This window comes from Meles meles, chromosome 14 (assembly GCF_922984935.1).
Source record: "Meles meles chromosome 14, mMelMel3.1 paternal haplotype, whole genome shotgun sequence".
Lineage (NCBI taxonomy): Eukaryota > Metazoa > Chordata > Mammalia > Carnivora > Mustelidae > Meles > Meles meles.
In genome coordinates this window covers 19,234,965-19,523,322 of record NC_060079.1, presented here as the reverse complement: position 1 = coordinate 19,523,322, position 288,358 = coordinate 19,234,965, and the positions used below count along the sequence as shown (strand labels likewise).

Sequence of the window (288,358 nt, the reverse complement as noted above, 5' to 3'; positions counted from 1 at the left end):
TCCCAGTGTCCTGGGATGGAGGCCAACATCAGGCTCCCTCCTCAGCAGGGACCCTGCTTCTCCCTCTCCCTCTCCTTGCCGCCCCCCCCCACACTTGTGCATGCAGTCTCTCTCTCTCCTTCTCTCTCTGTCAAGTAAATAAAGTCTTAAAAAAAAATCAAGTCCCTAATACTTCCAATTTTCATGTTCCATGATGTGATTTATTTATCAAAAAAAAAAAAAGCATCAGAGACCTTCAAAATTGCTCTTTACAATCACTACACAAGGAAAACATGGATAGCAATGTGATGAAAATGTCCAGCACAGTGTTGGTGTGTGGTAAATACTAAATTCATATTTATATTTTAATGATTATTGAGGGAAAAACAAGACCACAATGGTTGATTCAAAAGCCTTGTAAATATAAGCTGATCCCACCTCTATAAGAATACTGAACCAGACACCCTCAAAACAAAGGGACTTCTATGAAAACAGACAACCCTTATCCAAGACAAAACAATGCATATTTTTTTTCAAATTAAGAAAAATTAAAGTCCCTTTAGAAGTTTATTCATGTTGTGGGCCGACAAACCTACTATAAACATACGAAATCTGTAAACCTCCACACCTGAAGTTTTTATTTTGTCTTCTTTCAACAGAGTCCAGATTTCTCAAGGGAATAGAATTATGAAAATAACCCCCAAATTTGGTTTGTTTTGCTGCTCAAAGTTTTCCATTCTCAGCTTTATTATTAGGTTTCCAAATGCCTCATGATTTCTTTCTGACATACTAACACTTTTGTAATCAAACCCACCAGCAGATTTCTCACTTGATGGCACCACCGAAAACTGGCAGTGAAGTGAAGCCCTACAGGAAGATGAGTACGCAGAGTTTTCTTTGAGGGGCAAGGAGAAGGAAATGATGACCAGATACCTTCACTGACATAACGATAATGTCCCAAATACACAGCATCACCTCCCACCACCTCAGGCACACTTACAGATTTCAGAGAATCCAGAGAAACGTAGAAGGTCCCTAGGCTCATTACATTGTATTTAGTGATTTTATTTTATGCATGGAAATTTAGATACATCCCCAAATGCTGACAATCCTGGCAAGGTGGAAAGAAATCCAAGAGGAGTCAGTTTTGTTGGTTTCAATGTGTAAGGTCTGTAGATTTAGCCTTTCGGTGGTTCTAGGGAAGAATGTGTGTTATAGAGGCATAAATACCTACGTCAGTTTAGATCACTTATATTTGCTGTTTGATATGGCATGAGGTCTTTGGCCTTGAAGTTCTATTTACATTTTTCAATGTCTGTGAGCTGAGACATGTTTGGGAAACCCTCAAGATATCTTTTTAATCAATTTTCTGAACATCATTATATATGACCATGTAAATCAAAAAGAACTGGCTTCACAGAAGCCAATGTCTCTCAGACTATGATCTGATATATGCAAGGCTATAAATTTTAATATTTGAGGAAACTTGGCTGGATTCCTTTCTGGTTGTAAAGCAGAATATCCATTCAACAATTAACTAATATACTCAAGAGTTCACAAGCAGAAAAAAGTTAAGTGAACTATACCATTGGTAGAAAAGCAAATGGTGAGCAACTTTTTTTTTTCTTTTTGCATAAACTGGAAAATATTACTGCTATTCAGGAAAGAAGGGAAAGCTGTGTATTTTATTTTTTACTTATAGGTCGAATATATAAATTGAGTAAAATTGCCAAAGTCCTACGTTTTTGAAGTCCATGAAAATCCTCCCTTTGTATTTACAATGAATTGACTAAAAAAAATCGGTAACAACATTTCTGTTTTAAAAAGTATGCCATCAGGGGCGCCTGGGTGGCTCACTGGGTTAAAGCCTCTGCCTTCGGCTCAGGTCATGATCCCAGGGTCCTGGGATCGAGCCCCGCATCGGGCTCTCTGCTCGGCAGGGAGCCTGCTTCCTCCTCTCTCTCTCTGCCTGCTTCTCTGCCTAATTGTGATCTCTGTCTGTCAAATAAATAAATAAATAATCTTTAAAAAAAAAGTATGACATCATGGAAAGAGCTGGTGTCAAACATTTAATGTCTTCTTCAGGAAGTGGACTCTGTCATCTAGGGACTGATGGTTTGCAATCTTCCTCCATTCACCTGTTCGTTCATTCCTTCCTTCTTCCTTCCTTTCTTTTTCTGACTAAGAGCCACCAGAATAAAGGAGGGTTGTGTTTAGGCAAGCTTCAGTTAAGGCGTTACATATAATGTAAATCAGCAGCAGGGAGTCTGGGTGTGGAGAGAATTACATTTGCCAAGATCTAGCAAAACTCCAAAAAGAATTCTTATAGGAGGGGTCCCTGGATGGCCCAGTCAGTTAAGTGTCCAATTCTTGGTTTTGGTTCAGGTTGAGATCACAGGACTGAGATCTCAGGGTTCTGAGATCAAGCCCTGTGTGGGGCTCTGAGCTCAGCAAGGAGCCTGTTCTAAGCTCTCTCTTCCTCTCCCTTTGTCCCTGCTCCCCAAAATAAATAAATAAAACCTTAAAAAAATCCTCTAAGCCTCTTTTTCCCTCCTGAGGTGTTATTCATCAGAGCATGATCTCATCCTCCATTTTCCTCCTCTGTTTCCTAAAACCTGGCTCCTGCCACATTCTTCCCAACTTCCAGGACTAGAATTTTCTTTCTCATATGGATTAGCTCAGCCTTCTTTTTGACTTTTTAAATTCAAAAAAGTGAGGTTAAATTGACCATTCAGAAGCCCAGAAGGAGCAGTAAACAGCATTCTTTTTAGAAGGCAGGGGCAGGCGAAGGCTATGTTTAGACCCCTACCCAACTCCCACACATGGCTCTGCTATGTAGCTTCTCTCCATACAAGCAAAGTCTTTGAAATTAGTCAAACTAGGATCTAATCTTCATCTGCTGCAATTGCCTAACTTGTTGAATTTCGTTTTTAGCTGACTCTGTTTTAATTTATAAAATAGGTGGCAACAGAATATAAAATTAGACAAGTCCCAGCATTTTTAAGTCATTTGAAGTACTCTTTGTCCTCTTTGGTAACAAAAAGGCAGACATTCTTCTCATCAATTTGCACTCTGTTAAAAAAAAAAAAAGTTAGTTACAAGGAGTCTTGAAATAATTCATTTATGATTAATTACTCTCCGTTTTATGACATAAGACAAGCCTGCCTTAGCCATCAAAGCAGACTTTGAAATACTACCACATTCTGAAACGTTCATGAACTTTGTTAGGAAGTACCTAGGGCACTAACTCACTAAACCTCTATCTTTCCATCTCTCACGGGGTATATTAGGGGGTGGCATTGGCTGGAGAAAGTAAAATTGCTTCCATAGAAGCTGGCATGCCCTGAAGTTAAACAATAGGGGAATTGGGAAAGCCAGTATTTTCTCATAAGAATTATTGTAAAGCTCTTTCAACTAGAATTCATCAACTATCTACTGCATAGTGGTCTTTGTCAGGCCATGTGTTAAGAGAAAATGGTATAAAGACTCTGCTCTAGCCAATCATGTGCAGGAACTAAAAGCTAAAGATTCAGAAATGCTGTGAGGTTTGTTAAACCTGTGGTAATTTAAAATCAGTGATGGAGGCGTATTTATGTCAATAAAGTTGGAATATGGTACGAATTAGAGTTTCCACACTCCAGCAGAGGTATATCAGAACACCACTGACTCATAACCTCAAAAATCTTAGTCTTGTGGATTGATTGTCCAACAGGCCCAGTTCAATTCAGTATAACAAAACAGTAAAATTCAGTAAAACAAAAGACCCACTAGAGAAGCACAGAGATAGTGTAAGTTTTAATCCTGTTTTCCACTCTGATATCAATACACATTTGTGCCTTCATTGACATTCTTTGAAAACCAAATACTTTGGGAATTTTCTGTTATTCCTTTTTAAGGGATGGTGAGAAGATCTGATATCAAACTAATACTGCAACCCTTAGGCAAAGTAAAATAAATATCTTTTTAAAAATAAATTAAAATTTTTAAATAAATGGAAAATCTTTCATCATTCTCTATGTTACTATGAGGTGTTACAATAATGAAGCTTATTGTTAGTATGCACACCTAAACTTAACACACCCCAATGCACTTTGCAAATATGTGTAGCTCTTGAATTTTCTTCCTTGTTTCTCATCAGTAACACTGGCTATTAAAGCGGATTTTTGACACTTCCTTCCATGATCATTCCCTTCTTTTATCAGCAGAGAGCAACTTCAGTCAATCTCTTCAGTCCTATTTCCCTCTTTTTGCCCTGCTTGTGAGCTGATTACATTGGGGCAGATGGGGAATATCTACAAAAGAATGGTGGTGAAGGGGACAAAAGAGACGGTGTCTTCCCTCTGCTACACTCTTTGGGCCTCTGAGCCTCCACCTAGCTGGCAACTCTCCTACAACTTAGTAAGCTGTGTTGAGAAGTGCGATAATTTAAGAACTGTTCTGCAGGGCAGTTGCAGGAAGGGGAGAATTCTCTTCTGAACCAGAGTTGCAAGTAAAAGTAACAGGTTCCTGCCATCTCGCTTCAGTGTATTGAATGTATTGTAATGGGAAATTCGGTTAGACTTAGTGGTAGGTTCCGGGGTCTTACCTGTTTCAAGCAGCTAATGAACTAGTTAGGTGTAGTTGGCCAAAGATTGTAACCACTGTATATGTCTCTAGTAAATGCAGAGTCTGTTTGCATTGGGAATCAGTGCTTATGTAGGAGACTGGCTCAGGGCACTTAGGGATTTTTTTTCTACAGTTGTTCCAAAAACTATGCTCTTTCTCACAGTAAATCTACTGTGTCTCTTTTGTCTTCTGCGTCTGTCATAAATTTCAGAAGATTAGTTTCATTACTTCATTCACACCTCATTTTTTTTTAAACGCACTCATCCATACGCATGCTGTATTAACCGACTTCTTCGCTTATTATTTGCTCATCTTTTTCTCTTTATGGTAAGCATATACACTCTCAAAGGGTAAAAGCCTTTCACTGTTTAGCAGAAAGTATTTTAAGGGCAGGAATGATTAGTTATTTCATTTTGTTATCCACAATATTTAGTATTTAGTGTGCTTAATAATACGTGTTGGGTGAAGGAAGGACTGGAGAGAGAGAAGGAAAGGGGGAGGGAGGAAGGAAAGAGACACAGTTATGCAATTTTTTAATTAAAAAAAAAAAAGAAAAGAGATACTGCTTTTGTTTGAGTGCCATTCCATTCCAACTTATGCAAAACACCTAGGATATTATTTTAAAATCCTAAATTCTACTTCAAACCCATCAAAATAGTGTCTCTAAGAAGTGAAGATTAGAAAGGTTAATATTTAAAAGTTCCTCCAGGTGATTCTGAAATCAGATATTTTGGGAACCACCATTGTTTTAATCAATGCTAACATCATTGTCTTAAGCACATACATACACCTCCTAAAAACAGTTACTGATTCAACATGGAGAACCCTCTGTCTGGGCCCCATGGATGAACAAGGCAAAGCCCCAGATGTCAAGGAGTTTACATTTTGCTGAGAGGATATTTAAAATAAGGTGGATGGAAAAGGTCACTTGAGATCACATTTAAGTAAATACTCAAATAAAATTACTAAAACATCCATCAGTCACTGTAATTAACGATGTCCTAATTCTTGTAGGGTAAAATGGCTTGCATGAGTTGTATAAAACCAGTTTTTTGGAGGATATAGTTTTGTTGTCATGATATGTTTGTGAAAACAGCATGAACCCTTTTATTCTACCAGAAAAAATTTATTTCAAGTAAACGTGGATCCAGTGACAAGGCCACTTTTAAAGCAAAGATTATCTTTAAAAGCCATTGAAACATGAAAGCTACAAGTCCTAGACTTCCGACTACATTTCTATGACTGAAATGATAACACAAAAATAACTCAAGCTCTAAAATTATATTGTATGAAATTATGGATGCACAAGAATCAGTTTCCTCTGAGCTTTGATAATTACATTTTAAATAGACTACTGACATGCTGTAATTATAATATTAAAATGCTAAGATAATCAAATGCTCAAAAGGGGTATTCTGGGCTTCTAAGAGATTTTGTAAATGTCATTAAAATTTTTACTGTATTTCAATTACATCATAGGAAGACTATTATTATGTGTATGTTTCTGTTCACATCTAACTGGCAATCTTTTTGACACAGATAAAATTATGCCACAGTATCTACTTAATAACATTGATTTTTAAAACTCTTATTTTGTGCAATGCCCTTAATTTTTCCTTCCAGCAGAAACAAACAAAACAAAATCCTTTACTTTCACTATTTCTTCTCTCCTCCCATTTCAGAGTTTTCTCCCCTTTTTCTAAAGTCAGTGAAATCCTCTTTCTTTGTTCATATTCCTCCCCTCTCCTGTAGAAGTATGTATACTCTTGAGAAACTACTCCATCAAGTGCCCCTTTCTCTCGTAATTTTGGCTTCTTTTACATTGGATAGCTTTTTTTAAAGTACATAGTATCTCAATTCTTCTCTATATTAAATTATAAGGGCAGTATGAATATGACACTGTTAAGGATCCTACAGTAATTTGAATTATCATTACCTCTCTTTTCATCACGCCATCAGACTTTTTGGAAAAACTGGACTACATCCTCTCCTCAGCATTGTGTTTCTCCCATTCTCTCTTCAGTCTTGTTTCTATTCCTTTTACTCCACAAATTGTTGTCTCATAGGTCACCAGTGCCCAGAGTCACTAGCAACCCATGGGTCTTATCTATGTTTTGACCTTAATAGCACCTTCTTCTTGAAATCTCCTTCCTCAAGAAGTAGAAAATACATGTCTTGCTTCATTTCCTACCCCTCTGCCCCATCTCCATCTTCTTTACTGTTCTCATAGATCATAAATCCATAAATCATAAATTCCATTTCTTCATGCATTTTAATATAGCTTTCCCCAACCTTCCAGTATCATCTTCTCTTCACTGTCTTGCTGATTGATTCCATTTACTGCTTTCATTAATTCAGACTTAAAGTGATCATTACTATTATTAAAGTTTTATTACTATCATTTAATGATAAATATGTTCCTTGCCCTTAGGATTAGCTAAGTATGTATGGACATGGGAATTAGAACAGACAGGGAAATAGCTTATTGTCTGTAATGCTGTGCCATAAGGGTATTTCTGTATTTAAGTAATAATATAATGATGGTACCAAGGGAGAAATGGTAAAAGATCATTCTGTCAGTTAGACTTGCCAAATGAGGTCACCATTGATCTCAACCATGAAGAACATATACAATACTTGTCAATATATGTGAAGAAAAAGTGAGCACTCCTGGCAGAAAGAATAATATGTTTGAACATTTAAACTATGAGATCCATGATAATATTATTTAATATTACTTTTCTAGTTATATTTCTTCCCTAGGCTTTGAAGCTGCCTTTTTATCTCTCTGATAGACTTCTCTAGCAGGACAGTTGGGCAGCCCTCAAAATGAACCCTTTCTCTGCCCCTTTTGCCACCTTCTTCTCTACATCTGCTTTCAGTTAATGACAAGGTCAGTCTTTCCATTATCTAGTGATCTTTGGACATAGCTTGAACTTCCTCTCACCCTCTCTCTACAATAAGTTATCCATTATTATGAAATTTTCATCTTAATATTTCTTCCATCTACTCCCGCTTTTCCTTTCCTTTCAAACTGCATCTATCAATTCACTTATTCTTTTACTTAGAAAGTCTTTGCGGAATGCCTTCTTTAGCACCCCCAAGTTACCTTTCTAGAGCTAGATTAATGAATCAACGAAGGAACTTGCCTACCTTCATGACTTTTCTTTTCATAATAATCAAGTGAACAAATAAGGCTGTGGATACATTCTGGGAAGAAATATCACTTCTTCAGCATGGTTTTCTTAGATAGTTTGGCTAGAGAAAGCCCGATGGTGAGAACAGAAGGAGCAGTATCAATTAAGAGAATATGGAAGTTGATTCATGGCCACGTAGGCTAGTAAGCATATTTAAGTTTGGGCCTATATGAGCATAACAGCACCGTAGTAGGCCTTGAGTATGCCATGAGTAGGATACATAGAGCAATTATGATGTTATCACAAATAAATGGTGGGTATATTGCTTCTCACCATTCTTCTTTTTGAAATTTTCCCACCAGCGTTAACTTCAAGAATTCTAAAGAAGTCTTGACATTGAGCAGATGTTGAAGATGTACAAGGAATTTATACACTCTAAAAAGATTTGATATTCCAGTTGAGCATGCTTTTCTTAAAGTTTCCCCAGCAAGGAGTGTCACTCCCTCATCTGGCCAGTAGCCTGAGGAGAGCCATCAGGATCTGAGGGGAGGCTTGCTCCTCAGAGCCCACTCTGCTACCCTTGTGCTCCACGACTGTTACCTCCTGGGTCCACATCTGAAGAAGGAGGGACGCTGGTGAAACTTTGCAATTCCTATCATCTGATTCCCTTATACATGAGGTTAAGGAGCCCATAATTCCTTTGAATATCAATGGATAAAATGAAAGATGAAAATATTGTTATTAGATGAGAACATTAATGTCATAGAGGTTTATTATTATTTTTTTAACCAAAGATTCAAGGTCCCAGAAGACCAGTCTAGCTTGGAAAGTGCTGAGAAAATATTTCATTAAATGAATTCTGACAAGTGACCCCACAAAAATAGCACTGACCATAAAGTTCACAAAAAGCTTTTTGGAAAACAAGTACATTTTAAGAAAATTTATATAGAGAAAATAAATCTCTTCTCCATATGTGAAATCTTGGATAGTTCCTTCCCATGTCAGTTTCTTCCTCTCTCCATACTCATCTACCCACTCCACAATGCAGAGTAGAACCTTTTGTAGAAAAGATGGAGAGAGTGGACCCTCATATGTGTCTTCCATCTCAAGTTTGGACTTTTTTTTTTCTTTAAAAGTTTATCTCGGGGGCGCCTGGGTGGCTCAGTGGATTAAAAGTTTATCTCGTGTTTTGTTTTGTTTTTTTCTTATTTTAGAGTCAGTATTTAGGACATAGACAACTAATCTGAATAAATTCTACATAGACAAAGGAATTTCTGACATCTTGACAACAAATATGAAGGTTTGAGCCATTAGTTTTCCTGAATATTATTTGTCCATGTGTAAGACAAATGTCAAACTTACATATATTTAATGCAAAGATCATGATAAAAAAAGGTGAACTCTGGTTATGCAATCATATTCTAATCATAAAAAAAGACTTTAAAACATTCATAAGGAAATGCAAGTTATTTTTGAAAGGTACTGTATATGGGTAAAATAAATAAAATGTTAGAGGCTTTTAAGAGGACTTAAGGAGTGAAATGACAGAGGAGGTCAAATTCAGTCAGGTGTGCAATATCCAAGAGTTTTAAAACTTCTGCTTTAAGAAAAGAACAAATATAACTCATTCCAATTCCAGCTGAGCACGCTTTTCTTAAAGTTTCCCCAGCAAGGAGCGTCACTTCCTCATCTGGGCAGTAGCCTGAAGACAACCATCAGGATCTGAGAGGAGGCTTGCTCCTCAGAGCCCACTCTGCTACCCTTGTGCTCCAAGACTGTTACCTCCTGGGTCCACACCTGAAGAAGGAGGGACGCTGGTGAAACTTTGTAATTCCTATCATCTCTAGCTGATTCCCTTATATATGAGGTTAAGGAGCCCAGCCCAAGTGTGTTTTTAAGAACTACTCTTACCTGAGGATCCCAGATTCCAAATCCATCTATTTGGAACTGGTAACAAATTATCTTATCTGGACATCTGGAAGGCAGACACCATAGTGGCCAAATGTACAACCATAAATTGGAATCCAGAAATAGTCACTAGAAATCACTGAAGCCAATCCTTATTTTATGAATGAAACCACTGAGACCTAAAGCAGTAAAATGATTCATTCTATACCATGTTCTAAGTTAATCACATTTTAAAATTCAACTCTTTAAAGCTTGTTGCTCTGCATCACACTGTCTGCCACATTTTTCCTGTAAACAAACTATCAGAGAAGATTCATTTCTGAAATAAAATCCTTCTACTGGCAATATTTTAAGGAACAGGAAAACATTTAAATAACAAAATACCATGAATGCCCTTAGTAATATGGCCTTATTTACACAAGAGCGATGGCCAATGCAAGATAACTCCTCGCTGCTGTCCTTTATTTCTAACTCTACTAGAACATTTATGATGCCGTATATAATACTTTTCCCACTTTCACATACTTTATCAAGGTATGTTCTAGTTCATCGAAGGCACGTCCATTAATTCATAAATCTCTAATGCCTAACACAACAGGTGCATATATGGCTTTCGATACATGTATGGTGCATAAATGAATGGATAGGTACCTTCATGAATGCATGAAAAATCTGAGAAGCCAAACTGCATATGGAGAGAGATCCATGCTATAAGGAGCAGTAAAAGTCAGACTTAAGTTCTTGCATTTGATGTATCAAGACATAGAACATCATTGAGGTTTTGAAATAATGAAGAGGCTTGATGAAACTAATGCTTAAGAACAAATCTGGCAGTCATACGGGAAATAGTTTGAGAGGACATAGTATCAGGAGGAGTGCATGAGTCAAACTCTACTAGAATACATCCAGTCTGAAGAGGGGGATTACCGAGATACAAAAACAATCAAGTCTAAGAAGGTACTATTGCATAATACATGAAAGATGTCAAAGTACTAAAAACCATTTTTTTGATTCACGTCTTTAAAAACACAACTCAGAAATAACTTCCTTACAGGAACAATCCATGGTCTCAGGCAGAGCTTTTCCACTGGTATACCAGAGATCAGTTCCAAGTATGTCTAGCACGTAAGCCTTCAGGTCCCCTGAGGAGTCAAGCTTGGAGAGAGAGACCTATGGCCAGCTTCTTCTGACTGTAAGAAGTCTTGATCACTTATACCTATAGGCTATACAAATATTCCCACGTCTATGACTGCATGACATGAAAATTTTCAAAAGCACAATTGAGACCAACCATTTTTCACTGTATTGTCTTTTAACTCCTGATATAATTAATTATCCAAACAGTACCACTTTAGCAAGGGATCAAATAGATTTGAAAACATTACCTCTTCTTGCAGCGTATTCCATTCCAATAAACTTGCGTGCAGTGATGCAAGGTACCACCGTCAGAATTGGATACAACTTGAAGATCAACAATGCAGAACCAACCTGCCTGGCTCTTTGAACATTTCATCAGAATTTTTCTGTCCTGAGAATATGGTTTTTTTTCCTTTTCCATTATGGAAGTACATTATAAAATAATGCTTTAGAATATAGGAGTTGTATTATAATGTTTACTTATTGCTTCATTATGTTGTGGCTTTTTAAGTTGTACATAGTTTTAGAAGAGTATTTAGTATTACATATTTTTAAAAATCATAAGTAAAATACATATCCCAAAATAGAGAAGTCCTGAAAAGTTTTTACTGCTGAAATATGCAGTCAAAATTTTGAGGACACTTGATTACTTTCTCCTATAGATACTGTGTGAGTTTCCCTAAGGAGCTCCCAGGAGATGAAATGTAAACTGACCAGAAATGGCTCAGATTGAAGCAAATACAAATTTCATTTAGTCTTTTAGTCCATTTAGTCTTTTACCTACAAATGACTGATCTCACTTAACAAGGTAATACTTTCACCCAATGATACACATTTGCTGTCCATATCTATAATATGTCCCCTCATTTATTGAGTACTCTATTTTTACCACATACAGATACTACATCATTAATTTGGGAGTGCCTATTTCACTTGGGCCCTTGACGTTTCCAGCTTGCTTTTAAATCTCCAATTTTTTTTTCTCTTTGGTGCTAGAGATATTATGATTATAATTTCCTCTTTTTGTGCTGTCTTCATATTTCCTATGTAATTTTCTAACCTTTTCCAGCACTAACTATATAGAAGAAACTGCTGAGTGCTCTGCATTCAACGTCTCATTAGGTTCTCCCCACCACATATGTGGTACTATGAGGTGTCGTTGGTGAACCGCATTTTATAGAAAAGGCTTTGTAATTGTCCAGATTCATACAATTAGCAAGTGGCAGAGTAGAGAAATAAATAAAATCTTTGTTTGAATTATATAACTATTACTGTGAACCACCTCAATTCTCCTAGAAACACTGAGAATTTAATAAAATAGGTGATGGAAATCACAAAAAGGAAAATGTTGGGGACACTTTGTCAAATTAGGGGATAAATAAGTTGTATTTGGTTAAAGACAAAGGGAGATTATTTAGTGAAGGTCTACGGAGAAATGTGGATAAAGAATCAGAAGGCCAAAGGAGAACCAGGAACAACAGCAATTGCTAGTTACAAGGCAAACTGACAAATTATTAAAAAAAAAAATCATGATAGTATTTCACAGCGTATGTCAGGAAAGAAGAGGTAAATGGAGATAGAAGGATATCATCTCTTCTCCCTCCCATCACACCCACCCCACTGAGGTCTAGAAGCTCCCCTAGCACAAACCTCCTGAAGCTTTGCTCATGTCTGTGGGTGAGGCTTCTAGAATGATCTGGTCCCCAAGGGAAACCTGGCAGACCACAGGCTGAATGGCAAGGATTGGGATGGACCATATTTCTTCTCATGCAGGAGGAAATTAAGATACTACCTAAAGTTCTTGAGTCAATAAACAAATATTCCCGTTATCTTAAAATTTATAGGTAATAATTAGCAGACTATACTTAGAAAGACATTGGAGGAAGGATGACTGAAAGTGATAGTATGAATATTTTTACAATAAATAATAAATATAGCTAAAGAATTATAAATCAATAAGAAATGGCTTAAATACATAACTTGGAGTTATTGAGTTCACAATGAAGAGTACTAAAATAGAAATAGTCAGGAAGTATCCTCTAAGGAAGAAAAGTTGTGACTTTTCATTATAGCCCTCCCTATATGTTTGTGTTCATATATAACATATATAGATGTGTTTATATATTATATATATACACACACACATTACTTTGATTATAATTTAAAATATCTCTTAAACAATGGATTTGACTTACCTTTGAATTTGTCTCTGTATCTACCTTACTTAAATGCCTTTTGGGGTCATTGGTTTACAAAACAAAGGGAGTTCTAATTGAAATAAAAAAGGAAATTTTTAGTCAATCTATAATAATTTTTGCTTTCCAAATTTATCTAGCATTGGATGCTGAATGAATACTTATTCAACATTGCAATTCAATTCCTTGCCTGTTAATATGAGACCCCTTTTTCACTCACTTAGCCTGGCTTGACTTCCTGCCACCCGTTTTTCCAGATGTGAGTGAGATAACCAAAGCTCAGGTACTTAAGAAGTCTTAGCAAACCACTAACACTCAGTTAGCCCTCAAAGGAGGGGTCAGAAATTCAGCTCAGCGCGGACAGCATCTGAGAGCTCACCGAAGGGGATGTAGCCATAATCCTTAGGCAGCTATACCCTCATCTTTGCTGGCAGAGGCTTTAAAGACATCTCAGAGAGTTCATCATGCAAATGGAATTGCCTGACAGCGAGACTGAACTGGACAGACCGTGGGCATAAATATATGCTGGGTATACTCTTTCACATGCAAGAACACACGTGACAGACCTTCTTAGATCTGGATATATTATTCTGCAATTAATAAAGGGCAAGAAAGTTCATCTTGAGGATGAGTCACAGATAATTTAGAAAATTGGACAGAATCAAAAAGCAATAAAACTTCTTTATCTTATCTAGTCTTTGATGAATACTGAAATTTTCTGAAGCTCTGAAGTACTATTTTTTATAAAATGTACACACACACACACACACATAGTACACAAACACACACATACACATCTAAACTCATTGAACACTCAGTTCAAATATATACATATATTTGAATTAGTATATATGCATCTGTATATGTGTTGTATATGTATTATGTGGGATGTTTGCGCACACGTGCAGCGAGAGAGAAAGAAAACACAGTGCCAAGTAACTGTGTGGTATGGGACAAGTTGCTTACACATGTAAATTTTCCTCCTTATGCAATGAAACTAATAAAAATACCATCCTGAAAGTGTTTGGTCATAATGTTTTTGTAGAGCTCACATTAGATGATTTATGTGTAACATTAAGGTTACTTCTCTAGATTTCCTTAAAAAAATGTTTTAACGGATTAATTTGTAAGTTCCTTTCCTTTGGACACTACTTGGAGATACTTGAAATGTATCTTGATTAAGAAATCTGCAATCTCTAGGGGCACTTGGGTGGCTCAGTTGGTTAAGTGGCTGTCTTTGGCTCAGGTCATGATCTCAGAGTCCTGGGATTGAGCCCCATGTTGGGCTCCCTGCTCAGTGGGGAGCCTGCTTCTCCCTCTTCCTCTCTCTCTCTTTCAAATAAATAAATTTTTAAAAATCATAGGTAAAAAAAAAGAGATCTGCAATATCTCTATAAGTTCTCAGAATGCATTTTTTCTGTGAACAGAGGCATATTCAGATGGGGTCTACCACGCTTAAGCATTCATCATCACCACGGTATGCCCAATCCCTCTGGTTCAGCAGCCTTCTGTCATGGTCTGTAGTGGTTACTAAAGATCTTACTTGTGCCAAGAAAGTCTCCATGGGGATCTCTGCAAGTCAGCCTGGGATCATTCCATTCTTCATGTTACCTTAACCTGAGAGATAAAGATTAGGATATAAATTATGTGCCAATTAAAACAAGATAATGGTGGTTATTTGTTAATTCAAATTGGCAAATAAATATTCACTATGTGAAATACATATTTATTTTTAATAATAATTGGCTGACATGGTTTAAAACTTGTGGCTTACAGTGTTGGTGCTAGTATAAACTGATCAACATATCTGAAATGGGGTGTCGAGTTCCTGAAAGACGCATACAAGCTCATCTTCTATGACAGAGCATTGACGCTTTTAGGAGTTTATCTTAGAGAAATAAATTATGTACAAGAAATGTGTGCATCAGTAGTCACTATCTTGTTTTAAAATTTCAATGTAAATGCCTATGATTATAAAATAAGAACTGAAAGCGAAAAAAATAAATCATAATATGTCCATAAATAAAATAAGTAATGAAATATATACATATGTGTGTATTTCACATATATATGTATATATATATATATGATGTAGGAAAGTTTAATTGTATTATTTAAGTAAAATAAAAGGATATAGAAATATTAACTCTCATATCCTCTCAACAAACACACAGACACATACAAATATAGGAAGAAAAGGATCTACTTTAAAATATTAGCAGTAGGGGCGCCTGGGTGGCTCAGTTGTTAAGCGTCTGCCTTCAGCTCAGGTCATGATCCCAGGGTCCTGGGATGGAGCCCCACGTCGGGCTCCCTACTCAGCGGGGAGCCTGCTTCCTCCTCTCTCTCTCTGCCTGCTTCTCTGCCTGCTTGTGATCTCTGTCTGGCAAATGAATAAATAAAATCTTTAAAAAAAAATATTAGCAATAGATTAATGGCCATTTTTATTTTCTTATTAATACTCTTCGTTTTTCCACATATTATACGGTGAGCATATATCACTTTTGTAATCAGAAAAACAGCCATTATTTTATAAAATAACCATTTAAAACTTAATGTCTTTCTGCAGCATTTTGTTTTTCTGTGTGTTTGCTTATTTCCTACATGAAATATCCTTTTAAGCAGAACGAAATGGGAAATGGTTGCTTTGAGCCAAGAAGGCACAAATTAAAGGAAGTGAAAGCATGTAGCTTTCAAAAGCTATTGACATTATTTCAGAAATTCATCCATCTTATTCTTTTAGCTAGTTTTTGTGGGCTTTTTGTGGGGTTTTTTTTTTGAGAAGATTCAGAAATTAAATGACCTTTTCTAACTAAACACACGCAGATGAAGTCACAGGTAATGATGGTATTATGTAAGCTCAGTATGTGCAGTAAACCTTAAAACGTGTATTCTACCAACTAGCAATTTTCCCAATCAGCTTTTATTTTGCTGTGCCCCCATCCTTTAAAGCCCTAATCAGGGAGGTGGCTCTGGAGAAAGAGCTGTGTTCCGTTTGAACTCAGTGGGTAATGAGGGTACAAGGACTAAATGTGCTTTTTGCTCTCTGTAGCACAGTGTGCGTTCCCTGTTTTGCAGTCATTTTCTCCAATTCAATGCAAATTCTTGTAATTTCCCCCAGAAATAAATGCTATTAAATGCCCTATTTCTCTTTCATATGTCAGAAACTTTCTCCCCTGCCATCGGCTGTATTTTTGTCGAAAGTAAAAATCTACATCATAAGCCGGAGACAGACAGACCCCAAGTAGCCAAAGTTGTCAGCTAGGAGCACGTGCAACTTCCAGCATGAAGCACGTAATTATTAATGTCAAGCAGACATCGCTGTGGAATGGGCATCGCTGTCCTTCATCTCCCCCACACTACCTGGCTGGTTTCATGTGAGGTCTAAATAAACGGTTCACAAAGGATCACACACACCACACACGAAGACAAAACAAAAACCTAATTAAAACCAGTAGCATGATCACTTCCTAAATTTTAATCCTGTTTGATTTATGATGGTTTAATTCAGACTCTATTTACTGAAGTAGAAAACAGGCTTCATTGACAAGGCCTATTGTTTGGCTGATCTCTATTTCAGACTGAGTAAAAATGGCATGATTGCTGGAGGCCATTCAAAATGCCTTGGAATTTTCTTTTCTCTTATTTTTTTTTAAGATAGTATGACTCTATATTAGCCTAGGTGTTAATTGAATTAATATGTAAAGAAAGTCAAGGAAGAGCTAATTGAGAAACCGATCTTAAATTAGAAGTAATTATTTTTATAGTCATTTTTAAATAGTTGTTGACAGAATGCCTGGGTGGCTCAGTGGGTTAAAGCCCCTGCCTTTGGCTCAGGTCATGGTCCCAGGGTCCTGAGATCGAGCCCTGTATCGGGCTGTCTGCTTGGCAGGGAGCCTGCTTCCTCCTCTCTCTCTGCCTGCCTCTCTGCCTACTTGTGATCTTTGTCTGTCAAATAAATAAATAAAATCTTTAAAAAATAAAAATAAAATGGTTGTTGATCTTTAAAAACAAATATAGCATGGCATGTCTCACTTGGGAAAAGATCACACAAGAATACATATAAAACATGCAAGGCCTGGAATGACCGTGGTGACTGATCTCTCTAGGATAAGGTCAACCAATGTATAATAGACTTAAGAGCAATAAAATCTGGTTAGAAAGTACACAATCCTACTCAATAAAGTCTAATCCTAGGATACTACATTGTTCATGCTGCTCATTTCAGAGGACATTAAAATGAATGAAGGAAGGAAGGCTTTTTTTAAACACTTGCATAAACTCATTTAATTCTTCTAAGTCTGTATCACACAGAAGAAAGCCAAGACTGAGAGAAGTCAAGTGAACTTACGCGGCCTCACACAGATAGAAAATGGCAGCACTCAGCCTCAAATCCAGGCCATCCAGCCCCAGAGGCTGTTCTCCCAATCGCTACACCCCATCACCTCCTTTGCACTGTCCAACGGCTTTCCCATTGCTGTAGGGAGCCTGATAGTTCCTCTGAGGTGTTCCCAGGTGACTTCTGTGATTCTCCCATGGACTCTCTGCTTCGGTCTGTTTAATAGAATGGTGTTCTGTGTGAAACTGCACTTAAAAAGAGAAGGGTGTGCAGCGTATGTTACAAAGTAGTACTACATTTGATAGATCCCAAACCCCTTCAGGAGCTTACACTACCTCAGAGTCAACGCTGTGGGCATTAATCTGCACCACAGATAGCTGTTTAGATGTGCTGTTACAGGAAGACTTTTTGGCTGAGGTTAGAAGAGCAGTGGCGATGGAGAGGAATGGAAGAGTCCAAGATGCCTTTTTATGATGTGTTCTTTGTCCTTACGATTGTTTTTGTAACTTTTTATAGTGGGAGGGTTGAGATATTTAAGGTCAGGCGAACCGAGGGAAGTTGGAAGACAGTTGTATTTACTGGCTCTGAAGCCAAATGTCAAGCACAAGGTATTGGGCCTGGGCTATGTCTCCCAGTTGAGGCCGACATGAATGTCTATGAAAAGAGAACAAGACGAGACACTGTATACAACATCCTTTTAGGTCTACTCTTGGATTTTCGCTTTCGCCCCTGAGGTCTTCTAGGTTTTGGAATGTTTCCCAGGCTTTACTTTTTGACTGTATGGAGAACTTTCTTAATCTATAGCTTATGGGCATTCAGAGAGGATGTATTTAATATTTGTGACCTACACTTAACTGTTTAGATAAATTCTAGCTCTGGACAGGTTTCCCAGTAAGATTTTACTTAACGCATGACATTCTTTATCTAACAACTACACCTGGAGGAAGGGCGTTTACTTTGTTTCATAAATGCTGAGTTGGGCAATCTACAGATCTGTTCAATTGATTGTACAGAGAATGATTCTTTTTTTTTTTTTTAAGATTTTATTTATTTATTTGAGAGAGTGAGAGAGACTCAGAGAGAGAGCATGAGAAGGGAGAACGTGAGCGGGAGAAGCAGACTGCTCGTGGAGCTGGAAGCCTGATGTGGGACTCGATCCGGGGACTCTGGGATCATGACCTGAGCCGAAGGCAGTGGCTTAACCAACTGAGTCACCCAAGTGCCCAAGAATGAGTCTTAATTTTGCTCAGAAATATTTTTAAAAAGCCGATTTTAAAATAGCCCATTTCGTAAATGCATATAAATAGAACTATAAACTCACATTTTCACAGATATGTATTTTTCCCATCCCAGAATTTCTTAAATAAAGCACTGTTTTAATATATAACAAAAGACTAAATTATTTCTTTCATTTCATCAGTGTTTCTCTTCATATGCCTAATTTACTTCTAAAGGTTGGATTACAGTTCATTCTTATTCCTATTATGCCTACAACACACAAGAATGTTTATAATTTTGAATCGGTGCAATTTTGTCCAGACTTGTGTCTCTGAAGGCATCTTAATAAAGCAGATCTGGCCAATTCTTGAGAATACTCCACCATGTCAGATAACTAAAAATGAAGTGTCCTGTAACTACAGATAATGACTGCTTGATGAATCACAAGTAGGATGAGTCAAAATAATACATAGTCAAAATGTGTTTTATAGCCAAGATTGAAAGGTTAATGCAGAAAAGTATGAATTCAATATGGTGTTTTCCAAATTTGTGTAATAAGAAGTCAGGAAATAACATGAACAAAGAAAAAAACAGGCAGTTGCTCTCAGGGCAGGCTTATGAAATGTGGAAAAGGAAAGTAGGGCATCTTATTTAGTTCAAAGTACCAATACATTCATCAGGTCCCGAGGAGAAGGACACGTGAAACAGCTGCATTAACTGTATAAGCTTTAGACAAAGCACAGCTGTAGCGAAAGTTAAAGCGCAAAGATTTGTGTAGCTCTTCCTTTCATACTCTTTACTGACTTCAGTGAATACAACTTGCCACTGGCAAGGAGAGATCATGGCAGCCACATGTTTGTTAAGCTGAACAGCTTCTAAAAATCTTAAAATACAGTGGTTACACTAATCCTCTGATTAGCAGTTTTGTTGACAATATTCTTAGCCTGCATAGCTTATTATGGCAAAGGCTACAATTAGAATTGCATTAAAATAATAGCTATCTATTTGTAGGAACTCTATAATGATGCTCCAACGACTGGAAGATGATAACAGCCCTATTGGCTCTTGACCAAGATGGATCACAATACCTGCTGAAAACCCGACTCGGCACTCTTGATTTTTTTTTTTCTTGCATTAAACATTCAAATGCTCAGACAGAGTAGGGAGTCAGCTCCCTGAATGACAAATGAAGTCTTAATCCCAAGCAAATTTTCCAGACAACCAATGAATAATTTGTAAAGCCCCGATATTTGTCTGTTTTGAAATGAGTTATTTTTATTAAAATTTTTCCAAAGTAAATTCCATTTTTCTAGGACTTTTACTTATTAATAGACTCTCTCACAATACAGAAACTTTAGAACGTACTTATTTGGGGTAAAATCAAACACTTTCAGTCAGATTTTGAGGGCTTCAGTGTCTTATAAGTAAAATAGTTGATAATCATGATAATTTTAAATCATCAAGAAACTAGGAAATTATCTTACATGCAGCCTTGTTAAGAGCCAAAACATATGCAATGCTCATTAAAAAATCAAAAGTGCTTTTATTAGTCTTTCAGATTTTTTTCTTTCTTCTCTCTTTCTCTGCTGGTAGATATTCAGTAATCATGGCACTGTGGACAGAGTACTTGTACCCAAGAACACCGCCATCATTTCTTATCTTTACCTTCTATCCTTCTATGGAATAGAATATCAGATCATTGAAGTGACAAAATCATCAGTCATTTCCTAGGGGCTAAATTATACAAACCACAGAACATTAACTTTTCTTCCACTTCTAGTGACCTTTTTGTTACTTCTAGGATTTTAGGAATCAGGATGCCTGGTAGAGTGTGAACGTAGGTGTGCTAAGTCCAGACTCTGGGCTCTTAAGTTCATTGATTTTTTTGTGTGTGTGGTGCAGGTGATGAGAACTTGGCATAGCAGGAAAGGAAAGGAAAGTCAAAGGGACAAGGCAAGTGTATGGTGCTCCAAGAGCATCATTCAGGACACTCTTTGTGACCCAGTTGCTTATAAAAAATAAAAATAACAATAGGTCTTGCCTCCTTATGTTGCTACGGAACATAATGCATTGATAGAACTCGAGTTCAAAATAAATCTGAGATATTGCTGTTGCCGATCTCGTGTATTAGGAGGTATGTGTGCATTGTTGTTATTGTAATTATTGTTACTGAGTATATGGATATTACAGTTCTTTGGAATTTAGTTTAGGGAAAAGAGAAAAAGTAGAAAGGAAGTTACTAGATGCCTTGCTTCCAGATCATCTGCATGTGAAGGAAAGAACCTAAAGAACCTAAATCTAATAATAATCATAAATCTAATAATTGTTCTCAATGTTATTGAAACATACAAATAAATCAGATGTTAATAATTGGGTTAGTCATGTTGAAGAACAAGTCCTTAAATTATTTACTAGTATAGGTATTTTTAAATGGGCTTTTAAATAGGTTTAAATAGGTTTTTCATTGGCAATTACATTTACATTTATCTATGTCTTTCAGCTTTGCAGAATTGCCTAGGGATAAAAATGAATATTAAATGCTTTGGTTTACCTTATTGTACAAGGATATCTTATCTTGTCTTGCGATCTTGGAACCTGTCCGGGAGGACATATATTTAATAGTCACCATCAGGAATCAAATATTATAGAAGATGAGAGCCCAGCCTGTTGCCTGTCACGGCTCCTCTCATTATATTTGTTCCAGTCGTATTCTAATTTCCGTTGACTCCTAAGCAGCCGTGAGAGGGAATGCTGTTTTCAAGTTTTTATGTTAAATCTATAGTTCAGAAGACTGAATGAAAACCTGAGGGTTTCTCCATAGGCAAATTAAAATATTCATTTTTTTTTCTTACTTTCTGCTATTTGGCCAATTTTAGAGTAGGCACTATTCTCAGTACCACTCTTCCAGATAAGAGGAATGTTACTATTTTGGTTGCAATCATTTCTATTTATTTAGGCTTTGTCTAGGGAGAATAAAATCAGATGTGAGGCTTATCTACTTTTTTGATGTAAATGTGCAATGGGACAGAAATATGTGTTTTTATCTGCATTTTCCCACTTGATTTTCTTTACTAAACAAATATAATAACCAAGAAATCTCTTTAATTTGTGCATGATGTCCTTGCTACCAGTAATTCATTTAATTCACTGCAAAGAACATATTTCCAAAAAAGAGATAAAGCAAGCACTCTGAAGAGATTTTTCAGTCATTGCCTGGCAGATTTGCCTACTCAGTTAATGTGCTATTTATAGTCAGATGAAATTATTCAGTGTTGGTGGTCTGCATTTCCAAACCAGCTTTATCTACTGAGTTAGAAATGACTTAGTCCTTTTTGATACAGTGTGCCTTCTCCCCATGCCATCCACATGTGGCCTGTGGGGTAATGTTCTGAGCCTGCTGATATTTTATTTTAAAAGGTAATTTGGTCTGGCCAAAAGAAAAAAGGGAAAAAAAAAAAACAGTAGAAGACAAGAGGTTTAAAAATGTTATTTTTTTATTTTTATGTTTTTTCTTATTTTTACATTCTGATTAGGGAACAGCGAGTCCCAGACTTATCTGTTAGGACCAAGGCTGGGCTCTTCCTCCTTGCTCCAGGGGCTTGTCAGTCTGCACTCACAGGGTCTGATCTGCCACTTTGCACTTTTCTTCACCTTCTTAGCCTTTCAACTCTGTGACCAAAGTCAAGAGAAAGAGAAAGAGAGAAAGAAAGAGAAAGAAAGAAAGAGAGAGAGAAAAAGAGAGAGGGAGGGAGGAAAGAAAGGGGAAAGAAAGGAAAAAGGGGGAAGGAAGAAAGAAAAGAAGGAAGAAAGGGAGAGAGAAAGGAAAGGAAAGGAAAGGGAAAAAATGAAAGGAAAGGAAAAAAGAAAGGAGAAAGGAGAGAAGAGGGAAGGGAAGGAAAAAAGAAATGAGAATATTTGAAAAACAGATTGGCACTCAGAGGCTTTGGATAAAAATCGACATGCTAGCGCTCTACCATTGCCTAAAGGAAAAAGAAACAGGGTGTGCTCCTTACTTAGCCATTGCTGGCAGGGTTGGTGGTGAAGCCAGTTTTCTTCTGTGATATTTGACTTGAGTAGAGGAATTGTTTTCTAAAGGTTTTCTGTCTTGTTGGGCTAGCTCTTTCCTGGCCCTTCTTCTAGAGGAAGGAGGCTTTTTGTTTGGGTTAATTTTGTCTATGCTTGTTGGCCTTCTCAGGTTGTTAGCTTCTTCAGCTCCATGTCCAGAATACATAAGGTGGAAGTAAACTCAGGGAATTTACAATTTGTTCTTTGGGCCCTGAAGTTCCTAGCTGGTCTGCAGGCTTCTTTCACAATCTTAAGTTTGTTTTCTATAATACCTAGCCTTTTTAGTTGTGCTTAGTGGAAACAGAAGTCTATTTTATGATTTTTTTTTTTAACCTTGCTTAAAATCCCTCAATATCTTCAGATTGTTCTCAGAATAAAGTCCAGACCTTAACATGAAGTAGAATGTTTTCGGGATCTGGCCATTCCTTAACTACCCAGTCTCATTTCCTAACCATATCCTTTAAAATTCTGTGTTCCAGACACACCCTGTTTCTTTTTCCTTTAGGCTGATTTCTTAATCTGAAATGCTTCTCTCACCCACTCCTGATCTCACCCTTCTGGTGTCTGCTTAATCACACATCTTTCTCGATACCTTATCCCAACTCTTCTAGTATGATTTCATACATGGAAGAATTATTTTCTTTTTTTTTTAAACATTTTTATTTTTTATTTATTTGAGAGAGAGACAGTGAGAGAGAGTATGAACGAGGAGAAGGTCAGAAGGAGAAGCAGACTCCCTGTGGAGCTGGGAGCCCGATGTGGGACTCGATCCCAGGACTCCAGGATCATGACCTGAGCCGAAGGCAGTCGCCCAACCAACTGAGCCACCCAGATGCCCAGAAGAACTATTTTCTAAGACATTTAATTGGAACTTATTATGCCCTATTAGATTAATTTTTGAAGTTTGGGGTTTTTTATTCAATTTTCATTTGAGTGAGAGAATCTAAAAACATGGATCAGGAATAATTACTCAAGAAACCTGATTTCATGTTTTTTCTAATTATAAGAATGAAAAATAAAAACATACACACAAAATTATCTCTTAGGCGATTGCTCTACTGGGTATTTACTGCAAAGATACAGATGGAGTGAAAAGAAGGGGCACATGCACCCCAATGTTCATAGCAGCAATGTCCACAAGAGCCAAACTGTGGAAAGAGCTGAGATGCCCTTCAACAGGGGAGTGGATAAAGAAGATGTGGTTCATAAATACAGTGGAATATTACTCAGCCTTCAGAAAGGATGAATACTCATGATTTTCTTTGATATGGATGGAACTGAAGAGGATTATGTTAAGTGAAGTAAGTCAAGCAGAGAGAGACAATTATCATATGGTTTCACTCATATGTGGAACATAAGGAATAGCACGGAGGACATTAGAGAAAGGAAGGGAAAACTGAAGGGGGAGAAATCAGTGGGGGAGAAATATCATGAGAGACTATGGACTCCTGGAAACAATCTGAGGGTTTCAGAGGGGAGGTGGGTCAGGAGATGTGTTAGTCAGGTGCTGGATATTAAGGAGAGCACATTCTGTAATGAGTACTGGGTGTTATATGCAAATAATGAATCACTGAACACTGTATCAAAAAGTAATGATGTACTGTATGTTGACTATCATAACATTAAAAAAAAACCATGTTATGATGAAGGGGAGGGATTGATAATTGCAAACAAAAACAAAAAGCAAAAAATTAAAAAAAATTGCATGAATTAACAGTAGCAGTATATTTAAACATATGAATAGCTGCTAAAATTATTAGTACAGAGAAAATTTTAAAAGTAATAAGCAAACCAATAAATGGAAGTAATAACATTTTTACTAGTGGAAACCTAGAAGGAAAGATTGCCCTTGCAACTACCTTTGATTCTAAACTTTACATGGAAATAAAAAAACACGAATTCAACCTATATATGCCTACTGTTTAACTTTATTGTATTTATTCTAATTCCTGAGGCAATACAAGTTCATTGATGAACTTTTGAAAAAATACAAAAAGGCTTAAAGAATTTTTACATAGCCCAGAAATAACGACTGTTCAGGTTTTCACCATCCTATGTATCGATTCACAACACTGGACTATACTGTATTAATTTTCTACTGCCACTGTAACTATTGCCACAAACTTAGTGACAACACAAATTCATAAAAACCTCTTCCATAGGGGCGCCTGGGTGGCTCAGTGGGTTAAGCCTCTGCCTTCCGCTCAGGTCATGATCTCAGGGTCCTGGGAAGGAGCCTCCATCGGGCTCTCTGCTCGGTGGGGAGCCTGCTTCCTCCTCTCTGTCTGCCTATTTGTAATCTCTCTCTGTCAAATAAATAAATAAAATCTTTAGAAACAAAACAAAACAAAATACCACCTCTTCTATACCACTGGTAGTCAGAAGTCTGAAATCAGTCTCACTGGTCCAGCGTCAGGGTGTCAGCAGGGCTGGATCCTTCTGAAGGCTCCCAGGAGAGAATCCATTTCCTGGCTCTTGTGGTTGCCTGTATTCCTTGATTGTGGCCTCTTCTATCTTCAAAGTGTATCACTCCAATCTGATCCTTCCCTCACATCACCATCTCCTCTTACTTTGACTCCATGCATCCCTCTTACTAAGATCCTTGTGATTACACTGGACTTATCTGGATAAACCAGGATCATCTCCCTATCTCAAAACCCTTCATTTAATCCCAACTATAACATCTCTTTTGCCATATAAGGTAGTATTCACAGGGTCCAGGGATTAGGACAGGGTCATATTTGGAGGCTATTATTCAGCCCACCACAGTAATCATAATATTCTCTAATATTTCCCCTGTGATTATATGTCAGGAATGAAGAATTCCAGAGAGCATTCTCTAAATCAACAGAATAACACTAAAAATTGGGGCGTCCGGGTCACTCAGTTGTTAAGGGTCTGCCTTCAGCTCAGGTCATGATCTCAGGGTCCTGGGATCAAGCACAGTGGAAGCTTGCTTCTCCCTCTCCCACTCCCACTGCCCTTGCTGTCTCTCTCTTGCTGTCAAATAAATAAATAAAATCTTTAAAAAAAATAAAAACTAAGAATTTTTTATGTCCAGAAGAGAAGACATACCTATATGGTTAATACAGACCTGACATTTTTGGAATACGTGAGCATTTTAGAATAGATAATGGGTAACAGCTAAGGTTGTTTTGTAAAGATTATTTTGGTCTGGGAAGTTTGCTTCATTTCTGTCAATTTTCAGTCTTATACCACACCTCCCCTCCTCTTTTTCTTTTCTTTTTTCTCTTCCTCCTTCCTTTTCCTTTTCTTTTTTCTTTCTTTCTTTCTTTCTTTCTTTCTGTCTTTCTTCCTTTCTTTCTTGTGAAAACTTTTTCAAGATTCTTTTAATGATTTCACTGTTATTGATGCTAGAGTACATCTTTCTATCTTCATGAGTGCTTTAGAGATAAAGAGGAAATCTTTGCATCAGGGATCATTTGCGAAATGATCATTTATCCAAAAATCTCCCAATTCCCAAATAATGGAGTTGTTCTGATATTTACAGTTTGCAAGTCATTTTCTTTAAGAACAATGTTGAAAAAAACAGAAACTATGTACTTCCCTCTTCTTTGTTCTTATAAGTTTATACCAGTTAGTATGAGCAATAAATTTTCACAACTTGGTTTGTATGTTTGTTTTGTTTTTCTTTAAATACAAATGAAAACAATTTTTATGGTTTTACAAATCCTGCCAAGGCTAACTGCTGAGTACTGTGCCTAAAATATAGAACACAACCTAATACATGTTCTCTGATCTGTTCTGCTGTCTGAGCAGCTCACCAAAATGGGTTCTTGGCTTTAGCCTTCTTTATAGTCTTTTGTGATATATTTTAATATTTCTCCCTTTTAGTATAATTAAAATTAGCCACTAAGTAAGTAACTTTGAGCACTGTCAGGTTTTGTGGAGTTAATAAAATTTCCCCTCTATATTTCATACAATTTTTTTAAAAAATTTGTGCTCGTCAGACCTCTCCTTGTGTGGCCATATTGGATTTACTTATCTACTTCTCTCTCTCTCTGTCCTCTATCGATATTTAGATCTATCTATTCATCTAACACAAAATGCTTCTCTTGAGCTGTATGGTTGGGAATTTTCATGTCTGTTTTCCTTCTTGTTAGGTGATATTATCTAAAGCCTGGCCATTAGCTCATATTTTATAGTACCAATTTTTTAAAGCTGTGTTTTTTATGAGGTTTAGCCCATCTATATAACATTTTCCTCCTTTTCTACCTCCAAAAACAAGAGAGCACAGTCACATCACTTGCCAATCACCAATCCAAATAATATTCTCTGTATTTATTTCTCTTCACTTGTATGAGAAAAATGATCAAGACAGGTTCACAATTAGTCAAATGTTGTCTTTTTAAAAGAATGACCTTTCCAAATGATGTGAAAAATTTTGAGAGCCCTAAAAAGGCCCAACACATTTGTTCTCTAAGTCGATTATAGTTTGTACTATAATAAAAGTTCCCATTTGGATCAACAGTCATGCACACTTCTGTTACAGCATTGCCCCCAAATCCCTTGTCCCACTAGTCCTGCCTCTTTGAGTTCTTCTAGATGTTGGAATTCTGACCTGAAAGTTGAGAGTCCATTAATAGGTATGTTCTCCTTAAACACAATGTCTCTGGAAGTTAATACCTCTCAAGACCTTCCTTCTGCTTGTCATGCATTATCTTGTTGTTCTGTTCTACCAAGTTGTTAAGAAATTTTCTTATTTGCAAAATCTGGAGTCTTAACTGATTCTGGATATATCCCAGGTTGTAACCGTTTCTTGCCTAAATCCTGTTACTGCCAGATTCAGGTTTCAAAGGATTATAGAATATGACAGTTAATAGGAACCAGGAATCACATGAAGCAACTGTAGTAGCCCATGAGAATTATTTTTACAATGTTTACAAAGAAACATTGTTTACAAATAAACATTCTTGTTACCCACAAAATCTTAGCATAGATGCTGAGATGCTAAATGCTTCCATTAAGCAGAGAAATGTCCTTGCTCCTCAGTCCAAACACATTGTAGAGATATCTCAGGAAAAAATAAAGAAAAGTAGATTATTCCACCAAAAACGTCCTGTTGTTCATCCTAACTGACAGCTTCTGACTTTGATGCTAATCACTGCTGCAGAAAATCACTGTCAATTCCAGAAATTTTCTGTAATCTGAAGTCCAGCCAAGAGCTGACCTAGTCATCTTGCTCTTTTTTAATTAACTGTGGCATAAACTATTATCTTACATTTCCATGTTGAATTATAGGTAATAAAAAAATGAGAAGCCAGAATGGGATTCCCACTACATATGCCTTCCACTTTATCTCCTCCTTTTCTCGTTCTCATGTTTATGCTCCAGAGGCACTGCCCTTCTTTTCATTTTTCAGGTATTCCAAGATTTTTCCTGGTTCAGGACATTTATTCCCATTCTTCTTCCTGGAGTGAAATGCTTATTCCCTACTCGTTATAAAAGTTCAAATTCACCTCAGAAAGGCCTTCTGCAGTATGTTATCTAAAGTAGTCTTCTGGGGTGCCTGGGTGACTCAACTGGTGAAGAGTCTCTTGGTTTCAGCTCAGATCATGATCTCAGGGTCATGATCTCAGGGTCATGAGATGGGATGACCTGCCTAAGATTCTCCCCTCTCCCTCACACCCTTCCCTCACTTGCACACCGTGCTCTCTCCCTCTCTCTCAAACAAATAAATAAGAACACTTTTTTACAAAAACATATAAATGAAGTAGTCTTCTGCCCACCTCAGAAGAGGTCATGGGTCATTCTGATTTTCTTCAAAACACTTTCAATTTTTAAAAGAATTTTAAGGCTATGTTTACTTACATATTTCTGTCCATCTCCATAAGAAAGTAAGTTCAGGGGCGCCTGGGTGGCTCAGTGGGTTAAAAACCTCTGCCTTTGGCTCAGGTCATGATCCCAGGGTCCTGGGATCGAGCCCCACATCAGGCTCTCTGCTCAGCGGGGAGCCTGCTTCCTCCTCTCTCTCTGCCTGCCTCTCTGCCTAGTTGTGATTTCTGTCTGTCAAATTAATAAAAATATTAAAAAAAAAAAGAAAGTAAGTTCAGTGAAAACCAGGACGTTATGGATATGTGACTCTAGTGCTAGAATAGTGTCTGGTATAAAGTTGAGTTCTCAATAAAAATTTGTGGAAGAAATTTGTAGCCATTTTCATACACAGGACCATGAATAGACATGGGGAGCTTGCATTAAACTTTTAAAAATGCCATCAGTTTTCTTCCTTGTAGAAGTATAAATCAGACAAATATTCTTCATAATTTCTCCCTCAGTGAAGCACTAGATATTCATATATGTTGCCTGTGTGTTTCTTCCATTTTCATTTACTTTCTTTTTGTCACTTTTTCTTTCCAGAAATGAGAAAATTTCTTTCTACCCCGTTGTCCATGTTTAACTTGAGTCCAATATTTCAAGGCCTCACTGTTTAATTTATTTTTTTTCCTAAACCAATAGAGTATTTGCTTGATCCAATACCAGTAACATCAGCTGTGATTTCTTTCTGTTTGAGCTCGCTGGTCAGACACCAGATGTACAGCAGTAACTTAAATGTTACAACTGGAGCTCAAAATGCTGATTTAATTGAATTTCAGGTTGTGTGCTTGGAGGCTTGTGTCTGCAGATTTAACTATTAGTGTCTCCTGCACTAAGAGATCGGATTCCATCCAAGGTCATGTAAAATAGATGTCCAGCAATGAATGCTTCTTGATGATTTGGTTTTAGCTACATTATTAATTTGTTCCTTAGGAGTCTGGGAAAGAGCAAAGTGCAGACACATGAAGATTTGCTGGGCTCATCAGCAGAGACCAGATCTGGTGGTTTGGAAAACGATGGACTGTTGAGAGAAAAGGAACAGACTATTCATTATTGCATCTCTTCAAAGAGTTTATTTTTCAGGCTTCGTAAATTAAACTCAGTGCTAATTTATTTCCTTGCACTGATCTATTTAACCCACATTTAAGCAAATCCATATAAACCTATATATTTTGCCTTATGTGTCTTTTTCTCCCAGAACTTCCTCATCAACATCAATTTCTACATAGATGTCCCTACATTACCCCAATACCCTGATTTTCGTACAACAGAGCTTGTTTTTGTGATGCTATCATAGGATGTTTACACATTACAGATGATAAGAAAGAAGATAAAAATAGCACCCTAATATTAACGACAGATGGTGAATTCTTATTTTACCATTTGCGTGAAAAACTTAAGGAGGCTTTGGCAAGGGCGTTTAATGCCTCAGTCGAAAGCTTTGATTACTGTGACCATATCAGATTAGTCAGAAAGATGCTTTGTAGAACATTAGTCCTTTTCTGCTCTTCCAATAACACAATAGCAGGTTACTAGCACCTTACCAAATTCCCCAAAGGGAACAGGGAACTTTCAGTACTTAATTTTAAATCTGCCAAATGTTAACGGTGTCTCACACACTATCACTCTTAAGTCTTATCTTCCCCAACTACCTCACAAGTTGCAGTGTAGTATTATCAAAATATAGTCACACTGTGTTTTTCCAAGTCTTCTTGTCCTTGGTCATGCTTTTCCTTGGGCCAGTGTGTTCCTCTTATGCCCCTTAACCAAGATCCTTTCTTGGATGCATGTGTACTTGGAGGCTCAGCTTGAGTGCTTGCATGCTAGGTTTCTCCCTCTAGGTTTCTGTCCTCGGCAAAGTGCACCAACATTCACCATTACAACTGGTGAGTAAGGGACAGGTGAGATTAGGTGGGGATAGGTAGAGGGCTACATGGCCAGGCTCACAGAAATCTCAGACATGAAGAAATGCTATAGATGAGATATTAAACAGAGAGAAGGAACTATCAATCCGCTTTGTTCTAAATATAGATGCTATGTTCCCCAGAAAGTTACAAATTCACCCTCTTTGTCTTAAATGTTATTGACAAGATATTTACCAAGTTCCCTATGAAATACTGACCATAAAAGCCCTCCAGGGGGCGCCTGGGTGGCTCAGTGGGTTAAAGCCTCTGCCTTCGGCTCAGGTCATGGTCCCAGGGTCCTGGAATCGAGCCCCGAATCGGGCTCTCTGCTCAGCGGGGAGCCTGCTTCCTCCTCTCTCTCTCTCTGCCTGCCTCTCTGACTACTTGTGATCTCTCTCTGTCAAATAAATAGATAAAATCTAAAAAAAAAAAAAAGAAAAAAGAAAAAGCCCTCCAGGGCAACACATTTGGAACCCCCTCACTCTAGAGAGCTTTTTTTTTTTTTTCTGTCCTTTTTTTTCTCATCTTCAGTTAATAAACTTTCACTTCATTTCACCATTTGTGTCCCTGAGATTCATTCTTTGACTTCGTGAGATAAGAATGCTGCAACACTATCACACTGATTAAAACTATGTTTCCATGTCTATACATCTAACACTAGAAATTACCATTGCAGTGCAGTGGCCTTACTTTATCCATCCTAACACCTTAGAAGTTTTGGCATATATACTCCATAGATATTTACAGAATTGGCGGGGGGGGGTATCCCATTTGGGATTTGCTCAGATTCTTGAATTTGTAGTTTTTATTTTATTTTGTTTTGTGTTGTTTGGGGAGTGTATTGCCAAACTTGGAGAGTTTCTAGATATTATTTCTTCAAGTGAACTTGAAACAGTACCTTCTTCCTTTTTTTGTTTTCTGGATTCTGTTGATAACAAATGTTAAACCTTCAGGTATAGTCTTATAGGTCCCTGAGGCTCTGTTCATTTTCACTCTCTTCTCCCTGTTGTTCATTTTCACTCTCTTCTCTCTGTTATTCTACCATCAAGTTTACTGATTCTTTTCTCTGCCCTTCCATTCTGCTGTTGAGATCATCCACCGACCTTTTAAATTTCAGCTATTTTATGTTTTCCGTTCTAAAACTTCCATTTGGTTCTTCTTTATATCTTCTATTTCCTTAACGAATCTTTCTGTTTTCCCATTTATTTCAAGCACACTCATAATTACTCTCTGAAGCATTTTTATGAAGGCTTGTTTATAATCTTTTTAAATAATTCTAACATCTTTATCATTTCAATGTTGATGTCTGTTGATTGTCTTTTTTTCATTCAAGTTGAGATTTTCCTGGTTCTAAGTATAAGAAATGATTTTTAGTTCAAACCCAAACATTTTGAATATTACATTACAAGACTCAGAATTTTATTTAAATCTTCTGATTTTGTTGGATTTTTTGACACTGCTCTGGCAAGGGAAGGTGGGAATCTCCATTCTAACGCCCTTGACTCCTCAGTGCCATTGAGCAAAAAGGGTAGTTCTGGTTCCCCAGTAGGCCCCCTCTGATACTTTTCTGGCTGAGGGATGTGGAAGTGCCTCATTATTGCGCTCGATGTGGGCTCCACTGATGATGGGGAGTTGGACAGGCCTCATTATTACAGGGTGTTGGTGAAAGTCTTAACCTGACATGAGGCCACTTCTAACACCATCCCAGTGGTACCTCATTACTGACAGAACATTGTAGAAGTCCAGGATCCCCACATGGTGTGTCTACTGACACCATAGTGGTTGGTGGAAGCATTCATTACCACCTGGCAGGGATGAAAGTCCCTGGCTCCACACTCAGATTTCTTGATACTACCCTGGATGAGGAGAGGGTGATTGGGGTACTTCCTTATAGCCCACTGAGTGGAAGTCTAGGTCCCCACTCAGCCTCTACTGATGCTGTGGAGAGGGTCTACAGTTTCTCCTATAGTATGTATTTGAGGTAGTAGGATTATTGCTGAAATATTTTTTGTGCTGCTATGCTGCCCTTTCCTGCTCCATTATTTAGAGACAGCAGGCTTGTGTTGGAGCCTTCTGGGTCTGTGTCTGTTGGCCATGCTTGGTTGGTGGCTTCTTTGTCTCTAAGTCTGGGATATTTGAGGCAAAGAGAAAATGCAACCTACCACCATGTTGTTCCTCAGGCCCTGGGGCCCCTGGGCACTTGACCTTCTTTCCAATTTTCAGTCTTATGTTTGTTTAAATAAAATATCCAAGTTTTTTGTTGTTCATAATGGGAGAGGTAGAGAGAAGTATGTCTTCTCCATATCCCAGAAGAGGTCTCTCTAAAAAGTTCTGATGAATAAAGAAAACACTAATTCTCAATATTATTAAAGCATTGAATTAGAATGTACTAAAAATATTAGCATTCTTTCATTTCCTGATACATTTATGACTGATTGTAAGACAGTTTTTAATGTGTTAACAAAAAATCTTAAAGGTCATGCGACATTTGTAAAATTTTCCATTGATTAGTAAAACTGCTCTGCAGGGTGTCAGCATCCAAAGTCATTTTAGGGTCCCACACCACCCTGCAAAGTGAGGACTGAAGGAATAAAGGAAAGGAGGGACATAGTTCAACCTCTTTATTTTATTAATGAATAATAATTTATTGTATTATTAACATAATATAAAATTAATAATATAAAATTAACTATTATAAATAATAGTTAAGAAAATGAACCCAGTGACGATTGTTCTAGCTTTAACCTGCATTAGGACCACCTGAAAGGTTTAAATAGAATGTTGAACTTCACTTCATCAGAATTTTTGATTCCGTACATCTGGGGTGGGCTCCAGAATCTGTGTTTCTAAGAATCATCCTGGGGATGTTAATGCTTTTAATCCAGAACTACTTGTTAGTACTACTGGCCTAGAATTACAGAATAAGAATTGACAGAAGGACACTGGAGGCCCAGGGTGCTGGCTCTTGAGTCCCTTCTAAGGAATTGCTTATTCTTTTTTAGCTTTTTTTCTTTTATGTCAGTTATTTCTAAACTTCCAGAAAGTTCGCACCAATCTATAAAACCTTCTTGAGACCCCGCCCTCATTTGTATCTACTATATTCAAGGCATGCATTAAATATTATTGAAATATTATTTTCTTATTTTTGAAGTCTTATTTAATTATTCAATAGAATTCCTATTTGTTTGCATTTTTTTTTAAGATTTTTATTTACTTATTTGAAAGAGAGATAACGCCAAGGGAGTGTGAGATGGAGAAGCAGACTCCCCGCTGAGTGGAGAGCCCGATGTGGGGCTCCATCCAGGACCCTGAGATCATGACCTGAGGCAAAAGCAGATGTGGAACTGACTGAGCCACCCAGAATTCCAATTTGAATGGTTTCTTTCTGCGTCCCAGGGGACCACCTCACGTACCTCCCTGCCACATGCATCACATTTGGGAAAAGAGCTCCATATTATAGTATACATTTTTCTTTCATTCATCTTGATCACTACCAAGCAGTAATGTACAATGATTTTTAAGATAGGAAAAATGCCTAACTGGATGATCAATTGTATCAGTTTAAGATATGAAATATAGTAAGTGATGTGGGGAATAAAGGCAAAAGAAAAAATTAAATTTCCTTACTACTTACAGCTCATTGGTAACTCCTTGAAACAGGCAGAGTGACCTTCCTCTGGGAGCTCAGCTGCTTTGATGTTGACACTTTGTTAAGGGCAAAAGGCAATCTTAGCCCAACCCCCAGTAACCTGTGAATCTACTCCAAACATGTGTTAGCATTCATCCTCCACGTGTATGGCCCGTTAAAATACATCTGAAGGATCTCATGACCGAATTTTTCTAATCAGTAATAAATGATCTTTTCTTAACAATAGCTAGCCCTTTCAGGGTCCTGGAAACTTTGTTTCCAAAATGCCTTGGAGGTTTGTGCTGTCCCTAATCCCCTCCCAACTTAAAACTACAAAATCAGTCACCCATCACAACCCCAGGGCAGCTCTTCCTACCCATGGGTCTTCTCTGCGTGCTTTCAGCACCAAAGATGTCTCAAGAATTTTTTCTTGAGCATCAGCTTCATACAGCAGTATTTCCACATCAATAAGAATAATTATTGGGTTTTGGAGGGGAGGTGGTATGGGTTGAGTCAGCCTGGTGGTGGGTACTAAGGAAGGCACCTATTGCATGGAGCACTGGGTGTGGTGCATAAACAATGAACGTGGGAACACTGGAAAGAAATAAAATAAAATAAAATTTAAAAAAGATTATTTAAACTATTCCTTGTACCAGAGACTGTTTGAGACTCTAAATAAGACAATTTAAGCATTCATTCATTCATTAATACATCTTATTTTCTCAAGGACATGAAGAGGTCACCACTGAAGATGCGTTTTGTGAGTGAGGAAACCCAGTCACGCAAAGGTTAAGGAAATTTCCAAAAATCACTCATCTAGTGAGCAAAGCAACTCAGACTCAAATGCAAGCACATCTAGAACCCTTGTGCTTGACTGCGTCTGGAACTTTCTATGGTACATTACATCTCTCTAATATCTCTGCTATGGGATTATAGCTCAGATTTGCCAGGTACTGATATGATTATATGAGAAAAAATAATTTCTTAATAAGAAAAAGACTCATTTAATGCTCACAAAAACCCTATGGGAAAGACACAATTATAATCCCCATTCTAGGGGATGTAGATGAGGAAAGAGAAGCACAGAGAAATTCAACAGCTGGTTCCCGGTCACACCCTGGTAAGGGACAGAGCAGGGATTTAAATCCACCTGACTCCAGGGTCCATGCTCCCAGCTGCTACATTAAACTTACTTGCTGCTGAAGTACAAGTTGTTCTGCAGCTGATTAGATATTACACAATTTTCTAACAGATAAATATAAGGAATAATTTAAGTATAGTAATTTTAAAAAATGTCCCAAATTCTGAGTTTTCAAAATTACACACTATGTAGCACCTAGAACATTATATTCTTCCACTTTGACAATCAGAATATATCCACATTCCATAGTTTTCATTTCAGTTTTGTACAACATTGATGAAGGCCTTTAGTTAATTGGAGAAAAAATACATAACAGTTCCATTGCTACCTTAATTCTGTCCTAACATTAGTTTTTACATTTGGTGCTGATTTCATCTAGAAGGCAAATTTTTTTTATTGATTTATTGATTTTCTTTTTTTTTTAATTTAAATTCAATTAGCCAACATACAGTACATCACTGGTTTCAGATGTAGTGTTCAATAATTCATCAGTTGCGTATAACACCCAGTGCTCATCACATCACATGCTATCCTTCGTGCCCATCACCCAGTTATCCCCACCCATCTCCCCTCCAGCAACCCTCAGTTTGTTTCCTATGATTAAGAGTCTCTTATGGTTTTTCTTACAAGGTGAATTTTTAAAAGAATAATAGTGTTTCCTAGGCTTAATAATTCATTATTCATTATAGTTCATTATTAAGCCTCATCTAATAAGTCACCTAATTTCATAAAACATGCATTCACACGCAAACAAAGTGATCTGCCTTCTTAAAACTGGTTGAGAAAAGATCACTCTCTAGGCTTTAAAAAACCTGCAGCTACTTACTCAAGTCTACTGCCAGATTGTAAGTCATGTATCAAGTGCCCTGAAGATCCCCTAACCCCCACTTCCTTCCCTGGGGTGCCAGGAAAATTACATTGGAAGCCTCAGCTAGATTCTGGTAGATTGTTTCCTACTTGGGTCCTTTCATTATTTCTGTGCAAACTCTAGTCAAAAACCTGGTGCTTAGCATTTAGTGCATTTGTGTGCTGTCTGATCATGAAGTTGCCATAACTAAAGAAGTTAGTATACTCAATATCTTCCAACTGATGACAGAAAAGTTATGGAGATGTAGTCACAGGTTACTGCTGAAATCCCCTGAAAGCTTTTTTTAAAAATCATTTTTTCTAAAGCAAGACCTTCAGAGCTGATCTTCAGATGATTTCATTGCTCTGTTAAATTTCTCATTTTGTTCGTATTATGATGAGGGTGAATTTGAATTTGATTCACTGCACTGCAACTGATGGACAACCCTACATGCCTGCAAAATTTGCCGAGTGATTTATCTATTGTCTACTCATTATAGAAGCTTATTGCCCACAATAATTCACCTACAATATTCATTACAACTTATGCATTTAAAAGTGTGAGGTTGGCAGAATATTTGGGGCACTTTTTAGATGATATGTATAAGAATTCTGTTCTATTAAGATAAAATAGATGCTTAAGATTTGGATAAACTTAATTCTTAAGTTTAGAATGGCTGATCTGTTCATGGATTTAAAGACCAAAAAGTATTTAAATCAGAGTCTCTGAGGATGAGATCTGAATTTTTTTTCTTTTTTTTTTTAAAGATTTTATTTATTTATTTATTTGACAGAGAGAGATCACAAGTAGGCAGAGAGGCAGGCAGAGAGAGAGAGGAGGAAGCAGGCTCCCCGCTGAGCAGAGAGCCCCACCCAGGGCCCGATCCCAGGACCCTGGGATCATGACCCGAGCCGAAGGCAGAGGCCTCAACCCACTATGCCACCCAGGTGCCCCCAAAAAGTATTGAAAGAGAAAATAATGAGTCTGCTTTCCATCCTTGACCTGATGAGTCCAGGTTCCCACACTACCCCCAATTCATACACATATAACAACCACTTTTGGTTCTCAAGTGTTCTTGGACAGCTTTCAGAGATGTTTTATACATATTTCACAAAATACTTGCATGGCTCCTCAGTTTTCCCTCTTCCATATCTCACAATTTTCTTCCCATAGGTTTTGCTAATTTCTGTATAATTTTTCCTGTATGTTTTATCTTTTCTGTTAATATTCCAAATGGGGTCTTAACCTTCATTATAAGTCCTATATAGGTGTTATTTTATATCTGAATGTTATTGATTACTATATATCAATTATGTGCCTTACTAATTCACTGAATTCTCTTTTTAAGTAGTTCTTAATAACTTAATTTTCTTAATTGTTTCTTGTACAAAAATCATATCCTGTGCAAGATGAAACAGTTATCTATTCATTTTAATTTTCTATACCTTTGATTTTCCCTGCTATAACAGTTCCTACCACAGAAGCTTATTGAGAGAACTGAATACATCGATACACAAACTTGGCTAGTACCTAGTGAGCATTATATAACAGTTTGCTGTTGTTTTTTTCTTTGTCACTTGCTTCTCTATTATCTGCTAGTCATTTTCTGTGTCACCCAGGCCAGGAGTTGCCCTTTCTTCTTATCAGGGCTTTTATTTTACTTACGGAAAATTCTCACCCTTCTTAGAATTAGTTATCTAGTGCCTAATATGTACCCAACACTATTGTAACTTCTTGTGATGCATGTGTGGTGAACAGGAATAGTTTTAATGGAATGGGCAACCTGGCAAATGATACAGAGGTATGCATGTAATATCATGCATTGATTTTATTGATATCTCCATCAACCATGTATACAGACTTAGCTCTCCATGTTCTTAATTAAATTCTGGACAAATCAATGTATTTCTAGAAACTCAGAGATTTCTGTCTCTTTTGTCTGTAATTCCCTGCTGCCACAACTAATTGCTCAGGAATACCTTCTTCATTTCTGCACAGCAGGGACGAGTTTGCATAGATTGCCCTTCATGTTGCAGAAGGATGAATTCCAGGGTAAGTCATATGTGGAAGTCTTTCTACCCCTGCAGACATGTTCAGTTTGCTTGCTGCCCCTTCAGGTGTGGCAGAATGGGGTTTTATTATTTAGCTGACTAAAGCCCATGTGGTGTCAGAACATGTACCTGAAGAATTCAGTGGTGCAACTTACATTTTTGTCTTGACGGATTCATTTATGTTACTTGATAACAGCACATGAGGCTATCTATAAAACTTTAAGATGGAATAATTTTAAAACCTTCTCCCTCTGGCCCACAGTGGGTGGTTGCATTATTCTACTTTCCATTTTATTTTTTATCCCTACTAGGACACGGCTAAATCTAGATTTCTTTCTTTGCATTAAGTCACTCAAAATAATAAAGTAAAAACTAGTTTAAAATAACACTTAGATGCATTAGAGTAATGTAGCCCTTCTTTCTTCAGGGGAGAAGAATCTGACAGTTTTTTACACAGTAAATAGAAGTAGGGCAAAGAAAGCATGTTTATCACGATTTCCCCAGTCCAAATGCAAATTTCTAAACCTAAACAATGCCTTAACTTCTCTTTTGGTGCTTCATGGGAAACTAAATTTTGGAATTGGGGCAGAGAAAGTCATGTTTTTGTTGCTGTGGTTACAGAAAAGAGCAATTTTTCTAGCAGAGAAACAGAGGCCACAACAACAATGGAAGCCTGATTACCATAATCAGTGAGGCCAAGGCCACCATTACGGAGGAGTGACTAGAATGCCCCCGTGCATGCTCTAGGGACAGGTGTCTAGGGAGTGTTTGTAGAAAAGAAAACATGGCTTGGGGAGCTAAAAAATTGAGGCTGTGGGGTTAAGGAGTCCATGCTAAATAGTGAAGATAAATAGTGAGGATGTTGAATGACTAAGTTTGTTAATTCCACAAAAGGGAATTGAGCATTGTGTCAAATATATTGAACAAGATCACCAAAAGCTGTGTTTATCCCTAACCGCCATGACGGATTCATCTGTAGAGTCATTATTTGACATTAGTGAGGAACAACCCTGTGAGAGTTTCATTTGGGAATGTGAAATTATAGATCAAAGGAGAGACTGTGGCAAGAAAGAGGAGTTGAAGCAGGGATTTGGGAACCATCTGCTTGGTGGTAAGAGCTGAAGCCTGTTCTCCCCCCAAGAGTGAGGAGACTTGAGGGTGAAACCCTCAGAAACTGCAGGGGCATCAAGAAGGAAAAGAAAAGTAAAGAAATAAAAGCAGAAGTCAGTGGAGGACCAGGATCATATTTTTTTTTAATTATTATATCCCATTTTCTGCTCTTGATTTAGAATATACTCAGATACCTTCTATCTCTCTTTTAAAATAAGTCTTTTTATACTTATCATGTTTTTCTGTAATATATACCCATCAGTTAGTGTTTTGAATAATCAAGTACAATATAGTTGTATAAAATATTTTCCTAGAAAAAAGTTGGTACAATTTCACTGTTTGATAAACCTTGGAACAATACAATTTACTAGGGTTACTTTGTATAGTGTTGTTTTCAATTAAGAATTAATCAACTTTTAGGGGTGGCTCAGTCGATTGAGCAGCTGCCTTCGGCTCAGGTCATGATCCCAAGGTTCTGGGATGGAGCCCCCCAGTGGGCTCCCTGGTCTGCTTCTCCCTCTCCCAGTGCCCCTCCCCCTGCTCTTGCTTGCTCTCAAATAAATAAATCAAATCTTAAAGAAGAGAATAAATTAACTTTTATGATTGGAAAGAGAACTTAAATGTATCTTTTAGAGCTTTCCATAGGAAAGGCTTCCATGAAGTAGTACTCTTTGTGGAATATAGGAACAGCTCATGGGCTTCTAGGTTAATTTAGCAGTATAAATTATAAACAGGAGGATTAAAAAGGGATCCAATGTTTGCATACTCTGGGGCTTCCTTTAAGTGTACATTAGTGCATGGCAAGTCCTCGCCATTTAAAAGTTCTGTCGTTCCTTATTCAAAATAAATAGTTTGCTCTGTATCTTAAGTTATGAAGCTTATGTATAGTGATTTAAATAATCTCAAGACAATTATATTGGTCACATTAGTGCTGCACGTGTTCATCTAAATTGCCATCCAGAGACAGAGAGATTAGACATGGCCCGTTGCTTTGGGTAACAAGGTTTAGTCCATTATCCAACAAAAATTTGTCTCCTTATTTCCTATGTACTTTGCCTAGGGTTGTCATTTGTACAAAACCACCCCTACCTTTTTTCAGTGTAAATGTAATTATGTTGCTATTCCAATATATAAAGTATCCATAGGTCTATTTATCTCGGCTAAAAATTCAGATCTATAATCTAAGGGAGAAGATAATTCTGTTAATTCCCAGAGTAAATGACATAGTCTAGTAAATAGAGCAAAGTTAGGTGGGGCATTCAAACAGCATCTGTCCAGAAAGCTTTTCCATAATGGAAATATTCTTTAAGCTCTTTGTTTTTGTCTTCGGAAAATATTGACTGTTTTAAAAATCTACCTTATATAATTTCAGCAATTATTTTAATTGAGAAAATGATATTCTATAAAATAGAAAGGGGAAAACAACTTTGAATGTATTCATCTGCAAATGCTGTGTGCCTTTCCACACCATTCCATCAGAGACAGAGTTAAAGAAAGCAATCCTTGCTGTTAGACTTACAATATCCTGGGACTCCGTCTGGGGTCACAACGACAGTAAAAATCTGTTAGCTCAAGACAGCCGGGTTTATATTAGTTGTCCCTGCTTTTTATTAATACCAGTCTCTTTGCCCTCTCTCATGTGCCCTAATTTGGATGATAAATCATACGTCCCCCCCCAAGTCAGCTATAGCAATGAGGAATTGCTCTCACAGCTCATTACCCTTCACGAACCAGTGATCCCACTGATTATCGTCCACAGCAAAGGCTTACACCCCTGGGTGCTCGCTAGCGCCCTCTGTCTCCACCAAGAGATTTCAGTTTAATCGGTTGTAGGTGGGGTCTTGTCGGGAAAGCTTTAAAAAAAAAAATTAATGTTTTTAAGCTCCCCATGTGATTCTAATATTTGGACAGGGTTAGATCCACTCTTCTGTATGGAGGGAGCTCAGAGGATTGGACAAGCAGAAGCTGGGGAATCAGGTAATCCGCCTTGGGCCCCGAGGGGTTGTGTGGTGCTGCTCTGTGACTTCAAGCTGTTTCTTAAACTCTCTGAGCCTCAATTGTATGAACGGCCTGTAAACTGGGAACGGGAATATCTCTCCTGCAGGGCTATTCGGAGTTTAAAGCAGATAATACGTGTACGATATGTGCAAAATAGTAAGCACTGATGAATCCTACTGGGCCATTCCAGATGAATTGGCCTTCTAAGAAGAGATGAAGCTACTTAGTTGAGAACGTACTTCCAGAAGTGTGACTCACATGTCCCAATCTGAAATAAATATCTTTTCCTGTAAAAATGACTTGCCTTAACATTCTAGTCTGGAATATGAGTTTGCATAAATTTGACAGGATTATTCTGCAAGTCACACAAGAGGGAAATTTCTTTTTTTTATTCTTTTTTTCTTTTTCCTCTCCAGCTATAAAGACCACTGAGATTAGCATTACTTACCGACAATTAGGGATAAGAAGCACATAATTAGATATTAAGAGCCCCAGATTTCATTACTAACAAGTAGTGTGATTTTGAGACATTGAACTATTTTCTATGTCATAGTTTCCTCATCAAAGTTAGTAAGAGCCATATTTTTTCCCCTCCTACACCTATATTTAAGTTTTTCTTTGTATTCAGTGCTTGGTTCTAAAGGAGAAAAATAGGACATAATACTGTTTTGTAGACAAGCAACTGCAAACTAAGATAATTTAAATAGTTATACCATTAGAATCATCATCGTCTTCTTCATAGAATATACTCTTGAAGGATTAAAGCACAGAGATGTTATTTAAAGGTTAGGACAAACAAGTCCACAGTGACTTGCTATTGGTGGATTTCCAGTTTCAGAAATGGATTATAAGCTATTATGACTTATTTCAACATTTTATTGGGACGTTTGAGGTACACTGTATTTGCCTATGGTGACCTTGCCTTAGTCAGCATTCTATTCAACAAGTAACTCCCTTTAGAGTATAGAAAATTCATTTGCTGCTCCAGTGTAGATATTTTCTGATTCATCAGAATTCTGCCTAGGTAGCTTTTCAAGTTTTCTTGCTTTTCTAAGTTTTCCTTACAGAAAGTTTTCACAAACAAGTAGCATTTGAGAAAGTGATGCGATGTGAAATAATTCATTCAAGAACTCACCCGGGATGATTCATTTTAGAAATGTGATCTTAGGATCATCTTAGCATGTTTCCTTATTAACCTCATCTTGTTTTACATTGTATCTATTGGTATTGTACTTGGGACTGGTAGGGGTGCTGGAAGGCAAGTGCTGAAAAGAGGGAGAACAATTCAATCCAGAAGAGATTAGCTGATGAGGGGTCCATCCCTTAGCCACCTTGTCCCACATGCTATTCTTGCCATTATCACACCATCTGATTGAACAACAAAGCAAACACCTCTTCTCAAAAGCCGTGGGGCGGATAAACAGGCATAGGCTGCTTAGAGGACAGTGTGATGCCTCTGCTCTGCTTTATTGCAGCCACTAAACCATTAATAACAATGAAATCATAGGAGAGGTAAAATGGCATTCCTACGTGTCTCAGGTGTCATTTTCTCTAGGTTCATAAAGCAGACTCATGTTTTGGTTTCTGGCGTAGATCCAGAAACACCCAGCAACCGCTAGTAACAGTAACAACAACAACAACAAAACCTTATTGAAATAAAACAGAAGACAGTTTTTAATGTTCTACACTAAATGTCACTGAATGGTGTGCGTCAGAATACAAAAGAAATAAAGGAGAAGCCAAACTTTCTTAAAAGTCATGAAAGTGGGTCTCAAGTGCTTGTTTTCCTAAGGAAGAGAGAGAGCTACAAAGGCTGCCAGCAACAATAAAATGATTGAGAAGATGATCTTGTAGACTTGGTCTAAAAAGCTGGGCATAAGCAAGAAGCGAAAGAAAAAGGAGTATGGGGATTGGTTACTGGAGACACGGGTCCACTTCTGGGGGTGAACTGTGGACGTAGTGACTCCAGACAGAAGGGTCTCCTAGTACAAAGAGCAGCCATTCTGAAAAGACCCATTAAATCACAGCATGAAACGTTGTCAACAAGGTGGCCAATAGCATCTTGGAAATCAATCCACTCTTTATTTGTCCTCCACTGTGCTCAATTTCTAACTCATTTTTTAAAAATATTTTATTTATTTATTTGAAAGAGAGAGAGCAGGAACAGGGTGAGGGGTAGGGGGAGAAGCAGGCTCCCTGCTGAGCAGGGAGCCCTATGTGCGACTCTCGATCCCTGGACTCCAGGATCGTGACCTGAGCTGAAGGCAGAGGCTTAACCCACTGAGCCACCCAGGTGCCCTCTGGCTCAGTTTCTAATATAATACATCTGGGCAGACCTGCTGGTTCAGTACAGAACAGTTAGATATTCCCTCTCCTTTTCAACTCACATTTGATTTTCCCAGCAATTCTATGAGACAATGCTTAACATCCATGTTTTACTAATACATGAACTGCCATTAAGACAGAATAAATGACTTCTCTAAAGTCTCAGAGTCAAAAAAGTTGTAGACTGATATTCTAATGGGCTTTAAAGTCCTCACATTCTATTATTACACCTTCGCCTTTCTGTTAAGCAGGAGTTTATTTTTTTTTAAGCGACAGGACCCCAAACAATATTTGGGGTTTAATAGAAGGCACAAGTCAAGTAAACCAACCAACAAAAGGGGAATGTATCTTATCACCTCAAGAGGATGGGCAGCTGTAGGCTCCTGTCAGGTTCAACTTGTTCCAAAAACTCGGTTGCTGCCTTCAGATCTCTCTTTCCCTGTATTCATGTTCATCTCTGTCGTTATACATAATGTCTCTGTCTCTCTCTACCTCTCTGTATGCTGTCCTGCAATCTCTTCTACTGAGATTATGGAGACCATTTATTCTACTGAAGAACCATTGCTTTCTCCACAAAGTAGGAGATACAGCTATCTGTAGCTCTAAACTTTATCTTACCCCAGAAGCTTCAGAGGACAGGGAGCACTTCACTTTTCATTACTTACCAATTCCACGGAATAATTTGCCCAACCTCTGTCAGGGGCCCATCTTCCAGCCCAATTATTAAGAGCAGGGGATATGCGGCCTTTTCTATGTTGCTAATGGTGAGTTTCGGTGAGTTTCGAGAGGCTGGAAGAGGGCAAAGTGGCTTCCACTGTAAGAGAGAGCTAAGTTGGGAGGGCAGAAAAGGATAGCTGTTCCTCAGCCCTTAATTTTAATTCAATCATCAGAGCTAAAGACAGAATTCATGTTTTTAAAACGGTATTAGTAGAGGGGCACCTGGGTAGCTCTGCAGTTACGTGTCCAACTCTTGGTTTCAGGTCAGGTCATGATCTCAGGTTTCTGGGATGGAGCCCCGTGACAGGCTCTGTGCCCAGCGGGGAGTCTGCTTGAGATTCTCTCCTTCTTCTTAGGCCCCTCGCCCTGCTTGCTAGCTCTCACTCTTTCTCTGAAATAAACAAATAAATCTTAAAAAAAAAAAAATTAGTAGATATGGCTTTTTAGCCCAACAGACTATGTTTTATTTTAATTTTATTTTATTTATAAATTTTATTTACAAAATTGATATTTATCAAATTGATAGCAATTATCTAGAAAATACAGCAAAGAAGTGTATTGAATAGCACCCTACTTGGAAAAAACTCTTTTGCTGAGACTCTAAGTAGAAAATCTTTGCACCTTGGGGTCTAGCTTTTCCTTTGTATTCCATAACCCGTGTCTACAATGTAAATGTATTTACCACAAGTAGAAATTCCTCCTATAAAGAGGGAACATTTGAGAGACAAAGTGGAAGTAGGTGAATGGAGAAAAGTATACCTTTCCACTTAACAGAGGCTTAAGTAATGATTATATTTGCCATTTTTCTTTCTCATCATTCCATTCACCCCATTGTTCCCACTGTACCTTCCGTCCTTTTTCCTCTATGAATGCTTTTTCCCTGCTCATCAAATGTTCATCTCTCATTTTCTTTCTTCTGTGATATCTGAAGTGCTTTAATATCTCATGTGCTTTCTCCCGACTAATAACCAATTCAGAATATCTATGTTATTATGGATGACACAAGTAGACATTTGTTGGAATGAACATTTTAGATTCCAAGAGAATACGTAGAGTTATCTGACTCCTTAGGGGGAACAAACATGTATATTGAAGAACCTATTTTCAGAATATTAATTTATTTTGTTTTTATTATTTAATGCCTTCCATACTGAAAGTGGCTCATTCAAAAGAAGGGAAAAACACAGAGCAAAATAACTTTGGAAGCCAACAAAAGTTTGTAAACTATATGAGACAAGTAAAGTTAGTGATTTATTAAAGACTAGGACAAAAGTTAGTATTCATGTCTCTTTTAGAATAATCTCATGTGCTTATGAATGACCATCTTGATACAAAAATCAGATATATCATATTTAACCCAAGTGGGAACCAGAAAATTATATAATAAGAGAAATATAATTTTATAACAAGGAAATTGGTATCATTTAATTGTTTGCTAGGTTGCATGTATTATTCTGTGTAGCCAATATGTCGCTCTTAAAACATTTATAAAAGTCATTTGATGGTGGTGGGAGAAACAGGGATGGAGAAAGCAACTTACAATTGTCACAATGAGCATAAATTGTTTCTTTCATTTTCCTTGTTTTTTATTTAAAATAAATCCTGGTTGGGGCACCTGGGTGACTCAGTGGGTTAAAGCCTCTGCCTTCGGCTCAGGTCATGATCTCAGGGTCCTAGGATCAAGCCTCACATCCGGCTCTCTGCTTGGCAGGGAGTCTGCTTCCCCCTTTCTCTCTGCCTGCTTGTGATCTCTGTCTGTCCAAAAAAAAAAAAAAAAGTAGTTAAAAAAATTAAAATAAATCCTGGTTGATATGGTCAGAGGAATCCACCTAGACTGTGGAATGGTTCTCTGTATCCCAGCAATTCCGTTTCTTTTGTATTAATTAGATTCGTGATCTAGTATTTCACAGCAGTAGCTAACCAACATAACCTATTCGTTGTTAGTGTGCCACAGGGCCCTTCCTCTGACCATTTGCCAGCCGCTTTTTCTCCATTTTAGAGCATGGGTTTCTCAGCTACCTAGTTTTATTAAATGATCTTAAGAAACTCATTTTTTTCTGTTCCTCCCCTGTAAAACTGAGAGAGTTAAGTGTCTTAGGGCTTTTCCTAACTGATTGTAACTCAGCAATCAATATCACCCTTTGTGCGGGTATGGAAATGTGGTGTCTGGACGAAGAGGTTTGTAACTTTTAAATTTTCTCCACAGCACCATCTATAGGCCTATCGTGTCGGTTCTCATGCCAGGCCATCCCCCTGTTTTCTTTCAGTGCTAGTTAACCAGAAGAAACATGAGTTGTTTGCCATTCACATTTTTAAAAATATTTCAGCCTTGAAAATTAGGGACTAATTGGCCTCAGTAACAATGACATGAACTGAACTTAACGGACAAAACCAAGACCCATCACTCGTATCTTGTATCTTGTGAGAGTGAGATACACAAAAATATATATACCCCCAAAGAGTGTCCTTTTAGAAACAATGCCAAAGAACTTGAAAATAAAATTATTTAGTTGTTCAATCCAGATCAATTTAACCCTTAGAGCTGAATTCATTTACTCTTGACCAGTTTGTTTGGTTTTTATGGTTTTTTTTTTTTTTTTTTTTTTTGCCTTTTGGGATATAATTTGTGCTAAAAGATTAAGCAGTCATCTCTCTTTAGCTGGTGTGACTTTCAATCCATAGCACTGTTCTTCACCAGTTCCTACTTGCAAGAACGTTTTAACATTTAGTGTGAAAAATAAAAAAATACATATTTTCATATCTATATCCCATAATCTGTATCAGTAATCATGGACGTACACACACAGGCACACACACACACATATGCATTTCCAAAGAATTCCTCAAAAATTGCGATTGTAGTGCAGGAAAAGACAATTGAAAGCGTGATATACACCATTTTAACAACTCTTAAATACCAAATGTGTGTTCGGAGGGTTTAATTTTGAATTTTAATTTATTTGTGAAAAGGCAGCTCAGAGCTAAGAAAGTGCTTTCAAAAGTCATCATAACTGATGAAGGAAATTCTGGCATTTGGCACATGGGTCGCATGCCCTGTGCAAAGTCACAGACAACAGAGTGATTGTGCTGCCCAGCTGTTCCCCTAGATACTGATTTCACATTGACATCTGACTGCTCTGGCTGGAGCTGGCGAGCTGAGCTGCTTCAGACCCACCCTTCCTAACGGCAGTCCGCGACCTTACGAACCACACCTTCTCCGCATGAGGAACGGGAGGCTCTGTGAATGTGTACTATCTTCTCCTCGTGTCATGGCTTGTAAGCTCCATCTCTACAGAAGCTATTATTCTTTTAATCACCCACTCTCCTCCATCACATGGCTCATTAAATAGATGTTTCTGAATCTTTATCTACAGTGGGTCCTTGAGTACAAATCTGATGCCTCCTTTTTCTTTCATGAATAGGAATGAAGTAGTAACACTATAAAAGGTACTCTGTCTAAAAAAGAAGCTTTGTCTTATATATAGACATTTTATTATAAAAGCCTTTGGAATCGTTCTACTACACATGGTTAACCTTGAAATAAAGACTGGCACAGTAAAAAATTCAGGCACTGAAATAAGATAACAAATTACGTCAGCATAAGATAGACATATTAGTTCCTTATATTTTGTAAGAATGTTTCACCTACATAATCAAAATGTTGTGACATTATCATGCAAAATACTGTTACTTGCAGGTTGTAGATGAGAAGCTTAAGGTTTATCAAAGTTAGCCAAGACCACTCAGGGTTACTGTAAACAAACCTTGTTTATGCCACTTAACTTTATAGAAATATCAAGACCTTATTATCTTTACGAATATGTTGTGCAGCTATATAATACAAAATCAGCTATTTTCCTAAAGCTTAAAACATTTCAACAATAAAAATAATCATACCATGCTGATGTATGATTTGTAGATAGCATTAAATTCGTCTTGGGTAGGACACATCTTTTCCTTTCGGTGAAGACTAGTTTTTTTTTTTTTTTTTTTTGGCTATTCACACATATGTTCCTACCCTTGCAAACAAAACCAGGAAAACCCTGTCCTTTGATACATGAAGACCGAGTTTATATTTTCGCATAAAAGGAAAAGATGCTCTGAGAGAAACAAGCCAAAAAAAATCAACACAACATTTCTTTTTCTAGAGAAGCTGAGGTGCTTCATTATATCCTGCTGTATCAAAAGTGTACCAGTGGCAAAGCGTTTGCTGTGACATGATATGACAGATGCCACATTTCCAATGGCCAACTGGAATTCAACTCAACAGACCTCTGGCAGAAAAGTGACAACACTGATATGAAGTCACCATTACATGGTCTAATAATAATAAAATGCAGCAATTTGATGAGAAATGAGAATGTTTTTATCTATTACATTTTTTAAAGAATTTCAGGGAGCTTGACTCACTAGGCAGGCGTAAAGTGCTTCTAAGATATTTAGAGGCCATGTCTTTCCTTCCTTCTCCCCTTTCTCCCCATCCCCTCTTTTCTTTAAGTTTATCCCTCCCATTCCCTCCCCATATCTCTCTCTTTCTCCCTCTCCCTTAGCAGGAACGAATAACTCCTGTATTTTCTCCCAAATGCAATATAAAGACTGGTGCAATCAGAAAAACTGAAACCACAAGAAAACAGTTACGTCAGCACTGAATATCATTTTTAGCATAACGACATGTATGTAATTCAACTGAACCTGTTTCAGTTGCAGGTATATTCTTTAATATAAAAAAAGAAATAATAACCCTTTTCAGAGTCTTTAAGTAGCTTTCATACTGCCTAGTTGGTGGGATTGGGAATTTTCTTACTGACCTCATTTTGATTAATGAAATAAAAAATAAAATCTAGGAAGTGCAAATTAATCTTAGACAACCCCAATCAGTGTAGATTACGGATGCCATAGGACTCACCATTAGATTTATCAGCAAAAAAAAATGAACACAGAGAAATACGAGACAAATAGTAATAATTATGTCTAGAATATGTGTTCAGAAACATTGTAAATTAGGCTTATATTATTTTTTAAAAATTACATGTTTTTGTTTTGTAGGAATCAGCAGTATTCATGATGATTTGTAAAAAATGAAAAGAAGTGTTCTAATGTTACGTGAATGGATTCTTGAGATAAACCTTTCAAGGATAGCTTCACACTAGGGTGCAAAGGGGCATTATCCATCTCTCAGTAGGTAAATGGAAATGAAAATAAGGGGGTGCCTGAGTGGCTCAGTGGGTTAAGCCTCTGCCTTCGGCTCAGGTCATGATCCCAAGGTCCTGGGATCCAGCCCCGCATCAGGCTCTCTGCTCAGCAGGAAGCCTGCTTCCCCCTCTCTCTGCCTGCCTCTTTGCCTACTTGTGATCTCCGTCAAATAAATAAATAAAATATAAAAAAAAAAGAAAAGAAGGTTTTCTATAAAATTGTTAGATTTTTCAAATAATGTTTCTAGTGATGAATAGGAAATTTATTTTGAATTACAGATGAATTTAATTGTTTCATGAAATATGAGAACAGAAATAAGCAATGTTTCTAAATATTTTTATTTTATATATTACAATTTTAAATGTATTGACATATAAATTCGTAAACTAAATATAAATAGATATTTTTCAATTTTATCTACATGTTTTATATTTTAATTGATCAAAGCAAGTTTTTCATATTTATTAAGAAGAAAAATAGGGTTTTACCTTGTATTTAGGATTGCCCTATTTTGGATCTCTGTATATATTATATATACATATTACAAATACATATTATACATATATATGTATTACATATACATATATACGAATTATAAGTACATATTATATATACATATGTATGTATCACAAATACATATTATAAATATTATAAATGCATATTATAACATGTATTTTAAAACTTTTTTTCTCAATTCAGTTTGTGGACTGGGAATCATACCTGTTACAGTTGATATCATTATTCTTTCATAAATAAAAATTCATATTTAAAACCCACTAGTTAAAATTCCCAAGCTGATACAATTAGTGGTATTTGAATTCAGGTCTACTGACTTCAAGGCATATGTAAAATTTATATACATCATGTTGCCTCTTCGAACAATTTAAATCTACTGAGATGGCAATACTTTTTACACATGACAAGGTATGAACTCTGTAAGCACCAAATGAATGAGACGTGCTAAGCATATTGCATGGACATTCAGAAGAAAAAGAAATTGTTTTAGATCGGGGTTGTCAACAACGAAGTCAGATCCCAACCATCCTGATTTGCCTAAGACTCAGGGGTTTCTTAAGGATGCACGACTTTCAGGGCCAAAACCAAGAATGTCTATGGATGAGGGATGAGCTGATGATTCCGCGACAAGGTCGCAAGTAATTCAACACAAGAAATGTGCGCTCCTTCAAGGTGAAAGACTAAAGACGTCTGTGGAGTGACTGACAATGAAGTAACTCTTTGATGGCATACATACTTGTCAAAGAGGAATTCTATTGCTTTTGGATCTGAAAGAACCAAACAAATAGGGTAACCCAGATTCCATCATGGGAAGCAGGTTTGATAGACACACTTGTTACCAAGCCAGGTGTTCCACAAATCTTTGGCATTTTTTGAGCACTGTGAACAATTAATCTCCATATATTGATCACATGTTACAGAGAAATATCTGTGTCCTTTCATATGTAAAATTGATTATACTTTCACTGGTTTTCTTCCCTTAATGATAATTTACACTCCCATGAAAACTATAGTTTTAGGGCTTATGTATTATGATATACACTATTATTTTCAAAGCTTTTTTTTTTTTGAAAGATTTTATTTATTTATTTGACAGAGAGAGAGAGATCATAAGTAGGCATAGCAGCAGGCAGAGGGAGAGGGAGAAGCAGATTCCCTACTGAACAGAGAGCCCAGTGCGGGGTCCAATCCCAGGACCCTGAGATCATGACCTGAGTCAAAGGCAGACACTTAACTGACTGAGCCACCCAGGCGCTCCCCTTTTTGAAGCTCTTAAAGAAAGTTTCCTGCATTGAAAAGAAGGGATAAAATTTAGTGTATTTATGGAACTCTTACTTTGTGCTTTACAAATACCACCACATGTAATGTTCATAAAAACTGAGGAAAGAAAATACCATTATTATGTCCACTTACCAAATGAAGAATCGAAGTTACAGAATGGTTATGTTATTCTGGTCCAAGATCACGTTGTAAGAAAAAAGTTCAGGCAGGATTTGGATCCAGGTATTCTGACTCTAGAGTCTACACATTTAGGCACCATATAATAATGAGGACTTGAAAAGAAAATGAAATAACTTTAAAATGCACATCATAAAGAACTCATAAAAGGTAAGGTACCCAAGTTTTTTACTTCTAACTACAGATGTATATCTGTGTGTTGAAACCTCAAAGTTATTATTTTTTTTTAAGTTAAAAATTTGACGCTCTTTCTATGATGTAATTTCCTTTGTCCCTTGTCCTGTTTCTCTCACAGTGGAGCTAGCTTTTCCAGCATATTTGGAAGTATAGACAATCCAGGCAATCCAGGATTGAATTGCTCTTGTAGCTCTGAGTCCCTTGAATTTGGTCTTTTCTCTGCTTAAATTCACTGATAAATTGCAAACCTCTGCTCTTTGTTCTGTTCTGATACATTGTGAGAATTTCAGCCAAATAAGCCTTAACTTTCTTAAATAGACTACATTTTTTTTTAATATTTTATTTATTTATTTGACAGAGAGAGGTCACAAGTAGGCAGAGAGGCAGGCAGAGAGAGAGGGAGAAACAGGCTCCCCACCGAGCAGAGAGCCCCATGTGGGGCTCGATCCCAGAACCCCGAGATCATGACCCGAGCCGAAGGCAGAGGCCCAAACCACTGAGCCACTCAGGCGCCCCAATAGACTACATTTTTATTAACATTTTAGGAAACAGCTTCATGCTCTGTAAAAAATCAGAGTATTGAACTTATTTCTATGTAAAGTAAAAAATCAAGAAACATGTCACCCTTATGATGGTAGTACTGTAAGCAACTTATATTTATTCATTTACATTTATTTTTTTTTAACATTTTTTTTTCCATTTTATTTATTTTTTCAGCGTAACAGTATTCATTCTTTTTGCACAACACCCAGTGCTCCATGCAAAACGTGCCCTCCCCATTACCCACCACCTGTTCCCCCAACCTCCCACCCTTGACCCTTCAAAACCCTCAGGTTGCCCCAACCTCCCACCCCTGACCCTTCAAAACCCTCATTTATTTACAGAGATGGAGAAGGTACTCTCTCCATTTTAGAAATAAACTGAGGGAGAGAAGTTAGGCGGTATGCCCAAAGTCATATAACCAGCAAATGGCAGAGCTTGACTTCTAACCTTGGCAGCTGGGCTATAGGATCTGTGTCCTTGCCTACTGTACAGTATTGCCCAGGTCTCCCACTTCTAAAAGTCATTTGATCTGTTGATGTGTTCTAATTTTAAAAAATATTTTATTTATTTATTTGAGGTGAGGGGGAGCAGGAACAGCAGAGGGAGAGGGAGAAGGAAAGGCAGACTCTCCACTGAGCTCCCACGTGCGGCTCTTGGAGCGGGGTGCCCCACGCAAGGCTTGGTCCCGGGACCCTGAGATCATGACCTGAGCTGGAGTCAGATGTTTAACTGACTGAGCTACCCAGGCCAGTCCACTGATGTATTCTTAATGACTGACTAGAAACTAAAGGCTGATCACTCAGTAGTAGTTGGGTTCCTCCTGTGAGTTAGGCATTAGCCATAGCCTAAATATTATTTCCTGACAGATCATTTTCTTGGATACTGTAAGGTAGATAAGAGCCATTCCATTTAACAGACACTTTATTTTCTCAGAAATTTATAATCCTTATTTAAAAACAAACAACAAACTGAGGGGTGCTTGGGTGGCTCAGTCATTAAACGTCTGCCTTTGGCTCAGGTCATGATCCCAGAGTCCTGGGATGGAGCCTTGCATCCAGCTCTCTGCTCGGCAGGAAGCCTGCTTCTCCCTCTCCCACTTCTTCTGCTTGTGTTCCATCTCTCACTGTGTCTCTCTATGTCAAATAAATAAATAAAGTCTTTAAAGAAAAACCAGCAAAACCCAGATAATTCAAGACACACAATTGTTAAGGAGAACTCTCTCTACCCAATAACTTTATGCTCTTTCCCCTCTTTTTTCAAGAATAGTTTGATTTTAAAGATAGGTAAAATAATCCAGCTTGAAATAGCATCTGGCTAGAAGCCCTTTTACAACTTCTCTTAACATACAGCAAATTCATGTTTCAGAACAGAGATTTTATAATAATGTTGATATTATGTAGGAGTAACTGTGGCTCTATCACTAGAATGTGGAAGGGTTTCTACTAAATTGAAAAATAAGGGGTGCCTGGGTGGCTTAGTCAGTGAAACATCTGACTCTTGATCTCATGATCTCTGGGTCATGAGATGAAGCCCTGTGTCACACTCCATGCTCAGTGGGAGTCTGCTTGAGTTCCTCTCTCTCCCTCTCCCTCACTCCCTCTCTCTGTCCCTCCCCTGCTCTTGCAGATGTTCTCTCTCTCTCTCAAAAATAAATACATCTTAAAAATAGTAGCACAATGGATTATGCAACAAAATTGATGTTCCCCTAGTGCTCTACTTAAGGGAATGTGCAAACCTGATCTCCTGGAGATAGGGAGGCCCTTTAATCGCTTCTCGTGATCTGTTTCCTTTTTCAAGATTAGTACACATTCATACATTAGTGTACATTTAGTATCCATTAGGGAAGTGGTCTTTTCCACCACTTGTCTCCTGAGGCAGTCGAATGTCACTCTCGTTTCCTTCTGTGGTATTTAATTTCCATGATAGATCTAGGAAGACTGCAACGTCCAGAACATAATTAAGAAGGCATCTGTAGAAGAGTAGTTAATAGAGGTGAGCTGTATGCCATGAAATATCCAGGTCAGAGTGCAGAACAGAAGTGCTGGGACAGCAGTGTGTACATGGGCTCGGAGTCCGCCATGCACCACATGCGATGGGGCATCAGGCTGGGGGTGGAAGGGTAAATGATTATTCTAGAGCCTCATTCAGTGATGGGTACTGATAATGCTGGTGCACAGTTAACATTTATTGGGCATGTGTATGTGCTTATCCCTATCACAAGCCCTTTCTAGTACTATCATGTAGTACTGTAATGTCTACAGTACTACCCTATCAGCCTCATCATAATGGTTCTCACTAACTGTACTCAGTAGACATTAGGAGCAGATGAAGGTGCTGTCCAACAAAAGTCAGCCAGCTGTGGGACTTCGTAATTCACCAGCACACAAGACAGGGAATGAGACAAATGGCAATTTGGAGCTGATTCATAAAATGGAGGTATCAATAGAACAGAATAGATAGGGGGCCCCTGAGTGGCTCATTTGGTTAAGCATCTGTCTTCAGCTCAGGTAATGATCCCAGGGTCCTGGGACTGAGCCCTGAATCAGGCTACCTGCTCAGTGGGGAGTCTGCTTCTCCCTTTGCCCACTCCACCTTGTGCTCTCTCCCTCTTGCTCTCTGTCTCTCTCAAATAAATAAATAAGATCTTTAAAAATTAATTAATTAATTAATTAAAAATAAAACCTTAATGAGAACAGAATAGATAGCTCAGAAAAAGGCATTGGCCAAAGAATTTGGTTTATAATAAAGGTGACATTAATCAGTGTAGAAAGAAAGCATTAATTCATGACTTGCCAGCTATAATAAATAATCTGGCTCCCTATTTTGTAAAAGAGAAACAGATCTTTACTAAAAAATGCATGCAAAAATAATACCCAAGTATGTTAGAATTAAGTATGATGCTATTGATAGACAAAACCCACATATTGCAACCCTCTGTTGACCACTGCTTTGGTCCTCAAACAAGCCTATGAGGTAGGAATGATTATTTCACTCCCACAAAAAGAAAAGATGGAGGCCGAGTAACATTGTCCAAGGTCACATAGCTTCTCAGTGCTCCAACAGCCAACTCAGACTCAAAGTATCCACAAGCAAATTCTGAATCTTCCCCTTAAAAACACATCCCATCCTCAGTCATCTCCTTCCCAGAACATTATTTACTCAGAGTCATCTAGTCACTCAAGCCAAAAATCTCATGGCCATCCTAATTCTTCTTATGTCCTATATTGTGGAAAATTCTGATGAATCTAAGTTTGTCCACACCATATTCCTGGTTTGTTTCAAGAGGCCCCTAAGTGGTCTCCCTGCCTTCACCCTTGCTTTGCTACAGTCTGTTCTCAATGAAACAACCAAAATAATCATTTAAAACATGAATCAGATCAGGTTATTGCTGTGTCTGGAACTACTCGTCCAATTAATCTTCATAGCCAGGTCCCTAACCTGACAGGTCTTTGCCCAAATGTCTCCATATTACTGAAAAGTATCCTGATAGCTTGTCTAAAATTACAACCCACATAACCTCACCGTCTGCTCCCACCAGCACTTATAATCCCATACCCTGTTCTTTGAATCACACTTGAATATTCCGTGTAACTTACTTATTTAATATACTTAGGAAGTTTTGTCTTTCCTAAGCTGTAAGTTATACAAGGACAGGATCTCATCTATTTTGTTCATAATGTGTACTAAACACCTAGCACAGTGCCTCACACTTAATATAGACTCCATAAATGTTTATCGAATGAATGTTAAGACTGGGATTTCAAACATCAGCAGCATGACCCTGTAGAGTTCATTAATAATAACTAAGCAGTTCTATAAGAAATGAAATTGGGGCACCTGGGTGGCTCAATGGGTTAAAGCCTCTGCCTTTGGCTCAGGTTATGATCCCAGAGTCATGGGATCGAGCCCCGCATCGGGCTCTCTGCTCATCGGGGAGCCTGCTTCCCCTCTCTCTCTGCCTGCCTCTCTGCCTACTTGTGATCTCTGTCTGTCAAATAAATAAATAAAATCTTTAAAAAAAAAAAGAAATGAAATTATTAAAACAAATGCTCAAGAAATTGATGAATATAAAAGGGGCAAAGGCTTATGTAATATTAAAGTACTAACATGAACTATTCAGGAAAATGTGATAGTTTAAAGCATTTAAGAATTAAACTTTTTTTTAAAAAAAACAACTAACATTACCCAACATTTTAACAATAAATAATAAACAAGCAAGATCTACTATAAATATAAGTAATTAATGCTCTTACTGTCTTAAGACCTATTACAAATCACATGGGGAACATAGCACTAAAACTCCTATGAGTATTGAAAAAGTATATAAACTCACAAGAAAAGAAACAAATAGCAAAGCAAAAAAATATATAAAAGCCATATTTTTTAATAATACAACTCATTACATTGAGATGCTGCTCTTCAAAAATGGTAAGTTAACAAAAACATAGAAGGAAATGAGGGAAAAGATTATGTATTCCCTGCTTAATGAGGGCTCCACAAAACACATGTAATACGTATCACGGGCTGTAAAATATTCCTGCATTTTGGTGTAGTGGTTCTATTTCTAAGAACCTGTTCTGAGGACAAAATCTGATTATACAGACATGTCTTTCAACAAAGGCTTACAATAGGGAATAAAACTATAAAAACAAACCACTTTTACAAGACTTGGGAATACTTAAATATTTCATAGAAGTACATAATGAATTATTAAAATAATTTTTAAAAGAAAGCTTAGTAACTTAGAAAATACTAAAAACTTTTAAAAAGCAGGTAAAATGCTGTGTTGATAGCATGATCCATGTGGTTTAGATCAAAGCCTAGTTACAATTGATGGTAAAAGGAGGGGTGCAAAAACTTGGGGCAGGAGCCACTATCTACAAGGAAAGCTGAGCGATCTCAAGCCCTTTAGTGAGGGATTTTGGGTAACCCCCTGTGCAGAATAAGGGAAAGTCCTGGTCCCACAGATAAAAGACAGGTCACATGGGCTTCAAAGACAATGCTCACCTGTTTCCCAAATTTGCCTAAGAAAAAGCCATAGTCCTATATCTGATGATAGCATGCATTGCCACCACATAAAATAATGACTATGATACACATGCAGAACTACCATTTTCCAAATACCTGTTTCTGTGATTGCCTCTGAGTCTGAGATAGAACTGCTCTGGAAGAAAGTGCTTCATATGCTCCATATCAGCTCCTAACTGGAAGGATCATTTCAGAAATTAAGTTGAAAGTCGAGTTCCTAATACAACTGGAATTCCAGCTCTGTGATATATTTAAGCTATGAATTGGCATTGCAGAGAATTGTTTTATTGCAATCATTTCTTGGGTCACTTGTCTAGCTAGTTTCGAAACAAGAGTGCTTTCTTGTTTTTCTAACTCAGGTACTAAAAAGAAATTTCCAGTAAGGATATAACATTTTCTTATAAATTTCTTTGGCATCAATGAATTGCATTTTAAGTGAACTGCATTTGCAGGTTTGTGGAATGATGCCAAATTTGTATTTTAAAAATGTAAACAAAAACCACAAACAAACCTTCCTCCTATTGCTGATGACTGTAATATACACAGTTCCCTGTGTTGCTTAAACAGATTCCAAATAATTTTCCTGTAATTGTTAATCATTTTAGTGGCATGAGGTTAGCAATCAATAATCACCTGAAACTGTTGAAAACAGGATCAATAGAACGCTCTTCTTCCCATGGAAACAAAGCTCACTCAGATGGCTGTCCTCACTGTTCCTTTCTGTTTTGTATTTGTTGTAGAGTTACAGGCACATTTCTTATGGAAAAAACAACTTAAGGAAATAGACAAAATGTCTCTTCCCAACATCATGACAGAGATGGCATTTGTTATAGAACACCTATCCTCAAAGAGGCAGGAGGAGGTATACAATTTGGTACAGATGTTATATTTGCAAAATAAAGTTATTAATTTCTGATCAATAGCTATATGTTGTCACTGGTCCACCTTCTTTTAAAAGTATTTTAAAATATATTACAAAGACATATACTTATCTTGGTAAGTGTAATTCTACTAGGGGTTTATTTTTAAAGACACCGAAATAGACTATGCAGAATTTTGTTTATCTGGCTGAGACAAAAGATTCCATCAATAATTGTTAGCTTCATTTTTATGTCTTTAAGTACTTAAACATTTCAGTTACTGAAGATGAAGAGGAAGAGGAGTTATTTCCTGAAAAAATATAAAAATATTTACAGTTGCATTGCATAAAACAGGTTTTCATATATATCTCCCCCTTGTTAAATAGAAAGCACACTTGTGTTTATTATAAAGTCCATTACCATGTCTACAGATAAATATGTTCTTGCATATTTTAGAAAAGCCATCTTTAACATTAAGAAAACTAAACAAAACATTTAAAGATGTTAATGTATTTTTGTGGTTAAGAGTCAAAGATTCAGGAAAGAAGGGAATCCTTTTGTTGTTCTTGCCTTTGTTTTCTGGAGAGCTATTACAGGAACCAGGTTTGTCTCCTGTACTTCAGTATTTTGGAGGAGATGATCTAGAGGTAGTACTCCTAAAAATTTAGAACCGGTGTCAAGGCTGAGCTTGAGATAAACACAGGAGAGGAATAGTAAATGAGAGAGAAAGAGACATTTGGAAATTAGGAAAGTGATTTAATCAAAGAAGAAAGCAGCATGCACATCACACAAGTGGGTGATCTCTAGAGAAATCCTCTTTATTCATGTAAATATCCCCACCCCCAAACCCTCAACTCACGTGAACTAAAGAGGAAAGGGGAAAAAAATGGGGGTGGGGGGAGATAACGGAGAAGGAAATTTAATTTTGCGCTTCGGAGTCTGCGTGTGAGTGCCGGCTTGCCGCCTACCCTCGACGCCCTTGGGGAATATTCCCTGGGAAGAAACTGGCGCTCCTCTCAGTCCGCTCAGCACCGATTCCGGGAAGGTGTAAGATCGCGTGGCTGGGACGGGAAGGAAGGGTTGCCACTCATCTGCTGCACAGCCCGAAGCTGGAGCAGGCAGCTGCTGAGACGCGGTCGGCGACCCACCGCTCACCCCGGGGCTTTCGGAAAATAAAGGAAATCGAGTAGAAACCGACGGTCTCCGGCGGATACTCCTTAGCTAGGATTCCGCACGGACGCCACTCTTCATTTTACAAATGGACTCTCAAGTCAGCGGGCCGTGACCAACCAAGTCTCGGTGAGTCACAAGCTGGGAACCACCACGTCTCATTTACAGCAAGTAAGTTACTGCCAACTTTACCAATATATGGCATTTCCTCTCCGCGCTTTGGTCTTATTTTAGTACGTGAACTCCACAGAGATTGGCCAAGAGATAACTTTTCTCCCGGAATCTCAGAACGCTGATGCAAGCATCACACACACGCACACGCACGCAGGCACCCCCCCCCCCCCCCCACACACACACTCCCCACCTGAAGCCACCGGACCTCGCGCTCTGGGGCTGGTGCGTGTGTGGGGTTTTTATTTAATATTTGGAAACTTACTGAGTTCCTATGCTTGTTGGAAGGACCGGGCTGGGTGGGGGTGGATGGAGCGCTGTGCCTCACCATTTATTCATTGCGACTGTGTCAATTGTTGACACTAGTGCAAGCCGCAGACTCCGGCTCTAGCAGGGGAAGTCTGACACCTTGAGGACGGGAGAGGGGGTGCCGGGAGCCCAGAGGAGCCGGAGTGGGAGAAGCTTTGAGAGTTCCCGGGTGGAGGTGGGAGTGGGGGTTACTTTTTTCAAGTCGGGCGACCTGCCGCCTGGGTGCTGGTTCACTGGTTTGGGAACAGAACCTTCAGAAGCCGGGTCCCCGCGCGAATTGAACTCCGACGTCTCTGCAGAGCCCGCCCGAAGACTGAAGGTGTGTCCCGCCGGCACCCAGGACCACACCACCTCCTGGCCACTGACTTGGCTGGACGACGGCCGGCTTGTGGTGAGCCCGCTTGCCCAACTGGCTGACCTCAAGGAGTTGGTCCAGGGAGGCTGCGGCTGTCTGGGGGCAGCGGAGCCGGGGCCCCAGCGTCAGCGCCCGCCCGCGCGCGGGTCCCGTCCACGGCCACGCAGAGCAGTGCGTGGGACGCGCATCTTCACCCGCCGTCCCTACTCAGCAGGGTCTGTGCGGACCCTGAGTCAGGCAGCCGCCCGGGACGGAGGGCGGGGTATCTTCCTCTGGGCTCATCCGCTGTCAGCCGTGGGAACGCTAACTTTATCCCGAGGGATCGGTGGGGGCGGGGGTGGGCGAAGTTCTCCTCCCCCGGAGCTCACCTCCCCCTCCGGAGCTGCCCCTCCCCCGCCTCCCATGGCACCGCTCTCAGAGCATCCTCACTCCGCCCAGTTCGGTGCCAGCTGCGTGGGCTCTAGCTTCGTGCGTTTTCCTTGGAATGCTCCAAAACTCCGCAGCGACTAAGGAAATCCCATTGGAATTTGCCGGGCGTGCTCTCACCCGGCATAGCACCCGCGCCGCATGTCCTTGGATCGATCGCTCTTCAGCCAGAAAATTGCCAACTTTGCAGGTAAAGAGGGTGTCGCCTCAGAGCTCCATTTGACCGGAGCTGCACCTCGCCTCCTTTCTGGGATCTCGGTTAAGTTTCTCAAGCAGCCTGGGAAGCCGGCTCCCTCTTGGGAGGCGGACATCCCTGGGGGGTTACGAGTTCAAAAGGCTCCGGCTGCTTGGTTTCTCTTTAACGCTCCAGACCGGATTTGGGAAGCTTTTCTGTGGTTGACCTGGGCTGAGCGGGAGTTTGGGGATGCTTCTCAGCCTTTCAGTGCATCCAGCTTTAAAGCAGGGGAGAAGGCGAGGAGTGAACCCCTGGTGTGACTTATATGGTAAACAAAGCAGCTGCAGCCACGCCATGGTGCTGGGGAAGAAGGCTGTTTTTAGCCTTTTATGCGTTTGGGGAAAATGGAGATCTTGGTGGCCCCTGGGCATATACGAGTGAGCCCTAGACTCGCTGGCACCTAAACTGGGGAAATGAAGAAAGCAAAGTGACCAATTTTCTGTCGATCAATTACACTCTGCGTCATTTTCATTCTCTATCAAGAAGCAGAAACACTTTTACCCGTGTTGCTGGACCAACGCTAGGGATTCCTAGTCCGCTTGGCAACTGAAATTCCAATTAAGCCAATGACCCTGTTTGCTACTTGGGTAAATCACTGAGATTCACAGCACAACTTGTTGTTCCAGCTGTGAACTCAGCTGCCTTTTGTGACTAGAGACTAGAGAATACTGGCAAGGGATGGAAGATTTAGGAGAGATTGAAAAAAGGGAGCTCTTATCTTGTCTGTGTTCACTCTGCTGTATCCACTGTGATGCACCCTTGTTCACATGGTTTCTTAGGGAGACCCTTCCCATTAAATTCCACAGCTATAAAATGCAGCAGGTTGCTGCTGTTCACTGAGTAAGCACCAAGGCAGGGGAGTGGGAGGAGGCAGAGCAAGGCTTACTTGTTTTATTAAAAAATAAATTTTGAATAGACTTGTAAAACCGAAAAAAAAAATCTTTCAGGTTTCATACAATTTCTGGCTTTTGGATCATTGTAACCACAACAGAACATACTACAAATTCTTTAAGAAAAATGGTTAACTAGGTTTTTTTTTTTTTTAAATAAAACTATGAATTAGACAATGAGAGTAAGAAAGTGTGGGTGGATATGCTAAAACATTGAAATCATCATCTCTGTTATGGTTTGCTATTTAAACTGACATTTGTAATACCTACTTCTAGTCACCCAGAGAAGCATCCCAGGAAACATTTCCCCTTAAGTATTGATGGCAAAGAATAGAGATACACGGATAACTAGTACTTCAAATATTAGAATCAAAATTCAGATGAGACATTGTTAAAGAAACACTTAAAAAACTGTACTTATGAATTAATGCATTTAAGCCAAATCAGCACATCAGTAGAAGTTAAATGGGCTTTATCAAAGTATTTTATGTAAATGGCTTATGTTAATAAAGGTTAGTGCAGGTAGAAAGAAAGCAAGCACTTACACTGCTTATGAATAAGAAACCATAGAGCAGGAGAGCCTTTCAATAGAGCTCTCATCAGAGCTCAGCCATTCTGCACACTCGCTGTCGTGGAGTGAAGAGCTGAAAGATTTATGCCAAGAAAGTTACCCTCAAAGAGAAACACTAACTGGTTAATGAAACTGGTTAATATTTGAGTGAGTAAATATAATGAATATGCCATTAGATCATTAGACAGTTCAAACAAGGCAAAGCGAGAAGATGTATAATTGCAAATTTAGAAAAGTTCTTCTTCCTCTTAACTTAAAGAAACACGAACATTCATCAAAGCAGAAAGTATCTAAGCTCAACAGACAGAAGAAATGCCTCTTTAGTAAAACCTTTCAAACACTGACAATGTTTCTAAAAACCTCTGGTTTTGGAAAATAAGATGTTCTCCATTTACTCACTTAATGGTTCTCAAAGATTTATAAAAGGTAAAATAGATTTCCATATATATAAGTTGTAAAATTTTGTAATTTTTATAATGTTTATTTTTCTGTTGTAGTTATTCCCAGAAGGTCAAGTTCAAATTCACAGAAAAAACTGTGAGAAAATGAAAGTTCTCTATGAATTTTATGGTCACTTTGTTGAAATAGTAAGAGATCAATTAACTTTCCATGTAAGATAACCTTCATTAATTCATACTTTACATAAATAAGAAATATCTAAAACATTGCTATTATTCTTTCTGATTAAGAGAAATTCAAATCTTACAGATCTTGTTCAGCACACACAGTTTAAACTTTGAAAGCTAAAGTCTGTTATAAGCATGACAAATTTTGGTTGAAGTATAATAATAACCTTTAGGATATGCTGATTAACCCCTTGAATTAAAAATATTTTTATAAATATATTGTTGAGAATATTGGCATATTTTTATAACTGTATGTTTAATTGGCAGGATAATTTATGGCAATTCAGATTACCAACATTACATTTAACAGCTAAAAGCTGATGTAATCTATCTTTTCTAATTACTTCATAGATTGTAACACAAAGATATACACACATCTGTTCAATAGTTAAAACTTTGAATATCAATGCTCAAAAATATGAAAGATTCTATAAATATAGATATACAAAAATTGCTGGACAGTATAGCTAGGACAGTAAAACAATGGACTGAATATTTTCTTATGAAAAGATGATTGTTTTATTTTTTAAAGCAAGCTAGGTGACAGGAAATGTAATAAATAATTAAATCTTTCTTTTACAAATTCACTATTGCTAAACATTTTATGAGATCAGATTCTAATATGCATCTTTACTATCTACATTGTATTGTCTGGGCTAAGTTGAAGCCAATGCTCTTCACCTTCTTAATATCTATGGAAAACCTCCCATAAGCATTTTGATTGTCATTGAAAATGAGTTTGAGGAGACAGCTCCCTATAAAAAACTTGTCTTTTCACTTGATATGCCTATCACCTCCCCACCACAAATACCCATTACAACTGGTTAATTCAACCCCACTTCCATTGGACAGTTGCTTCTATCTAGTGGTGACGAAAAATTGCTTCAGAACTCTTTCCAGTCCTTATGTTTTCTACTTCTCATCCCAGATGCAATGATATCTCAATATTTCAAGAGATTTGAGAATATTTTGATCAGGGATAGAGTGTCATAGCTCTATCTTCTTAATCAGCACAAATATAGACCTGATATCTGAGAGCGTTAGTACTGCCAAAACCACTCTATGATGAGAAAATACATTTAGAAAAAGGAACCATTCATTCGCTAAACTGAAAATTAGAGACACATGCTTTGAAAATATACCAATTTAAAACTACGTTGTTCTCTGAAGTAGCCGGTAAATGAAGTGATCTATCTAAATTCTTTACAAATATCAGTGATCCTTTCGTAAGTTCAGTTTCACTTAAATAGGACACAAAAAAGAGAGAACGGTTTCGGTACTGGATCTGCTCTTGTAACTAAAATGTAGATGACGTCCCACTAATATTAGTGTATGTTTTGTCTCCATTTAAAAAACTTTTCCTTTTAAATACAGCAGTATTGAGTATAGGTTATAGTAATATAGAGTAGTGGCTTCTCGAGGAGCAAAAGATGTTGTATAGGCACAGTTTCACACATATAATTAGAAATGTTAAAGCATTAATTTAAAAATATGCCTTTATCGCTTCATCTAGCACACTGCATTCTTTTCAAGAAATGGTGAGTGTAATGAAGTAATCAGATATGCATTCATTATATTCTGCTTGTCATTTGCTATTGTATTTTTTAAATATGTTGAGAAAGTCAACATCAGTAATTTCCTTGAACAAATTTAATCAGTAGTTAAAACTTGCTTAAGACAGAAAAAAGGAACTATTATGAAAAAAGAAAGGAGAAAAAGAGAGGGGCCAATATTTATGGGTACTTACCGTGTGCTGGGCACTATGCTAGGAACTTCTAAAAAAAACTTTTTCTCTGGTTTATTTTCACATCTACCCTAAGACCCTACCCTAAACATCTACCCTAAAGGTATCATTGCCACTTTTTGAAGAATCTGAAAAGACTAAATTTCTAAAAAATCACAAAGCTGCTTTGTGGCAGAGTCAGGATTTGAACGCTTGTCTACTTGATTTTAAACCTGACACTCTTCTTACTGAATTCTTATGGTTCCTAAAATGAAATTAGTACTCTCTTAACAAGATTCATAAATTCATGATATTCCTATAGATATTTCTTTAATTTTTTGAATGTTTTAACATTGGGACGTAACCCCAGTACGAGTTACAAAACAATACTCTGTTAACAAAGCTCCAACAGGTTGAAAGCAGAGTGGGAGCTAAGCCATCACCTCCAGCAGGTTCTCAAATTATTTCCTTTCTTCCTCTTGAATACCAGTGTAATATGTATGGAAAGAAAAAAAGGGTTATTTTCATGGATAAAATTTAAGGTTATACTTCTTTTCTCTAAAGAAACATCAGATTACAATTTGTAAATACACAGGTCTCATTCCAAACTTTGAAGCATCTCTAGGCTGTTAATAAAGTATCTTTGTTTATAGAAAATGCAATCTTGCTAAGACATGTCAGGTTTATGCTGAATCTTTTTTTTTTTTCCATTTTATTTATTTTTTCAGCGTAACAGTATTCATTCTTTTTGTATGCTGAATCTTATTGATGGCATATAAAACTTCTAGACAAGTGTTTTGGACTTAATTTTTTCTGAAACTTTAATCGCCTAATTGTTTTTAATGTCCCTTGGTATTTAATCAGGGGAGCTCTCATTCGTACATCCCAGAAGGCATCTATCAGCTGGTAACCCATTTTAAGAAATTGGCCACTTTTTTTTTTTCAAAGATAGTCCTGCAGTTAAAACAAATGTGATTATGTCCAAAGTCCTGTTGACATTGAAGTTTTAATGAAATTTTAAGAATTTTGTTGAATATGGGTAATACCATTACAAAAATTAACACTGAAATGGTACCCATTCAGTAGATATTTATTGAATATTAGTAAGTGAGTAATTGAATAATTAGATGAATGATACATGAACAAACCCTTCATCTTTGCATTTTCTGCCAAAGCTCCCTCTCTATATAATAAATTTTCCCTTATTGTCCACTATCAAAATGTTCTCCAAGCACTAAAGTCTAGTGCACTATTGCTGTTTCCTTCCTGTCTCTAGGTGTTGCAAGTATAAATACAAGCACAACTCTTGTTATATTCTGACTTGCAGGTGTGTAGAGGTCTGTCTCTTGAACTAGACAGTAAACTCCTTTAAGAAACATAGAATATGCTCAAAAAATGTGTGAGTTTTTAACTGAATTAGACTGTCATAAATATTATGCTTTTGTCATTGAGCATAGTTAACTTATTTCACAGTTTTATACTACTGTAGTTGGCTAAATTTTGAGCATACTAAACATATAGATATACATAGAAAATATATATACTGTATACATAGTATATATAAATAGAATGAAGCCAGCTATAATAATGACATTTCATTTGTGTGATATATTGCATACTGTATTACTTCCTACGTTACAAAAATAATGAACCACAGTTACTCAGTGAACATATCTTGCAGTTGACTAGTTTGTTACTCCATAGCGCTCGCTTTCACAGGGTTTATGTAACTAGTTATTAGTGTGTTTTAGTTCACGCGGTGCTGTGCCACAGTTCTTCAGGGAGAGTTTTTGTCCCATGACACTGTGGGAAGTGTGGTCAAAGTTGGAAGGGGACAGATAGAAGTATTTCTCAGGAATACCTACAGAACTAAAGAAAGCCTGGGACTTCTTCTGAGTGATTATATTCGGCAAATTAAGTTGAGAATTCACGTCAAAGACTTGACAAGTACACAATGTCCAATTGTGGGTGGCATGAATTTTTTTGCTTTTTTTTTTTCTTTTGATCTTTTCATTCTACTTCATTGAGAATAAGATTGTTACAAATCAAGGTTTATGAAAAGTGTTCAGATACTCTGCTGCATTTTTCATGTATTTTATCTCTAAATGATAGTGGGGAAACTACACAAACTAGATCCTGGATTATAGTTCATAGCACATTGTACTATAATTTTCATTTTCACTGTATTTGAGCAATTAGTATTCAGCATATGCTTTTTGAAGAGATGAATGGAGTAAAGGAATGCATGGATGATTGGTCTGTTGTCAGCTGCCATGTTCAACCCCTGTATTTCAAATGCTGTGCTTTCTAGTACGTGATCACACACCGATATGAAACTCAAATGAGAGGAGATGAGAAGACAGGCATGATGCATAGTGTACATTGAGTGAAGAATGGAGAATCCACTGTACTCCATAAATAGTAGCCATTTCCACGATTTGTGACGGCACAGGTATCATTTTATGTAAAGATCTCCTTCATGCTAGGTGGAATGAAGCTGCCTATCCCGAAGATCACACTGAAGACTACATTTAAATGAACTCTCTTCTGTGATAGTTGTAGTGTGACAAGCACAGTGTTATTGGGTCTTGTTTAATTTAATCTGGAGTCATACATATCTATATCTGCCAGCATTAAAAATTGACATTTAAATTCATTAATTATATATAAATTGTAAAATCTAAACTATACATGAGATATATAATAAATATATAATAAATTAATATAAATGTGACATTTTAATACATTTGTTTTTATATGTAATCTATTTTACATATTAGAAACAGAGCGCACACATATCTACATGTGTACAAAATGTACATAACAAAAAATTGGGGGACTGCTCCTGGGTGATAAGGTCTTAAAGTAATGACCAGAATAATTATCAGAAACCATGAGATACAAATAGTTAGTAGAGTGCAAAGTAGCCCATCAGAGAAAAGTGAAGTTATTTGCCAGTATCAGTGTCCCTGTAGCATGGTTAGATATGTAATGAATGGCTTGGAAGGTCATCTAATTCAAGTCTTTTTTTAAGCAAGACTCTCAAATCTTACTACACAATTTCTTATAATATACTACATACATATATAATATTGCATATACACAAATATAGGGTGTTTTATTGAGGGCTTATTTAACACATGACAATCACTCTTCTAGATGCTGGAAATACAGAGGCAGATGTTTTCCTGTTTCTTTAAGATTTCAAACAAAGTATCCTCATTAACTTCATTATCATGCTCCAGTACCCCATATTATCTTAGAGACATTATACTATTTTATTGCTGGCTGCTCTTTTCTTAGGAAAATAAGGAACTCGCTGAGTAACTAAAAATCGTATTAAAATTTAATATTTTTAGCCTATACTTGTAACTTAAACAAAATAACATTCGGTCACATTATAAGAAATCCAAATACAGTTGCTCCAAATACAACCTCCTAGCCTCAAACTACTATTTTTTTTAAGAATAGGATTTGGGTCTTCCAACTATAAATCTATGTTACGTTTGAATAGCACAATAGTGCTTTCCTTTTATATGTAGAGATTGTTAAATTACCATTCAAAGACTATGTATTTTAGAAGGTCAGTAGATTCCAAAGTGTTGATGGATTTATGGTAATACATTCACACGTTATCCAATCTTCCTTAGAACCAATGCAGCAAACAGAAGAGAAGAAACCTGTTTTAGATCTAGGGATATAGTACCTTGGATGCTCAGCTCTACCTTTTGCCTTGGGATGTAAAAAATCTTGGCTCAACATATTCTTAAAAGGGTGGTTGCATTCTAGAATCATCTAGAAGTTCTCAGTATCCACTGCTAATGTTTCCTAGCTGACTCCTCTGTCTATAGCTGAGAATGAACTGAAGACCTAGAAACAGACCGAGTTTCTTATGGTCTGAAATATTTGGAACAAAGAAAGGGACTGGACTAGCTACCTTAATCTTTGATTTAAAAAAAAAAAAAAGAAAGAAAGAAAGAAAAAGAAACCATTTTTTGCAACCTCCTTTTTGCCAGAATTTTTGCTTTCTGAGAGTCTTCATGTGAAATAATCAGAGTGCCTACCTCTAAGCCTCTGAGAACCTCCAGAGTTAAGGAGAAAGAAATATTTCTAAAGAACAGTCAAATTTCAGGGTTATTATTGCTCTGTAGGGTATTAAATAGCTTTGTAACTTAAAAAAAACAAGGTATGTCTCTATCTATGTGCTGAATAAAAAGAAAATGTTGGCAAAGGAAAAAGACTTATTTGCTTATCTAGTTCATTTTAACCTCACAGTTTAACATTCTGATTTGTAATGTGCAAGGTACTTAGCTGAACAGCATACTTTCATTTAGCACTCCAGCACGTTCTTGGAACAAAGTGAACCAGCAAATGATTTTGCCCTTTCATGAATAAAAGAAGGTTTAATGAAAATACATTTCATTATAATAGTATGCTTATAATAAGGAATTTTTCCCAACATACAAAATATCAACAACTTTAACTTGAAGAATAAAAGCTTATTTCTATTTTCTTGTACTTAGCAATGAACCACTAAAAGCAGAATTTAAAACACAACTTTCTAATATACTTAAATACTTTCTTGCTAGTTATTGCGCTCCTGAATTGAAATATTGGGTACAGTTAAAAGTTGGAAATTGCCCCCTTTTAGGTTAATAGTTAATTGTAATAATTTTTGGCATCTGTTTTATGTTATAATATTTTAGCCTCTGATTTTATTTTTTTAGCCTCTGGTTTTTTATAATATAAATATTTGTGAAGTAAAAATAGATACAGAGGACAATCTGAGAGGTAAACAAGTTGAATATTTGAAATAATCCTTTGTTGAATAATCTAGTGTCTTTGAAACATATAATTTTTATTCATTTCAGTTTATTTAAAGAAAGCTGTTTGAAAGCTGAGCTACATTCTTACTATGCTCCTGGTCTTGAGATTCAAAATAAAACCCCATCTGTAAAAATATACCAGGATTATGTGTCAAATATTTAATGTAATTAAAGAGAATCTCTAACTATTCATAAAAGCATTAGCTTTGGAAGTGTTTTAGGGTCTTCCGGAATTTATTTTGATCACTTATTTTAATCAAAATAAAATGCATATACAAGTACAGCAAAGACAGTAGCTGCACAAAGGGTTTCATATACTCTTTGGTTCATTTCCAATGCAACATTCAGTCATCGTCATTGTTTGTATTTCATCAGTTCTCTACCAACAGATGGGCTTCCTGTTTGAGGCTGCACCCTCATGGACAGGAGGTTTATGACAGAGGAGTTGCCATATACAAATTCACAATCCCTGCTGGCTCACTCAGACCGGGGGCTTCCATATATAGATGGCGAGTATGATGAACATTTTTTTTTTCTGAACATGTACAAAATTGTGGTAATATCCTTATTCATGGTTGAATTATGACTTATGATAAAACACCATTAGTAGTTTTTTTTCTTTTTCTTTAGTTTAGAGATAGAAGTTTCTTTCTAATATATTTAAGAAAATTTGATAATAGGAAGGATTTAAGCAAAAGTTTTTTAAGGAAGGAGATTTCATATTGTCATATTCTCCCTTGATATATAGGGAAAGGCACAAGGAATTTAATCTATTGGGTTTAAGAAAAAGGAGAAATTGCCTTCTCTGTTCTTTTATGAAGAGAAAATCATTACATAATTGGTGCTGGGATTTTTTTAGCCTTTTTTTTTTTTTTTGGTTTACACTAAAATGAATGTTCACTATAATTTTAAGGATAAATAGTATTTAAGGATAGATACTAACAATAGTTACTATATGTCTTTTATAGTTACAAATGTCTTTTGTGAAACATCAAAATATTTAACATATGTGGTTGATTTATTAATCATAAAAAATCATTTATTTTAAAAAAGAATTTAACATTTTAATTTTACGTCATGTAACAATACTTTTATTTCTTAAATTTTTTTTTTAAGATTTTATTTATTTATTTGACAGAGAGAGATCACAAGTAGACAGAAAGGTAGGCGGAGAGAGAGAGAGGGAAGCAGGCTCCCTGCTGAGCAGAGAGCCCGATGCGGGACCCGATCCCAGGACCCTGAGATCATGACCTGAGCTGGAGGCAGCGGCCTAACCCACTGAGCCACCCAGGCGTCCCTATTTCTTAAAATTTTTAGCAGTACTTTGAAAGTGTTTACCAATTATTTGAAATATAAATGTAAGACCAAACGCTATAAAATATTTATCTGACTTTTGATGAATTGTTGTCTTCATTTCCTGCCCTAGCGTGTGTTGAAGTACATGGGAGGGATAGTATATTTATCTTTAATTAAAATAAAATGTGCAGGGGCACCTGGGTGGCTCAGTGGGTTAAGCCTCTGCCTTCAGCTCAGGTCATGATCTCAGAGTCCTGGGATCGAGCCCCACATCGGGCTCTCTGCTCAGTGGGGAGCCTGCTTCCTCCTCTCTCTCTGCCTGCCTCTCTGCTTCCTTGTGTTCTCTCTGTCAAATAAATAAATAAATAAATAAATCTTTAAAAAAAAAAAAAATAAAATAAAATAAAATGTGCATATGCTTTTGGGAGTTAGGGAGGCTCATCTGGATAAATTTAATTTTCTCTTCTTTCCAAGAATACTTATAAATCTGTTTTATTTTCTGTTTTAGTTTTCTCTTTTATTTTTATAATTGCATATATTGCACCTGCTACTTTTGGATGCCCTCTCTTCCTTCTGTGGAGAACCAAGAGTTCTCACTGGCATGTTTAGTGTCAGTATGTTGGCAATGAATTTGTTCAGTCTTTGATTGAAAATGTTTTTGTTTTCACCTCACTTATAATGCTGTTTTCAATTTTTAGAGTATTCTAGATTGGGAATTATTTTCTTTACATATATCACCCAATTGACTTTTGACTTCCATCATTTCTGATGAGAAGTCAGCCATCAGTGTGATGGTTGTTCCTCTGAGAACAGCGTGTTTTTTATTTTTTTAATTGCTTTTATGTTTTCTCTTACTCTTGTTTTTGTAGTCTTACAATAAGTCTTTTGTTTTTGTAGTCTTACAATTTTGTTTTGTAGTCTTAAATGATCTCTTTGGATTTCCACTTCTTGACATTTGGAGGATTTCTTTAAAATTATTTCGTAAATTTCACCGGTTTTAAGAAATTCTTAGTCATTATCTCTTCAAATACAATTGTGCACTTTCCTTTCTTCTCCCTATGGCCTCCAATTACACATTTTTACCTTTTTACTCTGTCATATATCTAGCAGTCTTTTAATTCTTTTTATAATGTATCTTCCATCCATTTTTGCTCTCTCTGCTGTCTTCTGGATATTTTTTGTAGCCTTATTTTCCCATCTACAAGTCCTTTCTATTGTTTTTACTATGTCCTATCTACTGTTAAGCTCATTTGTTATTAACTTTAATTATTACATTTTTCACTTTCATTATTTTAATTTGATTTTTTATAGATTTTAGATTCCTCATAAAAGTTTCAACTTTTCCATCTCATTTCTGAATATTGTTGAATAACACATTAAGTTTAAAGTTGGAGGTTAATAACAACAATAACAAGGCTATGTGTTAATCTCTTTCTCTTAATTTTTACTAGAATGCCTCACAATTTTTTATTAAAGGTGGAAAATGTGTATCACAAATTGTAGAAAAAAAAATATAGAAGCTTTACCATCTCCTCTCAAAGAGGATAAACCCTACCCTCTGACCGGCAGCCAGGATGGGAATAGACCTCTTAATCTGGTCACAAACTCAGCTGTTTAGAGGCTAATTTTCAGACTTTGGAAGATTCTATGAATCCCTGGTTGTCCCATCTAATATGTTGTAGTGTTCCAGGGTCCAAGAAACTTTGGCAGTTTAGTAAGACTACTTCTCATTGCAGGTTCCAAAAGAATGAATTTTGTGCTCGCTTCGGCAGCACATATACAAAAGAATGAATTTTGTCTTTGAATTTTTGTGAGATTGATGAATACTTTGCTCTACTTTTCAGCAGCTTTCTGAAAAATATCTTACTTATTTTCTTGCAAAGCTTAAGATTTTAAAAAATGCTTTGAGAAGAGTTATTGAGTGTGACACTCACTTCCATCTGTCTCCCTTTTTACCAGGATATAAGAACCTTGTATAAATGCCTTGAGGGGAAACTTGGTTTGTAGAAGGTCAGTTCACCTCCCTATGGCTTCTGTCTATCTGGAATCTTGGCTCCCCAAGTCCTAGTTAGGTTTGCAACAGTTCTTTAGACAGAGGTTGGTTGGTTGTTTGGTTTATATTTGCCTAGCTTTTCTAAAAGCTATCGGAAGGAACCTTGATCCACTATATGTCATTCCATCATAGTTAGAGACACAAGTCTTCTTTTTTATTTTTATTTTTTTGTTTTTTAACTTTAATCCTGAAAAATTCAGTCAAAATATTTAAAAAGAAGAGACTATACTCATACAGTGTAGGATAGATATGTAATTGTACCCATAGTGAGATGAATGTAGCAACTGCAAAAGAGCTCTGGAATTTTTAACTTAATTTATTTTTTTGGATAACAGCATTATCCTTGAAGAATTAGCAAGTGTTTGACATTGGAAACTAAACAACTATTTTAAAGTAATATGTTAAAAATAATAAATTCTAAACAAAGCCATATTAATCTGGCACAAATCAATTGTAACTTAGTTCTAATTAATAGATCTTTCTTACTGAACAACAAATACACTATTAACTGCAGAAGAAGTAGAGACAATATAGTGCAGTGAGGGGAGATTTTTTTCAGGCCCGTGGTTTTCTAAGTAATCTTCATTTCTTCCACTTGAAGTCCATTATAAAAATGCTATTGCTTATTGCTGTTTGTTATAGTTACAACTGTTACTGTTAAAATTACCTAAGGCCTGATATATTTCCTTAAAGTTGTTCTGCAGACAGACTACATTACTATATTATGCCAGATAATATAACTTGACATCATCAAACCTGCTTATGAGACATTTTTCTGATTTTATCATCAGTATCATTTCAGCATATGATTAATATATCTGCTACTTGTTTTCATTTGCTCCTGATCAGACTTTGTTTACCCTGAGATGTGCATTTGTCTATTTTAAAAAAAATATTGTAATTTTAATCTTTGCTAATGGGATGCAGGCGTAGATGGGGCAATGCTGAATTCCCATTACGGACTTGACCATGGTTGGATCCCAACACAACATGATGTCAGCTCTGGCCTGACAGAAGTTGTCAGTGCTGAATCTTTTGAGTCTAGAGAATCGAATTTTTTTTCACAACCGCTTCTTCTTTAATATTGGCTTTATGTACAGTGGAACCCTGTTAGATGGCCTGAGTAAAAGTTTGCTAAGAAGATAGTGAGGAGTTAGATTTAATTCTAGACCCAGTACTGAGCAATTGTGTCCCAAACGGGAAATCCACATTTGTCCTTTGGCTGAAATTCCTAACCTGTCCCTCAACACAAAATCTGATGCCATGGTTATGACCATGGTCCTCAACACTACGTCTCCCACTATAGAAAGGAGTTCGTCTCATGATCAACAGCAGGTACACCATTCTGAGCTTCAGGAGAACCCATCTTAAAGCCAGGCTTCCCTTCCAATGGAGCATCTTGGCCACTAACCCCGAGATTCATCCAAGTTTTTGTGTACATCAATAGCTTATTCTTTTTCATTCCTTAATATTCCATGGTTGGAGTGAAATAAAATTTTTGTATCACTGGGATAACAGCAAGGGGAGGCTAGAAGGTATAATGATCTAGGATCTCCTTTTCCCCGTGAGCTACCTTCTTATCAAGGGCTGAGCCTCGGCAGCTGCACACCCAGTCTCCTTCCCAGGAAGCCCAGAGAATTCATGTAACTGTGGGAATCCAGGTCTTTGTGATGGACTGTAATGGGACTTAGACAATACCTTGGTATATTTGGAGGGAGGTAATCAAGCTTCCCTAAAAGTTTTGGTGTGCCATTTTGAAGACTTTGGGGCTATAACCCAAGACAGTCCTTGAGGAAAGAGCAGATATTGGAGGTCTCTCAAACCTGATTCAGAGGATCATCTCATTTCTGTGTCACAGACCTATAAGCAAATACTTTAATTCTTAATTCTTATTGACCTGAGTACTTTCTTTTTTCTTCACACATTGCATGGATTTGTCGGAAAATTGTCATGCCACTTTTTTTTTTTAAATTTTTTATTTATTTCTTATTTTTTTAATGAACATATAATGTATTTTTATCCCCAGGTTTACACACTTCACAGCACTCACCATAGCACATACCCTCCCCAATGTCCATAACCCCACTCCCCCTCTCCCAACCCCCCCTCCCCCCAGCAACCCTCAGTTTGTTTTGTGAAATTAAGAGTCACTTATGGTTTGTCTCCCTCCCAATCCCATCTTGTTTCATTTATTCTTCTCCTATCCCCCTAAACCCCCATGTTGCTTCTCCACGTCCTCATATCAGGGAGATCATATGATAGTTGTCTTTCTCCGATTGACTTATTTCACTAAGCATGATACCCTCTAGTTCCATCCACGTCATCGCAAATGGCAAGATTTCATTTCTTTTGATGGCTGCATAGTATTCCATTGTGTATATATACCACATCTTCTTTATCTATTCATCTGTTGATGGACATCTATGTTCTTTCCATAGTTTGGCTATTGTAGACATTGCTGCTATAAACATTCGGGTGCACGTGCCCCTTCGGATCACTACGTTTGTATCTTTAGGGTAAATACCCAGTAGTGTATTTACCCTATACAATGGGTATAGGTCATAGGGTAGTTCTATTTTCAACATTTTGGGAACCTCCATGCTGTTTTCCAGAGTGGTTGCACCAGCTTGCATTCCCACCAACAGTGGACGAGGGTTCCCCTTTCTCCGCATCCTCGCCAGCATCTGTCATTTCCTGACTTGTTAATTTTAGCCATTCTGACTGGTGTGAGGTGATATCTCATTGTGGTTTTGATTTGTATTTCCCTGATGCCGAGTGACGTGGAGCACTTTTTCATGTGTCTGTTGGCCATCTGGATGTCATCTTTGCAGAAATGTCTGTTCATGTCCTCTGCCCATTTCTTGATTGGATTGTTTGTTCTTTGGGTGTTGAGTTTGCTAAGTTCCTTATAGATTTTGGACACTAGCCCTTTATCTGATATGTCATTTGCAAATATCTTCTCCCATTCTGTCAGTCATCATGCCACTTTTATTTGTGCTCATGACTAAGAGCACCTCCTCATAGACCTCCCTAATCTGCTTGAAGGCTTTCCTGGAAAATGAGTTCAGTAACCTTTCAGTCATCTTCTAACTGGATCTATTTTTTCCCAGATGATAGGATGGGGGTTGAGGTGTGCCACTGGAGGGGCGTACTATGCTTTCCTTCTCATCTTCGTAGTGATGCTCTCAAGGCTCCTCTATCTCTTGACATGCCCCCTGTGAAGACCATGTGCTCTACAGGCAACAAGAATGGTGTGGACAAGGAAGAAGTCGGGAACCTGAACACCTTCTCTTCTCCATGCATTCCCATTTCCCCCTACCCTCCCTGTCCACTATTTTTATGTACTGTGATGATCCATAGATGCTGCTGTGTATGTAGATTTGCAGTTTGTATATTAAAGATTTTTCTATTTAAATTTCTTAAGGCCAAAAAAATTTATACTGTACCTATTTTTCTTTACAAACGTCAATTTCAAGACATACTTTCATAACTACATTATGTCAAACCCTCAAAACTGAAAACCTCTGAACCATTAAAGTAGATGAGATTTTTAACCCCACTGAGTTTAGTTTTCTTGAATTATTTTCTTGAAGAGCAACACACCTAATATAATTTTCCTTCACATTTTTTTCTCATCTCTTATTCTGTGATACTGCACTGGAGCTTAATGTCACAATGCAATCCCCCAAACACACAATTACCGTGCTAAGTCGCTGGCTGGCTTTTAATGATTCTGGGAAGCTAAGCTAAGAACATGGGAAGTTTAAGCTGCTCTTCTACTGGCTAGAATATAAAGTTTTCCAACTTTTTTCTGAAAACAGTAGCAAAGTAGTATGGGTTAACATTTAATGACTGCTTAGTCTGTGGTAGACCCTGGGCTGGTTGGTTTACTTATATTGTCTTATTTTGTTAGCCTCGTGATAACTGCCATCATCTCCATTTTAAAGATCAGGAAACTAAGTCACATAAGTAGTATATGGTATCACCCTGAATTTAACCCAAATCCTACAAATTCCAAAACCAAGTCCCTTAACAATTATACTATAAGGCAAGTTTGAAATCTGGGGCATTTTTCTCACTCTACCCCTGTAAATTACAAGCAGCCTCTACAATCCTTTTCTTCTTTATTGGTCTTCGTATGTATGATACCATGTTTCTAAGACTTTTAAGATTTTATAGCACTTGCTAAGGTACTGACTTTTTAAGGACTGGTTTTAAATTCAATTGTACAATGCTTAAAGAAACACAGTGTCCTTATTTCTTTTTTCATGTCTCATTCTTATTTATCAATGTCAATTTCAGGAAGAATCACCAAATTTTTATCTTTCTTCCTCCTTTTCAAGTATATTTTAAATATGATTGTTACAAGGTCTGCCTCTTGATCTATATTTTTACGTTTTTTTTTTATAGACACCATCTCTAATACCCAGAAACCATTCATTTGTTTTCCATCACTGTAATTTGTCATTTTGAGAATATAATTTAAATCATAATATTTGACTTTTGGAGATCGGCTTCTTTCACTCAAGATAATGCCCTTGAGATCCATACAAGTTGTTGTGTGCAAAAATAGTTTGTTTCTTTTTTTATTGATGGGTAGTATTCCAGGTGTGGATGAATCACCCATCATTTAACCTTTCACACATTGAAGGACATCTGGGTTGTTTCCAGGTTTTTGCCATTACCAATAACACTGCTATAAACATTTGTGTACAGATTTCTGTGGGAATATAAGTCTTCATTTATCTGGGAAATGTGCCCAGAGTGTAATTGTGAGTCATATGTTAGTTGCATGTTTAGGATTTTTTAAAAAACTGCCGAACTGTTTTTTAGAGTGACTGTACCACTTTAACATTCCTACTAGCAATGTATGAATGATCTAGTTTTTCCATATCCTTAAAGATCAGGGTGTGGTAACATAGGATAAAGTAGCATCCTTACCTTAGCATCATTACCAATTATTACTTAAGTCATTCCTCTATTAGTGACATCTTATTGTATTAATTTGCATTTATCCAATGGCTAATGATGTTAAACATCTTCTTATGTGCTTGCATCTGTATGTTTTTAGTGGAATATCCCTCCACGTCTTTTGCAAGTTATCTAATGTTTTGTTTTTGTTTTAGTTTTCAGTGTTGAGCTTTGCAAGTTCTTTATATATTTAAATAATGATCATTTATCCGATATGGTTTGCCATTATTTTCTTCAAGTCTGTAGCTTGTTGTGTCACGCTCTTGACAAGATCATTTGTAGAGCAAATGTTTTAATTTTGTTGAAATCCAACATATTACCTTTCTTTCATACCACATTTATTTTTTAAAAAGGAAAAAAAGAAGGCATGGGGCACCTGGGTGACTCATTTTGTTAAGAGCCTGCCTTTGGCTTAGGTCACCATCTCAAGATCCTGTGATAGAGCCCCACATAGGTCTTCATACTCAGTGGGGAGTCTGCTTCTCCCCCTCTCTCTCTCCCTCCCCACTGCTCATGCTTACTAACTCTCTGTCTCTCAAATAAATAAATAAAATCTTAAAAAAAAAATAAAGCATAGAGAAAACAAGGGATTCCCCAAATTCTCATAGCAAACCAATTTATTGCCTCCAACACTTGCTTCTAATTACAGTGTTCTATTGATGAGTATCTCAGTGATTCTATCCCTATCTGCTCACCACTAGACTATTGGTATTTCTGTTGACATATAGGTTTAGAAGAAGGTAAAAATTTATCTTGCATATTCCTATACACTTGCTTATTATGACCCTCTGTAAATCATCTGTTATTATATACCATTAAGCACAATTTCAGCTGGTTTTTTTTATTTTATTATGTATCATTTTTAAAGTATTTACAATGCCTTAGCCCAGACCAGTGATTCAAAGTTTTTTGCTTGCATGGTGATTAGTATTAGGTGAGTCTGTCTTGAATTTCAGATTCAAGATGAATTATTTACTTGAGTAAAAAAAATTTCCATTAGGAATGAATCTGGATTTGTAGAGAAGGAGATTCTTAGCAGCCCAATACTTTATGATGATTAGTATTCATACGACTATTGTAATGCAAATGAACCTTACTGGTTTCCAACTGTAGGCTCAAACTTTAGACAAAAGATGGAAAGGCACCTTTGGTGTAGGACCTACTAGAAATGTTATAAAGTTGAAAACATATAAGTAAATTTGTAGCTCACTGAAGTCAGAAGGTAGAAATTAAAATGAGAAGAGAACATTAAATACTAATTTATGAATATTTAACTAATAGTACCCTAAGACATACAGTCGTTTGGGCCATATGAAACTGCCTATATTTAATCATTGTTTCACACAGCAATTCATGATTCAACCAGATACTAAAATAATTATCATCATTAGATTGCTAGAAGGAAGAGGTTGGGAAGGATGAGAAGAGATGGTGTTAAGTGAACTAGGGTTTTATCGTTCATAGCAGAACATCGATATGTGTCTAAAGAATCACATTAAAATATTTTTCTTACAAAGTTTCTCCTTATACGTATTCACTTTCAAATACCAGTCAAATCTATACTTTCAGCTGTCTAAAGTGTTTTCAGTTTTATTGAGATATAATTCACAAAATTGTAAGATATTTAAAATGTATACTGTGGTGTTTTGTTGTATATATACATTATGAAAAGATTCTTTCCATGTAGTTAATTAACACATCCACCACCACACATATTTATCTTTTTCTGTTTTGTTTTATTTTGTGCTGATGAGAGCATTTATGTTCTAGTCTCTCAGCAAACCCAATTACACAGTACAGCTTTATCAACTGTAGTCACCATGTGATACATTAGATCCTCAGACCTAATTCATCTCACAAACTGAGATCCTCAGACCTAATTCATCTCACCAACTTTTCTTTATGTACCCCACCTCCACTCCGCAGGCCCTGGCAACCACATTTCTACTCCTTATTTTTATAAATTTGACACTTTTTTTCCCGAAGTTTCACACATATGTGGGACCATGCAGTATTTGTCTTTCTCTGCCCGGCTTATTTCACTTGGCTTAAGACCATCAAGGTCCATCCATGTTTTCTCAAATGTCAGGATTTCCTTCTTCTTTATGGCTAAATAATAGCCCATTGTGTGTGTGCATGTGCACGTGTGTGTATGTGTATCACATCTTCTTTATCCATTCATCCCTTGATGAACACTTAGATGATTTCTGTAAGTTAGCTACTGTGACAGATGCAGCCATGAATATGGGAGTAAAAGGCATTTGGTATTCTCTTTTCATTTCCTTTAGATATATGCCCAGAAGTAGGACTGCTGATCATATGGCAGGTCTATTTTTAAATTTTTTTAGGAAAAAAAATAAATATTTTAAGTAAATACTTCTGATATCTTCTTTTATAATATTTGCACTAAAGATTCCTAATTGTTAATAATCCTTTTCATTTGAAGCACTGACTTTCTGAGGTCTATTCTCTAAAACAACTAGAAATATTTTTTTCCTGTGCTACCATGTACCTGACAACGGTAGCGGTGAAAAAGCAGAATTAAATAATTGATATGGTTTCTTCTGAAGTCAACCTCTATTTGATTTGATTTGATTTCCCTTCCCAGCATTTTCACTGACATAACCTGTCAACAAAGTTGTAGAATAAAACAAAAACATCAAGACACAAAAAAATGCATATTATTTTCTGCTTGCAAAAATTCTGCTTAAGGTAAAATTTGTCTGAAAATTAATTATTGATGGTCTGACTAATAAAAAGATCATATTTCGGACTCAAATGTGATTGATTTTACAGTAAATTACCCCAGGAGAATGGAATGTTCTGGTTGATGGAATATTATGGTTAACAGCATTTGAGAAAAACGATAGCATTATGACACACTTTCACACATTTCAGTGAATGTCTGTCATTTGAATTGTGCTAAACCATCCTAGCTGTGTGGAAGGAAGTGATTAAAAGCCACAGATTTGATGTTACAAAGACCCCAGTTTGAATTCTGGCCCTCACATTCACTAGTTGGATAACCTTGTATAAATTACTTAATATCTCTGCTCCCCAGGTTTCTCATCTACAAACTGAGGATAAAAATATCCAACTTACAGTGCACTTAGCAAGATGGATGTGTATATATATATATATATATATATATATATATATATAACTTTTCATTGAAATCATGCTCTCTCAAACAGTTAGAGATGTGGGTTAACACTTGATACGGCTGCATTATGAAACAATTGAAGCCCTTGACCATAACCATGTCATGCAAGCTTTAGAGAGAGAGAATGAGATGTGATCAGAGTACAGTTTTAAAGACCAGGAACTCATGGCTTCTGCTAAGCCCTTCCCACTGTTTTGCAGTGGAGTAAGGATGCCTCTGAATGGAGAGAGTCAAGGAAAAAAATGCACTTGATGGCTCTATAAAGCTATAAAGTATCAAGATATCCTGTTGGTGGCAATCCCAGCAAATTCTTCTGGGTACCGGCCTAGTAGTGATAGCAATAATATTAGTGGTTAGTATTTATTGAGCACATATTATGTGCTCAAAACACTGAGACTTTCATGCATATTACCTAATTTAATTCTCACTTTTGCTTTATGAGATAAGTTCTGTGAACATCTCAGCAGACAGTGGCTAGAAGCATACGTCAGACGTATCTCAGCTCTGTCACTAACTAGCTATGTCACTTTGGGATAAGTTATTCATGAAATTTAAGCCCCTATTTCTTCTTCTAGAAATGGAGAGTATTTTTGACCATTCTATCATGGATGAGGGCACTAGGACTTCAAGTCTCAAGGCCTTGCATTCAGAAAGCATGCGCAGTCTAGAATATTAACCTAGGTGTATATATTCCTAACTTACCCTTGGTACTTCTCCTTGTATAAGAATAAAGACCTATACTTAAAATGTGGTACATAGAAAAGTGGATGTTGTTTATTGTCTATATACTAATTTGTGTCAGGGCAAAGAAAAAGCTTGTTGTATATTCAGGTGTATACAACTGAATCACTTTGATATTTTTTCTTTTCAAATTGCAAAAAAAATCTAAATTTTTCATTATATAAAAAAATAGATAACAAACCATTTGAGTTATTTCATTCAACTGACATGTATCTGAGTAATTACTGTAATCCAAGAGCCTTAACTCTGCCACTGTGATATTGCAATTCAATGTTTTCTTTAAAAAATTGGTCTAGCATCTAGATCAGGGCACATCAGATTGCTGGGTTATGCCCCAGAGTTTCTGGTTCAGTAGGTCTAGGGTAGAGCCTGGGAATTTGCATTTCCAGCAAGTTCCCAGGTGATGTCCATGCTTCTGATCACACACACTAAGGACCACTGCTCTGGATCAGTGGTTTTCCATCTCAACATTGTAGCATTCTTATGTGATCAGATGTAAAGTTTAGTGCAAATAATTCATTATTAGATATAAAATAGCAGTGTTTGGAAGAGATATAACTAAACATTAGAGCTTATCTATATTTACCTTAATAATGTCTCTTCTAATATATAAATCACTGTCCTGGGACTTGGGCGTAGGAATATACCACGCATATGAATGTCACCCATCATGTGTGTTGATTTGAAAAATAAGTTTGAGAGTAGCTAGAGTACAAACATTTAAGTTATCTTCCACTTTCTTTTGGCTTTCCTTGTTACTGTCATATCAGATTGTCCAGTGAATTGTGCTGCAATCACTTGCTGCCTACCATCTTCCTTTCTGTACAACTCCTGCCAGTAACTTGAGTGTTGTCCACAGCTGGCAAGACCTAGAGGAAAGAGGTGTGACAGAGTAAGAAAGCTAAGAAACCCATGGTGTTTGCACGCCATCACAAAGGTGTGAGAGCAAGAAAGGACAAGTGTGCAACAAGAGTTTGGATAAGACCATGGGTGAAGCCTTTTGCCTTTAAAGAAACACCTCGAAGCTTCTAATACTAAGGAGAAGGAAGCTATGAATGGAGGACGTGGACAGTCATAGACCATGTTTTACAGTGAAACTGAAGGTTGCCATTGCTTCCTGAGTAGCAAGGAATGGTGATTTTTAGGAGGCATAAGTGAAAATTAAAAGCGTACAAGAACCACCAAAGAGAACAGAAAGTCATAGTGCCAAACATTTGCAAGCATTTTTTTTTTGTTTTGCATCGTATTTTCCTTCTAACAACAATCAATATATAAGATATACAAGAATAAAAAATCAGGAAATAGGATTTATCCAGACGTGGTAAAGAGATGAAAGGATATCTTCAGTCATTTTGTATTTATCTTAAGATGTTATAATAGAAACTATGTCAAAGAGAGGCCTCAGAGGCAAGAAACTTAACACAAGAATATGACAAGAACACATTCTTGCATGTCTTAGAATTTAATTAAGAGTGATAAGGAATATAACCCTTCTCAGTGTGACATTTTTTGTGGTTTAGAGTTTGTAGAAAATAATTTCCTTGAAATGCCTTGATTGTTTTTGACTTTCTACCAGTAGCCTAATTCTTATTTAAAAAAACAAAACAAAACTCAATGGGCAAAGTTTTTATTTTATCAATATATTAAGTAATACAATACCCTTCCTTAAATAAAAACATAAAACAGGTAAAACTAAGTTAGAGTAAATCCAACTTAAAGTGTTCAAAAACAACACATAATTTAGGATTGGAAACAAAAAGAATTTGGAAGGATGGATAGGAGTAACAAAATTAAATATCTTGTCAATATCGAATGCAGCATCTTTGAAAATCAGGTAACAATGTAGAACACATATGAAATTATTTTTATCTTTTAGGTGAAAATGTGCTAATATTTATTTAATACAGACTAATATTACAGTATTAGTGATAATACTGTTCAAGTTTATAAATCTAAGCGTAACTGGATTTGTGAGAAGTAATACCTTGGACACAAGCATGAAATATACTGACTTTTTCATTAACTATCCCTCAACTCTGTCATACTGAACTCCTTTTACCTGCTGGGAAATGGCAATATAAATATTTAAGTCACCTTCAATTATTCTAGCAGTGTAGCTCTGATTTCCAACACTCAGTCATGCTTGTTTTCTAATGTCAAATTTATATCCGATTCACTTAAAAACTTTTCTTCAAATTTTCATTTCTGTAAGTTATGGCTATTAGGCAATTGTGCCTTTAAAAAAAAGTTTGTTCAGTAATTGATTTTATGCTAAGTGCGAACTCATGCAAATATTATTTAAGTTCAAATACAAAGTTAAATATTGAAGCTTCCTCTTTCCCTGAGTATTTTGAATTGTAAACATTCAAGCCGATACTACGGTTGTTAGTTGAAATTAATTGCATTTATTTTATTTAAGTGCACCAAATTTATAAGGGAAATGTAGACATAACATGAAGATAAATAGTATTCCAGTAAATGAAAAATATTAAGATATTATGATTTATAGGTTTGATTATAGAAAACTGTATTTAAGTATAATCAACAGTAAATATTTCGCTCTTTGTAGGGGTTTCTTACTTGAAGATAGCCTACTCTTCCTTGATAAAATACAAAGAAAATAAGAAAAATTTTAAAATTTCAACCTCAATTTTTGTTAAAATTAGAAAACAGTTAAGATCACAGACAGCTAAAGGAATGGAGGATTATGGGAAGCAGGAGGCCTGAGCAGGAGCCCCAGAGAGAAGATGGCAGCAAATCTCTTAAAGATGTAGCCAAAACACTCTACCTGTAGTTGAGGCACTAAACCTTGAGATGCTAAAAATATCTCTTTCTAACAATGAAAAGAGGCTGGCAGTTGCAACTGGAGGTGCCAGGTGATCTCCTAGACTCCAGGCAAGAATAAATAACCACTCAGGAGAACCATTGTCTGTCTCTTTGGCAGAGGAGGACGAGAGAACCTTTTCACTTTGAAAATCTCTCAGCTGCTCCTCTTCTCTGGCTATAAAGACATTAACAGCTAAATCAACTGAAATGTCCAGATGATAGCTTGTCCTAGCAAAATTGCCAGTGGTTGATGATGAGTTAAAAAATGAACAAGTACGGAAGCTATACAAGTATATTGCAGGAAAATAATGAGGAAGAGGCAAGAAGATAAAATTAGGAGATGAGGAATGCATACTAGAAATGTATGATGGGAAGCAGAAGGAACTGACATTTTACTATGAGTTTAAAAATAACGCCTATGAAGCAAGACCACAAACCAGTAACGAAAGCACGTGGGGAAAAGATGATGAGTCAAGGAAAAAAAATGAAAAGGACTGTGAGCAGACAGAACTAGAAATGGAAAAAAAAAAAAAAAAGAAAAGGAAACCAAGAAAAGAGAGAAACTGTAAGGAGCAGGAATAAACACTGCTGCAAAAAGAGTAAGGGACATCGTAGGATAAATGAGGGAAAATGTCTAAAATCAACTGTAAATAAAGGGTTTTTAAAGGCTTTGATGGAAAACAATAGACACAGATAATATCCCAGCTTTCTGTGACTAGAGTTAGCATAGTATACTTTTTATCCTCCTTTTATTTTAAACTGATCATTGTCTTTGTATTTAAATTGGGTGTTCTTGAAAGCAGCCTATAGTTTGGTACCATTTTGTATCCAATCTTACAGTCTCTGCATTTTAATTGTTACCGATTGAGGCAATAAAACCTTCACTGAGGAGAGATCTGGGTGGTTCATCATAGTGATCCCCCATAGGTAACTACAATGATAATGAGCTCCCTGGGGTTATTTAATTGTTAATGTGGGGCATGCCTCTTTTCTCTGTAATAGCCATTTGCACCAGATACCCTTTCCTCTACTCCCCAAAATTCACAAAGCAAATACTAATGTAATTTTCTCAGACAGGCCTGCCCATGTTTTCATTTTCATTTCAGTTTCATTAAAGATCTTTTAAAGGGCTGTGGACTTTTGGTGTTTCAGGGAACCTTTTCAACATAAGACTGAGATAATTTAATAATCTGGACGCAGAGCTTTGAATTCATAGAACATCAATTCTTTCATAGTTATGATCATTTCTTTCTTTGAATTCTGAAGAAAGAGAACGGATTCTTCTAAATGTTCTTTTAAATAAGTAGAAGAAAGGAGATAAATGTGAAAGGAACAAGGCCTTTAGCACCTGTCAGACTGAAAGGGGTCAGTAATCAGGATTTATGGCATATGACATCTTCTGTGACCAAAAGGGTGTGAGTCTTCTTTTGAAAATAAGTAAGAATTATATTTGCAAATTAACAATTTGAAACCCAAATTTCTGTCATTTAATTGAAGGTCTCCTACATGATTTTTAAAGACCTTTTTAAGCCTTTCATTAATTATCTTATGCTAGGTGTTTTTTTCTACTTTAAAACAGTAGATGTCTGGGCACATCTGCCTTCAGCTCAGGTCATGATCCCAGGGTCCTGGGATTGAGCCCTGCATTCCATTGGGCTCCCTACTCAGTGGGGAGTCTGCTTCTCCCTCTGCATCTCCCCTTGCCTGTGCTCTCTCCCTCTGTCAAATAAATAAATAAAATCTAAAAAAAAAAAAAAAAAGTTTTGTTATTTCAGAAGCAAAATAGGCATAAATGAGAGCATTGGCACTTGAATGATTCATCTTGGAAGGATGGAGGGACTTTTAAGTCTCTGTTCATTTCTCTTGGGTTATGGCAATGCAGTGGACATCTTTTGGGCAGGCTTAAATTGGTTTCTTCCCTTTATGCTTATATTGGGTCCAGACAGAGACTTTCTCATAGCAAATGGGCGTGACAAAGAAAGAGGAACTCAGGTGTCCTGTCTTCAAGTAGTTTGCAGTGTTTTACATGGTTTTATATTGCTGATTCATTTTTCTTTAAAAAGAGACTAAATTGGGGCACCTGGTTGGCTCAGTGGGTTAAGCCTCTGCCTTCGGCGCAGGTCCTCATCTCAGCATCCTAGGATTGAGCCCTGCATCAGGCTCTCTGTTCAGCAGGGAGCTTGCTTCCCTCTCTGTCTCTGCCTGCCTCTCTGCCTGCTTGTGATGTCTCTGTCAAATAAATAAATAAAATCTTTGAAAAAAAAAAGAGAGAGACTAAATTGTATTATAATTAAGACTCTGGAGTGATTAGGTGGAATTCTTAATATTCAACTAGTTAAAGCAATAATGCTGCCAGTTGTTATTATTATTATTATTATTATTATTATTATTTTGCTGACAAAGGCTGAAAAGCAAGTGTGATGATTTTAAACACCCATACTTTAGGGGACTGTTTGCTTTGAGCACTGTCCAGTCTAAATGCTCAAATGGAATGTTTGCATAAGAACCAGCAGCGTTGCTGTGCTGATATAGATGTAGTTATGAGCATTGATGGCAATCAGGAAGGAAGGGTTTCAAAGCCAGAGAGGAATTGTTATAGCGTATTAACTAGCATATTAGCAAACTCTGTATAGAGAGAGAGAGAGAAGGAGAGGGAAAGGGAAGTGTGTTTGGCTTTGTTTGAAGTCTTAATCAAGTATGGACAAAGGGCAGGGAAGGAAGTCAGCCCGTGTAATCAGTGCAATTTTCTTATAGAGCATCTGAATTTATAAGGTGCCCCAGAAATTATTTTTCTCTAAAGCAATTTTCTGCATTTTGCTTCACGGACATTATTAAGGTTGGAGTTTTGATGAAACACTCCTTTGGGAAGAAAAAGTTAAAATTCCAGGACTCGTGAAGAATAAGAATAGTATGTTGGCTCTGCCTGCCGCTCGAGACCCAGAGGAGCTGTGGGGTGCAATAGGGTGGGGGGTGATGGGGCCAGAGCCTGCTGTAGCAGCATGAAAGGAAGACACAGACATTTATGTTTAGACTCCCATGCTACCCCTGCCCTTCTCCCCAATTAATCAGGTAAAATCAGGAAGAGAGCAATGAGTATAATGAATCTTCCTGACCTCACACTTCGGTTCTGAAGGCCGCTCAGAAATTAATTAATAAATTAATTCTCTTTTTACTCACAAACATAAAAGTTTTCCTAGGTTAGGTACACTGATGTGAGAGATTAATAGAGACAAGGGGAGGAATTTTTCATATATACCAATATCATTGCAGTAGCTAAAGGAATTGTTCATTACATGTGTTTCAAATGTCCAGTCTATAGGTTTGCAGCTGGGTATCGGAGCTGCTGTAGCATCAGTGAAGGTTTGGTAAGGCGACAATAGATGCTTAGGAATAGTAACCAACAAATCCCTCAGATTTTACCTTATTTTTTCTTTAGCCTTTAACTAAACTCAATAAGTTGTTGTGTACAAAAATTTCAAGAGGCCACCTTTTGGTTTGTATTAAAGTTGAAGTTAGTGTATGGAGATCACCCTGTGTAAAATTTCCTATTGGCAACAGTACAAAGAGGAAGGTGGAAGGAAAGTAAACTCGTTAACTCTGAGTTTCGATATTCTTAATTGTTTTGATAGTCAACAGTGTGTGGTTGACTTCTCTGGTACCTTCTCCAGAATCTTAACATATTTTCTATTTGGAAGGCCTTTTGTCCACATATATTTCCATTAGGCTTAGAACTGAACTCATCAAACTCAATAAAGGCATCATTCTTTCTCTAAAACCTCCCTTCTATTTTCCCAGCGTTAAACTACACATGTGTTCTTTCTCTGGTTTTGCCTTATCCTTACTTACCCGTGTTTCAGTGACATTTCTGATTCTTCCCAATTTTACTTAGAAAACATTCGACTGGATCTCAAGAAGAAAATGTTTTAATTTCTTAATAAGACAATGTTTAAAACAGTGAAATTGGTCACAATTAAGGGCATCAAGAAGAACCTCACACGTGCAGACTAACTGAAAGATTCATTCTCTGAGTATATGAGTTGATGACAGGTTGGCTCTTCTGACTTGTTATCATGATGTTCATTATAAATGAATATAACATGCAAATCCCTGGACAGTAAATTGTAAGCTGTTGGCTTCAGAATTTTAGATGTATTTAGTAGTAACCAGACACCCAGCTAAAGAAGCGTAATCTTCCAAACTGATGCACAACATACTCTTCAAAAGAACAAAACCTTGGTGTCAGATACTATTGAGAGAAAAGTCCCTCTCCAGCCAGGCACTCGAACCTTGTGTCAGCTGGCGGTGTTCTCTATGTAGGCATCCTTACCATAAATGAAAAAAAAAATTAGGGACTTATATTTAAAGGAATAGAGTTTACTAACTCAAGAATCCTCCAGTGGAGGCTTTACCGAAAGGCGATAAAGTGTATATAAAACGTGGTAACAGCAATGAAGCAATGTTTACTTCATTGTGTAAGTGGATGTACAGTTTGCCATCGATGTGTATAATAGGTGGCTTATAGCATGTTTCCATGGTCAGAGTTCATACTAGGAAGTTATACAAAACCCAAGACAATACCTTCTGCCTACAGAACAAGTACTAATCAGTCGTATCCATTAGCTCATATAATAAAAATAGTATAAAATGTTTCCAGTAGCAGGTACATTAGAAATCTGAAATCTTTGAGCAAAGAATGTTCTAAGGGAGTTGGATAAGAAGATCAGTGTATGACTTTCCAGATATGAAATTCTCTGATCTATTTGATATATTTAAAGTAATCTATGCCATATAAAAATAAAATACCAACAGTTTGAGACTATCAAGGCATTTTTGACAATTAAGAATCATATATAATTAATTTTTCACTTACAGTTTGTTGACACAGTTCTTAGTTGTTAAGGCATGTCCTCACAGAAATAGTTTAATTATCTTTTATGTGTCTTTATGGGTGAAGTCATTCGGACACATTAACTCCTAAGCCTGTTTCCTCACCTCTAAAATGGATATCCTTTCTCCTGGGATTGTTAGGAGAATTCATATAGTGAAAGCACTTTGAAAGAGCAAAACATTATGTATCAGAATTATACCTACGATTGTTATTCACTTTACCCATTACAGTTCTTTTCAAATCACCAAATATCATCTCATGCGTTTTTTTAAAATACTCCAGTCCTTCACTGTTATTATAGATGCACAAAGTGAAATTTGAAGAGATCTACAAATGACTTAGAACCTATACACCACAACATCAATCTTTTTTAGTTAATAATAAATCTTAAGAAAGGTGATGACTCTTTATTAATCAGTCATAATCTCTCTTTTTTATATATAAAAGAACTGATATCCTTTTTTCACAGTTCTTTTCCATTCATACTGAAAAGCAGAACAATGCCAGAGTACAATGGGTGGAGTCCGTCACCAGAGTTCCTGGCTGCATACCTTAGTTTTACCCAGAGTTACCTGACCTGAGGGAAATAGCTTTATCTCTCTGTGCTTCTATAAAGTACAGTAGTCACACTTCTTCCTCTTGGAGTTTCTGTGAGAACTGAATGACTTAGTAGGTGTTGAGCACAGGGCAGAGGGTTAGAACATACCAAGTACCCAATGAATGTCAGCTTTTTTTTTTTTTTTTTTTTTTACTGTGGTTTTCTCTGGAAGTTTTTAATCAGTTCCCTGCTCCAGTACAGCCCCTACTCCCTAGGACATAAGGAGTTTCTTAGCATCCAGATCCTCGTGGATCTTACTCTCTGGGTTCTAGCTTCCAGACAAGTCTGGGTCTGCTCTGATTTTGTGACTGTACGTTGCAGTTCTCAATTTGAAGATCATGAAGTCCAGGATTAATGAGATGTCTATCTTGGTGGCTTTTTAAATGTCTCCCTGCACATATTTCAGATCCTTCTTCCAATGCCCCAGCAACGCTGACCTTCACTCTGAAGCCTGGTGGAACAAGCCAAGCTCCTTCCAGCCTTGGAAACTGGGCTCTGCCTCTTTCATCCAGAGCGGCTGCCGTCCCCTTTGATCTTTCCAAGGCACACTCCTCAAGTCATTCAGAGCCCAGTAAACATCCCCCCAACACAGTAACGGGACTAAAGTAGTCACACAGGTGCTAGGTATGTCACTGATTTTGTCTGTGCTTCCTGATGAGTTTCTTGGTTATCTTGTATTTGTCATATCTCCCCATCATGAGATGTAGTCAGGTCCTTAAAGGCAGTGGCCAGATCCGACCGACTCACCTCAGTATTCTTAGCTTTACGGTCTCCCCTGCTATGTGGCACCTATGTATTGAATGCATACACACAAAAACCAAATTGTCAATAAAGCAGCAGAACATTTTCTTATATACAGAATATCTTCCCCACATTTATCTATTTGTCAAAATAGCACTTAAGCCTTTTCTGTGAAACTTTTTAAGCCTCAGAGGGGAAAATATGAATCTCTCCCTCCTATGTACTTCTATATATGTACAGCTCCCTTAGATCCAAAGACCTTGGTTATATATGACTTTGTAAGAGGAACTACTTAATACTTGGTCCATACTGGGCTCTAAGATGAACCATAATTAACTGTGAGGTTCAGGTTATACAGCATGAGGGAGATTCTTTTGTTCAGATGTTTTTAAAAGATGAGTTGAGAATTACTATATGGAAAAAGAATTGCATGAATTTGTTATATACTTAATAAGCTTATTTATATATATATATATATAAAACTATAAAAATGTACAATAGGTACCGATTTTTAGCATTCAGTTACTTTTAACTAAAAAATCAGAGACGTCTTTATATATATATTTTTTTATTTTTTAAAGATTTTATTTATTTATTTGACAGACAGAGATCACAAGTAGGCAGAGAGAGAGGAGGAAGCAGGCTTCCCGCTGAGCAGAGAGCCCGATGCGGGGCTCCATCCCAGGATCCTGGGATCATGACCTGAGCCGAAGGCAGAGGCTTTAACCAGCTGAGCCACCCAGGCGCCCCAAGAGACGTCTTTATCCAGTGTTTTATGCAGTATTTCTGGTGAAATTTCGATTTGTTTTTGACAAATTTATCATCATGTGTTTCTCCACCTTAGTGTTCCTCCCAATTCTACTCAATAGTCTTTTCTTTGTCTCGAGGTTTTTCTAACACACCTTGTAAGCATGCGTCATCTCCATCTGCTCTTGGATGTCGTTCAAATGCAGTCTTCCTTCATGTATCCAGTGAAACAAAGCTGATCGTTATGAGGTAGGTAGTGGGAATACAGGGATCAGCACAGCAGTCCCTGCAGTTAAGGGAATATATTAAGACATGTTGGAAGAGAAAGATAGAAAATTAATAAAAACAGTTGGAGGTTTTAAATGCTCAGAGAACCTATTTGCTCAGAGAAGTGTGAGACTCTTAGCAGCAGGGAATGGGACTGAAAAACCTTTGTGAACCTGTCATTAGTGAAAGTGAGGAGCGTCAGGAAATTCTTCCAAGAGTAAGGAATGCTTGAAATTCGAGTGGTGATAACCACGTGGATGGAGTTGAGCTGGAGATAACCAAGTTGAGCAGTTTTATTCGTAACAGCCATGGTTATTGAACAGACGTGCACAGTGCGGGAGGTCCCAGTACCTGATCTACAAATTACTGTTTCTCTTTTTCCCAGATCCTTCATCTCTTTATCTGTTTAATGTGTGAATGTCATGGGCCACTCTTTCCTCTGAAATTTGTTGAGAAGAGTTTAGTGGTTCCTGATCGTTGGCAGGAAGAGAACAATTTCCAAAGGGTCCACCCTGAAAACAGAACCCCGTACGTTGTTGTTGACACCGTTTCTTTCTCTAGTACACACTTACAGGTCTCTTTAGGCTGTACGAGATTACAGATTTATTAAGAAAGTATGCCACGACCATTCCCTGACACCTCACAGACAGTTCCTTTTGTTTATGCCCTTAGAACAGCACTGACTCATACACAGATATTTCTTTTAAGGAAGGACTATGTCCTATCCATCTTAAACTTGACTAGCATGTTTTCAAATATATATTAATTAACTCCTCAATAATATTCTTTGAACGCATAAATATTTTATTATTTTCCCAATGCCGATTTAATGATATTTAATTTGTGACAAATATTAATTAGTTTTCAAGCACCAGGATATTCAATAATATTGACATGTTATGATTTGAGTTACCGCATGTTTCTTCACCATTTTTTTTTTCTGTGTTCCAACAGATTTTTATTTTCAATACTTAAATTTCATGTAATTTTCATCTGTCACAGAATACTATTCTTTTGATCTTGTGATTAACATAAGCTGGAGTTCTTCACTTTGCTTTATGGGTTCTAGCATAAACTTTACATCTTTGGTTCCACACAGTAATTTGTTAATAGTCAATCTCCTTTGAACTGTAAAAATGAAGAGGCAGTGGAAGGGATGGAGAAGAAAGGATAGAATCTAAGTAACATTGGAAAATCAACTTTTGTCTAGATATTACAAGGCTGAGACACAGAGAATTGTCCAAAAACACTGTGTTCTGGTTGGTAAATTTTCTTCTCACAGGGCTATGGTCTAGTTACTCTGAAACTATGTGTATACTAAAGTTCAGTGAAGATGCAGTAAAATGTGGTAGAAAAATGAGAGCCAGGTTTCTTATTGTCAGAAAAAGAAGTTACAGTAAGCAAAGGGAAACAGTAGAATGAACATCAGCCACCCCACCCCCCAAGTAGCAACAAGCACACTTAACATTCAGATAGTAAATTTTAAATACCATGTTCTAATAAAAGGAACTGGAACACCTTTGAAAAATGCTATATCTAAGATTAGGACAGGGAAATTACAAGATGAGCCTGGAGCATCTTGTAGTGTCAGAAAGTAAGGAAGTGCTCAACAAATGAATCAGTTACAAGAGTAAAATCATGTCAAAAGAATGCAGGTGCCAACACGAGAGAACTTCCAACAGCTAAAGATGAAAGTGTTGGAACAAGAGAAATGACAGTAATATTATAACTCACAAAGAAAATAAATATCTGCAAAGCCATAATGATAAAAATAAATAACTGGATGAATAAGTACATAGGGATAGGAAGGACAAGATTTCTTTAAGTAGAATTCCAAGTAATGTAGAAGGAATGAGAGAAAAAAGAAACCACCGTGAGAGTGCTCTACTCATAACTGCCACAGGCAGGATCTGCAGATGGACGTGGAAATAAGTCAGCTGGCAAGACTTCAAGCAGGAAAAGATATTTCCATGAACTCAAAGTATCACCCCAAGATATTTATTAACTGTCATCATGGTTTTAACATATGTCCAAAAACTCTTTAATAATCCTCCTGGCAGGTGAAGCTTAAATTCCCCACACCTTGAACATGAGTTGGACTTGTTGAATTGCTTCTATCAAATAGAAAAGTGGACAAAGATGGCAATCATGACCTCATGGAGTGATCAAGGTTTATGTTGTCAGTAATAAGTCGTGTTGACATTGTGCAATGACACAATGAGATGGCCACGTTGCCTCTGTGGCATTCTTCCTCCAAATCCGTCATATCAGTTTCATCTTGAGGAAAAGCAGACAAACCTAAACTGAAGGACACTCTACCAAGCACATGACCAGTAATCTTCAAAAAGTCAGGGGCATGAGAGACAAGGAAAAATTGAGAAATGGTTATAGATTGGATTGAGGAGACATGATGACTGAGTGCAGTGTGTTAATATAAGATGGACCCTGGAAAAGAAAAGAGAAGGAAAAAAAGGCAAACTCCTCATCAAGTCTCTAGGTGAGTTAGTAGTATTTTGCTAACGTTAATTTCTTAATTTTGGTAAAAGATCATGCCCATGTAAGTTATTGACTTAGGGGGAACTCTCTGTACTGTCTTTGCAACTCCTGTAAAACTAAAATTATTTTCAAAATTTAAAGTTAAAGAAAATAGGGACTCCTGGGTTGCTCAGTTGGTTAAGTGGCTGCCTTCGGCTTAGATCATGATCCCAAGGTCCTGGGATTGAGTCCCACATTGGGCTCCTTGCTCATCAGGGAGCCTGCTTCTCCCTTGGCCTGTGGCTCCCCCTGCTTGCTCTCTCTCTCTCTCTCTGCAAAATAAATAAAATCATAAAAAAAAGAAAAAGTTAAAGAAAATTGTGGGAATGTTTTAAATCTAGTTCCTAGCATAGATTAGGCATTCAATAGGTTTTTAAATGAATTACTTAATGTATTTATAGTAAAAAAATTATATTGCTATAGAATTATCTTCTTTGATATATATGTAATTCCACAACTCCCTCAAGCCAAATCATTACCTCTAAGTATACTTGGGGTTTTTATGATTCCATCCTTTTACTGTTTCCATCTTCCAAAAATGAACTTCTCTATTTTCTCTACCTGATACCATTTTTATCCTTCAAATCACAGTCCAAATATTACCTTTCTGTGAGGCTTTCCAAGTACCTATAAGTCTTTTCAAATATATTTTTGTGCTCAAGATATTATACCTGGTACTTTATGTGGTTTTCTCACCATCTAAGAATATGAGTTTCCTAAAAGAAAGAAATATCTATATATGTATTAATTTTGGTATAGTGAACACAAAATGTTATATTAATTTCAGGTGTACAATCTGTGATTCAACAAATCTATACATTACTCAGTGTTCATCACGATAAGTGTACTCTTAATCCCCTTCATCTATTTCACTCATACCCCCACCTACTTCCCCTCTGGTAACCATCAGTTTGTGCTCTCTAGTTAAGTGTCTGTGTTTTGGCTTGTTTCTCTTTTTCTTTGTTCTTTTCTTTCTAAATTCCACATAGGAGTGAAATCATATGGTATTTGTCTTTCATTAACTGACTTATTTTACTTAGCATCGTACTCACTAGCTCCATCAATGTTGTTACAAATGACCACATTTCATTCTTTTTTATGGCTAATATTCCAGTGTGTGTGTGTGTGTGTGTGTGTATCACCTCTTCTTTATCCATTCATCTATCAGTGGACACTTGGGTTGCTTTTATAAATTGGCTATTGTAAATAATGCTGCAATAAACACAGATGCATGTATCTTTTCAAATTAGCATTCTTTGGGTAAATACCCAGTATTTAGATCATATGGTAATTCTAATTTTTTTTTTTTTTTTTTTTTTTTTTTTTGGCCTGTGATCTTTTTTTATTATGCTCAGTTAGCCATCATTAGTTTTTGATGTAGTGGTCAATGATTCATTAGTTACATATAACACTCAGTGCTCATCACAACATGTGCCTTCTTTAATATCCATCACACTTTACCCCTTCCCCCACCCTTCTCCCCTCTGAGACCCTCAGTTTATTTCCCAGGGTCCATAGTCTCTCATGGTTCCTCTCCCTCTCTGATTTCTCCCTGTTCAGATTTCTCTCCTTTTCCCTATTGTCTTCCATGCTGATGCTTATTTTCCACATATGAGTGAAACCATCTGATAATTGTCTTTCTCTGTTTGACTTATTCGTTTAGCATAATCCCTTCCAGTTCCATCCATGCAGATGCAAATGGTGGGTGTTCATTATTTTTAATTTTTTCAGGGACCTCCATATTGTTTTCAACAGTGTCTGTAACAGTTTACTTTTCCACCAACAGTGCACAAGAGTTCCTTTTTCATCATATCCTCACCAAAACTTGTTTCTTGTGTTTTTGATTTTGGCCATTCTGGCAGGTGTAAGGTGATATCTCATTGTGGTTTTGATTTGCATTTCCTTGATGATCAGTGATGCTGAGCATCTCTTCATGTGTCTTTTGGATGTCTGGATGTCTTCTTTGCAAAAATGTCTATTCATGTCTTCTGTCCATTGTTTAGTTGGGTTATTTGTGGTTTTTTGGTGTTGAGTAAGTTTTTTATATAGTTTGGATATTAACCCTTTATTGGACAGGTCATTCGCAAATATCTTCTATCATTCCATTATATCTTCATATTATTTAATTCTCAGTTTAGTGCCCAAAGACAGTAGAGGGTCAATAAAGTTTCCACGGAGGAGAACGCCTGGGTGACTCAGTTGGTTAAGCGTCTGCCTCTTGATTTTGGCTCAGGTCATGATCATAGGGTTGTGAGACTGAGCTCCACAATGGGCTCTGTGCTAGGCATGCAGCCTACTTAAAACTCTCTCTCTCCCTTGCCCTCCACCCCTCCTGCTACTTGCTTTCTCCCTCTCTTAAAAATAAAATAAAAAAATAAAATTTCCATGGATGAATACATGAGAGAATAAATAACTTGAAAATAATATTTCTAAGCATCTGAGTTTGTTATTATATTCAATAACAGGATATTGGAATAAAAGATTCATGTCTTTTTTTCCCTTCACTTACCAAAGCTGTAAATAAGTCATAATTTCATTTTATGTGTATAAGTGAATGTCTTACAAATCCAATGTAAAGTGATCATTATTACTGCACAGTTATGGTTCCCACTTGTAGTTCTAGTAGAGTGGAATGGAGGTTGATGTAGTAGATCACCTCTTTGCTGTGATATTTTCATTCATTTTGCCTATTCTGTGAGAAATTTTATACTTTTTAGGGTAGCTTACATAGGATCTTCTGCTAAAAGAGAGAAATACCCACTTTTTAAAATATTTGCTTTGATGGAGTTACTTTCCTATTGAGGAAAAACAGTTTTAGAATGTTATGTTACATTCCATAGAACAATAAGTATGTTTACATTTAGAACATGTTGCCTCTTTATGGCATGAATAAGATTAGGACTGACTTCAGGCTTAGACAGATGTTCTTCCAAATATTTTCTATCAAAAGAAAGATGGCAAAATGGTTGATCAGTTGAAGTGTGGTGAAATCAGTTGCTTGCCATTGTATATATGATTTATTAGTATTGATTACTCTTCATAAAGTTGAAATTTTGAAAATTTTTATTTTCTTTAAAAATTTTGATTGATTTTCAGTTAATTAAATTAAGTTATGGGCGCCTGGCTGGCTCAGTCAGCTGAGTGTTTGACTCTTGGTTTCAGCTCAGGTCATGATCTCATGGGTCCTGGGATCCAGCCCTGTGTCAGGCTCTGTGCTCAATGGGGAGTCTGCTTGATATTCTCTACCTTTGTCCTTCCCTCCACTCGTGCTCTCTCTCTCTCTCTCAAATAAATAAACAAATCTATTTAAAAATATCAAGCCATTAAATAGAATGGAAATACCTTGTGGGACTCGAAGTAATAGATTTATGAAATTCACATTAATTCATGTCACAAAGTTTAAAGTATCAATCAAGTGTTGTATCATAATTTTCTCTTTTACTGGTTCATATCATGACAATTACCCTTATTTAGTGTCCTGTTATGTTTTTATTAATATATTAAGTAATTGGTAAAAATGCATTTCTTTACTAATATATATATTTTATCTTAATAGTTCTAAAACCTTTCTATCTACTTACCTATATATGTTGCATCTTGGAGAATACCTCAAGTAAAAGTAATTCATTCATATTCCCATTAATTTTAAAACACGTAGTTATGCTTCCCCAATCTTATAAAACTGAAGCTGACAGATAAATACTAAATGCATGGGATGATAATAGATTATTAGAAATTGGTTTTCTAGGGCGCCTGGGTGGCTCAGTGGGTTAAGCCTCTGCCTTCGGCTCGGGTCATGATCTCAGGGTCCTGGGATCGAGGCCCAAATTGGGCTCTATGCTTGGCAGGGAGCCTGCTTCCCCCTTCTCTGTCTGCCTGTCTCTATGCCTACTTGCTATCTCTCTCTGTCAAATAAATGAATAGAACCATTAAAAAAAAAAAAAGAAACTGGTTTTCTCATAAACTCTAAACCTAGCTGATCAACATCTTTCTAATCACTTGAAAACTAATTTTATAAAATTAACAAGTATTTCTTGCATTAAAAAGTAAAGCTATATACCGGTCATTACACTTTTATTATGTCTATCATGGAATATATGTGCCAATTTACCTATGTCTTAGTTTAAGGAAATCTAAGTTCTATTTAAACAAAATATTGACAATTTTTTTTCATGAGCTTACACCTCATGATTTTGCCAGATAGAAATTCAATAAAACTAAATATAATCACCATCAAATGAACACCTGTGTATCAGCCACTTGTATACCATATAACATTTCCATACTAACAACCCTGAATGTGGACAACATCCTCTTCCTTCACTGACAGAGAGATTAAGCTTCTGGGAGATGGAGTGGCTAATCTGAGTTTAAGAGAAAGATGTTTTCAGTGGCAGAGAGCTGTAATTATAATGTGTCAAACATCTGGCTCCAAGTAAGAAAAGCAGTATTTATAGATATTCCCATTTCTGATACTATGTAGAGAAAATATCTGATTGATGGAAATATTTTTTCACTTTCATCTAAATGTTCCATCAGTGCATACAGAGAGCCTACAAGGTTTTTAATATCATGGCACTTTTGAATTCTTAATTTTGAATGGAAAATGGAAAATTCACAACTAAAATATCAACCCCTGGCTTCACTTTAATGATAATTTCAATTAATCAGCAGCTGCTTACAAAACTAATAACTGTTTTACCTGAAGGGATGTGGGATCTTATCCATTAAGATCAGAGTAGATCTTGGTAGTTTAAATCTTCAGTTTTCCTTAATGCAACCAGGTCCCCAAGAAGCAGAAAACTTTAGCAGGGATCTAAGAGCTGTTTGTAATGGAGCCAAAGTCAAATGGAGGATTTGATGAAATAGTCAATAGTGCATTCTCATTTCTTAAATCAATACTTTCAATTAGTTTAGGTGAACTCTTGGAATAACAGGCGACCTGCCTTAAAGAGAACTTGTTTTATTTAATTAAAGTTTAAATGAAGACTTGATGGAAAATAAGCTGTGCCACTTATGTAAATAACCCTAATCATATCTGTTAAGCATCCAAAGCATACGGCTAATTGAATTTAAAAGAAAATGTTACCACGCCTGCTGATAAAAGTGGCTTTAAGTTAATCTTAAATATTTCAATTCCAATATACGGAAAAGATGAACTTCTAGGATGAATATTTAAAAATCACAATATAGCTTTATATCATTAAAAATTATCACAATGTCATAGGACTTATAACTGTACAGAGTAACAAAATTCTGTGAACAGCAAATCTATCATAAATTTGGACAATAACCAAATAACCTGGAAAAACTGCTTTGCCAAATAAATTTAATTTAAGTTGCTATGGTAATTACTATACTTGTTGGAGGTATTTAGAAGATGCTAAATTCCTTGTGCATAATGAACCTTTATGAAGAGTATTCTAAGCATTCTAGTTTAAAAAAAAACTAATTTGCCTTTGATTTGCATAACTGATGTTTGAGTTCAGTGTAGAAATAAACTTGGTTAATTCTAAGGACATGAAAAGATTGAGTAAAAGATTTAAAAGTTCAGGACAAAAGGAAGAGACTGCATTTTACAATATTTATGTCCTCTACTTTTCTGTTAAGTATAGAGTGCTGGAGAATGTTAAATACTCAATCTGAATTACTATCCGGAAACAGTGAAGGAAGTAAGAATTGTCATGCCACACAGTCCTACTGAGCTTTAACCTTCTGCACTCAATTTAACATCGAAAGTGAAACCCACACTTAATTATTTACCATTACTACACCTTACGTGAGTGTAGGAGTGCTACATCTTTGGCCTTCTATCTTTTTCTCCATACTGGTGTACAGAGGGCCCCATTTGAGATCACAACTTTATGACCTCATGGTCATGCCCCTCACTCCATGCAAGTTTGGGATTAACATCTGGACTGGGCAGAGAATAGAGGCAGAGAAGAGCTGTGTAGGGCCCTGCATCTTCCTCCCACCCATGGCCCCTGTCAGGAAACTACCCTGAATAAAACTCCGTGTAAAGGGCATGGCTTTGTTTTTCTATATTAAAGTACCTTGTCAGTAAAAAGGATGCATTATTGACCCTCCTGCACCTTCTAACAATGAGCAAAGGACTAGATTATGCTATCTTTTCTTGGTTGCACTACAGTGAATTGAACCAGATTACCTGATAAGGTGGACACAGAATGGGAAGGGAGAGGTTAGGTGCCTAGAACTTGCCATGGGTCTTCTTCTTAGATACAACTGAGCAGGCATCTGTAAACCTGGAAATATTCCTTAGCAGGTGAAGCTCCAATGAAGGTGTGATGAGAAGGACTCCACTACCTTAAGTACCAGTTGGTACCATAGTCAAGACTCAATTTGCAAAGAAGCCCAAGACCTGAGGGACAGACTCATGTTTAGGGAAGGTCCAGCAGTGCTGGTAAGGACTCAAAAGAACTCTTTGACAGCTAGTAATGAGGGAATGAAGGTTCAGAATTAGGAGATCCACTCATTACACAGGTAATACAATCACAAGAATTTGGGAGCTTGATAAAAACCAGTTGCTGAGACCCTAAATGGCCATTCAAAAGCACAGTAAAGGTAAATGTGTAATGTAGCATAAGAAAAAAATGAACATAAGATAAGGAACACATTTATCAAGCCCTTGTAATTTTTTTCAGGTTATTTTATCTCAATATCCATCCCAAAGGGCACTAATAATAGTGTTTACCCCAAGGGGTTTTCCTAAGAATTAATCGACTTCATACATGTAAAACTTGGGATAGTGCTTGGTATGTACTGAGTTCAGTAAGTGCTGTTGTTTTGTTGCTATGTTGTTTTGTTGTTTCAAGGAACTGGGGTTTCAGATAGAATCTTAATCTCTGGAGATCTAATAAGGCAAGAACAAAATTCCTGGGGACATGAAGGGACCAGCTTCATTCAGAAGCAGCCCTAATAGAACTATGGTTCCTACCTGCCTAGACTAAAAGTTGATTGGCAATGTGGGATAGAATCTAGCCCGAGGGTGTTTACCACATCTGATTTGCCAATGAAACTGTTAGTATTTTCATTGCTTGTCCTTTTGCTGCAGCTTCTGGATGTAATATTTAATGGCCGTGTGACCTTGCAGAAATTTTTACACTTATCTGAGCCACAGAAACTTGACTTTTCCTGTGACTTTGTGTAGTTCTTTCATCTTCCCAAATTTATACAATCACTTAAAAGAATAGTATTTGATAGGAAATAATAAGGGTCACTGACTGATTTAGAACAAAATTGAGATAAGAAAAATTCTGAAAGATATAACAGGCAAGTCATTATGTAAAAATGTGACCAGTTATTCCAAGAGCGGAAACTAGAATAGAATAGTGAGTTTTTTCCTCCTCTCCATGCCTTTAACAACTTTGTTTCCTCTTCCTTGTTTCTGTATAGTCACTGGGAAAATAGCACTCAAATATTTAGGTAAAAGCCCACCTCTTCTAGCAACCATCTTGATGCCCTCCCATGGCATGCCTACAATAATGGCTTTCTCTTCTGAATCCCAAGGAAATATTATATAAATCTATAATCTATCCTGGAGAATTTATCACATGGTATTTACTATTGGATATAGACAAAACTCTTTTTCCACGTGATAGCATTCTCCCTGAGGTCAGGGATTTCTTGCTGTTTTAGCAACTCACTTAGATATAATTTACATGCATAAAAAATTCACCCATTGGGACTGTGTTTTATTTGACTTTATATCCTCAGCCTACAAAATAGTCTTAATCTGATACAGAATAAGCTGTAATAAATCTTTTTTTGAATCCTCCAAACAACATAAGGAGAAATAAAAATTTCCAGCTTCATGAAGCAGATGTGAATCTGATGCGCCCTAGTGAACTAATTTGTCTTTGGGATTGAGACAATTGATCAGATTGTCCTCTGTTACTCCCACACTTCATGTACTTTTCCTTTAAAGAATATGCCTTCAGAGGGGAGGACGTTTCTTCACCAAAAGTGACCCCTTGCTGAAACTGCAATGGACTAATAAAAATAAATTAGCTTCAGGATTTAAAACTTGGAACCTTGATAATAGCCTCACCATGGTATCTTTAGTAACCGGAAATAGGGAGAAAAACAGTCTATCTTTTTCTTTTTACATCAGGACAGGTCGTTTTAGGAATATAGAGAACAACAGATTTGAAAACATTCATGGATTCAGCCTGTAAAAATACACAAAATTATATTTATCAGAGATTACAGGGGAGTCTAGTTTTATCCACCAAAATGTTAAGACCTCTCATGGTAATGTCAAAATGATTAGTCTGTGGCAGTTTGTAAATAAATAAGTAAGAATACTGTTTTCTGCTTTTATGTTTCCTCTAAATGCTTCAGATAGAGGTTATATGAGAAATTAATGCCATATAATAACCACCCCATTTAGGGGAAAAAAACAATATAGACTGTCTTATTTATAGGTATAACAAATAAAAATACATGTGGGGATTTGTAAAATTGTATGCCTAATAAGAAAATTACAGCTCCAGCATAAGGATAAACCTATGTATTTTCATTACCCAAACAACAAAAAAAGGATTTTTGCTTAATAAAAAATAATACTTTGTAGAAATAAAAATAATCAAGTTAACTTCATAATGTAATTAGTATTTAGGGTACAAACTACAATGGAAAATTCTAAAAACTGTAGGATACTTAAAAACCAAATTGTGCTTTGTGGTTACCATAAAATAAATGGATTTGAAACTATTTCTTGTAGTTGTGTTTATCTGAACAAGTTATATATTTTGGAAATAGTTTCCATGGAAACCTCAGTGGTATGTAATGAGACAACCTATCTATGACCAACAGCAGGAAAATCATGTATCAAAGCAAAATGCAAATACTATTTATAAAAATTAAATAAAAAATTAAACAGCTTCATGGAAACATGAAGATCATCTTATATAACTTTAATGGAAGAATAAAAAGTGACAAAATTAGAAATGTGCTCAAGGTCACATGGTTTATTGGCAGAGATAATGACTAAAACAGAGACTGATAGAATCATAGAGTCTAACCATCATTGTCATTAAAGAATATCCAATATATCCATCTATTTAGTTCATAAATCTTCTCTAAACATTCCCATAAGTTGTCTCCTCAGTGTTTGAATACTGTCAGCAACGGAGAGTTTACTAGCCTTTGAGTGACACATTCAATGCTTGAACAAATCTTACTCTTAAGTGACCACCCTTTTGTTGAGAAAAAAAGCTTTTTTTTTTTTTTTTTTTTTTTTTTTTTTCATAATTTCTATGTCTTAGTCTTAGTTCTGGCTTTTGGAATTGTGAAAAACATGTCAAATACCTTTTAAACATGAGAGTCCTGCTAATTACGAAGGCCAGCAGAGTGCTTTTTATAAAATAAAATAAACTTTTACTTTGTGATTAAACTTTACTTTTTTATTAAAATCATTGTTTTCTCTTTGTCAAAAACCTAGAGAATGTAGGCCAGAACAAAAAAAAAAAATTACCGGGGTGCCTGGGTGGCTCAGTGGGTTGAAGCCTCTGCCTTCGGCTCAGGTCATAATCCCAGGGTCCTGGGATCGAGCCCTGCATCAGGCTCTCTGCTCAGCAGGGAGCCTGCTTCCTCCTCTCTCTGTCTCTCTGCCTGCCTCTCTGCCTACTTGTGATGTCTGTCAAATAAATAAATAAAATCTTTAAAAAAAAAATCACCAATTACCCATGGGTAACCTTTCTTCATTGTGAGCGTTGTTACCTCCTTCTTACAGGTTTTATCATTGTTGAGGATGCTAATCTTTATTGTTTGAAAATTTTATCCATGATTAGCACTTACCATAATGATTTTTTGGCATGACATTAACCTTTAATACATATTACTTTGATAGTTACACATTTTTATTAAATAAATATTCAGCTCTTAATTAAACTAGCTGATAATTATTGGCTTTTGAATCTCTCCAGTTTTTTTTTTTTTCCAACAACAGATAAGCTGTTTTATCTTTTGTGCATGTATCATTGTCTGTCTAATAAATTAAAAGTCCAGGGTAGATTTCTAGAAGAGATATTCCTAGGGTGAAGAGCTTGAGCCTTTCCAAAGACTAATACACAGATTTCCAATTCCTTTCCAGTTTAAACTATCACCAGCAATTTATGGGAAAAGTATTTTCGCTGAGTTCTTCCTGATAGTGGCTCTTCTTTTATATTTAATCTGAACACATTTGGCATGTAATATGTTTTATCATGCTGGTAAAATTCTCAATTGTAGAGTTCAGAAACAGAATACTTTTTTTTTTTTAAGATTTTATTTATTTGACAGAGAGAGATTGCAAGTAGGCAGAGAGGCAGGCAGGGCTGGGAGGGAAGCAGACTCCCCACTGAGCAGAGAGCCCGATGGCGGGCTCGATCCCAGGACCCTGAGATCATGACCTGAGCTGAAGACAGAGGCTTAACCCACTGAGCCACCCAGGTGCCCCTACAATGCATTTTTTAAAAGATTTTATTTTTTATTTATTTGGGAAAGAGAGAGAGAGCACGAGTTGGGGGAGGAGCGGAGGAAGAGAAGCAGACTCCCCACTAAGCAGGGAGGCTGACAAGGGGCTCAATCCCAGGACTCTGAGATCACAACGTGAGCTGAAGGTAGACATCTAACCAACTGAGCCACCCAGGTGCCCCTAGAATGAATTTTCAGATGATATTTTCCATTTATATTTCTTTGTTCTCTGAGAGAGCTGTTCTTTTTACTCTTTCAATCTCAGTGGTTTTCTTTTCTATTTAATAAACTCTTTCAAGTCATATGTATTTTGAATAATTTCCCTTATTTTGCCTTTTAACTTTGTGTATTATGTGTGAATATTAAAGTATTTTGAACTCTATGTACCCATAAGTCTTTCTCATAGTCATTCCTCCATTGTTTTTTGCTTAGAAAAGTCTTCCCTATTGAAATTCCATTTATTTCAATATTTCACTTTTAAATTCATTTAGAATCCATATTCATGGTGTTCCAAAATAATTATTTCCAAAATTTTTAACCGTTTGTGTCAATATTATTTACTATTTTTCCATTCCCTGTGCTGATTTGTCATGCTTCCCTGTTGACACACTACTATGCAGGACAGGTTCATTTATCTTTCTCACACACACACACACACAGCCCACCACCACCTCCGCCTCCACCACCACCACCAACAGGAGTAATAGCCGAGCCACAAGGTATCCTTTCTTACCTATTGCAATGATCTAATTGATTTTTTTTTTTAAATAAAGCGGTCATATATTTTGCAAAAATTCTGTATGTGTATCCAAATTTGAGCATTTTTGTATTATTTTTGCTGTCACGAAAAGGTTTATTTCTTTTTGTTTTGGGCTAGAGACTTACCATTACCATTGTGACAGTACATAGACACACTCATGTACACACAATTTCAGAGACTGCAGTTTGGCTATAGATTTCAGGATCTGAGTGTGGTGGGGTATTTTGATTACATTTTGCGGTTGAATAAGTTTCTTTTTTCTAATTTTAATTAAAAAATTTTTTATTATGTTGTTAGTCACCATACAGTCCATAATTCGCTTTTGATGTAGTGTTCCATGATTCATTGTTGCTCCATGTAATACGTGCCCTCCGTAATACCCATCACCAGGCTCACCCATCCCTCCACTTCTCCTCCCTTCTAAAACCCCCAGTTTGTTTCCTGGAGTCCATAGTCTCTCATGGTTTGTCTCCCACTCCGATTTCTCCCTCTTCATTTTTCCCTTCCTTCTCCTAATGTTCTCCATGCTATTCCTTATGTTCCACAAATAAGTGAATAAGTTTCTTTTGAAACTGGGTTAGTTTGTCTTTTTTTTTTTGTCTAACTTTGCAAACTACTTATTTGGAACATGCATTGTTTCCCCCCATTTCTTAACGTTGCTTTCTTTACCATGGTATGTTTTCATTGTCAACAAGCCAACATCTTTGACACAATGAACGAAGTACAGATATTTCTAGGATAGTAACAGCAATATGTATGCACACATCCTTGTTACAAAATGACATACGTATTCCTCGACAACTTCAAATTCTGGAAATTATGGAAAAATAGAGATTTGGGAAAGACAGGGTAAGATTGCTTGAAACATTTTCAATAATGTAATAATATACACATATTAATAAACTCAGTAAAATATGAGCAGACATTTAAAATCCCCATCACATCATACTACCATCAAAGTCCAAGAGTTTTGCATTCTTTTTTTTTTTTTTTAAGATTTTATTTATTTAGGCAGAGAGAGGAGGAAGCAGGCTCCCCGCTGAGCAGAGAGCCCGATGTGGGGCTCGATCCCCAAACCCTGAGATCAGGACCGGAGCCAAAGGCAGAGGCTCAACCCACTGAGCCACCCAGGCGCCCCCAAGAGTTTTGCATTCTTAATCACAGGGGTTAATGTTTCCTCTTTCCCGATAGAGACTCTTAATGGTATTCACTTGATTTAGTGGATAATGATCTCTTAGTTTCACTCTTGCACAATCCCAAATCAATTAACAGCCCAGGTGAACTTTACTTATTTTTTAAAAGATTTTATTTATTTGAGAGAGGGAGAGCAAGAGCTAGTGAGGAGGAGCAGAGGAAGGGAAAGAAGAAGACTCCCCACTGAGCAGGGGTTTGATCCCAGAACCCTGAGGTCATGACCTGAGCTGAAGGCAGAGGCGTAAGGGACTGAGCCACCCAGATGCTCCCATCCCCCAAGTGACCTTTAAAAATAGAAATTGGATCAATTGGATCAAGTCATTCCCCAGCTTAAAGCCCTTCAGTAACTTCTTATTCTTATAATATATTTCAGAATCCATGCCCCACATTCTGGGCTACAGAGTCACCTCCTCTATTCTTCCCCTTATTCTCTATACTCCAGCCAGGCTGGCCCCTTCCACATTCTAGAACGTTCTACCTGCCTTACCATCTTCTCACTTTCAGATCCCTTTAACGGTTTTCTCTGCATTTTTTACATTTTACATAGCTAGCATTTTATCTCTCATGTCACAGAAAGGCCACCCTTGAACACCCTACCTCATGCAGCTCTCCATCTCTTCCCCTCCTGCCATGCTTCTCCATAATATCTCACCATTTGTTTCCATTTTAACCTTAAGAAAATTTTAATTTTTCTGTTTGCCCATTTGTTTATTTATTCATTTATTTTTTTAATTTTTGTGGGTCCTCTTCAATGGCTCATAAGCTCTATGAGCACAAAGATCTTGGCTCTCACCACAGTACTGCCAATGTTTGGTACACACATGTTGATGCATAGATATTCAATCAATATTTTATTCATTCAACAAATATTTATTGTGTACTTGTTCTACAGCAGACCTTTTTCTGCACTGCATGTATATCAAATGAGTAAAAGAGATAAAAATCCTCTACTCTTTAAACAATAAAAAGTATTCTTTTTATATCTTTCAACTTTCCATACATTGATCTTATGATCAAATATGGTCTTTGTGTGAAAAATCTTCTGAGGCTGTATATATGAGTCTGATTTTATTTCTTCCTACATTTAAAATATTTTAGTAAGATATGAAATTCTAGCTTCAAACTTCTGTTTTATTGGGGGAGGAAGTTGCTTCCATATTTTCCAAAAATACCTCATTATCTTCTAGCCTCCAAATTTGCTGTTAAGAGGTCTGATATTAGGGGCACCTGGGTGGCTCAGTCAGTTAAGTGGCCAACCTTTGGTTTTAGCAGGTCCTGATCTCATGGGTTGTGGGATCAAGCCCCACATCAGACACGTCACTCAACGAAGAGTCTGCTTAGAGTTTCTCTTACTCTTTCCCTCCCCCACATGCTCTTTCCTTGTGTTCTCTCTCTCTGTCCCTCTAAAATAGATGAATAAATGTTAAAAGAAGTCTGATGTTAATCTGATTCTTTATCCAAATGCCCTTCTGATGATTTTAGATAATAGTGGTAAGAAGCATATTACAGAGCTGTGAGCTATGTATGCGTTGAACTATACATTACAGTTTTAATTCTTCATACAGCTGACAAAAGCTTGGGGGTAAAGATATTCAGAGAAGAAAAACAGGAAAATAATTAAAGCACTTCACACAAGCTCTTGGTAGCTTAATGACTGTTAACTGGAAGACCAGTTACTCACTATTTCATTTAATGGGCCACCAAGAGCTAAACCAATTTTAGAGAAATGATTAAAACAGTTTGATCCTGTTGATTTTATTCCTTTACCTAAAATGGCAGTGAAATAACTCTAGAAGTGTGGTCATTAATTCATTTGATTCATCAGCAAATTTTTGGCACATATCGTTTGCTTAGCACCGTGGATGTGAAACTGTATAAGTTGCATCTTATACAGTAAATAAGAAAAGTTCTAAATCTAAGAGGTCCACAGAGTATATGAAGACCCATAAAAAGGTTATATAACTCTTCCTTAGGAGGAGGGAAGAAAAAGCCTCAAGGCTGTGATACTTCACGAAAGGTTTTAAAACTTGGCAGGAGTTGACAGAGGCTCAAGGGGAGGAAAGGCATTCCTGTTGTAAAGAACAAGACGAGAAAATGTTTAGAGCTATAGTAGCCAAGTAGTTTGTTAGTGTAAAATATAGTTTTCCAGGAGCGATCTTGGGAAATATGTCTACGAAGGCATTTAGAAATCAGATCATGGAGAAGTCCAGTATTCTGTTAAAAATTCAGTATGTTTTCCAGTGAGTGGTTATCAGTCACTTAAGAATTATAAGACAGTGGTTTGAGCAGATTTACATTTTGGCATGATTAGGCATGTGGCATTGTGGGAGCTGAATGAAGAGGATGTAAGAGTAATGTCAGTGAAGTGATTGAGAAGGATACTGGTGTGTCCACGTAGAAGACAATGAGGAGATGAAGTCGGTCAGCAGTACACACAGGAAATGCTAGGGAGCAGTCGAAATATGGTGAGTAAGAAATATGGTGAGTAATGGTCCTGTTTTTAATGTTAGTTGACTTATATTTAAAAAGCCACATATGAATACCGAGAACCGCATTGGATAACACAGGTCTAGAACTTTAGAGATGTACGGCCCCTGAGCATGGATTTTAGAGCATATCTTTTAAAATGTGGCATATTTTAAAGACATCTGTGGGTTTTATGGAACACTTCAAATAATGAGTAATGGATAAGCAGAGCTAATGAGAGTGACAGATGAATGAAAGAGCCATGAGCAGAACCTGGTAATAACACTTAGGCTTTAGATGGAAGGAAAGGAAGCTGGAGGAACTGGGGAGAGGTCATGTTGAGGTAGAAGGTAGAGCATTAGAGAAGAGTGTCCTAGAACTCAAGGCCGGGATGTTTTATTTAGAAAGGCTCAGTCATAGTAGGCTGCTATAAGCCAAGTGTTATGTGGCCCGAAGAGCCCCAAAATGTATATGGCAACTAGCAGGACATGACTGACTTTAAGAAAAATATTTACTCCATGATGGCGATAAATACCATCTTAGAGTAAATCAGTAAATGGCAGATAAGCTCAAACTTTATTTTAAAAAAAACCAAACAGATAAGAGAGAGAAAGAATTGCCAAAGATAATTAGAATTTTAAAAATAACTAGGTGAAAAAAAACCAATAAAATAAAAATAAAAATAACTGGGATAACTGGGGCACCTGGGTGGCTCAGTGGGTTAAAGCCGCTGCCTTCAGCTCAGGTCATGATCCCAGGGTCCTGGGATCGAGCCCTGCATCGGGCTCTCTGCTCAGCAGGGAGCCTGCTTCCTCCTCTCTCTGCCTGCCTCTCTGCCTACTTGTGATCTCTGTCTGTCAAATAAATAAATAAAAATCTAAATAAATAAATAAATAAAATCTTCCCAAAAAATTAATTGAAAAAAATAAAAATAAAAATAACTAGGTGAAAATTAAGTACATTTGTAATTTGAGAAGAGTTCAGTTTGCAGAGAGAAGTTTAAGGTCTGAAAGACGGAGAGGACTGATGTAAAGTTTTGGAGAGATGGCAATGGCCGAACGCTCAGGCAGCCAGAGAGAGAACATCCTTTCCTTTGAAATTTGAGGGGAAAACAGAAATAGATCAATGTGCAGCTTCGAACTCCCAGGGTGGAAATTCAAACGTTGACAACAGTATGTATTTCCTCAGACATGTTTTCTAAATTCCATGAGATAAAAATCAAGACAAATAAAAATGTTTCCCCTGCAAATGCATTCTTCTATGTATGTGTTTTGTGTTTTGTTTTGCTTTTTAATAGGGATATTTAGGGTTTAGTTCCAGGAGTGGTATTTGTTAAAGATAAGCAGAATCCCGAATTCCTCCTTTAAAAGCTTAGGATGCCATAATATTTCGTTAGTAGTGTTTTTCCTTTCAGTAAGTAATATAACATGGACTTCTTGAAATTCACAGAAATATCCTTAAAACCCTTCAAAGGAATTTAGTAGTTCATTTTGCCTTTACAATATCTAAAAAAGAGAAAACAGGTTTTGGCCAGGCTAAATCACAAAACATTCCAGTGAATTATGTGGCACTTTTGGTACAAGACTTACAACAATGAAATGTGCATATGGTATCCTACCTGAGGAAAGTAGGAAAGGGTCTGTAATTCAGAATAGCCAAAATCACAGCATTTGGTATTTTTATGGAGTAGTATTATGTCAAAGACTAGAGATAATGTACTGCACCAGTAGCCAAAAAGAAATCTGAATAGGACTGAGTGTGAATAAATTATCTTGGGAAATGTCATTTCATATAAGTGTCCAGAAAAAGAAAAAAAGCAACTGAAATATGTGTGATAGTATCCTAAAAAGAAAAAAAATGGGAATCAATTTCTCACTGAGCCATGAAATCACACCTGTAAATATAGATCTTTTGACCATAAACTAGGAAATAAAAAGCAATACACACACACACACACACACACACACACACACATATACTGTTCTTTCCACCTGTAAACATGGATCTTTTGACCGTAAACTAGGGAATATAAAGCAACACACACACACACACACACACACACACACACACACACACACACGTATATAAATATATATATCTCCACTGTTCTTTCCACTACACAACTAAGTCTCATTCTCTAAGAAATATGCCTTCTGATCCATAAAAACATGTAGGACCTTTGTTTTTCTGTTTATGTTGCTTAGATAATTGTGGTTCTTACATCTAGTGACAATTTCTTAACATTTCTCTTGATGGCGAAGTGTAGCTCTCTCCAGCTTTGTGCTTGTTTTAATCCCCAACGCATTTACAGAAATTAAAATTTAGGTTATTTAAAATTTCACATACAGAATTTGAGGTTTTTCCTATCACTTCCCATCTCTCTTCTGAGTGTTTGAAATGTAACTTGATGAAACAGTCGTTTCACTTCTGGATGGTATGTTATAAAGGGGGCATTGAAATCAAGACTGTGATTTCATGGGGGAAAAGATCTTTTCCTCCCCAGAAAGCTCATTCTGAAAGTGCAGGATCAGGAACAGGCTTTTATTTACACGCTTTAGGTTAGGATCTTTGCTGTTCTGAGCCTCCTGTTCTTTCACGGGCTTTCCATCCAGCAGCAATTCCGGAGTCGCTGACAAGTGTGTCAGCTCAGGAACTGCTTCAGCCTTATCAGCGCCTTGCACTCACTCTTCCATTCATCCATCACAGTTTCGAAAAGCGAAACTTTAGTTTTGTCCTTCTATTAGTATCCCTGTATCTCAAGTAATCCAGTACAGAGACTCGTCTATAAATTGTATAATCTTCCTTGCTCTTTTAAAGTTTCAGTTAGAATTGTTTTATGGGCGTGTTTTATATTCCATTGTAGATAATTAAATTTCATTTATTTAATGTATTTAAATTCTTAATATATTTAGTATATTTCAAATCGACCTATTCTTCCCAATTCACATGGGGTTTCATATTCGTTTAAAATCTGAGCAATTGGGGCTCCTGGGTGGCTCAGTCCTTAAGTGTCTGCCTATGGCTCAGGTCATGATCCCAGGAAGTCATGATCCCAGGGTCCTGGGATCCAGCCCAGCAATGGGCTCCCTGCTCAGAAGGAAGCCTACTTCTCCCTCTCCCACTCCCCCTGCTTCTGTTCCCTCTCTCACTGTCCCTTTCTCTGTCAAGTAAATAAACACGATCTTAAAAAAAAAAAAAATCAAATCTGAGAAATTGAAAGAGGACAATACCTTTAATAGAAGAGCTTATTCAGCACTAACTCTGATTCTTCTCACTCATTCTTTTGATAGTGTTGTTTACCTCACTTTATGGATGGAGAAATAGGTTCCTGAATGTAATGTCTCATGCCCAGTTCACATTTTAAATACAGTGTTGGTTAGAATATGTCTTCCTTTAAGGCGAGTCTCATATTCTAACCCATCCTTACGGAGTTTACATTTATGACAGTTATCTGGATTAAATGAAATAGATTTTAATAAATCTAATTTCTCATTATCTATCCTCCTCTCCCCAACTTCTCCAGTACCTTCTGTGTTGTCCACCAATCCCTTCATTGTCACCGACGTCCTGCAGTTTGGAAGTCATGTTCACCACCATACCACCGACACACACTATCCTGCGCTTTACGCACGAGAAATCAAATGCTGTTTACTGTTGGGGTGTCTGGGTGGCTTAGTCAGTTAAGTGTCTGCCTTCTACTCAGGTCAAGATTCTAGGGTCCCCGGATGGAGCCCTACCCCCCACGTCAGTCTCCCTGCTCAGTGGGAGGAGTCTGCTTCTCCCTTGTGTGCTCTCTCTCTGACCCTCCCCTGTCTAATTCTGTATTTGATGCCATCACTAATAAATGAGTAAATGAAAAAAACAAAATAAAAATTTTCTATCCTTTAAGCTGTTTCCTAATCTTGATGGAGTCACACAATTCAAAGTTCTGCTTCTGTGTGTGTGTGTGTGTGTGTGTGTGTGTGTGTGTGTTCATACCTTCATTTTAAACTTTTATTTTTGGTAAGCTACCTTCAAACATTAGTCTTAAGCTAAGCAATTATTGGTGGCAAACCTTGAACTCAACTCTAAAAAGGAATACTTATATATTTTTCCAAGAGTCTTAGGTAAGGACAAAGTGAGGAAATAAAGAATGTATATTGTTGAAATAGAATATAAATGCCACTTATTATCATTATGAAGCATTTACATTTTAGTCCTGGTAAAATTACAACGTGAAGCCCATTGACATTGGTTCTGCACACTCTTAGGAAAGCTGACATGGATTGGGAAGGACATGCTGTCATTCCAGATCAGAAAATTATAATGAGATATGTAGCATCATAATGATATTGGCTTATTGTAGTTTTATTTATACCAGAAGAATATTAAATTGTCCTTGTTATCTCATAATATAAGTCTATAAATTCTCTCCTACAATTCTAGTGAGTTAAAGGATCTCCAAATACCGAGATTAAATTCAAGCTTCAAGCAAGTAACTTGCACACCTAAAATTATTAGATTTGAACACCAAGGTCACTCCTCATTTTTCTCTAAAAAAATTGCCATTTAAAGCAATCACAACACCCCCTGTCTGCAACTGTAGAAATGGATGCATATCGTGCCCGTGTAGTTGGTCATTACCACTTAAAACACCAAGACTAATAAAATAGGAAGTATTTGAGAAAAATATTCTGGACTATGATATTCTTACATTTGCTTCATCTGTAAAGGGGCCTCAATAAAATACTAAACCTAATAAACCAGAAAGGAGCAAATTATGAAATAAAAGCTTTGTGTATTATATCCTGAACCTAGATACTTGAGAAATTGTGATTAATAATCTGAACATCAAAAAGTGAGACAACTACTTGATAACTGAAATGCCTATTAAACTGAGGTAGCATGCAAGCAATGTCTAATTTCCCAAATTGAAAACATTACCTAAATGTAATCACACTTGTTCATTCAATGGTTGTTTAATTTATGTTTAACGTATCATGGAAATCAGGTTAATTTACTCATAAAATGATTGGGTCTAAAAAGATCAATGAAGATGAATATGCATGTTCTAGTACCTAGAATCTTCCATTAATTTTAGTTTAATAGTAAATTTATGTAAATAAACAAGTGAGTTGAATATGAATGACATAGAATAATAAAATAGTTCAGCACATAAGTATGAAACCAGGAACTAACAGCAGTAAAAAATTTATATTCCAAACAATAGATTTTTCTGTAAATTTGTATCAGTAGGATGATACTAAATCAATATAGTTTCCAGTGACTTTGTTCTTACCAATCTATCTTAAGATGATCTTTTATTTTTTAAAGTAATTCCCTCATCTTCAACTGTGTATTTACGGCAGTGTATCTTTACATTTTGCAATGAATATATTCCTCTCTTGTGGTTTACTGCTTCGTGGTATTAAAGGTAATAGAATTAAGAAAAGAGCATTTTCATAATAAACTCTATATTTAATCCATTTCTAAATTCTTCCTTTGGAACTTGAATTGCTTAGACTCAGCTTGATCATTAATATCTCGGTTCTTTCCCCCTCACTGAATTCACTTACAAACGGGAAAAAAATTATACTCATCGGGGTTCAATATGATAGTTTATTGACATTAATATTATTAATTCACATTAACTTTGATATCAGTACTTACTAACTTTAAGAATAGAATACATGACAAATGAAAAGCATTTTTCTAAGAGAGTGATATTTCATAGTTTTGACAGCATCTCCATGATGAGCAAAATTGACAGTGAATGATACATTTGAATATCCTCTGTCCAGTTTTAAGACCTCAAATATATAGCTTTTGATTTTCAAGGTTCTCTGCTAAAAACTGCATATATATTATGACATATATAATTAAAAACTGCATATATATATTTGTAAATAATTTCCAAAAATTGCAGGTATATCCTCTGACAGATGTCACCTTTTATGATATTTTTTTTTAAAGGTTTTATTTATTTGACAGAGAGAAATCACAGAGAGGCAGGCAGAGAGAGAGGAAGGGAAGCAGGCTCTCCGCTGAGCAGAGAGCCCGATGCGGGGCTCGATCCCAGGACCCTGAGATCATGACCTGAGCCGAAGGCAGCGGCTTAACCCACTGAGCCACCCAGGTGCCCCCAGATGTCACCTTTTAAGTAACATTTCCAGTTTTTATTCCTCTTAGATTAGGAATTTGCAATTGTGTTTCTATGTAACTGAATAATGATTAAGTCTGTTTCCACTGTTGAAGGAGAAAAGAACTCTTATTATTTAATAAAATGGTATCATTGTTATTATTGGCATTATTGTTAGTTGTTAAGTGTGATGCACCATGATCAAAAAGTGTACCAGTACTAATCCTTGTGTATTTTGGGTTCTCTTTGCACTTTCAGAGACAAGGAAATAGCATGGCATGAAACATGGCTCAGTTCTACTACAAAAGGAATGTGAATGCTCCCTACAGAGATCGGATCCCTCTAAGGATAGTCCGAGCAGAATCAGAACTCTCACCGTCAGAAAAAGCCTACTTAAATGCTGTGGAAAAGGGAGATTATGCAAGTGTCAAGAAATCCCTGGAGGAAGCTGAAATTTATTTTAAAATCAATATTAATTGCATCGATCCTCTTGGAAGAACTGCTCTCCTCATTGCTATCGAAAATGAGAACTTGGAGCTTATTGAACTACTTTTAAGCTTTAATGTCTATGTTGGAGATGCCCTATTACACGCTATCAGGAAGGAAGTTGTTGGAGCTGTTGAGCTGTTACTGAACCACAAAAAGCCCAGTGGCGAAAAACAGGTACGTGCCAAAGCACCGTTTTTGATAGATTTTCCTTGCAGAAGGTTTCTGTGGATTTTCAGATTCTCTCTAAAATTTAAGAATTAGAAGCATGGAAATCAGAATTTTTATGATAGAGAACTAATGATAAGTACACGCTTCACACCTGCCGACAGTCACTGACACCTGCCCATCATGCCCTGGCAAACCAGCCCTTCAGTGAGAATTAAGCAGAACAAGGGAGCCCATGGCGGCTTCCCATTCATTAGAAACATTCCTATATAATGCCCAGCCTAGAATGTTGTCTGAGGCTCATTCTGTATGTGTGGGTATTTTTCCTCTTGCCTTCTCATTTCTGACTCTCTGCTGCAGCAGGCTGAATCCGTTTGCTATTTTCCTGTTTCATCTGCTTGTCTGTTCTGGAACTCTGCATCTTACTGCAAGTAGATGTGAATTGTATCATCTAATTTTGTTATTGTTCATTAGCAAACTCCAGTGGATTCTTTTAAATTGAGGCAAATTTAAAAAAAGGATTATTGGAAAATACCTAACCCCTGACTATAGGCTTAACTACATGCCAAAATGTTGCTATATCTTAGTGTCATCACTAAATGAAAATATGCTAAAATGGCACACAATTCTACAATGTGTGGGGGTTTTTTTCCCGTCTTCCTATTTTTGTTGTTGTTGTCTGACTTTTTTTTAATCACTAAGAAAGTGGAGAAATCATGCCTTACTGCGTTGCGTGTAACCCTCCACACCTTGGCCACTCTCTCTCGGGTCCCTGAGGCAGAGGTCTGTGCTCTGGAGGCTTTCTGGGGAGCACTCCCAGAGAACAACCCCCAGAAGGGAGTGAGGGAGGCAGGATGGGGAAAAGAAGGGGGCCGTGATGTACCCTTGGTAAGGCCTCAGCCAAGCCCAGTGATGAAGGCCAGAGAGTCCTTCAGAGTCATCTCAAGCACAGGGAATGGGGATCGTCCCTCTATACCCCCAGTTGCTGGTGGCTGCTGGAGAAGGTGCCTAAACTTGGGGAGAGCAGCTCCCTTCTGCCCAGGACATTCTGGGGGAGAGGCTCAGCACAGCCATCAGCCAGCAGTGCCCAGGTGGCAGGGTTCCCAAAGGCCTGCTTTGGGCAGGGGGGGGTCTGGGTGGCATCATTGTTCTGCAGTGCCCACTTAAGCAAACAGAGTCTCTGAGATGGCCTTGTCTAAGGGCACAGCCTTGTGTGGGCTCCTCGGTCAACTTCAAGTCACGTATTCCTTTCACAAGGCTCAAAGCTACAGAGTTCTATTTAAAATATTAGCATATGGGGTGCCTGGCTGGCTCAGTGGGTTAAAGCCTCTGCCTTCGACTCAGGTCATGATCCCAGGGTCCCGAGGTTGAGCCCCGCATCGAGCTCTCTGCTTGGCAGGGAACCTGCTTCCCTCTCTCTCTGCCTGCCTCTCTGCCTACTTGTGATCTTTGTCTGTGAAATAAATAAATAAAATCTTTAAAATAAATAAAATAAATAAAATAAAATACTAGCATAGAATTTGGAACCCCAGCTGGACACCCCACCCCCCCATCCAAACCCACCCATGTGCACACATAGCACATTGCAGGGAAGGTAGCGGGGCTCGGCCTAATGTCCTCGGAACAGAGTCCGCAGAGATGAAATGAAATGGTCGCAGCAGCGGTGCTAAGACAAGCCAAGTCTGTGAAACTCAAAAGATTTGCTCCAACATTAAATGTATCTTAATCAAAAAAAAAAAAAAAAAAAAAAAAGAACGAAAAAAGGAATCTGTTCTTGTCTGTCTAGACCCTTCTGTTTGTGACTGCCCTGTATCTGAATTGTCTATTGGATCCTTTTTCCTCTCGCACTGAACCCTTCACTTCCCTGCTTCAGGTCCTATTGACTAATTGCAAAGACAATGCACATACTGCGAAAATGTGCCTTTTGAAATAAAATCTTCAAATGTGTGTGATTCCACTGCAGCCATTTCTGCTGTATTGGGTAATGCACAGTCTCTGCAGAGGGCAGACTGTTAGGAGATGCTACATTCTTTTAAAGCCAGCTCTGCTGTAACTCCTGTTATCTCTGCTTTACTGGAGGACTTTTATCAGAATCCTTGCCATTATTAGCAGAGCAACTTCATGGCTGGGTGTCTCCTGGGGGGGGAGGGGGGCACTCTTGCTGCATTCTCAGAAGCCTGTGTTCTATGGTCCTTTTTTATGCCTGCCCACCATTCACCCCTTCCCCTTACCTGACCCCAGGCTTTCAGAAAGCAAGAGCCCACAAGGACAACATCTTTGCTTGTTGCTTTACTAGCTTTTTGTGGTTGGTTCATATCCCGTTGTTTGTGTGTTACTTTCCCATCATATCGCTAAAATTTTACTGGCAGAAAATTCACCTGTTGCATCTGTCCTTTGAAACTTGTACAAACCTTGACAGGAGTGGCCAGGTCATGGTAACAGATAAAGACAAATGTTATAGCCCAGGCTTTTACCGCAAAGGGAACTGCAGACAGACAGGAATGAGTAGAAGTGTTTCCTTCTGTGTAAGTTTAATTGCTGTTTCTTTCGTCACCTTGTGACTTTGAAATTTCTTCTAGTTGTACCCCATGGTTTCTAACAACAATGACCTTGTATTGTACACCCTCTTGTCTTATGTCCATATAGGGGACCAAGAGGCCGATGTTGTGACTGCGGTCTAGATCATTTTAGATTGCACTGACTCTAAAGGACAAAACAGTCATTAAGTGGACTTTTTACATTATTACTAAATAACTTTAGCTCTGTTTTGTAGAGAGCACTGGCCATACATTTCAATGTCTCTTTAGCAAATGACATTTGTGCTGGCCAGAGTAATTTGGTGTCTGGAGAAGATATCTGCTATTATAAGAGTGTTTGTTGGAAGATATTCAACTTCTGAGCTAAACTCTAGTCTCCCAAGTAGGTCCTGGCTCCATTACAGGCACTTGATCTGAACCCTGATTATTAACAAAAGGCAGTAAAGGTTTGCAGTCTGCCAGGAGTCAGAAATATCCCAGGCCATGTGTTTCTGGAAGATTTCTCTTGTATCTATTTGCTGGCCAAGAATTTTCCTTTTGTATTTGTACATTCTAGAATTCCTCTTCGGTGAAGGCACTAAGAATAAACAACAACAAAAAAAATGCATCTTTTTGTTTGAAGTTGGTAATTTTGAAAGAACAAAACCAATGGTACATTATTGTTAGAACATAATATGTATACAATGTAGCACACAAAAGATGCTCTCTGGGCTGGGTGTGGGAGATACAGTAAATCCCATTAGAGCTTGGCTGTTTATCTGTGATTTACTTAGATAATACATCTCTTAGGTACAGCCAACATGTTTTGGAGTAAGTTTCCATAAATCTGTGTTGTATGTAGCAAATATGTTCTTGACAGGAATTTTTTTCTTTTATAAATTATAATTTCTTAGAAGATTCCTGTGATTGTTGTAAGCCCATTTTGTGTATTATTATAATCTGCAGAATTTCTAGTCTCATGGGCATCCCCCAAAGACTGTGGGACACATTGCCATTAATTCTATTGAGATCACTAAAGCCAAGTGTTGATACCTAGAAACAATAATATCCAAGTGGACCAAATAAACCTAACTTGTCCTGACATGAGTCAAGAATAAGGATATAATATAAAAATTATACAAATATGATTATTAGAACACTTATTTAAGAACCTAAAATGTGGGCACCTGGGTGGCTCAGTCGGTTAAGCATCTGTCTTTGGCTTAAGTTATAATACCAGGGTCCTGGGATTGAACCCTGCATTGAGCCAGGCATTGGGCACCCTGCTCAGCGGGAAATCTGCTTCTCTCTCTGCCCTTCCCCCTACCCATGCCAACTCTCTCTCTCCTCCTCTCTCACATACAAAAGTAAATTAAATAAAAAAATTTTAAAAGGAACTTAAAAAGTGAGAAATGTGGATCAGGAAATCTACTCTTCTATAAGTTCGTCACACATTCCTTTCTTTGTCTGGAAGAAGACACAGCGTGCATGGCATCCTGAAGTCATAGGAGCTGTGAGTTTCAGATTGGTTTGTGTACATTCTCCAGAGAACAAGTTACTATTTGCATATGCTTATTGTGCCTGGCCTCATGCTGGATGCTAGGGAGTAGACATTGTTCCTATTCTTTGGAGTCTGAAGGTCTAGTTGTGAAGAGAGGAAAAATATCATGGGGATATGAATAAGAGTGATTACAATGGAAAAGATGAAGGAGAAATAAATTCTTAGGTATTGACTGGATTTGGTATATACAAACTGTTAGTAGGTAGAGGACATGAAGAGGTAGGAGAAGGGCCTAAAGAAGAAGGAGAAAGGCTGTTCACGGGTGTGTACCTCAAAAAAGTTAACTCCATTCACTAGCATAGAGACTATAGGACATGGTCTATAGGACCTGATTGGATATACTCAGTTTTTTATTTTGTTGAAATTGACAGCTAGGAGGCAATTTGAAATTTTGGACTTAAGAAAGGAGTCTGGGATTGATACATAGATGATAGTGAGGACTTTGAAGCCTTCTGTCTTTTTATTGCTCTGACATGGATTTTCTTTTCTTGCTCTTATAAATTGTTTAAATGTTTGTGATTATTAGCCTATTAAAAGATTTTCTCAGTGCGGCGGCTAACAAAGGTATTTCAGTGTTGCCCGATAAATAGATGGGCATAGATCATTAATTATTTCTTTCCATATTTAATGCAGACCAACATAAATCAGAGTATTGAGTTCTAGTGATTTATTTTGAATTTACTGTCAACAAATGGAAAGAGTAATACTTACGTTCTTTCATGGAGTAGACAGCATAAAGAACGTGTGATTCTCTGCATTATGCAGGAAGACGGAACATCACATATCTTTTTTTTTTTTTAAGATTTTATTTATTCATTTGACAGACAGAGATCACAAGTAGGCAGAGAGAGAGGAAGGGAAGCAGGCTCCCCGCTGAGCAGAGAGCCGAATGCGGGGCTCGATCCCAGGACCCTGGGACCATGACCTGAGCTGAAGGCAGAGGCTTTAACCCACTGAGCCACCCAGGCGCCCCACATCACATCTCTTACTGGGACTGCTCCGTTGCTACAATCATTACTCTGATATTCTCTGACAATTTTATTGTACTTTTCTTTCACCTTCTGAATGCCTTATATCTCTATAGGGGATAACTGAGAGTGGCTTCTTAGCCCCAGTTTTGAGCCAGTTGATTGGTTACTTGACTTTTAATTATTTCTAGCAGACCTTTCTCCTTGACGTCATCTCAGGCCAGATTCAAGGCCACATTCAATTTCAGTTTCAGCTGCTTCAGTGCATGTTTATCAGAAACAGAGCTTTCTTTTCCATTTTTCCACTTAGAAAGTGGTTCTCAGCCTTCCTCACTATTAGAATCACTGTAAGGATTTAATAAAACACAGATAGCTGGATCCCTCCCCATGTGTCTCTGATCCAGCAGGTCTGGAATGAGACCCCGGAACTTACGGTTCCATAGGAAGGCTGCTGGTCTGGAGACAGTACTTTAAGAACCACTGATTTAAGAGGAAGTTGGAAGTTATAGAATGCCTGTGATTGTATATTTTATGTTAGGTGTATTGAACTATACTGTGCTAACCTGGCCTTTAGGGGATTTCAATTAATGTCCTTATACACTAATGATTAAGTGATATTTAATATATGAGAGTCTCCCAATTTTACTAATATGTTTAATATATTTTTCCATTCTTTGGGAAGAAGATTTTGCTAAACATTACTGATTAGTTCAACAGTTAAGCCTAGAGTATTTCATTTGAAGACATTTATTTCAAACTTCTATTGAAAAGAATATCAGACTTTTGGGGTCACCTGGGTGGTGCAGTCAGTTAAGTGTCTGGCTCTTGATTTTGGCTCAGGGCATGAGGTCAGGGCCAGGGATTGAGCCCCTTATCGGGCTCTGTGCTCAGCAGGGAGTCTGCTTAAAGATTTCTCTCCTTCTCTCTCTGCCCCTTCCTTCACCCATTCTCTCATTCTCTCTTTCTCTCAAATAAATAAGTCTTTTTAAAAAAGAATATCATATTTTATAACTTTGAGAGATCTTGGAGATTACCTATCCCAATCACTTCATTTTACAAAAAAGGGAAAGAGGGACCCAGTGGACTTGGTATTTGACCTTACTAAAAGGATCTATATATAAATCAATAGCTAGAAAATGAACCTTGAGATAGTCTGAATGATGATGGTGGTGGTAATTTTCTTTATAAAAGCAATAATACTGGATAATATTCATTAAGCCTGTCACTATGCCAGGGACTGTGATAAGCATTTTGTACAAAGGTAGGTGCTATTGTTTTTCTCATTTATAAATGAAGTCATAAAAAGGTAAAATCAACATGTTCCAGGTCACAAAGTGATGGAACTTAAGAGTTGTGAGAGATGACTGTATGCTCTCAAGTTGAAGCCACTATACGGGTGTGAACGGGAGTCATTGAAATCCTGAGTTAATCATCCTCATTTGGGATAAGAGATAAGTTTAAAAGAGTCTCTAGATCTCCATATTCAAGGGATCTTGAGGATCTCTATCTTGAATATTATAGTATTTATAATTTGGTTGCTCCATAAATACTAAAGAATAACAAAGTCATTAGAAACCGGGAAGTGCTGGGAAGGAGCAGAGCTGAGGGATAGAGAAGCTGACGTCTAACTCCATTCACCACTTTCTAACAGGACAAATCTCTCAGTCATTCTGAACTTTTGATGTTCTTAGCTGTTAATAAGAGTCATAGTATGAATTTATTTGCTTCTTAAAGTCTAGTGTTCAAATTCTATTAAAGTATTTTATAAGGTAGCCCATTATAATAGCATACTATCCTGTTACCGCTGTATTATGCCATAATCTATCTTCCTGTTGACAGATATCTTAATGACACAATGTATGTGGAGAAGATGAAGTTCGGCATCGGCAATTTACCCTCTAGAGTGCATGACTTCTTTTTTCATTTGAAAAATGAAGGCATTGGAAACCCGATTCAGAGAGAGCAAAGGAGAATTTAATTCAGTTTACTCTTTTCCTTTTCACTTCAGTGCATGTAGGGGAACTTTTTTTTTAAGTAGTTTCAGTAGATTTGCTAATACAATTTATGACTTTAGAAACAGTGCCCATCGTTTTGCATGGAGTACTGGGTGTTGTGCAAAAACAATGACTACTGTTATGCTGAAAAAATAAATAAATTTAAAAAAATGTATAAAAAAATTACAAACAGAAACAGTGCCCATCATGTGATCAGAAAAACAAGAGTCTGAAATAAGAGACTGGCATTGGGATGTTTCAGGACTTTTTAAAGATTTTCTTTCTTTATTAGAGAGAGAGACAGAGAGAGTGGGGGTGAGGAAGCAGGGAGGGGGCAGAGGCAGAGGAAGAGAGACTCCCAAGAAGACTCCATGCTAAGTGTGGAGCCTGACAGGGGGCCTGATTCCAGGACCCTCAGATCATGACCTGAGCCAAAATCGAGAGTCAGACACCTGACTGACTGCTCCCCGCCAGGTGCCCCCATCATTAGCATGTTAATGCAAATATATATCCAACCCAAAATATACCTTGCTGACTAAAACTAAAGAACATTTTTTTTTCAATTGATATGAGTACTAATAAATATATCTCTGGTTACTGGGCAGAGAACTCTGCTCTTAAATCTAAAATTTTCAGATTGAAACCATTTGCTTTCTGCCTCAAGACTTCAGATACTCTGAAAATTTTACTTTTAACTCTTGCACTCATTTCATTTCCCTCATTGGGCTTTGGAACAAGTAATTTTCCCTCCACAGTCCCATGAACTTTCTATGATGTCTCATAAATGATACTGTGTGCTAAGACAATCTGTAGGCCCTAGTCTTTAGAGCCTCCCTTGCACAATGAAAAAATTTACTTTCCTCAGTAGTTAACCAATTGAGGTTACCTCTTTGGGTTATTTTTATTACAGCCTCGGTATTGACAGTAAGTGAAGTGAAATATATATGTGACCATAATCTTAGGAACTATCAAAATTCAGAGAGAGCAAGACTGAGAGGAAGAGTGGGCAAGAGAGAGAAATATAGTATAGTATTAAAGATGTTCTCCCTCAAAAATACTTATCCTATCGTGTGACACAGTAGAGAAATCATTAATTATACTTTCTGTCTATTCTGATTTAAACCATCAACAGAAAAATTGTTTACAATATTGTCTAAATATAGCATTAATACGAAAAAGCTGAAACCTATCCTTAATGATATAAAGTAGTAACCGGTATAAAGTATTTTTTATTAACAAGTACTTTGAAAGTCTAAAAATCAAATTGAGTCTTCTTATTCCACAGCAGAAAGTTTAAAAGCTATTATAACATTGAGCATAGATTGTGTTTAGTCAGCTGGCAAATGGCAATCATGAGCGATATGAATAATTCTGTCCTAAATGGAAGAAGTTTTAAAAGGTAGCCTATGTTGTACTGTTAAAATGATGACGAGGCATAAGCTAACTGGTCATCCTGACTCATCACATGACACACCATTTAACTTCCACAGTTCCATTGACATTTTATTCTTCCTGAAGACCAGCCAATTATAAATTATCCCTTTGAAACCCATGCCCTTGCTTTTTCCTTTCAGCATACCACACTTATTATGAAAGTAAAATAATAATAATCATTAAGTATGTTTGCAACCCACAAGAGAAAAGGGCTTTTAGCTTTTTCTAAAACTCAAGTGAAAAAACAAAAACAAAAACAAAAACAGGTTCAAGCAATTAAACAAAACTCCAAGCATTGAGGTATTTCCATTCCACAGTAAGAATATATAAGGGGCGCCAGGGTGGCTCAGTCCATTAAGCATCTGCCTTTTGGCTCTGGTCTGCTCTCAGGGACGTGGGATGAAGCCCCGAATCAAGCTCCCCATGACCACACACTCATGTGTGTGCTCTTTCTCTCAAACAAACAAACAAATAAATAAAATCTTTTAAAAAATAAGAATATACAAATTAGAGCCCTTAGTCCCCATTTTTGAACTGAGAAGGAGTGAAATACGGTGAAAAGAGTTGAGAGAGACAAAAATTTGGATATAAATCCTGTTTTATCATCTCAGGCAAATCATTTAATCTTTAGGTCTTGACTTGCTTGTAAAGAAGAGGGGGATTATAGTTTTTACTCAGCAGGTTGTTGTAAACATTAACTAACACCTCAAGATGCCTAACATTAGAGAGTTAGCCCAGTAAGTCCCTGCACCTTGATACGATTTATCATTTTATACTTAGTAAATTAAATTTAATTCAAGTGCATATATGAGGCTAAATTTGCTCCAAGCAAATGCATTGTGAAGCAGTGCTAGTATGAAGAGTGAGTTTATGTTAGAATAAGAGAGATTGAAACTGATGTTTCAAATACGAGCTTTGGTGAAAAGCTTTTTTGGAGTCATTTTTATTAGATTCCCCCAACCCATTATAAATGTTGTGATTAAATCTAAAAAATATTAACATGATGTCTCAGTAAGCAGTGTATTCATTGAACTTAATTAATTATTGTAGTTGAAAAATTAATCACTAAGGAATCACAGTGAGTCATTTAACAACTATAATTAATCAAATAGATAAGGTGTTAGTATAACTGGGAATTATAAAAAAAATACCTATTATGATTAGAACGTCGCATAACTGTTTTCAAAATGCCCTCTTTCTTCAACTTACTATATTGACTTATTCTCTGATTAGATGCAAAATAAGTAAAATTTTATTACTATAAAATCTGAAACATAAGAAAATGAGGATTTAAGCAGTGTGGAATTTTAAATGTTCAAGAACAAATTTTTCAAGCAGTTAGAAAGAAAGAGTACTCTCATTTTCATTACCACAATTTTTTCTTTATGCAGTAATTTTCTGGATCAGTTAACTTCTAGATATATCAATGTTCCAAGTCACTGTTGTTTGAATCATGTATTAGAAATGCTTGACAATAATTCTAACCTATGAGCTTGGAACATTGGAGGACGAATTTCTAGACTACCCAGAGGAATGGGTGGTTTATGCAAGATAAGAGAAACTCATAATTGCAGATTTACCAACTGAATCCATAGCTTTTTTCCACTTAAATGAGATCATGAGTAGGTGGAATTAGGTTTAACTTTGCAGGATCCTCACCCCTCATGTGTGTAACCTAATTGCAGTATTCCTCCTTGATTTCTGGATTTTCCTGGGGGAAATAGATTTGTTTGATTTGGAGATACAGGTTTAATTGTTAAGCCATTCTACTACCATCAGATATAAATGTGAAATTTTAATACAAAAACACCATGATGAATAAAGTGTAAATTAGAAATAATTATGCCTTTATTTAGATTTTGTTATGTGTATTATCCCTGCTCAAAATGTCAGTGAATTCTCAATTAGCAGTATATTGACTAGTTTTCCTCAAAAACAATACATAATGTGAAAAAGCAAATAGTTTAAATGCATTGTACATTTCTATTACATTATACTATAGTGGTTGCAGATCAAAGGTTACTAATAAAAATTGTTAGCAGTAATTGGGCATTTCAATATGCCAGGCGTTCTCTTAAGACCGTTTTACATCGCTGTCTCATGCATCAGGAAATTGAAGCTCAGAGGAATTGAGTAATTTTCCCAAGGGAGTTCTGAGTGTAGGTTCCCTGTGCCCATGGTCTTTACTCTTCCTTTGCCAAACCGCCTGGTTACTTCGGCCATAGATTCATCCAGCAAGCTCAGCCCTTGAGAACATGCCACAACTTGGTCTTTGAGCAGCATAGAAAGCTCTTTCCACATCCCGACTTCACAGAAGCATCCTGAAATTCCTTCTGGCCAGGCTCCTGATCCAATTTTAAGTGCTTTTCTGTTAATGATTTTACGAAACTGGTTATCTGATGTCCTCAATCCCCCCAGATTGTTGTAGGAAAAGACTGGCCGTAATGAGGAAGCAGTGCTCGCGCACAGAGACATTGCTAGCCAGAGCTGAGAGTGTATTAACAGGAGTATAGATGACACGTTGAGTAGTGCTCATCACAGCATCACCCTGTGCTTGGCCAGACACAGAGGCTGGGGGCTCAGAGAGGAGCTTGTCTTGGAACCAGACGGTGGAGTCTGCAGACAAGGGACCTTGTCTCCTAGACTGGAGGAGGCTATTTTTCAGACAACACAAGTCTTTCTCCTCGTTCATGTGTGGGATAAATTGTGAAACCTTGATGGAATGAAATATCCCTCTTGTTTGTTTCCGTCATAGCCTGTACACACCTTTATATTTCTTAGAATGTTATGTTGAAAATATATATCACTTTCCCTTACCTAGTGAACTTCACAATACCAAGTAGAATGTGCATATGTGTATATACACGCACATATATGTACACACACATATGTTTGTGCGTGCACGCACACACCCCTTCATAATAAAAATAAAGGAAAATGGAACTGTTTTTACCTTAAAATCCTAGTTGTTTAGGTTTGGAAGAGATTCTAAAGGTTATCTGGTACAGTCACCCCTACAGTGTTTTTTATTTGTACTAAGCGCAGGCGATATAGAATCACTATATTATTCTTGTTCTAGAATCACTGGCTTCTGCTCCTTTGGCTCTGCAGTAGCAGAGGGGAGGAGGACAACTCAAGATGAAAAGACACAGGAAATTTAGTAGAATGGTTTTGGTGAGCAGAGTTTTGATAAAGGGATCATGTATTTCCTCACTTATTCTTTTATTCTGTTATTTTTATGATTTCTTTGGCTGCACCTGTGACTAAAATATGATTAAGATGTGATCATAGAGTCAACGATTTAATAAAAAAAAATGAGCACAAAGAAACCCTTGAACGCAAGGAATCTAATCCAGTAATCAATTGCCCACTTCAAGATAAATAAAAGTAGGGGCACCTGGGTGGCTCAGTGGTTTAAGCCTCTGCCTTCGGCTCAGGTCATGATCTCAGGGTCCTGGGATCGAGTCCCGCATTGGGCTCTCTGCTCAGCAGGGAGCCTGCTTCCCCCTCTCTCTCTGCCTGCCTCTCTGCCTACTTGTGATCTCTCTCTGTCAAAAAAATAAATAAAATCTTTAAAAAAAAAAAGATAAATAAAAGTAATGATATATAATACACAGCCGAATCTATTTTGTATAGCACATATTTCTAATTGCATTTACATCTACATTTTTGTGAGAGTAGAGGAATAGTGCCCCTGATGTCTAAGAAGTATCTGTATTTGATTATGTTAAGACACAAAAATTGAAAAAACTTAACATCAGTAAAAGAAGGAACTAGGGCCATTGCATTTCCATAAAATGATAAAAGTGTTTAAGTATTTAGTGGATGTGGGAAAGTATAATACATTGGCATATTAGATGAATTTTTTGTATATAATAATGTGATATACTCTTCAGTCTTAATGGAATCAATATAAAATATGTTTGCTTTGTATATATAACAATTCTATCAATGAAGTGCTTAAGTTTTTAAAATTTTTATTTAATAAATTAAGTAATATTAAATGTTGGTAATGCATACCTCTCTGGCATACTTTATTCTAGAGTATAAGAGCCCATTAGTCTTTTATCATCTGAGGAGTTTTACTTCTTCTGGCCTGACCTCAAATGACCAGTCTTAGTAAAGTACACTTTTTTTTTTAAAGATTTTTATTTATTTATTTGACAGAGAGAGAGACACCACAAGTAGGCAGAGAGGCAGGCAGAGAGTGAGGGGGAAGCAGGCTCCCTGCTAAGCAGCGAGCCCGATGCGGGCCTCCATCCCAGAACCCTGAGATCGTGACCTGAGCGGAAGGCAGAGGCTTAACCCACTGAGCCACCCAGGCGCCCAGTAAAGTACATTTTAAGTACATTCCATTTAATGCTTTTCAGGCTAAACTTAATGTCTGACCTGCCAGTAGTAATCATTAAATCACATGTTCTAGAAGCACCCTTTCGGGATGAATTTTACTTTACTATACCATGTTCTTCTTAACCTTGACCTAGGCTACCTGATTTTCTCAATCAAAAAAGGAAAGATTAAGTATCTAACTTTGAAATCAGAGAGAATTAAGAAGCATTTTGACATCATCCTCACACCCCCTCCCCAACAAACACACACACATATACACACTGACTCTTGGAAGCATCACCTTATACAGGTATGAAAAAAGTGAAGCTTAGAGTCCAGGAGACTTGCCAGTGATGACTGAGATTATTGATTCTTAAGCCAGGTATAAAATTCAGGTTTTTGTCCAGAATAAAATAGAAACTTTTTTCATAAACATCACTTTAATTCCACTTTAAATATCTTTGTGGAATAAGGAAAAAACATGTAACTATAAATACATTTTTTAAGGCTTTTTTTGCAGAAGAGGAATATTTTAGGGTGGAAAGAGCTCAGGTTTGAGATCAGACAGGAATTCAAGTCCTACCTCCACCCCTTTTCACTTGTGGGACCCAATGGTGATTTTAACCCAAAACAGAAAGTGGTAATGGCTACCTCTCACAATTATGAGAATCAGAAATTTGAAGTCCTTCATGTAAAGGGCTCAATGTATGTACATTTGAAGCAGTACCATCATCATCATCATCATCATCATCATCATCATCACACCCAAGAAGCATCACCATACAAGAACAGAGCGTGCCAATTCAGTGTATGTCTACAGATTCACATTTGTATTGCTTCCTAAGTTAATATGCTAATGTAGACCGCAGGAGTCAAGCTTGTTGAATAGTAATGAGGAAATCTCTTGGGAAAAACTTCCTGGATATCCACATGATAGTTAGGAGGGCTGCGAATCCAAGAGGTTAGACGGAGCCAAGAAGCTTGACCCTTACTTCAAGGAGGTCTAAAAGTCAGGAGAGAGGAAAAGAGCCAGGCTTATAAAACCATAGTGAAGTTTAAATAAGTACAAACATGCTATTAATTATCACATAAAATGTAGCTTCACTCTCAATAAAGACAAAGAAAAGGAAAAATTTTGATAAAGGAAAATGATTGGAGATGATTCCTTAGAAGAATAAGCAGATTCCCCTCAGGGATATTTTCGGGAGTATGCTTTCAGACGGCACTGAAATTCAGTATTGTCAGATAAATGCAAGATATCTGCTCACCTAGGTCACATTATCTCTTTTAATGGATGAAATAAAGCAGATCAAATTTATTTTGATCACCTTTAAGGAAAAGACTGCCACCTGGTGAATATTTGAGGTTGTTAAAAATACATGTAATAGTTTTAAACATCTTCATGAACTTAAAAATTAGTCATATACTTTATTCTTCTTTATTTTTTCAGTAGATTGAAGTTTTTGCAGTCCGAAGTGCTAGCAGAGATCTCATTAAAGTACTGAAAATTAAAAGTTTCCATGATATTTGTCTATTTTTACATGATTTGATTAACAAGTACAGTTTCATCTTTTATAGATCATCTAATTCAGATTGAAAGTGACCATTAAAAAGCAAACAAAAATTTATAAAGCAGCATGATGTATACTTTTTTGGATTCCTTTTTTATTTAGTGGTATAGGAAAATGAAAAAATAGATGTTTTAAGATTACTGTCATGCACATACATCCCATTTGTTACAGAAAATCTGATCCAAAAGCAAAAAGCAGGAGATCATTTTTCACTGTATAACTAGCTCTGTAGTGGGAGTCTGGTTTGATTTTCCCTGGGACTTTAGCCCTTTCTGTATATTTCACCTGGGACATGAGAAGTAAGGAATTAATCCCCAATGTTTTCATCTTCTAGTAAAATGTTGCCCCTCCATCTATCCTAATATATATTTTATAGAGATAGATAAATAGAGATAGAGATAGATAGATATAGATATATAGATAGAGAGAGACACATTTAAAATAGGGGTTAAGGAGTCTTTTAGCAGGTTGCTACAGAGCTCATAAATTGTTGATGGTCTTTCTTGCATCTCAAGATTCAAGTTCACTGCTAAAGGAACTCAGTGAAGGAAAGGGAAAAAAATGATTCTTTCCCTTCACCTGAATGCCTTTCTCAACATTCAGTCAAAAATCTACGTGATATTTTCTTTAGTTGTGAGCAGAATAAACGCATCATTCCATTAAGAGGAATAAAGGTGCCCGTCACTTTTCTCTTACCTAGAAAGCTTTGCTACACTCTTCTCACTGTCAATTCCTAGAATTTTTCCAAGTGTTATTTCAGCTATTTTTATGCAATCTTGGAGAAGTTTTAAAAAACAACTTATTTCGGGACGCCTGGGTGGCTCAGGTCATGATCCCAGCGTCCTGGGATCGAGTCCCTTATCGGACTCCTTGCTCGGCAGGGAGCCTGCTTCTCCCTCTGCCTCTGCCTGCCTCTCTGACTAATTGTGATCTTTCTCTCTCTGTCTCTCTCTCTCTGATAAATAAATAAATAAAATCTTTAAAAAAAGAAAAAAAACAACTTATTTCAGTAGCACTGCTTAGATTTATGGCCATAGTTTTAATCTTGAAAGACTAGTGTTTTGTGGCCTTATCTTGCCTAGATGCTTACAGATACAAACACATTGTGTAGTATTGATAGATCTTGTTGTATTCCAATTTAATTTGCTAATTCTTTCTAATGAAGCTTTTTTCTCTTTAATTTGTTGCATCACATGATCACTACTACATAAATACAAAAGCTCATCTGAGCTGTTGATGTTGCATTTGGGTCTTTTAAAGCAAAGTCATTTTTCATCCTGTTCTTGTACAGTGATGCTCTTTGTCGCTTCAGTTTCTTCTTGAATTTATGAATTCCAGTCTGTTTCTTGGGCATAAATCACTATCCAAACCAAATCAAATCCGGTCTTATTTTCTTCTGCTGGCTACATAACACTATGTCCATCATCAATATTAAGTAACGGTTTGTCAAATAGATGGTAGATGGATGAATATGGAACATTAAAAATTCCCATTATCGCTCATGAAAACAAACTAATCAAAGAACAATCTGACAAATAAAATCAATCAAAGAGCTGTGAACTTTAATTAAGGTAAAATATTCATTTGAATCATTTTCAGAGTGAAAACAAGATTATTAATGTCTTCGTTATGAAATTTTCTAGGAGATTTTTTTTTTTTTTTAATTTTAGCCTCTCTTTCGCACAAGGGTCTATAGGACTGTGAGTAGGTATAACATTGAGGAGCCTCGCCGCATTTTGAAAAGTCAAAAAGTCAAAGTTCCATGTAAAGTCTGCAGATTTCCTTGCAGCGATGGCAATATTTTCATAAAAACCTGTAATTGTTGAAAAAATATGAAGCACACTTCCAATTTTCTATAATATATATATTCTACAAGATATCTATCTATCTATCTGTCTAGTTAAGGTATATCTCCAGGCAATGTGATTTAGGTTGAATTTTTGTTTTCTGCTTTTGTACTTTTGACATTTTGTAAAAATCTTCAGGCAATAAGGACACATAGCTTTGGTAATAGGAAAATGTCAATGCTTGTCTCAAAGATCATAATACTGTGCATACCACCACAACAAAGGCAATCGATGAGCACGGAATTATTAAATATATGGGCAGGTTAGGCATCAATATAGTTACCATTGTTTCTTGGAAGAATTATTTAATTATACTATTATAATAATCAACTAAAGGGACATAAAATTTCGGAATCTTACTGCCACTCAATAGGCCAGTTCTTTGAGTATGCATAAACGAAATTCAAAACTTTATTTAGTATTCTTAAATTTAATTTCCTTATTATTAACTTGAAAAATAAAACTACAATTACAGTAATCATCTTGTATATATGATATATATAATAATCATTTTTAATATTATAAAAGTAAAGTTTATTTTCTCCTCCTTACATTTACGTCAGTCCACCTCCGTCAAAGCACTCTCGTGTTAAGGTCACTCCATCCTGTGTGTTGACAGACAATGCTGTTCCCTCCAAAGGTGAAGCTGTTGAATGATGCGCTGGAGGCCACAGCAATGGCAGATGAACCAAGGTCTCCTGACTCCTTAACCTCTGTTTTTTGTTTTTATTTTAAAGATCTGTTATTTTGAGAGAGAGCTGCAGGTGAGTTGGGGGGAGAGGCAGACGGAGAGAAATTTAGAAAAGACTCTGGGCTGAGCACAGAGCCCAGGCAGGGTTTGATTTCAGGACCCGTGAGATCTTGTTCTGAGCCAAAATTAAGAGTCAGTTCTTCACCGCCTGAGCCATCCAGGCACCCCTCCTCTGCCCCTTTTAAGGTAACTGATCCAACCACACAGCCCCCTGTACCTGGTCATAACCGCCAGGCGTTCAGATGTCTGACCCTGCAATGCTCCGCTAACTTACAGCCACACTCATATCTTCTTAGCTTCAGCGGCTTGTTCCAGATTTTCACTTTGCTTCTCCTCACTCATGAGGATCATTTTGGTTCCCATCCTGGCATTTTGGAGCAGCATGTTTTTTCATTAAGACACACAATCGATGTAATTTTTGCGACATCTCCTGCTGCCAAAAAAAAGGACCTATCTGACATTTTAAATTATCTTGTCTGTTTAATAGGTGCTGTGACTGAGAAAAACCCATAGAGTGAATTTTCTGCTTGTAGCATAAATACTTTAACAGCCTGCAATAGTATATTGCCATACGAGATTGGTGAGACCTTGTTCCTGTATTTCCACATTACCCACATTCGATATTCATCTAAGTGGATTAATATGTAAAATTCAAGTGATTTGGTCCTACATTCCTGCCACCCTGGTGCCCTGTCCAACCTGGAGGACATAATCCAGTGCTATGTTGTCCATAGTCCTAAAAGCCTCAGGCCACTTGACAATTACAGGCAAACTTGCTTAAATTTAACACAAACTAAGACTATATTTTACTCCACAGAGCCTTTACTGGAACCTAAAATCACAGGACTTGACATTTACAGTAATTCATGTGCAACACACTTTAAACAAAACTAATGAAGAAAAATATAGAACTAAAAATAAATAAATAAATAAATAAAGATTAACCTTGCCGTCATTTGGAACCTCTGGAAGATTCATTTTATTTCAAAATTATCTCTGAAATATTTTAAGAGTACATATTCCTTAAAATAAAAATATATAGAAGAGAAGAATTTATAAAACATGGCAATCATTGATAAAAAATAATTTTATTTGGGGTGCCTGGGTGACTCAGTTAAGTAGCTGACTCCTGATTTTAGCTCAGGTGCTGGGATGGAACCCCCACATGCGGCTTTGTGCTCAGCAGGGAGTCGGCTCCAGGATTCTCTTTCTCCCTCTGCCCCTCCTCTCTCTCTCTTTCTCTTTCAAATAAATAAATAAATAAATAAATATTTCTTTCTTTTTTTTTTTTTTTAAGATTGTATTTATTTGACAAAGACAAATCACAAGTAGGCAGAAAGGCAGGCAGAGAGAGGGAGAAACAGGCTTCCCACTGAGCAAAGAGCCCGATGGAGGACTCGATCCCAGGACCCTGAGAACATGACTTGAGCTGAAGGCAGAGGCTTAACCCACTGAGCCACCCAGGCGCCCTAATAAATAAATATTTCAAAAATAATTCTATTTAATGCTAAGTGATAAATCAGCAAAGGACAATAACACAATTATGCAATCTTCTGTATTTTATACTCCATCAATAATAATGCAACAAGCACTTTTTATTTTTGTTGAAGCTGAATCCTTTTGGAAAGCAGTTTAACAATGCTTAACAAAAGCGAACCAAAGGATACAGATATTCATATTTAATCACTCATTCTTTCATGCATTCAAAAGTGACATGATAAAGTAAATTACAGTGTATTTTTAATTCAAATATTGTACAGTCATCACAGCATTTAATAGACTTAAAATTGATCCAGAGATAAACAAATTAAAATAACAATTGAATTCCACATGGATTAAATCAATAATATTGCAATTGATTTAAAACATAATGTGAGGGGCCCCTTTATGGCTAAGTCAGTTAAGCATCTGCCTTCGGCTCTGGTCATGATCTTAGGGTCCTGGGATAGAGCCCCACATTGGGCTGCCTGCTCAGCAGGGAGTCTGCTTCTCCCTCTCTCTCCTGCTCATGCTCTCTTTCTCTCACTCTCTCTCTCTCAACTAAATAAATAAAATCTTTTAAAAATTAAGTATAATGTGAATACTAAATCTCTTATAAGGGCTAGAAGTTTGCATGTGGACAAAATTTTCTCTGTTTGAATGAATTAGTGCCTGGGCTACGCTGAACAATGTTGGGGCTGAAGGGAAGGACCAATAGATTTGATTAGTGAGATGAAACTGACATTAACAATCTTTATGGGGTGCCTGGGTAGCTCAGTGGGTTAAGCCTCTGCCTTCAGCTCAGGTCGTGATCTCAGGGTCCCGGGATCGAGCCCCGAATCAGGCTCTCTACTCTGCAGGGAGCCTGCTTCCCCCCTCTCTCTATCTGACTTTCTGTCTCCTTGTGATCTCTCTCTCTCTGTCAAATAAATAAAATATTTAAAAATAATCTTTATGATAAAAATTCACACAAAAACTAACACTTGGAAAAATATTTGAAATTAATATGATAGACCAATAAAAAGATTAATATATTTAAGAAAAAATGATGGATAGAAACGGGTAAGCTCTACCGTTCAAAGAATGTTATCATTCCAATCTTTCAAAAACAAATTTTAATATTATGAGACTAGTATAACTTTGGCATCAAAATCAAAAGAGGACAGTATGAGAAAGGAAAACACATGGCCCATCAAAAACATAAAGGCAAAATCTTGAGTAATCCATTAGAAAAATTTATTATGCCTTAGTAGGTAAAGAAGGAAATAAACGATTATCTCACTACATGCAAAATAAAAAAAAAGAATAAATAAAGCATTTGGTAAATTTATATCCATGATAAGAAAAACAAAAAGAAAAACAAAAACTGAGCAAACCAGAATAGAGCAAACAATCCTTAACTTGATTGAGAGAATCTACCGAAAACCTGTATTTTATGTCATTCTAAATAGTGAAATATTATGAACATTTATATTAATATCAGTAACAAAATAAGAATTCTCATTATTGCTCCTTTCATGTAGCACTTTACCAGAGGCTCTATTTTGAACAATCAAAAAAGTAGAAGTAAAAGATATAAAGACTAGAAGAGGGGGCACCTAGGTGGCTCAGTGAGTTAAACATCTGACTTCAGCTCAGGTCCTGATCTTGGGCTCCCTGCTCAGTGGGGAGTCTGCTTCTCCTTCTCCCTCTGCCGCTCCCCCCATTCTTGTGCTCTTTCTCTTTCTCATGATCTAGCTCTCTTTCTCTCAAATAAATAAAATCTTAAAAAAACAGACTAGAAGACATAAAAAGTATATTCAGTTATTTTGCCTACAGAAAAGCAAAATATAATCCACAAATTATTATAATTATTAATTAGAGAGTTTATGAAAGCCATGGTATGAAACATTAATATAGAAAACCCAAATGCATTCAAGACACTAATCCAAGCTGGTGTATACACCATTAATACTAGCTTCAACAAGCTATAATTTAAAATTGTATGTAAAGATACACAAATATAGTATATACTTAACAAAAGAGAATATGTTCAGCAGTAACAAAAAATTTGTCTAGGATATATCTGACATAATATGTGCAGGAGCTTCAAGGGAAACTTATAAAATGTTGTTGAAAGCCCCTTCATTTCTAACTGAAAACTGAGCCTTTTTTGCAATATCCATTACCCTCGGTACCTTGCTCCTCATTGACTCTTTCCACCATTGTTCACTCCTTTTTTTCTAACCCCTTGAGCCCCCATTATAGTGTTCTATACTGTATTCCCATTGCTGAAATATTTTGGCCCAAGATTTATGGTCACACTCCTCAGCAATGGCCTTACCTGAATTCTCTGGTGATACACGCAGGTAATCCTAGAATTACACTGGCTTCTTTAACCTACTTTTCTTCTTCCCAAACAATTGTCTGGAGCTCCATCTTACTCAGCCCCTAACTCCCATGGCTGTACCAAGAATTGTTATGGTCCTTATTATACCAGCTCCACGGCCACAGTTTCTTTCCTGCTCACTCTATCTAGTGTCACCCAGTAACCCCTCCTTGAGCCTTCACCCTCATGACGTCACTTCCTTGACTAGTATTCACTCGTCCATCATTGATGCCTGTCATCCAAAGACAAGTTTTCCTTCAGTCCCTTGATAATTATTATCTGGCAAAATTCCATAGCTGCACCGGGATAACCAGAGAGACTTAAGAAAAACAACAGTTTCAACTACTTTCACTCTAAATGTTTGATCACCAACTTCAGCTGGGTACTTTGCTGTGCTCAGCAATCCTTCTACATTTCCTGGTTACATATAATCTTCCACTTTCCTAGATGATGAGTTCATTTTTTTCCCTCTCTTTCCTCAAACATCCAACATGTCCTCTTTCTCAGATGTCCTATGTTTCTTATTTTATTAAGAAAATAGAACCAATCATGAGAGAACTTCCATATGCTTCCACCCCCATACCTACCCTAAATATATGCCTTATTATTCCAGGATTTCACACTATCCCTGGGTTTTCCAGTATCCTCTACTGCTTCTTCTTTATCTTCTCCAACTTCAAAATTTAAAATATCAGAGAGTTCAAAATTCTAACTTCTCTTTTTTCAACCCTCTCTTCTCACTTGCTAAGTGACATCCACGCTTATGGCCTTAAATACTGTTTGTATGCTGATAACTCTCAAATATCCATCTCCGCATTTCTAGTATCTTATACTTAACATGCAAAAACACAATCTTCATTGTATCCCAAACCTTATTTTCCAGAGTGTTCTCCGTAGGTTGTAGCTCCATCTCTCTAAGCCAGGAAGTTTTCTCATCACTGATCTCTCTTTGTGATCTTAGAGCTCACATCCAATATTGAACTCATTAGCAAATTCTACTCATTTTACCTTTATAAGACAGAACCACTTCTCCAAACTTTTACTGCAATTTGTTTTAGCCATCTGAGACTCTTCCCATTTTTATTGCAAGTCTTGCTTGATCATTGTTAATTTTCCTGCTTCCATCTCTCCTACCCTTATTCCATTTTCAACACAGCAGCCTGTCATGGGGGTAAGAAAGTGTTACTCCTCTGTTCAAAATACCCCAGTGGTTTCTCATTGCACTAGAAGTGAAAGCCAGAGTCCTTAAAATGGATTCAAGGATGTCTGCTGCCCCTCCCCTGCTACTTTTTTTTAACCTTGTCTTTAACTAATTTTTCTACTTGCAAACTGTACTCCCATCAGTTTGGCCAAATACCCTAATCATGCTCATGCCTCTGTTTTTTGCCTCTGCTGTTCCCTCTTCCAACAATGCTCTGCTCTTAGATATAAGCTTGGTGCTCTCTTTCTTCAACTTTCTACTCAAATGTCACCATACCAGTAGACTTCCCTGCCATGTCTTGATAAGCAGCAATCTCATCTTACCTCTGGAGCTCTTCATTTCCTCTTCCTCCACTGTGTTTCTCTCTGTGGCTCTACCATTTGACATTCATCCATTCACTGATTTACTCATCCACTTATTCATTTATGTTGGATGTCTTTCTCCCTCCTCTGTTTTAGAATGTAAGTTGAATGAGAACAGGGATTTTGTCTGTTCCCTCCATTGCTGTATTTCCCACACTTTGAAAAGAAGATTGGCATAAAATGGATGCTCAAAAGTATCACTAAATGGCTAGATGAATAAAAATTAACGTGTGTAGATTATAATGAACACGAGAAAAACAGCTAATGTACAAGGGAGTACACACACATATATAAAATAAGAACACAGGGCTTAAGTTTGGTCCCTGGGAAGGAACAATGCTGAAAGGATGAATAGGGGAAATAGAACCCCATCAGTGAGATTGAGAAAGAATAACCAGAGAAAATAATGATGTTAATGATAATGATGATTTTAATAATCATAATAGATTATGTTTTATCAAATATTATATGCAAAACACTTTTACATTCATCACCATTCTTAATCCTTAAATGAACGCTATGAGGTAAAGACTATAATTATCTCCATTTTACAGGTGAGAAAATTAAATTAAAGTTTGGGAGTGTCATATAATGTTATATTATATATAATATATATATATATAAAACACTATATATATAGTTATATAATGTTATATAATGTTTCCAAAACTACAAACGAATATTGGAACTATGTTTGAGCTTATACACTGTTATCCAGAGGAAATAGAGTTGTGGAAGGCAAAAGATGGTGACTTTCAAAAATGACACTGTGTTCAAACACTGTCAAGTGAAATTAAAACCAGAATCATTGATCAGAATTAATGTGCAGTTCTTACAAAATTAAGTATAAACTTGGCCCATTAGCTACATTTTCAACAAATAAAAGGTTTCATGTAGATATCATTTAATAGATCCCCTTTCAATGTAACAGATAGAAAGAGAGACAGTCTTTAAATTAAAAGATTGTTTGTGAGTTAAATGATCTAGAAGTTAGAAATAACAATCCTCTAATTTCTCCAGTGATTACACCTTGCCTCGTGATTTAAAGTCGCTATTTATTTGATATCTCCTTAGGAGTTGGAGAAGATTTTCCAGCTCTTTACCCAAGATGTAAATAGTATTTAGTGGTTATTTACAATCTATCTTTAGCAGTACATAATAGAGAGCACAGGCCATTTTAGGAGCTAGAGAGCTTACATTTTCAGTAATGAAAAGGACACGTACCAAGCTATGATATCTACACTTACAAAACTCGCCTGCCAGGAAATTACTGCTCTACCTTTCGGATGAATCAAGCACTATAATTGGGACTGTGTTTATGTGAGGGGAAACAAATGAAAGTGACAAAACTGAACAAGAGTGTTTTCTGCTCTTTCTCCAGCCTTAGGCTTGTCACAGAACACTGGTGCCTCCCTGTTATTTCTTGATTTATAGATTACAAGGTGCTTTCACATTTCATCTTGGCCACAACCCTCTGAGAGTTAACTTTGAAAGTGCTTTGATATATATGTCTCCAGGTCTTATTTTACAATGAGAAATACCTTGAAAAAATGTCCACATTTCAAAATGGGAAAATGGAAATGCAGGGAAGTTAGCTGGCTTTGTCATTTGTACACAGCGAAAAGTGGTAGAGGCTAGATTTAATGCCTGTCTTCTTCCTCTTGATGCCTGGGCAGTTTCCGAGATCTCACAACTGCTTTACACATAAGATGGGTAGTTAGTGATTAAGAATTTGGACCCTGGAGTCAAGCTGCATGGGTCTCCTTGTGACCATGGGCAATCTATTTAATTTCTTGAAATCCTATTGTCCTTTTTCATAAAAGCGGATGATAATAATAGCAGCTCCTTTCAAAAATGATTTTGAGTACTAGCTAAGCTGAGGAGTGAAATCTCCTAGCATGGGGCATTGGCACATGTTAGACGCTCCATACTTATTATTATTGCCTGTGTCACTGTAATCAGACTCGAAGCTTATTTTTTTATTAATGGTGTCAATCAGTTAAATGATTTTTGCCTTATCTTTGTTCATTTGGCTCAAGTATGTATCATATCCAAGTTATATTATATTTACTGTGTGCCTTGTACACCCTATTCAAGTCAATACAAACTATATCTACTTGCTGGTTTTGTTTGTTTTTTTTTTTTAGATTTTATTTATTTATTTGACAGAAAGATAGCACAAGTAGGCAGAGAGGCAGGCAGAGGGTGAGGGGGATAAAGGCTCCCTGCTGAGCAGAGAGCCCGATGTGGGGCTCCATCCCAGCACCCTGAGACCATGACCGGAGCCGAAGGCAGAGGCTTAACCCACTGAGGCACCCGGGTGCCTCTACTTGCTGATATTTTTAATTAAAAGTAAACTTTAAGTAGGCTGACAGTAAAAATATATAGCCAATTAAGTGTAAAATACTAACTCTAAAAAAGTAAAAAGAGTTATTGATATCACAGGATTTATACTGAAGGTGTCACAGACCAAAGCTTGGGGAAAGTTACAGGCAGTTTGTAGGGGAGCCCTTTAAAGAGGTAAGAGAATCAGAAAGGGTGTCATATGGATGCCTTACTCACTGTTCTGACAAACTCCGTTCTTGAAAATGACTATTTCCCTCTTCTTTTAAAAAACAAGTTATAATAGCTTCCCTTTCCCCCACCTCCAAGGACAGAGAAAATGGCAGGTTAATGACAGTTCGGTTTTACTAAATGGCACCATAGGAATGAGGACATTTAAGTTGGGTTTTGAATGTTTGGTAGAATTTGATAAGTGGGAGGAAACAAGAAAGCGGTGACAGGGTCGTTTGGAGCTGCAATGATTTGGCCATAGGCCACATACGAGGGCGGAGTCCAAAGTAGATCTTCATACACAGAGTTGGGTCTAATTATAGGCATCTTGGTTTATCAAAAAGTAGCTAAGATATAATTAGGTGATACCAAGGACAGTGTGTGATATAGATTCTCAACTAATGTTTGAAGAACCTAAAAGAAGAAGCCTTTATATGAAAAACTATGCTATAGCTCTCCCACAGGACAAAAACAAAACGTCAGGGCAGTCGCTCCAGGCTGATAAATACAGTGTTAATTCTAGTTCAGATGTCTAAAGCATTCTAACATTTCATAGAGGGATAACCACGACCGGTGCAAACTCCTCCCTTCTGGAAAACATTCAGGCATACCAAAATCTCTACTGTGACAAACAGTGATGAAATAAATATAAAGAAATATTCTCATGGTAATTGTTTCTCTGTAGAAAAGATTCCTCCACATGAGACTGTGGTTTCCCAAATTTATATAAGCACCAGATACTTTCCAGCAAGAATGTTGTCACTCATATTGCTCTAGGTTTTGATGAGAGAGGGAACTTTTATTCACAATTCCTTAAATTTGGCCATGTGATGCCCAAACTATTGCAGTTCACTGTTGTTTTAATTTGCCTCTCCCTAACTATAGTGAGAAAGATCAGCTAATGTTTCTTTCTGAGCTTTTGATTTTCTTCTGTGAAACTTTAGTTTATAATTGTCCATTTGTTCATGGAGGTGTTTTTTAAAACTTTATTTTCAGTTTATAGGTTCTCTTTGTATGACATGAATATTAAGTACGTTTCATATATAGCAGATTTGTTTTTCCGTAGTTTACTTTGTGACTTTATTTATGGTACCTTTGGTCATTCTTCTTAAGAACTGTGTAATAAAATATGTGGTCTTCTGTTCTGTGTTTCCAATCTTGCTTCAGGAGTTCTCCCCAACCCTGGGGCTATCCAATTACTTTTTCAAACTGTTTTCTAAAATTGTGTTACTTTTTCTTTTTTACATTTAAATATGTACGTCATCTCAAATTTATTATTATAAAATGAGATAGGGATCAATTTTGTTTGTTTGGGTAGAGAATTGTTTCAGTGCCATGTATTATGTGAACCACATTTTCCAACTGAATAGAAATTCCAATTTTTCACACATGAAGTTCCTATATATAATAAGCTTAATTTTGGTCAAAATTCTATTCAACTAATTTATATTTCTTGCTGTATTCCCTTGTCATTCTCATATTATAGTCTCCATTTTAAAATTTTTATAATTCGTGGCTATATATTCCTCCATGTTAACTAATAAAAGAATTTTATCAAGTTATAAATAAAATAACATAAATAGAAAAGATCCCAAGTGAAATGTTATTAAATGTATATATTTCTTTTGAGGCAATTGGCATAATTAACATATTTTCTCATATTTTGGATCTTATTTTATGCCCCATGTTTTACTGTTTCTTCTTATAAGTTTTATTAATTATTCATTAATTTTTGTTCATAAGTATTGCATATTTTGCCACTATTAATAATGACCAATTTTTCATTCTACATGTAATCAGGTCTGATTATAACTTATGTTGTTAATAGAATATGGATTTTTGTATATGAATCTTGTATTAAGCTATATTAATGTTTCTTAGAGTCCCTCAGCTTTTCAAAATATATTACTATTTATCTGCCAAATGGAGATAAATTTGTGTTTTGTTTTAGTGTTTTTGCTGGCATTTTATTTCCTAATCTTGTTGCATTAGGCAGAAACTCCAAAATGTTGAATAATAATGTTGAACATAAACATTTACTTTATTTTTCATTTTAAGAGGTAAACCTTTCACTCTTTATCATGAAGTTTTCTATCAGTTTTTGGTAAATACTTTTTCTCGTAGTTAGGAACAGGGGTGGATTTTACCAAATACCCTTTCATATACCATGTCATCACACTTAAAAAATACTGGAAGGTTTTGGAAACACTTTACATTGGCACTCATAGATTCATTCGTTCATTCAGTAAGTGTTTATTGGCTCATGTGCCCTTGTTTATTAGTCATGTACCAGCACAGGAGCCAAGTTGGGAAACCTGTAGAGTCCCTGCCCCCAGGGAGCTTCCATTACAATGCAGGGACGAACAATCCTGGTGGATGTATATTAAGCTCCCACCAAGGGCCATGCATTGTTCTAAGTGCTTTACTGCACAAACCAGCTAGTTCTCCTAACAGTGCTACAGTTCGTACTTTATTGGCCCATTTTACAGATAAAGAAAGTGAAGCACAAAGAGATGAAGTAACTTGGCCACTGCCACCCAGCTAGTGCAAGGTAAAACCTCTTTGTAAACCCAGGCACACTGACTCCATAGTCCATGCAAATATACAGATGGGAACGAATGACAGTGAAAAATATAATGATAATCAAAAGCAATTACATTTCTGAAATAAAACCCTATTTTTACACTGTGTTTTATTCTTTTCATACACTGTTGAATTGAACTTGGTAATAATTATTGTGACGGTCTTCTTTCTAGAGAATTTTAACTTCATTTTCATTTTCCTTTTGATCTTTGGTGTTTTTTTTAGAAGAGGATTTCTTCCTTTGTTAACACCAAAATTTTTGGTTATTTATTACTTCTTTAAAATACCAAAGTAGGAGGGGTGTCTGGGTGGCTCAGTAGGTTAAGCATCTGACTTTTTTTTTTTTTAAGATTTTATTAATTTATTTGAGAGAGAGAGAGAATAAGTGGTGGGGAGGGACAGAGGGAGAGAGAGAGAGAGAGAAAGAAGCAGACTCCCCACTGAGCAGGAAGTCTGATGTGGGTCTCAATCCCAGGACCCAATCCCAGGACCCAAAGATCATGACCTGAGCTGAAGGCAAAAACTTAACCAATTGAGCCACCCAGGCCCCCCTAAGCATCAGACTCTTGATCTTGACTCAGATCATGATCTTAGGGTTGTGAGATGGAGCCCCATGTCAGGCTCTGCACTTGGGGGGGTGTCTGCTTCTCTCCCTCTCTCTCTGCCCTTCCCCTTGCTCTTTCTCGCTCTCTCAAACAAATAAATCAATCTTAAAAAAGTAAAAATAAATAAAATACAAAAGTAGGGGTGCTTTGCTAGCTCAGTTAGGGAGCATATGATTCTTGATGTCTGGGTTGCGGTTTAAGCCCCATGTTGAGCATAGAGGCTACTTAAAATAAATAAAATAACTAAATAAAATAAAATTATAATTACTTAAAAAAATACAAAAGTAGGGGTGCCTGGGCGGCTTAGTTGGTTAAACATCCAACTCTTGGTATTAGTTCAGGTCTTGATTTCAGGGTGGTGAGTTCAAGTCCTGCTCTGGCTTGGAAACCACTTAAATTAAAAATATATATATATAAAAATAAAGGTAAGAACTGACACCAAGAAAATAAACAATAAGTATAAAATAATATGGAAGCCCAAACTAATAGTATTATTATTCATGATAATAATATCATTAATGTGATATTATTATTAATAAACCAGTTGCCCCTCATTAAAAGAGGCCCACATGCATATAACCTAAATGAAGGAAAATCTATGTTTTTTATATGAAACTCAGTAAAAACAAAAGTGCATTTTTTTCTCTTTATTCTCCAACCTCAAATCCTACCCACTAATTCCTAGGTTACAGTGAAATAGTTTGAAACTGAATTCCAAACTATTTTCAGATATTCTCTTTCTGTCTTTTCTGCTCCAAGTATCTTTGCTGATTAACTGTATTACCAAACCCCAGGCACCATGCAAATAAACATTTGAGTTTACTCCAGTATTGCAAGATTGATTGCTCAAACTATTTCTTCCTACCCACCTGGAGGTGAATCACTTAATATTTGGTTATTTCTGAAAAATTTGCTCCTATAAGACATATGGGTGACGTAACTTCTGAATTCTATTATAACTCATATGCCTTTTATTCCAACAGGAGAGAGGCTGCTAGAGGCAGTATTCTTGACTCATATTCACTTTACTAAAAATTGTGTATAGATACAATGACATGTCTTGCAGATTTTAATGAGAGAAGATAGGTTTGATATTAGTTGCATCTTCACTGTTACCCACTCATTCTATAGATCTGATTTCACACTTCTCTTTCCTTTCTTTCTTTCTTTCTTTCCTTTTTTTTTTTTTTTTAGGTCTTAGAAGTCTGGAATATATTTTTTTAACCCTTTGAAGTCTGGGATATCAGCAGGATGTGTCTAATCATATGTCATTATTTTCATTGTTTCAACCAAAGACCTGATAAGCCAACAGACCCCACATTTCCTTAGAATAGGAAAATTTCCCTTGCTATTTGTGCCTCATTTTTTGGTTATCTTCTCTCCATCTGTTCCTTATTTTCCTCTTAAACATCATTTATTTACATGTTAAGTCTTCAGGATGTCCTCCCCAAATTTCCAGAATTTTCCCTCATAAAGTAAACATCTGTGTGTGTGTGTTTGTGTTGCGATCTGTTTGTTCTACTTGACATTCTAGGACATTTGTATCTATAGAATATTCTATCTTTGAATAAAGATGGAAAATGTATTTTTTATTTCAAAAATAATTCTTTCTTTCTTTTCTTTCCAGACACCTTTCAAATTCTTTAATTACCTCTCCTAAGAAGCAACTCTCTGGTTAATGCTTTCTAGTTAAAATTCTCATTTGAGTTTTCCAATTCCAATTAAGCCAGACTTGAAGATCTTCCTAACTTGGGGATGCAATAGATAAAATTCAAGGGTATCTGTGAACTAAGATGAAATGGAAAAAAGACACATCTTTATTTTTACTTACTTCTAAATGGAATATATATTTCCCTTCAATTATGAACATAAGCCAAAAAAATTAGTTTTGCTAGAAATTCTCAAGTCTTTGTCAATAGCAGAAATCATAGGTCTTTTCCCATCGTATTACCATTTACTTGATATATTTACATGTTGGTCATTACTTCAAAATTAGTCTAATTACCTACCAATAGATCTTTGTATTTAATACATTAATAGAAAAGAATGTATGTTACTACATCACGTATATGTCTTTAAATAGATTTTAAATAGATTTAAGTACTTTCTGCTGTATAATACTAAGCATTTAAGTTTAGAAACATTCTTCCTTCTGAATAAGGGTCCCCAGGCTGCTCCATATTTTGTGAAGTACACGAAAACTGGAGAACCCCTGATTTTGAGTCATATGCAAATAATAGTGTCTGATTCCTGTTAAGCTGATTTTTGCAATTATTTTCTGGATTAAGGTTTCATTAGATGTCAGATCAAACTATTAGTGTCTTCAAGACTTCAACCACTCAGAAGTAGGGGAAAGCACAAAAGTCTTTGCTCTTATAGATCAGCTGTGAACATATCGATAAATCATTCGTCCTGTGTTGAGACCAAAAACAAAGGGAATTTCTTTTTCTGCACAGTAGAATTTTGAATTCTGTTTAGTCTTTCCAGGCAAGAGTATGGGCTTAAAGTAATAAAGTTGACTTTGTTTAGATAAGATTGTAATCTAACCATTCATTTGTTCATCCATCTGTCCCTTTATTCATTCATGTATTTATTCATATGACAACTATTTGGTTTTTGTGCATGTGGGTGTAGTGTGTGAAAATTTCAAATTCTAAATAAATGGTATTTAATGAATTTTAAACATAACTCTGAATTGAAACTCTCTTATGCTGATTTGAGTTAAACTGAGTACATGAAAGAGATAAATTTAATATTTATAATCCTGAGTTTTAAAAAATAAAGGTTTTGATACATTAGATAAAAATATTGATGCTAGGGACGCCTGGGTGGCTCAGTTGGTTAAGCGGCTGCCTTCAGCTCAGGTCATGATCCCAACCCTGGGATCGAGTCCCACATCGGGCTCTTTGCTTGGCAGGGAGCCTGCTTCTCCCTCTGCCTCTGCCTGCCACTCTGTCTGCCTGTGCTCACTCACTCGCGCTCTGTCTCTGATAAATAAATAAATAAAATCTTAAAATTAAAAAAAAAATATTGATGCTAAAAGGAAGATCATACTAAAGAATTCAACAAGTTTTTATTGAAGCACTTTAAAAAAAGCCTCATAAATTTTCTATTATCATGCCATCAACTGGAATTTTTAAAAAGTGATTGAACCATAGAAATTTCATGTTAGAGTTGGGATATTGTTTTTCATACAGCAGATATATTAGGAGGAATTCACAAGCTAATTAACTAATTAAAAGCAGAGCCAGAATAGAATGTGGATCTATTTAGTCAGTAATTTAGGACACTCTAAGTATTATAATACAAGTAAATTTCTTTTACTCATTTTATACAAACCACTATAATAAATGCTAATTTAAGGAATAGGTACTCTTATATTGGATGAATGTTACTCTAGGATGAATTTCTCTCCTAGAAATTTATATTTCAGCATTGACAGTTCAAAACGTCTATCTTAGTGGCAAAGAGACATTTCTATATTTGGGTAGAATATCATACTTTAGACTAAACTATATGCCTCAGATTGGTGCTGAATCACTTCAAGGTGAAGATTTTTAATAAATTTGAGAAAAGCAATCTACTTACAAGTTAATGGATTCTTTGTGTATTCATCACTTTTAATGTTATGTGGCATGAAAATGATTCCATTAATAATGTAACTAATGTTATGGTAAGCTTGACAAAAAGCATTGAACAAATATTCATTAATAGAGCTTAGACCAGAAGTCCTTCCAGTTCTGCAATATAAGAAGCAACTTTTCCTTGGTTTTAGGATACTCTTTTAATTGCATGTTCTACTTTGTTGTGGATTACTAAGTGAAATATGCCATTCAACCACTTGAATTTATATTTAAAAAATGGCGTGTATGTGTGTTTTTTGTTTATTAGTGATGTGAGTATATATTTTTATGCTTGTATGTTTGTCTGGGTATAATGCTTTTATGTCTATAGATTTTATTTCAGCTAAAAGTCATGCATGGTGTGATTTTCATCTACAGGTTTCATCTACGGGCTCATGATATTCACATTTGTCCTTAAATATGCCAGATGGCAAATTTAAAAAAAAAAATTGAGAAAAACATCTATGTTTCTATCAAAATCATGTTTAGGTAATAGCTACTGAGTACCTACATGACCTATTTATTTATTTTAATGTTGGGAGCTTTGCTCTTCACCTATAACATTGGAACCACAAAAGGAAAGAGAGAGAGAGTTACATGTTGAAGATACTCATTAAAGCAAAGAAGAGAGCTTGGGACAGAAAGTAGACTGGTTTGAAATGAAGTATGAAAAAGGGGAAGCAAGCTCATTTTCTGAATTTTCTAAAAGTTTCTGAGATCCAATGTCTTACATTGCTGACTTTTAAAAAGTTCTGAATATTTAATAGATCACAAAGTTGTATCAACTTACAAATGCCTGGGCTGCCGGAACAAAAAACTGAGGGGCGTATTTTACCTTTCATTTTCTCTCACCTTCTGTGATTGACTGTGATTGGTCCTTTGCATAGAAGCTGGTTTCAGTTACTCATTGGAAAGCTCAGAAATCTGATTCCATGACATCACGCAGGAAATGACAGTCACAATGAGTATCATAGCCTGCACCACATACCATTAGGCACTTCGTTAAGTGGAAAAAGGAATAGAAGCCCAAATGTTCTAACGTTTCTATAAGAGCCATTTAAATCTGCACTTTTCTGCTCCCAGTATATTTGCTACTTCTTAAGGAAAGTAAAATGTTGCAGAGTACTAAATTCTTGTTAATACTGCATGAAAGTCACCAAATAATTCTTACATCTACAACATATTTTTTACAGTTAATAGTTTATGCTAACTCTACTGCCCCATTATAAAGATTACAAAGCAGAAACACTACCCTGAGATTTTGGCGAGTACTTGGAAAATTTTCAGAACAATTAAAACTTGGTGAGACTCTTGGGGCGCCTGGGTGACTCAGTGGGTTAAAACCTCTGCCTTTGGCTCAGGTCATGATCCCAGGGTCCTGGGATAGAGCCCCACATCGGACTCTATGCTCCGTGGGGAGCCTGCTTCCCTTCCTCTCTCTCTGGCTGCCTCTCTGCCTACCTGTGATCTCTGTCTATCAAATAAATTTAAAAAATCTTAAAAAAAAAACAAACTTGGTGAGAATCTGATATGATGTTGCAAACACTTGTTTCTTGTTTTTCTGAGTATTTCACATGGTACCTATTATGGTGCTGGATTTATAGTAAGTTAGTGAACATTGAATTCAGTTTGCTGAGAGATCTGGGAATGTGTCAAGTATGGCAATCTTCTGTTTGAGGGAGTGGACTGTTTCACCTTCATTTTTCTTAATTTCTCAGAGTTTAATGTTGCACCAGACAATGGAGTCAATAAATAATCGTTGATTGATGTACGAGTGAATATTATATCAAAGTAGTTATAAGCCATGGAAGTATTTTAAGAAAGGGAATTGTCTGAGAGATTAATATTTTGGAAAATTTATTTTTGCAAAGTGGAGGGAAAGAATTAAAGGTCCTCAAGACCTGTATTTTCTTATTATTTAGAATAGTTTGTGTTTTATATTAATATCTTTTATAAAACCTCCATGTCCCCCTTTTACTTTACCAAGGCTTCTGTTCTATTAGCTGGTTAAGTAGAGAGCCTTTTGCTCCACACCTTCCTTTCTCTCAATCTCTCCTCTTGTTCCTTTTTTCTTCTTAGGACATTTAAAAATTTGTATTTTCCTAACTTTGCATTGGTCTTTGGTTAACTGTTACATACATTTAGCGCCCCTCATTTGTCCTTTCCTCAGTTCCCCATCGTCTTGTCCCACAGTAGATTCCTCAGGAGGGACATTGTAAGCCTAGCATTTCCTAAATCCCTGCACATTTAAAACTGTCTTTTCTAAATGAAACTAGATGAACTGAATAACTTCCCCCCAAAATGCAGTTTTTATAACAGACCCTATTATTGATAGAAAAGCCAAGATATTTATTATGCAATAAATAGGAAAAGTTACTGAATATCCCATAAAAGAATAGCAGGCACTCAGGGTTTTCACAGAATAATTTTGAACTTTCAAAGATCAGATAATTTCAGTGTTACTTATTTTTTTCCCCCACAATATGGAAAATGGATCGATCACATTTTGGATTCTTCAAGAAGCAGATAAAGTTTTTTTTTAATTCATTTATTTGAGAGAGATAGAGAAAGAGAGAGAGAGAGAAACACAAGCAGGGGGGAGCAGCAGAGGGAGAGGGAGAAGCAGGCTCCCCGCTGAGCAGGGAGCCTGACATGGGGGCTTGATCCCAGGACCCCGGGATCATGACCTGAGTCAAAGACCGATGCTTGACTGAGTCACCCAGGCGCCCCAAGAGGCAGATAAAATGAGATGACTGCAAAAGTTTTATTGGAAAATAACATTCTGAAAGTAAAAGGGAAGAAAGCAATATTGAGAAGGGGAAACCATTAGACCATGACCCAGAAGTGATAAAAATCCTTGCCAGTGTACAGGGGAACTCAGAGAAAAATTATCTACTAGAGATGTCTCACACTGGGTGGAAATAGCTAGGTCCTTGTCAACCTACTTATCCAGTCTACTCTCCAGGGCTCCAAAATTGAGGAAGAACCTGAAGAGGTAGACAGCTGGAGTCTATTAATGCACTGCCAAGTAGGCAGTGAATCCTCTCTTGAAGAAAGATCTGAGGGGTGCCTGGGTGGCTCCTCCGTCAGTTAAGCATCAGCCTTCGGCTCAGGTCATGATCCCACTGTCCTGGGATCGAGCCCCACATCAGGCTCCCTGCTCAGCGGGGAGTGTGCTTCTCCCTTTCCCTCTGCTTGCACTCTCTGTCTCTCTCTCTGTCTCAAAGGAATAAGTAAAATCGTTAAAAAAAAAAAAAAGAAAAGAAAGAAAGAAAAATAAGAAAGCTCTGAATGGCACATCTCCCTGTATTCCAAAGGAAGAGAGAATCCGTATGTTTTTTATGAAGCAAACATAGTATTCATACCAAAACTTGATGAAGACAGCATAGTAAAGATTATAAATCAATCTCACTTATGAACATTGGTATAACAATTCTAAATAAAAATATTACACATTTGAGCAAATGGAATTCATTTCAGGAAAGCCAAAATGTTTCAATAGTAAAAAATTGATCTATTTAATTAGCCACATTTTTAGAAGAGGAACAGTTATATAATCATCTCCATGGAAAAGGCCTTAGCAAATTCAACACCCATCCTTGATAATAAATAAAAAATTCAAAATGATTTCCTGACATAATGAATGGCATAAACAAATAGGTAGATATATAGACTGGTAGGTAGATAATTGACAATACCAAGTATAATTTGTGATAGTCATGAAAATTGTTGTAACTGCTTAAGAAAAATATTTGACCCAAAATCGCATTCTTAGATATGTATTAGCAGACACAGACAAAAATATGCATAGAAACACTATTCTTAGCTACAAGTGGAAACTGGAAGTCACACAAATGTTATCAACAAGAGAATATTAAATAAACTGTGCTATCTTCATAAATCAAAATATTATGCAGAATGGCATTCACAAAAAAAGATTGCTTCTAACAATAATAAAGTATTTCAAAGAACTAATGTTGTCCAAAGAAAGACAAATGTAGAAAGTATATACTTTAGGATTCATTTATATAAAGTGAACAGGTGTGTGTGAAAGTGATCTCTGGCCATAGGGTTTAGGTTTGTGGTTACAAAACGTGACAACTGGGAGGTGTCCTGGATTATAATCTGTGTTGTGTCACACAGGTGCACATGTATTTTAAAAATACATCAAGCTTCACATTAACAGTTGTGCATTTTAATGAAGGTATGTTATACCTCAATAAGTTAAAAGTGAATAATTATTGCAATTAAACACTAAAATAAAGGGAGAATCTGTGGGTCCATCGGAATAAGTAGTAAAAAGGAGAAGAGGGCATAGTTTTACATATAGAGGAATACAAGCTAATAAATGTAGACCTGAAAATAGAGTAAGATAACCTCCAGTTTTCAAACACTATGTTATCATTGATGCATGTAATTAGTACAGAATAACAGGCAATTTTTTAACTGTTTTTGTTTGATCACTATTTATTTCCATTAAGAAAAATGGAAAGGGAGAAACCCCAGAACCTGGGTCTAAGACATACATAAACACTGACGTGTGCCTGCCTAACTGACTGGTCAGAGGCGCCACAGACTCCTACATGAAGGATGCCTAAGGCCAAACAGTTCTCAGGGTCTAGTGGTCCCTGTCCAGCTGGGCATCAACTGATGGTAAAGACTACATATAATACGTTATTGAATTTAGAACACATTTTAGAGTAAGAGGTAACTCTGGATAATTAAAATTACATAACTTAAAAAAGTTATTTATTGACCATTGAATTATTATATTATATATAAAACAGTTTCATTCAAGGGCACCTGGGTGGCTCAGTTGGTTAAGTGTCTGCCTTTGGCTCAGATCATGACCCCAGGGTCCTGGGATCAAGACCCACATCAGGCTCCCTGCTCAGCCCGGAACCTTCTTCTCCCTCTTCCTCTGCCTGCTGCTCCCCCCTCTCTCTCTCTGTCAAATAAATAATGAAATCTTAAAAAAAAAGTTTCATTAAAAATTATTTTCTAAAATAAATTCTTTATAAAAGATATAATTAGTGACATCCATATACATAAAGAATTAAAAATTCACAATGATTTTTTGACTATTACGTCCAATGAACAGAGTATTTATTTTTGTTATATTCTCACATATTTTATCAGTTATTTTGCCATCTCTTTTTCTAATACTATGACACTGACATTCTCCTGAAATATAAATGCTTTTCAATATGGCCATATTATACTTATTTTTTCATAAAAGTTTGCTGAAATATTCTCCAAAGTTGCATTTTATGGTTAATAAATTTAAAATTATTTTAATTAAAATAACTTTTAAAATAGCTTTAAGAACTACAGAAATCTAGAATGAAATTCTATTGAATCCACAAAACCCCTCCAAATTGCAGCTATCTCTTAAATATACATTTAATGCAGAAACTTATTTATGCTGTTTTTGTTTTTCCTCATGTCTTCCAAAGAAAACCTTGAAGTGTAGTTACTTAAAAGATTACTTCTTGTTTAATTTTAATTAGGGACATTTTTCTCTTTGTAATAAATACATAGTTAAATTTTCAATTATGTAATATTGAAAATGTAAGATAGTTACTTAAAAAGTAATGAAGCATGTATTGATCCTGCTTGAACATACAGTACTACCTCAACAGTGCTATTCCAAATTTTATAAGTAGGTACTATCTTTTATCAACTGATTGCACATATTTTAAATAACCTTTAAATAAATAACTAAATCTCATTATTCTTTATAGAGTGTTTCTTATAAAACAAACAGATATTCTATTCTTTAAAGATTTTATTTATTTGACAGAGAGAGACAGGGCAAGAGAGGGAACACAAGCAGGGGAGTGGGTGAGGGAGAAGCAGGCTTCCTGCGGAGCAGGGAGCCTGATGCGGGGCTCCATCCCAGGACTCTGGGATCATGACCTGAGCCTAAGGCAGCAGCTTAAGGACTGAGCCACCCAGGCGCCCCCAAATAGAGATTCTAAATGGTCAAATAAGTTAAGAAGTACACAGGCTTAATTATTCTCATATAAAGATATACCTCTACTTAAAAATAGTCTAAAGTTTCATATGAGTTTTGTTTTTCTCTATGTAGTTGTTTTGCTTTTGATCCTTTTATGGTTTCCTTTATAGTTTACAGTGTACTCTGTACAGTACATGGGTCATCATTTTTTCTGCCATGTTTTATTAACTTATCCTTACACAGCATTTATTTTCATAGATGCCTCTTTATGCCCGCAGGAAGAACTATTAAAGCAAAAATTGTGCAGCAGTGTGGTGTGGTGGAATACACACAGGCTCGGGTGTCAGGTGGACCCCGGTGCAAACGGTGGGTCTTGCACTTAGGCACTGAAGGCTCCCAGCTAGAAAGTGTGAATAATTGTGAGGGTTAAGGCACCTAGCGGATGTTGACTGAATAGTGCCTATTACAGCATTTTCATCATTACCATTCCGAGAGGAAAACCCAAAGGAAATGGTGCATGAACACACCGGTGACCTGATTCATTGGGAACCATTTGTTTATTTCTGATACAATGATGACGGAGCACTTGTGGTCCTCTGGAAAACAGACCAAAAGTGATAGATGAAAGCAGAAAGTAGGAGGCTAGCCTTCTTACTTTCTGGGGCCACCGTTAATCATTGACTTGGCTTTAGAAATGCAGAAGATAAAACAACCTGCAAACATACAAACAAACAAAAACAACTGAAGAACTCAAAGACTTCTCTTGCAGAGGAAAAGCTTGGGTTAAGACAAATGATTAACTATTATTCACTGTATTTCTGGATTATTTAGGGAGTCCACACCTTGGGGAAAGAAAAGCAAAGACTGGGTGTCAGAAAATAAGTTGGGAGCAAGAAAGTCTTTTTACCAAGTAAAGACTTCCCATAGTCACTTATTTTAAGATTTCATAAAACGTCAAAATTCAGATTAAACAAATATAATAAGAATAATGTGTCATTATATTGGAAAGTTGTGTTTTTTTTTTCCCCAAGAATTTTCTTTTGTCTTTCAGCAGGAAAAAAAAAAAAAAAATGCCATCTCTCTCCTGCAGAAAAGCTTGGCAAAGATTTATGAACTTTGTTCAGCCTCGCTCTAGCAGGCTGTTTGAAATTCACTGGCTTGAACAAATGAATAAATATTCATCACCTCGGCTTTCTTCTTTTTTCTAGGTGCCTCCCATACTCCTTGATAAGCAGTTCTCTGAATTCACTCCAGACATTACACCAATCATTTTGGCAGCCCATACAAATAATTACGAAATAATCAAGCTTCTAGTTCAGAAAGGAGTCTCCGTGCCCAGACCCCACGAGGTCCGCTGCAACTGCGTGGAATGCGTCTCCAGCTCGGACGTGGATAGCCTCCGCCACTCGCGCTCCAGACTCAACATCTACAAGGCCTTGGCCAGCCCCTCCCTCATCGCACTGTCAAGTGAAGACCCTTTTCTCACAGCCTTTCAGCTAAGTTGGGAGCTTCAGGAGCTGAGTAAAGTGGAAAACGAATTCAAGTCGGAGTATGAGGAGCTGTCCCGACAGTGTAAACAGTTTGCGAAGGACCTACTGGATCAGACAAGGAGTTCCAGAGAACTGGAAATCATTCTTAATTACAGAGATGACAGTAGCCTTATAGAAGAACAAAGTGGAAATGATCTCGCCAGACTCAAATTGGCCATAAAGTACCGTCAAAAAGAGGTGAGTGTTGCCAGACCTTTTTATCAAAATATCATATGATTTCATCACAGTGACGTCAACCGGTACTCTGAAATTATGTTTGGGCTTTAGAGCCTTTTCTGCTTCTCTGGAAGTGGATGATATTTATGGTTTGCCAGATTAATAATTACAAAACAAACGGAAGAAGGGCAAGAAAGGGCGTAATTACTGGTGATGGCATTCGGCGAATGTGTTAAGATGTACACATTTACTGTGGTAGAATGGAAAAACCGATGAATTTTAGAATCTCCACATTGAAAGTTCTGGTTCTACCATTTATAACTCTTGTTCCTTTTCAGATTCTTTGAGATTGGTTTCCTCGTCTGCTTAATGGATTTGATAGTTATGATATTTTGTTACATGTATTTATTTATACATATAAAATATATTCCCCAGAGATTTGTAGAAGTATAAAATGTGTGGATGTGTGTGAAGACTTTAGTAAATTATAAGTCCTTATGTTAATAAAATACATTATTAGAAGTTATTAATAAAGAAAAAATATTAGTCCAACAGCAGATGAAAGTGTTGAAACCTCTCACGCCTGGCTTAGTCTCTTGATTGGTCAGGAATAAGAGATTAAAGATGCCTAGTTGCAGAAGAGTTATAATGTCTCATGAAATTCCTATGATTTGAATATTAAGTAAAGACAACTCAGAGCTGCCGTGCTCATCACCTAGCATAACTGTTTTTGTTTTCATTGCTGAGTTCAGTGAGTTCTCCAAAATCCGTTTTACTTCCATCTTCAGAAAATACTGGTTCTATGTTTATTCTTGAATTATAGTAATTATCTATTCTAGAGAATCAATTGGAGAAAACTTTATAGGGTAAGATGAAAAATAAAAGATACTTCTGAATAAAAATGTATTCAGTTTTTTTTGCAGTCAGTCCTAATTATTCTACATTAGCTTTGGCTGCTTTGTCTACTGCTACTTACTAAATATATAAGGATCAAGATACCTGAGTTTACTTCCTCGAGTTTTTCCTGTAGTTCTTGGCCAGTTGTCACTGGAGACTGAAACTAGTTGAAATGATCTTTTTCCCTAACAAGGAAGGAAACAGCTTCTTTTGTGTGCATTCCCTCTGATTCCAAAATCACACGTGCTGGTTGGAGCCCTGTCAACAGTATCAACTAATTTTTTTCAGCCTCTTGTGTTTAGGGCTCAGGGAACTAATATTTTAACAGAACTAGAATAATTTTAATACACAACTATAAAAAATGATGAAAAACTTTACTTGATTAGAGATATTTATGTACTCAATATGACGTTTAAAAGTAATAGCATGTACTAGAACTGATAAAATGAGGGGCACCTGGCTGGCTCGGTCTGCGGAGCACATGACTCCACCTCTGGTTGTGAGTTTGAGCCAAACGTTGGGGGTAGAGATTACTTACAAATAAAAAAATCTAAGAAAAAAAGGATAAAGTGAGGTAAGATACTGATGTGGCTTAGAATTTGAGCTAGTTCTTCTCAAGTATCTGTTATTAACCCAGTATTATGCTTTTCTTTCTTTAGTTTTCTGTGGGGAGAGAGATTTAAGGGACCAACATAGTCATTACAAAGGTCTTTTCCTATGATAAATCTGTCCAGGGTTAATGTTATCCTGTGAATGGTGAGTGAAATGAAATTCCCAGGATGCAGAAATCCACAAAATGAAAGAAAGAACACAGTAGCTGCAACTGGCTTTGCTCACCTGTTGCATTTTTGTTCGCTCTGCAGTTAGTGAACCAACCTAGCTCCATTTTATGCCCACCCTGATATGGGTCCTGATTTAAATCATAACTGATTTAACTTTGTCTTTGGCCACAGTGACTTTCGTGAAAGCACTGGAACAAAATGCTCATTGAGACTTTTACCATACTCTCTGAATGGAATACTACGGTGACATTTAATCAAATGAAGCTCCCAAATTCTTGTCAAAAGTTTGTCCAAGGGGCACCTGGGTGGCTCAGTGGGTTAAAGCCTCTGCCTTCGGCTCAGGTCATGATCCCAGTGTCCTGGGATCGAGCCCCGCATCGGGTTCTCTGCTCAGTGGAGAGCCTGCTTCCCTTCCTCTCTCTCTCTGCCTGCCTCTCTGCCTACTTGTGATCTCCGTCTGTCAAATAAATAAAATCTTAAAAAAAAAAAAAAGTTTGTCCAAGACCAAAAAAAAAAAAAAATGTAGTACGAATTTCTTACATATTAACATATGATTATATTTTTACCCACAAATCATTTTTATACATTCTATTCATTCATTCATTTCTTCATTCATTAACTCTTTGAACATGTATTTTACCAAACACATGCCAGGGATTGCTCAGGGCACTTAGGACTCCATGGGGGTGTGGCTCTGTCCTAGAGCTGATAGTCTATTACAGGGAGATCATAAAATGTTAAATTTATATTGTTCTCAGTCTTGTTTCTGAACCCCTAAAAAGGTTCATTCCTACTAAACTTTTTTTTCTTTGCTTAGATTCTTTTGTATATTCCAGGAATATACAAAGCATGCTTAACTTCAAAGCCTATTCAACAAAAAGCCACAAATTGAGTCCTTAGATGTGTAAGAAGGAAAGCTATAGAAAGCGTTTGATCATTTCTAAGACTTCTTTCAAGATGCTTGTACCTTTTGCGAATATGAAGTTGTGGGAATTGGAAGCTGATCATCCTTAATGATACAACAGGATGAAGGGTGGCTAAAAATACATAGCATGTAACAAGAAAAAAAGAATCAGTAATACCTTTTAAAAGATATGTTTCTTAAAAGACACTGCATTTGCATTTTCTCTTTTCATCTTTTGAAATGATAATAGAGGGGAAAATTAAAACAAAATTCTTACAGAGTTGCTCTGGAGTATCTTTCATTCAATACTGAAGAACACATTTCCTTTGGGTTGAACAATTTTTCCAGAGCAAAGTAATATTGGATGACTAATAGCATTATTAAATCAAGAATAAGGTTTTACTTTCACATAAATTCTTTGAAATCGTAGGTCATGTTTTATGAAACATATTCCTAAATTATTCAGAAATTATTGACTTCAGAATATTTGATGTAAGATTTTCTAGTAAGAACGCATGTCTTAAATGAAATTCTGCGTTAGCATAAATGTCTTGCCTTATGTCTTTTTACCACAAGTTTTCCCAGTTTTAGTTTTAAAAAGTTTGTCATTTGTCTTTGGTCCATCTGTTATGCTTTTGGAATGGCTTCTTATTGATCTTTCCATGGCTGAGTACCACTCACTCTTCCAAACTCATCTCGGGTCTCCCCTCCGATAGGGACGTTCCATGAAGCAGTCCCCCTCTGTACAATCTCTGGGATAAATGCCCTCCTTCCACACATTCTGTTTTGCATTGTATTGTTACATTTCACCCTTCTCCTCCGGGTATGAGTGTCAGGAACATAGCCGTCATATTTACCAGTCATAACTCTGTACTGAAAGGTAGAAGGTGTTCAACATGAACATACCCGAAGTTGCAGAATCTCTTAATTCTGGACGGTTCCCTGCATGTTTCTTTGTCTGATTAAATTGCAGTGCTTAGGTTAATTACCTACTAACAGCCTTCTTATGAATTCCAATATTAAAACAATTCATGTTGCGGGAACTTGATTACAGACTTATTCTGGTAATTCTGTAATATCATCCAAAAAGAAAGGCCTGCATTAATTGAATATCATGGATATTTTTATAGGCATAGGCAGAAGGATTTTATTGTTTCTATTAATACTTAACGACTAAACCTGCTGTACCCGCCACTGCCTCCACCTAAGTGTTATCATGGTGAATATGAGGTAAATCTGACCCAACCGGAACTTCTAGCCAGGGTCAGCTGAGCATGTGAGTTTATTTCGGGACTAGCTTCTTCATAATTAAGCCATGCATTTCGACATTGAGGGTTTTTTTGTTCTATTTTTTAGTTTTTGCATTGTGATAAAGCATTTGCCTTCTTCAAAGAGTGCAAAGTCTCCTCCTTTCTGTCTTAACCCACTTTTATTTATTTATTTTTCTTCAAAGAGTAATCTCTTTAGTCTCACTCTGGAAAGAGAGCAGGGAAAGTCCACTTCACAGGGGCTAGAAGTCAGCACCCCATTCTAGTGTTACTGTTCAAAATGAAGAGTTTCAAAGGAAAATGGGGGGGGGGCCAGAACCAAGCACCCCCTTGGAACTGAGTCTCCTCCTGTGGATTAGATAAAAGTGAGGTGTGATTGAGGACATATCTTCAACAGGTAACTTGTCCCTTGGTTCCTGTTGTAATTTTGGCCGGTATAGAGTTTATGGCCATTAAATATCACTTCCATGCTGTTACTGTTCTTGCCTAATATTTGCAGAATCATTGTCTGTATTTGGAGACCTTGATGAGTTCCTTAAATATGTTCACAGCAAAGACCTTACCTAGGTTGTTACCCACGGTTGTCCACATTGTGAAGGTACTAGTCCACAGTAAAGAACCCTAGATCTTGAATAATAATAGAAAGTAGTGAAATACATTATTGTGTGAAAGTATTACAATTCAATCTCTTTATAGCTCTTGAAATTAAAGTTAGAAAAAAAATCTCTACATAGTCAACAGCCTATCTTTTTCAATTTACTTTTCTCTTTTGTGAAAGTATGTCAGAAGCTTTGCAACATTAATTTTAAACTCTGGTACTAGTCTGGGTTTCTCTCTTAAAAATTAATTAATGGAGTTAATTATAAATTAATTAACTTAATTTATAATTAACTTATAAATTAATTAATGGAGTTGTTAAAGAGGCAGGAGAAAAAACCAACGTCTAAACAGCCCACTATTCATACCCTTCTTATCTTTTGTTTATCTTGTCAATGGAGTAATGAGAAAAATGTAAAGAGATTCCTGACAATCAGATGCCATCCATCATCCTGCAGGGTGAACTCAGTTGATTCCAAATATTCCAGAATCAAAGCTCTTCAGATCTCTCAAAATTTATGGTTTTTGTTTCTTGGTTTATTCAAAACTCCTTGATACGGAATCAAGAACCAAATCTACTGTCAGAAAGAGAAGACATAGGGAGTAGATTAGGGGACAGGAGAACCACAGAGGACAGAGCCCTAACACAACCAGGGGATGCCCCAGTGAGAGAGAAGGAGAGGTGAAGGTCAAGGCATCGAAAGAGTGTTGGGCAATGGGAGGAGCAGTTAAATAATAAATGAAGCAGAAACAAAGGAAATTCATCTTCATAAAACTGCCTAGGGCTAGACTTACCTCTATTTCCTAAGTTTTGTTTTCTATAAATTATTTGTTGATAAGTTTATCGAAACAGATTTTTTTACATTCAAATTTTATTTGAAAAGAAGCAATAAATGTTTAAATTTGAACTTGCTACTGAATGAAGTTCACATTAAAAATGAATAAAACATACTACTCCTGTTCTCAAGCTACCTGAAATCGACGTGGGAAGCTCCTTCTGGAGATCCATAGTCAGATGTCATTTTGTGCTTGTGGTAGCAATTGAGGAAAAGCAGCATTCTGTGCATGAATTTATTTGGAAACTACCAACCCTCGCAGGTGTATCCCTACCTATCTCCTCCAAAAAATAAAAATAAAAATGTTTTTCAAAGATTAAAAATGAGTAAATCACAGAGAAACCAATGATAATGTTGCTTCCTGGCTCTTGTATCAGAACCTTGGGATGGCACTGGCAAACAAGGGCTTTCCCTCTTAGATCCAGTAGATTTTGATGGCTGGTCTGTAACCCCGCAAAGCTTTGCTTTTGTGACAAACTAGGCAGAGAAGCTGACCAACTACTATCATTTTATGATTATTCTTATTGACCCATTGGTTGTCTTTTAGTCTAATGTTTTCCACCTTTTTCACTCTTGTTCAAATCTGGGGTGTCTGAAATATACCTTTCATAATTTTCTTGTGCCTGGTAAATTCCATACCAAAATATGGATAATTTGGAGGGGAAAATATCTCATACTATAGAGACATTGTCTCATGGACAGCACATAACTGTTCTAGAAGAATGGCAAAGAGAATACTTTTAGGAAGAAAAATAAGAGAAAGTACTGCAGACACTCTTCCCCTCCATAACTGACATCTTTCTGCTGAAGAGACTGGGAGACTTATTTATCTAAGTAAAGCTGATAATGCCTTTGCCTTAGTTTGGTTTACTAATTTAACATGTACTTATTTATTTGAATTCAGTTTGATATTATTTACCATGTTCCTCTCCTTTTCTTCTCTTCTCGGGTTTGAACTGTTTTGAGAACATTTATGTCCTTCAGATCTCTTCTCAAATACCACTGTCTCTGGGATGCCTTCCCTCAGCATATTCCCAAGTCAAAATTAATTGTTGCTTCTCTTGTTCTGGCAGCTTTATTGCACATTTGACTTTGCTCTTTATTTCTTTTCATGTGTTGTTTCTCCATCGGAACTCCTTGCCTTTAGTCTTACCTCCTCCTGCCCAATGCCTACAGCACTGCTAAAGATTTTTTGTGTCATTTTTTGTTCAGTTTTTGTTTTGTTTTTCAAGACAATGCAAGTTCAGAGCTTAGCATACCTCCTGCCATATTTATCCATGAAAGAGTAGCAAACTACTATTATTTATTATTACTATTATTGTCACTGTTTTGTTTATCCCCTCATAGACTCCCAATATGAAAGACTAAACATATACAGGAAAATGCTATACATTTCGTATACGATGCAGCAGCAAGGGTTGACTTTGTCATTTAGTGTTTTAATATTTGTAATGAATGTTCATCTAAGCCTCATGGGTCACATTACACTTTTGAATATCAAAGATAAGTTTATCCTTCTTACAGTCTATTGGTTCTCTGAGCTCTGAGCTCAGTTCTCTGAGCCATGTATATTAAAACATATACGCTCATCAAAAATGTTTATTGTATAAGTTTTATCTCAACCCTTAAGGTCGCCCATATTCTAATGCTTCCATTATAGGCTGGCAAAAGTAACTCATATTGTGTACTATATACTTGATCTGAATTTGTTCTTCTGAGTTATATGTTTAATACAGTTTAGGCATTGAAGCCTCTATCCCACTACCCCTCAGAATTGGAAACTGATATCACAGCAGCTCTCCAAGTATACAGTAGGATTTGAATACATGAGGCCACACTGAGTGATACAGATAATTACGAGACTTGTAAAAGTGGTAAAAAGAAGCATTCCTCTAGCATAGTTTTTTCTCCCACTCTTCTCCAGAGACTGGTTCTGGGGCCTCTGCCTCGCCGTGCTCCAGGCATGTTGGCACACGCCCACTGTTGCTTGGCAAAGGCAACGTGGATCACAGACTCCCTAATGCCTCTGCCCAGCCCCCCACTAGGGACCAAACATTCCCGGACCTGCTTCTGTGTCATGGATGAAGCATAGACCTGCTCAGGACTTGTCAGCCCGACTGACAGAATTATGACAGGTCATTAGGCATATAATTTAACACTTGGTTTTTAGAGCTTGGAATTCAAATCCCCATGAGGTTTTGTTTTGTTTTGTTTACAACTAATTAGATGACATGAAACCACTTTCTCCTGATTCATATCTGAAAGTGATTGGGTTTTTTGCCACAATTAAACATGAAATTGTATATGTCCAAAATGCTTATAAATGTATCCTTTGAAACTGCATTCATTAGAAAGTGATCAGTTAATATCTTACAAAACTTAAAATAACTACTCTTAATTTTAAATTAGATACAAAACATATTCGTTCCTGTATTTTATACTGCTTTTAAAAAGTACAAAAAGGGGGAGTGCCTGGGTGGCTCAGTGGGTTAACGCCTCTGCCTTTGGCTCAGGTCATGATCTCAGGGTCCTGAGATCAAGCCCCGTAATCAGGCTCTCTGCTCAGCAGGGCAGGGAGCCTGCTTCCCTCTCTCTCTGCCTGCCTCTCTGCCTACTTGTGATCTCTATCTGTCAAATAAATAAATAAAATCTTTAAAAAAAAAAGTACAAAAAGGAAAGGGTTAAGCAATTTATTTTCAGAAGTGTACTCTTCCATTCACTTGAGAAAAATGCATATACCCACAGGATTAGCAACACTTTCTGATGTAGCTTTCCTTTGCCACAGATATAAACTAAAAACATTAAGTTAATGATAATATCTTTGAAAAATCCACCGTGTATTGAAAAGCTTTTCTCAGTCTGCAAATGAATTAGTTTTCTGTATGACTGACAAGCAAGAGTAGCAAGAAGGTCACCTGTTTTCCATCATTCAGATGCAATCATTTAGTTTGTCAGTGATGAAAAACCATTTCTTTTGTTCTTTGCACAAAATTTACATTTACATATGAGGGCTATTTTTCCTGGGTTGTTATTTAATGGTCATATTTTCTCCATCTCTGATCACTAAGCAAAATTAAGGTTTACCAGTTTTTGAAATTGCCCGTTTAAGAGTTTATTCCAATTCATATTTTTTCCTAAAAAAAAATTACAAAAGCCCATTAGATTGTCTTGGAAATTTATAAAACAGAAACACTGTTTGCAAGAAATGTTTGATGGTTTTAAGACACAAACTCCTACTCAAGATCTCTGATAAATTATGCATCAGAGAGGAAACTTTTCAGTTTATCCTTCCCCTCATTTTCCTTTGACCATATGAGGCATAGTCAGTTTTTCTAAATAGAGGGGGTTTTTTGTTTGACTTCTTAGAAACAAACACAGAGTCAAACTCTCTGAGATTTTTAATGCCTGTGCTATAACTTCATGACCGTGATTCTGCAGCTATGTTAAATGTACAGATTGCTTCTAGATAATACACAACGGGTAAGACAATCATGCAGGATTAGGTACCTGTGCTTCGTGTCTCATTCTGTTTCCTTTTTCCCTTCAGCTTTAGGAGCACACAGTGGCTTGCCCTCCGCAGCTACAGAAAAAAAACTAAGGCTTTCTTCCTCCGTGGTTTTCTTTTTACCTTCCTCTGGATTCCAGCTACCCCTTTGTCAGCTCCCTGCATGTTTGTAAAAAGCCCTGCTTTTCCTTTGACCACTGCTTTATTTTTAAATGATAGACACTATTATTTTTCTCCATGGCATTCTCCAAGCTCAGTGATTTTTGCCAGGCGGCTGTGGGACATACTTCCTGGAAACTTTTTTGTCATATTCTCCTCTTTACCTACTGGGGGAAGGGGGAGAGGTAGTTGAAAATGTTATTGGCAGTAAACCCAGAAGGAGGCTAGTGGAAGGAGCTAGGCAGCTCTGGCCAAGAGATGCTCTTTCTCTCTCCAGGTATAATTAATTCCACAAATGTCTCTCCTGTGCCAAAAACCGAGGGCAGCACAATAAGATGACAGCAAGCCTTAGGCCAAGTCTAGATTTCTTCTAGAAGCTTCCTAGAACCTGGAATTTTACTCTTGCTTAGATAATGGAGTCCATGTGTGTGTGTGCACTGACATACTTACCCACGCAGAAAGTGCTGACTATGAACTAAAAATATCACTGTAGCCAGATCTCACTAACACTTTATATGCTACCTCCTTTCGTAAGGACACTCCTGATGTTTCCCTCATTTTCGCCCCTCCTTCCCTCCTTTTCTTCCTTCCTTATTTAGTCCTCACTCACTCATTGAAGAGAGAGCCCTTACTATTTGCTGCTCGCCGGTGATACCCAAATCAAAGACAAAAGTCTTACCTTCAACTAACTATCAGATTATTAGGAATGGCAAATAAGTGAACAGCTCTCACGGTGCGGGTTATGGAAGCTATGGCGGAGCTGCCTTCTGGGAGGCCTGGAAAAGGTTCCTAACTTCACCTAAGCCTTCCTGGAGAAGAAAGTGCCTTAACTGAACATCAGTGGAAAGCTAGGAGCCATCCAAGCAAAGAGGTTAGAAAAAGGCATTCCAGGAAGAAAAGCCATGTGCAAATCATGGGTGCAAAAAAAGTGGCGGGAGCAAGGAAAGTGTCTTCATTGTCCTCTGTGCTCATTGCCACCCCACAGCCTCCCTCCAGCCTGCTATGTGTGGATGGCTTCTTTATCATGTCTCAGCTCATATTATCACCTTCTCAGTGAAGACTTCCAGAACACCTAATCGAATGACTATCCTCTTCCCCTATCCTTAGTTGTTTCCTTGCCTATCACAATGCTATTATCCTCTTGACCCATAACAAAATCTGAGATCATTTTATTTATTTGTGTATTTAATTATTTTTTATCTGTCTCCCGCCCCTGTCTACATAGTATCATCTTGTCTGACTTGATGATCACTGTAAGTCCAGTGTAAGTCCAGAGTAGGTCCTCTGCTTGGAATAGAGGCGTGCTGAGTAAAGGATCACATGTTAGGACATGTGGCAGAAGTGGAGATGAGAGAAAAAAGGCAAAGAATGGATACCAAAGGAACATGGATTTTATAAAATCTTGTGTTATTTAATCATGATTTAAATATTTAAATCAATTTTTTCTATACTATTGTCTCAAACTTTTATTATCCAAAGATGAATTCATTATCTTTCTCTTTAAGCCTGGTCCTTCTGTCATCTCTGTCAAGTAGGAGGCCCTCCCAGTTAGTCATGTTAAAAATCTGAGTCATCCTTGATAATTTTATATCCATCATTTCTAAAAGCTTGATGTGATAGATGAGAGACAGCTGCAAATCGAGGTGCCATGTAATTACCCTTCTCTCTAGTCAGAGCCTGCCTTGGCTATCTGCCTAACCAATAGAATGCAACAGAAACGACTTTTTGTGACTTCCAAGGCTTAGCCATCTGACGCCTTGCAGCTTCCACCGAGACTTTGTGGGAAAACTGAGATTCCATGTAAAAAGTCTGACTGCCCCAAGGCCACCACACTGGACAATGAGTAGTCTTGCTCGCTGGTAATCACAGTTGAGCCCAGCCTTAGCACCATTCACTCCAGTGACAAGCATTGTAAGAGTAAACTTTGACCTTTGCCCTACACCCACACCCCAGGCCGTCCTCTAGTGGAGTCCTACTTAGCAACTTCTGTTGTTGCCATGTGGAACCAAAGAATCAACCACCTCATCTCTGTCCAAATTCCTGGTCCACTGTTACGGACTGAATGTTTGTGTCCCCACCAGACAATTCCTGTATTGAAACCAAACCTCAAAGTGATGGTTTCAGCAGGTGAGGCCTTTGGCAGGAAATAAGGCGTGACAGTGGCTCCATCAGGAGTGGGGTTACTTCGCCCTTATAAAAGAGGACGAAGAAACTCCCTAGTCCTCTTTCCACTGTGTGAGAATACAGCAAGACGACAAGACATCACCAGACAGTGAATCTGTGGTGTCTTAGACTTCCCAACCTTCAGAACTATGAGAAATAAATCTTTCTTGTTGAAGCTACCCAGTCTATAGTCCTTTGTTATAAAAGCCTGAACTGACTGAGACATCCACAAAGCTGTGAAATGTCATACATTTTTGTTTTAAGCCACTACGTTTTGGAGCATAGATAGTTGGGGCTCCTATTAATCACCAAAGCCTGCCAATCTTTTTGCCAATTAGATTCCCTAATATTTCCCAAATCATATCCCTCCCTTGCCGCCTTACTCTTCCTGCTCTGTTTGAGGGAGTGTTAGGCTAGTGTGTTTCACTTAGTTTCCCAGGATCCATGGCTATCTCATCTCATCCAAGTTCATATAACATTCCAGAACACTTAATCTGTAAACATTTCCCACATTAAAATCCTTCTGTTAAAATATAATAGTGCCCCCCCACCCCCTGCTGAAACTTTGGGCCTGATCTTCTCCTGTAGCCAAGCTCTGCAGGCTTCTGCACTGTGAAGGCCTGGGGTGGAGAGAGGAGAACCTGAGGACTGCCCAGGAGGAGCTTGTCAAGGGAGCCCAGGCCAACAGCCTCATTGCCAAGGAAAGTAGACCTCACGTGGTCAGGCTGGAGCTGCAGCCAGCAAGTCTGTCTTCATCTCTAACCGTGACTACTGAATAGAAGTGTTCCAAGGCTGTCCCCTCAACACTCCAGGCCCTGCCCCATCCCACATTCATTCTTGAAGAGAGGGCCTCACTTGGGGCTCCAGGCCTTCCCATCACTTTTGCCTTCCCAGTGACATTGGTAGGTGGTGTTGTCTGTATATGCTCTCTATTGCTCCTTCCAGCTCACTGCTAATAAACAACTATTTGGGGGGTGGAATTTTATATATATATATATATATGTCTCTCTCTCTGTCTATATATATATATATATATATATATATATATATATATAACCTATATAATACTACTATATTATTTTATATATAAAATATTACTATATTATTTTTATTGTGGCGAAATATACATAACATTTACCATCTTTACTACTTTTAAGTATACAGTTCAGTGGCTTTGAGTTCATGCATGCTGCTGTGCAACCATCACCACCATGAGCATCGTGGGAACATTGGCATCTTCCCAGTCTGAAACTCTATACCCATTAAATACTAAGTTCACATTCCCCCTGTCCCAGCCACTGGCAACTGTGTTCTACTTTGTCTCTATGAGTTTGACGATTTTAGGTCCCTCATACAAGTGGAGTTTTATAATGTCTGTCCTTCTGTGTCAGCCTTATTTTACTTAGCATAATGTTTTCAAGGTTCACCCCTGTTTTAGCATGTGTCAGAATTCCCTTCCATTTTAAGAATGAATAATATCCCATTGTATGTATGTACCACATTTTTTTATCCATCTGTTGGTGGACCGGGGTTGTTTCTATCTCTTGGTTCTTGTAAATAATGCTGCTGTATTATATTATTTTAAAACTCTGACCTGATTCCCTACCCTTTAGTTTGTAGATCCTCTAAAATAAAACCCAAGCTCCTTAACAAGATATATCCTGTATGGACCACAACCTTCTACCTAGCCTCACGTCTCATCCTTTCCTGACTTTTGTTTTATGCTCAGCAATTCCAGATTTGCTAGAATTTTATCTCCTATGCTGTGCTCTGTGAATATTACCTCTGTATATTTTCTTATTATTTTATTACCTTGAAATACAACCATTACCTCTGGCTAGATACTACTCACTCTTTAAGATCTTAAGACTCGGGATTCAGAAAGGTCCCCCCATTTCCTTTCTCAGGATGGGTTTTCCTCCCCCTTCCATGTCTGGAGCATGTACATTTACCACGTGATATTATAATTAGTCATTTACATGTTGCTCCTCTTCATAAGACTGTGAGCTCCTTGAAGCCAAGTACTGTGATTTTTCTTTTGCTCTATTCAGCATCTGTGATGGCTCTGGCAAGTGGGCTGAGCTCAGCAAATGTTTATTGAACCAATACTGTTTTTCTTCATGTCAAACGGTTCCTTTTCCTAATATCTTCTTGGTAGTTCTTGGAAAAGATTTTATGCTACAGAATAACTTGATCATTGGTGAGGAGAAAGTAACAAGGCTTTGTGTATAATTTTTGCTGACTGGCCCTCGTGTTTATGGCACTGGTAAATGCCATAGGGAAGGACAAGAGAAAATAGTAAATACCTCCCTTGAAGGGAAAGGAAATAACTAAGTAACATTTAGATATGGGATGCCTGGGTGGCTCAGTCAGTTAAGCGTCTGCCATTGACTCAGGTTGTGAACCCAGGGTCCTGGGATCGAGTCCCATATCTGGCCCTTTGCTCAGTGAGGAGCCAGCTTCTCGCTCTGTCTGCCGCTCCCCCTTCTTGTACTCCCTCTCTGTCTGACAAATAAATAACTAAAATATTTTAAAAAATAAACAATATTTAGGTAAACATGGAAAATAATCATTTTGTATGATTTTGCTTTTAATTATTTTAACTAAATATTTACCATAAAATAAAATGAAAGTCCTTCTAATAATACTTATTAATTTCCATCTCTATCCCATATACACTTTGACTTGTATCTGTTCAAACAAATGGCTATAAATATTATTTACATAGCATTGATCGTGTGATTACAGCTTAGGTGCCAGGAAGCTGTAATGGCTATTAAAAATATAATTGAGATATTGTTGTATCGAACCATTTTATTTTCTGTCCTTCCTATGTACTTTCTTGTCTTTTTCCTTTCCGGTTTTACTTCTATTTTATCGTTCTTCGTGGGCTAATGGTTGCTGACACAACTCTGGCTCGGACTTTGGCTCTACAGGCAGAGACTGGAGTTTTGCAGCTTTTTCTGTTAAGGAAAAATAATCAATATCCCAGGACTTACAAACAGCATCGGCCTTTGTGATAAGTCCAGTAATCTAGCTTCTATATGGTGACTGTGGGACTGAATGTCTTAGAATCGTGGCAAACCATTTTGAAAAGGGCAGTGAGTGAATATGCAAGAAAATCTGTTATCCAAGTGTATTAGAGAATGAAGAGATCCCAAAGGCATGCAAATAATGTTCCAAATAGTTGAGTTTTAAAAGACAACACTTTTTTTCTTACAATGTATGAAAAATCTTTGGCTGAAAATCTAACATATTATATAATATCTCTTTTTTAAACAAAATACGGAGAACGTAATTAACCTTTTCTTTATAATTCAGAGCTTCGGAATTAACCTCAGTTGAATTAACCTCTATGGTCTAGTTGGAAGTTTAGGATTATTTAAACACCGATTTTAATAGCTCTTTCTTTTGGCCCACATGAAATTGCAGAAGAAATCTGTGCTTTTCATAGTTTTGAAGTGTTTCTCCACATTCTTAGGCTTTTAATTATCAGTTCTTGCTGGTGTCAATGAGTCTGCCCTTTTATATTTATCTATTTTACTCAATTTTGGTTTAATCAATTCAGGTAGAAGCGTGGGAAAATAAAGGCAAAATTATCTGAGAGAAGGCCTAAGGACTCCTTTATAATTACAGTGCAAAAGATTTAATGCCTGAATACTGTGACATTTATCAACTTTTGTGAGAGCTTTTTTTACTTTCTTGGGTTTCAGATGGATCAAGGTTGTCTAACAAATTACTTGTATTCGAAATGAGTGTGTGTGTGTGTGTGTGTGTGTGTGTACAAACAGATAAGATACCATGTTATGAAAATATTTAGGCCTTTTGCAAATTAAAGTATAATTAATCTAAATACTGTGGAATAATTTCTATAGACTTCATAGGAAGTATTGACTTTTTAATTAATTAATCAAGCATTTAATATATTAAAAATCATCAACATGGGAACAAATGGGAGAAATGCTGCTAGCATTTATAGAATGCCTTAATTATAAGAAAAATATGACAAGAAGTTTTTTAAACTAATCATATTAAATAAATGTAATTACTTGCTCTAAACCACATTACCTAGTTAAGCAGTGAAAGAACATTGATGATGCTTATTTTTGCTCTAGTACTTCATGAAATGCTCCCACCAAATTTTCATGCAAAATATGTTGAAATTGCTGTGGTTTGAACTACTTTCACAACAGGCAATCAAAAGTTGTTAGGAAGATCTTCATAAGCAAATAAGTTTGAGATATTTGTAGAGAAGTAGTGAAGGGCACAGTTATAGACAACAGTATTCAGCATTTAATAATATTCTTCGTGGTACTGACAGTTTCAGGCTTTCCTAAGGAATTTGAATATTTTGCTTTCCTTCAAGAGGTGAGAAATTTTCAGTCAGGGAAGTAAGAATAATAAACACATAAAACACATAAACACATAAAAATACTAACTCTAGTGGTATCGGTAAGTTATTTTACTTTTAACATGTTGCATTTACTGTGTTATGTAGGTTCTACTTTTAGCCTCTATAGAAGGCATGGGAGATCCAATCCATCTCCAATTCCTATTACTTTAATACTATTTGGAAGGCAATTTCAATAATGTCTACAGCAATCAGGTGGAATGTTTTTATGGGATGATTTATGTCCCCCTTCTGCCAAAATTCATATGTTGGAGCCCTAACTTCCAAAAAGAGGAAAAGCCAGGTGAGACGGATCAAGGAGGTAGCTACCTCTAAGCCAAGGAGAATGATCAGAAAAGAAAACAAATCTGTCCACACCTTCATCTTGGACTTCTGGCCTCTAGAACTGTGGGAAAATAATTTTCTGTTGTTTAAGGAATCCGGTCTGTGGCACGTTTTTTTTTTCTTTCTTTTTTTTTTTTTTTTAATGGCAGCACTAGCAAACTACTATGAATGTATTAATAGTTATTCTGTAAGTTCCAGAGTATATATGTAAGTACATTATGGTTTAAGCATTGTTCACAACTCTTTCTTACATAATTTTGATTGAGACCTTATGAGACTAATATTGTTCTTATTTTAACTGTGATAACACTGAAAGGAAACATATAGTAAACCTAAGGGAAAAGATTTGAGAGAATGAAGGTCTTGAAAAATATCAACTAACTACAGAAACAAAATAGTCTCATATCAAGGGTGGAAGATCTGGAAAACCAACAAACTCAAATATTAGTCTTTAAGACAAAAGTCATATAAGTAAATCAAAGAATCAAGGCAAGCTCTTGAGACTTGTGATGAAAATTGAATTTTAATTATATTTTTCCTCAATAAAATATTACCAAATCAAATCCCATAATATGTAAAAAGAACTGAATATACTGCCAAGCAGAATTTATCCAAGATACGCAAGCCTGGTTCAACATTCAAAACCTATTAATACAAACTATCACATAAATAAACTAAGAGATAAAATTGCATCATCATTTCAATAGATACAGAAAAAGCATTTGACAAAATCCAACACCAATTTATGATAAAAATTCTCTCAGTAAACTAGGAATAGAGGGGACTTCATAAACTTCATAAACAATATCTACAAATCACGTGCGGCTAACATGATAGGTAATGCTCAGAAACTTGAAGCTCCTCCAGTAAGATCAGGCAAGGATGCCCCTTCTCACCACTCCTTGCTAACATTATTCTGGAAGTTATAGCTAATTCAGTAGACAAGGAAAGGAAATAAAAGGTATACAGAGAGGGAAGGAAGAAATAAAACTGTATTTGTTTGCAGATGACATAGTTATCTGTGCAGAAAATCTGAGAAAAAGTAACCCCCAAATTCTCCTGAAACTAATAAGCCATCTGGATGTCCTCAGTAGATGAATGGATGAATAAACTGTGATACATACAGGCAGTTGAATATTATTCAGTGATAAAAAGAAATGAACTAACAAGCCATGAAGAGACACGGAGGGATGGATCTTAAATGCAGATTTACTAAGTGAAACAAGCCAATCTGAAAAGGCTTCATACCATATAATTCCAACTGTGTGATATTCCGGAAAAGGCAAAACTAGGGAGATAGTAAAAAGATCAATGGTTGCCAAGGCTTAGTGTGGAGGAGGGATGTAAAAACAGCCAGCTGAGTCTGGCGAAGGTGAGCGCCCAGAGCCAGAATTCCACACAGCCGGCTTCCGCAGTCCACACCGCAACCACTCCACACGCTGCCCTGCGGGGCTGTAGAGCGACCAGCAACATCTCGGCATCTTTGACTCTCCCAGCAGTGTGCAGCTTAGGAATTTTCAGTTCCTTTTCATTTTGTTTTTAGCATTCGATGTATTATTATGAAGTTGTTGAGATACATAGTCACAACACTCCCCTCCCCTGAAATAGGTTAATTAGGAAGCACACCACTCACAAATAACACCAAGACTATTTTTCCCAATTGTAAGATTAATAATCATTATAATACAGCCTGAAAGAATTTAAATATACATGAGTTGCCATTGCATGTTCAAAGTTAAATAAAGTTTGCTTGCCTTTAGTTTGATTAACTATTGCAATACTGATGTAATTTTTTTCATAATCTACATGGAAAAACCCAGTAAAAACCCCAGGTGAGCATAGCCAGTACTCTCTACTATTCTCGTTTGGCTATAGACATGTAGTTTCATATTGAATAAATATATTTCACTAGCTAAAATAAATTTATAGCTGTTGTCAGTTGTGGAGATCCATAACTAGACTTAACAAAGATGCACGGCTTCATGTTCATATCACTATAAAATAGAAGTCTTATTCCATTTCAGTTTGATGGATAACAACTGATCTATGATACTGAAATGGAATTTCTATAGGCATGTCCTTTGGCAGAATATACTGGGTGGTGGGGTACCTGGGTGGCTCAGTGGGTTAAGCCTCTGCCTTCGGCTTGGGTCATGATCCGGGGTCCTGGGATCGAGCCCAGCATCAGGCTCTCTGCTCAGCGGGGAGCCTGCTTTCCTTCCTCTCTCTCTGCCTGCCTCTCTGCCTACTTGTGGTCTCTGTCTGTCAAATAAATAAATAAAATCTTAAAAAAAAAAAAAAGAATATACTGGGTGGTTAATAAAACCAATGATTAATTTTAATGGAATAGATGATTGTCTTACATATATCGTCTTACATGTGGTATATAAAATTCTATAAAACCCATTTGGCATATGGCCATAAAATTGCCTCTTTTCCCAAGACATTATTTTGCTTAATTGAAAATTTCCACATGAATCTCCTCTGTTGGGAAAATCTTTCTCCATTCCTTTATTAACTTACTCATGCTTATTAAAGTGATACCTAGTCACACTAATTCAAAAGAAAAAAGAAATGAAGAAACAGTGTAGAAGACCTTTTAATTATACTTCATTTTATATGTTTGCTTTCTTTCTCTTTCTCCTTGTATCTTTGTCTTTACAAAATTGAAATCTTTACTTTTGTAACCAGAAAGTATCTTGATCTCCTATTTTTTTCATTATTTAATTTCATTTCTTTTTAAGAGTTTATTTAGTTTTTCCCAGTTTCAGGAAATGTTTGCTGTTCCCTCTCTCCCAGAGTTTAATGTGGTAAAAGAAAATTGTGTAATTTAAAAATTTTTTTTAAAAATTTTAAAAAATGTGTCAATTAGAATTACAGAAGAAATACCTAAGTATATGCTCGATGTACAAATTTCATATTGTTTAAAAGCAGAGTGACAATAGTTACAAACTATTCCAAATTGTTTTTTCAAAGTTAGGAATTACTGCTGAATATGTTAGGGCCACCACTCCTGGATATTTGTCTGTGCACACCCTCACACCCCACACCCCCATCCGCTTGCACACAGAACACACACTCCCTAGACACATACAGGCACACATTCAGTTTTAAATGGTTAGGTTTTTATTTTTTTAATTAATTAATTTAGTTTTTATTTATTTGACAGAGAGAAATCACAGCTAGGCAGACAGGCAGGCAGAGAGAGAGGAGGAAGCAGGCTCCCCGCAGAGCAAAACCCTGATGCGGGGCTTGATCCCAGGACCCTGGGATCATGACCTGAGCCGAAGGCAGAGGCTTTAACTTACACTGAGCCACCCAGGTGCCACTAGGTTTTTATTTTTAAATGCATGTAAGTGGAAGTATTCTGAATGTATTTGTAATTTATTTTTCCTTTTTGTTCATATGTCATGAAGATATTTAAAATATTATAATTACAGATTTCCTTCATTATTTTTAAGTTCTGTATGAAATTCATAAATAAGACATAAATCATTATCTGTTTCACAAATAATTATTTATTTAATTGATCTTTGATTAGCAGACATTTATGTTTTCAAATCTTTCTTTACTACAATAGGCTTCAGTGAACTTTTTTGTAAAAATATCTTTGTACTATGAGAGAGTGTGTCAGTAAGATAGATTTTTAGAAGAGGAATAGTTCCATCATATTAGGTGTTTTATGAAATTTTGTAGATCAATTTTTTTCCTATTAAAAAGACAGTAGTTTTTACTCTCACCAATAGTGGGAGTTGTAAATTAAATTGCAAAGAAAAAAAAAAGTATCTTTCAGTCCTTCGCCTCACCATTTCACTCTCTTCTCCTTCAGTGACCTCTGGTTTTCACACCTGGTCAACCCCTAGACAGTCTTATTCTTTTTGAATTTTACAAATCTAATAAGAGAAAATATTCATTGCTTTAATTTACCTCCGTCAAAGTATTGGCATAATTGATAATAGTCATATATTCATTAGCCATTTGTAGTTAGGCTTGTCTTGAATGATTATATTCTTTATCCATTTTTCTATTGGATTGGATGTTTCTTCTTATTGACTTGTAAACATACTTTGTATGTTATGAATATCAATCATTTGCTTATATATTGCAAATATTCTTGTGTTTACTGTTTTGGGTACAACATTTTATAGTTTGCTGCACTCAAACTTATCAGTCATATGCTTTATGTATTTTCAAATATCTGTCTCGTTTAGAAAGGCTTCCCCTGATACAAGATTATAAAGATGTTCTCCTATGCTTTCTTTGTACATGTGTAGAGAGAGAGTGAGAGATGTTGCCACTGTTCTTTTATGGAACTCATATAGTACAAACTAAGGTGTCACAGATCCCATTAAGTATTATTTTGTTAGGGTTATATTTCCAGCTCTATTGAGATATAACTGAGAAATTAAAATTGCATATATTTGAGGCATATGACATGATGACTTGATACACCTATACGTTGTGAAATGATTACCACAATCAAGCTACTAATATATTTGTCACCTAACATAATTACTTTTTGTGAATGTGTGGTAGGAACACTTAAGATCTACTCTCAGCACATTTCAAGCATGCAATAACAATACTATTATTGTACCCTTTAATAACAATATTATTATTGTACCCTTTGACCTAAATCTCATTTCTCCACCCCCACAGCCTTTGGCAGTCACCATGCTAGTCTCTGCTTCTGTGAGTTCAACTCTCTTAGATTCCACATACAAGTTAGATCATACAATATTTATTTTGCTGTGTCTGGCTTTATAACCATTATGAAAATCCCTCAAAAAATTAAAAATAGACTTATCATATGATCCAGAAATTCCATTTGGGGGCATGTATTGAAAGGAAATGAACTCAGTATCTAGAAGAGATATCTGCATTTCCATGTTCATTGCAGCATTAGTCACAAAATTCAAGGTATGGAAATAACCATCTGTCAACATATGAATGGATAGAGAAAATGTGATATTTATAATGGGATATCATTCAGCCATAAAAAGGAGGGAAATTCTGCCATTTACAAGGAGAAATCTGGAAGACATTACGTTAAGTGAAATGGTTCCAACAAGTATCAGTCAACCCTTTCTCCCTACTTCCTTTATTAACTATCCCTCCTTTGTACTCTTACAGGTCTCTATGATTTCACACCCAGATGTCTCATATTTACTTATCTGCATTTCTGTTCCCTCAGTACACTCTTAAATTCAGAGATTCTGTCTTATTCATGTTTACTTATGTAACGATAATGTCACACAAGTTCTCATTTACTACTAACATGAGAATGAATAAAAATAAAATCAAAGCAATTGTTATTTGGTCTTAAATTCAAAAATTTATTGCTATGTGTAAATAAAGACTACGTATTTTGAAACCCAAATACTACCATACTTTCTTGTGTACTGATTGGAAAGAATGGGACATCTTGTCTATGACATTGTTGAAAACAACATACTGGGTAGCTCTAAAAACTTCGACCTTTAAAAATATCTAAGCATTTTATATATAAAAGTTTATTCTTCTTATATGGTATTAAAGACATTGATATACACAACAACTTTTGGGTTAAGTAGACCTACCAAATCCCTAATGAGTACCTTAAGTACTAGCTGTTACCAGTACATAAGTCAGTGTACAAGCAAATTTGAGTCTTCTGGTTACATCCAATTTGACCTATCAAAGAAGATAATCAATAATCTTCTGCCATAATATTCAAATAAATGTTACCATAATAATATTGATTCTTGAATCGGACTTTCTGCCTGAAGAGTCATAAATTAAAATAGCCCACAAATTGCATTGCTCTTACAATGAGAGATTAAAGTATGAAATGAGAAAATTAAAATTTATTCAAATAAAATTAATTGGAAAATATTTCTTATAAGTTATTTATAAACAAATCAGTTCAAAGTTAAACAATTTTTGAACATTTAATAACATTTTTGAAGGTAAAATAACGGGTTTGTAATGTTCTAAAACCTACCTATCTGATTGGCTGGTCATTCTGGGATGTTTTATAATGCTCAGGGACACAGCGTAGGGTCAAGCATACTGGGCAAAAACTCCTTTGCAATACTTTAATAAGAATGTCATAGGATAAGCCCTAAGGTTCCCTTTTTCAAAGCCCTAGACTTTAACAATCATATTAAATTATATGTTTTGAATATCACTTAACAAAATCCCTAGGGACATTTTTATTAACAGTCTTTTGCATTTCAAGAAATGACCTACTGTATAAGTTTAAAAACTTAAAAAATAGGTAGATTGAAAGGTAGATAGGTAGGTAGATAGAGAGATAGATAGATAATAACAGCAACCCTAAATTTATTACTGCATTTGCTAATCTTTTTAAGACATTGTTGGAGGAAAAACCATAAAAATCTAGGGTTTTTTGTCTAGTCTTATTTAGCAGTGGACTATTTCCTATATAAGATGTTATGAAAAATGGAGAGGTACAGGCCATAATGGAGAAGTCTTCTTCCTTCCTTAATAGAATAGAGCTATTCATAGTCTGTCTCTTGGAAACCTTTGTGTCTCATCTGTGAGGTTAGGAAGAAGCAATTCTTTTGGGGGGATGTGTCTCCTAATGGTCCTTTTCTTCAGATTCTTCCAAGTATTCATAATAAATATTTTGCCAGGCAGTGGCAAATATTTTTACATGAGCCCATGTGTTTGCTGTGTAAATCATTGACGAATCTGTGTATTTAAAGATTGGACTCCACCAACTGTTGAGTTTTGCATAAATTTCCTGAGCTGTGTCTCTGTATATTAAATATATATCCCTAAAGAATTGAAAATGAAGTATAATATGCCCAAGTAAAGCTCTCATTAGCAATATGGAAAATATATGTTCAAGTGAAAAATGGAAAAATATATCTACTCTTGATTAAAAGTTGCATAACATTGTAAAAGCAAAGAATTAGTTTTACCGATACTTACAAGTATCTGTCATTTTAACTTCATTACCTTTTTAAAGACCGTATCTCCAAACACAATCACATTTTAAGATACTAGGGGTTAGGACCTTAGCATTTCAATCTTGAGACAACAAAATTCAGCGCCTAACAGTCTATAAGAAAAAATTTCAGCTATTCCAGAATTGAAACTCAGCTATAGAAATTAGAGACATTACAAAATTCCTCTGAATTCTAATTTTGTCTCAGACTCCTATTCAGTATATGATCTGGGCCCCCATTACTAGTAACTTGTGTTGGCATGCAAGATAAAGCATGTTTTCCATCCCTGTTCCTACATACCAGAAATATCTACAAAGACAACTACAATGTTAATTTCTAAAATTAAGTCTATGTTGCTGCCTAAATGCAGTCTTTCCTAACTTATTCAATATCAGTAACACAAACATGAGTGTTTCCTCCCCATTATGCCTCATTTCCAATAATCAACTTCTGTTAACACTTCATATTTCTTTTTGGGTTTGTCCCTCCTTCTGAACTGATGCATAAAATAATTTCATTGCTCACTGTTCCCCATCTAAAACCTTCCAGGGGCTCTCAATTTCACTCTGATTATAGCCAAAATCTTTACGGTGCTCTCCAATTTTGTAAACAGTTCTCATTATCTCATTAACTAGTTCACAGACTTATGTTTCAGGTGTTTTATTCTGTTTTGTTGCCTATCTCCCCAGACAGAAAGTACGCTACTCTAAGACAGGTTTGTTTTTTGTTTTTGTTTTTTCCATTCATTGCAAAATCTGAGAACACAACCAACATCCTGACTGATGGTTGAACTTACTTGTTGAATTAATCAATACAAGGACATTATTTAACTTTCCCATTGTACTTCTTCTCTCACTGAAATGAGGTTATTGGAAAATAATAACCCGAAGAGCAACACCAACAAAGGGCAAGATGTTAACCATTTTTTAAGAGCACTAATTGTTTAGAAACCCTTTCTTGAAGCATTTATGAGTCTCTGTATTAGTGACACCACAATAAATTTCATTATAATGGGCAATATCTTAAATCTGAACCATTTTACCATCATTTCATACATTCATGAGCCAGCAGTAGTTAACAGAAGATTTCTAAATGCTTCCCATTTGTAAAACACAAGTTGTATTCTGTTCTAAAACAACCACCTTACATCTTTATCTATTAGCCACTCCTTTTTTGTGAGACTCCAGTATAAACCATCTTAAATCTCTAAATCATGTTAATTCACTTATCACAAGTAAGTTCTATATGATCGGTTCTGAAAATTTTTCTTGAACCTGTTTCTCTCCGTATAGCTTCCTGTAAAACATTGGAAATATGAGATGTCATGGGATGAGCTCGTATCTCCTGGCTAGCCTCAGTTCTGATGTTTCTGTTTTCTACCCATGGATATTACCAATATAAGTCTCCATGTCAGAGAGTTAAACTACCATGCTTATGCTTATAAATACATATTCAGCCTATGACATTTTGCCACTCCCCATGCCAGACTTTTGTCTCACCACAGTCTTCTATATGAGCTTAAGGGAGGGAAGAAAAAAAAGAAAAGAAACTCACTTAGATGTACCCAAGAGAAGGAGCTATGAGGAAAATAAACTCACAGAGGACAACTTAAAAATAAAATTTTTTTCCAGCTTCCTAGTTTAAAAATATCATGCTTGTTGAGACTTGCAATGATTAAAAATAGCCCTTAAGTAGAAAGATGGTGTTTTTTTAAGATCTGTTTATTTAAGATTTTATGTCAAAAATATTTAAGAATCAGCATTCATATTTCATCACTAAGGTCTTTTAAGTCCTCAGGGCCAGCCACTCCCTCCACCCCCCACCACGTATACACAATATTAACTACTTCTTCCATATGCTTTGAGACTCAGTTGGTATTAACCACTTTCTTAGTATGCCCTGTAGGCTCAGAGTTCAACTTTATTTTGAAAAAGAATAACTCAGTTTAAAAGTTTTCCTATACAGAGCTTGGCTAGAAAGACAAAGCCAGTGTTCTTTCCATGAAACAGCCCTTATTGACAAATGTGTGGTAAAGAATTCCTTGTTCATAAAATGAAAAAAAAAAAAAAGTTGATATGAAATAGAAGTGTAAATTTAAATGAATAGTTTTAAGGTCTATTGATTTGTAAATTTATGGTTCGAAAATTCATTTCAAAAATCGAGTTTAGGGATGCCTGAGTGGCTCAGTCAGTTAAGTGGCTGCCTTCGGCTCGGGTCATGATCCCAATGTCCTGGGATCGAGTCCCACATCGGGCTCCTTGCTCGTCAGGGAACCTGTTTCTCCCTCTGCCTCTGCCTGCTGCTCTGCCTGCCCGTGCACGTGCTCTCTCTCTCTCTCTCTCTCTCTCTGACAAATAAAAAATAAATAAAATCCTTTAAAAAAATTGCATTCTTAAAAAAAAAATCGAGTTTAAATTTTAGTGACAGAGGCTTTACCAGGAATTTTTAGTGCTGAGAGAGAGAGGTATTTCTGCACTCCTTGGGAAGGTCACTGATCAAATACATTCACTAATTTAAACTTTTTCTACTTCTTTTTCTCCTATACTAGGAAGTGCCTACTCTAATGAACTTGTTCATCTTCCTACTTGTAAGGCTTATATTTTTTTTAATTTTTTATTTTAATTTAATTTTATTTTTTGAGAGAGAGAGAGATTGAGAGGGAGAGAGAGAATCACAAGGAGGTGGAAGACTCAGCACAGAGCCTGAGGCACGTCTCCATCTCATGACGCTGAGATCATGATCTGAGCCAAAACCAAGAGTCTGACGCTTAGCTGGCTGAGCCACCCAGGTGCCCCAGCTTATATTTTTTTAGTATGTAGAATCTCATTAGAATGTGAAGGTAAAGTGATAGTCTAAGACCAACTGCCTGAGAAGACAGTCCAGGAAGTAACAACAACCACAGAAGGTAATTTCTCTCCGAAAAAAAAAATTAAAATATGTTTAACAACATCTGTTCTCTGCCATTGATTTGCAACTAAAAGAGAAGAAGAGCGCTTGACGGAATGACCACTGGGTGTTATATGCAACTGATGAATCACTAAATTCTACCCCCAAACTAATAATATACTATATGTTAATGAAGCTGAATTTAAATAAAAGATTTAAAAAATAAATATATACGAGAAAAAGAAAAGTTTACATTTTCCTCTTAGTCTTTAAAAAAGACACAAACACTTAAAACAGCATATTTAATTCTAACAAAGGTTTACGAAGTCAGGAAGCTCTTAAGGACATGCCAAAAGCCTATATATAAAAAATTAATGGGAAATCTGAGGCATGCCATTGACTTCTGAGAAGGAGTGGGAAACTGAGGCACATTCCCATGGCTCCTCAGAGTCATCTTGCTGGATTTCTCATAGGTTGGTAGAGATACTTCCTGGCCAGGAACTCAATTCTGGCCACTGACAAACTTCCACACACAGTTAACAGGAGAAGAGAGACAGACAGGATTGCATGTTGCCAATTCTGGATCATCACCAAGATCACATTTCAACTGGCAGATTTCCCAGGTGTTTTGTGTGATAAAACTGCCTATGATGTTATAATCCAATGAGTAATAATTTCCTGTAAAGTCAGATGCAATGCCCAGAGTAGCTAACACATGACTGAACCTAGAGAACCCGCCTCTTTCACTATCAAGTTGCAAGTGAATGTAGAACAATTTGTAACTTGATTTGAGCTGTGTGATGTCTGGATGTAGATATGTGCATTGGGAAAGGAGGTGGGAAGTAAGAAAGAACCGATAATAATTTGAGGGCCTGGTACTGTGATAATTACTTTTGTTATTTTGTCTCATTTTATTCTTAAAAAAAAAAACAAAAAAAACAGCTACTTTATCATCTTCATCATAAAGACAGGTCTTTCTGGCTCTGGATCCTACACCCTCTATATAACACCAGAGTATTCTTTTTGTGAAACAGAAGGTTCTGGTATTCATTTACTACTATTTAACACAAGCTAAAAGTTACTTTTTGGTTTTCTTATAGGTCTATGTATTGTCACAGGAGGTCTCCTGTCTAGCCTGCAAATGACATGTCCCAGCTTTGGCAATACCACGTAGCTCATACTATACTGTCCAGCCATATTCAGGTGAAGATCCCAGGAAAGGATGGACAAGTCTGGAAGTGAGGCATAGACAAGTTTTTCTAGGTTCAGACCATGAACCCACAAATTTATTGGGACACTGAAAACTATTTTAGGGAAGAAAGATAAGAATCACATTGCTGTCATTCATTTATTGATGCATCCAAACTAATGCCTTTTTTCTCTCTCATTAAACAAACATCACTTGTGCACCTACATGTATGTACCAGGCGTTGTTAGGCATTGCAAATGCAATATATGCATTTGTATGTATGACAAGTATAGTTTCTGCCCTTATGTAACAAGTAGTCTCTTAGGAGAAAATGATACAAAAAGTAATTATCTAAGTAGGTGTATTCGCACAACCTCTGTAAAGTATAATGAGGGAGAATATCAGGAGCTATATAATGACGACAATGGGCGATCTGAACTAGTTTCGATGCTGTAGAGAGACTGAGTGAGAGTGGGAGATAAAGAGGTAAAGGAATGTATGAAGGGGGAGAAGGGTATGGCTAACATTGCAGACTAAGGGGGCATTCTGCAGGGGCTTCTGTGGTGAGAGAGCTGGACTGGAAGTCTGAGAACACAAAGCAGAACGAGGAATTCTGGAGAGTGCTAGGCAGGAGCCAGATCAGACATGTCCTCTTCAAGAAGTTCAGTTTTCATCCTAAAAAGTGCAAGAAACTTTTAAAAGGCTTTCAGCAAAGGAAGTGTCGTGATTAGATTCGCGTTTTGGGAAGATCACTGTAGGTTCTGAGTTTAGAATAGACTGGGGCAAAATACTAAAGTGTTTCAGACAGGAAATGACAGCAGCTTGGGTCAGAGTGATGGGAGCAGAATGAGAAATGCAAGTGGGGAGAACAAACTCTTCAGTGCTTGCAGATTTGGAGGGAGGGAAAAGGGCATGGAGGGTAAAGGGACCCAGACATGTTCTACAGAAGAGTTGAAATTGCACTGATTCTCATTAAATACGGTCACTACATTCATCTCATCTTTCTGGGCATTTGTCTCTTTTAGCAGGGAAAATTGTTCCACCAGTCCTTTAGATCAATAGGCGATTCCTCCTCCCGACCCCCTAGAATTGTCTGGAAAGTTCCAGAAAAGCTAAACCAAACTGCAAAACAAATCACCCACGGAATTTTTCCCCCTGTTTGCCTTCTCTTTCTGTTCCCCTGATGTATGTCCTCCTATCTCTCATCCCACATAAAATCACTCTTCTCTGTCAATCCTTTAAGCTTGAGACATTCTTGTAATTCCCTTTAGAAAGCAGTAAGTAAGACTTAGAGGAGAAGGTAGTGGAAATACGCATTTCTCTTTGGAGGGAACAATGTTTTCCTTCACAGTTATTTGTTATCTAGATCATGAGATATTATGGAGTTTACAAGAATCTCGGGCACTCGTAAGATCAGGAGAAAGAAAAGAAAACCCTCCTGACCACAAAGCCAGTACCCAGGAACTGAACGTTTGGTTTTATTTCATCCAGTTTTTAGAACTTGGTTAAACCATTGTTATTGAACGAATGTCTTCATTGTCTACATAAAAGAATGCACAGTGATACAAGGTGATGGTAGTGAGACTGTCGGTACCCAGAAATTTTAGTTACTGAGTTGGGACTATAACCTCGAAACTTTGACTTCATTGTGGGGTTGGCTTCAGTCCTGAGCTCCTGTCCTTCACCGCACAGTCACAGTCAGCACCACATCCAATAGGCAGCTAAATCTGCTTCGGCCGCTAACTGGTTTTGTGGTCTGGAAAATTCATCTGACCTCCACGGACCTCAATTTCCTGGTGAAATGAAAAGGTGAGTCTTGATAATTTTTGAAGTATTTTCCACTTCTAACTTTCTAAAAAAGACAAATCTTTGTCGGTCTGACACAGATGATACATGTGTGAGCCTAAGTTTTTGTAATTCACTTTTTCAATCATGTGGATCATACAATTTAGGAGCAAGTATCATCTGTTTCTTTCTCCTTTGAGGAATAAAAGCTGATAAACAATGAGCCAGGCATTCGCAATTTTAAGACTCCAGGCATTGAGATGTTTGCTAACATACAGGTCATATCTTTCCATCCCCTCTCATCCATTTCGCCCCCCACCCCACCCCACCAATCTCTAGACATGCCTCTCCAGGGCCATGAGTTTCTCCTTTGGCACAAATTTTTTCAAGGCAGCTCACTGAGGAAGTACTCCCAAATCTAAACTTAACAGCCCTTCATGCTCTTAAAGATAATCTTAGCAAGGAGGAAAGTAAACTGATTTCCTGCTCAAAAATATTACCTACAGGGACACCTGTGTGGCTCAGTCAGTTAAGCATCTGCCTTGGACTCAGGTTATGATCCCAGGGTCTGGGATAGAGCTCTGTGTCCCTGCTCCCTGCTCAGTGGGAAGTCTACTTATCCCAATCTCTCTTCCCCTCCTCTCCCCGCTATCCCCTGCCCGCTGGAGCTCTCTCTTGCTCACTTGCTTGCTCTCACTCTCTCCCAAAGAAATAAATAAAATCTTAAAAAAATATATTACCTACAAAGTTGTGAGTGACGAATAGACTAAACGATAATGATGTTATTTACATTAAAAATAGAAACTATTAACACCAGTGGGTTCCTTATTGATCAGGTGGCAATGGGAGATGTGTGGGAGCAGGTCTCACTGCCTGGGCAGCACTATCTGCTTCCAAAACACATCCTAAGAATAAACCTTATAGATTCCCATTATTTAATCTTGTTTTAACACGATTAGAAAGGGACACCGTAAGGGGAGAGAGAAGTGCAAATCTCCTACATCGTGTAGTATTGGGGATGGCGGTGGGGTGGGGGCAGGGAGGAGTAAAGTTCAGGAATCATTAAATATATGTGACTGCCTGCTTGTCACCCTGTGGAGAAAAGAGCAACCAGGGAAATTACAGTCAATCTCCTCTAGAATAAACCTTTTATTAATGGTCACTGAAACAGCAAAATTAATGTTCTCTGCCGTCAGTACTCAGTGATCCTCTGAGAGATTTCTTTTAAAATTTCAGGTATGTTCGAGGTGTCAGATGCACACCAGATTTTTAAAAGTCTTGGTGCAAAACAAAAGAAGGAAAATATCTTATTAATAAATTTTGTGTTGCTTATATTTCAAAATACAATTTTAGATACATTGGATTAAATTAAAATCTTTTATTGAAATTAATTTCACCTGTTTCTTTTTTCTTTTTTTAAAAATGTGTTTATTAGAAAATTAAAATTACACATATTTTTCCACTATATTTCTTAGGGCCATACTACATTACACTGAGAAAAATTGATGTCTGTACTCACTGGGCAAGGTAAACCAGCCAAGCCGAGCATTTAACGTGAAACATATGCAAATAAGTACAGAAAGTTACTCAAATTTAAACATCTTCAGAAACTACCGACTTCTTTCTTAAATATGTTTGTTACATCCTACAGTGAGACTCATATCTTGAGTGGTAGGAAAATAATCAACGTGGACTTTGAATTTGTCAACGTTTGGGTGATCCATTAATTTTAGGAACTTAATTAAGCCTGGTGTGGGGGGGGGACTTACATGTATAGAACTTAGGAATTTTTAAGCTAGAACCAGAGATCTGTTTATTCTATGACTAATGAATCAGTTACTTCAAATTTGAATAGAGTTACAGTTAGGTTGTCACAGCAACAATTTTATCACTCCTGACATTTTCAAAGTACTGTTGCTTACATGATAAGCCCATAGAATATGCTGCAAAGAAGTTCTTCTGTTTGAAATAACTATCACTCTGACCATTCATTTAAAAGGATACTAAACTAGGGGTGCCTGGATGGCTCAGTTTGTTGAACATCTGACTCTTGGCTTTATCTCAGGTCATGGTCCTGGGCTGGAGCTCTGCGTAGGGAGTCTGTGCTCTGTTGGGAGTCTGCTTGAGGATTCTCTCCCTCCCCCACTCCCGCGTCCGGCTCTCTGCTCTGAAGGGAGCCTGCTACCCTCTCACTCTCTCTGCCTGCCTCTCTGCCTACTTGTGATCTCTCTCTGTCAAATAAATAAATAAAAAATCTTTAAAAAAAAAAATAAATACATACATCTTTTTAAAATATTTTAAAATAATTTGTGTACATAATCTTTATTTGTCAGCTTTCACAACATAAACAAAAGTAGATTTATAGAATGGACAGCAAGAATAGACTGTTACTATTAAAACGAAAGATGTTTAGTGCTATTTTATCTAAATGGATTCACTGTGATGTTAACTTGAGAATTCATATATTCACAATAGATTTCATTTGTGGTTATTCTGTGAAGAGGATTTTTAAATCAAATCTCATTTTAGGGTATAAAACCAACATTTCCTGGCCTAAGAAAGAATAGCTAATTGCATATTTTATAGCTACTATAGAGACCCAGGAAATTAATTCTTAGTACTTTACCTTGATAAAGTCACAGTCTATCTTTCTCTTCAAAAGTTCTTTGTCTTAAAAAAAAAAAAAAATTCTTTGTCTTCATTTACTTTGCAGGTGCCATGGCCTAACCTTTGTGCTCTACTCTACCCCTTCAATTCATAAGTTGAAACCTAATCCCCAAAGTGATGACATTTGGAGGTGAAGTCTTTGGGAGGTGATTAGGTTAAGGGTGTCATGAATGGGATTAGTGCTCTGATGAAAGAGGTCCCAGAGAGATCGCTCTCCCCTCTACCTAGCTTAGAGTCAAAAGACTGTGAACCCAGAAGTGGTTTCTCAGCCTCCAGAATTATGAACAATAAATATGTGCTGTTTCTTTTTTTTTTTTTTAAGATTTTATCTATTTATTTGACAGAGAGAGAAATCACAAGTAGGCAGAGAGGCAGGCAGAGAGAGAGGGGGAAGCAGGCTCCCCGCTGAGCAGAGAGCCCAATGCGGGGCTCGATCCCAGGACCCTGAGATCATGACCGGAGCCGAAGGCAGCGGCTTAATCCACTGAGCCACCCAGGCGCCCCTAAATATGTGTTGTTTCTAATCCCCCCAGTCTTTGATAGTTGGGTATCGCCGTCTGAGTTGAAAAAGATAGTTTCCTTATTGATTGAAAATTTATAATTAATAAAATCCATGGCCAGATACCTTCAGTCACACAGTTTTTGTACCTTAGAGATAAGAGGGATTCAAGATGGTAAAGAAGTTTGGTCACCCGCTGAGTTTTTTCTAACAGGAGAAGGGATAAGTAACAGGATTGGTAAGTAGAATACATACAGTTAGTAGTATATTAAGCTAGGATCCAATCATCTGATATTTAAATTTCTAAGTGTGTCCTTCTCTTTGATGTGAAAACAAATAATTTCCATACCAAAACTATAAAATTAATTCTACCGTAGTTGAAAAATAGGAATGAGAAAATTGTATGAGCTACTTTTTCTTGGGGGTGGGAGTAGTAACTTACCCTCTCAAAGTCTGAAAAGCATACATAAGCAGCTCCTTCTAAAACTAAACTAAGTAGCACTCCCCCAAAAAAAGTTATGTGAATTTTTAAATTTATTTTATTCTTCGTGGATTGTCTGTTAAAACACAGTTTTACCGTCAACATGTTGTTGACACTACAAATCTTATACATAAGCTGGGGCTCAGTGTTTTATCTCACCGTTTACCTAAGTTGGGAGAGTAGAAGTGTAAGAATCCAGCCAAAGTCAGAAATTAGTAATTTAAATTGAAACAAAATTAAATAGTTCCTTTTTCCTATATCAACATCAAGTTTATTTATTGAGAAAATAATTTTCTCCAAATTCATAAGACAAGTAATAAAGCCAGTCATATAGTGTGCTGTGTATCTTTGATTTTTTTTACAAGCATAACTAATTGTTTGGTCTTCTTTTTTAGCCCTCAGCTATATGTTTAGATTCAGCTTCTTCCTCCATGCTAAATAGCAGTATTAAAGCTGTAAAATAACGAAGGCATGGTTTTGAAAGCAGTAGATAAATTTTGTCTTTCCACTGTGGCTATTTATATATTTACTCTTCATTCTAAAAGTATTTCTCAAGAATCTTCTTTGTACCAGAAACCCTGCAACACATTAGCTGCAGAGATAAATAATGTCAAGTAGGTAAGAGGGTGTACAGAAGTAAATATGTCAATAAGGAATTAGCTGTGATATTGTTCATTATAATTGATGCTGGTATATGTATATCCAGAGAAAGCCCACCTCTGTGAAGTGTGTTTCTGGAAGGCTTTCTCGGAATGAAAGCTGGCCGGAGTAGGAGAAGATGGCATGGTTGTCCGAGTGGCTGAATGAGGAGGTGGCATGTTTGGGACAGAGGATTATGGAGCTTAGAATGTCTGCATGAAGGGAAGAAAAGTGCATGATGGAAGAAGATAGAATTTCTCATTCACTAGTTGCTTCACATACAAATTTGGCTTTCCTCCCTTAACTAGTAATTTCACAGTGATGACTGATTATCAGTAATGTTCTTAAACATTAATTCCATACCCCTCACAAGGACGAGATGATCTGTACTTTGTACTTATTAACATCTTTCCTGTGTAATACAACTGATGGCTTATGACGCTTTGGATTTCCTTCAAATCTGGATATCGGGCAGCATCTGGATGCTGACATTTAGTACTGTAAAGTGTATCACCCTTTAGATAATGAAAGAATGTTCCAGGATGTTCAACCCAAATCGTATTCTCAACTTTACAAACTTAGGTCCCTTCTGAGGTCAATACTGTAGTGACACTGTGAAAAACTACCTCAAAAGAGACTCCCAGGGGTTTTGTTTGTTTGTTTGTTTTAAGATTTTATTTATTCATTTGATAAAGAGAGACACAGTGAGAGAGGGAACACAAGAACCAGAGGTGGGAGAGGGAGAAGAAGGCTTCCCGCTGAGCAGGGAGCCTGATAAGGGGCTGATCCCACAACCCTGGGATCATGACCTGAGCCGAAAGCAGACTTAACGACTAAGCCACCCAGGCACCCCTCCCAGTGTTTTTCTGCCCAGTATTTCCTGCCTCCATAATATCCCAGTAATGAAGCATAGCTGGAAGGCAGGCAGGGATGAGGGGGTATCCTCCCCCACCCTATGAGGGAACCACCCTTAAAGGGATTTTATACCACCACCCTGGAAGGAGCCCTCCATCCTTTCCCACTTGAGAGATGACAAAAATCTGATTGGATGACAGGCTTATGGAGGGTTAATCGGATTAAAAGAGCCAACAAGCCCATCACAGACCCTACACTCAGAAACTCAGTGGCAACCCTCTTGGGTCCTCTCCCTCTTTGGAAGCTTTGTACTATTGCTCAATACACTTTACTGTTGGTCAATAAACTCTGCTTTGCTGTTTGTCTGGTCTGCCTCTTCCTCTGGTCTAGCTCTTCTTCAAAGCCCAGGGACCAAAAACCCCAGGTGTTAAAGGAAAAGAAATCCTGTAACACCAGGGTGGAAAATTTTCTCTTGAACTTCGTTCCAGTTGGAGAAAGACATTTGCTTCATCTGTGCAGACTTGTAACTTGTGCAGACAAAACAAAAGGCCATTGCAGTAAAAATGAAATACTGAGCATACATCAACTTCAAGAAATTATGTCATAAAGGCTTCTCTAGCCCTTTGCTAAGTGAGAATCCCATCTTCACCATGCCCAGAAGGTGGATATCGCTTGGATGCCATTTATTTACAAGGAGAAAGAAAAAAGAAGTTTCTTTGCCACTCTTTGGACTTTCAGCTTGCCTATTTCAACTAAATGATGTCCTAAAAATTAGGACCTTTAAGTATTATATGTTTTAAATAATCTTACTGTTCTTAAACTCTGGGACTAGATATGAAAATATTCCTATTTGAACTCCTGTTGTGACTTTTGAATTCCCCTGGGATTTGGTAATGAGGCACCCTAAGGAAGCATCCAGAAAATGTACCTTCCTCTTAACTGAATTGAGTAAAAGGAAAAAAAGTTCAAACTGTCTTCAGCTTTCAACAATGTTTTAGGTAGAGTAAAATTACTGTGACGGAAATATAAGTAAATATTTTTACTACATTTCTTATATGTATGATGCACCAAAATTGCATTATAAATGTTTGGAGATGGTTAAATAGTTACTCACATGGAAAAAATATGTCTAGATGATATGAAACAGATAGGTTCTGCTTGTTATCAAATGGACTTTCCACCACTAGAGAAGAATTTAGCAAGAAATTCTTGAGCATTTGCAAACCTCCTTATAGCTTTCATTTACTTTTACTGAAAGTCTAGGTACCAAAAATAAAGAGGCATTATACGTGATTATCATTATCTTTGTTATTGCTAAGATTTAACTCTATTTACTATCAAGTGTGGAAGCCCCTTGGTCTGTCTGAGCTAAGAAATCCCATACCTATTTTAGGACAGAGAAGGCACTGGGAAGGTGAAAGACATGTTGATGGCTTGCCCTTCCTCCTCCCTGAGACTCGGACCAGAGACAGAACCCTGGGTGGAAAGGCACAGTTCTTTCAGCTGTGGGATCTAAATCTCTGTCAATCACTATCTTTCATCATTTCTTTTTTTTTTTTTTTTAAGATTTTATTTATTTATTTGACACAGAGAGAGATCACAAGTAGGCCGAGAGACAGGCAGAGAGGGAGGGGGAAGCAGGCTTCAGGCTGAGCAGAGAGCCTGATGTGAGGCTTGATCTCAGGACCCTGAGATCATGACCTGAGCCGAAGGCAGAGGCTTAATCTACTGAGCCACCCAGGTGCCCCTCTTTAATCATTTCTTAAATGCAAATGAAAGATTAAAGGTGAATCCAATTAGCTTTAATTTTGTGTGTTCTTTTCATCTCATAATCAGCCATTCCTGGTTTAATGCAAGCATCTATAGGACAGTCTGGTTCTGCTCCTGGAAAAGTAGATACTCAATTTTGGACATCCCAGGGGAGCAGGAGCACTGAAAGTCATTGGATTACTGTCATAGGACTGCTTGAATCATACTGTCTTGCTTGAGGGGAGGTTGGAATGGATACTGGTGCTTACGTAGGAAACTTAATAGATACTGAACTCTTTCTACATGTTAAACTTATTATAGAATTTTCCTTGGATTTTATAATCAGATAATATATGCATAACCAACTCCTAAACACTATGTTCACATCTTGTGATATTTAACGATTACTACTTGAGAAATGTCAGACAAAGAAAGACAAATACCATATGATTTCAGTTATATGTGGAATCTAAAAAAACAAAACAAATGAATAAACAAAATAAAACAGAAACAGACTTATAAATACAGAGAACAATCTGGTGGTTGCCAGAGGGAAGGAGTTGGGGGGATGGGCGACATAGAAGAAGGGGATTAAAAGGCACAAACTTCCAGTTATAAAAGAAATAAGACACGTGGATACAATGTACAGCATAGAATATAGTTAAAAAAAGGTTAGTACTGAAAATCCTTTAGAGACAATCCCTATGTACAGACTGAGTTACAGAAGCTTATAAAATGATGAAATGGAATTTGGGGATATATTTATCTTTTGGAACTGAGTGATACAATTGAGAATTCAAAATACAATTTGATTCAACCTATCAATATATGTTGTCCAATACATGTACTTAACTTCGGACAAGAACAAAACTTTGAAACCACTTTTAATGTGTTTCAGTTTTTTACGAATAGTGAACACTACCTATCTGCTATATAGAAACTAAAAGTGACGTGGAAAAGATTCATAATCCATTGAATGCATTTTCAACTTTAATGTTTTCTTGCACAAGAATCCAAAATTGGTATTTTCTTCCCAATGTTTGTACATCATCAATAGTTTTATATTCAAGGAAACAATTTTTTTGAGATTGGTTTATCTTGTTTTTAACATTCTTCATGAGATATGCATATCTCTGCTTACTCAAAAGAGCAAGGTAGGAAAAAATACCATTATTAGCCTCCTTTAAAGGAGTGTCAAGAGCACTGAAGAGTACTGAAAACCATGTTTGCCACCTTCAGACCTTGTCCCTCTTTCATTGATTCTCATGGAATTGAGTCACATTTCTCTGAAATAAATTTTCTTGCCAGTTATTTGAAATACTCTGCCTCTGGGATCCTTGTTAAGAGGTATTTTCCAAGAGAAATCTGATTTTCAGTAGCTCCTAAGCATTGATATCTACTCTGGACTGAAGCAAACTTCTCACCCTACAATCAGTCAACACAGTGGATCCCCTAAGAAGCTCTGAACTAGTTCACGTTACATTAAGAAGAAGGAGAAGCTGCTAATGTTGTTATTCTTGGAAATAAACACAAGAGTATAAAACATCCTTCTCCTTTAAGGTTGAGGTTGAGGACTTAGTCCAGGCCTTTCTTTGGAACTTCCATGAGTGGTCAGTGCCTGATTAAATGGACTCATAAGCCTTGAACTATGTTCAGCATTTAATTCATTGAGTAAACATTCATTGGTCTATCATAGCCGGGTCCTGGTGCAAGGGATCATGTGAGGAAACATGACAGACCCTTCTCATATAGCTCACTACAAGCCATAATTAAAATGCAGGAGATGAGGGGTGTAAGTACAACTGTAAATGTAGATTGAAGGTACAATATCAGTACGGGATGAAAAAAAGAACAGTCACTGGTAGGAACGACCAGGAGACTTAGAGGCTGGGTTGGAAGACCTGCAGGGATTCACTACGAGGAAATGAGGGTTGCATAATTCCAGACAAAGTATCAGCATCTGCAAGCCTGCAGTAATTGGAAAGATCCAGACATGGTCAGAGCGCATATGTCTGTCTGTCTGTCTGTATGTATGTCAGAAGCAGAACTATGCAAGCTGAGGGCAAGGGGTGGAGAAAAGGAGAGAGGGGTCGTGATAAAGGAGCTAAGGGCCTTTCAGGCTTTATAAATCTAGGGCTGTTTCCTGGAGTCTGTGAAAGAAGTGCACAGGCTTATAAAGGAGAAGGAGACCCAGTCAAATTTGTGAGGATCCTCTCAGCAGTGTGGTGCATAGGTGAGGAGAACTCAGAGTCAAATAGCTGTGGGGAGAAAATTGACTAATTTTCCTAGTTTATGTCTGAAATAATGGCATCTGATGTTACGATATCTCATCATCAGAACTAAGGAGTGGTACTGAAGTGGTATTGAAGTGAAAAGAATTGTATTCTTTTGAATACAAAAGAAGCCGGCTTGATAGTACTGGTCACAGAGGGGAGGTGGGTCATTCTGAATGTGCTTGTGGCACCAGCAAAATAGGGACAGACATTTTTAGACAACTTGTCTGAAGTGAAATTAACAGGCAATAAACTGCACATGCTTGAAGTGAATACTTTGACAAGTTTTTATAATACGGGTACACCTGTGAAAACATCACCACAATCACAATAGGGAACCTATCTGTCACCCCCACAAGTTGCCTTTTACCCTTTTATCATTTTTTTTTTAAAGATTTTATTTATTTATTTGACAGAGAGAGATCACAAGCAGACAGAGAGGCAGGCAGAGAGAGAGAGAGGGAAGCAGGCCTGCCGCTGAGCAGAGAGCCCAATGCGGGACTCGATCCCAGGACCCTGAGATCACGACCCGAGCCGAAGGCAGCGGCCTAACCCACTGAGCCACCCAGGCGCCCAACCCTTTTATCATTTTTCTCTACACACTTTTTCCCCTTCTCAGGCAACTGCTGATCAACTTTCTGTCACCGTAGATTAGCTTGCATTTTCTAGAGTTTTTATACATGGAATCAAACCGTATGAGCTTTTTCCCCCTCCAGCTTTTCATTCAGCATCCTTATTTTGAGACTCAACTGTGTGTGCGCATCGATAGTTCCTTCTTTTTCATTGCTGGATGTCCTTCCATAGTATGGTCATGCCCCATTTTGTTTATCTTCACTAGTTGATGGAAATTTGAATTGTTTGGTTTTGGCTACTACAAGCAAAACTACTATATTTGTATGTAAGTCTTTGGATGGACATATGCCTTCTTTTCTTTTGCATAAATGCCTGAAGCTGGAAGGAGTTTATCCTATGGTAAATGTAGGTTCCATTTATTTATTCATTTCAATTGCAAATTGTTTTCTAAAGTGATTACATTTTGATGAGCAACGTATGACATTTCCAGTTTCTCCATGTTCCTACCAACCTATATCATGGTTAGTCTTTTATTATTTTAGCCATTCTAATAGGTGTGTAATGATATCTCACTGTGGTTTTAATTGCATTTCCCTAATGACAAAAGATGCTGAACATCTTTCACATCTATATTTGCCATCATTATATCTTTTGATGGTGTTTGTTCAAATCTTGCCCCCCCCTTTTTTTTTTAAATTTAGGTAGTTTGTTTTCTTGTTATTTCTACTTGGATAGTTGAATTACATATAGTCAGAGAGAACTGGAGTTAAACAACATAGTTTTTGATGCCAGGAACTTCCTAGATCTTAACTTGGGCCCTGAGTGGGAGGAGAGGCATTCATGTCTCATGTAGGTAAGTGCTGTGTCACTACACAGTATTTGCAAGTGGGTGGATAAGCAATGTGATAGCCCAAAATAGTTCATTATAAATTCATTGAGCTAGGTGTATCTTTGTGACTTTCAAGGGATAATTTCCTGATAGAAAAAAAAATTTTTACTGGTAATTTAACCTTAGAGAATATGATCAAACCAGGCAAAATTCTACATAGTCTTATGCTGCAGATTTCTATTATATACCTGATCTCAGATACCTTCTCTCAGATCACCAGCATCTGTATATCTGTATATTTCTCCCTTTATCCTTAGAGTTGCTCCTTAGTTGTATAGTACTGATCCAGATCAGGATTTCGTGTTTCTAATTTTTTTAGCCACCCAAATTCTGGTTTTTGGTTTTTGGTTTATTTTCATTCCATTGTGTAAAAGCCTATCTCAACTAGGTAACACTGGTGTATATACTTAGTGTTTTGCTTACCTAAGCAAGGCACCATCTTAGGCCAGTTAAAATGCACCCATCTCCAGAAAGCCCTTAGGAAGAAAATTTAATTATAGTAGTACACTGATATAGAAGATGGTTTTACATACAGAACTTTTTTTTTAATAGGCAATCTTTTTTTTTTAAGATTTTATTTATTTATTTAACAGATAGTGATCACAAGCAGGCAGAGAGGCAGGCAGAGAGAGAGGGGGAAGCAGGTTCCTTGCTGAGCAGAGAGACCGATGCGGAGCTCCATCCTAGGACCCTGAGATCATGACCTGAGCCGAAGGCAGAGGCTTTAACCCTCTGAGTCACCCAGGCGCCCCTTTATAGGCAATCTTAAACAACTCATATGGATAATAGCTGGCTGCCTACATATTGACTCCCCTCACATCCTCATGTTATTGATAGCTTATTCTCCTTTATTGCTCCTAACTCATTGTCCTTTATCATCAATTTTGGTGAGAAAATAAGGAAATAGAAAAATAGAGTCAGAAGAGGGAGGCAAACTGAACATTGAGTGGAAGACAGTTTTTAATAGTACGTACGGATTTGAAATATATTTAGAGCACTTAAAAAGAGCAATTTTTATATAAACTATAGAACCAAAAGCTATATGATAGGTCACTCTTAGAAAATGAGTAATTGGGGGCACCTGGGTGGCTTAGTTGGTTAAGCAACTGCCTTCAGCTCAGGTCATGATCCAGGAGTCCCAGGATTGAGTCCCACATAGGGCTCCCTCTCGGTAGGGAGTCTGCTTCTCCCTCTGACCTCTCTCCTCTCATGCTCTCTCTCTCTCTCTCTCAAATAAATAAAATAAAATAAAACCTTAAAACAAAGAAAATGAGTAATTGGAAAGTTGGAGGGACTAAATTAAATTATGTCCCCCAAAAGATATGATAGGGTCTTAACCCCAAGTACCTCAGAATTTGATCATATTTGGAAAAAGAGTTATAGCAGATTAAATTAGTTAAGATAAGTTCGTATTGGAGTAGGATAAACCCTTAATCCAATAGGACTGGTGTCCTTTTAAGAACAGAGTAGAGGATGTGAAGTGAAGCACCCAATCATGTGATGGAGAGAGACAGAGATTGGAAAAATCCAGCTGCAAGGCAAGGAATACAAAAGATTGCCAGCTACTACCGGGAGGTAAGGAAAGATTCTACCCTGAGTCTTAGAGAGAGCACAGGCTTCTCAACACCTTGATTTTGGATTTGAAACTTCCAGACCATGATATAATAAATGCTATTGTTTTAAGCCCCCTGGTGTGTATGGTGCTTTGTAATGGTAGCCCTAGGGAACTAATACAGTAAGCAAATATATTTTAATAGAGCTTTAGTAATCATATGAAGATCTAGTTTACAGACAAAACCTTTCAATATTCACAAGGATAGTAGTACTTTGGGGTAGAAAACTCAGTAAAATCCTCATTTGCCCTCATATCCTGTGGGTTACAGGTTGAGGTCCTTTGAAGAATTCCTACCGATGGTTACAGGTCTACATTTCAGTAACCTATTTCCTCATACATAATAGCTTATTCCTTATTTCCAGGTCATCTTCATACACGCTTCATGATCTTTCCATACAGATTGTGCTGCGCATTAACTAAGGGAGTTATCATAAGCCTGCGCAGACCGGGGTGTGGACAGGCAACGCTGATACTTCCAGCAAGTGGAAATCCTAAACATGATGAGTGCGAAGACACGATGCATCTCTCACTTTTAAGAACATGACTTGGGTTGCTTTTATTTTTTTTTAAGATTTTATTTATTTATTTGACAGACAGAGATCACAAGTAGGCAGGGGGGGGGGGGGGGAAGCAGGTTCCCTGTTGAGCAGAGAGCCCTATGCAGGGCTGGATCCCAGGACACTGAGATCACGACCTGAGCAAAAGGCAGAGGCTTAACCCACTGAGCCACCCAGGAGCCCCTTGGGTTGCTTTTAAAACAGAGAGAGAGGGAAGCCCATAAGTTAATAATCACTGAGAGACTGAGGACTAGGTTAGCGATAGGGCAGACGGGATGGGGAGGCAGGCAAGCACAGAAGGAATTTGCAGAGAAACACGCATGGGTGACAATGAGAGGAGGGAGGGAAAAAAATGAAAAATGACACCAAGGAATGATTCCCTTTGAAGAGACACTTTATCTTTATTATTCTTTGCTCTAGAGAGTGATGACAAAGGCTGGCAGAGGCATGTGAAACTGTTTTCTCCTCTGGCTCTTTTATATGCTGTTTATGTTCCGTTTTCCCCTCTGTTGTCCTACACGCTGGAGCAGAAAGTGCTGGTCGGTCAGTTAATGTGTGGGCTCTGCTGTTTCCAAAACACATAGCTTTCCTCTCTGCATCGTAGACTAGTTAAATTCATTCCAACCTCAATAAACAGATAATTAACAACTGAGTGTTATTTTTAGCCCAGGAAATATGTTAGCCAAGACAGTCTGAGGAGCCGTTGTCAGGGAGGCAGAAAGGAGTTCAGTGGCAAGGAAAAGAAATTAGTGAGTATAAAGGAAATGACTTTATTCTTGACCTTGAGACTAGAGTGAAAAACTTGTCTGTTTATAGGATCTAACACATTTGAAACAAATATAACTCCTCGCTTATATCATCTATGTGTATAAATTGGCAGCATAGATGAGAGACTGTTCTGTGATATCAACTGTTGTTTCTGGAAAGAAGGTATAAGGACACCCTATTTTGCAGGGTCTTATACAATTTAATTTTCTCAGAAATATGTGCTCTATGCTATGTGAAAGGAGACAGGGAAAGGAAGGGGAAAACAAGGGTGACTATATCCTTTCGACTTATAGGGATAACTGGTATTCATTCCCATTCTGTCTCTTCTTTTTCTTTTCTGGATTCTCATTCTAATGGAAGATGGTCCTCTGGAAAAGTCTTCCCAGGAGACTGTGAGGAAAAGTGGAACACCCTTTGTGAACATGCCACTCCTAAGTGCAAAAACAGATGGTAGTTCATCAGAGACCAAGGAACCAACCCATTGAGGGCTGGTCAGGATCAGGACCAAATCTACTTCCATTTTCCGTCTACCATTCTTATTATTCACCTACATGATTCAATGGTCAAATGGTGGTTCCTTCAAAACTGTATAATTTTCTACCTCCATATCTCTACTCATTTGTAGGAAACCTTCTAGGTAGCCACACAGAAATGATGGGCAGTTTTTCATCCATCTGCCATAATAGTTTAAAACAATCTTTCATATACATCCTGAAGAGAGGGGTATTGATGAATGGATGTGGAATTTCTACCAACTGTTGCCCTTTGTGATTTTCAGAGAACAATAGTTATTGACTCTACCTTCCTGTTACCTAAATTGGGTTTTGTTTATTTGCCACGTTCAACAATTTAATGTATTCAACATTGGGTTTATCACTTCCCACCTTATTCCCTTTGCCTCTGCATTTTCAACTTCCCATTACGTCCCACTCATATCCCAGCTCAGTTGCCAAATCAATTTTGAATTTAGGCCCAGAAATGATGTAAGAAGTTAAATCCTGCCCCTGCTTCACCATCACTCTCAGATGGAGTTCAGTTGTCATCTTCCCTTCTGGATACGGAGACATCAGCAGTGGTGCTATTTGAGCTATTCCTCGCATCCCAGTCTGCAAATATGAATTTGACCTTTCTGTCCAAGGAGAGTAATCAGGTGATTTAATGACTAGGTAGGAGATTCTTTGAGCTTAATAGCGCCAAGGGGTTTGTTGGCCAGTACAGTCCGCAGAGGAGAGGCTCTGAAGTTTATCGATCAGTCTTCCTGACTAATTTTGAGCTTTTTTTTTTTATTACAATGCCTTCTCAGATATGATTGAATCTTCACTAATTTTTTATCTTTTCATGAGGCTAATAAAAACTCGATTACTCAACTACTTCCTTTATTGGTATTACCTTATGCTTAAATAATAATTACCATCTTCTGAAAGTAAGTTCTTATGGAATCTTTTAAAACATGGGTTTTAACAAGCCTCAAGGTAATCCTGCTGCTTACTCAATTTTGAGAACCCTCCTCTCTGTGGCTAGTTCCCCTCACCCAGCTTCTCATGCCATCCACAGCTGAATTTAGCTTAAAACAAAGCCCCCACATGTACACACACTACACACCCAAGCACCCCCACTCCCTCACCACAGACTTGCTCCTAGGATTTATAAGTGTTCAAATGCATGTTTACATTGAATTAAAACTACTCTTTGAGCATAGAAATTTATTGGACAGCAAATTCCTTAAACCAGTGTTTATCGAATTTTAACATTCATTGAAATCACACTGTCAGATGTCAGTCCTATTCCGCAGGTCCAAAATGGCGCCTAAGATTTTGCCTGGCTGATGAGCTTCCAGCTGATGCCACATCAAGAGCAAGGACCTGGACTCAACCATTGCCTCAATAAATATTTTCACCTATGTCTCAAAATATGGCTACAGTTTCCCTTTATTCTCTATCACTGGGATATTCACCATTGATAATGACCTGCTAGCACAAGGGATAGCTCACCTGAACATACCTGTCTCCATCTTCAAGTATTTAATAAGATATTCTCTAAGTCTAAATTAAAATACATTCATTTACTACTGGGCCTGTCAAATTATACCCATTATTTCAGACTTAACTTACAAATTCTGCTTGCTGTCTTCAGTTTTCCCAGACTTTTTCATGTTGGCACAATCCTTCCTAGAGTCTCTGCCTCTTTTTCAACACATCAGATAGTACTCTGAATTAAGTTTTACTCATCTGTACTATAGACTATGTGCTAGATGTGTGACTTCTATGCATCTGACAGCAAAGTCATCTTCACTGAACTAAATTTGCTTATTCATAACCTCGATAAGAAGATTGACCTTAAGTGAGGAAAGCGAAAAATAAACAATAGGAAAAAATTAGAAAAACTTGTAGACTGGTCACATGATCAATCCCCAACATATGTTGAGTTCCTAGAAGACAGACTTATCCAGTTCTTCCACATCTTGGTCCTCTCCACACTTATCTAGCCAATGTCCAACTCACAGATGATGCTACTGGCTTAAGTAAATTAGGGGAGGACCAGGTGAAAATGAGGTTTGTTATTAAGTAGCAGCGTCTGATCAGTTATGCAGCATAGTGGGGCTCCAGGAGACCAGAACTGTTTTAATTAGGAACAGAACTAGAGCTATCTCTAAGAAACAGGGAGAGGCCCAGGTGGTTAAAGGGCATTGGGAGCGATGAAGGAAATTAGGGACTGAAGTTGAAGAAAGCATTTCTGGCTACGGACAAAATAATTCCCTAAACTCCTCAGCCTACAAATCATCCTTAAACCTTGCTATCAACTTTACAAAACGAGCTGTTGGAAAGCATTCCTGGGCAGAGGAAATGAAACCCCAAAGGATATAGATTATTCTTTAATTGCTCAGAAATAAACAGTAAGACCCAGAGGAAACTGTGGTCCTTTTTAAGTAAAGAAAACAGATTGCCTGTATGTAAATCACTCTAATACATTCAACTCAAAAGTTTCAACTCTCTGGACACTCAACTCAATTGAGACTACCCTGTACTATCTGACTTAGTCAAGATGCATAAAGTAGCCAGGTTGGTTGTCCCCAGAATCTAGATTTTGCTCTTATAGAGAATATGGCTGCAGTTTGACTCTTGGATACAATTTTTAAATTAGAAAATATATTTAAAAACTGAAAAGATGAAGAAAGAACAATTACCAAGTAAATCTGATCAGTAGTTATTTTAATTACTAGGGCTCCATTAATTTTTGAACTCTCTTCTGTTGATAATGTCCATATGCAGTTAATATTTAATTCCTCTCCATGTAGGAGTAAGGTTTCTTATTTTGCTGGTTTCAGTTTTTGGGTTTTTTTGTTTGTTTTACTTTGTAGCTTTATCCTTTCTCTTCATCATGTTTTTGTTTCTTCTATGGTGTTGAGTGTTTTAGTATTTTGAGTAGTTGTTTTAAAAATCATTAATATTGGATCTCACTTTATTTATAAAAATTAGATTTCAATAACATTTATGGTTTTTTAATATTTCAAATACCATGATTTAATGATTCTATATATAATCATGAGATCAGGCTTTTGAAACTTTCTTAAAGGTTACTGAAAGGAGGGATAGAAAGTTTTTCCTTTTTTTTTTAAGTGTCTTTTATAAATGCATGGCACAAATGTGAATTTGAATGTTCCTAATGTTTTAATATGAATTTTAATGGTATGGCAGGAGTTGTTCTAGAATTGGCCAACAACTGTAGGGAGAAGGGAGGCTGTAACTCAGTGTGCCTGAAGAGATACCCCACTTTCCCCAGTCCTGGAAGGGTAGTTCCTGTGACTCAATGTGCAGTAGAAAGATGATGCAGGGGAGGCAGGAGCTGTGGGCTCCCAGCATCCTGCCGGCAACATGATGGCCCATCTGGGGAGGGCTTTTTTGGAATGACCTAGTGGCAGGTGTCAGATATAGGATGGCCCCTGTCTGAGGGGATCTTCAGAAGGAGATGGAGTAAAACTGGTTGTTCTTGTAAATAATCCAAATAAACCAAGAGACTGGCAGGGGCTTGGGGGTACAGGAAGAAAGAGAAAGAAAGACAGGAAGGAGAAGACAAAGAAGAATCGAAGTACACAGTGAGCATAAAAGAAAGGGAAAAAAAAGAACAGAAAGAAGAAGGGACACATGAGATAATGAAAGGTTTTAATCCACTTTAGCAATTAAAGATTAAAAAATCCTGTAATCTAGAAGTTTAATTCTTTTAATCCTTATTTTGGTAACTAATTGAACATGAAACCCATTTTTTTCATGAAAAATCTACTAATTAATAATGTACAATTTGGGGGATGATGGTATAGACATGTAGTGAACAGGGATAGTACAGAGAGGATATAAAACCATTGTGAGGGCATTGATATTTACAGTGATTCATTTTGGGTTATTACATTATTCCTTTGGGTTCCTTATAGGAATAGTATTCCTTACAGGAATAGTATTCCTTATAGGAATACTCTCGGGTTATTTCAATCCTATGATTTAAACAGATTTGTAGTCAAATAATATCCACATTTGGGGAAACTTGTCTATTATATACACTCACTCCTGCTCTTCTTATAGTCCTGTCTCTATTCTCTACCTCTACATAAGCCCACTGTGTCAGTGTTTAGTAGAAAATCAAGTACGCTCTTCATTTACTAAGCAAAGATGTATACTTTCCAATAATTAAAGAAAAAAAAACTTTTAAGAAAAAAGCATTAGTAAAAATTAAGGTTCACCTAGTGCTTGGCAATGGCAGGTGTTCTAGCAGGACTAAATAATTTGCTTCTTCTAGGTAATTTAACACAGTCTACATGTGTGTATTGGGCAACAGAAATATTTATCCAAGCAAACCTTAAATGCTCCTAATAAAGTTATTTGTTCAATTGTACTGGGGTGTTTCATATTGTAATGAGATTTGAGCCAAGAAGTGCAGAGGTGGTTAGTCCTAGAATTCACCCAGATCATGTTAAACAAAGTACATACTTTCTTTTACTTTTTCTGTGTGTCTTAAATATGTTCATACTTAGTCCCTCATAGTGTTTCTTCTGTTTGTGAGTATTAATAGATATTATAGCAACTGCTTGTTAATTCTTGTATTTTTTGTAAGCTAAACTCCCTTTTATTAAGGCCTTTCACCTGTGCTAAATTCTAATAGTATGAAGAATGTTTTATATGAAATACTAGAAAGAAGATGATAGACTGATTTGTTTATAAAATGCTGATGGGAAGGATTGTGTATATGTACTGGAGGGCAGGTCTTTTCAAAAGAACAGAGCTTGTTAATGACTTACATCACTCTTCACCATTACTCTGCAGATATATCAGCAAGAACTCTATTTTGATGTCAAATACCTGACTTTGACCAGAATAATAGTCAAGGATGGTGTTAAGAAAAGCTGTTCTTTGGATTAAAAAATTTGATTTTACTAATTACTTACAAGTAATAAACACAGCCCACATCATCCAAGTCTTAAAGAAATGCAGTATATTTTGAAGGGTCAGGGGTGGGAGGTTGGGGCAACCTGAGGGTTTTGAAGGGTCAGGGGTGGGAGGTTGGGGGAATAGGTGGTGGGTAATGGGGAGGGCACGTTTTGCATGGAGCACTGGGTGTTGTGCAAAGAGAATGAATACTGTTACACTGAAAAAATAAATAAAATGAAAAAAAAAAAAAAGAAATGCAGTATTATTTTATCTATATTTATTTAACCTATTATTATAAATTTGACTTGATTTATTACATATTTCTTTGCCCACTATATCCTTTGATGAGTAGGATTTCTGAGACAAGGTGATGAGAAACGGTTGCATGAAAAATCATTTCATGTCCAGTCCGTATGTTTGCACAGCTGGACTATTGAATTGCTCTTTCAGTCAATCATCCTGTCTCTGTTTTCACTCTCAAACAACTTTTAGTTTGTGATAACCAAGGCTCTTTATGTGAACTCCATGATTTTTTGCTTGCTTACTATCAGAAAAGAGTTAGGGCAAAGTCTTGTCTAAAGGAAATTCATACAGGCTAAGACTGAAGAAGAAATATGATGCCAGGAGAGTTTTCCCAAGTCCCTACAAGAAACTAAAGCCTCTACTGCAGTCAGACTGCCCATAGGGCATCCCTTAAACACTTCTTGGCAGTGTATGTTCTCTCTTTCCCACCGTATCTTGCCTTTAATTGCCTTCCCCTATCTTCTCTGCTTATATAAATCTGTCCCTTCAGAGCTTACATCTACTGGGAAGCATTCTTGGACCATTCTGTCTGGAAGAAGTAACTCCCTCTGAATTTTTATAATGCCTAGCTGTCAGTCCCAATGGAGTGTGCAGAAAAAAAAAAATCCTGGAGCAGTTAGTCTAATATTTTATCATTTACTAGATCTATAACCTTGAGTAAATTTACTGACCTCTTGTAACACCCTCTATCCTCATCCTTAAAAGAGAGTAAGGAATATACCATATCTCCAACATGTTGTCAGGATAAAATGATGTTGTGTTTGTAAAATGTTTGGTTTATGGTAATTGATTATACTTAGGCAAAGTATCTGTTTTATTTTCACCAAATTCAGCTATGATGATCTACATTCTGGTAATCTTTAATATCCTTTCGTGTATATTTTTCTTATTGCCTCAACCCAATTGAAAGTATATTTACTTTTTCTGATGATAAAAGTACTAAGTGTTTATAATAGAAAATGTTAAAAGTACACCCAAATATAAAAATGAAAATTTAGTATAATATCATTACCAGAAAATAACCAGTAAGCTGAGAAATAACCACTATTAACATCTTTTCTTATGCCATATATATATATATCACAGTTCTTATATACATATGTATATGTTTGTGCCTTTGTACATAACTTTGCTCACTTATCAGTGTGTCCTATGAATATTCGTGTTCTCCAGCTCTGTTTTTACTTACTCAAGTACAACCGTGATTTCTGCCACACCTAGCTAAGCACATAGCACTATGTCTTGGGGGGGAAATGTTAAATAAATGGGCTTTATTCACAGAACGATTTAAAGGACTTTTTGATTAATCATAAAATTGTTACTTTCTATAAATTTATTTTCTTAAGTCATCTCTACACCCAATGTGGGGCTCAAGCTCACAACCCCGAGATCAAGAGTCACGCGCTCCACCAACTGAGCCAGCCAAGCACCCTATATAAAATTATTGAAAGCAGGACTTCTGGCTTTAAAGATAAATCTGTGGTCTTACATATGAACTGAAGCCACCGCATGTACACTGACTCTTCCTTTTCCTTTCCTTTCTCTTTAGTTTGTTGCTCAGCCCAATTGTCAACAACTGCTTGCATCTCGCTGGTACGATGAGTTCCCAGGCTGGAGGAGACGGCACTGGGCGGTGAAGATGGTGACGTGTTTCATCATAGGACTTCTTTTTCCTGTCTTCTCTGTGTGCTACCTTATAGCTCCTAAAAGCCCACTGGGACTCTTCATCAGAAAGCCATTTATCAAGTTCATCTGCCATACAGCGTCCTATTTGACTTTTTTGTTCCTGCTGCTGCTTGCCTCTCAGCACATCGACAGGTCAGACTTGAACAGGCAAGGTCCACCACCAACCATCGTCGAGTGGATGATATTACCGTGGGTCCTGGGTAAATGTGTTACTATAGAAAATATAATAAAAACGTGTTGCTGCCATGGAATTTCCTTGCCCAGAAAAGAATAGTCATTCAGGTTTTGGACGTAGGCATACGTAAAACAGGTTCTGGTCATTGCAGCTCCAAAGCTTAATCCCCAAAACTAAATAAATACTTTGCAAGTTTTGGGGGACTTGCTCCCAGACACAGCCTATGAAAAGTAAACCGTAGGTTTTAGGATTTGTGATTTCAGTGACTTCATGTCCATGAATGATTTCCTAGGTATTTTTGTTTGTATGCTTGTCTTTTAAAGATTTTCAACATATCTCATTGGCTATATATCACTGATCGTTCTAATTTTCTTAATAGATACACCTTCTAAAAGACAAATATAAATCACTCTGCAGAATTAGTGATTCTACACATAAAGTAACTATAACCATTCTTTAAGATCAATCCATTAAGTTTATCTTCAAATATATATTCAATCAAATATATCCAATCAAAATAATAGGAAATTAAACACTAGAACATCTTCCAACTCTCTGTTCTTTCCATAGAAAGAAAAATGTTTGGGGATCTGCAGCAAATCTTGGTAAGGTAGAAAGCTTTAAAGTAGCTGGTAAAAGCTTTGTTTTCCTCTCTTCTTGTTATTGTAGCCATAGTTAAAATTTACATTTTAATTATTCTTTCCTCTATCCTACTGTGGTTTGCTGAGAAATCACATTTTCTCAATTTAGCCCATCATTTTAAACCTCTCTGGTATCATATCCATCTCATCATTTAGTAATTAGAAAATATGTGAAAATTTCATGATTCAGAGTCTCAGAAGATCAGTTTGGCTTAAGTGTCAAAACTACTGGAGAGACTGTAAAATGTGGAAAAGGCAGGGAAAAAAAGTACTATATCTCAATCTGACATAGATTCATTCTTCAATTTTAAAGATTATAAATACTCCAAATACTGACAATAAAAATAGTTCATAGCAACAAGAGTTGATATGTTTTACAAATATACTGGAAAAAATACCATTTTTTTCATTTTTTTAATTATAATTTTTTATTTTTTTATTAACATACAATGTATTATTAGCCCCAGGGGTACAGGTCTGTGAATCGCCAGGTTTACACACTTCACAGCACTCACCATAGCACATATCTTCCCCAACGTCCATAATCCCACCTCCCTCTCCCTATCCCCCTTCCCCGGGACCATCAGTTTGTTTTGTGAGATTGAGTCTCTTAAGGTTTTTCTCCCTCCCGATCCCATCTTGTTTCAAAAAAAATACCTTCTTAAGTGACCTTTAAGATAGAGTACATTCTCATTAATCTGACATGCATAAATTGTGATATTGCTTAAATTAGAAGGAAGGTTTAGATAACTTGTGTTCTTTTTGCATAAAATAATTATGATATTGCAGTCAATACTCAATATAAAATAAACATGCCTATTCCCATTTAAATTAAATATTTCACATTAGGAATATGTTCTTTATGGAGTTTTCTCCATAGAAAATTTCTTGTAAATAATTCTTCCATCCAAGTACTAACCAGGCCCGACCCTGCTTAGCTTCTGAGATCAGATGAGATCGGGCGCCATCAGGGTGGTATGGCCGTAGACTCTTGTAAATAATTCTTTTTTTTTTTTAATATTTTATTTATTTGACAGAGAGAAATCACAACTAGGCAGAGAGGCAGGCAGAGAGAGAGGAGGAAGAAGGCTCCCCGCGGAGCAGAGAACCCAATGCGGGGCTCGATCCCAGGACCCTGAGATCATGACCTGAGCCGAAGGCAGAGGCTTTAACCCACTGAGCTACCCAGGCACCCCGACTCTTGTAAATAATTCTTAAAGAAGCATTTAGGAGGCTAAAATTCCCATTACGGGTAACTTATATGGAATGTCTAAAATTTCTGATATTCCAAATGAAATATAGAATATTTAATTTTGAAAAATGCTATAGATACAGTGAAGCATAAGCAGATATAGTATTTCTAGACTTTTCTTTTATGTAACTAATGAGAATATGTAGAGTACTTTCTATGTAGTAAGTACAGTACAGGGCACTAATGATACAAAAATAAAAAAAAGAGAGAGAAGAAAAAAAATCCTTGCCCTTATGAAGCTTAAATTTTACTAGAGGACCTAGATAGATAATAAACAATGAGATATGTTGCTTAATGTCAGAAAATGGTAAATAACATTAAAAAATAGAAGCTTCAAACCATTATTAACTTGTGAAATTAAGATTCATTGGCTGCCTCCTACCTGCAAAACTTGTAACAGAATTTTCCATGAAAGTTGGCTGGAAATTATATCCAAACCACAGCTGAATGGTTAAATAAGGTACACATTTATTTGTGATAATTAAAATTCTAACCTAGAGAAATATCTCCTAAAGGCAACATTTCTTTTTTTTTTTTTAAGATTTATTTATTTATTTATTTGACAGTGAGAGAGAGAGAGAGAGATCCATCACAAGTAGGCAGAGCAGCAGGCAAAGAGAGAGGGGGAAGCAGGCTCCCTGCTGAGCAGAGAGCCCCTTGCGGGACTTGATCCCAGGACCCTGAGATCATGACCCGAGCCCAAGGCAGAGGCTTAACCCACTGAGCCACCCAGGCACTCCAAGTCAACATTTTTTTAAGATATCTTGACTTCAGGAGTTGATTTATCTGGGAATTTTTAGGATAAAAGGAGATTTTCTAGAATAAAAAATATATATGAATGATTCTCTTGCTTGGAGGATTTTCTATATCAAATATATCTGTCCAAACAGTATATTATTCATTAAAGCTGATGATTCTAAGTGCCTCCCATCTGACACTGAGTTCTAAGTGTTTTACTAGATCTGTAACTATAAGGCGGGGGGGAGGTTCTCATTAGGCTCTTGTAGAAAACACACTGTATTTGAATATATCTCGGGTTTTAACACTGAGAGAAAATTAAAGTATGGGTGGTCACAACCTCTCAATAAAATGGAGGATTTAGAGTCCCACTGAGTCCTAATGTCCTGTACTAGGGAGCAATCATTATTAAGGCAGAGAAAGTTGGTCTTTTTTTTGACATGCGGTGGGAGGTGAGAAGGAGACTAAGGACAACAGGATAGGAATGCTATAACATTTTACCAAAGGTATGATATAGACAAAAAGGCCAGGTCTGATTTGATACCTCCGTTAATGAGTCTTCTTCTATCTTGTCTCATTTAATGACTGAGGTCTGGCCAAGGAAGTTGTCGAACATTTCACAGTCCCTCCGTTGTGAGGGTCTAGATTTGTAATATGACTGAACAACTTACAAACGAGTTCTTCATCCTATTTTTTTTTCCAGTGATAGACTGAAGCTCTGTGCAGGGGTTTTTCTCAAGTCTTTTTGAACTGACTTGATTTTCAACCCATGTCACTCTATGAGATACTTAGTATGTAAAAAATGCTTTTTCATTCCTACTAAATTTACTTTCCTTCCATTTTCAGGGATGTTTCCCAGACTTCTGATAACATAACTTACGAGAAATGATTACTTTTATACCATCTTTTTTTTTAATCCTAAGGGAAAAAAAAGACTTTTGTTGATTCATTTTATGTATTCATTTAAATTTTAACTCTTCTAACTGTAAAACCTAATCTCTCAAATCGATCCCTTTATCTCCTTAACAAGTATGGTTTTGCTCTGGAATTTCTGTTCTTTCATATACTTTGCTGTGTTTCAACAATACAGACTTATATTTGGTGGGACAGATCCAGCTATCTTGTGATTTAGTACAGTGGCAGGATAATGCTTCCCTGTTATTTTCAATATCTTTCCTGTAGAAGTTCCGCATCCTGTTGACTATTTAAATTGAAGTCTATTGAGTTTTGTATCTTTAGAAAACAGTCTGCAATGACCCTGGTACTCTTCCGCTGTGGTTTCATAGATACGCTGTAAGTCATCTCTTGTAAGGCGTTTTGAATTTTTTCCTTCAGAACTTTCTTGTATGCAAGGTTATTGACCCTTCTTTCTCCCATTGAACAACTTTGAGAGATCTTACAGATGCCTGCTGTCAAGATCAACTTTAGCATATTAGCAAAGAGATCTAAAAGCCTGATGCAGGGATCAAATTTAGGATTTAGTCATCTGGAGATACAGTCCTAACCAAAAGAGAAAAGTAATCACAAATAATTCAGTTAGAACTATCTTGAAAGGTTGATTCTGGACAGATAGATGTCACTATACTTCTCATATTGTCAAGTTACCCATTTAAACTAGAGTAGAAAGTGGAACAGTGTTCCATCAAGCAAGCATATGAGCTCGATGACAGAGCTACGCTCTTCCAGTGTCTGAGAAAAAGTCATTGGAAAGACTGGACAATGGATTAAAAAGAGCCTGGGGCCAGATTAGAGACCTAGCTGCTTCTGTGCTCTGCTGTGCCATGACCTGGAGGCTCTTAATTTATTCAGGGTTTGATTTTTAGCATAGAATATCAGGGATATGAAATGAATATTCATGTCAGAAGTTCCCTTTTACATAAAATTTATATGCAAACTAAATGTAGCATGTTATATTTATAATGTACAATGAGAACTTATCTAAATTATAGCAGTGGTTTTATCTCAAATAGATGTCATTTGTTTTCCGAAGGTAATATCAAGTAAAATAGGAGGGGGGAGGGGAACTTTTGAATGCTAATGTTTAAAGCTTTCCCCAAAGCCAGTTTTGATTTTTCTGCAGAATCTATTATAATTCGACTGTAACAATCAAATCTGTGTCATAGCTTATTCCCTGAAAAAAAAAAAAAGTGTGCACATATGTATATGCATGTGAATTATCAGGAGGTAGACTTAGGTTATCATCTTAGCGAAGAGCAACCATGAGATTGACAACCCTTTTCAAAAAAGTAGGATGTTACTGAAGGCTATCACACTAAGAAAGCAGGAAATACTTTGTTCTCAATGAGAAGGAAAACGTCTGCTGCAGTGACTTGATATTATGTGTGTGCCTAAGAATATGCCATAATTATGTAGTATATAAATCCATGCACACTGAGCATGATAAGGAGAAGGGTGAACTGAGGAAAAGATGTATCATAGGAAGAAATCTGAGCTCTGTTAAAAATAACTTCTAGTGAATTCCTAGGCATAAACTAAGAATTGCTCATAATATCCGGATTATACATCTTGCCCATAACACGTACTTATTTGACAATTTTTCTCTAACAAAATTGGTCTCTCATTTCCATGATTTATTTTTTATTTTTATCTTGTAAAGGGTTGATATTAACAAATCTGAACATTTCGATAAGGGCTGCCAAATTGCAAATGGAAAAAGAAAACTTGTGATCACATTCTCCCCTAGATAAAGACTCAAAGAGACAAGCAATTCTATATGTATAATTCTTCCTTTTTGTGCCCATTTCTCCACCTTTTGACTAATAGGCATTAAGATCATTTGGTTTCAGGTACTCATACTGAATTACACATCTTCTCGAGAGCCCTCCAAAGGTATTTATGCAATTATAAGAAACAAGTTTATAGTTTCTCCCTACTCTCTCCCCTGGCAAGGTACTCTAAACCACCTCAGTAAACTGGCAGCAGGCACACATAGACACCCAAACACAGCTGCAGAACATCTGCTTATTAAAAAGACATTTTGATTTTCAAGAAAACCAGATAATCATTGTAGCATGACATATAATCATCATTTTCCTTTTTATCTCTGGGGGAAAAAGTTTAAGGTCACCTCTACTAAGACTTATCAAGATTTCAAACACAGTCAGACTTCAAACAATGAAATATTTATGTAGATTTAAATTGTTGGACACATTCTACTGCTGGCCAAAAGACTTCTTTATCAGGGAGAAGATTAAGTATTTTAGGTATGATGATACAATACATATCTTGTACCCCAAAAGTGAAATCAGCACACTTTGAGAGAATATTTGGCAACATGATCCAAACAGATGGTTCAAGGGAAGGGGGCAAAAGAGAGGGAAAGAGGAGTAGATATTAAACGAGGGAGGATCAGTATGAGAGACCGGAGGGAGGCTGAAGTGGTTTTCGTGAGCTCAGAATGACAGCAGCAGTAGTGACTGTGGTAATAATAGCAGAAAGAAACTAAGATATGCACCCTGCCAAATGATTGAATGTGGCTTCTCATCTGAACTTCATAGTAACTCCACTTCATTGAATCATAATAAATGTTGTTTGTATCTCATTTCATAGAGAAGGAATAGGCTTAGAGAAGTTAGATCCCTTGTCCAGGATCAGGAGCTAGCAAATGCTAGACACTTGATTCATAATTCAGTTGTGTCATTCCAGAGCTAGAACATTTATCCTCCATAAATACTTGCCCCCAAAATTTGAGGAGTAGGATTTGAGGTGTCAAAAACAGCCCAAGAATACAAGACTTCTTTGCTCATTTGTTTTGTTTCTTAATTTCCACATATAAGTGAAATCATAAGGTATTTGTCTTTCTCTTTTTTGCTTAGCATTATACTCTCTAGACATATCCATGTGTTGCAAATGGCAAGATTTCATTTTTTAATGGCTGAGTAATTTTCTGCCACACATTCATGCACACACACACACACACACAGCACATCTTCTTTACCCACTCATGTATCAATGGACACTTGGGCTGCTTCCATAATATGGCTACTGTAAATAGTGCTGCCATAAACATAGGGGTGCATATATCCTTTTGAATTAGTGTTTTCATATTCTTTGGGCAAATACCCACTAGTGGAATTACAGGATCATATGGTAATTCTATGTTTAATTTTTTGGAAAACCTCCATACTGTTTTCCATAGTGTCTGCACCAGTTCACATTCCCACCAACAGCGCAAGATGGTTCCCTTTTCCCCACATTTTTGCCAACCCCTGTTGTTCCTTGTATTTTTGATTTTAGCCATTTTTACAGGTATGAGATGATATCTCATTTTGGTTTGGCTTACATTTCCCCAATAATAAGTGATGTTGAGCATCTTTTCATGTGTCCGTTGGCCATTTGAATATCTTCTTTGAAGAAATGACTAATCATGTTTTCTGCTCATTTTCTTAAATGGGATTATTTGTTTTTGAGTGTTGAGCTGTGAAAGATTTTTGTATATTTTGGATACTATGCCTTTATCAGACATGTTACTTGCAAATATCTTCTCCATTCAGTAGGTTGCCTTTAGTTTTGTTGATGGTTTCCTCTGCTGTGCAGAAGCTTTTTATTTTGATGTAGTTTCAATAGTTGATTTTTGCTTTTGTTTCCTTTGCTTCAGGAGACATATTGAGAAAGATGATATGTCTGATGTCAGAGAAATTAATGCCTATGTTCTCTTCTAGTGTTTTTATGGTTTTAGGTCTCACATTTAAGTCCTTAATCCATACTAAATTTATTTTTGTTTATGGGGTGAGAAAGTTGTCCAGTTTTGTTCTTTTACATGTCTCACTATCCCTTTAAGTCAGTGTTTCTAGAAGTGTGACCAGCTGACTAAAATCAAGATCATTGTGAATTTCTACAAAAAATTTATATTTTGAATTCTCCCCTTGGTTGATTAGTTCAGATATTCCAGAGGTCTTTAAACATTAAAGACTGAGAAACAATTCTGGAAGCAAAATTTCATGCAAAGTATGTATTAATGTGAAAGCTTTATTAAGGAGTCTCAACTCATTAGAATCTAAACATGAAATGGTTTTACTTCTGATCACTCTTCCCAAGCACCCTATACCAGATATCCTTTTCCTATATCGTGATGCTATGTTTAGTAGATAGCAAGTTCCTAAACCTTTGAGTTATTAAAAAGTAGTCCCAGGAGCACCTGGGTGGTTCAGTTGGTTAGGTATCTACCTTCAGGTCATGATTCCAGGGTCCTGGGATCCAGCCCCATATTAGGCTCCTTGCTTAGCGGAGAATCTGCTTCTCCCTGTCCCTCTGATGGCCTCTCCTCCTGCTTGTGCTCTCAATCTCTCTGTCAAATAAATAAATAAAATCTTAAAAAAGAAATAAAAACAGCTTGAGTCTTATCATCAGTTTAAAGCATTCCTCCTCCTGACAAAAGCGTGGCCCATGGTTCAGAGGACCTAAAATTGTCCATCGTTTGCTCATCCTTCAACCCCAAGTCTGGAACGGAAAGTGGGACACAAACTGTTCATGTTCTCCTGCCTGGTGGCTGTCGGGAAGAGGGATGACAAGAAAAGTTACAAGTCTTCATGATTTCCCTGGAAACCCGGTCACAGCTCTTTCCTGGTTGTGTGTCTCTGGCTAATACTGTGTAGCCAGTATGACAAGCTGTGACTCATGGCTCTCCAAATGGGCACATGAGTGTTCCCTGGAGACCCTGTGTACCCCCCACGCTGCATATTCTTGGGTCTGCACAATAGAGCTCTGCCTGACATCTTCCAGTCCCTCAACTCTTGTAACTAGTAATTGGCTCCTTTAGGGGTCCTATGACCTGGCAAGGACAAGAGGGCATGATTGCTGAAGTTCGGCTTCTTCCTGGGATAAGCACTCATTCCCCGAGAGCATCACAAAACCTTGCCACATCTCATGGCAGGAGGTCAGGCTGCTGCCAGGTGTCTTACTGCCAAAACATACTATCTATTGTCCCTGATGATCCAGACCCAGGGAGAGATGAACAAGCCAATTGTGGACCAGACACTCCAGCAGGAATTGAGATGCCAGTTTTTCCTTGTAGAAATTCCCCAGATTTCTGAGGGATTCTTCTCAGAGTCTTTCCCAGTTGTTTTAGGGGAGGTGGTCGTGCTGGAGAGCAGTCACCTCTGTCTCTCCATCTGGTATTCCGAATTAGCACAAAAACTGTATAACCCTGACATGATGACTCTCTTGCCACTTGTTCCAAGTGTTCTCTCAGTTTAGACTATGGGATTGGAGAGCCAGGTGGTTGGTAACAGATTGGGTTCTAATGTCTCCTTACATGCCCTAGAGGGAAGGGTGTGGCTCCAATTTTCTGTAAGCTAGTGGGGGCTCTCATCCTTATCTCTGTTTGGGTTTTAAGATTAGCACTGAGGGGATAGAAGCTGCCGCTTAACTCAGCACCTTCTTGGAGTCCAGCAGAATGTGAGTCTCTACTGAGTAAAATAACTACATTTAGATTTTTCTAACCAAAAGCAAAATTTTCACCAGAGACCATGATCATGGGAGGGAAAAACAAAACAAAACAAAACCTCCAGCAGGGAGGAATTCTTTCTTTTTGTTCTTTTTATCTACATTGATTTAGTACCACAGTATAGAACTCAATGTTCTATACATAGAATTCAGTGTTCTATGAAGAGACTTCCAAGGTCAGATCCCTTGACTAGATCTTAGGCTGCCATGACAGGCCCTTGGAGGTTGCCCTAGGTGAAAAGGTGACTCGCTCTTTGTTTAGGGGTTATTTATCCTTTATGTAAATAGAGACAGCAAGGAAGAACAAGACAAGGGTCTGTTCACAGAATTACACTCTTCTTACCTGAAATCAGGGCTGTTAAATGTGGCATCTGAGGTTCTGCCTACTTCATCCTATCCTCACAACCAGCTTCACACGATGGGATATAATCAGACACTCAAGTAGCCCTGACGAAAACTGTTATGGGAAAGGTAGGAAAAATAAATACTAAAAACTTCCAGGCATCCACAAATATCTTTCAAAGGAAGTTCTCTGACTCATTTGCACTATGATCTTTCCTTCGCTGGTCCCCACAGTCTTGACATCCATGCTTGTAATTAGACCTCCACTGTGACTCTCAGAAATCATGTCATCTGTTTATAAACAGCAGAGAGCAATTTTGAAATGTTCCCATTGTGGGAACAGGACAAACATTTTGTGACAGGCGCTCCCTGAAGCTTTGTTCTCTTCAGACTAGTTACCACAAATAGTTGATCTGGATGCGTATTCCAGCCAGTTAATAGCACCCTTTAGCTTTTCTAAAAAGCTTGTTTCTTAAAAAATTTCGGTGGAAGTCGCCAGAGCAGAGGAAACTTGATATTCGCTAATGTGCTCATAAGAAATAGAACTCATTAGTTATCAAACACATATGTGGTGACTAGAGCTCTATGAAGAGCTGGTGGATTTTGGTGCTCTAAAAACACAAGATCCCAAACCCTATTAGCCAACAAGCACTGACTGACAGTCTTGATTTACAGCTCAGGTTAAAAAATGCTGGTGTGAACCCTCAGTTTCATCAGGATCTCTTTTTTTTCCACATAGCTGTGACTTACAAAGGTCAGAAGTGAATTTTTTGGTGTGATCCAGAAAGTCAGGTTTAATGTCTACTTTTTGAATTCCAACGGAACTGCAATATCTCTGAATTGTGAGTGTTTGCTCTTCGCCTTCTTAGGAAACGTAGAGGTCATCTAGCCCAAGCTTCCAGGGGAAGTGCCATCTTCTTGAACTCCTCTAACTGGAACAGAGTCTGCTCAGATATTAAGGAGCTCCAGGTTAAAATGTTGTTTTGTACTGAGCTCATAACTAGTTCTTTTAACCGTTTTCCCATTTTCTCTATTCCCTTATGTAATTTTCCATAAAATATTTGAAGTTACCTATTTTGGTGGCTGTTAATAATCACATCTGGGTTTCCAGTCTGGTAGAAGCAAGAAAGGAGGTAACAATTTATCAATAAAAGGAAAGAATATATAAATACTCTGGTTAGTTAGCAGGTATTTAAAATACATTTCATTTTATAATACATACAAATCTGAAAATAACAGAATCACGGATTCATAGACTTGGAATGCCCTTCAGAGATCAGATGGAACAGGTCTGCACCTACTTTTAGAATTACTCTGGAGCCTGAGTGATGGAAGACATTCCAGGCTTGGATTGGAAACTTGACCCCACAGGGTGATCCATTCCAGTTTGGGAACAAGTCTGATTGCCAGAGAATTCTCTCTTACATTGGACTAGAAGGTTTCTCCCTATAATTTTCATATCAAAGATCCAACTTGTACTTTTTGTAGGAGACCAAAGCAAGTCTGTGTCCTCTGGTATAAAACAGTTTTAAATCTTTCATGGAAACTATTGTGATGACTGATTTTAGTAAAATTTGATAATTCAGACAGGAAGAAGTAATGTCTGGTTATCCATTCCATTGAGGTAGATGGTATGATTTGTGTGATTGTGATTCTACATATAGAATTCTGTATGTAATCCAAACCTCTCTGCTTTTGAAATGAGGTAATAACACTAGAACACTGTTGTCTAAGATTCCAAAGCCGAGTACCGGTTGAACTGAGCCTTGCCCCTCACTCACCTGCTATAGTCAAATTCTTATCTCTGGTGAAGATTCACTGGAAATGCATTTGTTCAATTAATGATTGCAGTGCACACATCTTCTCATCTCTGAGAACTGGCCAAGCTTCCAATAAAATAAAACAAATAAGCCACATTTTGAAATCTCAGAAAAAAGAAAACATTGTCTAAGAGCACTGCCTAAGGAGCTTGAATTCTGGTTTCTTTATTAACTGGTAGGGGAGCAGAGTCATGCCTTCTTTTGGTGTGATTTTTCTTATATAGGTTGAGGTTGTGTTCTGGCTTCTGAGATTGTCCCCAGGCTCAGTAGGAAAAAGCACCACAAAATGGGGAGAAAAGAGGGGTTCCAGAGCACTTTTCCTCACTGGATAATATAAATTGTTATTTCCCACAAACTCTAAAATCCGAGCATGCATCATATCCTAGTCAGATTTATTATATTCTTTTCTTCAATATGGAGGCAGTGATCATTATCATCTCCCCAGTTCTGCCCCTATCTTAAATGAGCTCTCAAGAGAGATTTCTTTCTGAAAGAACCTCAAAGAGGAAACTAAGATATATAAACACCAATCCAGCCTAAAGCAGGGTCTACAGCAGACTTTACAATCTACACTATATTTAAGAGTCTGAAGTTAGAACAGACTCTTAGCTATCGAGAAGACACCGATGGTTACCAGAGAGGAGGTGAGTGGGGGAATGGGTGAAATAGGTGATGGGGATAAAGGAGGGCACTTGTCATGGTGAACACGCGGTGACGTATGGAAATGTTGAATCACTATATTGTATACCTGAAACTAATATTACAGTATGTTAACCAACTGGAACTTACATAAAAACTTTTAAAAAATGCACACTAAAATTAGTTCGACTGAAATCAGTCCTTACCTAGGTTATTAACTGAGCTCTAACTTAAAATTTGAAGAAATAAATTTAAATAATAATAACCATTTCTAGTTATCACTAAATGATGGTAGACTATTAAGTCTAGTTCACTTTTATTTCTTCCAAAGTTTTATTATGAGAATTTTCAAACATACCTCTCAGCAAGATATTACAATTGATATTATATTTATTATATTTATGATATATTATATATTTGTTATATTTCTTTATTTTTAATCTATCCCTATTTCCTTTTGTCAATATCAATTTCTCATCATTTTTGCTGTCTTCAAGTTGTAGCATTACTTTTTTTCTTTTTCAGGGCACAGAGATATAAAACATTGACAAACACACACAATCATGAACTACCACCACAATCAAGATACTAGACAAGGGCTGGAAAACTATGACACAGCAGGAAAATATGACCCTTGGACAATTTTTGTTTTTGTCTTTGTTTTAAGATTTATGTTATTTACTTGAAAGAGTGCACAAGCAAGCAAGGAGAGAGTCAGAGGGGGAGAAATCCCAACCAGACTCCCCGCTGAGCCAGAGCCCCACCCCCACCCCACCCCCAACCCCGCTCAAACCCGCTGGATACCAGGACCCGGACTGAGATCATGACCTAAAGGGAATCAAGAGTCTGATGCCTAAACAACCAATTGCATCACCCAGGCTCCAGTTGACAGTTTTTATAAATAGTTCTATTGTAACACAGCCACACCCATTTATTTACTGCAAGCCTAACTTATTTATTCTTTGGCCCTCTGCAACATAAGCATGATGGTAGTTGTATGTTTTTATAGATGTCCTTTATCAAATCAGGAAATTACCTTTCTATTCATACTTTGCTTAAAGTTTTTATTATGAATGGATGTTGAATTTTGTCAAATGCATTTATGGCATCTATTGAGATCTTTTTTTCCCCAATAGACTATGGAAGGCATAAATCACACTGATTGGTTCTTAAATGTTGAAACAGTCTTGCATTCCTGGGAAAAACAGCTATTATCAATTTTGTATATTGCTCTATTAAATTTACTAGTTAATATTTGTTGAGGATTTTTATGCACATTCATAAGAGTTATTAGTGTATAGTTTTCTTTGACTGTATTATTTTTGTCAGACTTTTTATCTGAATAACACTTGCTTGCCTCTTAGATGTTTCTTTCTGTTGTATTTTCTTAAGTGTTTGTTCTTGTGTTCTTAGCACTGGTATTATTTCTTCCTTAAATGTTTAGTAGAATTCACCATAAAGCAACTGGACCTGAATTTTTCTTTGGTGGAAGGTTTTTTAACTATGAATTCATAATACTTTAATAAGTAGAGGATAAAGCAGGTTACTCTGTATACTCTTGAATGAGATTAGAAGTTAATGTCTTTCAGGGAAAATGTTCCAACTCATTTAAGTTGTGAAATTTATGGATATCAAGTTGTTCATTTTTTTCACTTGTTGTCCTTAAAATGTCCTAAGATCTGTACTGATGCCCCTTCTTCCATTTCTGATATTGGTCATTTATATATTCTCTCTTTTTTTCCTTGATCATTCTGGCTAGAGTTTATCAGTTGTACTGATCATTTCAGAGAACTAGATTCTGTTTTTGTGGATTTTTCTCAAGGTTTATGTTTTAAAATTTATTGCCTTCTGCTCTTATCTCTTTTACTTTCTTCTGCTTGTTTTGGATTTAACATGTTGGCTTTTCTTTTCATAGTGTCATAGTTGAAGCAGAGATCACTGAGACTTTTATTCTTTTCTAATAAAGTCTTTAAACCTATAGATTCCACTCTAACTACTATGTTAGCAGGATCCCAGATTTTTTTGGATGTATTTTCATTTTCAATCATTTCAAAATATTTTCTAAAAATCTGCAAATTCCTCTTTGACCTAGGGTTATTAGAAGTATGTTGTTTGACTGCAAAATATCTGGGGATTTTCCAAATACATTTCATTATTGATTTGTTGTTTATTATATTGTCATAGAACACATTTTGTATGATTTCCACTTTTATAAATATGTTAAGGTTTGTTTTATAGCTCACGATGATATGGTCTGTCTTGGTGAATACTACACATGCATGCACTTGAAAAAAAAATAGTGTGTTCTACCACTGTCAGGTTGTTGATAGGGTTGTTCAGAATTCTATATTCCTACCAAACTTCTGCCTACAGATGCTACAGAGAGGAATACTAAGGTCTCCATCTACTATACTTAGACCTTTCTCTCTTTGTTGTTTCAATTTTAATTATGACATCCTGCATTATAAGGTTGTATTAGCTGCATTCATATTTAGAATTGTTCTGTCTTCTCAGTGAGTTGGCCTTTTCACCCTTATGTTAGTATATGCCTCTACCTACCTGGTAACAGTCTTTCTTTTGAAATATATCTAGTCACATTAATATAGCCAATCCACCTTCCTTTTTTTTTAGTTTTCTTTTGATTAGTATTTCATATGTCTTTATTATTCTTTTATTTTTAACCTGTTGATGAATTGGAATATACCAGTGTCTTGCATTTTTCTATATGACCATCTCTGTCTTTGAATTGGTGTGTTTAGACCATGCATTTTTTAAGACCATACACTTCAATGTAATTATTAATATTGATGGATTTGAAATCTACCCCATTGGTATTGTTTTTCCTACTGGCTCTATTCATTCTTTGTTGCACTTTTCCTTTTTTTTCTGCCTGTTGTCATATTGAATATTGTTCATAATTTCATGTTTATTTATATTTCTGGCTCTTTTTTTACATTTAAATATGTATATATACATATATACATGTACATGTGTGTGTATATATATGTGTGTGGGTCTGTGTGTGTGTTTATCTGCAGTCTGCCACAGTGAGCCCTGAGGCTCTCTTTGGAGGAATCTGCTTTCCTTAGAAGTATAGGTTCTTTGGTTTCCTATCTCTTTTATATACACTGTATATAAAAATATATTTTTCAAGTAGGGCTCCATGCCCAGCATGGAGCCCAACTTGGGGCTTGAACTCACTACCCTGAGATCAGGACCTGAGCTGAGATCAAGAGTCACATGTTCAATTGAGTGAGCCACCCAGGCACCCCTACCTACATTTAAAAATATTTTAAGAGAATGCCTTAGGGTTTACAATATAAGATTTTGTTCAGTATAACTTCAAATAATATTTATTTTGTTGACAAGTAACCTAAGAATTTATGAGAGTATGTTTCTAATTCCTCTCTCTCTCATCTTCTGTGCTAATGTTGTCATTTTACTTTTCCATATGCTGTATATGTTATAAACCACAATACTTTGCTACTGTTTTTGCTTTAGGCAATTACCTGTTAGAGCAATTCCAAAAGAAAAAATATCTTTTACATTTATTTTCTTTTTAACCATTCCTGGATATAGATTTTCATTTCTTTTTATAGACCTATTTTTTTTTTCAGTATCATGTGCCTTCTGCCTAAGATATGTCCCTTCAGCAATTCTTGTAGCATGGGTCTCATGTAAACGGAGTGTTTGATTGTCTGAAAAAATGTCTTTGAATCATCCTCAATTATGAGAGTTATTTGTGCCTTGTATAGACTTCTGTGCAGACTTTTTTTTTCTTTCAACGCTGGAATAATGTCACTTTTCTTACATAGTTCAGACAACAAATTTGATGTCAGGCTTCGATTTCTTCCTTTGAATGCCATGTGTCTTTTATTTCCACCCCACTCCCACTGCTGATGCCATCAATATTTTTTCTTTACCTTTTTAAAAACATTTTGAATATGATGTATCAGAGTGTGCATGCACTTGTGTATTTGGAGACGGTATTTATTCCACCTGTGCAGAAGGTCAGACAGAAGTAATTGCATTGATGCCTGAAAGTGGACGCACCATTTTCTTCCGCGAGAACATCATGCAGGAATTTGAGGCAATATTGTCGGGAGCTGAGCCAGGTTTGAGTTTCATTGCTACAGTCAGTTTCAGGGCGCCATAGACTCTGCTTCAGGTGGTGTTGACTGCATGTCTGTGTCCCCTCCAAATTCATATATTGAAATCCTAACCCCCAATGTGATGGCATTTGGAGGTGGAGCCTTTGGGAAGCAACTTATGTCATGAAGGCAGAGTCCTCATGAATGAGATAAATGCTCTTATACAAAGAGGCCAGAAGAGATAGCTTGCTCTCTTTCTGCCATGTGAGGATAGAAAGAGAAGTCAGTATCTACAGTATGGAAAAGGGTTCTCACCAGAGCCTGACTATGTTGATACTGTGATCATAAACTTGCAACCTTCAGAGCTATGAGAAATGAAGCTTTATTATTATCACAGAGTGGGACTCTCTGTGATACTTAGCTAGAGTGGCCTCAACTGACCAAGATAAGTAGGAAAGAGGGTAATTCTCAGAATTCCTGCTTCAACAACACCTTTTGGCCTCCTCTGTGCACCTGTGCCTCAGAGGGGTTCTCTCTCCATGCTCTCGCCACTCCTCCAGGGGTTGTCTTCTTCCGATTGTCACCTGGTGTTTGTTGGCCTGGCTATGTAAAACAGGCAGATCCTCTGTTGTCCTGGTCTGGGGTCAGGCTTGGGTAGGATGATGCCTGGGCATTAGGGATGGAAGTTCTCAGTGCGCCATATCTTACTACTTAAGGGCAGTGACACTTTGCAGGTCATGAGCAAGAGGAGACTTTCCTGACCTTCCCCCTGTGGTAAGAAACCTCGAATGATACTGGTGTAAACCCTCGCCCCAGGACTGTTTCCTGCTTCTACCATAGGGCTCATGTGTTGTGTTCCCTAAGGAAGAGGAATACTCCATGAGAAAGAGCACTCAAGGAGCTGGAAACTCCCTTGTGTCTTTGTCTCAGGGGATCTACTCTCTTGTGCTAGCTCAGACTCAGCCTTTAGAAATTTGTTTAAAAGTTTTTCTGAAATCCTCTTACCCTCATATATGATGCCTTTGTCTCTCATGCCTGCACTCTGCCACAGGTGAGCTGATATTCACCCCGAGGCTCTCTTTGGAGAAAACTGAAGTATAGGCTCTTTGGTTTCCCATCTCTTTGATAGGTCCACAAAAGGTTAGGATTTTATAGTTAACCTGATTTTTTTCTGGCTTTTAGTGCAAGACAGATATGAAACACTGTGCTACACATTTGACATTCCAGACTATTATTATTAATAGAGTCATCTTACTTGCTTGTGTTAATGTATTTAGGAAATCATATTTATCCTTTTAATATTTCCTGATTCTACACCTTTGATACCTCTCTCTTTCATCATTGGGCCTGAAAATTAGATTTATAAAATTTTAATAAGATTATGGAAATAGAATGATATATAGTGATATTTCATAAGCACTTCCTAGAATTTGAAAATTAAAACATTTCCTATTAAAGATATGACCATTATAAAGGGAAGGGATTTTTATTTTCTCTGGATGTAGTTTCAAAGCTATTGCTAGATATAAGGTCTTCCAATACAGTATCATGCATGTTATGACTGTTTTGTGTTCAGAACTGAAATCAGATCCCTGAAGTTGCTAATCAGTTACAAAAGCAAAACAAAGCATCCTGCTTGATGTAATTAAGACAGTTATGTTCACCAGATACACTGTTTTTTCATGAATCTTTGAGTCATCTCAGCTTTGGAGGAAATGTGTCTTTAAGCATTTGTTTATAAGTGTCACCAGATTTTCCATGAGAAATAGATATAGTTACAGAGAAATTACAGTTGATTCCAAAATTGCACCTTCTTATGAATGTATCAAATGAATAAAAGAAAGGGAAACTGCCCTAAGAGCATTCCCTACAATTAACTCAGTGTCCTGTAAGTTTTAGAGTCTGGCTGAGACTGAATATTACTGTCTTTAAAAAACAGATGTTTCATGTAGTGAAACAATATAGTCTCTTGCAGCTCTGAGATTCTATAATTTTTTAAGTTGCATATCTCTATTTTTAGTAATTTGATTGAAAATCACACTTATGATGAATCTTTGTGTAATTGCAGGTTTTATATGGGGAGAAATTAAACAAATGTGGGATGGTGGACTTCAAGATTACATCCACGATTGGTGGAATCTAATGGATTTTGTGATGAATTCCTTATATTTGGCAACGATCTCTTTGAAAATTGTTGCATTTGTAAAGGTAACTATTGTTTATATTGTTGGTAAAGCATAAGATCTGATAAATACTGATACACCTTTGATTGCTACTGATTTTACTGATAATGTTACCTTTAGAGCATGATGTATATGTGATATTCACCTCCTCATCACTTTATTGATAGATGGGTATAAAATACATAGATAATATCCAATTTATAGTCATAAAACAATGTCACGATTTGAAGTTGTCACCCAATTTTGTTGCATCTAAGTTGAATAATGCTTCAAAATTACTCACCATAGTTGCTCTCACTTCTGATCTTTTCTGCTTCTAATGAAATTCTACCTTAAACACTCTTTAAATTTTGACAACCAAAATCTATTTTTATCAGTTACAACTAACCGATAACATTACATAGATCAAAATATTACTTTCAAAACATTGAAATTATTTCAGCTCAAACTAATATAGTTTGATATAAATAGAGCAGAATAGAATTTCTTTCTCTTCATCCCATTCAACATGACAGTGCCTGAAATCTCATACACCCGTCACTCCCCCAGATTTTGTACAATATCAGTCTTTCCAAACCACAGAATTTATGTAAAATATGTTTGTTCTGCAGTGACAATCTGGATTATTTTGTACTTTGGGGGATATTTTTTGAACCGAAATATCCTCCTTTCTGCCTTTCTTTTTCCCCATTTCCTATTCTGTCCTTTTTAAATTTTTTTCTTTCAAGATGATTAGTGTATTAGTAAAAAATAAAGAGTGTCTAATTTGGGCTTTACATGAATGATTCAAGCAATTTAGTGATCTGATCTAGAAAATACTAACATGGAGATGAACTCATGTTCATTTCATCTAATTCTTTTTTTTTTAAAGATTTTATTTATTTGACAGACAGAGATCACAAGTAGGCAGAGAGGCAGGCAGAGAGAGAGGAGGAAGCAGGCTCCCTGCTGAGCAGAGAGCCTGATGTGGGGCTCGATCCCAGGACCCTGGGATCATGACCTGAGCTGAAGGCAGAGGCTTTAACCCACTGAGCCACCCAGGCGCCCCTCATCTAATTCTTAAAATGACCACCTGAGTTTCTTAGTGCAGTGTTCAGCTCTGTCAGGTTCAAAAATACCCAAAGTTGGAAAGGCCAGAGTTTCTAGAGTTGTTCAATTAAAATGTTACCAGCATTCACCAAAACATTCAGAAAGAGCATTACCTACCAACTTCATGGACAGCAAGCTATATTTTAAGAATAGAATGATAATTTGGTAATTTTTCCTACCTGCGTTGAGGTTAATGCCCTTGATGACCTTAAGAGAAAAGAAGGTTCTGTCTTAACTAAGGAGGTTATGCATCTATGTAGGAGATAGGCAAGGTTTTTTTGTTTTTTGGTTTTTTTTGTATTTAAAAAAAATTTTTTTAAAAGATTGTATTTATTTGTCAGACAGAGAGAGAATAAAAAGCATGGGGAGCAGCAGGCAGAGAGGGAGAGGGGACTCTGCACTGAGCAGTGAGTCTGATGTGGGACTTAACCAGCTGAGCCACCCAGGAGCCCTGGGCAGTCTCTTGTTAAGTGCATATCTGTCCAATTCTTATTTTCTTTGTAATGATCCTTAAGTGTATCTATAAAATCGATTTATCCATCTTTCTACAAACAAGTAATATATCTGCTTTTTTGTAGCCCCATACGGGTATAAAATTCTAGTGACTGTGGCAGTTCTCAGACTTTCAGCTGCAAAAGAATTACCTGGAAGGCTTGCTAAAACACAGATTTCCTTTCTCCATCCCCAGAAATTCTAAAGTAGGAATACTAGGGAGGATCCTAAATTTGCATTTGTAACAAATTCATCAGATGTTGCTGATGTAGCTGATCTAAGGAAGATACATTAATGATACTGGACTGTATAATTCTGTTCAACAGTTAAGAGAAGTATGAGATTGATACCAAAAAGAACTTCTCATATATTTTTATACATAATCTTTATACTAAATATAGAATATTTTATATATTACATTTATATAGTGTTTACGTATAATACATATGCATTTTAATATGTAAGAACTCTGGTATATCATGGGTACAATTATATAAAGTAATGAATATTTGTAGATTTTTTTCATCTTAGTTTTATGAATGAGATTTGAATTTTCTTAAAAAGTCATAAGTTCTTCAAGTGAAACATCAATTTTAATAGTAAGATGTAAATATTGGCCCTTATTCTACACCAAGGAAAAAAGTTATGCTTAAAATTCAACTTACCTACCCCATGTGATGAAGAAGGGTAAAGGAGTGAAGAGAAGATGGAAAGTGCACATGAATTACCTCAGATGACAGTGATGTAAATAACATGGAATCTCAAGAAATTCAGTTTGTTTATGCACTGTGGTCATAGGATTTCAACTATGATTTTAATGTAAAGTGTGGAGTGTTCTTTCTGATGATTAGTTTGTAAGACTAAAACTTGAGTTGCCGGGGAGGATTTTATTTGGTAGTGTTTTCTGGGCTCACTTCTTTCCTCCGTAACTTACTAGTTATGTGAACTTGACCTGATTCTCTGCCTCTCCGTGCCTCAGCTATAAAATAAGGAGACTAATCATTTCTACCTTGTGCTGTTGGTATGAGCAGTAAATGAGGTGACGTAATTAAAATGACTGTTATAGAATAAGCATGCATTATTAATTTTTCTTCTTTCTCTTTTACTTCTATGTCCTCCTCCTTCATATACCATAAGCCCATTGTACTTGCCTTTTTAAATGCCTTTATTATGTCCCTTCATTTACTTTATGTTCATTGAAAAAAGTTGGAGCTCTGGATTCACACTCACCTTTACCATGTGAAACCTGTGTGAGTTGGGGCAAGTTATTCAACATCGGCCTCGGTATTATTACCTGTTGAATGATGATAACAATCAGAAGAACACTTACTTTCGGAGTCTAATGCCAACTTGTTGACTCACCCTTCCTTACTTTCTTTTATTTATCATTCAATTTTTCATGCTAATTTCTAGGTAATTTATAAGTTACAATTTCTGGAAAAGTTGCCATATTTGTGTACAAAGATAGACTCTGCTATAAATAAGACAAACAGCCATTATGTGAATCAATCAGTAAGAATTTCTGGGAGCACGCTACAAACCAGGATTTCATCTGTTTTCTAAGAATGCAAAGATGCATGGGCTATATCCGCTGCTTTCAAGCAATTCACAATCAGGTGGAGGAAAGAGACATGCATATAAGTAAGAACCTTCCCACACAATAAGCTCTCCAACAAGGCCTGTGGTAGCATCAAGGAAGGAACTAAACTCTACTGGAGGTATCTTCGAAGACAGAGGTAGTGGGCATCGATTGGGCTCATGAATGTGCATGAGCATTCCAGAGAGAAAGGACACAATGCACAAAAGAGTCTGAGTATATAAAGAAGGTCAATATCGAAGACAAACGATCTTGTAAATGGGGGCGAGGAGAGGATGGGAAGAACTTTTTACATTCTGCTATAGAATGTGGGATTTACCCTATAATAAAGAAGGGCAGTAATGAGATTTAAGCAGCGAATGAGTCAAGTGATACTGAATGCCTGAAGTAGAGAAATGAACACAGGGAAAGCTGCTGGAGGCTGGATTTGAAAACAAAACTTAGGAGGGAAGAGCCACAAGATACGTGATTTATTAATTATGAAATATGAGGCAGATGGAATCCCATGATGCTGCTTACTGGTAAATAGTTTAACTGTTGTGGTGCAAGCACGATTACTAAGGAACTATAACTCAGATCTCTGTGAGATTGTACAGGTTTTACCTCCAGTCTAAAGGTGCATAAATTGGAGTAAAAATCCAGCCCTGCGTCTTTTCAGCCAAGCCATGGATCCAGACCAAAAAAACCTGTCAGTCCACAAAAAGGGAAACCTTTCAGAAATAGATTTTTCCAAGGGGAGAAACTTTTAGAATAGATGTGGCACAAGGGCCACACTTGCTTAATTGATTTACCCTTTTGTAATTCTCCACCTAGAGATGATTTTAAGCACACACACACACACACACACACACACACACACACACACACAGGGTCCTTCAAGGCCATGGTTTGAGCTCTGATCTGTACTTCCTCTGGGTACCAATTCTGCCACTTCCTACCCGTGCGATTTGGGGCAAGTTACTTAATCGATACCTCAATTTTTCTTACGTGTAAAATGACACTATTAATCAAATCCTATAGAATGTTTGTGAGGATTGCATTAACAAACATTCAATGTCATAAGTAGGACTTAATATAAACACTTGGTATTGTTTTTAATTTGTATGTACCATGCAATAACATTATATTGTACAGCCAAAGACAGTACAAAAGTATATGTGACTTCACTATTCTTACACGAAAGGCTTTGTTGTGGTTCTTTAAAGACCTTGAGTCATGGACATTTCACAGCTTTTTTTTTTTTTTTTTTTTTTTTGGTCATTTGCTCTTAATTCTTGGAGAAGTTTAGTTGACCATTTCCCCTTCTCACTATGTATGAAATACTAGTTAATCCAGAGCTTGTTGATGTTGATGTCTGCGCACTCGTACAGAATGTTACTTTGTCTTCTTTAGGACTAGTTTTCTCCTAAATATTACTCAGTCCTTGTCTATATGTATAACTTGTCTCTTATACTTATCTTTAGTCATTTGGCAGTAATGATTAAATTCCTATGCCTATTCCAGTCTGTGATATAAATAATATTTTCAAAAATTAAAATCATTATGGATAAGAAAATTTATTTTAGGAGTCATGATGGAATTGTTCATAGTGCCATTCTTCTAGATAGTTCTGAATAAATACCTCATTGATCTCTCCTATGCTTATCAGCTAGACTAGAGGCAAATATTGTTTCTATTTCACAAATGTAACTGCAACGTACTCTCCAAATTAGGGAATTTTCTAAATATTCTCTAGTTTTATGGCATAGAGCTCATAAAATCTCATAGAGATTTTAAATCCTAATTGTTTAATCTAGTATCATCTATCACAGGAGAAAATCCTATGCCTTCTTATTGTCTTTCCCTACTCCATTATCTAACCAATTTGTGGAAGGGGAAAGGTTTTCACCTTAAAAGTCAAACATTAAAACCAGTTTACATTTTCTGTTTATTCTCACATAACAAAATTTTAATTTTGTATCAATTTAATTTTTTATTCATGTTTATTGGTTACTTGAGTTTTATAAATATGCATCAGAGACTATAGAAGACATAAATAACACAGTGTCATGATTCAGGTCATCTTCCTCTCGTAAACACTTCTGCTAACATATTCCTGACCTGACTCCAGCTTCCTCTTGGAGTCATCACTATCCCCAAACTCTCCACATTCCAGCTATGTTAAGATACTCACATCTCTACAAATGATTCATCTTTTCCAACAAACACGTTTTTGAGTATGTCTATGATTCTTCATCCTAGAATGCTTTTTGACCTCCTATCATCTATAAGACACTCTATTAGATGTCTACTTCCTAAAATGCATTAAACAGAGCTCCCTGCATGGGGAAACTGACAGGTAATCCAAGAGGTTTAGAGGTTTGGAGGTCTGCAATGGGTGACTAAGTCTCTTAAAAGGAATCTGAGTAGAAATTAAGATTTAGAGCAAAAACATACTATGATATATTTTATTTAAAAACAAATGCCTGAAAGAAAGAGAAAGGCAGGGATTGATGGTCCTAGGAAGGCTTCAATGTATATAGTAGCTCTTGATCTTTCTCTTTCCTTTCTTAAAATAATTAATTGATTAATTAATTAAATTCAAGCATAATTAACATATTTGGTCTTTCTCTTTCAAAGATTATTCTATAACATGGAACTACCAGCTCCAGTCAAGAGGATCCTGGTGTTCACTCCTCTGCGGTCAAAGAGTACTTGTCAAGGGAATGATGAGCATTTCTTATTTAATGTCTGTTTTCTTCACTATATATAAGCTCATCAAACATAAACTGTATTTTATTTTCTCACCACTGTGAGCCCTGAAGATGGTTTCTAACACAGAGTAGGCACTCAGCATATGTTTAAGAATAATTAACAGCTGAAGCATGGAAATAATTAGAATTTAAACCCATTCTAGACAAAGGGCCCGATATTCATAGGAGGGAATTTTGGTGAGAATGTGAAGTAATTTGGAGAATGACAAGTATTAAAGGTTCGAGCCAGAGCATTATGTACCAAATTGAGTACAAATGGTAGGTCAATCTCAAAAAAAGAAGTCAGGACCCAGATTCCAGAGGCTTCATGTGACATGTTGGAAAACTGGAGTTTCATCTCAAGAATACTGCAGAGTACTTAAGCAAGATATGAGGTGGTCTGACTGACCTTTTAAAAAGATGATTCTGGAAGAAACAGATGATTGTAGAAATAAGGCCCAGGGCAGGGAGAGCAATTAGGAGGCTATTATAATAATTTCTGAGGGAAACAAGGGAACTTTGTTTTTAAGTTTTTATTTATTTATTTGTCAGAAAGAGAGAGAGAGAGCGCACAAGCAGGGGGAATGGCAGGCAGAGGGAGAAGCAGACCCACCATCAAGGAAGGAGCCTGACATGGGACTCGATCCCAGGACCCCAGGATCCTTACATGAGCCAAAGGCAGACGCTTAACCGACTAAGCCACCCAGGCACCCCCAGAGGGACATTTCTAATCCAGGAAAATACCAGTGAAGACTCTCAACCTCAAATTCTGCTTCTGGTGATTTGTTGCCACTCCCTAAGATCAGGGAGCATATACGGAGAGAGAGTGTAAGGAGGAACAGTCATGAGTTCCAATTCTGGCCTGTGAGGTTGAGATGCCTGTGAGGTATCTGTGTGGACATGTCAACGAGGCAGTTGAATATAAAATAGGACTGTAAGGGAAGACATCTGGGCTAGAGTTAGAGGACTGGGCATCATTAGCACATAACTGACAGTTGAAACCATTGAAAACCTCCAGAGGAAGTAGACAGAATGATAAGAGAAGAGGCTTGTGAAGCAAAGTCAGTATTTAAGGAGCATGTGAGAAAGAGGGGCAGGCAAGGGATCCTGAGAAGCAGCATCATGAATGGCGGGAGGCAAACATGCAGAGATTAAAAAATGAATATAGATTTTGTGAAGAAGTTTTAGAAAACAGAGCCAAAGAGAAATTTTAAATTCAAGTTAAGATTTTAATTCCTAATAATAGAGTTTGGAAACTACATTTAAAGTTGAAGAATTACAGCTTTTCTCTCCAAGTTCAAAGAATGCCATAGCTTATAAGCATTTTAAAAATTGCTCTGTAAAACCATGCCTATATTTAAAAACCGAAGTTAAGTGTATATGTGAAGGACAGGAGAAAAATTAGAAATCAAAACTTAAAAAGAATGACATCAAGAGATAATTACTAAATGTTTATGTCTCTATTGAATCCTGACAGATGATGAGGTTTCTGGATCAGAGAACAAATTATTTACTTACATAACAATCTTGACATTGGTTCCCCATCCTCCAGTTCCCCACAGGGCAACAGATGAGAGCCCGATGTACCCTCTGCATACAGGGGTTCGTACCACAGGAGCGGGACTGCGGAAATCGGAATCTCAGAGCTTGCACAGCGCAGCTGTGCCAGCTGTCCCTCTTCCCTCTGGAGAAAGAGAAAGGCCTTCACTTTCTAAAGTAAACACAGTCTCTCAGGGGAGGCAAAGGTCCCTAGTTTTATTATCCTTAGAATCTAAGCAGATGGCTCCAGGGGAGATGTTTCCAAATCTCCCAGAAAGTCTCTATATTTAACTTCCCAGGCTTATTTGCCATTCAGACATCTTTTAACAGCCATGCAATGTTTTGCTCAGGAAGCCCTGACCATGCATAAATGTGAACATATTCACAGAGCATTGTTTCCCAACAATTACCAGAAGTGCTAGACTTTGAAGCAGACTTGGGTGACTATACTGGGGTAGAATCTAACATCTCGTGATTTATAAAATAGAAAGCCTTCCTCTTGATTTTGCAAGTCCCAGCTGAGACAGTTTGCTAAGAAGGGACCTGAAGTACCACGTCACCCTGTGATGATGGAGTCTATATCCCACTGCGCCCAGTGCCTGCGAGACCGAAAACACGGAACAGCATCTCCAGAAGCCTGGATCATTTCAAAGGGCCCTTAAAGCTTGAACAACATGTAATCTCTGTTCATTTCCGGCCCCATCAGCCCCAGATGGAATTTATCACTTTCTCTTCTCTATTCCCACAGCATTTTGTGTTAATCTCTTTGAGCATTTTTATTATTAGATGTCCCTCCCATCCTCAGTGGACAAAAAGTATTCAATGGAAGAAAATGTTTCTTGGGTACCCATTGCGTGCACCATTGCATTAAACGCTATAAGGAATTCTGAGTAAATGATCACATCCTTAAGAATTCTTATTGTGTCGGGGCACCTGGGTGGCTCAGTGGGTTAAAGCCTCTGCCTTCGGCTCAGGTCATGATCCCAGGGTTCTGGGATCGAGCCCTGCATCGGGCTCTCTGCTCCGCAGGGAGCCTGCTTCCTCCTCTCTCTCTCTCTCTGCCTCTCTGCCTACTTGCGATCTCTGTCTGTCACATACATAAATAAAATATTAAAAAAAAAAAAGAATTCTTACTGTGTTCATATTAGCATAGGGAGAAAGAGAGATAGAGAATTACCCATCGACGCGAGGGTGAGGAGAGATGTTCTTTACCTAAACATGCGTCTTTCAAGACAAGTGAGAAAAAGGTGAAGGTAATTTTAGACTTTGAAGGAAAAGGTGCCCTGTATATGGGGCGACCAAGAGAAGAGAATTAGATAGTGGTGATACCGCAAACCCTCGCTTTGATACTTGTTATAATGAATAAAAAAATAACAAGTTTTCAAATGTTTATGCCTCTTCAGTGATTAGCTCTTTTATGGCGAAGTTAGCAATGTTCAAGAACAGTTATCAGCATTTAAAAATAGAAAATAATTTCCCTCTAGCTCAAACTTGATTGTTTTAAATTGTCACTCAAGTAAGACTCTGAGTGTTAAACAAAATCAGAAGCTTGTGATGTATTTTCTCCCCAGGGAGATTAAAAAAATACTATCTATTAGTTTCAAGAGAATTAATTAACATTTGTAAAGGTCTTTGGTAAAAAATGCAATATAATAGGAATGGAAATATTCTGATATTCTGATGGGACTCATACAGAAGAACTGTTTGTTCTAACATGATTATTAGGAAAAATAGCCAGTTGTCTGGACATATTTTTTAAGGATGTGTATGAAGAAAAGAATTCAATTTATTGTTTGGTTCCTACACAGGTTTAATCATAGATTCTGTAGCAGTATTTCAAAGAGCATATTTGATCCTTTTTAAAAAAGGATATAAATTTACCTCAGTAATACAAAGGATGAATTTCTTTTTGCTCTTTGTATAGCTCAGTGTCAAGATAATTCAAAGCTGGCATTTTAATTAACTTAGTCTTACTTTTTAAATAATTGCTAGTCAAAGTTTAATAAAATAGCAAATATTTCTCTCAAATCACATATTTTATCTAATTAAGGAATGTTCTAACAATATCATATGTTCTACATGTTAAATTAAAATAATTAATAACCCATTGACTTCCAAGATGATTTCCAAGTTGGGTTTTATCTGCACTTAGGATATAACAGATACAAAGAAAGTACTGACAGTTATGCCCCTACTGGTCATTACTATTCCAGGGCAATGGACCAGTACTTCCACTCGTTTATTTGTAATTTATATCCCACATGCATTCATCTAGACTAGGCAAATGTGTCAAATACAGTAAGTAAAACCATTGATAATTTTGTTCAAAATTTAGTCGTTTTCCTTTATAACATAGCTTTCTTTGTTATCATGTTGTCTTTTCCCCATATAAAATCAGCTTTTTTTCAATGTAACATTTTCTTTTCTTTTTTTTAAAGTTCAATCGGAAAGGTCAAGATTAGATGTAACTCACGTATTAACAATGGCAAGGACAGACCAGGAAGGCCACCTTGATTAAAGCTTGTACATTATAAATGTCTTCAATAAACTCCTGTTTTTGTGTAGATGAATACTGCTGCCACCATCGTGAAGGAGGACAGGCCACCGTGCTGCATCTACCTGTAAAAAGCATTCAGACCTGAACTTGACATAGTCACATGTATGCGTTTGTTTTATTTTCTCTCTCTTTTTTCTCCAGTACAGTGCACTTAATCCACGAGAATCTTGGGACATGTGGCATCCCACCCTGGTGGCTGAAGCTTTATTTGCCATAGCAAACATCTTCAGTTCCTTGCGCCTGATCTCGCTGTTTACTGCAAACTCTCATCTGGGGCCTCTGCAAATATCTCTGGGAAGAATGCTCCTGGACATTTTGAAGTTTCTATTCATATACTGCCTTGTGTTGCTAGCATTTGCAAATGGCCTAAATCAATTGTATTTCTATTATGAAGAAACAAAAGGGTTAAGCTGTAAAGGCATACGATGTGAAAAGCAGAATAATGCATTTTCAACGTAAGTTGAACAGATGCTTTTATTGGTAACATTGTGCAGAATTCAGAGGGCATTGCATTATGAATTTGAACCATGACAAGTGGTTGCAAAGAAAATTGTGCTTAATGCAGAAAACAGAATTAACGCGGCTGTGAATGAATGGATCCTTCTGACATTAAAATACATATATATCCAGAACATTTATTTTAAATTCTAGTAAAATGGTTTTTTAAATGATCTCATGTAAAGGAAAGCTATATATTCAGTTTGAAAATGAGAAATCAAGAGGAAACCTCTGCCCTACTGACAGCTTACAAGCTCGTTAAAAGATAGAGTATACATAAGGCCAATCATGTGAGAAAATTCAAGTACTTCTTGAGCTTTCAGTGTTTTCCAGATAGGAAAGTCCCTTTACATGTTCTTTACTCTCTAATTACACACACACACACACACACGCACACGCACATCTAAGCATGGAGAAATAATCCAAAATAGGAACCCCGGGCTAACCTAGGCCACTATAATTATGCACACACAACTCTGTGCCCTTATACCTGATGAGCGATAGTCCTCGCTCAGTGCCAACCTCTGGCCATTCTCAAGCGGGTTTGCTGATGGCACGGGTTCATGGCCCTATCTCTGATGCTCACACAGTCTGCACACCTGTGTCCATTTCCCTCCCACTGTGATAGCAGACAACGGTAATAAACAGTTAATTAGCAGATGAATGAAGAAGTTAGGTCATGTTCCTCTACACAATACCTAAATAATACATGTTCATTTTGTGGGTGACTAAAAAAATCAGACTCAATTCATTGGCCATTATAAAATTTCACATTAAATAAGCAAGTGCAATAATTTCTCAAGTAGGAAAAATCAATTCCTTCATATAAACTAAGTCACTTATGGCTACGGTATTTTTGTTGATTCACTTCTGTATGCTTTATCTTTGATCCTAATATTTAAAACGCCATTTTAAGTAATCCACATCTGCTTCTTTGCACATAAAATTTTAATTTCAGCCTTAGCTGCCTCAGATCCTTCCAGAAATAGATTTGATACAAACCCTGAGTCATAGAGGAAACAAAAGGGCATCACAGCTTCCCCTTGTCTTTTCATCCTTTGCTCTCAGCCAGGAGTTCTCCAGCCTGACCAACTTACTCAGCCTTGTCATTTTCCTCATGCCCTTTTCCGACCTGGGACAGGAGGGATTCGGAGAAACCCCTTGCAGCAACGTCCTTGTGACTAACGTGGCCCTGGATTGTGTCTTAGTGTTGATACCTGAACTTAATCTTTCCCCACTCATTTGTGCTCCTTGACGTGGTCATTTGCTCCTGGCAGCTGAGACCAGGGATTTACAACGGTCAGATCCCACCAACCTCTGGCTTCCGACTTAAAAACATCCTGGATACTCTGCTGCCTGTCTCACTCTCTGTTGTCTGTGTCTTGATTTCTGATGGAGAGCCCTTCTGCTCACCCCGGTTTTCTTGTCACTTTGTACTGTGTGCCCTGATGCAAACAACTGCCCAAGACCCCCCACCCCCGCCCCCGCATTTTCTACGTGTGTTACCGTATCCTTCCACACAACACCTAGAACTGAGTTACCTCCCACCTTGTGTTTCATTCAGGGAAGAGTCCTGGTTCCAAGACTCAGCCTCTCTCAGACATCTGATCATTTGCAGTTAACCCCATCCTCATGTATGATCCCTGAGCTCCCAGGAACCACATTGTTCTATTACTGGTTTTGTGGTAAATGTTTACTTATTATGAATGAATTTTATTCTCTGTCATTGCTATGGAAGCCTGAGGCAAAGTATCTAGTATAAATTGCATTCTGGAAGCAAATGTATTGAATTGCTTGGATTGTTTTATTTTAGTGTGCCCATGCCAAGGGTCTCTTCTATTATCATGAAAAGCAACAGATAACTGCATATCTCAAATATTATAGGCCCAAATCATTCAGCCCAAATTAATCAGGTATTCTACCTGAATTTTTTCCCAGATCATGGAATGTAAATCGGCAAACAACAGATTATTTTATTCAAAAACTAAAAAATACAACAATAATTCTTGGTATAATTAATACATTAGAATATATAGAATGTCTGAGACAGGCATACCTGTCACTTGATGACCCTGTTTCAGTATAATGGGTCCAGTCACTGCAAGAGGATGTCTAGCAATGCCCTCTACAGCTTATTTCTTCACTTTTGTTGGTCTTCGATTTTCTTTTTATAATTTCTTTTTATTAATTTCTTTTTATAATTTATATTACTCAATAAATTCCAAAGTTTTTTTTTTAAGATTTTATTTATTTATTTGACAAACAGAGATTACAAGTAGGCAAGAGAGGCAGGCAGGGAGAGAGAGGAGGAAGCAGGCTCTCTGCAGAGCAGAGAGCCTGATGCGGGGCTTGATCCCAGGACCCTGGGATCATGACCTGAGCTGAAAGCAGAGGTGTTAACCCACTGAGCTACCCAGGAGCCCCCCAAAGTTTGTTTGTTTGTTTGTTTGTTTTTTACTATCTACCATCTCAGAGATCTTATTCCATGAGGATTGAAAACATAATACTTCATGTAAGGCACCTAATACAGTGCCTGCTATAGAATATGATGATAAAATTTGCTACATCTGTTTATCATTATCAGTAGTGACAGAACATTATCTCCCACCTATGTCTCCCTGGTGCCTCTTTATTATTCCTTCCATTCAGGGTGCAAACGTAAGCCGAAACTCTGAGCCCTGTGTTTCCTACTACCTTTCACCCCTGTCACCCTCCTTTCCTACATCCAAACAATCCTGAAAAGAAGTCTGAACAAGATACCTTGTTTTCTTCTTATCCATTCTTCATCAAATTGCAGTTTGGCTGCTGCTTCCATCAGGCCACTAACACTGCTCCAGAAAATATCTAGAGCCTCCATATCCCCCCTGTCAGGGGATATGTATCTCTTTAGAGCTTATTGAATGTGCATGCGTCGTGTGACCCTTTTAACATTCATTTTTGAAATCTTGCCCTCCTTTAATTTCAATGTTACTATGTCTTTATATTGTGTCTCTTACTCCTCAAATTTTTCTTACTGTTCTCCATTATATTTCAGTTATTGCTTTTAAATAGCGATCATCTTTGTGGCCATTCTCAGACCATATCATAGTATCTCTGAAAACTCATGTGTGCTTATGGATGCAGCCCAGATGTCTTGAGGGATGACTCCTACATTCCTATCACTAGCACAGAACTCTCTCCCTGATATCTGTCAGTCCAACTGTCCTATGGATGCCTTTCCATGCATATCTCCTAAAAATTTAAATCCAAGGAAAATTTGTCTCTTTAAAAATTTATTCTTCCTCCTCCTTAGTGCTCTTTCTTAGTACTATCACAACCTACCCAGAAATTCAAATCAGAAACCTTTGCTTTATTGCAGCTCCTTCCCTCCCCAACCCTTCCACATGCAGTCCATAGTGTCTATTCCTGCCCTTCGTTATCCTGGCGCCATCTTCCCTTGCTCACCACCCATGCCTAAATCAAAGTTTCCTTATTCCTGGCCTCTGCCTTCTTTTATATGTCTTTCATCTTGTTCCCTGAGTGATCTTTCTGAGCTATGATACTCCTCCATTTGAAGCGTCTACATGGTTTCTCATTCCTTACCAGACGCTGCCAAATTCCTTAGCATGACATACCAGGTCTTTCAATGATCTGCTCCTTGCTTCCTTATCTAGCCTCATCTTTCTCTATCTCCCCCCAAACAGTTTACTCTTCAACATTTACCAGTCAGTCCCCAAATATGTCATATCCTTCTCTCATCCCTGAATGTCCTTTCCACATGGCAAAGTTGTCTTCTGCTTTCCAAATCCTACCTCAGATGTGCCTTTTCCAGGATGTCTTCCTGATCCCCTCCTGACTGTTGTGAGCTCCCAGTGGGCACAGCCCGGTCTGTGTTTTCTGTGTCTCTCTTTCGATTTCCCCACCAGAGAATAGACACTTTTTTTCTACTCTTTTCATGCTTCCAGGTTGTTTTCCTCTTTAATGTGGGAAGAACTGCATGATACCAAAGAAAACAAAAAATAGTTGATTTGGGAATATTTGTCAGCTTTTCAAAATTCACGGTTTGGTATGTTTTTTTTTTCTCCTTCTAATTAAATATTTACATTTGAGCTTCCTTAAAAAAAAAAAGAAAGAAAGAAAGAAAAAGAAAAAAGAAAACCAAATATTTAGTCACTGCCATTATTCTACATACAATTTTAAATTAGTAATCTCTAGTGAAGGGACTCTCTTGTGAAGAGAGGGGCATGGGCTTTATGACAGATGTTGGCTCATTAAGAAAATTCCTTTTATGTCTATTGAACGTATATTCCTCAAAATTGGAACTGGCCAACTGAAAGCGTACTTCTTTTGTTTTAATTGCAATATTCCTTATAAACCAAGAATAAAATAGCCAGATTCTTGTATTAATTTATGTCTCCTCATCATTTCCACTTCAAAGGGTAGGGGGAAACCTCAACTGTGGAATATATTACCTTTTTACTTGTTCTGTTTATCTAGTTATAAGTATTTAACTGGGAAGCAAGCTAGTATTTTAAAGTAGCAACTGAGAAATAGCCTTAAGGAGCAAGAGACAAAAATGTTATCTTTAGGAAGATAATGCTATAGAATCAAACCATAGAAATTGCCAGGTTCTAGTCAACTAGGACTTTATGCTAAGAATCATTTAATTAAGTGTGGTTTTATCCTCAGAACCACTCTGTTCTTATCTCACCAAAGAATTGGGAAAATAGTTGTCATTGGGAAAATAGTTGTCACATAAAGGTAGTCTGAGATGCACTGCAGCTAATGACCTTTCAATCTATGGGCAGTCTTGCTATCGATAGTTTTGGGAATCACTAATGGTGGAAGCGTTTCTAGAAGCAGTAGCTTTAAAATGTCAACTTAGATTGCTTTTTTTTATTCCTTATAATTAAAGAATAATTAACATAAAAATATGAATAAGAAACACTAAGGTCTTAATACGAGGGTCTTAATTAATCTAAGAGTAAATATATTTTGGTTAAGTGGAACTATTCTGCACATCTCACTTTTGATTCATTTCACCGAATCAAAAAAGAAAAAGAAAAGGAAAATAAAAATGAAATCCAGAATTGGTCACAAGATATCACCTTATTTTGAATGTTCTCCTTTTCAAATTCTAATTAAAAACCTAAATAAATGTTTTGATGAAGGATTTGTTAATATTCTCTAATAATTAGTAGTTCTTTTTTAGACAGAGGCAAATCAGTATTATTCAACCATAGCAATCAATTTATTCTACATCATACTTTTTATTTGAACATTTAAAAAAGCAACTGTTAAGGGATTTATGTGGCATTTTATATAATTTATTATAGCACTTACATTATGTAACTTTCAGCTCTCTCTCTGAACTGCTATTGATACCAGGGGAAAATCAGCTGAATTATATTTGTATATTCATAGTGAGAATTCATACCATTTAGAAAGAAAGAAAAAAATTATCTTACATTGAATCCAAATGATATTGTCATTAATTTTAGAAATTGTCCTTAAAGTTACTAAAAATAAAAGATTTATGGCCTGATCAAATTTACTTATTTCCTGAGAAAGTTTTCAAAGAATAACTTAGAGTAACCTTTGCCTAGGGCCAAGGAATTAGATTAAACTTTCCCTGATAGTGTTAGAATCTGACATCTGGGTTGGCCTTTAAGAATACATGGTCAACTCCTCCCATGATGTACATGCATGCTGGCAAAACAAAGTCTTATTGAAGTTGATCACATCAGCCCCCTTGTCATTTTGTGATAACTTGCTCCACTGTTGAATAGGTATAGCAAAATAAATCAGTAAATAATTACATATTTTATAATTAAAATTTAGTTGAACAATTAAAAATGTGAAACTATTTTTTTAAGCAATAAACTCAAGAAGAGAAGTCATGAATGCCAATTAAGAGATCATTAGATTCTCCTAGTTACACAGACCAGAAATTCAAGGAAGATTCCAAGGAACAGGAGTTTGGTCTACGAATCATGCACAAGATTATAGCCTTTTGATCCACTGAGCAAGGATTGATCTTAGCAGGGCCGGAATCTAGAGCAAGGCCTGGCTTCAGGAAGAGTAGGAGATGACATGGGCCTGGACTCTAAGATCATTTACTCTGAGAACAAATGTTAATCTTATTCATCTATTCCAAGTCTATTTTCTTCAGTGTTTACTTTTATTACCTGGCTTATTTCTCTTCAGTTTTCCGTTCCTTCATTTGTGCTGTCTCAAAACTTTTGGCTTCTCATAATTCCAGTGACCCTGACTCTCTATCATAACTCCTGTCTTTTCGGCTCCTTTTGGCAACTACCTCATTCTCTTGGTATTTCTAAATTTATATAGAAAGGAAATCTGATAGTGGGGCTCATCTTTTTCTTATCAATCCATGCCATTAACCCGTGGCCTCATATGGACTGGCTTTCCTTGGGTCACTTGACTTCTGAAATCCTACCTCCTTAGTCACCGTGACTGATATGAGAAAAGTTTTTGTTTTTTGTTTTTACAATATAATGTGATTAAAGTTTTATTTTAACCATTTGTCAAAGAGTGTAAAAATCCTTTATCGTTTGGTTACATTACACTAAGATGATGGTCCTGCTGAAACAAATTTTTCTCCATTTAGGTTCAGACACTCTTTATCTTATTTCGTTTCCTGGACTAAGTTAAGGAAACTTTACTTTCAACAAAACACCAGAGTTCATTCATTGGCAGGAATGAATTAGTGTTCCCTGAAATAGGAAGAATAGCAAATTTTGTTATCTGAGCATTCTGACATTTGCCATCTTACAGGATTCACTATGTACAACTTTAATTGTAATTGTGGAAATCCACAATGATAACATTACTTTTAGTCCTTCTACAACCAAGAAGCAAAACCACATGAATGAACAGACATCTTTCAAAGACTAAGTTTGAAGATGTATCATTGATTAGCTATCAATGCCCTACAACACTGGTTAGCAAGCTTTCTGTGAAAAGGACAGTAAATATTTTAGACTATGTAGGCCCAATGTTCTCTGTTGCAACTACTCACCTCTGCTATTTTAACACAAAAGAAACCATAGACAATGCATCAGTAAGTGATGGTGGCTGTGTTTCAATAAAACTACTTATGGACGTTGAAATGTGAATTTTTAAAATATTCACATGTCGTAAAATAGCTCTTTTCCCCAACCATTTGAAAAGCAAAAACCATTCTTACCTCAGGAGCCATGCAAAAACGGGCTATGGGTCAAATTTCCTCTAAGAAACTAAACAGGTTTCAAAGTTCTTAGGAAAATGAAGTACACTATTTGGGCTATATGATGAAAATAATTTTCTTTAATTCTTTTTATTAAGTTTAATTTTGTAATTTTTAATAACTTTTATTAAGTTTAATTTTTAAATTAAGCAAATATATGTAATGGGAATCAACTTTATTGTTATATCCTATTGTATAATAGTTCTATTAATATAGCTATTAGCGTCCTTTTCTCTTTTTTCCAGGTTATTTGAGACACTCCAGTCCCTCTTTTGGTCAATATTTGGGCTGATCAACTTATATGTGACCAATGTCAAAGCACAGCATGAATTCACTGAGTTTGTGGGTGCCACCATGTTTGGGACGTACAATGTCATCTCTCTGGTTGTCCTACTCAACATGTTAATAGCTATGATGAATAACTCTTACCAACTCATTGCTGTAAGTTGATTAAATTTATTTTAATTCCACATTTCCCCATAGAATGTGTTGTTTCTAGCCATACTCTATCCTATTTATCATAGAAAACAGTCTCTAATAGGCTATTGAGACAGAACAGAATTATAATATGAATGGTTAATTTGAAGTTTCTAAACAGTATTGTACCATATTTGGCTACATACTAATTTGGCTTTGTCTGATTATGAAAGATTATAAAACAAATGGAATCTATCTTTACAGGCAGTCATTGGTAATGGCAAACACTGGGGGAGGGATGAGTTATGAACAAGTGTCTCATCTCTCTGCAACACCCTTTGCATTCTGCATTGTCTCCGACCGTTGAACCTCAGTCTAGGTATAAAGAAACTCCTGCCAGCCTGGCAAGATAGAAAAGCTGGCCTAGAGGGGAGTCTGAGGGAAAAATCCACAGGATTTTCAATTTCTTAAATCCAGAAAAAGCAATGTAGGAGTAACCTTGAATTCTACAATGGAGTATACAGTACCACATACATTTATTTGAAACTCTAGAATCCAAACAAGTTAGTTTATTTATTCATTCATTCAACAAATTCTTATTGAGAACTTATTCTGTTGCCAAGTACCATTCTAGAAACTAGAAATACAACAATGAATAAGAAAGACAAAGCCCTTTGTCTCCTTGAACTTCCCAGGAGTCAATGGCCATTAGCAATAGCAACAGAACAAACCCATATTGGAATAAAATACATTTAGGTCTTTTGTATTTATACCTGAGACAAGTAGCATTTTATAAGCATAATTCATAACCATAATTATCTCTTTAAATAGCTACAATTATATTGCATCTTTGCATCTATTGTTAAACTGCTGGAATGTTATTAGTTATTTTGAGAAGCAGCATTCTGAATTTTACTTCAACTATCTTTATGGGGGCAAGATACCTGTTACAGATGAAACAGTGCATAAAACACAAGAATAGATGATTTTTATCTACTGATTCACAAACTAAGTATTTACATAGGATATACCTGGGTCCTAGGATTTTCAGGTGAATATATGAATTTGCGGAGCTTCATTTAAGCATCTCGTAAGTATGGATTTCTTAAGATAGTCTCTATGTAATTGCTTCCGAAGTTTTGTATTTCTCTGGTCAACACATTTGCAAAACATGGATTCTATTTTCCAGACCACCCTTCCAAAAAAATTAGAAAGCCTCTAATTATCAAGCTACATATAGAGAAACTATATATACAATTTGGATCCTATAGAACATCAAATGTATTGATTTCATCAAGAAGAGAACATCAAGAATAGTATGACTTTTTGGGGGGGGGTTCTTTATGGGATATATCATTCTAGGTGACTTTTAAAGAGGTGAGAATGATCTTCAAATCTCTTTTTATTTAGCTCAAACTCTAAAACTACTTGAAAGGATAACAGGCATTGAGAACCTGAGACAGGTGTACCTCTCAGCATCATGGGCATGATGGCTCCTTGGAGCATGAACATGCCAACTCTGTTTGCACCTGGGTAACAGATGGTGGTTTGGGGTATCATCAGCATAGAACATTTCATTTCCAGTTTTTCTGCTATAGATTTTGTTATAGACCCTCTCAGAATTCCAAACTATGAACAAAGGAAGAGTCTGCTTTGTGACAGCCGTAAGAGAACATAATGACGTCAGGATAATCCTTCATTTGTGCCTCCCGGAGAATCGGAAGGAACAGAATCTACTCACAGGCCAACATTTTACCAAAGTGACAGCCTTTTTATGACCTTAAGCCCATTCTACTGACTCCCATTCTCCATGACTACAGCAAACAATAAATACCTTTTTTCATGACTGCAGAATCTATAAGCTTGTTTAGAAAGAAAGCTAGGGAAGGTGGGAGAAATAAAGGAGAGGAAGTGGGGAGAATGGTGAGGGGGGGCAGATTGGAGCTTCTGTGCTTCTGTCTATTGATCGGTCAACCCCATCAAACATTTGCTAAGCAACAATGAGGGCCACACACTTTCTAGATATGCTCTTTCTGTTGAAAGCACGATATGGCCAGTGTCTAGACAAAAAATCTCTATTGCTCAGAGTAGAAATGTATACACAACAAGGCATTCATTAGCACATAGCCATTTAGAAATACTTGAATGAAGCACAGTCTAAGTTTATGCTCCTACTCTAAAATCTGAGTTCTTCTTTCTAATATTAATGGGTTAAAATGAGCTATTTTGAAATCCTAAAATGCATCCTAAAATCCTTAAATGTAAAATGAAATCCTAGAACATACATTTTAGGCAGCCACCAATCACACTCCTATCCGGTGCCATTTTGGACAAGCTTAAATCAGGGTTCAATGCTGTGTCAGAGACCTTATTCTTCATTTGTTAGAGGAACTTCTATCTGAATTTGTGCCTCTTGCCTAAAGGCGGACAAGAATTATTCACACAGAAACTTATCAACTAAGACTTTTTCTAGAAACACTAGAAGGCTAAGCCATGGGCTTTGATGCAGGTGGCAGTCACCTAGACAGGGATTCTAGGCCTTGGGTAAGACATAAAGGCCTGTTTGTGGCCAGAATCTAGTGCAGCTGAGCTAATTAATGTGAGCCTACAGTGCAAGAAAGGAAAATTCATCTTGAAGTCATAACTGATCACTGCAGTCTCTTTAACATGGAATTATTTTAGATGTCTGTTTCATGGAAGAAGGAAGGATAAAACCTGACAAGAGCACTGTGACTCTTTACCAGAGTAAACCATCATCGGAAATGTTTAGATAACTATCGCTGGGAGTCAGTCTTGATTTTATAAGCAATTTAATTAATGTTCCAAGAGCCGCTCCAAGTCAGTTAAAAGCTCTCTGTGAGGTTTATCTCACCTTAGTAATTAAGAAACCTGTCAGCAGTTGTCATATTCTCCCGTTCAGGACCATGCAGATATAGAATGGAAATTCGCTAGAACAAAGCTTTGGATGAGTTATTTTGAAGAAGGTGGTACTCTGCCTACTCCCTTCAATGTCATCCCGAGCCCCAAGTCTCTCTGGTACCTGATCAAATGGATATGGACACACCTGTGCAAGAAAAAGATGAGGAGAAAGCCTGAAAGTTTTGGAACAATAGGGGTAAGAACACAGCATGTTAGTATTACTTTTTTTCTTAATTGTGTATTTGAATATATTTGTGTTTCTTGTTGGATATTTTTGCATTTTTAGCCTTTTTGTTTTTCCTCATTGTTTTTAGTGACCATTTATCGCACAGCTACCCTAAGACATGGTTTCCTACAGTGAGGGCCATCAGTGTTATTTAAATAGGAGCCCCACCTGACACAGGTCTCTCCTGGACCCATGAGTCATGGAGGGGGAACTCACATCTTAGCTCTCAGTACCCTGATTTCTAGCCTGTTTCAGAACTGCAACCTTAGGTTATTTGTGGCATTACTTACTCATTGTCTACTTCTCTCTCTGGATTGTAAGGGAAGGGGACTGTGTCAGTCATCGTATATTCTTAGTGCCTAACATAGGCTCCTACCAGTGTATAATGTTTGACAAAAATTTTTCAACTAAAGGATTAAATGGATATTATAACTTGAAAATGTTGTACCATGTTTAAGCACAGTGATTTCAGAATATGTCAAATTGTTCAACATTTTGCTTCTACTCCCAGTCATTTTAAATACCAAGAGGTTGTGTTTTTAAAAAATGTTAGGCCCCTCAGAGTCATGCTCCTGTTATACAATAAGATTAAACTTCCTTTGGAAATTTCTTTCATGCTGGAAACCAAGAGTTCAAGCTATTCCATCAGAAGAGACATGGACTTATGACTTTGTTCCAGCCAAACCACTGACATGGGACAAGTTATTCTTCATTCTTCCCTACTTAATTTACTATTTTCTAAAGTTCTCACAGTGATCTTTTGAAAATTCACACTCTAACATTCATTAGTCATTTTGACTTGCTCAGAGAAATTGCTTCGTAAGTATTCTAATATAGAAATCACCATGTAATACTAGTTACATAATAAAGTTTTTAAATTTGTTTTTAATTTTATTTAATATGGTTTTGACTGCTTGCTATGCCCTAAGTGATCCTTTTCACTCATTAACCTCATTGGCTACTAAGCATTATTATTAGCATCAAATGGGGCTTTCTCTACGGACAGTGGTATTGATTTTGCTGTCTTGTCAGTAACATTTCAAATTCTAAAGTGAAATTGATTGGGAGGAGCGTATAGCAAATAGAGAGGTGGTTAGGAGATGCAGTTATATTCTTGCATATAAATTCTTACTCCATGAACTTGGAGGACTAAAGTTTGGGCATATATCTGATCCTAGAAACCAAAGTTAAATTATGATGAAGACTTAGCCTGCAATTCTTATACTAATTAATAGATTTTACTACTGACTTTAGAAAGAGTGAAATTATTTTACTCCAGATGTTTGATTTCTATTAAAAAATAAGTCTGGATTATTTTAAGAAGGTTGTAAAATAAACATAATGACTTTGGTTTAATAAGCAGTTATTGCATGTGTTCTACATGCCAGTCAGGAACTGGGGGGTGGGAGTAGGTACAAAGGCATGCTTTCCATCCTTGAGGGCATCATTTCTCATATGGGAGATAAAAATATGAGAATATATTGCTTAGTACATGTCATATAATATTTTAGCATTATAATATTGTTACACGCAAGACGCTATGATAACAGTGTAAGCAATAATTATCGTTTTCCTTGAGATAAACAGGAAAAAGATTTCAGAGAAGCCAAACTCTGCTTACTCTCTTCCACATTAAAATATAGTTCTCCTTTTTCACATCTTACTCTTAAATCCGTAATAATTTTATTTAATCAATCCCTGAAAAGACATCAATGGCTAGTACAGTTCTACACGATCTCTCATAGGAGTTATTTTGATTCCAAAAGAATTTCTGGGCCCCAAAATAAAGGTCATACACAAAAGAAATTTGTCTGTAATGATTTGATTTTAGGCCATAAGAGAGAGAATCTTGGGTTTTAAGATGCCACAGAACTTGTAACCAAGACATGGGGCCCTGCTCTAATATTTAGAAGATCCATCTGTGCTGCCACGAAATAATAGAAAACCACTCAAGAACTTGACTTCCAAGTCCCCCCACACAACCTCCAGAATCCTCCCACTGTTGACGCATTGTTAAGAATATGTTACCATCATTTCTTAGATGCAAAGAAGGGCTTAACATTCATTTGGGATTTCCTATTAAAGCAGTGATTCACACCTTTCAGAGGGAGAGGGTAAATGGCACAAGTTAAAAAGCTTTCTTTTCTATACATTACTGGTCTCCAAAGAGCCAAATTTCTTTTTAAGTCTCTGACTAAATTTGAATATTTTGCTCCAAGCTTATGCACAGAAAAAGAATTCCCAATTAACTGAGTGACCTCAAGCCATTCCTCTCTCCTTAGCCATGTATATATTACTAACCTTCCATAATGGATATTTTTATGCTTTGGGAATTTATGACAAACTAAATAAATATTGTGAGTCATGTCTCTCTTCCCTAACTCCGTCCCACTCTCAATCTTGCCTCTTCTTCACCACACTAAGGTTTTGAACAAGCACCAGCCTAATCAAACTCAATCCTATAAACTGGCTCTTTGTCTAGCTGCATTTCCAGAATAGGAAGGACATAATATTTGGTTTGCATACTTGTAGTTGAGTTTTATACATTTAGATTTTAGATGGAAAAAAGTAATATGTATTATTTATAAAGAAAAATATAAGATAAAGGAAAAGTAAATTAAGGAGGCTGGGTAATATCAATAGAAGAGTTAAATGAAAAAATAATGTCAAAAATTAATTGATTCTGCTGTGAACTCATTTCAGTTTGGTTAATCCTCTTGACAGTTCATTAGTGTAGACAAATGAAGACAAGATATATACATTTCCATTAATTAAAAGATGACTTTTAAGTACCAATGACAGTCACTGTACTGTCATTCTAAGCTTAGAATATCACATTACACTTCAAAGGGAACTTAGAAATCACTTAACTCAACTATTTCCTCTCAAAGAGAATGTATTTACCTTGCCTAGTGTTTTAAGATCCCTTGGTGGCAGTGTGTGGGGGAGACCTGGGTCTTTTGTTTTCCAAACCAGTGTGTTTTCCATCACCCTCTTGATTCCTGAAAAATCTAATAACGATGCAATGATACCTTCCACGTTGTGTATTCGTCTTTTCATTTTTCTCAATAGCTTTTGCAGATCCTGCCATTGTCCTCAGCTGCCTCTCAGATTCCTATATCTCAAAGCCCTTGTTTCACAGGCTGGTTTACCTTCTGTTTGCTTCTCAACTAGTTTATATTTAGGCCACATTTGTGAAGCAGAAATTTGAAGCTCAGCTGAAGGTAGAGTTTATGCACTCTTTGAGGCCTTTTCTCTAACCTTCTCACCTTGTGATTCACTTACTGACTCTGGTCACCGAGCAGCTGTCCAAATGTCATGCCAGTGCTCATTCCCTGCACACAAGCAGGCAGACCAGGGCTCTTCAGGGTGGCTGCACTGGCCACTCTCCAGGAGCCCATCATTGGTGATCTTATTTGGCTATTTACGGCTTCCGGGTAATACTGATACAGTTAGCCCTGAAAACTTATTAACTTTTTTTTTTTTTTTTAACTTTGGACTTCCTTTTAGGGGTGATCGGGAGTTCCAGATAAATTAACCTTTCATTGGGAATGCTTTATGGGGAAAACATAAATGAAGCAGAAATGCTTTATTGAACAAAACCTTTGTTGTAGGAAGCAAACTCATTATTGAGAAATGGCTTGTCCCTGGGAAATTATGAACATCCCACCAAATGGGCAGCCTAGTGAGAGGTCAGTAAAATAAGAAACATGTTGTAGCTTTTGGTTTTTAATATTACTATTTGTCTAATTTTTAGCTTAACACCATTTTATCAGCAAATACCTTTCTCCATATTAAAACACTCGTTCTTAGACTTTAACACGTGCTAGAAATTATCAGGAATTTCTACTTTAACAAGCATTTCCTTGTAACGTTAATTAGAAACTCCAGCTAAAGAAACCACTGGTATCTAGCACAGCTTTTTAAGCAAAAACAAAATCAACATTTGCACTTGTTGCTCAAGAGGCCCAGATTATTTAATTAAAGTAAAAATATGTTAATGCCAAAATGTTTAATTGATATGAAACATTTCAATGCCATAGACCAGTTTTCTAAAATGGAATGTTTAAGGTATAGATCAATATGCTGAACTAAAACATGTGAGGTCTTTGGACAAAATGATAAAAAATTATTTTAACTCCCTTAGATTCATATTTTCCACTTTCTGATTTTCTCCTGAGGACAGCATAGGGAGGAAAACATGAAACACCATGTCTGTTAGGGTCATTTAGCAGCACTCAGCTCTGGGACCTCAGATGGAACACTCATGCCTGACCAGTTGCCACAGACAAACACTCAGTTAAGCCACTGCCAAAGAACTAGAAACAATGAATGGATTAACACCAGCTAGCATCACCAGAGGAAAATGTTAATAGTACATGCTTTTCAGACTGTATTTTTAGTGCTAATTTATCAAAATGAATTATTCCTTAATCTTCATGACTTCCGGTAGGTTTAACAACAGATCTTACCGATACGAAAGTATTCATCCATGAGTACGTCCCAACCTCTAATTTACTTCTGTAAAATTTGCTGGCTGGGGCTTTATTAAGTTTACTTTCCTAGGAAGGGATGTGGAAGAATGCATTGCGTGATGTTCTTGGTGTTTCAAGAGTGAAACCCTGAATATTTGTCTTGACAAGGCAATGTTCAAGCATTTTATATCATTTGTTTTTATATGCTTAAAAAGTGTGCTTATAGAAAACAATACATAGCTTCACCTGTAAATGAGCCAAACTGCAGTTTTCAAAAAGGGATCACATCTTGGAATCGCCCCCTTGCCTTTTTCTTCATTTTTAAAAGGAGAAGAGCACAGCAAGCTGCAGCCCCTAAGGGATTCACCAAGCAAAGCAAAGGATAAAAGGCAAATTCATGGGCTCAAAGTCAGTGATAGACCAAAACCCTAGAGGAAATGAAAGAGCCACGCACTGACAATTGACTGCAGGGAACCAGCTCGGGAAAGGGGGAAATGTGCCCGACACTCCACGTGGTGGACCTGCAGACAATGGGAGATAAAGAGCGAGAAATGTCACAGCTGATTCCCCAGATCCCTTTCTTTCCCAGTAGCAAAACCTGTCATGCTCTAAGGCCGCATGAGCTTCTATGGAAATGTGGAGTTCCCTTGCAGCAGCAGAAGTTCCTTTGGTCTTTTCCTTTATCACTAGTTCTGTGATCCACACACATACTGCCTTTATCTTGTCCCCCAAAATCAAAAGGAACCTGCAAAATCTGAGGTACACCGATGTGGCACACACGTGTGCCTTGGGCGCCTGAGCACAAGCCATCCTGCCAAGGAACATTCTGCATACACTGCTAGATTTCAGACATAATTTGTGAAGAAAACTGCTAACTTAAAATGCACATCTTTCTCCAAACTACTATATTATTTTTTTAACACAAATCGGTCAACTCTGTTCTCAGTCATTTCCAGTGATGATTACAGGATGTAATACCTTCCCCTGTGAGAGTAAATGCCTATGAAAGTCAAGTGATCTTTACCCTACAAAAAGATAGCTACCATTGTTGATCATAGTTCTACTGTATAATACTTAATAATGTCACCAACTGACAAAAATTATCACTATGTTTGTTGCAAAGAGTACATATATTATGGGTTGAATTGTGTCCCCCTCCAAAAATACTTTGAAGTCTTAAATTCCAGGACCTCAGAATGTGACCTTATTTGGAAATAGGGTCATTGCTGATGTAATTGGGTTCAGAAAGGTCATTAAGGAAGTGGAGTCCATATAAGAACATGACCCCACGAAGACAGAGAGACACAAGGAGATCTCCTTGTAAAGACAGAGGCAGAGAATGGAATTACGCAGCTGCAAATCTAGGAACACCAAAGACTGAGAGCCATCATGAGAAGCTAGGAAGAAGAAGGGAAGGATTCTAGCCTCAGTCTCAGAGGAATAGTTCCCTGCCAACATCCTTCATTTGAGACTTCTTGCCTCCAGAACCATGAGACAATAAATTTCTGTTGTTTGACCCACACGGTTTATGGTATTTCATGCCTAAGAAACTAATACAACATATAGCCTATGCATCTGTGCTTACTCATTTTTATTCAAAGAAATATGGATCCGGTATTTAATGGTGCTGACCCTCAAATTAAGATGTTTTGGGAGAAGGAGGCAAAATCATAGAATACATAGCAGGTGTATTCAAATGTTTCTAAGTATCTACTTGACAGTACTTGATCGAAAGAGCAAAGTGTAAAGAGTGAGTTCTAGGGGCACCTGGGTAGCTCAGTGGGTTAAGCCTCTGCCTTCGGCTCAGGTCATGATCTCAGGGTCCTGGGATTGAGCCCTGCATCGGGCTCTCTGCTCAGTGGGGAGCCTGCTTCACTCTCTCTCTCTCTATCTTTCTCTCTCTGCCTGCCTCTCCGCCTACTTGTGATCTCTGTCTGGTCTGTCTCTCAAATAAATAAATAAAATCTTTAAAAAAAAAAAAAGAGTGAGTTCTAGTGATATAGAATTGGCACTGCCAGGAGAACACTGTGGTATTGTAGTTACTCACTCAACTCTCTCAATTCTGTGGGCCTTACTTATAAATGAGGCAATGAGACTAGAACACTCTTTGGGGGTTTTGGTTTGGGGTTTTGTTTTGTTTTGGCAAGGAAGGGCAGAGGAAGAGGGAGATGGGGAGAGAGACTCTTATGCAGGATCCACACCCTGCATGGAGTCCAACACAGGGCTCGATCTCATGACACAGAGATCATGACCTAGCCAAAATCAAGAGTTGGATGCTTAACTCACTGAGTCACCCAGGTGCCCCCTGGGGGTTTGGTTCTAATAAACAATAGATCTGTATCGAAATTTAAAAGCCAGTCTGATTTCCCTTGGCCTTTGGTAGATCCTGGGAAATTAGACAATTCAATTAATTTTAGTGTTAGCCTAAGAAAGCTAATTAAAAAAAGAAAAAGAGCCATTATATGCATTCTTAATAGATATATTTACAAATTATCAGTGATTGTATTGTCCGCAGTAGTTTTCCTGTGTTAATCCTGAGAAACGTGGATTTGTGGTTGGATACACTATTGCATCTGGGCATATACTCTTCGAATCTTTTCCTTTAGTCTTAGCCTTCCCCCCAAATCCAAAATAGACAGTGGTATTGCTACTTTAATGTCCTCTGTCAGAATAACCAAAGTGGAATTCTTTGTTATTTTTTAGTATTACCAACATCTCAGCCGCTAGACTAAAAATTTTTGTCTTCATAAACTCACTCCAGCTGCCAAGTCCCCGGGCTTCTGTTCCCTCTCCACATTCTTATCCTCTTGTGACCCTTGCTTCCCTTTTCATTCCCTTTTCATTCCCACCGCCATTGGTTCAGCTCACACCAGTTCTACCCTTCCGTGATATTCTGTACCAGCATCCCAACTGATATCTTATGTACTGATTCTCCGTATTCCTCTTTCCCACCCAATACTGCTGCCACGTGATTATCACAGAAGTTCCACTTTTATCACATATCACTCAATTTGTCAAAACCCCAGTGCCTACCAACCACTGAATTCATTGTGCTTTCTGAGATTCTGCATAAAACCCATGCTAACTTTCCGACATGAGCCCCTATGTTCTGATTATCAGAGCACATCACAACTGTACTGGTGGAAATGGTCCTAACATGTCTCTCACCCTCCAGCACCAGCATATTGCTGACCATATTCCAATCTTCTGCAAATCGGAATGTCTGTGCTTCTGTCAAAGTCCCATGATTCTTTCAAGTCCAATCTAAAATCCTGTTCCCTGTTTGAAGGCTGCTGCTGGTTCTTTCCTTAGCCCAATACTACTTTTTTCTTCCCTGTACTCAAAACACATTCTTAAGGCTCCCCATGGTTTTGCTTATCTTTTGTTTGTTTTTTTTGTTTGTTTTTTGCCTTCATCTCTAGACATTTTTGGCATCCTACCTAGTAGACTATAAGCCATTTAAGGGCAAAAAGTATGTTTTATTCATCTCTGGGTTTTGCAGCTTCTGCCGTGAGTGATAACCACCTAATAAATATATCTTAAATTGGCCCTACAAGCTAAGATTCATGAAAAAGGAATCCACAAAGGAAGATTCACAGAGGTCACAGCAAAAATCCAATATCATGCAGGGATATTTAAAACACTTTCGGGACCTCAAAAAAGATAACTGACTAGCGTTACTCACCTATTAAATTGGCTAAAAACTGGAACACTGACACCACCAGATGCTAGTATGGAAGTGAAGCAACAGGAACACTCATTCATTGCTGGTGGGAATGCAAAAGGGTAAGTTGCTTTGGAAGACAGTTTGATGGTTTCCTACAAAACTAAATATATTCTTACCATGCAATCCAGCAATCGCACTCCTTGGCATTTACTCAAAGGAGTTGAAAACATATGTCCATACAAAATCCTGCACAAGGATGTTTATAGCAGCTTTATTCGTAATTGCCCAAACTTGGAAGCAGCCAAGATGTAGCTCAGTAGGTGAACGGATAAATAAGTTATGGTACATCCAGATAGTTGAATATTATTTATTCAGTCATAAAAGTAAATGAGCTATCAAGGCATGCAGAAACATAGAGAAACCTAAATACATATTACCAAGTTCAAGCGGCCAATCTGAAAAAGCCACATACTGTATGATTCCAAACATATACTATTCTGGAAGAAGCAAAATTATGAAGACAATAAAAATATGAGTGGTTGTCAGAGGTTGAGGTTGTGGGGGCAGAGGAGGAAGGGATAAATAAGCAAAGAACAGAAGCATTTTAGGGTAGTTAAAATACTCCGTATGAGAATATAATAATGGATAAATGTCATTATACATTTGTCCAAACCCATAAGCGTATACAACACCAGGAGTAAATGGTAATGTAAACTATGGACTCTGGTTGATAATCATTCATCAATTATAACAATGTACCACTCTGGCTGGGGACATCGATCATGGGAGAGGCTGCATGTGTGGGGAATATGTGGGAAATCTCTGTACCTTTCACTCAAATTTGCTGTGAACCTTAAATTGCTCTAAAAAAAAAGAGTTTTAATAAAACAAAAATACCTACAGAATTTGCATTACATATATCCATTGTTACTAAAAGCCTCCCCTCACGCTATTATTTAAATACAAATTTCTTACTTCCACACCGCTACTGCCTAGGTTAAAAGCATTCAGCTCTTTAGTTAAATAAAATGTTGCCCTCAAGCCTTAAATGTCAAGCAAATGACACAAAGAGGGAAAATTACATCTTCTTTTACTTCCTCTGGGGTAATCCTGATATGTGTCAAATTATTCACAAGTTTTATGGCTCTAGAATATTTTTTAAAAACTGCACGAAATCATGTTATTAAGTGAAAAGGGGAAAAATGGAAAGAGGATGGGGACTAGTTAACATTAGTGATAGATGTCTTAAATCTCTTATCTCATTTAATCTTCAAAATCTGGTGCATTTAACTTTACCTTGCAAAATAAAAAACGGGAATGGGAGAGGACTTCAGATAATTCCTTGTTTAGACTCAGTCACTTTCAAACGCAGGTGTGACCCCCTATGTACATGTTCTTAAAGTGACACCTACCATCTCCCAGATAGTAAGAAAGTAGAGACAGGTGGGCATCATAGTAATGGTCAATAGGAATCAGTTCTGTGGTGCTAACCAGAAAAGGAGAGATTACATAGACAGGAGAGATATCTGAACTGCAAAATTTAGTGGTCATCATTTGATGAATTTATTGCATTCACTTCTGTTTTCGTTATCCAGAATATGATTAGCTTCATCAGTTCTTATTTTCCTAGGATACTGGAGTTCGGTTGGCTGATATAATCTCACAAGAGTACAGATATTTGTGCAGCATTACTATGTAGATGTGTAAGAACACTGTTTGGCAAAAACAATTAACTATATTAATTTATGCTTAAATCTGGGATATGGATAGGAATAGCTCCTGAAAATAATCATAGGAAATTTTTTTCTATGTTCTCTCTGTCAGACTATTTTGCTTCTTAAAAAAAAAAAAATTCCCCCCAAAAATCAATCTCAGATTAGTTTTTAAAATATAATCTTTGATCTTCTTATATTTGTTTTAAAATTTTTAAATGTGTTTATGAGCAGGCTCTGCTGAAGAAAAGACAGTCTGTGCTCTTATCAATACTAAAATGCGTCGTGATAATTTTCACTTGTTACTTGTAATTTTCTGATTCTGTCATTTTTAGCTTTAATTTTGCATTAAGGAAATTTAAAGTTAAATCTTGACTTCAGGCTGCTCTCTGCTGACTACTTTTTATTGGCTTTTTGATCAAAACAGAATAACAAAATGCAATAGAAGAAGCCCAAAGTAATCAAACTGGAGTTGACTAAATTCTATACCAAATTCAGAGTTTCTATCTACTTAATTGTGGAATATGGGTATCCTGTACAATATTTATAGTGATAGTGTTAAAGAACTTGGTCTATAGCTTGTTTTAGTATTTCTGTCCACCTGAAATAACTTTAAGGAGATCTGGAAGGCCTGTGTCCTTATAGAAGTGATTTTTGTCTTGGATTTCAGCTGAGCTATGTCTCAATAGGAGTCATATACCTCCATCTTGTGGCTCAGTCATAAAATTCCCATGCTTTCTTTTTTCCAAGATATTCTAATTTTGTAGTAAGTTTCAAACTTCCCATCTTAATGAATACCATAATACCAAAATACCATATTGAAAATTTGTTTAAGATTTGTGTAAAACTGAATGGTAAATAATTAGTGGCTTTTAGGAAGTTAAGCATTGTCTCAACTGTTCCTAAAAGTCACTAATAATCATGAAACACAAGTCTATTCTCCTGGCCAGCCAGTGAAAAAGTCATTTTCCCCTCTTCCCCTAAAGAGAAAAAAGAGTTTCTTTTGTCTTGTTTGATTTTTTTCCTAATGTCATTTCACAGTGATGTATTCACAACTCTTTTTAAAATTCCATTTTATCAGCCTATGATTAAGTATTTAGTAAGGAATAAGATCAAAAGATTTATTTAAACTCTAGATATGTTATCTCTTTGCTTTCTCACAATCTACCAAATTCATTCCTTTATTACAGAAATATTTTTTATTTTAATTAGGTCAGTTTTCTTCCTTAAGAATCAATACTGATATTTATTCAACATGCACAAAATGGGGATTATGAAGCTTTTTTCCTAGTATCTTCAGAATACCCATGAAATCTGCAATTATATAATTTTAGTGCCTTTTATTATTTAACTCAATTTATTATGGACTCTTTTTTAGTCATTAAACATCCTTTCTCTTTGTTCTGTACTCCAGAATCACTCCTCTGTGCTATCTCTAGCTGCATTCCCAAACCATTCTGATTTTTTCAAAATGACAGCTGAGACATTTATTTTTTTAAATGATGAATTTATGAGCCCGATGTTTGAGCAGAACTTTTTATTTTTTTGTTAAATCCAACCACCTAACTAAAGCAGCAAGTCCCTTTTAATGTACATCTGACTGAAATTAATGTTGGGGGGGGTTAGTGGTCTAACATTGTTTCTGATTACATGTTGCATATCGGAGCTAAATTCTGAAGCTTGCTACACTGATATTTATGAAAACCTCCATATTGTAATAATATGAGCTTTTTGCTATACAGAATTTTTGTTTTTATTTGATATTTCTCTTATTTTTAATTTGATATGTCTCATCTGTGTCTCTTAGATTATTTCAAGTAATTTGGAGTACATATCAGCTATGATTATCTAATTCTCTGTCACCTTTGATGAACAACATTCCCATCAATATTAAGTTGGTCTATATGTTAATTGCTGTAGAGAGTATAACCTTGCACTTCATTGCTTTGGTTCATTCATTCTTTTGATTCATGTGAAGCACTCTTTAGCTATTGTTCATTGTCTAGTAAAATTTTCACTTTGCAGAAGTGAGGATAAATATAATCTCAATTAAAAGAACAATGAATTATTTTCCAAAATGCTAATATATCACTCTAACTGAAAAGTCAATGCCTCTTTCCTTTTCAGAGGCGAGCTGCTGATAATTTGAGAAGACATCACCAATATCAAGTAAGTTATTCTATTGTATCTTGAAATTTGCCTTAAAATAAACTATAGTTCCTCTGAAGAAGTGACTCAAGAGAAAAATCATATTTATGCACTGAATATCAATTCTTGTGTTTTGACATACCTCAGGAGGTTATGAGGAACCTGGTAAAGCGATACGTTGCCGCAATGATCAGAGATGCCAAAACTGAAGAAGGGCTGACTGAAGAGAACTTTAAGGTAATCATTTTCATCCTCATCACCAAGAGGCGAGTTCTGCAGAGCATGGAACCAGACACAGCACATTTAAAATCAGAGCTGGAAACTCAGCCATGTGTTCTAGCAAGCCCAGGTGTTGTCTTCCTCCTCCTCTCCCTGCTCCACCTCCTTCTAAGATTGATTTATTTTAGAGAGAAAGAATGAAGAGCGGAAGGCAGAGGGAGAGAGAGAAAATCTCAAGCAGACTCCCTGCACTGAGAGCAGAGCCCAACACAGGGGTCAATCCCATGACTCTGAGATCATGACCTGAGCTGAAATCAAGAGCCAGGCGCTTGTCTAACCCAGCCACCCAGGCGCCCCTTCTTACTTTTAAATTCAAGGCTGTTTAACTATTAAAAAGAAAAAAAGTGGTGAAGTTTCTTTTCAAAATATATTGTTTTCAAGCACAATCTGAAATATGGAAAGCACTTATACTTGGAGGCAGAGAAAACCCTAGAGTCCAGTGGCATTTGAACTTGCTGATCCTACCAGCACTCTAATGAGTGAGCTGTAGTTTTTGAAATTTCAATATGATTTCTGAACCTGAAATATTTAGTAACTAAGAAGCTAAAAGCAACAAGGAAAACCCTGTTTGTGCTCTGCACAGCTTTGGTAGGAGAAAATTCAAGGTTTGCAACTAAGTGTAGCTTACACACTTAGTCTTTCTCTCTTTTTATTTATTTTTTTATTTAATTCTATCAGAAGAAATAGGTGGAATATATATAATATATATAATGCTCTCACATGTGTATAAAATACCTTTGCTATTCTGCCTGAGTTCTTAGAAGTTTTGGAAGAATGAGCGAAGTCAGTAAGATCACAGAGGCAAAAACAAGTAAAAAACCCTCCAGAGGACAGTGAAAAGCAACAGGTCCGACAAGAGAATACAGATAAGCAGCTGCTTTGATAAAAAGGTAGATGAACTGCAAAATGTAAAGCACAGGTTGGAAGTTGTCCGGGATCCGAAATATTCTTTGCAGCCACAACATCCCAATTTTGTAGTTGAATGATTCATGGTGTGTTGGGAGATTGGCTGGAGGCAGGAGGCCATCAGGAAGGCCACGGTCAGGTTAGGGCTGAGCATTCAGTTGTCCGAGAAGATTAGGACTACTGAGAATTCAGTTGTCCAGAAAAGATAAAAGTGAAGGATGAATCTAAGAAATGTTATCTGATTTGAAGCAATTCGTGAGATTTAGTAGCTCACCCAGATGCTGAGATAAATTCAACTCCAAGGTGGCAAACTATTGAAGGTAACTGTCAGCTCGCAGCAGGGCAGACGTCACTGTAATTATTTTGTTTTAGATAGCCTTCGGGACAACAAAATGTGCTAATATTAAAAATCTTTTTTAAAAATGCATCCCTGAGAGAACAAGAGGTGCCTTGAAAGCAGATGAAGCTTTTGGAGAGGAAGCATTTGAAGCTGCAGTCCCCCAGAAATCCAACGTACCCTTGTTTCCTTTTGCATGAGCTCAGGGAGTCTCTACGTTACTACAGAACTCCAACAGGGAAATTAGCAGGAACCAAAATGACTCCAGTACCAGGGAGACAATCACAGCAGAGCGGAATCCTCGCTCTTAAAAATGAGTGAAAACACATCAGAACCATGTATGAAGCGTGCTCATGATGGTTCCTAACGTCTGTCTGTTTAGGTCTTAAGCTAATTTCGTCATTTTACATCTTACTTAGGAACTAAAGCAAGACATTTCCAGTTTCCGCTTTGAGGTCCTGGGGTTGCTACGAGGAAGCAAACTCTCCACAGTACAGGCGGCTCAGGCCACGAAGGAGTCTTCCAACTCGGCGGACTCGGATGAGAAGAGCGATAACGAGGGCAGCAGCAAGGACAGGAGAAAGAACTTCAGCCTCTTCGACTTAACCACGCTGATTCACCCGCGATCAGCCGCCATTGCCTCGGAAAGACACAACATAAGCAACGGCTCGGCCCTGGTGATGCAGGAGCCCCCGAGGGAGAAGCAGAGAAAAGTGAATTTTGTGACCGATATCAAAAACTTCGGGTTATTTCACAGACGATCCAAACAAAACGCTGCTGAGCAAAATGCAAACCAAATCTTCTCTGTTTCAGAAGAAGTCACTCGTCAACAGGCCGAAAGACCAATGGAGAGAAATATTCAACTGGAATCTCGAGGGTTGGCTTCCCGGGGTGACTTGAACATCCCCGGCCTCAGTGAACAGTGTATATTAGTAGACCACCGAGAACGCAGTACGGACACCCTGGGCTTACAGGTGGGCAAGAGAGTGTGTTCCTTCAAGTCGGAGAAGGTGGTGGTGGAAGACACCGTCCCAATCATACCCAAGGAGAAGCATGAGAAGGAAGAAGACTCCAGCATAGACTATGACGGAAACCTCACAGACACAGTCAGCCACGAGGATTACGTGACCACCAGATTGTGACACTTGAAGGAGGAAGCGCTGGTCGTGCATATAGATATTTTCCATCGTGCTCTGGGGAGGGGGAGAATTAGCAAAAGCTAACTTACACTTTATATCATTCATCAACTATGGCATAGTAATGCGTAACATGTTTAACTGAGGCAAAGGCTCTCAGAAACCCTGGTTTTGTAACCAGCTTTTGCTTTCACAATTTGTTTTACCCATTTTTTTGGTTGTCGTTAATAAATGCACCGTGTATTCTTGTACTGTTGCAATAGTCCACAGGAAATTTTTAGCTCTCTTTTCAACTGAAACAAACGCAACTTATTCATGTGGTAGTTGACTCCTATGATAGATATTTTTATATGCAAAAAAAAAATGTAGCTGAAATATTCGAGCTTTTCATAATTTTTTAGGGTCTATAGAGATGGTTACTCATCAAGGACTTTTCAGGCAGCCTTATAGTGTGGCTTTAATACACAAATATTACCAAATTATTTCTTACCATGTAAATAATCACAGCACAAATTAAAGTAAGCAAGCCCTCTTCTCATGGAGTCAGGATTAAACTCCCTCTTAAAATGGAAATCAGGTCTACTTTGGAGTTTTAGATGGCCCAATTTTTCCTCTCAGTAAGTAAAATAAATGTTTGTCTTCATAAGTACTGACAATTGATGATTTTTAATGAGATTTTGTCAGGATAAAAGTTTTATTTCAAGTTTTTTTTTTTTAATGACATTTTTTGGGTTCAATTGCTAGCCATTATAAATACCAGGCTTTATGACTAACAGAATTTCAAAACGTGGCAAAAGTTCTCAGTGCTAAAAAAGAATAACAGTAAATTAGAATAGTTAATGCACCTTAAACAAAGCAAAATGATTGCATTCTCATAATATCCAGATGAAAATAAATTCATTCTAAACTCTAAATCTAAGCAAAGTTCAATTGTATTTTCAATCAGTGTGACATTGTTGTGATTCAAAAGAAGTACAAAATCCTCATGGTTTCCTCATCTTTCTCCCAGTGGCTGGTATATATTTCTTTAAAATTAAATTCACCCAAAATCATTATTAATTTTAGCAGTAGATACAGATGTAAAGCTTTCCCCAGATGGACAACATTCTTAATTACTTATTTCTTCTATTGTTTTCAAGGTAATCTAGATTATATTACACTCATTTACGAATCACTAAAAACAACGTGTTTTTACCTGATATGAAAAGGCACTGGAAACTTCATAAAGTTTAAGTTATATAACTTGTGTTTATATGAGCCACCATGGAAACAGAAGTTCCTTCACCGCATACAATTAGCATGTATTTCAAATCATTAGAAAAATGTTGAGTTCTTTTTACTTCAGAAACTACCTCCATGGACTAGACAAATTGTACATGATTTAGCATTGACCCCAAATTGCATAGTTTCTGATTACCATACATGGAAAATAAGGAATAATATCAGTAACAGTAAAATAAGGAATAATATCAGTATCAGTGCTATTCACTGTCCTATATGCAGTGCGAGAATCAACACCTATGTACTACTCACAACAATCCTCTGAAGGAGCTCCTGTTCTTATCCCCACTTCATAGATGACGAAAGCGAGGCAAGCACTAACTGGGTGAAGGTTCACAGCTAATGATGGAGCTATGATGGGTCCTCCAGGACCATACCCTTAATTACAATTGTACTCCCTCTCAAAACATAAACAGACTAAGCAAAAATGTCCACTTATAGGGGTTACTGTTGCTACTTCTGAAAGTATGTATTATGAGAAAGAAAGAGTTTGGTAAATTCCATAAATCTGTGTTCCCTCTTGTAAAGCAAGAGGAGTGCAAAAAATTAAAGATACATGTGATTTTTTAGACCCAATCGTATTATACAAGTTAGTAGATTTAAAATACATATTTGGTATGAGACATCAGAATTCAACTGGAAATACTAGATTTTAGTTTTCAAATAAGCTACAACCCAGAGGCACCGAGATACTACTCTTTCCTAAGTCTGGTTTTGTCCTTGGGATAGGGAAATGGGTCTGGTAGGTTTGGAGAAACAATAGGGCTAATGCCTGTTCTTACTGCCTCAAGCACACCTTTATCTCAAGTATGTTAGGACTCACAATAAGCCCTGGGGATAGCCAAACACCCAAACTGTTCTAAGTCGGACAGACATTCAGTAGTAAGGGAACACAGACCTATTCTCGATACTGTTTTCCAATGATTCTATTTTGCTGCTTCTGTTATTAATACTGTTATTTCCAACGTAAAAAATCATACACATCTTCATTATACATAATTTCCAGAATTTAATTTCAAATGTCTTCTGTTCCTTCAAATACCACCACTGACAATAAAAGCAACAACAACAAAATATGTTCCCAGGAATTTTTTCTAACAGGGATTAGGGTGCTGATATTTTACAGGGAAACATAGTGATAACAGAGGGATTTACTTGGAGCCAGTAACCCCCTCCTTCTCATGTTCTGAAAATGATGGTTTTTAACAACCCTCAGATGTCACTGACAGATGCATTTATAAGTTTCAACAAAATATCAGATATTGTTAGTATAATATGTCCTAGGATTGAACATTATTCTGAATAGAAGGTGATATTAAGTAGCATTAATGAAGATGAAGAGTAGGGAAAGAATAAGAAAACATAAAACAGCAGATTGCAAAATAGAAGGATGATATTTTTTGAGGTCTTTAAATGAGTAATTTGGGGTTTCTTTTCATTTCCATTCATATTTCTATTAACATAAATTCCTAAACACCAAAGAGAGGTTTGACATCACACCTTCATTTGTATAAATAATGTTCCTATGTTTCATGTCATTTTGACCTTGTTATTTGTTGCTAATCTTTACTTATTTATTGCCAGGTTAGGTGCAAGAATGTCTAAAAAATTCAGTTTAACTTTAATAGAATAGGTTATATTCATAGCACTTCACTTATCACCTATTTTGGAAAACCCATTTATAAGAGAAAATGCTATGTAGATGTACTTCACCATTTGCAACAGATGTATTCCTGAAAATATCTGTGTAAATAATTCTGTATCAACTTCAGTAGGGAAACTGACTATGTAAAAATAGACAAAAATGGTAGTGAATTATTTTGTAAAATGATGAATTATTTTTCAAAGTGATAATCATCCTCAAAATGTAACTGTTTCATAAGTTGGATATTTGTATATCAAATTTTCTTAAATTAGATATTTTATTTATCAGCTGGCAATTAAAATATTGCAAAAGCACACCCATTTTCTTGCCTTGACCTGGATAGCAACTCAACATACTTCAGTAATTGAACACGCAAATCCAAACAATGAAAATATCTTGGATAACCTTCCAGGTGTGAAAAAAGGAAAATTCTCATATTATTCTCAAAGAAGCAGTCAATTTCCCGGTCAGTGTAGAAGAAATAACCAGTGATATAAAAATGCACTCTTCTAATATTCAATAATCCTTACCAATTCTGGGATTTAGTGGAGTAAATGACTGTCCAGTCCCATGACTTTTGGTTGAAGAGTAGGCATCAAGCCCTGCAATCTGTCCATTCTTAGTTGTAACGAATTGTGTTTGTAGCAGAACAGTTTAGACAGAACTCTTAAAAATCAGCTAAGCAAAAACCATCTGTGTGACCCTATCAATATGTTTACAATGACTTAAATTTTTAAAAAGCTAAATTTATGAATATACTCCCCATTTGGAAAATTTCTTCAGTTTAGCTTTATTATATTTTTTCTTTGTCTTATACTCTCCAAAATTCAGACCTCCTAGTAATTTACATTTAGAAATTACCTTCTATAAATCTCCTTAAATTCAATTTCAAATATATTATTCTAATTATTTCACAATATATTACAATGAACTTTGTTTATATAATGTTATCACATGACTTTAGAAAATATTTTGGAATATATTAAATAAGTTCTCCAGAAATAAATGGAGGCATTTATCTCTGGAGAGATAAAAGGTTCAGGGCATTTATGGCAACTCTCCAAATTTACCCTGCTACTCAGTGGTTGAGTTGGAGCTTAAAGAAAAATTCTTCATGTAGATATTCAGATGAGATACCAGGTCATAAATGTCTCAACTAAAATGAATTTTTTTTTTTTAATTTTGTCTTCTTTGCTTTCTCCTTCAGTAGAAAGTATTTATAGTCATTCAAACTTTCCACAGCCCAATTCGGAAGATACTACCTTTTGCTCCCTACAAAACTGTGTTCACGGATTTTTTTAAAAAGCTGGCATCTTACCATTTTCTAAGAAGCGGTAAGTTCATCATCTTCACTTCAACTATAGGTTCTGTGATAATTCTATACACAGTCTGGTAATAATAAAATGTCTGAAATAAAATTAAACCTTCTCAAATTAAAAATGATAGAGCTGGAAAATATGAAGCTAACATGAGATTGAGACGATGAGACCAGGGCCTAATAGGGTCATGCTGTCACTGAGTTGGCAAAGAGTGAAGTTGTCTCTGCCAGTGAAATTTACCAGTAGGAAAACCATCAGCTTCCTCCAGAGCTGCACTGTCCAATGTGGTGGCTACTATTGACATATGGCTACTAAGCACCTGAAATGTCTATAAGTGTAAAACACACACTGGATTTTAAGGACGTAGTATGAAAACAAAGCAAAATATCTCATTAATATTTACATTGGCTACATGTTGGAATGATAGTATTTTGGATGCATTGGGTTAAAATATATGAATTAAATTAGTTTCATGTTTCTTTTTATTTTTTGATGCAGCTACTAGCAGATTTCTAAAACACACATGTGACTCGCATTTGGAACTTGCAGTACGTTTATACTGGACAGTGGTGCTCTGGAGCATCTCTCTTTGTTTCACTCAGTTCATGTATTTCCACCATTTGAATTTCATAGGTGAAACATGTATTCAACTACTCAAAAATATTGTTTTCGTTCAATTAAAATTTGCTGTCTCTCCTTGATTCCCAGTCTCCTAATGGAATCACTGCTAATAATTTGCTGTTTTTCTTGTTTTTCCTTGCCTTTGCAAATATATTAATATATATTATAAAATACACATATAATAATATATTAATATATAATTTATAATATAAATAAATACATAAATATATGTATAGGTTATGGGTTTTTATTGTTTTTATCAAGAATGGAATTTATACTATACCTATAATTTAATGGCTTGTTTGTTTTTTTATCTAATAGGGTATCATGGAAGACTTTTCTAGAGCTATTTAATATAGCAGAGTTATTTGAACCCATTCAAAAAAATTCTTCATTAATTGTTTTTATCTATTGAAATATATTCATACCCTGTTGCTAAAATGTTATTGGGTCAACCATAAGGTTTTGAGGAGTACTTGAAAGACAACGTCTTTCTAAAAGGCGAATATGCTCATTTTTCTCTTCTGTTCACTATCTTGCAGAACTGTCTATTTTTCTTGTGATCAAGTACAGAGTCCATAGTATGACCTTCAAAAAGTGGCCCCACTTCATGGGCCAGCATCATCCTTTCACACACACTAGACCTTAGCCCTTCTGGATTTCTTTTAGGTATTTAAGACTTAATATTTCTCTTTCTAAACATTAGCAAATCCTGTTCCTCCAGCCTTAGATCATAACTGGACCAAAATTTTATTACTTTAAAGAATTTTCTTAAATCCAGACTTTCAATTAATTGTAATTGATCTGTTTTTATGTTTTCCCTTAGATCTAATTGTTTTACCCAATGTCTTTTTTCTTAAAGATTTTCATTTCCTGAGCCTGCAGATAACAAGCCAGCTTTCCCCACTCTGGGAATAAGAGGTTATCTGCATTGACTTTCTTTCAGGGCATCAATATAGTTAAAGGTTTAATTTACTCCCAGGAAATAACTTAATGTGTTACTTCAACATTAAGAATGCAAAATGCCCTGGTGGTCTAGGGGAAAGCTGGAAACTGACATTTTTACATACCTGCTATGGGGGAACTGCAAATCCAGCATTGATTGCTCTCGTTTCCATCTCATCAGCTGATATTTGAAACTTCTGGATGGAAATGTCCAGCTATCTCTAAAATACTGAACTATGTTATATCACCTTCCTAAACTTAGAAGTACCAAAGAGGAATGTAGAAATGTAGAGAAAATAAAGGTACCAAAAAACATTAAGTGAATAGTTATTTCCTCTGTTTTTTTAATTCAGTTTTAAAAAAAAATTTGAGATCATTATAGATTCATATGCAGTTGTAAGAAATAATATAAGGATACTTCACATACATTTTTCCCCCAATGGAAACAAGCATGTTTCCTCAAAACTACAATACGAAACTGCAGAATATTGACTGATCTCATTCAGATTTCTGCAGTTTTCCTTATACCTGTGTAGGTGGTCTTGTGTGTATTTAGTTCTACACAATTTTATCCCATGTATAGCTTTGTGTATTTACAACCATAGTCATGTACAGAGCATTTCTGTTACCACAAGTATCCCTGATATTACCCCCTCTCAAACCACATCCATCTCATAACACTTTCCAATTGCAAACTCCTGAAAACCATTAGTTTGTCCTCCATTTTTATAATTACATCATTATAGCATTACTATACAATTAGATTCATACAGTATGTAACGTTTGGGAATTAGCGTTTTTCACTCAATATAATTCTCTGCAGATTCATCCAAGTTGTTTCATCTATCAACAGTTTGTTCATTTCTTATTGCAGAGTCCTATTCCATGATATGAATTTGCCTAATTCAACACTACTCCATTGAAGGGTATTTTGGTTGTTTCCAACTTTGGCTACTACAAATAAAGCTACAATGAACATTCATGTACAGTGTTTCCGTGACCAGGACTGTAATTCCTGGGCGGTACAGTAGTTGCATGCTTTGTTTGTTTGTTTTTTAAGATTTTATTTATTTATTTGACAAACAGGGATCACAAGTAGGCAGAGAGGCAGGCAGAGAGAGAGGAGGAAGCAGGCTCCCCACTGAGCAGAGAGCCCACGATCCCCTGGGATCGTGACCTGAGCTGAAGGCAGAGGCTTTAACCCGCTGAGCCACTCAGGCGCCCCACATGCTTAGTTTTATAAAACACACACACACATACACACATCCCCAAAAATGGCCAACCTGTATCCCAGTGTGATTGTATCACTTTATATACTCACCAGCAATGTATGAGTGAGTCAATTTCTCTGAACTTTTGCTAGTGTTTGGTGTGGTCACCAATTTTTATTTTATTCATTCTGATCATTGTGTAATGATACTTCATTGGGGTTTTAGTTTTCATTTTCCGGAAGGCTAAGAGATGTTGAACACCTTTTCTTGTGCTTATTTATCATCTGTATGATAGTGAAATTTCTGTTCATGTCTTTTGCACATTTTCTAATTGATTATTATATGTGTGTTTTTTAATGTTAATTGATTATTATATGTGTGTTTAATGTTTTGAGAGTTTTTTTAATTCTAGACACTAGTATTTTGTCAGATATGTGTTTTGCAAATGTTTTATCCCATCTTTCTATCGTCTTAAAAGGGTCTTTTTGCAGAGCAAAATTTAAAAATTTTGATTAAGTTCAATTTTTCAACTTTACGTTTTATAACAATTCTAAGAATTATCTAGGCCTAGATCATGAAAACTCTCTCCTTTTTTTTCCTAAAAGTTTTATACCATTATGTTTTATATTTAACTATATTTATTTTTCCTATCTTTTTTTCCAAGTCCATTAGTATATACACAGATTTACAGAAGAAATTCATCTTGAGGAATGGGATTTCATACGTATACAGAAAGAGAATGAGGAGGACTGTTGACAGGCAAACATATAGGTAATACTAAAACTGGGTGACAAGAAAGAAGATAAATCATTCTGAGGATAAAACACTGACTTAGTTATCCAAACATTACAGCAGGATCAATTTTCTGGAGCTTACAAAAAAAATAGAGAAAAAAAATTATATTTCAATTCCATTATGTTTCTTCCAGCTTCCTGAATCTGATGGAGAAACAATAAAGAATAAGAAAAGCTGCTATTTTGGGATGGAAAGCCAGACATGCCAAAAAAAAAAAAAAATTCAAATGCACACTTCTTCCTGAAATCCAATTGCTATTTGAAAAAAAACTAGGATTGCTGAACTATGATCTCCCCCTCTATTTCTGAAGAGTAATTACTAAATTTGAAGCTAGTATGTAGGTACCATTAAAATGACCAATCATTTGTTTAAATGGTCCTTTTTCATTTTAACAGTGTACAACAAAATACTACTGCTAATAACAATAATAATAATAATTTGGGTATCTAATTGATGTAAACAATAAAATTAGAATAAAGAAATTATAACTACATGAGAATATATATGAACCAAAAACAAAGTAATTTAGTGCACACACACACAAATGACTGAATGATAAAGAGTGTGGCCTAAAATTCCCATGCTAATTAAAATCATTTCTAAGGTTTGCATTAGAAAGGAAAATTATCACTAATACCTATAAAAATAGGGACTAGAATTTTGGCCAAGTTATTATGATAACATCACAATATTTTGATTCTTTGATGGAAATATGGCAATTATCTGAATTGCTGAGTCAATGGAAACAATTGGAATTCTTTTATACAATTCAGAGTTTCCACTTTACAAAACACTGAGTTGGAAATCGTAACTGAATTCTTCAGATGATCTAGATCTTTAATTTTGCTTTCACTTTCTATCATTCCCTCCCACCTCTCACCATGCCCAGCTAGAAATTGGTCTCTGGGGTAAACACAGGGATAAAAAGATGAACTATACTTTTTAGAGGAGCTCACAAAGTCAAGACTGGAAACTTTCACTTAGTTTTGCTTTGTAAGAGATTAGAAATGATATTGTTCACCATACAGTTGGTGTTTGTAGACTGGATTTCTTTTTGTTCATTCTTCATCAAACCACTGGAAAAAAAAACTATTTTTTAAAAAATGAGGTATGTATTTTAGTTTTCTTTGAGGTAGAAATAAAGAAGGAATGAGGTAGGAAATAAAGAAAAGACACACTTTCAGAAACATTTTTATTAAAAACATTTTATTTATTCGAGAGAGAGAGTACGTGCACACACAGAGGTGGGGAGGAGCAGAGGGAGAGGGAGAAGCAGGTTCCCTGCTGAGCAGGGATCCTGCCTTGGGGCTCTTTCCTAGGACCCTGAGATCATGACCTGAGCTGAAGGCAGACACTTAACCGACTGAACCACCTAGGCACCCCAAACATTTTTAAACTTTTCACAGTTTTTAATGTCATGTCTAGAATAAACGTATTTAATTAATGATACATTTAATTAGTGATACATTGATCAATTAATGTCTTTATATTTTTATCCAGCCACCTGATATGTTGCCTTTTGCAACAATTATTCCTTCATTCACAAGCATTGATTGAGCACATATTTTGTGATAAGCATTATAATACAGGCTGACAATAAAATAATAAAACAAAAAGCCACTGAACTAAAAAAAGGTAAATTTTCTGAAAATAATAATTCAGTGCGGTAAGCAAGATGTCCCTGAGGGAGCATCTGGGAAAGGCACCTAACCCACTTTGGGTACAGAGAACAAGAAATGTCTATGTCAGTTCCTGAAGATGAGAAGTAGTCGTTCGGAAGTAGGTCTTTAGAATTTCATGTAGGAGTTTGTCATAACAAAGTTCTCTTCAAGTAGAGAAGGAAAGAGATGTGGAAATCATCGAATTTAAAGAAAAATGAGTCCTTTCAATTTGGAAAATAAAGATTTTTAAGATGTTGCTCAATGGCTGTAAATAGCCTAACCTTCAATCTGCCGGTGATAAGTGGGTGATAAATTTGTCTAAAGCAAAACAAGTCAATATAATTATAATTAGTTTTATATTTTATCTTCTAAAAAAGCTGAATATGTTTTATATTCAATCATAATGAATTCTCTAGCCAATTCTTAAGTCATCCAAAGAATAATTATCTTTTTGAATAGTTCATTGAAATAAATCCATCATGCAGTTCACTCATTTAAAGCGTAAAATTCAGTGGTTTTCAGTGTATTCACATATATGTGCAAACATTACCATAGTCAATTTGAAAATGTTCTCATCACCTCAAAAAGGAAACCTGTGTCCTTTAACCATCACCATCTTATATTCCCATTTCACTTCCCTCCAGCCCTAGACAACCACTAATTTCCTTTCTGTCCCTATAGATATCCTAGTCTGGATTTTCATATGAATTGGATTATATATGTGGTATTTTGTGACTTCTTTCAGTTGGCATGCTTTCAGGTTTGATCCATGTTGTAACTTCTATCAGCACTTCAGTATGGCCAAGTAAAAATCCACAGTATATATATACCATAGTTTGTTTAACCATGGGCATTTGGTTTGTTTTCACCTTTTGGCTAATATGAATAATGCTGCTATAAATTTTTAGATTCAAGGTTTTGTGGGGACATATGCTCTCATTTCTCTTGGCAAATACCTAACAGTAGAATGACTGCTTATATGTTAACTCTGTGTATGATCATTTAAGGAACTGCTAGACTGTTTTCCACAGCAGCTGCCAAATTGCACATCCCTATGAGAAGTGTAGGAGAATCCCAATTTCTCCACATCCTCACCAACATTTTTTCTCTGAGTTTTTTATTCTAGCCATCCTACTGGGTGTGAGGTGGTATTTCCTATGGTTTTGTTTTGCATTTCCCTGATAACCAATGGTGTTGAGCATCTTTTCATGTACTTATTGGCCATTTGTGTGATTTCCTTGGAGACATATCTATTCTGATCCTTTGCCCTTCTTCATTGGATTATTTGTATTTTATTATTTATTTTAAGAGTTCTTTATATATCGTCGATGCAAGTCTTTTATCATATATATGAGCTTCAATGTTGTCTTGCTCTCTGGATTCTTCATGGTGAGGCACAGAAGTTTTTAATTTTGATGAAGTCCACATTAATCTATTGTTCTTTTGTAATTCATGTTTTTACTATCATATCTAAGAATGATTTGTCAGTTCCATCAATATTTAGTCAAATGTTCTCTTGTGTAAGTTTTATATTTTTAGCTTTCATATTTAGGTCTTAGGTCCATTTTTATTTAATTTTTGAATATGCAATGGGGTAAGGGTTCAACTTCATTCTTTTGTAAGGGGTGATCCAGTTGCCTCTACATGGTTTCATGAAAAGACAATTCTTTCCCTATTGAAAGGTCTCAACACCCTTGTCAAATATCAGTTGATCATAGATGTATGTATGGACTTATTTCTTGACCTTTAGTTCCTTTTCATTGAAATACATGTTTATTTTTCTACTATTACCACACTGTCTTGATTATCATTGCTTTGTAGGAGTTTTGAAATCAGAGAGTATGAGTCTTCTTTTTCAGCATTGTTTTGGCCATTCCACATTTCTTGTGAATGCTTATGAATTTTAGAGTCAGCTTTTTAACTTCTGAAAAGAACAAGCTCAGAGTCTGTAATGTGGCAGGATACAAAGTCAATGTACAGAAATCAGTTGCTTTCTTATACACTAACAATGAAAGTACAGAAAGGGAAATTAGAGAATTGATTCCATTTACTATAGCACCAAGAACCATAAGATACCTGGGAATAAACCTAACCAAAGAGGTAAAGGATTTCTACTCGAGGAACTAGCTAAGAGTCTGACAGCAATTTCATTGAATCTATCAGTCAGTTCCGAGAGTATTGCAATTTTAAGGATGTGGTATTTTCTGATTCATGAACATGGGTTGTCTTCCCATTTATTTAAATCTTTAATTTCTTTCAACAGTGTTTTGTAGCTTACATAGTGCAGGTTTTGCACTTCATTTGTTAAATTTATTCCTAAGTGTTTTATTCTTTTTTATGCTATTGTAAATGAAATTGTAATTACCTTTTAAGATTCTCAAAAGTTGGACATTGATACACAAATACATAAAAAGATATTAATCAATGCTATAATTACATCAATTAAAATTGATAAAGTAAAATTTCTGTCCCATTACTTTAGAAACTTTTACTAAGTAATGGTATAATTTCTGAGGATCCAATCTCTTCTATTGATAAAGCCACTTAATCAAAACTGTTTTGAATGCAGTACATATAAAATCCAAGAATAATTATGTATCTAAGCATAAAATTCTCCATTTTGGTGCAGATTTCTACTTAATGGTCTCATTTTAATTACCCTGTGTAGTGTCTCTATCACTTTTGTCAATTTAAGTTGCAGTGTGGTTACATGTATTAATTACATGTTTGTACTTAGGCCTGAACTTACCTTTATCATCCATCTCACCATACCGTAATGTGAACACAAGCTTTCCATGGTTCCTTTTTAAGAAGGAACTTTCAAACTGAACTGAGTTTTATGTATTTGCTGATGTTAATAAACACTAACCATTATAGGTGACTTCATTTATGAATATCTAATTACATTATTGATCAATAAGAAGTGAGGAGTAGGGAAATATATTAAAATACTTATTATTTTTCATAATGCAATTTTACTATAATTAGTAAAGTGTTTTTGACTAATAGGTATGTCCCCAAATTTTGCCAGTGTATAAAGATATTCCATTAATCTTACTATATAAGACAGAAAGAATAATATACCTAGTTACTGTAGTCATAACCAGACTAATTGGTTAGTTGGAAAAGCAAAAGGAAAAGAAAAAAAATGGGTGGCTATATCAAAAAACTAAGTCCATGATATCTGAAGATTAAGATTTCACTACAGATAAGGAAAAAAAAATAAGAAGGAATATGGCAACAAGTGAAACTACATCCGTAGCTCTTAGTAGAAGAAGGATTAGGATTGATGCTCTTGACAATAACAATGCCTCACCCACTGGCCTTCATACGCTCTTTTTCTCCCTATCAAAGGTAATTTAAAGAGGAGAAAAACGTTTTAATAAAATAAAATAGGCCAATCATGGATATAAATATTCCAACATGTATACATATCTGTTTGTGTGTGTGTATGTCTACATAAACTGGGTAGGAATTTGGTTATAATGATGTTTAATGAATGAAAATAACCAAAGCCAGCCCAGTCCAAATTTGTGGACCAGAATCCTCTGTTTTGTCTATTGGACTTGGTAGCAAGAAGTTCAATTTCCAGCTTTATCCCAATGTCTTCATTGGCTTATTTGTAAAATAAGAAAATTTACCACTCTGAACCAAGGAGCTCAGTTATCAAGATAAAATAAAATGAAAAAAGAAATGAAAAGCATTTTGTCAAGGATAAGGAATTAGAAGTACATGATTTTCTTTTTATTACATGAGAATAACCCTAAGGAATCCCAGATAATTCAGATGTAGATTCCTCTCATCTCACTTTGATCAAAGAAAACCTATGCAGATCACCTTAGAAAGCAGAATAAGCTGCAGGCCAAAGACTTCATTGCAACCTGATCTAATGTATTAATGTGACTAACCAAAGAAAGTGTCTTTCAGAATGGTGGTGACAGCCATGATTTAGAGAAATGCTATCGACAAATGATAAAGAAGAGTCAGAGCAGCCAATTTTGGCATTTCCAGTGACATAATGTCCCGGAAAAGGAAGAATGTTAGCCCATGGATTTGGGTCATTCAGGTCCTTTGAATGAAGCTGGCCCAATGTGAAGATAAAGGAATGAAAGTATGTTAGCTAGAGTCTCTGATACCATGCCTAGAGTTTGATTTTCTAATTCTAGTCAGGTCCCACTTTCTAGATTTATTCATAGAGCAAATGCACTGCTATTGTTGAATTATGTGTTCCAGTCTTTGTGACAGCTACAACCATGGAACAAGGAAGTAGGCATTTGATTGCAGAAAGCAAGTCTTGAACTTAAGTTCAACTTAAGTAACTGGAGTCTGTGAGAGATGAAAGTATGCTACAAACTTAAATGTTAGAGCCTGCAGGCAAAGAGCCAGACACTGACTTACGGCCACTTAAAGTGAAGCCAGCTTGTGAGATGTCTCCCTAGGGCACAAAAGGATTATGTTTCCCAAGGTGCACACATATCTACATCCTTAGGCATACAGACTATTCTAATATCCAGTTGTTATTATTATTTTTGTCAAATCTCATTTTATAGATTATATTGAAGACCCATCTAAGTTACTAAAAAACAAAGAAAAAAATAAAAGGAGCATAGATCCTATCTACTTTGGCTTAATCAGATTCTGAATTTTACAGAAATTAAACATAATGATTATGCAAACATAATCTATGCATATCTAGGGTCTGACTTAAAGACCAACTCAAGCTGGTGATGACAAGGATGGAGAAGTCAAAAAGCATATTCATATCTATGGCCTGGCCCAATGAGTATTTCAAGGGATGAACAGAATCCAAGGAAATGACCAAACAACCGAAACAGCCATAGCCATAAATATGGTGGAAAAGCAGGGGATGTAATAAGGGAAGCATTTTTAGGAGAAAGTGGTTTATGTTGTCAAGAACTTTGAGAGGTCAGATCATAAAAGTGGAACTTCTCTGGGAATAAGAATGGAGAACAGAGTAAGGTAGAGTAATTTAATATAAGATTCACATGGTAGAGGAGTAATAGTCTGAAATATGCACTAAAAATTTGAAAAAGACTTGGAATCCCAACTTCCTGATAAATGAGAAGAATGAATAACGTCTAGAGGACAGGACTAGGTTCCCCCTGTGAGCAGCATGGATTCAGGAAAGGAAAATTTGTGAAACAGTGGGTAATTATTTAAAGCTCATTTATCTAGCACAAAGTTAAGTAAAGGAAAGGGCATCTGGGTGGCTCAGTGGGTTAAAGCTCTGCCTTCGGCTCAGGTCATGGTCTCAGGGTCCTGGGATTGAGCTCCATGTCAGGCTTTCTACTCAGCAGGGAGCCTGCTTCCCCCTCTCTTTCTGTGCCTGTGTCTCTACCTACTTGTGATCTCTGTCAAATAAATAAAATCTTAAAAAAAAAAAAACTAAGTGAAGGAAATAATTGTTCCAGACTTCGGGGTGCCTGGGTGGCATAGTTGGTTAAGCAGCTGCCTCTTCGTTTTGGCTCAAGTCATGATCTCAGTGTGGTAGGATCCAGCCCTGGGTGGGGCTCCATGCTCAGTGTGGAGTCTGCTTGAATCCTCTCCCTCCCTCTCCTTGTACCCTGCCTGCTTTCTCTAAAATAAATAAATAAATCTTGAAAAAAAGATAGAAGAATTTAAAGAAGAAATCATAGGAGAAAATAGATGACTGGGGAGAATAACACTGAGGGTAGTTAACTATAAACAAAGATATAAAACAGGGTGGCTTGGGATGTTGCAAGATTTCCTAAAATAATTGATTTCCCAAGTTCCTGTTGGATTTGTGAAGAAAGAGAAAGCATTACTTACATTACTGTCCTTTCTAGGAAAAATTAGCTTCATATTTGATTAATTGTGTTTCTGAGAGCATCTTAGCCCTGGTGAGCAGGTCTATAATAGGTGTACTTAGACATTAAGAATCTAACCAGAGTCCTAAATACCAATAGATCTATTTATTTGTTGAATGAAAGCACTAAATGAAATCAACATTTTTTTTATTTGTTTATTTTCAGTGTAACAGTGTTCATTGTTTTTGCACCACACCCAGTGCTCCATGCAGTGCGTGCCCTCCCTATTACCCACCACCTGGTTCCTCAACCTCCCACCCCCCCCCTCCCCTTCAAAACCCTCTGGTTGTTTTTCAGAGTCCATAGTCTCTCATGGTTCATCTCCCCTTCCAGATTCCCTCAAATCCCTCTCCTCTCCACCTCCCCATGTCCTCCATGTTCTTTGTTATGCTCCACAAATAAGTGAGACCATATGATACTTGACTCTCTCTGCTTGACTTATTTCACTCAGCATAATCTCTTCCAGTCCCATCCATGTTGCTACAAAAGTTGGGTATTCATCCTTTCTGATGGAGGCATAATACTCCACCGTGTATATGGACCACATCTTCCTTATCCATTCATCCGTTGAAGGGCATCTTGGTTCTTTCCACAGTTTGGCGACCGTGGCCATTGCTGCAATAAACATTGGGGTACAGATGGCCCTTCTTTTCACTGCATCTGTATCTTTGGGGTAAATACCCAGTAGTGCAATTGCAGGGTCATAGGGAAGCTCTATTCTAATTTCTTGAGGAATCTCCACACTGTTCTCCAAAGTGGCTGCACCAACTTGCATTCCCACCAACAGTGTAAGAGGATTCCCCTTTCTCCACATCCTCTCCAACACACGTTGTTTCCTGTCTTGCTAATTTTGGCCATTCTAACTGGTGTCAGGTGGTATCTCAATGTAGTTTTAATTTGAATCTCCCTGATGGCTAGTGATGATGAACATTTTTTCATGTGTCTGATAGCCATTTGTATGTCTTCATTGGAGAATGTCTGTTCATTGCTTCTGCCCATTTTTTGATATGATTATCTGTTTTGGGTGTGTTGAGTTTAAGGAGTTCTTTATAGATCCTGGATATCAACCTTTTGTCTGTACTGTCATTTGCAAATATCTTCTCCCATTCCGTGGGTTCCTCTTTGTTTTGTTGAGTGTTTCCTTTGCTGTGCAGAAGCTTTTGATCTTGATGAAGTCCCACAAGTTCATTTTTGCTTTTGTTTCCTTTGCCTTTGGAGACATATCTTGAAAGAAGTTGCTGTGGCTGATATCGAAGAGGTTACTGCCTATGTTCTCCTCTAGGATTCTGATGGATTCCTGTCTCACATTGAGGTCTTTATCCATTTCAAGTTTATCTCTGTGTACGGTGTAAGAGAATGGTCGAGTTTCATTCTTCTACATATATCTGTCCAGTCTTCCCAGCACCATTTATTGAAGAGACTGTCTTTTTTCCATTGAATATTTTTTCCTGTTTTGTCGAAGATTATTTGACCATAGAGTTGAGGGTCTATATCTGGGCTCTCCACTCTGTTCCACTGGTCAATGTGTCTGTTTTTATGCCAGTACCATGCTGTCTTGGTGATCACAGATTTTTAGTAAAGCTTGAAATCGGGTAACGTGATGCCGCCAGTTTTGTTTTTGTTTTTCAACATTTCCTTAGCAATTTGGGGTCTCTTCTGATTCCATACAAATTTTAGGATTATTTGCTCCAGCTCTTTGAAAAATACCGGTGTAATTTTGATCGGAATGGCATTAGAAGTATAGATTGCTCTAGGCAGTATAGACATTTTAACAATGTTTATTCTTCCAATCCAAGAGCATGGAACGGTCTTCCATCTTTTTGTGTCTTCTTCAATTTCTTTCATGAGTGTTCTGTAGTTCCTCGAGTACAGGTTCTTTACCTCTTTGGTTAGGTTTATTCCCAGATATCTTATGGTTCTTGGTGCTATAGTAAATGGAATCGATTTTCTAATTTCCCATTCTGTATTTTCATTGTTAGTGTATAAGAAAGCCACTGATTTCTGTACGTTGACTTTGTATCCTGCCACATTACTGAATTGCTGTATGAGTGCTAGTAGTTTGGGGGTGGAGTCTTTGGGGTTTTCCATATAAAGAATCATGTCATCTAAGAAGAGAGAGTGTTTGACTTCTTCCTTGCCAATTTGGATACCTTTCATTTCTCTTTGTTGTCTGATTGCCGTTGCTAGGATGTCTAATACTATGTTGAACAAGAGTGGTGAGAGTGGGCATCCTTGTCGTGTTCCTGATCTCAACGGGAAGGCTGCAAGCTTTTTCCCATTGAGGATGATATTTGTTGTGGGTCTTTCATAGATAGATTTGATGAAGTTCAGGAATGTTCCCTCTATCCCTATACTTTGAAGCATTTTAATCAAGAACGGATGCTGGATTTTGTCAAATGCTTTTTCTGCATCAATTGAGAGGACCATGTGGTTCTTCTCTCTTCTCTTATTGATTTGTTCTATCACATTGATTGATTTGTGAATGTTGAACCAACCTTGTAACCCAGGGATGAATCCCACCTCGTCATGGTGGATAATCTTTTTAATGTGCTGCTGGATCCTGTTTGCTAGGATCTTGTTGAGAATCTTAGCATCCATATTCATCAGTGATATTGGTCTGAAATTCTCCTTTTTGGTAGGGTCTTTGCCTGGTTTGGGGATCAGGGTAATGCTGGCTTCATAAAAAGAGTCTGGAAGTTTTCCTTCTGCTTCAATTTTTTGAAACAGCTTCAGGAGAATTGATATTTCTTCTTTGAAAATTTGGTAGAATTCCCCAGGGAATCCGTCAGGTCCTGGGCTCTTGTTTTTTGGGAGGTTTTTGATCACTGCTTCAATCTCATTACTAGATATTGGTCTATTCAGGTTGTCAACTTCTTCCTGGTTCAATTTTGGGAGTTTATAGTTTTCCAGGAATGCATCCATTTCATCTAGGTTGCTTAGCTTATTGTCATATAACTGTTGGTAATAGTTTCTGATGATTGTTTCCATTTCCTTGGTGTTAGTTGTGATCTCTCCCTTTCATTCATAATTTTATTAATTTGGGCTTTCTCTCTTTTCTTTTGGATTAGTGTGGCCAATGGTTTATTGATCTTATTGATTCTTTCAAAAAACCAGCTTCTAGTTTCATTGATACGTTCTACTGTATCTCTGGTTTCTACCTCATTGATCTCTGCTCTAATCTTGATGATTTCCCTTCTCGTGTGTGGAGTTGGTTTGATTTGTTGTTGATTCTCCAGTTCTTTAAGGTGTAGAGACTGCTGGTGTATTCTGGATTTTTCAGTTTTTTTGAGGGAGGCTTGGATGGCCATGTATTTCCCCCTTAGAACCGCCTTTGCTGTATCCCATATGTTTTGGACCGAAGTGTCTTCATTCTCAATGGTTTCCATGAATTGTTTAAGTTCATCTTTGATCTCCTGGTTGATTCAAGCATTCTTAAGCAAGGTGGTCTTTAGCTTCCGGTGTTTGAGTTCCTTCTAAACTTTTCCTTGTGATTGAGCTCCAGTTTGAAAGCATTGTGATCTGAGAATATGCAGAAAATAATATCAGTCTTTTGGTATCGGTTGAGTCCTGCTTTGTGACTCAGTATATGGTCTATTCTGGAGAAGGTTCCATGTGCACTTGAGAAGAATGAGTATTCTGTTGTTTTAGGGTGGAATGTTCTGTATATGTCTATGAGGTCCATCTGGTCCAATGTTTCATTCAATGATCTTATTTCTTTATTGATTTTCTGCTTCAATGATCTATTTCTGAGAGAGGCATATTAAGATCTCCTACTATTGTTGTATTCATATCAATATGACTCTTTATCTTGATTAATAGTTTTCTTATGTAATTGGGTGCTCCCATATTGGGGGCATAGATCTAACAATTGTTAGATCATCTTGGTGGATAGTCCCTTTAAGAATTATGTAGTGTCCTTCTGTATCTCTCACTACAGTCTTTAGTGTAAAATCTAATTTATCTGATATGAGAATTGCTACCCTGGCCTTCTTTTGAGGCCCATTGGCATGAAAGATGCTTCTCCATCCCTTCACTTTTAGTCTGGGTGTATCCTTAGGTTCAAAGTGGGTCTCTTGTAGACAACATATGGATGGGTCCTGTCGTTTTATCCAGTCTGCAACCCTGTGTTGTTTTATGGGCGTATTTAGGCCATTCACATTTAGAGTGATTATTGAGAGATAGGTTTTTATTGACATCGTGTTATCTTTGAAGTCTTTCTGTCTGTAGATTGTTTTTATATTTCTGTTCAATGATATTCTTAGGATTTTTTCTCTTTTATAGGACCCCCTTAATATTTCCTGCAGTGTCGGCTTGGTAGTTACATAATCTTTTAAGTGTTGCCGGTCTTGGAAACTCTTTATCTCTCCATCCATTTTAAATGTCAGTCTTGCTGGATAGAGTATTCTTGGCTGCATGTTCTTCTCATTTAGTACTCTGAATATATTTTGCCAGCCCTTCCTGACTTGCCAGGTCTCTGTGGACAGGTCTGACATTATTCTAATGGGCTTTCCTCTGTATGTAAGTAGCTTCTTTGTCCTAGCTGCTTTTTTTTTTTTTAAGATTTTTTAAATTTATTTATTTGACAGAGAGAGAGATCACAAGTAGATAGAGAGGCAGGCAGAGAGAGAGAGAGAGGGAAGCAGGCTCCCTGCTGAGCAGAGAGCCCGATGCAGGACTCGATCCCAGGACCCCGAGATCATGACCTGAGCCGAAGGCAGCGGCTTAACCCACTGAGCCATCCAGGCGCCCGACCTAGCTGCTTTTAAGAGGGTCTGTCTTGAAACATAATTCCTCATTTTAACTATAAGGTGTCATGAGGACTTTTGAGAATCTAAAATCTTGGGGGGAAATCTCTCTGCCTCTAGTACATGAACCTTGTTTCCATTCGTGGGATTGGGAAAATTTTCACAGACAACTTGTTCCACTATATCTTCTAGACTTCTTTCTTTTTCCTCCCCTTCAGGGATTCCAATAATTCTGACGTTGGAATGTTTCATGGCATCATTTACTTCCCTGATTCTGTTTTCGTGTCTTCTGAGCTGTTTGTTCCAGGCTTCCTCCTGATCCTTTCTCTCTATCTGTTTGTCCTCCAGATCACTAATTCTATCTTCTGTCTCAGTTACCCTAACTTTTAGAGAATTTAGATTAGATTGGAACTCATTGAGAGCATTTTGAGCATCATCCCTGGTGGCTTTCAGTTCTGCCCTAACATTGTGAACATCATCCCTGGTGGCTTTCAGTTCTGCCCTAATCAATTCTGTTTGGTCATCCATGGCTTTCTCCAACCTAGCCATTGCCTGGATAATTGTTAGTCTGAATTCCTTTTCTGACATATTGTCTATGTCGATAGCCATTAGCTCTGTTGCAGAAGGTCCATCCTCTGTATTTTTTTTCTGTTGAGTATTCCTCCTCCTAGTCATTTTGGTAAGAGATGACTGAACAGATGCAGTGGATTTATCGATTGTGGTGCAGTCAAGTGCACCCTGGAACGCTTCTGTGCAATCAGGGTTCCCCACCCAAATGATAGAAAAAAGAAAAGAAAAAGAAATAGAGAAGAAGAAAGAAAAAAAAAAAAGGAAAAGAAAAAAGGAAAAAAAAAAAGAGAGACAGGAAAAAAAGAGAAGATAAAAGAGAAGGCTCAGCCCAAATGGGCCCCAAGGTAAGATTTATGAAGTATACAAACAAAAACAGACAAACAAAAAGACTGATAAAAGTATATGACAAGAGAAAAAAAAAATATATATATATAAGCAAAAAAAGGGAAAAATCTCATCAGAAAGAACCCCAAGTATAAGATTTATATACTATCAGGACAAACACAAATTCACAGAAACACTGGCAGAAGGAAAAATTGGGAGAGTGGTTATAAATTCTCAGTGTGGGCGAGGAAGGTTATTTTGATTCTTCCTGGATGTATCTTGATGTTTTTGTTAAGGGACTCAACTTTCCCAAGTTACAGGAGGATTAGAACCTGGTTTGCCTATAGGGGTAGCATTCATTGGGGAAAGGGAATTACCTTGAAGTTTAACTCTATATGTATAGTAGAAAATAAAAATTAAAAAAGAATAAACTAGACTAAACTAAGTTAAAATTAAAAAAATAGAAAAGCAAAAGAAAAACACGGGTGTATGTATCAAAAAGTTTAGGTTAGAAGGTTATTAAGGAATTTGATATACTGGACATCTCAGTGTGATGGTAAATAGGTTAAAAAATTATCTGTATGTATTAAAAAAAATAAAAAGAACCAGAATATTGGTAAAGAGTTAAAAATAAAAGTTGTATTTATGAAGTAGCGGTGGTTGTTCTCTTGTAGTCTTCTTTTTTTTTTTTTTTTTCTTCCTTCCTGGTTGGTTTTCTGGGGGAGGGGCCTGCCACATGGGTTTTCAATCAATGATGTTCCCTGAGTTAAGTCCTCCCGCCCCCCTCAGGGGGGTGGGCTCTGAGGAAACCGTTTTTTCCAGGCTTTTGTTCTCTGGAGGTTTTTATGTTTGTTCATCTGTTTTCTCTCACCTTGACAGTTTTTGATGGTTTTTGGAGATTTAGAGGAGAGCACACTGCACCCCAACTTCCCTCTCAGAGAGAAGCCTCAGAATGCTCTGCAGAGCTGCTGGCAGAGTAGGTTCTGAGTCACGGTCCCTGGGGATGCAGGAGCTCCTTGTTGTACCCAATACCAGGGCAGCGGTGGCTGTCTGGGCAGCTCCAGATCGCCAGAGAGGTTCCAAGCAGAGATCGCACACTGAGATTTTCCTGCTGTCCCGGGCTGGGAATGTCTGGTTTTTCCGGATGCCAGAGCTCCAGGCTAGCACCTATGAGCACCTCTCCCAGGGGACCGTGTGGGACGCGCGCATTTCAGGATTGCCGTCTGACCAGGCTCCCCGCCGCTCACGGGAGCCGGACCCCACTCATTCTCGGTCGCGCTGGCGGCTCATGGACCAAGACCTGATTTCTCCCCTGCACTCTCTCTGGCTCAGTGCCAGGGGAGGCCATCCTGGGTCTAGGGACTTAGGTCCCTGTCCCTAACCGCCCTGATTCCCACTATTTCCCCCGAGATCCTTTGCTCTTTTTGTTTTTTGAGTGCTTTTAACCAGACTCCAAGTTAATGCTGGTCCCCAGATGCAGGGCACTCTCATATTGAGGTATTACTTTCCAATCGGTCACCTCTGGTGGCTCCCTCCCCCTTTTGTTTATCTTGATATCAGTCTGACGTTCCCACTCTGCTTTACCTTCCACTGGCGTCTTCTGCTACTGTAGAGATCCAGACTTGTATAATTCTGATCTCAGGCTGATTTCATGGGTGGTCGGAGTTCTTTGGTAGGTAATCAGCTCACTTTAGGGTACAGGTTGAAACGGTGCCTCCTCCTACTTCCCCGCCATCTTGACTCCTCCTGAAATCAACATTTTTGAAACACTAAGACTTGTTGCTGAAAACCAGGAAAATAAAAAGAGATTGGTTAAGATAGTGACATAAGATTCTTCAAAAGGTGCTAATCTAGTGCAATTTTTATAGAAGGTTAAATTAATTTCTAGTTTTCAATTTTTATGATGTTTCAAAAATTCTTTACACTACCTAAATTTGTTCTTAGCCAGAAACTCGTTTATCATGTCTGTGTTATCATGTCTCTAAAATTTATTATATATTGCAGGGGTTTTGTCCATGTTGTTCACTTTAAAGTTTCTGGTGTTGAAAACAGTGTTTGGATATTAAGTATTTTTGATAAAGTTTTGAAATATTCCTTCATACTACCAAGTTCATGTACTACCCCCAATTTTTCAATCAGTAAATCAAAAAAGTAGGAATAATAAAGTATATATAAACTCAATGGTTTTCTAACATCACAAGTTTAGAGAAAACTTAACAAATGAAATAAATCTATTTTTAAAAAATTGTATGAGAAGACTTTCACATATATTTTATTTGATGTAATGCATAAAGATTGTTAATAAAAGTTTTGTAGGTGAAGGGAAAAAAGAGTGAGAAAAGTCTAGCACTTCACCCTTTGTCAAATGATATGTTTGTAGAATAAGATGGATTTTAATATATGCATCTCACTTCAAAGAGGGAAAAAAAGGAAGGAGGAGGAAAAGCAGGAGTAAGATAGGAAGTGGGAGGGAAGGAAGAGAAGGAAGAGAGAAGAAAAATTAATATGTCTTGGGGTAAACATTTTACCTTAGACTTTCATAAGAATTAGATGTGATAAACTCATCCCCATACCATTCAATATTGATAATCATAGAGTTTTTGTGATTTTTCCAAGTGATTCATAGGCTAAAGGTAGTGGTGCTGGGATCTGAAGTAAGGTATTTTAAAGGCAAAAACCCATGCTCTTTTGATTATATCATGGTCTTTGACATTAAGAGAAAATAAAGGCAAAGTATAGTCACTTTATTTTAGAACTCAAATTGATTTTCAGAAAACTATATTTGGACTGGTTCTTACAGTCACGGTAAATTGAGAGATATGCTATCCCTTCTTTCCCACAAATCCCCTTGTAGCAGGAGTTATACTGTTTTCATTTACATACAAATATTATACTAAAAATTAAAATATAAGGAAACAATGATTAATAAGCTATTGTCCCTTACACATAGGTAATTGTTTTCTCTCCCATCAGAGAACCTGTCAGAGACCCATTGCAGAAACACAAAAAGACTTTTTTCCCTTTGTGTTCTGCCTCTACAGAACATACCTGTCTGAAGACATCATGTGAGTCTCAAGGAACACATTCTGGAATTAGCCCCAGGAGTGAACTACACGATGAAATAGAGTAACATTAAAGATTCATTAAGGTGCTTTTGAATTGCTGCATTTTCAGTTAAGAAAGGCAGAGCAATTTTAAAGGGCTGTGCCTACTTTAACTTTTCCCTCTGCTCTCTTTCCTGAGCTTCCACGCCTTTTCCTTGATTCATGTCATCACAAACAACAGTCATTGTAGACGCTGTTAAAAGCTTCTATGGTCTGATTATTGAGTAAGTGAGGCATATAATAGCAGGAAATGAAAACTCATAAGCTACAGAAGCCAAAATTAGTTTTATGTGCAGAGAAAAAGAGATCCAGAAACAGTTGCGTCAACATAGAATCAAGGCAGTTCTACTGTCAGGACACGGTGTTACAAAGGTTTATCAAACAAATTTGATATGAGACCAAAGGTAACAAATGCTGCTTTTGTTTGTAGTTTTTAAAGTACCATATTTTTAAGATTTCTGTTACGAAATTTTTGACACCCAGACTTTGCTTGACCCTAAAATAAAATAAATATATTCTTCTCACACCCTGTGCAGGAGAACTTTGGCTATTGAAGAGAGTTGGCTATTGGCTGGTTGAAAGGGAACAAATAAGGGCATACAATCTCTATTTTTCTATGTGCTTGTCCTTCATCCTTTCATCTGCTGCGTGACTAGCCCTCAGGATCAGCGATGGCTTTTTCCTCATATCAGAATATTCTCTTGACCTGACTCAGGCAGAGAAATAATGACAATTGTTACATTGTTAACTCTTCTAACACAGCTTCTTTCAATTACAATCTATTTGTTTACAACCTTTCACTCTTGGTCAAGAAGCAGGTGACATCTCTGAGAAAATGTTTGGCAGAAAACACAAAATGGGATGTGTCCAGGTCACAAAAGGTTTGCCTGTGAGTATGGCAGGGAGAATCGTGAACTCCAGTCAGAGAACTCGTGGTACAAGGTGACTTCAGGTTGGGTTGGACTTTTGGAAGTTGGTTCAAGTGTAAGTTTGTACACTGGTGCGTGTATGTCTGTGTGATAGGCAGGGAGTAACCACAGTGTGGCCCCCAGGTCAGAGGAAACTATTAAAGGTAGTTCTTCCCAGTGGAGAAGAGTTTGGCAGTGGTAACAAACTTGAGTGTTGTATAAGGATATCATTGTGGATTTAAGAGAGTTTCTCATTCTCTTTATTAGTACCTTGAAATTCCCTTTGACATACTAATCCTAAATACAACTAGGAAAACCACAAAATATGATGCAGGCACTGCAGAACTCTTAAAAAATATTCACTCTAGACTTTTCCAAATAATATGCGCTATTCTTCCCATTGTAAAGATGATGAAACTGATAGTCAAAAGGATTAAAAAGTTGCCAGCCTCTCCCACAAACAGTGGACCTGAGTCAGAATTCAAATTCTGTTTCATGAAATAGCTGCTTGAGTTTTCTAGAAAAATAGTACCTACCCTATATTGTTCCAAACAAACTCTCTATTGGTTTTCTTTTACACATTGTATGCTTTGAACTTTTCAGTCTTGCTCTTTCCTGTTTGGGGTTGCTAATGGGAATCAAGGGTTTAAAACTAGTAAAGAAATCCCAGAACTGTATAATCTTTCTTCCTTTGTAGCTTCATTGGAAACACACCAATCTGAGTCATAAAACTAGTTCAAACAATCTCACACAATAGGTTGTGGATCAATATCAATCTATTTTTCTTTCTTCCTCTTCAGGATGGAGACTTTTGTGAAATTATATAGCTATAAACTTCCTGTTCATATTCTGTTGTTATAAAACTACCTTTGAGCCTGTACTTTGTATATCACTCTCTGAACATCAGAAATTGTTGCTTTGACTCATAGAGAAGTAACATATTATTTCGAAAACTTCTGTCATCCTAAGTGATTATCTCACCGAACATATTACTGTACAGTAGTATTCTAACTTATATACTCTTAAAATGTGCAAATTTTATAAAAATCATTTTTCAAAATAGAGAATCATTGACACTTATATCTCATACCAGAATGTATGAAGTTATAGATTGTTTAAAAATTCATTGTTCAGAGGAATATTTTAGAGTTGTTATCTCATTTAAATTAACAATGTACTGTAGCTACAGAATTTCGAGTTGGAGGGACTCTAAAATCATCTACTCTAGCACTTTAATTTCAGCTGAGGTCTTGTGAAGGGAATTTACACTCACAAGTTTACACAGCAAGTTAGAGATGGAAGTTACACTGATATCCAAGTTCCCAGATCCCTAAGATGACCTCTTAGAGCTTATCCACATGACCAGTCTGGAGGAATTATACTGATCAGCACCTGACATGATCAAATGCTATATTTTAGATCTTCCTATATAAACCTCTCATACTGCATGAGATCTAATTGGGGTTGCTCTGAACCTGTTGTGAACTTGTGGCAGACTAACACCTCACACCTAGCGCTAAGCCATGCTTAGAGACTCTGTTGTGGTTTTGATAGGCATGACATTTATAACAAGTCATATTCAGGAAATTTATGAATGAATTTTTATACTGTAAGAATTTGTAGTATTTCATCTCCTGGTAATTTTTTTTCTTTTTCTGGGTACTAGTAAGCACCAATAACTACACTAAAACATCTACTACAACTGGGGTTCATTGATCACAATTTGGTTTGTAGTAGCTCATTCTGACTAATCTAAAACAGTGTCAAAAATCAAAAGACTTTAGAATTACTCCAGAATCCATCATTTAGATCTTATTCCAACTTGTCTTCACCAAAAGCTAGTTACCTTAGCAATAAAATGGAGCTAATCATAGCATTCCATTTACTAATATCTATTACTTACTGCTAATAATAAATAAAAATATTATTTAATCTAATAAAATAATATTATCATTTACTAATAATGAGAATCAAATGAAGTCAAGTGTTTGAAAATTCTTTGAGGTGCAAAATTATGGTAAACAAACATAGGCCTGTGGCTGGCTATCTTGCCTGAACTCAACTTACAGATGCCACAAAAGCAAGAAAGAGATTGAAAGATATAGGGGTTTGGGCCAGAATGGTAGCCTAGGACATTATAAAAAGTACAGGTTAATGAACAGATTCCTAGATGTCTCTCACCAAGGGAATGGATATGTATAATGTCTGATTAGAATAATATTAAATATTATGCAGCAGTCAGAAGTACCAAACTAAATCTATATATAACTACATGAAATTATTTTTAAAATATGGTACTGAATAAAAAATATACATATCTATAGCAAAAATACAATTGTATAAACTTATAATGTGCACACAAAAATGAAACATTGTACATTTTTCCTATGACATATGTATACTTAAAATAATTGAGTTTTTAAAAATTATTTAAACATTTTTTTTAAGATTTTATTTATTTACTTGACACAGAGAGAGAGAGCACATGAGTGCGAGAGCAATCAAGCACAAGCTGGGGGAGCAGCAGAGGGAGAGGGAGAAGCAGGATCCCCATCAAGGAGGGAGCCCCGTGTGGGGCTTGAGTTCCAGGACTCTGGGATCATGACTTGAGCCGAAGGCAGATACTTAACCAACTGAGCCACCCAGGCACCTCAACAATCATTGAGTTTCTATGGGAATAAGAGGAATGCCATGTAAGGAGAGGTTTTTTTGTTTTTTGTGTTTTTTTTCTTTAAAGAAAGAAAAGCGTAACTGTATTGTCTTGATATTTCTTGCCCTAATAGCAATGTTGTACTTGATGTTTTATGTTCCTAACCAGTTAAGTACTTGTAGAATTGCTCTGTCAAACTAAAGAAGGATGGTGAAGTACTTTAGTCTTCTTCTATGTGTTCAAAGGAAAAATCAAGTCTGTAACTCTGTAACTCTGCTGTTAAAAAGAGAGAGAGAGAGTGAGAGAGAACAATAATAAAACAGAACAAGGAAATAGACTTAAACTTCCCTGTGCTGGTAATGTTTCCTCTTCAATCCACCAACTCCGTGAAGAAAGAGAAAGGGAGAACAGAAAGATGAAGAGGAGTAGGAAAGTAAGGATCACTGCTTAACATCAGACTGGGCCTCACCTGTCTTCACTGTTGGTACAGAAAAGTATCCTATAGTTCCACAGCAATCACCCCAGGAACACACGTAATCTTTAAAAAGTACAAATTGTCATTTTCTCTTATTGATAATTCTATTCACACACACACACACACACACACACACACCACACACACACAATTTCCACTCATGTCTTTAGTGTCTGCTTAGATAATAAAGGTGCCCAAAAAGGCACTTTTTTTTTTTTTTTTTTTTTTTTTTTTTTTTTACTCACTAGCTTCCAAGTTTATTATGAAGGACACAACTCAGGAAGAGCCAGGTGGCAGGTCTGCTGGGGGCAAGGCACGAGCATGGAAGCCTGTGTCCTCTTTGGGGGCGCTGCCCTCCCAGCATCTCTTTGTGGTTCCATCTTTTTGGTTTTTCATGGAGGCTTTATTTACTATGGAGTCATGGTCCATGGTCCATGATTCATTCCACCTCCAGCTCCTCCCCTCTCCCAGGAGGCCCTACGTGGGGGTGGGGTAGGCTGAAAGTTCCAGCCATCTAATCACGTGGTTGGTTTCCCTGGCAACCAGCCCCCCATTCCTAGGTGTTTTCCAAAAGTCACTTCCTTAACAAAGTTAGGTTTGGTTGAAAAGGACTTGTTATGAGTAAAAGAAGATCACTCTTACTCCTTGGGAAATTCCAAGGGCTTTAGGAGCTCTGTGCCGGGAAAGAGTAGAATTTATTATAAATCCCACCCCTTGTTTCAGGCAGCACTTCATCTGCGGGACACAACTACCAAAGCTCCCATAGGACTTCCTGTGCAACCAGAGGGCAGACCGCCCCCTAGTGGGGCTGGCTAAGGCCTTTGGCCACACCTTCTTCTGGGAGGTGGTCCCAAGGGAAGGGAGGGAGACCCAGGGCAATCCTGTGATTGGAGGTGCCCAGAGCTGTCACTTCTGGCTTAAAGAGAGCTTCTCAGCTCCTACCATCACAAGCAGGAGAATGAAGACAGGAAGGCCACTGAGCAGGTCTGTGCCAAGCAGGAGAGTCTGACTCCATTTTTTAAAAATTTATTTATTTGACAGAGAGAGAGATCACAAGTACGCAGAGAGGCAGGCAGAGAGAGCAGGGAAGCAGGCTTCCTGTGGAGCAGAGAGCCTGATGCAGGGCTTGATCCCAGGACCCTGAGATCATGACCTGAGCTGAAGGCAGAGGCCTAACCCACTGAGCCATCCAGGCGCCCGGGTCT

At 36.9% G+C, this 288,358-nt stretch overlaps 1 protein-coding gene and 1 non-coding gene across 5 annotated transcripts; one reads left to right on the top strand and one right to left on the bottom strand.

The window, feature by feature from the left end:
- Window positions 1-12,387: 12,387 nt before the first annotated feature.
- Window positions 12,388-12,522, bottom strand: LOC123925399. The gene has a single exon (XR_006814994.1). It is a non-coding gene; the product is annotated as a small nucleolar RNA SNORA52 (small nucleolar RNA).
- Window positions 12,523-58,817: 46,295 nt separating this feature from the next.
- On the top strand, window positions 58,818-262,801 carry TRPC4 (transient receptor potential cation channel subfamily C member 4). 4 transcript variants are annotated; one of them, XM_045978496.1, is made up of 12 exons: window positions 60,459-60,535; window positions 91,381-91,489; window positions 115,315-115,719; window positions 154,623-155,141; window positions 204,617-204,953; window positions 222,985-223,124; window positions 233,247-233,560; window positions 241,074-241,269; window positions 244,166-244,375; window positions 256,372-256,413; window positions 256,540-256,629; window positions 258,334-262,801. In XM_045978496.1, the coding sequence occupies exons 3-12, from the start codon at window positions 115,342-115,344 to the stop codon at window positions 259,054-259,056; spliced, it is 2,949 nt and encodes a 982-aa protein (XP_045834452.1). In that variant the 5' UTR covers window positions 60,459-60,535; window positions 91,381-91,489; window positions 115,315-115,341; the 3' UTR covers window positions 259,057-262,801. The 4 variants fall into 4 exon arrangements, with proteins under 4 accessions (XP_045834453.1, XP_045834454.1, XP_045834451.1 ...); XM_045978497.1 differs by lacking the exons at window positions 60,459-60,535; window positions 91,381-91,489 and adding an exon at window positions 58,818-59,213; XM_045978498.1 differs by lacking the exons at window positions 60,459-60,535; window positions 91,381-91,489 and adding an exon at window positions 58,818-59,255 and having other exon boundaries at window positions 244,166-244,360.
- The last annotated feature ends 25,557 nt before the right edge of the window (window positions 262,802-288,358 follow it).

What these genes read in the sequence shown, in the direction of transcription:
- TRPC4 (XM_045978497.1), top strand. Translation starts at nt 115,342, where the DNA reads ATGGCTCAGTTCTACTACAAAAGGAATGTGAATGCTCCCTACAGAGAT. An exon ending in TAGGGGTAAGAACACAGCAT is followed by an intron (nt 244,376 to 256,371) that starts GTTAGTATTACT and finishes TTTCCTTTTCAG; the next exon opens with AGGCGAGCTGCTGATAATTT. An exon ending in TGACTGAAGAGAACTTTAAG is followed by an intron (nt 256,630 to 258,333) that starts GTAATCATTTTC and finishes CATCTTACTTAG; the next exon opens with GAACTAAAGCAAGACATTTC.